Source organism: Enoplosus armatus, chromosome 19 (genome assembly GCF_043641665.1).
Source record: "Enoplosus armatus isolate fEnoArm2 chromosome 19, fEnoArm2.hap1, whole genome shotgun sequence".
NCBI lineage: Eukaryota > Metazoa > Chordata > Actinopteri > Centrarchiformes > Enoplosidae > Enoplosus > Enoplosus armatus.
Window position 1 is genome coordinate 5,114,620 of NC_092198.1, and position 269,889 is coordinate 5,384,508.

General features: G+C 42.1%; 12 protein-coding genes across 12 annotated transcripts; 7 read left to right on the plus strand and 5 right to left on the minus strand.

Moving 5' to 3' along the window:
- The first annotated feature begins 21,980 nt into the window (after positions 1-21,980).
- On the plus strand, positions 21,981-35,754 carry LOC139302164 (homeobox-containing protein 1-like). The gene is made up of 11 exons (XM_070925774.1): positions 21,981-22,074; positions 24,369-24,567; positions 24,697-25,043; positions 28,553-28,638; positions 29,166-29,276; positions 31,446-31,599; positions 31,852-31,934; positions 32,616-32,711; positions 33,868-33,962; positions 34,801-34,884; positions 35,611-35,754. Exons 2-11 carry the CDS (start codon positions 24,376-24,378, stop codon positions 35,752-35,754), a joined length of 1,392 nt encoding a protein of 463 aa, XP_070781875.1. The 5' UTR covers positions 21,981-22,074; positions 24,369-24,375.
- A 4,605-nt stretch (positions 35,755-40,359) lies between these two features.
- Positions 40,360-72,447, minus strand: LOC139302724 (kinesin-like protein KIF13B). Its single transcript, XM_070926438.1, has 42 exons — positions 72,369-72,447; positions 71,995-72,077; positions 70,714-70,807; positions 65,428-65,440; positions 65,214-65,274; positions 64,708-64,800; positions 64,274-64,454; positions 63,634-63,721; positions 63,353-63,487; positions 62,510-62,622; positions 61,956-62,067; positions 61,300-61,512; positions 61,084-61,194; positions 60,692-60,826; positions 60,437-60,567; positions 59,887-59,973; positions 59,497-59,687; positions 57,984-58,215; positions 57,696-57,858; positions 56,717-56,863; positions 56,371-56,520; positions 55,912-56,037; positions 55,117-55,290; positions 54,663-54,820; positions 54,014-54,146; positions 53,700-53,846; positions 53,515-53,544; positions 53,199-53,298; positions 52,172-52,298; positions 52,033-52,088; positions 51,823-51,941; positions 51,489-51,665; positions 51,269-51,361; positions 50,006-50,158; positions 49,547-49,624; positions 49,092-49,148; positions 47,782-47,875; positions 47,372-47,490; positions 45,198-45,272; positions 44,167-44,229; positions 41,915-43,310; positions 40,360-41,786 (listed from the first exon to the last, which is right to left on the minus strand). Exons 2-42 carry the CDS (start codon positions 72,062-72,064, stop codon positions 41,536-41,538), a joined length of 6,246 nt encoding a protein of 2,081 aa, XP_070782539.1. The 5' UTR covers positions 72,065-72,077; positions 72,369-72,447; the 3' UTR covers positions 40,360-41,535.
- elp3 (elongator acetyltransferase complex subunit 3) lies at positions 72,287-89,438 on the plus strand. Its single transcript, XM_070926439.1, has 16 exons — positions 72,287-72,329; positions 73,058-73,166; positions 73,495-73,594; positions 74,192-74,330; positions 74,646-74,716; positions 74,972-75,035; positions 75,394-75,462; positions 76,026-76,180; positions 80,065-80,226; positions 80,359-80,485; positions 85,772-85,965; positions 86,341-86,431; positions 87,311-87,376; positions 87,524-87,751; positions 87,958-88,039; positions 88,397-89,438. The coding sequence occupies exons 2-16, from the start codon at positions 73,145-73,147 to the stop codon at positions 88,486-88,488; spliced, it is 1,662 nt and encodes a 553-aa protein (XP_070782540.1). The 5' UTR covers positions 72,287-72,329; positions 73,058-73,144; the 3' UTR covers positions 88,489-89,438.
- A 3,185-nt stretch (positions 89,439-92,623) lies between these two features.
- On the minus strand, positions 92,624-97,776 carry LOC139302410 (serine/threonine-protein kinase pdik1l-B). Its single transcript, XM_070926088.1, has 4 exons — positions 97,737-97,776; positions 96,515-97,274; positions 95,722-95,947; positions 92,624-92,868 (listed from the first exon to the last, which is right to left on the minus strand). The coding sequence occupies exons 2-4, from the start codon at positions 97,241-97,243 to the stop codon at positions 92,624-92,626; spliced, it is 1,200 nt and encodes a 399-aa protein (XP_070782189.1). The 5' UTR covers positions 97,244-97,274; positions 97,737-97,776.
- A 17,747-nt stretch (positions 97,777-115,523) lies between these two features.
- Positions 115,524-121,692, plus strand: pnocb (prepronociceptin b). The gene is given in 3 exon segments (XM_070926341.1): positions 115,524-115,661; positions 119,439-119,489; positions 121,039-121,692. Coding segments are annotated over 3 exon segments (843 nt in total).
- A 2,316-nt stretch (positions 121,693-124,008) lies between these two features.
- Positions 124,009-133,999, minus strand: znf395b (zinc finger protein 395b). Its single transcript, XM_070925946.1, has 10 exons — positions 133,912-133,999; positions 131,713-131,891; positions 130,813-131,003; positions 130,613-130,725; positions 129,454-129,653; positions 129,211-129,311; positions 128,117-128,411; positions 125,970-126,065; positions 125,616-125,722; positions 124,009-124,868 (listed from the first exon to the last, which is right to left on the minus strand). Exons 2-10 carry the CDS (start codon positions 131,842-131,844, stop codon positions 124,757-124,759), a joined length of 1,347 nt encoding a protein of 448 aa, XP_070782047.1. The 5' UTR covers positions 131,845-131,891; positions 133,912-133,999; the 3' UTR covers positions 124,009-124,756.
- A 12,071-nt stretch (positions 134,000-146,070) lies between these two features.
- paqr8 (progestin and adipoQ receptor family member VIII) lies at positions 146,071-148,418 on the minus strand. The gene is made up of 2 exons (XM_070925806.1): positions 148,329-148,418; positions 146,071-147,424 (listed from the first exon to the last, which is right to left on the minus strand). The coding sequence occupies exon 2, from the start codon at positions 147,343-147,345 to the stop codon at positions 146,281-146,283; it is 1,065 nt and encodes a 354-aa protein (XP_070781907.1). The 5' UTR covers positions 147,346-147,424; positions 148,329-148,418; the 3' UTR covers positions 146,071-146,280.
- A 1,705-nt stretch (positions 148,419-150,123) lies between these two features.
- mcm3 (minichromosome maintenance complex component 3) lies at positions 150,124-157,873 on the plus strand. Its single transcript, XM_070926442.1, has 17 exons — positions 150,124-150,230; positions 150,390-150,502; positions 151,163-151,371; positions 151,487-151,617; positions 151,781-152,019; positions 152,148-152,256; positions 152,367-152,520; positions 152,660-152,791; positions 152,878-153,086; positions 153,197-153,371; positions 153,469-153,595; positions 153,720-153,870; positions 155,358-155,498; positions 155,628-155,731; positions 155,891-155,964; positions 156,624-156,723; positions 156,902-157,873. The coding sequence occupies exons 1-17, from the start codon at positions 150,156-150,158 to the stop codon at positions 157,098-157,100; spliced, it is 2,442 nt and encodes an 813-aa protein (XP_070782543.1). The 5' UTR covers positions 150,124-150,155; the 3' UTR covers positions 157,101-157,873.
- A 2,405-nt stretch (positions 157,874-160,278) lies between these two features.
- On the plus strand, positions 160,279-161,995 carry il17a/f3 (interleukin 17a/f3). The gene is made up of 4 exons (XM_070926305.1): positions 160,279-160,287; positions 160,740-160,945; positions 161,093-161,236; positions 161,866-161,995. The coding sequence occupies exons 1-4, from the start codon at positions 160,279-160,281 to the stop codon at positions 161,993-161,995; spliced, it is 489 nt and encodes a 162-aa protein (XP_070782406.1).
- Positions 161,996-164,537: 2,542 nt separating this feature from the next.
- On the minus strand, positions 164,538-167,311 carry stmn4 (stathmin-like 4). The gene is made up of 5 exons (XM_070926443.1): positions 167,299-167,311; positions 166,915-167,010; positions 166,474-166,679; positions 165,458-165,649; positions 164,538-164,597 (listed from the first exon to the last, which is right to left on the minus strand). Exons 1-5 carry the CDS (start codon positions 167,309-167,311, stop codon positions 164,538-164,540), a joined length of 567 nt encoding a protein of 188 aa, XP_070782544.1.
- Positions 167,312-202,870: 35,559 nt separating this feature from the next.
- Positions 202,871-226,118, plus strand: emilin1a (elastin microfibril interfacer 1a). Its single transcript, XM_070925777.1, has 12 exons — positions 202,871-203,052; positions 215,672-215,788; positions 217,534-217,730; positions 218,317-218,416; positions 218,941-219,049; positions 219,130-219,309; positions 220,470-221,747; positions 222,730-223,144; positions 223,481-223,606; positions 223,810-223,827; positions 223,927-224,061; positions 224,310-226,118. The coding sequence occupies exons 1-12, from the start codon at positions 202,940-202,942 to the stop codon at positions 224,627-224,629; spliced, it is 3,108 nt and encodes a 1,035-aa protein (XP_070781878.1). The 5' UTR covers positions 202,871-202,939; the 3' UTR covers positions 224,630-226,118.
- A 1,483-nt stretch (positions 226,119-227,601) lies between these two features.
- ankef1a (ankyrin repeat and EF-hand domain containing 1a) lies at positions 227,602-236,683 on the plus strand. Its single transcript, XM_070926202.1, has 10 exons — positions 227,602-227,791; positions 228,211-228,372; positions 229,527-229,726; positions 229,895-230,044; positions 230,217-230,340; positions 230,624-231,446; positions 232,175-232,401; positions 232,483-232,631; positions 235,240-235,395; positions 236,528-236,683. The coding sequence occupies exons 1-10, from the start codon at positions 227,602-227,604 to the stop codon at positions 236,681-236,683; spliced, it is 2,337 nt and encodes a 778-aa protein (XP_070782303.1).
- The last annotated feature ends 33,206 nt before the right edge of the window (positions 236,684-269,889 follow it).

Consider the following 269,889-nt stretch of genomic DNA (forward strand, 5'->3'; position numbering starts at 1 on the left):
GCTCGTTCTGCCTTTCTCTCTGGCCCTCCCTGATATTTTCCACTAGTGGGTCAATGATATGTCATGAATTTACATGCTAGTGAAATGCTATGCGTAAGAGTACTGAAGGATGCCCTTTTTCTCAAGTACTCCAAAGTCAACGAAAAAAAGAAATGGAATGAGCTGTGCAATCAGATTAGCAATCTTTGTACTTCATGGATACCGGCCAGGAAGCATCTACCCACTCCTTTCTCCACTTTTTTCAGCTGTTCGATTTAATGCCAGATATGTAAATTGCTTCTGAAAGTCATACGGGACCTCATACGGGACCAGTTGGTTTTTAAAAAGGCAACAAAAAAAATGAAGGCTGTATCAGATGACATAGGGATATCGACATGGGAGATCTCCAGTGATGAAAGCAGTGGCGTATGGAGAGAGAGTCGCGAAAGGCAACAGCAAGACTAAAACAGGCTATGGTAATGTAGACTTAACAAATTAAATGATCACAGGATGAGGTAGTTGGGGTTAAAAGGGATGAACGAACTTCAGAATCAAGTCAGCCCTCAGTTTTAATCCCATTAAAAACTGTAAAAGCCGCCTGACTGAATCTACCTTTACAAACTTTTGGAATACTTTGACCGAGGATGACTACCCACATGCACAGGCAAATGCACTCTCTTTATCTGGGTGAGATGTTTTAGTAGCGCAGGAGTGAGTGATCCGCCCACATACACACCTGTCACCCCATTCTTGTGTGGATCACTCCAGTGCAGCTAAAACATCTTACCCAGAGAAAGAGAGGAGCAATTGGAAGCAGCTCTTAAGAGATCACAAAAGAGCTGGTTCTTTGGAAATTGGGCAGGACTCAAAGATCAGACAACAAGGATATTGGCTTGATGATCAATAAATTAATTATTAACATGAAAACTATTTGCAAAGTAGACTCTAAACTCTAAATCTCCTCACCTAAATCAATTTTTAGACAGCAGTATTTTCTCATAGATCTTGTAACGTTGGGAAGGTAGTGCCCCGACACCTGAGGAGAATCAGTCAAGGGGATTTTACTTTTGTTTATATTTCTGTTTTTCCAGGGAAATGACAAATGGGCGTCAGAGCAGGCCGGAGCACACAAGACGGCAGCCTTGCAGCTGTTCCTGTGTGCCTTAGTACCATCACTGTTTGTGTTCCCAGGAGAGGCGGACAAAGCGCTTCCAGGTCGCCCACTAACCTGCCTTCTCATTACCAAAGGTCATCCTGCTGGAACACAACGCTGACCTCTCATGCCAAAGGTTACTTAGTGAAGAGGAGGATGTGGGAGGGGGGGTGGTTGGGAGAAAAAAGAGGAGTAGGGAAGGTGAGCGGGAGTTAACAATAAGAACAATCCTCCTGTCTCACCCCTCACTTTCATTTAACCTCATCATCCATTTTAAGACTAATTCTTCATGGATTGACACTCCTGTGTCGCAAATGATCTCAACTTCCTTGAGACACTTCTTGATGCCAAAACCAGCAAATAATCAGATTTAAATTCTCCAAATAAGGCCCCTTTAGGCTTTTAATGAGAAGATTTTTTTCTATCACTCCCTCCTATTTCCAGGTCAAGTGTTTGGCATTTGGCAAAGGCCAGGGTGAATGCCTATAGATGGTATTGCTCTTAGATCACAGCGAGCTCATTAGCTCTGGCCTGCTGTTGCGTTCACTCAAACCAGACCAAAGACGTGATCGGGTGGAAATTCAAAGAGGGTAGAAGGAGGGAGGAGTGCAAGGGAACAGATATGTTTCCTCGGATAAGACAGAGCCTAATAATGACTTCCTGTATTTAGCCTGGGAAAACAAAACACAGAGGCACCACGAACAATGGTGAAACACGAGTGCTATCCAGGAGTGCTGAAATGCCTTCGATGCAATGTAATCTATCTCTATCTCTCTCTAAGGTTATGTACAGTAGACAGGAGTATGATGGGGCCGGGTGTATGTTGGGGAGTTACAACATCTGGATCTCGTAGTACATGCCTCTGGAGTTTCTGACAGTCTCTCTCTAAATAGAGCAACAACCCCCTCTTGGTCCATCCACGTTGCTCCCTCCTCCTTCCCTTCCCTACTTCCTCCATCCTTTACCCGTCTCCTTCAGGGCCATGTGAAAACTCCCAATTACCAGAAACGCAAGAAGTGGTAACGGTTGGACATGAACTTGGAATATGCAAAACACAGGAGCCCTTAACAAGGGCCATGCTGAAATGTGATTGAATGCGTCAGCAGGTCGTAAAAGGCCCCCTTAAGATCAATGTAATTATGAAAGCTTTACGTGGAGGACTTTCCGGACTGGGGAGTAACCGGCGACTGGAGGGGGAGGAGTTGGGTGCTGCCAGCATTATGTTCCACCAACAGAACCCCCTTTTAACCCAACAAGTGGAGAACAAGCGAGGTCTTCCAGCTGCCTTCCATCAGCAGCTAGATGAGGGGAAAGAAAGACGGGACGAAAGAAAAGAGGTTTGTAACACCTGCAGCAGGGTGCCAGCAAACATTCCTTGGTCCTCCGGCCCCTTGGTGATGCACTCTATAAATCCTTGTGATTAGCTACAGTAGCGGGCCCAAGTGCCACTTAAATCAAACCCCAAAGGGGAATTGTTGTGACCTCCAAGCTTTGGAAATGTGATTTAGGCCCAAGTGATTATTACAAAAACAAAGCTCGTTCTGTTTCTCTAATAAACGAGGATGGAGGGAGGAAGGGTGTGATGGAAGTGCATGAGAAGGAAAAGTGAACGTGACAGCAGGTTTGCAATAATAAGCCATTATTTGAAGAACTCATGACAATCAGGAGTAATAACTCCCCGCTATTAAGTAAACTAATAGTAAGTCCATTATGCTTTAGTATTCTGGGAAGACTACACACCCCAAACAAGACGCAGATGTGCATATAAGAGCCAAGCCAATGTTTTCATGTACTGAATGGGAAAACTGTATAGTTAGTGGTGTCTGCATTTGCTCCAAAATCAAAATTTTAGCACCAATATATTTATCAAGTTTTCAAAGCTTCTCCCACCTGGACAGCATCTCCAAAAAGTGACAGCAAAGATGAGAGAGGGGCTGCAAGTTGTAAATCAGACTCAAAGCGATGTCACTGAGAAATCCTCCGATCCATGACACGCATTAACCTGATCCACGGTTAGTCTACAAATGAGAATGCGACTGACCCCTGAGACAAAAAACTCCACAAATCACAATTAAGTGAAACCAAATGAACCAGCAGGCCTGACTGAGTCTCCAGAGGTCTATAGACCTGCTGCGCCTACAGTAACAGAAGGGATGGCACAGCTCAGGTCCAACCTGCCAGAGTGCTGTTGACAGCTGACATAAACCAGACCCAACTGCACTCTTTGTCTCGTAAGAGAGCAAACAGTATTTCTACATACAATCTGTCAGTAGGATTACACTCCAACATCAGTAACATAAAACCACTAGACTCTTGTAAAGAATCATTTGCGACCATTTTTACTGTTATCCTTTTTCCTGTGATTACATATAAACAGTAATGCAGCAGTAGATTTCATGTCACTTCTAATGAAAATCTTAAGAGGCACAGACACATTTTCTTCTGTGTATATTTCACCTCAACCATATGTTTTTAGCCCAGCCATCAAGGGAGCAGTTGTGGCAAAGTTAGTCAGTCAGACCACTTTGGGTTAATTGGGCTATGGCTGCTATAAGGGCCTTTAGACTATTACGTTGTGTTTCAATAACATACCGTGTAGCATAATAAATCTAACAGCGCTTTTATGGTTAGAATGATGTAAATACAGTATATATTTATATGTATTTGTAGTATATTCAAGACATCACACAATGGAAATAAAAAGATAGTAATAGCAGAGAAAAGAAAATGGAAAATGCACTCCAGCGAACGCTCACAAAGACAGAAATACTATATTAATATACACATATATATAATATACACGCCGTGATCTCTTTTGTAAACTCTTGGGAAAGTTTACTGGAAGACATGAAAAGTTAAAAGTTCCAGCATACCATGTCAGCTATGGACAAGTTGTTTAGAAACTCACACTGTGCAAGTGCCAGAAAGACAGCAGACCATGTGTTAATGTGGAGTCACCACAGAACAGAAAATCATTTTGACATAATCAAACCTCAACCCTTCATCTTAAACACACAACTGAAAGAACTAAAAAAAAATGTGTTCACATTCAAAAACTGCAAGGAGAGGAATACAAGGACAGCTACACGACCGTGCATTCATTCACACACATCAGTAGTCATGCTCTTGAGTTGGCCTTGACAGCTGAGGACATCCTGTGAGAGGGCTCATGTCTGCGCTGGCAGCCAGGGACGATCAAGAGTAGAGTCCTACAGGGTGACGTAAGGCTTGCCCAGAGCTGTGTGCATTCATCTGTACATGTATGGGCTCTCGTGCTTTCAGAGAGGGAGCTATCTGGCTTCCAGCCACAACTCCTAATAGGCCTTGGTTTCTTAAGACGACAGGAAACAACTAACCGGTCTCAAGTTAAGAAACACACAAAGGCATTTTCATATGGAGGATTGGTTTAATTAATTAGTAAGAGACATTAAACGCAATTCTCTTTTATGTGATTACTTGTGGTATTTTTATTTAAAAAGCCTGTTTTGCTACTCTCTAAATCCAATTGACACAACAAAACATTAAATCCAACCTTTACCCATTTAATTAAAGATATTTGTTATTTGAGGACCCAACATTTTATGTCTGGTAGGTCTTTGGGTTTAAAAAATTAAGCACCCAGGAAATTAAACATTTTATGTTTCCAGTAAAAGCAGTTTGTTTGGGATAAATACGAGAACTAAGTAGCTGGCATGAGCAGAGTTAAGACAACTAAAAAAGTGCCACTGACGGAAAACACAGCAATGGACGCACTGTTTGGCTGCCAAGTGATCTCTGGGAAATAGGTGCCAAATGCTGCGAATACCATGACTTCAACCCAAACACTAGTCACATATCTAGTATAGCTTCCTGGCATTGAAACAGGTCTGAATTTAATCATCGAGCTGCATCAAAGCGCCATCATTGAAAAGAGAAAAGCGTGGTCTGTGGTCTATCTAGCTTCTTGTCAAGACAGGTCTAAAAAAACACCTTTAGACTGTTGATCACACAAAATAAGATAATCAATTAATTAAGAAAATAATGGGTAGAATGAAGAAAAAAACAACAAGCAAAGGAGGGCCTGAATTCTTGGAGCTGAGGCCTGTGTTAAAAGCAGCAACACAATCATGCAATGCAGACGATAGAGACCATACAGGGGGGACTGACGAGTTGCCAACACTCCAGCAAGTGCCATTAGTAAATATACCCGAAAACAGCAGCCAGCTTTGCCTCCACAGCCACAGGGTCACAGTCAGCCTCTCAGAGCTGCTATGTTCACAGAGCTGCTGCGTCCACCAGGAATCCAAAACAAAAATGAGCATTAGTGAAACACTGTACTAAAAACAGAGGCCTTTGAAGTACTGCTTCTATTCAATCTGCTCCATCTCCCGCTCCATAGACGCTGCCAAGGAAATGCAAGCCAAATGTTACTGTAGTTCAGTACTGTTGACACGTTCGAGTGTGCATTTGTGTGTGTACATCCCTGTGTGTGTGTACATACCTGTGTGTGTGTGTGTGTGTGTGTGTGTGTGTGTGTGTGTGTGTGTGTATGCATGAGCCATATGTGATTGTTTGCATGCAGGTGTGTCCATATAACTTTATCAAACTGGCATGCAGAGTAGTGAGCATGGTTTTCATCAATTTTAATCCACATGGAAGACGGGAAACTGGTTGGCTGAGAAAGAAAAATATCTGGTTCTTCACTAGTAGGCAAAAAAAGCAAAAGCATAAAACAAAAACAGACATGAAACTCAATGTTACCAAAATTAAACAGTTAAAATCACCACACGAACACTGAAATTCTGCAAAAACAATGGCTGCCGATCTCTCGTACTCCTCTGAGGAAAGGAAGGAGGACAATGCTCAGGACGATGCAAGATAAAACAAAGATAAGAAGGTAGACAGGAAGGACGTAGAAAGGCAAAGAGCGACATAAAGGATACGGAGGAAAAAGGAGGGACAAGAAATAACGAGGCAGAGAGGGACGAAGAGACAAAGAGAGGGAGGGAGGCATGTTAAATCGCTCTGCTTGGCTGCAGCTCTACAGTCAGCCTTTTAGTCCAATTTATGGATGGGATCAAGCAACGCAAAGGTCTTCATCAAGTGAAACAAAAGAAATGGATTAGGCTGACCCCCTCCCCTCTCCATGTATTTCTCCATCTGTACCTATCCATTCAGCCCTGTACTGTGACCCAAACAACAGGCCCTCCAGGGTCAGTGGCTTGGGCCGAAGCCAACACTGCTCGCTCTCTTTCTCCCTCCCTTTCTTGGCCCCTCCCTGGGAGCACCTTCCCACCCTTACAAACCCTCTCTGGTTTGTGTCAGTCTAACGGACGGCCTCTTAACTGCTCTACGGCAAGAAAGCAGATGGAACCCTGGGACGATTTACAGCACGCAGAGAGAGAAAATGAGGGCGGGAAGAGGGCAGTTAAGTTGAAAAGGGGACTACGAAAATGCACTCTGAAAATGTTGCTCTGGCCAGCGAGCCCAAAATATCCCTGACATTTGCACATTTTTCCAATTTATTTCTTATTGAATTAGGGTTTCAGACTCCTGGACGCCTTTGAGGAGAATATAGCAGAGAAAGAAGAGAAAGACTGAGAGAGAGAGATACACAGGTCAGAGGAAAATCAGATGTGATTTTCTCTTGAAATGGTCATGTATAGTGATGATGGTGTTGGGAGCACAGCCTACTCCGAAGATGCAATCACACCGAGACTCCATTTAACCTCCATGCTTTACGATGCAATGACCTAACAAAGCTACTGCCAATAGGAAATGTTTTCCTCATATTGTACATTTTGTTATCATGCGAGGTTAAAACGTGTATATATACATATATAGTCAAGATCAGGCCTGTAATGTAGCAATAAAACTAATTACTACCACACTGTGAAATTACTCTGTTAATAAGTCCTGCATTCAAAATCTTACTTGGGTAAAAGTACAGAAGTAATGTCAACAAAATGTACTTTATTAAACGTCTCTTCAAGGCGGAGCTCCCTGTAACTACTTCATATACTGCTGGATACTTGAATCTACAATACTGCATCATATTTTATTTGTTGACCATATATTTTGCGTGTAAAATCTGAATCTGCAAAATAATTAAAAATATATATATCAACTGATAACATATGATGCATCATTATAGATGATGCATCACTATTAAGTCATAATAGTAAAATTAGCATTAAAATCTCTCTTGGATTTTATATTTAAGTATATACAAGTTAGAATAGTGACATAATTTTAAATGTTTTACATCTTAACAGGATTAAAAATCTATAACTGTTATGCCCCCCTTTTAGTTGGGGACCCAAGGCAGTTGCCTACCTTGCCTAATGGTCCAACCCTGAAAATCTTTGTTCCTGGAGAAGCAGCATAGGCAGCATGAGGGAAAGCAAAAAAAAAAAAATCATGGCAAACCACTTGTTGAATGTACCAATGTTCTGGCAGTGATGAAAGAAGCCAGAGGAGGAAAAGGTTTGCTCTGTAGGGGTTTGGATAAGCCAGTTCTCCATCTGTGATCATTAGAGGTCCAGGTTTCCATCCACGTTGCCTCTCGGCTCTGTCGCAGGGCACATTCTCAGGTATTATGGGTCTCCACAGTGTCAGAAAATTGAACCAAGGGACTCGGAGCAAAGGGTTCAATCACATAATGCAGACATTGTGTGAGGAGATTGGGTAATGACAAAAGTTTCACAGAGAAGGTCAGTCGGGAAGTGACATTTTCAGAACAGAGAGACTTTCAGAAGAATACAAATGTCAAAATATCATTTCTGCAGTTTTTCCAAAACGCTATGTCACGGTGCCTCGAGGTCCAATAAGTTGAAAGGGCACAGGGGACCGTCTGATCTCTTAAATTTCTCATTGTCGAACATTTACTTCCTTCAGTATTTGCCAAAATGGCTGGTAGCAGAGGATGATATACAGACTAGTCACACTTTTTCTTTCCTTCACCTGCATCGTTTTAATACCTTGGCGACTTGCCATGAGGTGAACTGCATCAACTAAGTGGGCGAACTGGCACAGTCAGGGGCTTGTCAGTAATGATTAAGCGGTGTGGTGCAATTTGGAGTAAAGTATTAGGGGAATTTGGACTTGTCCTGTCCATCAGCTTAGAGAAGGTCAATGGTGCACGGTGTGAGGCACAGCTAAGCTAAGTTCCCCTCCTTTACGGGATGATACATCGACTACTTTGATGTATTTTCTTCAAGCATTAAAAAGTAGGACTTCACATTTTTCCTTTTTAAACATACTGTATGTATCTATGTGTATGTGAACAGTTGTCATTCAACACCAATCAATCAATTAATTAAGTACAAGTTACTGCATTTGAAAGAAAGAAAAGTAATGATTTCTTTGGTCACAAATAATGCCACCTCCTACCACACCCACTGATAATGTATCCCCGCACAACTGCCAACTGCTCCACATATGTGGGACATGCTTCCAGCCACAGAATTATTAGAAATCAGTTGCCATACCATGTGCACCCCCATGGTGCAATTTGACTGTGCTCAACAAAACTCAACAATGACAATATCGGGGATTCCAGGAAAATATCCGTCCGCAAGCTACAGTGACTGAAGCCAGTTGTGTTCCCTGACCAGCAGCTGAGCACACAGGATGGTCTATCTCCTACAGAACTTTCTCAAGCAGAAGCAGAGTCATTTCCGAGAGTAATTCCAAGAATTGGCAAATTTGTAGGAACCATTTTTACTAAGTGTAGGCAAACTTACCAGCCAGCCACAGTCAAGACTAACCAGAGATTAGCTGGTGGGTTGTGTTTTTCTTCTTCTTTTTTTTTTTTTTTTTTACAACCAAGTCCAAAAGCAAGGCGTACCCTCTACCTATTGTTGGGCCAGCTGGCAAGATCCATATTCGTCCATTAATATAATCATAGTCTGACTGACAGGACATGAATCCAACTTTATATGCCAAAGTCAACTCAGTTTTCAGTGCAGCCAGTAAAACATGTCGTCACTTGAGTTCAGGGAAGCAGGAGAGAATTATCTGTCACATCACTTTCTTTTTTGTTTTCGTCTCGGCATCTTTTGAACTGGACAAGAACAGAGCTCTCAAGGTTACTGAGTTGACCGTTGTCTCGACTTTGTCCACTGTTTTCCCATGTGATAAACTGTATAAAACCCCATCAGGAAATCACTTCCTTCATCAATCAAATCAAAAGAAACAAGATAAAAAAAAGTCTGTTAAAAGTCTAGTTAAATGTTTTTAACTTGATTCTTTTTTTTGGAGGGGGATCAACTACGTTAAGTGACTGAGACAAAGTCTGGAAAATCAGCGGCTAAGTGTTGAGTGCACTTGAGACTCAGCGGCGAGCTACATATTCCATATGTCCAGCATTACTCAACATTGGCTCACAGCGGTTCCTATGGGGGCGAGCCCTTTCAACCATTCAACACTTATAGGCTGACGGAGAGCAAGACTTCAGAGCACCTTTACTATGTCCTCTCTGCATTGTGAGAAACAGGAAGGTGGTCAACAGTGCTGAAACGAACAATCAAGACCTCTGTTCCTTTGCTCTTTCATTATGCATGACACACTCTTATCTAATGCACCACAACTGATTCATTTTCTCCATTATATTGCTGTTTTCCTCTGCATCAATCTTTTGTTTTTGTCCATGTGCTAATCCAAGGTGAAGGTGACACTGTCCATCTGCATTGCCCAGGAGAACTACAGTCTGCCAGTTCATTAACTATCCACCCCTTTCAATTAGATCCCTGACCGTCCCTGCCAAACACGAATGACAATGATATTACATCAAGCTGAGATGGCAAAGAGAGGAAGTGATAAACAAAAAAACGCCCCTATAAAGTAGACTGGGTGGCTTGTCTGAATAATTGAATAGCTTTACCTCTGTCTTACAAGGGCACATCGTGACGTGACTTGCATGTTTGCAAACTAACCTTCAAAAAGGAGGAGTGGAGCTTTGTCTTCCCAATCCTTTAATATCAAATTGTTAAATACGATCTTATGCACATTTACATGTAACTTAGTATACAGTTATATGTTCACAACACTATTATCAGTTTATGCAACCATGAAAAACAGACCTTTTTAAATTCCTAAACTGAGTGCAATCTTAACATTTACAGTCATTTACAGCCCCAAACATGCCCACAAAGACAATGCTAACATGCTGATGCTAAACAGGTATAATGCTGCATGCATGCTAACCTTTGCTAATTACGACTAAACCCAAAGTACAGCTGAGGCTGATGGGAATGTCATGTAGTTTCGCAGGTATGTGGTCATAAACCAAGTACTGAAAACGCTAGATGAAAAGTCAAAAGGATCACCAAAGTTATTACAATTCATTGTGAAAGGAACATAAATGTCTGTGCCAAATTGCATGTGTTCATTTGTTGTGATACAATGTTAAATATAACTGCAAAGGTTGCTATTGTATGGATCATAGTGACTCCTAATAAAGTAATCATTACAAACAGAAAATCTGGTCACCATCAAAATTAAAATATGTCCAAATAAATATATTAATAAATATAAGTCTTTTGACAGGTGTAGTGGATCAAAAAGCTCTTGACTGTGGTGAAGCCAACATTTTGGTCCCTGAGACCTTCATCAAGTCAACTGAATGTAAATGATGAAGGTCTGAGGAACGAAACTTTTAACTAATAAAGTGAGTACAAGTGTGCAAGATCCTTCAAATCTAGAGGAGATCTGTTGTACATGAATGTTGATTTCCCGTCAGAAGAAGCTCATCTGGAATCTCTTCACTGAAAGTGCACAATCATGGCCAACTTTCCACTACTAGTCATCATGGTGCGGAGAGTACAACCTTTAAACAGGATCAGGGGAGTCAGTGTGATTGGCCATGATTACTACCTCCTCCTAGCATTCCTACAGATAAAGAATGATAAAAAGGTTCTTCCTGTTTCGATGTGCATCCCATGTGCATAGTATGCTTACAGCCACATAAATACACACATAAAGTGTCTCTGCACACTGCGCTGGAGTGCAGTTTTCTCTTTGAGCCTTGATTCACTAAATTAGCACCCAAAGAGTAACAGTACAGGGTGCGAACTCCATACCTCGTGATGGCAACATCAGCCCTCTTTGTTGCCTCAACAAGCCGTCCATTAATTAAAACCTTAAGCTCCGTTTTGCATACAGACCTCAGTGAGGAAGAATAAGGTTGGTCCAGGGGTAACTGAGCCCCTGACTGGGAGGCATATGAGCCAAATATGATTCGACAAGGCCCAGAGCTCCGGGGTCAGGCCTCAGTAAGGAACATGTGTCCCCGGGAGGGAAGGCCTTGTTGCTCCCTCAGCCAGTCAACATTCTCCAGTTTGTGCAACAAATCCTAATGAGGCTGTGCTCGGTGGGGGTAACCAGGGCCCTGTCTGTGGGGATTTGTCTGAAGAGCTAAACAACCAAGGAAAGATGCAGTGTAGCAACCCACTCGCTTACACCCTCACTCTCTGTCTCACACACACATAGACGGATGAGGTAAGGGAAGCCAAGCGGTGTTCTGCAGGCCGAGATATGGCAGTAGGTTAGGAAGGCAAACTTAAAAATCATGAACTCAGGTGGTCCGCAATGTAACGCCACAGTTTGGGCAGTTGAGATTTCTGTGCAGATCAAATAACTATTTCATTTTACTGCTGCAACATCAAAAAGGCTAAGCATTGCAATGTAGAAAAAAGAAAAATCAGTTTAAGTCGAGGGATCATTAAAACAAAAATCAGATAGGGCTGTGGAATAATATCATTTCTGACAATAAATATGGGACATAAATGTCAAAGCCAAACATGGGAAAGTTTCCATCTGTGGTTGATATTCCTACAAACTCAATGCAGACCAATAGAACTCACTGGGAAGAGACAGCGGGACGGAGAAAGGTTGATGTTCAAAGCCATTCCCATGTTTCTGATCTGTCGTTGGGGTCAGTTCACCTGAGGCACATTCATTCATTTTCCCTTTCTGTGCCTCTTTCTTTTCCTCAGGAAAACTGTGTAGCAAAGCTCACTTTAAAAGTCAGATTGCTATATATTACAATGATACACTCTGACAACTCTATTGACCACAGTCCACTTTTTTCCCCCCGGGGGGGTAGAATAAAATAGTGGCACTAATTCGCAACACCTGTTCCTTTTCGGCATCCGTCAATATATCAAATATACAAACAGTGGCAGCTGTGGTGCAGGCCAGTGATATGGCAAGGCTCGAGGCCCGTGTGATGCAAAAGACAGGGGTTGTTTCTCATAGCACTTCTTCCCACACGGGGCCCTCTCCAGGTCAAATAGCTGAAAGCAGAGTGTAGTGGCCAGAGCCCGTAATATTTCACATCTGCTTTTTAAAAGGAGCACCAGGCGCTATCGATTTCTTTAATCTAAAGCCCGGGAACCAAACGGAAAAGGGCCTATCGGGCAGCCTGCTTTCAATTATGAGGCACGTAAAGCCACGGAGATAGGAGTTGATGTGATGGATGGTCTGCGAGATGCCATGATAGGAGCCATGCCTCCGTCTGCTGAGGCTCAAGTTTGCCTGCTGGGACCATCCACATGCCAGAGACGCACCCAAGACACAAGTCCAACATAACTACAGTTATGCTAGCAGCTCTGTGAGGCTAACATGCTTACAATGACAATGCTAACATGTTCATGTTAAGCAGGTATAATGTTGACTACATTCGCCATCTTGGTTTAGCGTGTTAGCATGCTAACATTAGCTGAGTAGCACTAAACACAAAGTACAGCCGAGGCTGATGGGAATGAAATTAGCTTTGCAGATATTTGGTCGGAAACCAAAGTATCTGACACATTTGACATGATGATGGTGGCAGATGGAAAGTTAAGGGATCTCCTAAGTTATTACAATTCTTCCTGAGGGGGACACACATGTGTGTACCAAATTTCATGGCAATCCATCCAGTAGTTGTTCAGATTTTTCACTCTGGACAGAAGTAGCAGAACCAACAGACAGACAGAGAGAGTTTTGACAGATAAATGAGGAAAACACAGAAAGGACTGGAGGTAACCTGTGGCTCTTCATCTGATTAGAGTGAAATAATTCTTATGAGAGGGGATAAAAAATGGATGGTTATGGCAGCCGGAGCCTGTATGCTGAATTTCCTCTAAATTACACTGTAGTCAGGAGTCAAAACAATTTTAAAAAGTTATCCGGTGATTCAGAGTCTTAGTTCACAGACTCACTTATACACCATATTTTTTCTATGAGTCATTTCTTTATTGGTCCTCTCTACCTCCTGGGGTTTAGGAAATATGTGACATGCAAGGGCACACAAGGTGCAGCTGGGCCTTCCAACACGACTCTTTTCCCCTTACTTTTTTTATTTACCGACTTTGGCATCTCTAAACTCTGGTTGTTTATCCTTCGTTTAACACCTGGATGATTTAATTCAGAACAGGGCAAGCTGCATTGAATTTGAATTGCAAAACATAAAGTTTTGAGTTACAGTGTCTTATTTGTCATGAAATTATATTTCAGTTTAGAGGTCATTAAACTGGATGTATTATATCATAACTTAAATCAATTGCAGGCTACATTTTTATGTAAAGTGAACTCTATTTTTAAGTTAAGTGAGCATCTAAAATTACAGTCAAATGATCTGCAAAGTCAAGTGCTGCTTCACAAGCTATACACTGCATAAAGTTGAACGTGAGTTAAGCAAGTTTCTTGGTACTAAGACACGACGCACTCTTCATTTAATCGTACATGGGGTTGAGATTGAAAGGATTCCAGATACGATTGAAAGCTTCAAGAGGGATTCTCAACCAATGTATCGCAGTCTAATGTGTTTGTCAAACTAGTAAAAATAGTTACAACTTAAAATGTGATGGTAGGTCAATGTTGTGTTCACTACTTGTTTCTGCTGACCCCAAGTGGCCAAAAAAAAGCAGTTATTGCAGGTTTAAAATATGGAACCACCAAACAGGTTGACAGCCTATTTCCGAAGGATCTTCTCACAGACCGGTTAGATTGTTCTCCCATGGAAAGACTAAAACTTTGAAATTTGAGTTCCAGGTCAGATTTCATCCCCACTGAAAGCAAAATAATAGGCTAATCTAAATCCACGTCCCTGACAGGTCTGGTAGTGAAAGGCTTTGTCTCCTCAGAGATGGGAGAGCATCTCTTCAGTGGATCCGGCCAGCCGGCCTGTCAGCACCAAAAGACACAAATCCATACTGTGTAGCAGTGGGAAGTCTGTACAAAGACAGACAGAGATTAGGCACGCTGGTGCCACGGGGGTCCACAAGATCCACCAGTGTCTCCATCCTTTGGCTCAACATCAAAGAACGCAGCGCAACAGTTTGAATTATAGACAGCAAGTGTGCAGTCATGCCCCCGGTGGCGACCAGCCCCCTGCCCGATTACCCCCTGTGCCACCCCAGGGAGAAAAGGCAGAGGATACAGCTCATAGGGAGGCTGGATAAATTACAATACCAACAACTGCACATCAGCAACAGGACAGAAGGTCACTGAGGTCCACAGGTCATTTGATGGCTCAATCCCTCAGCTACAAAGTTACAGTAGGTTTAACCTCTGCCAGTCCTTTGTATTACTACTATTTTACATTGAAATGTTTTACAGCATCTTTCCACCTGTCTCCTCATCTCTCTCTCTCTCTGTCTTCCTTACATCGTTGCCATCAAAGCAGTAAATTAGAATAGCTCGTTAAAAAACTTATTACTGTAAGGTTACACCTTTTTCATTTTCATCTCTGAGGCCATTGATAGATATCTCATGTCCTGAGAGCACAGATGCAGGTACAGACAGGTTAAGCCATGTGTTACTTTTATTTATGGCCTCTTTTTCCAACTCTAACAAAAGACTGTTCGTGCATTACCTCACTTTCCTTTACTGCCATTGCAGGGGGAATATTTCCCTCAACTAAATGCCAACGGTTACAATCGGGGAAAGATTGCAGCATATTATCAGCAGATGGACAAAAGACGATTCAGACCAGGCTATTGTGGCGCAGATGACACATGGGATTCATCCGGAGGCAATGGAGATGAACACTGGTGTCGTCAGCAGAAGGTAATGGTGGTAAAAAAGGGCAAAAGAAAATAAAGAAACGCTAATAACACAGCGGATGCTGATGCGGAAAATAACAATTTTGTTAAATGTTACTGGCAAAATCCAAAAGATACGAAGGACAGCATTTTCCAAAGAGGATGCAGACGAAGAGCAACAATCAAAAAAGTACCATAGAAAACTCTGGATTAGGTGTTTCAGCGTGCTTTTTGATGAATGGTGACACACAGATAGCATAAAGACTGATTTAGAATCAGAAAGGCTGGTTTAGACAACGCCATGGAAAAAATTTCCCAGATGGAGATAGGCCAAAAAAAAAAAGAGAGATGGCAAGCAGCTGTTGAAGCCAGCTGTCCGGGCCAGTTGTTCATAAGGGCTGGGAGGATTTGGGGGGGGGGGGTATAGATATAACAAGCAGACAGAGACGGTAAGGGTTGACAGGGAGGGAGGAAAGTGAAAAGAGCTGAGAGTAAATGAACGTGTTCACTATGGCACACTCAAAGAAGCAGATTTTGGAGTGGGACACATTTATCAGTAGAAATCAGTTGGCTGGACTTGGCCCTGTTCTTGATTGCAGTTTCTCTTTAAATTGCAGACACTGAAACAGATAACTGCTCTGAGAACAGGCTCCAGTTCCTTATGCGGTACAAAACTGAACCATTTTCATGAACAGCATTGGGATGTAGTATTACACTAATACAGTTTGTTAAACTAGCCATTGATACATACTGTGTGAAATAACAGTTCTATGATGGCTAAAAGAGTGGACAAGTTCAATCAATAGGAGGCCACAAAATATCATCTGCTAGTACTCAATTCATTCCACACATAATGGGCTTCTGTGCATTTTCTGAGGTAACAACAGAGCTTTTTTTAGTCCTCATACAAGTTTCTTAAAGAGAACGGTTCCATGGAATAAACATGGTACTGTATAAAAGCCCTAGTGGCCCAACATGCTTCACAGGGAATATTTTTATTGTAGTAATAATAATTCCTGATGGTACATGGGTGCCTCACAATCCTTGTTACCTTTCTTTACTGTGATCATGACTTACTATGGAAAGGACTCACAGCTATCATTACCATTACTATTAGTTTGACGTTTTAAATGCAACATTAAGTCTTGTATCTAGTAAATCTAGACATCTCACATGGGTATCGCAGATATAATTTATAAATGAAATAAAACGCATAAAAAAGGCATTCGCTTGCACATTTGCCTCGACACTTTAAGACTTAGTGTTGATGAAGGCAACCATAACATTTTCTATACATCAACAGTGTACTCTGTACAGTGTGAACTACTGGTCTGATGTTGGAGAGTAGCAAGCATAAGGCTGCCCCCTAGTGGCCCTTTCTGATTTCCACATGCAACGACAAGAGGATCTCAACAAAGAGAGAGTAAAGCCCAGCTTCAGGGATGACAGCACGAATGCATGAGAAGAAACTATTTGTCACTAAGCATGTCTGAAAATCAGCAGTGAAATTCAAGAGAATTAAAGTATATGGCTGCATGCATTCAGCATTTTGCCGATGTATGCTACTCTAACATGAAGCATCCTCGATGGTCTTGGGTATTTATGTGTGTTTGAAAAATGTTGAACACACTCCAGACACTTACTGTAAATTCTTCGAATGTGTTTGTCTTTCCTTGCAATGCGCTGATCTCACCTGGCAGCCTCCAGGAAACTCTGATAAGAGAAAAAAACAAAACTGTAGATCAACAGAGACCGACATTTATCACATATATTTTTATCTACGGCCTGCTTTGGAAACAAAACCTGACAAAACCTTTGAGAATAAAACATTTTGGACAGGCCCGTCTAAAATTCATCTCATTTATCTTTACTTACATACTGATCTAACTGTAAAACCCCATTTGGGGCCCAATGCTTACTGGTATCCTGTTTAATAAGGTAATGCTATCTGGGCAAGTATAAGTGCAAACAGGAGGGATATAATACTATAATGGTGGTTGACAAAAAGACTGCAAAATCATAATGAACAGAGTCTCTGAAGAAAGCTGCAGCGACACCTGACCCCTCAGTCCAACAAACTGACCCAGTGCTCTTTGCCTCTCATTTTCCTCTTGTTTCTAAACAGTTATTTGGCTCGAGAGAGCTTGCTGGTCACGTTCATATGACGCTGAGAACCTCTAAGAAGAGGATTAGTTTTCTAATGAGCGTGAGAGAAACACTTTGACAACAAACTACTGACACAGAGCTTAGTAACCAGTCCATATGCACACTGTATATTATTTCCATGAATAAGTAATTCCTCCTCTTTTTAACTGAATCTAACTTGACTGTTTACTACCATTAGCCTTGATTTGTTAGATGGCACATTGCTGCATTAAAAAAGGTCAATGTTTGCAGTGTAACACAGTTAGAAGCCTTGAAATATCTATATGTTACATATCTTGCTGTATACATTTATCTTTGAAATCAAAACCCATGACAGACAGAGATGTTAGTTACAGGGTCGGGAGTGTTTGCAGAGGAGAACATATAATTTAGAGACTGGTTTCACGGAGGTGACTATGACATAAGAAGAAAGGGAATGAGATCAAGCTGAATTAGAGAGAAAAACAGATTTTTAGACTATAGGTATTAGACAAAAGGTAGCTATTTTCTTTTAGAGACTGAGAAGACAATAAGAAAGCTGACAGATAATTGCACAAGTCATACAGAGTTGATTGACACTGTAATTGGACTTCCCTTCCCTTGCAAACACAACTCCTCCTCCCAGGAGCAGGTGTTCAAATAAATGAGTTGAGCAACTTCTCTTCAAAACAGCGAGCTGGACGAAGCTCTCAGTCATCTAACGTTTTATTCTTTCTGTCTGGAACAATACAGCCAAACTCAGCAGGAGGGTTAGTTTCGACATTTCCGCCTGGAAAACAGAATACAGTCCTGTCCTGTTTTCATTTTCCATGAGATGCTGCTTAGATGTGTTTCAGCAAACTAAAAACGCGCCTATGATACACAAATGTTAGTTACACTAGTTTTTTTATTAGCCCTAGTTAGCAACAGCTCAAACTAGCTACACGCTCGCATGTGTATTAAACTCAAAGGGCTGGTTTTGAGTTTTCTATGTTAGTTTCAGGCTTTAACGCGTTCTTTTGTCAATTAAGATGACGTTATCATTATAGCTTCGGCCTTAACGTTATGTCAAATCACAGTGGACCCTATCAGCCAAGCTAGCGTTAACCTTCAACACCAAAGCCTCATTCTGTGAACCTGAAACGCCTCCCATTCAGACACACTGTGCTACCAAACTTTTTTTTTCTTCGAGGGGGGGGCTTCATTTTACCACCAAAACAGTCCAACGCTGACGTTTGCTCTCGCCAAGCTAGCTAAGTTCGCGTTAGCCGGCTGACGCTGCTAGCCACTGCCAGCTAACCTCGCTGACCGAAACAGCTGGCTAAACAACAGCGGTTTGTCCCTGTGGTTTCTCTCACAAGTGGCATACTCACACACGGGCACCCACCGGGCACGAGGGCAGAACACGCGCCGAGCACTGATGGGCCGATAAGAAAAGTAGTCCCGGTCTTCTACTTTAGTTTTTAGCCGGATGCTGATGTACCCACTATCCAGGCATCAAACCATGTTGAGTGGGCAGCTGCGCACTGAGTTCTTGTTTGCACTCGAAAGCCATTAGGAGGTTTCTGGAAAAATGTAGGGAGCTTCGAAGGGCACTAGGAGGAAACAATGCACCCTAGCCTCCTAGTAGTCTATGTGGAGGTAAAGTATTTTTATTTATTCTGGTAGTTTTCTCTTCTGTAGTCTTTTTCCTGTATACATTTGTAAAAAAATAAATAAAAATAAGGACAAAGGGATGCATTTGTAACTAGTTGTGGAAAATATAGTGAATTATAGATAAGTCATAACAAATTTATAAAGGCTAATGGGGAAAAAATGGAACTCAATTTCACAGTTGTAATTGTAAATGAAAAACAATGTCACATTTTTTACTGTTTTATGTTGTAGGTTATTTGCCAAAAGGCAGCTACTGCTTATGTACATTATAATAAAAAGTGCAAAATACTGAATGATAATGTAAAGGAGCTGCTCAGATGTGTATGACGGCAGAAGATGAAATTATTGAATTATAGAGATCACCATCTTGGACAGTAATAGTTTTAGTGAAGTAGTAAAAGAGAGATGAATATTACAAAGTGTATATGACAAAGGGCTGTCTAATGTGTGATACAACAAGAACACTACAACCTTCATAAAGTATTTGTAGTATATGTTATTATACAGTATACACAAGCACGTCTAACGGCTGCTACAGGTGCACATTGCCGAGATTTCTCGTTTTAGGAGGTGTAGTCAGGTAACGCATAGACTTTTTTAAATTGCAGTAATTTGACTTGCCAGAACAGGAAAAGCACAGGTGTAACTAATAACATGAATTAATGATGGCTGAATTCCATTTAGTTATGACTGCATGTGTTGCCAGTCCTCGTGAAACAGTGCCTACTTTCTGGACTCTGCACCTGGACAAAAAAAGATGTGCATGAACTGAACTCATGGTGGTTGCAACCTATTTTCTAGTATCAATGCTGGGAGCAATACTATGACATTTATAAATGTGTATCTTTTCAAAAATATATTACTTTATTTTCCCACTAGGGAGACTTTTGACTCAGATAACTGGAAATCAAATTATGATGCTCCAACAAACAAACACAACGATATATATATATATATTTTTTTTTATCATACAACAGTTGTTTTTCTCTAAATAAAAAATAAACTGTGAATTTGGAAAACTGGAAAGAAAATGTAATTATTAACTATTTAAAGTTTGTGGACAAAATTCATGTTTGTTGCATGAGTTTCACAACTGTGATTGGAGTGACAAAACTCATTTAGCAACAATAAAGAAAGAAAAATCCACACACACAACTACTATAAAAGATAGCTTTAATGTGTATCTATCGGATCAATCCAGTCCATCAGACAGACCAAACAACATGCAATGTCAAGTACAAACCCAACAATATTATTCTCCTAGAATTATTTTAGGACAATAGCTGTCACATGGGGGCAGTATGAGTACCAGACTGTGAATTGCACAGATTCTGCAAAGCAGCATTCACGCCTCATTTACAGTATAAACCTGTGGTGCTCCATTCTAAGTGAAAGCTCTAATGGATCTTATACAGCCCACTGTAAATATGGCATCATAAGCACCTTATATGAGCACTATAAGTCCATTATGCATTATTCATGACGGTTAGGTCACAGGCAACTGCTTTAACAGCATTAATATTCATCATATTCTATTGTGCAATACAAACGTTTCAAAATACATCTGACTACTTCACACCTCCACTGTGGCAGATCCGGTCTAACTTCTTCTTCAAAAGCACTTTGACTGCTGTTGATGGAGAGCAGAGCACTTGTCTTTCGCTTTGCCCTGCTCTGATTTTTTTTCCCAGCATGACCCTTGGTTCAAAATATGCATTAGACAGTTACCTTCCATGGGATTTTACCTGACACTAGATGTGTTCTTTTTCCTATTAGCTCTGACCATTATCTTCAAGGTCAGCATTTATTTGAGCCGTTTCTTTGATTAAAGTTCACAACAGCGAGTTAACGAATAAAACAGTATAGTTTAAAAGCAAAATGGGCAACATTGCTTTTCTGGAGTGTGCAGAGAATAATATGAGCAGTATAGCTGCAACAACTCTGCAGAGGCAAAGCAGGTGTGGGCTGAAACGAAGCAGAAACAGCACAGCAAAGAGATATTAATGGCTGACTTAAATGGGCTGTGTTTTTCAGTCGAAATGTCTAATTGATGCGCATGCTAAGTTAGCCACCTGCAGCCATTTCCCCTGCAGAATTAAGAATTAAGAATCCTCTTCCTCCCAAACAGCTCAGCCCCCTGCACACCTGAAACATTAAACACTAAAAATATGTAAATAGGTCTATATGTTTGTCAAGTCTTGTCACTTAATCTTAGCTATGTTGTGAAATTAAAATGTAGGTGGGTCTGCTTTTGGAGATGATTCTACATATATGATAGTTTACACCTAACAGATTATTAATATCCAGGGCCGGATAACCCTCTAAAATGATCTGGTCTGCTTGTCTGCCTTGCACAATTGATAATCCAGCCTTGTTAATATTCATAATTCTTTCAGTGATGATTAATACATATTTGTGGGATGTTCAATTAATATTACTGTGAGTGTTTCTTACAGTGAGTGTTTTCACCAAAGCTGTTCATTTGGATATTCTACTAATTCAACTCCTGGGGTTGATTACTGCACCACCAACTTAATTAGTAACCTGTTCCACTTAATTTACAGAATAAATGGCCTAAAATACCTTGTTTTAAAACAGGGCAACAACTAACTTTATTTCCAAACTACAATGACATTTTAGTGAAATGTTTGAACAGACTTGCAATTGTAGCGCAGTTGCACATGTAATCTGTTACTTGTGCCTGCAGAGGTGGTACAAGTGGCCTTTGAGGCAGCCACCATTCACACAGCGCACCTCAGCAGCAGCAGCAGCAGCAGCTGTGGTCACATTAAAAACTGCATCGGCTTTTGTGACAACTGTAGATCAGTGAGCAGTCAGCTCCCTCGTCGCTCTTGTCTCAGGGACTTGTAGTCTTTAGCGTAAAGAACGCCGCCGCGTGGTAAAGGCCATTGTGGGAGTAAAACTACAGTTCCCTCTGAGCTACTCGGAGGTGTTAGTTGTCAATATGGCTGTTGTCAGACAGACAAAGCAGAGAGGCAAATAATTCGCCTCTGATTAGAAATCCTTGGAAAGGGGTCGGACAGGGCACTGTAATTAAATTGCTGTGTTGTTCGGCTGCAGTAACGCAGAAGACACAGCGGGTCTTTGCTCGAGTTATAAAGTTAAATGGTTAAGTGGACGATTTGAACCGAGGTAAGTGCTGTACTTGGCTATCTACAACACCGAAAGTGATGTTATTAATATCAAACGTTCGCTAGCCCGCGACAGCGGCTAACGTCAGCTAGTATCAGCGTTGGCATGGCTAGCATGTTATGCTAATCATTCCACAACCCTAATGCTACCAAAATAGCATATGTTAAGTTGCTGGTCGTCCTCTGTGATGCCCGTGGACTGTTGTCAGTGTAAATCCAGAGGCAGCGGTGCTGGAAACGGTTGAAATCATTCAGGGTTGGAGCGTAGCAATCTGGCTAATTTAACGTCACGTCGGGCATTGTCCGTCTGCCACTGAAACATTTGCTAACGTTAGCTTTTGGGCAAAGGGCGTGAAAGCTGGCATCACCGGTGGCTTGCCTGCAGCGTTGAAACGAGCGACAGATTTGTGCTCTCACTGCAGGCCCCCATAGTCAGCAAAACAAAAACACATGGAGGAAAAAGAGATACCACGAACCATGGCACATTTTGGGACCGGGACAATTTAGAAAACTGCAGCGCCAAAGAAGCGAGTTCGGCTTACAGTGATAATATCTGATGCGTGCAGCCTGTATTTAGGTAAGACAGCTTCTGTCTTTTGCTTGCATGTTTTATCGGCTGTTGTTATCTCTGTGAATTTTATTATCCTTCTGTGAGCTTTAAAGAGTTCTTGAGCTTGTGTGGACTGTTATCAAGTGGTGATCAAATCCGTTAGGGTTGTGGTCAAAATGAAGTTTGCTCAACCATCTATGACAGACGGCACTACTTCAGTCGCTCTTGCCTTAAGTTAATGAAGTATATCAGTCATAAACTTTCTTTCCTGTCTTCCTCTGGGTTACACACCTGTCCAGTCTGTGTTATGCGACCTACAGCACACCAGTTTATAGTATTAATTTATTAGTTTATATTAGCTTCTTTGCTCCCCTGCAGGGGAAACAGCTCCTCAGTTGTTTTCAATCAGTTAAACCAACTTGAGCCTAAGTGAAAGTGAACTCTGTAAATACCTGACCAGGATGGATAATGATTTCTAATGCTCAGGGCTTTTTTCTTTTTTTATGCAACACACAGTTCATCTCTGTAAAAGTCTCTCAGATTATTGAAGTAGTAGTTGGTGCATCCGCTTGTATGTTTAAAAACAGCAGTATTCTAGTTAAAATGTCTGACACTTGTTTTAAATCTGTGTAGCTTGTCTCCCTGGGATGTGACAGGCTTTGCAGTGTAACTGTGCTTGATAATGATTTACAGCCTTAGCAGCCTTCCTTTTATGAATTCTGGATGATATAACTCAAGAGACTAGTTAATGTTCACCAGTACTGCTAAGCTACCCTGTGGTGCAGAAGTAATGTATTTCAGTGCCCACCCAAAGTGACTTTCCCGTGTATGTGTCTGACATGTTCTTCTCCTTTTTAAAGCCTGCTGTTACAGACCTCTTAAAGGCTTATATTAACCATGGTCATATTAGTTTCCATTCTGATAACTTCAAAACACCGCATACACTCTCATGTCATTTAGTTTTTTTTTTTTTTTCTGTCCTCTGCACAGCTTAGACTAACACAGATGTAGAAAAATGCCAGTGACCCCTTTTAAACCATTTATCATATCGGCATAGGTCGGGCTGGCACAGAAGATGGAAAATCTGCCGCAGTCTGATTCCAGTTGCATTGATTTTGAGCACAGCAAATTGCTTATGAAAAACATACAGCGTGGGTGGTGTGCGGGGCCGGGGATATATTGTAGCTCTTAAAGAATGGCAGTCAGAATGTTAAGATAGCATCAGCTGTCAAGGTGACTCTGGCACTCTGCGTGTGTTGCCTGCTGGTTCCCAAAAATAGCAGATTTTTATGCCCTGCCCCTCCCTCCTCCTTTTTCTTTCACACTTCTATCTCTCGCTCTTGTCTTCCTTTTCTTATTTGCTGCCTCTTTAGTCTCTTCTTGCAGTTTTTTCTCCTTTTCCCACCCTTCTCTTTCTACTTTACCCCGCTAATTCTCCTCCTCTACCTTCCTCTGCCTCACTCCTCCTTTCCCATCATTCTCTATTTTTCTCCCCATCTGCAACTGCGTTCCTTTTCACTCTTTCCTACTTAATCCTCTCATTTCCTCCTTGCCTCCACCATCCCTTCATCTGTCTCATTTCTGCCTGACTTTCCTCCTTGCTCTCTCTTTTCTCATCCAGTTTCCCTCCTAGAACTTGAACATCCACCTACCTTTCCTTAACTTCCCCCTGCATTTCCTGTTTCCTTTCCCCTCCTCTTCTTTCTCCTCTGTCTCACAACCTGTCTGTCTTGTCTCTCATCCAGCAGCAGGATGTCTGAGTTCAGTGAGGAGCCTCGCTTCACTATTGAGCAGATAGATCTGCTGCAGCGGCTGCGTCGCACCGGCATGACCAAGCAGGAGATCCTGCACGCGCTTGAAACACTGGACCGGCTGGACCGGGAGCACGGCGACAAGTTCGGCCGCCGCACCTCTTCCTCCTCCTCCTCCTCGTCCTCCTACGGAGTAGGCGGGGCCAACAACAACTCTGCCTCTAATACTACTACATCATTCAACAATAACAACACTGCCTCGGCAACCACCACCTCTTCCGTGTCATGCAACGGCAACACCGGTGGCATCACCAGCGGCGAGGGCAGCACCGCCGATCACTCTGTGACCGCCGCCTCCTCCACGACCTCCAAAATCTCCACCGCCACGCAGACGCAGTTTGGCAATGGAGGGGGAGTCTCGCCATCTCCTAGTAACAGCTACGACACCTCCCCACCTCCTGGGCCACCGCCGCCTTCTGCCATCTTGCCCTCACCGGTCTCACTGGTGGCTCTGTCACAGAACGGCCGGGACAGCCTAGCTGCCACACCCAACGGGAAGCTGTCTCCTCCAAGATACCCAGTGAACAGTGCAGCTGCAGCGCGAGCGTTTGGGTTTGAAGCTACAGAAGAGGACCTGGACATTGACGATAAGGTGGAGGAGCTGATGAGGTCAGTAGTAACGAGGGTGAAGTGAGCTCTAAAACTTTTGTCCATTCATCCAACTTTAGTTTGGTGCTTGTAAAACTGGACAGTATATTAACAGTAAGTAGGTTATGGTGGTACGAGACTGGATCACCTGAGATTGTGGATTATTTTAAGGACATAGCTAAAATGTGTTGTCTTTCTCTGGTTTAAAAGGCCTCATTAATTCATTCATTCATTCACTTCATTCAAGTGTGAACTTGCTGTAGTAGACTGTCCTTGCCTGGTGAAATGAACTGTAAATGAATGAAAGAAGAAAATTTCCAACATATCAACAGTACTAATGATCCTTTCACAAAACAAGAAAGCACTAAACATGCTTCTAAAAGTAACCTCGAGGCCATTATCTGTCTTTTCTGACTGATTGAATGGCTTGTGTTACAATGGCCACTGGTTGGAGTCGGGGGCTTGTCTTTTTACTGGCAGTAATGCCTGTAACGATGAGGCAAGAAAGCACTGTTTATGTCATGTCTGGGTTAATTAAATAGCACCAACTGGAAACTCTGCTGAAACTTCATTGTGTTGCGATGTTCAGAGCACATTCTTGATCGTGGAAACGGCAATTGAGAAAACAATTTCACCACAAAGTTAATTTAGTTCTAAAGCGTTTGATCGTATCACATGACCATCAGCCCACTTATCGTGAAATTGTTAATGTTTGAATTTCATTTGAAAGACTTCTCGTCCATTCTGGTGTAAAAGCTGAAGTTCAAACTTTATTCTTGACCACAAAGTCCATTTAGTCGCTGTGCTGGAGGTTTTTTAGTTTTTTAACTCTTAACACAGTTAGCCCATGGTTGGTGAAATTACTAAGGTAGTGTCAAGATTCTACAAATTATTTGCACCAAGATTTGACTATTTGAAAATGGTTTTGCCATCTCGGTCTATCTCCTTTTTAGCATAGAGTACACTGGACCATCCTTTACGAAAGGAAAGGAGATCATGCCTTCCCAGAGTTCCTTGCGGCAGCATTACGTAGCCTTGTGTAAGTGCAGTCAGATTCTCTTTTTTCCTGAGTCCTTATGAATCGTCCTTCACATCTTTCCTTGAGGTCAAAGAAAAGTCTTCAGGAAAAGACATAGGACGTAATTTTTGAGGAGGTGTAGCTACAGCGAGGCCCTCTAGATAACTACCGAGCCCTTTTACATGTGCAGTAGGCACCACAACACCTTGACACTAGGGGGACAACTTATTGTCTTAGCGATTAATCTGCTGATGATTTTCTCATTTGTTTGTAAAATGATATATAATGAGATGGATATCCAAAGATATCGCATGAGGAAAAGAAAAGCAGCAAATCCTCACAATGGAAAAGCGGGAACCAGTGAATGACTTTGATTGAATAATCGATGAATCAACTAATCATTTCAGCTCTACTTGACACAGAAGCAGAATGAACCATTAGTGAAGAGCACTTGTTGTTCATTTCTGGAGTTGTGCAGACGAGCAAGACGAATGACAACTAAAGACGCACAGTTTGATAAATAAATTAGGAACAGAAAAGTGTTGGCACAGACATTTTCTTATCAAGAGTGCTGGCTTGGCTTCCATTTTTTTAAGCACAGCAGGACCACATGACAGCTGTGATTAGTACATTTGTCTTGTACAGCATGTACCGCATAAAGATGTACATCCTGCGATGGAGTATCAAAATAACAGAGACGGGCATAAAGGCGTTCTTGTTGAGATCTTGTAGTTATGCCTACAGTCAACAAAGACTTCTATAAAGGGAAGTATTCTGTTGAAAAGCCTTCAGGGTTCAAGATGACAAGCCTTTAAAGTTGTGTACCTCTGGAAACATCACATGAAATCATCGAATCGAATAACATTATGTTTGAAATCACATGCTGAATAGTTACTTAGGCTCATTACTGTGACAGTTTCAGTGTTCACAATCTATCACAGTCTGGATGTGTTGGACACCTCTTCACTTCTTCGAAGCACTTTACACATAAGCCCTCTCCTTCCTGCTGCCCTGAAGGAACAGTCAGAATAAGAATAGACGTTTAGAGCTCAGGCTCTGTCCTCAGCATTGCACTAGCTGTCCCGTTGCTCATTCATACTGCCTCTGCATTAAATTACATGCCCTTTTTAGACAGCCCAAGAAGTTAAGAAGCGTTCAAAAGCGCTCGTTCTCTTCGCCTGTAGGACTCTGCAGCGCCTCGCTCGGCAGGGCTGCGGGGGCGTGACACGAGGTTTCAGCTTGTCAACAATCCCACGGTGCCCTTCTGATTTTTCTCTCTTTTAAGTGCACATTTCCGTCTCTGCAGGGGTCTGGCCTTTGAGTTGGCACCCCCCTCCCCCTCCCCTCCACTTCCCACTCTTCCTCAGTCTTGTACAGCAGCTTGTGCTACATTGATTCACTGGTGTCGATACAAGCAGCGTTTTTTGAGCTCTAATTTTAGCCGCGCCGCAAGAGGCTGGTGTGGAGGATATTGATGCTGGATGTCAAGAGTCGTGACGCATTTTCATTTCAGAAATATGCTAACAGAGCACTCAGGACTTTGATGCGTTCTCCATTTTGACTGTGTCTGGGATACTGACTGGTTCAAAGGATGCTGTGATTGTATGGTTTGAGCACCAGTGCTGTTAAAGTTGGGTGGGGGCAGGGAACCCACTGGAAATGCCTTCCAGTAAAAAAAACAAAAAAAACATGCACTGTTAGTATGTATTACTGCTCCAACCAGTTTACACATTTGACAGGTGTTCACAATCTGTACCAGGATGTGGAATTTAGCCAAGACACTCATAAGCTTGTAGGTGTGTGTGTGTGTATGTAAGTGTATGTGATTGTTTATGAAGAGGCGATGGGAATGGGCTCGAAGCCAGAAAGCAGGGTGGGTACACTGTGTGACTGCACATGTTCACTCACCACCTTCTATTCCTGCAAGTCTGTGCATGTTTTCTTTTTTTCCCCACTGAGGACCGAGACAGTGGTAACATGTCCGCCAAATACATTTAGAAAATTTAGATTACTTCATTGTACCTCCAGTTAATTTAATACATACAGTCCTATTTGTGTTCCTCTGAAATGCAACGTTTATTATTTGGGGGCCATTAAAATACGTTAATAATGCATCTCAGGTTAAAATGGAGCCGTGGTTTTGAAACTTATTCGACATGTGAATCAGTTATTGTACAATATACCAAACAAATGGTCTGAATCTGATGTAAAGGGGCACACTGGGTAAATGATGACACTGCAGCTTGCACCACAATTGAATATGTGTAAATCCATGTGTGTAAGAAAAGACGAAATTCTGGCCATGCCGTCATCGTCCATGCATTTAACCTTCACTGCATATCTTTTTGTTATCAGTCCATTTTGCTACACCTGACTGCGTTTATGAAAGATTCAGTAGTTCTTGGAGTACTGTTGAACTTCTTGCATGTTTTCTTATGTAAAATGCAGTGCTGCTCACACTGTATGAAGCACTACTGTTGTGTTCTTTCTTATGCTGTGTGTGTTTTTGCAGGAGGGACAGCAGCATGGTGAAAGAGGAGATCAAAGCGTTCCTGGGGAACCGGAGGATCTCTCAGGCAGTGGTGGCGCAAGTTACCGGTTAGTAGCAACACTTATAATAACTTAATCTTATACAGAAAAGTGTTAAAATCTCATCAGCTTAGTATGTGCAGATAGTCTAGTCTGACACTAGAATGCTGTTTTTAAATTAATCTGATTTTAAATTGGATTCAGTTTGGAAGCCAGTTGTGGTCCAGTACGCAACTTACACAACAGTGATACTTGAAATCTTCTCTGTACACAAACACTGAGAATGAACTTTTCAGTGAAGTAGGAGACATCTTTTCTCCTGTAGTTAAACTTATGAAGCAAACAATATTTGCATATTCATAGATTCTGGATTACCAGTAGAAACGAGTGCCCAGCAGTATTTCCGTGGCTACAGCTTGTGTGAGAGACAAGTGATCAGAGAAGAAATAAATTCAGAGCTAAGGAGAGGGGAAAACACTTGCCACCTCCAGTATTCCCTTTGGTCTATCTTGAATTCTTCCAAGGTTGTCTACAAATTGTACCGGGGCCTTGATGCAAAACACTCTGTTGTAATTCGATGTCTGGCCGTTTTCCAGGCATCAGCCAGAGCAGGATCTCCCATTGGCTGCTGCAGCACGGCTCGGACCTGAGCGAGCAGAAGAAGAGGGCCTTCTACCGCTGGTACACGCTGGAGAAAACCACACCAGGTACACCCGAGTCAACCCCTGCACTGCTCACTCGTGACTCTGTGTGTTATTGTCAAGTTTGTCTGTAGCTTATTGAAGGACTGTGGTTATCAATGGAAGCAAAACTTGGAAGGGCAGAGAAAGATCCCCATTTGATGATGGTGAGGGACGCAGCAGAAGAAGATTTAAACATGTAGGATAAACACGCTGTGAATGTCGGAACCTGGCACGTACCAGCAGTGGCTGCATTGTCATTGTAGTCAGCAAGTAGTTTAATTTAGTCGTTCTGAATACTTGTGCAAAGCTATGGTTGACCAAATGAAGAAAAGTTGACAAGTGTTAAACTTGGATGTAAAGATAACAAGAGTTGTCGCAGCATGGGGCAGCTACGAAGAAAGGAAGCACAGTAGGGAAACACTCTGCTGCCAGCAGTTTCCTGATAAACTGTTGATGTGATGTGGTGTGGCCTGTGTGGTGCAGTGAGATGGGATGTACATGATGCCTCAATTCCACCTAATATCTCGTACGTTAGCAGAAGCTTCTTGGAGTGTAAAATGAGTTGAAGGCTGGTGGAGATGATAGAAGATAAGCAGGGGCTGTTTGTAAAATGCCCTGTTAAAGTAGGCAATTGTTTTCTATTTTAACATTTGTTAATATTGTAACGTCATTAATGCATTTTGGATTCAACACCATAGACAGAAAACTCAAGCATAGAGGTGAGGTTGACTGCTTACTTTTAAAGACACAACGGCCTTGCAGTAACATTACCATTACAACAAATCTAAAATCGCCTGTTAGCTCGTCACTCACGGAGTCAGCATGACGTCGCAAATGAACTGAACAGTCAATTCTACAACGTAGTTAAGAGGCTACGTGGGTTGCTTTTGAAATAATTTCAACAATACAGGCGTTAGTTTAGCTTTAAGGCCTAATTATTGAATATGCATGAGCTGCCCGTCTCTGTCTCTTTTAGTGTTCCAGGATTTAATCAGGTTACTACTTGACACTTAAATGTTTTTGATGTCAGGTCGAGTCTTCAGGGAGTCAAATCGAGATTTGACTTGCGCATGCACACCTGAAGCCACATTTTAGCAGGGCTTAAGCACTTTGACCAGATTCTTAAATTCTGTGTTCTCTGCGTCAGAGTACGGTCGCATATCTACAGCGATAAACACTCCTGTAGCATCAGGTTGCTGCGAAGGTTGCTACAGCTTGCGGTGTAGTGCTCTACAGGACTGAAGTCTGCTGGTCTGTGTGCATTATGAATTGACAATTTGGCGTCTTGATTGAAGAAAAGTGGTATTCGGATTTTATCTACCTGGGCAGGCCGCCCAAGTAGAGCCTATGCATGGGAAACACTGGCAGAGACCAAAATGAACCATCTTGATCAAGTAGTTTTAATGTTAGTTTTGCTGCTGTGAAGAAAGACGCGCAGTCAGAAGATCAGTCTGTTGTCTTGGACAACCTTAAATCCACACGTCGCTGTAAATGGTTAACAGCAAAAACAGCACGACTCATGCTGGCTTCAGATGTGTATACGTGTGCGTGAGCTGTATCCACCTATAGCCAGGCAGCAGATATCCCACGCCTTGTCCTCTGCGGCATGTTCCTCAGTGGAGCCCTGCCAACATCGACAGCAGTGGAAACTGCTCTATGCTATTTATGGCCAGACTGAGCCTGGCCCAGCCCAGCCCAGTCCCGCGCACACACACTTCCATCACTGCTGCAGAGAAAACTGATGCCCCATTCATGCCGTTCTGATAACCTGGACTGTTGCAGGGCGCCCCAGTTAGACCTTGTCCATGTCAGATTAGGTTATGATACTGCGGGTGGGCTTCAGACCCCATAATATATCTAAGCCTTCAGCTGTAACGTGGCGTGTTTTATGAGTTTGAGTGCAAATTGAATGTTTTGTTTGCTTTTCTTTTCTGCTGTGGTCACGATTTGAGATGAGGCAGCACAGTCTTTGTCAGCACTATTCAGTGGAGTTTATAATCAGAATGTATTGTGAGATGTGCATTTCCATGAGGGGGTGGGCTCTCTGGCTGTTGTGTGCTGCGCTCTGTTCATCTGTCAAAATAGCCACAACACACATTATTACTCACACTTCTTTCGACAAACACACCAGCAGACTGTGTGTTTCCATGACAGTTGTTAACTAACCACTGACTCTGCTGCTTCCTGCCCCAGGTGCCACTCTAAACATGCGGCCAGCGCCGCTGCCTATGGAGGAGATGGAGTGGAGGCAAACCCCGCCCCCCATCACCACCGCACCCGGAACCTTCCGGCTGCGTCGAGGAAGTCGCTTCACTTGGAGAAAAGAGTGCCTGGCTGTGATGGAGAGGTGAGCTGGGTGGGGAGGGGGAAGAAGAAGAAAAAGAAGAAGTAGAGTAAAGCTGATAAATGGGAGATTGTTTCATAACTCGTCTTTTATTTCCACATGGAGTTGAGGAACGAACCTGCGACTCCATCATATAGTCTCCTTATTGGCTTGATTGTACCGCATACATAACGATTAGCAGTAACTCTGGTTTGTTGACATTGTCCTTGTGTGGTGAAATTAATTTAATCAGTGTGACTCTTCTGCTATTTATAGCTACTTCAACGACAACCAGTACCCAGATGAGGCCAAACGGGAGGAGATAGCAAACGCCTGCAATGCTGTAATTCAGAAACCAGGTAAACCACATAGACCAGGAATATGTGAAGGAATACTCAGAATATTGTAATGTTAAAGTTTTGTTATGTGTAAGGCATAATAGCTTCATTTGCTGGTGACAAGTATTCCTGTATAATATGCAATATAGTATTCTAAATGTTACCTTGGAAACCGGCCATGCCTCTTTGACATCCATATATATTTGATGTGTTATACATACATAGGTTTTACAGAGCTGAAACAAGTACTTGATTAATTGGTAAGTCGATCAGCAGAAAATGTATCTGCAACAATTTTATAATAATTTAGCAAAAACGGCAAAACATTCGCCTGTTCCAGCTTCTCAAATTTGAATATTTGCTGCTGTTCTTTTGCAAACAGGGCGTTTTGGACTTGATCTGAATGTTACAGACCAAACATCTGTGTTGCATCTGTTGTGCGATCTGCTCCTTCTGCAGTGGAATCAAGTTATTTCCTTTCAACAGATATTTAACCAGCGTCACTTCTGAAACAATCATGTTTATACAACCACAAATAAGAGTGGAATTCACAGCTTCAGGGAGCAGATGTATTATAAAAAAAAACGGGGCCCAAAATGAAAAACAAAGATTAAAACAGACTGGAAAAGAATTCAAGTCATTATCATTGGGACAGTGGAAGAGATGCACTGAGTGATCAGATTGTCATGTGATTTGTTTCAGGGAAGAAACTGTCTGATCTGGAGAGGGTTACCTCCCTGAAAGTTTACAACTGGTTCGCCAACCGTCGCAAAGAGATCAAGAGACGGGCTAACATTGGTAATGTGGCTTTGGGGAGGGACCACAAATGTCCATTTAGACCAGTCCACTGCACTTTTAATTACATCCCTTTGTGTTAACATGACTAGTTCATATTTAATAACAGCAATTATACCATTTTTCTTAAGCATTGAATGACTCATCATTAATTCATTCCTTCACTTAATTTGGTTGATGATTGTTAATCAGTCAACTGATGTCTGTAATGACCTCTGGTAAAGTACCCCCATCGCTGCTGTGAAATTAAAAGATTCCTCTTGCCGCTTGCATTAACCTACTCTAGGTGCCCATTAGATTTGTAAAATAGAACTTCCATTGCTTGCTAGCCAAATAACTCAGTAGAGAAGACAACAGAAGCTACTGAGTTATGTGCTAATGTGTGGTCATTTGCAACCCTCTACAGCAACCTTTTTTTTTTTTTTGTCTGATATACCCCCAGAACCCTGTCAGATGACCACCACTCGTCATTTTTCAAATGGGTTCATTTGGACATTTCTACCATTTATCCACTGCTTCTTGCATTTTCACCGTTAACTGAACTATCTGAACTGTTTCTCTATTCCTGACTTAACTATTTAAACTTTTAGCTAACTGTTTACACTTCTATGCTCACTTGCTAACTAGTAACACTCTGAATTGCAGCACGTTGTGGTCAGGTGTTACACCCGACTCATTATGTCAATATACACTTAGTGGCCACTTTATTAGGAACACTTGTACAGTCTAGTGCAATCCAATACTACTGTTCTGCCATTAAGTCGTTATGATGCCTCAGTTTTTTTTTGACACTGTATGTTTTAGCATTGAGGTCATAGTTGGTGGTGGTGGTGGTATACTGGACTGTGTTACATTCAGAGGTGTTCCTGACATTCTGCCCTCCTCATGTATGTAATTGGGAAGGAGAACATTGGGAACACCTCTCAATGTAATGTAGTCTAGTACAACAGGACAACTTAAGACCTCATTAATAAATATATAAATTAATTTATACATTTTTGACAATTTCACCAAAACCTGAACGCTCTAAATGTTTGTGATTGTACAGTTGTACCTAATAAAGTGGCCACTGAGTGTATAGTTTTTAAATCAAATCTTGTAGTGAGGGATATTGTCAGTGATCCATCATAAATCTAATAATCCTTCCTCTTCCTCCAAGAAGCCACAATCCTGGAGAGTCATGGGATAGACGTCCAGAGTCCAGGGGGACACTCCAACAGCGACGACATAGATGGAAACGACTTCTCAGAGCAGGTAGAGAGTGATTAAGGATCCCAAAAGACACATAAAACCAGATTTATGTTCCAGACGGTACTGTAGACGACTGGTCTGATTTAAGAGAGAGATGTCACTTCTCCTTCTGTTATAGCTTCATGTCTTCATTTTGTATTGTACTGTGTCTGATTTGTATTTATTCATTTATATTTGTCCTGTTTTTGTGGATCAGCCTCTTGCCAAACATTCACATCTGTCCCTTGGCAAAAGACACATTCTTTTCTTGGACAGCACTCTGTATTCCAGTCATTAGTCAAATGTGATCATGCATTTTACATGTCTTTCATTCCAACTAAACAATACATCAGTTGACTTTACTAATTACTTTCCCTCTCTTTTGTTTAAGTTGTGTTAATAATTGAAATGAGCTTGTGGTGGTTGTTCGGCGTTGAACCCTGTGGCCTCACTCTTCACAAATTCACATGATAAAACATTTGAACTGCTTCCTTCAGATGAACTCTGAATGTATCCGTCCCAAAACATAGAAAGCATTTTTCTGAAGAATTGTTGCTCAAAACTGTTGCTCAAGGCACATTTTCAAAAGCTCGCTCTCTTCTTTTCCATGTAAACAATGGAAAGTCTCTGTATCTCTGAAATTCTCTGTATTGTTGAAGAAACTAACAGACGAAGATCGTGTTTCAGTTTAAGCCTTCTAGCTTCACTCTTGATTGCACAACATGCAGACCCTCCTGTCAAGTCAAGCCTGCTGAAAGTGAAACATGCCAGTTAAAGTTAACCATTCCAACTAATGAGTAATGAACACAGTGTGCATTTAATGGGGGTATACTAGCTAAATGGCTAATTTTATTCCCTCCAGGCCTGTGACCTGCCCTATTTTGACAAGAGACCTCTCAGCCGACCTTTTGGCCTTTACCGACTGGAGCCCACCTCGCCAACACAGGTACATCCACACCCAGAAACATGGCAATATGTTTACCACAACACAGCATATACATTTTTAGGGAAATAGGATCTGGTTGTCTTTTTTTTGCTATCTTGCCAATCTATTCTGATCAGCATTTCATCAATTATGTTGCTGCATATCATCATATCTGTGGTTGCAGGGAGCACTGCTCTCTAATACAATCCGAAAAGAGGCCAAGGGAAACTCACTGTCAAATTGGACAGAGGTTAAAAGAGGTCCCTTCACCACAATTATACTCTGATTGCATGTCTTTAAATAGCTGTCAGTATACAGTAATCAGACAGCATATCACTTAAAAGTTGATTTGATGCTTGATGTCATTGCTCGCCCATTTTCTGGCTCCTGTGACCTCAGCGTGAAAACTGCTATATGTTTAACATCCAAAATAGTCAGCAGTTCCTGGCCATGAGGAATAATTTGACTGTTGGCTGTTGAGAGTTACAAACTTTAGCTCTATTGTAAAGTCACTGACAGCACAGATGCAGTTTACAATGATAACGGTGGCAAATGCATCACTCAGTGCAGAGCAAGTTAGTATAATAAGCAGTACGTTTTTACTGATAACATTAGAGGAGAAAAGGCTTTTAGGATGAGGACTTGCCGTTGAGTTTGGTAAACGTAAGTTTAACAAGTTTCTCCTGAACTGCACACGTTCTGAATGCTTGCTGTTTCATCTCTTGACTTTGGTCCTTGGTGTTTCAGGATGACAGCGCAGCGCACAGCGAGCACCAGGACCCCATCTCTCTGGCTGTGGAGATGGCTGCCGTCAACCACACCATCCTGGCCCTGTCCAGAACCGGAGGGGTCCCCAACGACATCAAGACGGAGTCCCTGGAGGACGAATGAACTGCACATGAACTGGGATGGAGGACGCGGACGAAAGAAATGAGTCGAGAGGGGAAAGGGAAGGAGGAGGAGAAAAGGTGGGAAACGGGGGAGGGGGGGGGGACCAAAATGATGCTACTTAGTAAACCCTCTGAATCTGTCCCTCAGCCAGCCCCCTGCCAGCTTTTCCTTCTCTCTCGGCTTCCCTCCTCCCACAAAATCCATGTAAACAGTAATTACCCCTCCCCCACCACCCCACCCTACACAATATATTGACACAGCTGGTGGAAATGACTCGCTATACATCCTCTGATCTCTGAAAATGTTCCACGGAAAAGAAGAAAAGGGGGCAATCCAGGCCTTTTAACCCCCAAAACGGTGGTCCTCATCTGGAATTGTGTCTCCCAGGAAGCCCCCCCCCCATCCCCAAATACACTCTCTCCTCACAGGATACCTCTCGTCTTTCCTCCTCTTCCTTATTCCCCCTCTCCTTCCCTCTCCAGCCTGATTGTCTGAGCCGATTCCTCAGTCTATCTCACCTCAGCGTCAACCTCAGAAAAATAACATGTACTGTATATATAATATATATATATGGTTCTTATGGTTCTCAGTCACACTCGCCTCATGGTGTGCTATCTAGCTACCTACCTACATACCCCTCAAAATCACCCTCTTCATTGTGCAATTCATGGGAAGAGAAGCCTCCAGCCACTGTCTGGGGAAAGATGGATGGCACCGAGGCGGTCAGAAAGGATATCGGCAGACAGAACTGTCCAGTCACTGTCTTCTACCCTCTATAGTTATCATTCCTCAGTGGAATAGCTTTTTGTTTTCCTACCGTAGATCTGCTTCTGGATGGAAATCGACTAAAAAGAAGTAGCCTTAATTTCATACAGACAACTACACCTTTACCTTTTGCAGTATACAGCAGGTTATAAAGTGTTTTCCTTGACAACACGGAACAACAAGAACCTTTTTAGTACGCCAGAATTAATGTTAAGGTTTATGTCCAACAGAAGCAGTGGTTTTAGTTCTTTCACCTGCATTTCCCTCTGGGGTTTTTGGTTTTTTTTTTAGCCCAAATGGCGACTGGATATACAATCATTCTGTCTAGGTATTTAGCTTCCCAGTGACAATATTGTTAAGTACTCGAGGCTATGAGAATCAATTTAGGGTCAATGTGATAATCAAAGCAAACTTAAGCTATCTAATAAGGGGAATTGTGCTTTGTTTTAAATGTCATCCATGCCAAAGGAAAAGATGCTACGAGCAAAAAAGCTAAGAGGCTAAGCTAAGAAAATGGTGTTTTACGTTCATCCAAAGCGATTTCTACTAACTCCTTTGGCGTACGTAGGTTGTTTCTCGCGCTCAGTGAAGTCTCTTGAGCCAGTGTGGCATCATACGTGGGCTTGACACTACAGCAGGCCTGTGTCAGTAAAGATAGGTATTAGCAGCCAGATATATAATGATAAAATACCCCTAAGCTATTTACTACTTGTTCTGTGACGCTGCCTCTTTATAATAGCCTAAAGAATGTGCTTTCAGAAGATTTTTTAATATCAGTGGTATGAAATTAAGAAGAAATCCACACTGGAAAAGGTTTCGAATATCAGAAGAACTTCTGAATTTGTTTTTTATTTCATCTGTATAGCCTCAAAGGTAAAAGCACCACTTTGAAGGGAATTAAAGACATTTAAAGTGGTGATATTGGAAATAATTTTCCACTTTTTTTCTTTTGCCCCGGTTTCCAAAACCATCTTTGACTGAAGATCATAACGTCATAAGCAGAGACAAAGTGCTGTGTTCCTTTTAAAGGTATATGTCCTGTTTCTGGGGACTCACTAATTGTCAAGTATTAACAGTTTTTTCAGTCTAAGACTGTTTATCTTCAAATTTGGCCTTAAGGTGAGGAAGTTAAAATAATGGTAAGAATCTTTTGGGAAATAGACTTATTCACTGTTGAGTTAGATGAGAAGTTTGATACCACACTTGTGTCTGTATGCTTAATATGAAGCTAGAGCCAGAAGACAGTTAGCTTAGCATGAAGACTGGTAGCAGAGGGATACAGCTGGCCTGGCTCCGTCCAAAGGTAATAAATCTGCCTATTTGCAACTCTAAAGCTCACTGATCAAGCTGTTTTATATTTTCGTTTTAAGCCATACAAAAAATGAAGTTTAAAAAAAACAAGTTATGGTTTTACAGACGGTTATGTGCTAAAACTATATTTTGGCCGGGCACAGTGAAGTCACTGTGCCCTTTTTTCATACCATACTTTCATACACAAAATATAAAGTATAAAAAGTATTCTCCTGCTGCCAGTCTCTATGCTAAACTAAGCTAATTGTATCTTGTATGATTAATCCATACAAAAAAATGACAAGAGACTAGCTGGATTTTTTACCTCTGGACAGAGCCAGGCTAGCAGTTTCCCCCGTTTCCAGTCTTTATGCTAAGCTAAGCTAAGCTAACTGCTTCTTCGCTGTCGCTTCATGTTTAGCATATGGACATGAGAGTGATATCGATCTTCTAATCTAACTCTCAGTAAGAAAGCAAATAAGCATATTTCCCAGAATGCCAAACTGTTGCTTTAAAGGAGCCGCTGCCTTAGCGATGGTTTTGGAGAACTGGGAAAACATTCTACAAAGCAGGATTAAATAAAGCAGTAAGACAGGAACTCTGAGACAAAAATCTTAGGTAAGTCCTCATATTTTAAATAGTCAGATATGGACATTGGGGACGTATCAAACAATGTGGTATCTGGATCCTGCTTGTAGAATATCTTCCAGCCCTGGGCTCTAGTCTAGCAAAGCTCTATTTAAATCTATTGCTTCTGTGTGTACGAAGTTGCGAATACAGTGACTCCGCACTGGGACCTGTGTTTCAAAAAGAAAGGGTTGAAAGATAAAAACAATATGTATTTATACTCATTTTTTATGGTAATGTACAAAAAAGAATGACATGTTTTGAAATGAAACATGCTTTTATTGTTAAATTAATCATGCTTTTTAATTTCTCCTGACTTATTTTTATGTTATCATTTAAACTGTTTCTTTTCTTTTGTGTCATCCCTCATTTGACTGATCAACAGTCTCCCCAATTTGTGTCTGAGGTAGTAAGCTATTTTGTGAAATATGAACGACAATGCACCTTATTTGGAATAAGAACGGCTGTTGACTAAGCTGAAAATGTAACCTTCCCTCCCCTGAGCCTTTTGAAATGGCAAACGTCCAATATACTATTATGGGGCTGGTGTGAAAAAACACACATCATATCATATTAAATGAAAGCTCCAGTATGTGCTGTTCTCTCCTCAAAATGACACCACACCAAACTCCATAGTGAAATCTCTCATTTTAATATTGACCTGCCCCTTGCAAGCAAGTGCATAACATAAATATGGCTAAGAGAAATAGTTACATTTACAATGACAACTACAATTAAATGTTTTATTACTAGATACTGTCTCCATTTAGGTTTGTATGAAAATACAGTGCTGAGTTCCATCATGTGCTATTGCCATGCTATTTAAGTTATTAGAAACACAATAAAATTGTGTTTGGATTATGCATTTTGGTGAAATGTGTTCCACATCTGGAACTGTAAAGTATCAGAAAATGGCGAAGATGGAACCAAGGGACTAACTCACAGTATGTTTGGCTACTGACATCCCAAATTATTCCTTTAAGACATCAGACTCAAAAAGGTCTAAAGAGGAGCAGATAGTAATTTTTAAAATTGGCTCACGCTACTCGCTAAGTGCAGAGTGTATGTTGATTACACATTATTTGAAATGAATAGGCAAACCCTTTTTTCTATTTGAAGGATTTTTTTTCGATGGAGTTTGACGTGACGTTCTCTCCCCGTACAACGACTAGTATATGTTTAGAAATAGTGAAATCATGCGTGGAAGGAAAAGACTATAAAGAGTGCATTTAGAGAATCTTCTCTCGCTAGAAGACACTTTTAAATGAATTGCCTTAGCATCTGAGAGATGCCATGGCCCAATTAGCAAGAACAAGTTTTAATCCTGCAGTATTTTACGTGAGCGCTCAAGCTTGACAGAAATGTTTATGGGATGGAAGAAAGAACCCTCAGGTGCTCAAGTTGTAAAGATTCTGTGCTTTTTCCAAGAGAAAACTGGAAACAGATTCATCTGAATAACAGACTGATACCTGAAACAGGCTTTCCCCACCCGATGTCGTGTGTACTCCAGTGGTAGTGCTTACTCTCAAGGGGTGTCCTCTTGTGGTGTGTCAGGGTCAACATGTCCACATGTCCTTCTGTGTCCCCACTGAAAACACCATCCACCTCATCCCAATATAGCTCAGAAAAAGAGGACTGAATGCTGTTGTATCAATCTCAAATCTAGTTATGTTCAAAATTACTGTATTGCCCATTTCAGAATTTAGTGCCTTTTTTGGACAGTAGACTGTTCTGTAATTAAGATGTAGTATATATACATTTTTTTGTACAGTTTCTTTGTTCATTTTTTTAACTTGTGTTTATTTTAGTATGATATATATAATGTACAAGAGAATAAAGCTATATCAATGAGACTTTCAGGGTTTAGTATCTTGTTTGTTACAAATATCTGTACACAGACTCATCACACACTGGCTGACGGGAGCAGAATGAAATTTATTTAACAATATAAAAAGTTGATTTTCCTTTTCATTATCAATATCATGTCTTCATCTTTAAATAAATACACATTCAGGTAGTCAAAATGATCAACTTGAATGCACAAGTATAAAATATCTTATTTACCAGGAAAAGAAATTGAATACTAAATGCATTACAACCAACAAAATCCCTCAAGTATCCTTATCGTGTACAAATCAACAGGTTCCCATACACACAGTAGAATTCAAAACTTGCTAGTGATAAAAAGATTTTTAAAAAAAACAACAAAACTGCCACACATCATCTCTCTTTAAAATTAAGTCACTTCCAATCAATCTTGACACACTTGCTTGGAGACAACGCTGATTATTAAAAACAATTTCAGTAGAGTTCGTCTGAAAAGTGAGTGCGAGTTTTTTTCCTAAAAAAAAAAAAAACAGTAGAAATACACATTCAAGAGCTAAAATAAGCTCCAGTTAAACCGTTTCCAACCTACCAGTAGCACAGAATTTGGTGGTATATCACTAAGGCACGTTTGCTGAGTAGTAGTCGTAATATCTCAAGGCACAAGACTAAAAGGACAGTCGAACAGTCCCATCAAACAATACCAACAGGTATAAAGCAATTTACGACACTTCACTTGGAAGTCGTTCCAAACATGCAGCTGCATAAAAACATTTTGAACAGTAGAAATATGAGCACATGAAAGGTGTTGCGTAACCTTTTTCACGGCGCACAGTAATCCAGTGAACTTTAGATACTTTTAACATTTAACCCCATATGCAAATATACTTTTGCCCGGCAAGTGGAATAACACATTCAAAGAAGTCCTTTGATTGTAATCTAATGTCACTGGAATAAATCCATTTCAAAATGAGACATCCGCCATTTAAATAGAAACCAATTACAGAGAAATTGTTATTTGCATCTACATACCTAAAAACATTCACATTTTCTGATAAAACATTCAATAACTAAGTACATTAGGTAGGGATACAGTCCTTTCTGTTCCCTCTCCCATCAGAGGAGTGCAGAGTGACTCATCTTGTCTCAAGAATCTGCCCAAATAAAACACTATATTGTCACTCTTTCTGAAAGCTTACCCTATAATCACATCAACCAGCTGCTGCATGTGGGGTAATCGGTGGGTGTCCAGCAATTAGCCAGACACTGAGCCTCTCAAGTGTTCCAGGACTTGCGGTTCTCTCCTCTGCTGCGGCCGGTTGATGCCCCACCGACTTCACCTTTGGCCAGAGCGGTAAGGGCTGCCAGGTTTGGGCTGGATCCAGACAGGTTGGCACTGTGACGCTTGTGCTGCTGGCGACGGCGCTTGGCACCACCCCGGCTCACCCTGTCTGGCCTTACCAGCACGCCATAACCGGGGTTACAGTGGAAGTAGTGCTTGCCACCCACTGAACCGTCATTCTTTCCTGGATAAAGACAGACAAATGGTTTGTCTGAGATTCAGACTGGCGATAGGAATTATAATGTATGTGAAGATTGCACTAAGGTCAACTAAAATGCATCAAATAGCAGGACTGGGCACTGTTCTACTCACCTGCTGGTACCTCCAGTTCCACTCCCACCCAGGTACCTTTTGCAAAATCTGTGGGTCCAACATAACGGACGGTGCCGCTCTTATTGGTTCCCACGGTCACAAACTCCCCTTCTTTCAACCAGTCAGGAAGAACTGTGGTAGCAGCTGCATCTCCTTCCTCAGAGTCGGAAATAATCTCCAGGCTTTCCATCGGCACGGAGAGGTTAAGTCCTGCCCCAAGGCTGCTGGCCCGGTCCACCTGTGCGGGCTTATCATCCTCTTCCTCCTCCTCACCCAGAATACGCTGAAAGGACTTGAGGTCTGATGACTTCACTTTCTGGATCTTGAAGGGGTTTGCAACTGAGGCGTCAGGTTTGGCAGACTGCACGCTGGACAGAGAAGGAGCTGGAGCTGTGGTGGCTTTTGTAGATGCAGGGGCTTCCTCTTGGACTGAGGATACAGTTGGGATGGAGGTGCCATTTGGGTTTGAGTCCTCAGAAGTGTCTTGTTCCTCGGATGAAGCTGGAAGAACCAGATCTCCAGATGGGGCAGGAGCTGGAACCAAGACCTCTGACACAACTGAGATCAGGTCTGGAGCTGGATCTTGAGCACTGTCAAGGGTTGTTTGGTCTCGTTTGGGCTGCTGTGGCTGTGGGACGATTGTTTCAGACTGACTTTGACCTTCTTGTCCAGGCGACTGTGTCTCATAGTGGGTTGACATTTCAGCTTCTGTCTTGTCTGCGGCAGCTAGCTCAAACTCTTCTGTCGGGGTTTCTGGTTTTGAGTGGTCTGTTTCTGAAAATTCTATCTGTTTGGTTTCATTCTCTTGTACTAACAATGAATCTTTCAGTGGCTCCAAATTGTCTAATTGTTCTGATCCAATATGGTCAATTGTTGAGTCTTGCTTTTGTTTGGTCTGGCATGGTACATCTGATTCTGCAACTGAATCAGGCTCTCCTTGCTCCTTCAACCGGACCGATGGAGACTGATTCGGTTCTTGTTGACTCAGGTTTGAATCTGACGGAGTATAGTCAAGTTTGGACGGTGGCGAGTCAGTCCTCTCTTCAGCAGCGGTGTTGTCCAAAACCAGCCATGACTCCTGATGCTCTGAATGGTCCACAAGAATAGATTCAGGATAAGTGTCAGATTGTGTCACTTTATTGTCCTCTTCCTCTTCATCCGGCACCGCCTCGAAGCCGTCGGCTCTGCTGCCGGATGACGGAGGCAGGTCCCAGCTCAGTGTGTAGACGTCTGACAGAGTGGCTGTAGATATGCTAGTCGAAATGTATCCGCTTGATGCTTCGCTCACTGGGCTGGGGGTGGAGTCTTCCGTCTCTGGGATGATTGGCGGTGGGAGGGGCACGGATCTGGGGCTCTCTGTTTGGAGGTCGGGAGGAATGATTTCCTCAATGGGAACCTAAGAGGGAAACCATGGCAACGAAGGTATTTGTCACTCAAAATGCAGCAAAAGGCTCAATCCCTGTCTGAAGTTAAGCCTCAATTCTAACAGTTACCTTCCAAGAGATTCACGCTCATCTTTTATTATACATGTCAGATTGTTCTCTGCCAGACCAAAACCACTGATAAAACGTCTAGTCTGTAGGAGTTACATTACTGCACAATCAGTTTGAATTACTGATTAGAATGTGCTTATTAACACATCCAGCAGATACACAGGAACATCTCTGTCCACCTGGCAAAGGTTTTGGTCTCAACCAACTCAGCAGCAGTCGGTTTTATCTGAGCTTTTTCACTCAAAGAAGCTGCTGCAGAAAACAACGTTGATGAGAGCCATGAGAGTGAACCAAAACAGTTAAGTTGTGAGACATAAAAACCAAAACAATGTGCTGAAAGATGCTAAAGAGTTTGGTGATTATTTTTTGTGGGTTCATCATTACAAGTGACCTCTTTCACATAATACGTAGTCTTCCTATCCATTGTTAGCATACAAATTTTGATTAGAGCACCTTTAAAAGAGATCTCTACCAACCTGTTAAGACATGAACCAAAAACCTCATATAAGCTCTCACTGAAATCTGAAGGACATAATAAGAACAAAATAAGAGTAAAATAATAATAAAAGCAGTATAATGATGAAAACAGATAGCTACAGAGTAATTACTGAGAAAAGTGTTTGTAATTGAGTGTGGAGGTTTCCAAAGTAAGGCTACATATTATCCATATTTTGGATTCAATAGTTCCTGCTAGGAAAATATGCCTTTTCCAAGATGACAAATGCACAGTATGGCCACATCCAGGGTTGGAGAACTTACTGGCTGCTGTTTGCTCATGCCCTCTTCAACACTGGCTGACTGCACCATGATGCGAGGCAAACTCTGCGGCAGGAAGGGAATTTATTCAGTTAATGACATTTCAAATAAAAACAATCTTGAATCTGTATATTAGCGGCGCGCGGCCGTCGAGCAGATTGCAAGATGTAATCACAAGCAAGTCTGTGTCTTTTCCGTCCAGTTCGACCCGGAGATTAGATATTAATATAAGCCTGTAGATTTCCACACCTGTTCATTACACAGTGTGCATGAAGTGGCGATTAGCTACTGTGAGGGAATTAAAAAGCTCAGGCTTCAGCATGACAGTGAGACAGAAAACAGAGCCTGTGGGGGAAAAAAGTTAATCTACGATTCTAAAAAGACGTCAGATACTGCTTCCTCTGGCAGCCTCACAGAATACTAAACTAGGATAACTAACTAGGCCAGTTGGCCATCTGTTACAATATATTAGGACTGCACAGACGTGACATATGTGCGAGTTATCAGTTTGGTGCATCAGTATATTAGAAAGGAGAAAGATATCCAATTTATTGCTGTGATCAGCAGTCAAGATGTTGATATGAGATGCAGGAAGTGCAATAAAAATATTTGTTCATCAGATCATTCAAAGAGATAATCATGATAAACTGGTAAAACAATCAGGATAATTGCACCATAATTATAATTGCACCCATAATCATCAGTATTCTAGTTACCTCTTTAACACTCGATATGATCAGTCAGATGATTAAATGTTGTGTGATTTGCTTCTTAACATTTCTTTTTTTAGTTTCTGAAGAGGGTAATAGAAAAAAAATCATCTTATTATATCTTGACATATTTGAAGATGTTTAATAAATTAGGACAATTGTTTGACTGTGTGCTTAACAGACACAGTCACAGGATATTAATCAGGATGATTGTTTGACTCTCATGCAGCCCTGACACCACATTCTTCAAACACTGCTGATCAAAATTAAGTCGTTTGATTCGGGTCTCTTTGTACTTTTGTTCTGAGCAGAACGACAACCTACATGGACAACATGTCTACCATTAGAGAGCAGGTCAAAGACAGGTATCCTATCCCTCTCTGGCTCAGGGCAGTGAACCTGTAAGTCAACACAACACGTCAGGTGCACAAGAAAGGCCGCCTATTCTGTAATTTAACATGGACGTATTAAAAAAAAAAAAAAGAAGACTAATAAGGATTGAAGAAATGTAGCCGGCACATTAAAACAATTTTTATCTATCAGTCAGATGTATTTTAAGACTTTTGGGGCTTGTCCAAGTCAAGTCTAAAGGCATTGAGGTCAAGTTCAAGTCACATATCAAGTCATCATAGGCACATTGTTGGTCAAGATGCGGTTGAGTCCAAGTCTACACCTCTGCTGCAGGTGAGATAATTACCGTTAGCAGTCCAGATCTGTAGTTATGTTTTTTTTTTTTTACATGGCAGCTTTAACACAGTCTCGAACATTTGAGCTGCAGTTCATCGATGCGACCAGACTTTGGATAAGGGATTTGTTAAGTGAAAGAAATCTGTCTAGTGTACAATGAATTCACTCATGCAATTTCTGTCAACAGCCTGCTAATATTTGTAATACTCGAGGCTTTTGTTTTCGTGTTGACCTTTCTGAACATCTGTGGCAGGCAGGGTGGAGTGAAGCGCTAATTAGGGCGATGGCCTCAAACAATGCACCAACAAGGCCCGACGGGTTTCCATTTCAACCAAACACCACAGCACATGATTTCCCTGATTAGCTCCCCTCCGCGGCTCAAGGTGCTAATCAGTCAAATCAGATGCTGTAGCGTTTGGCTGCGATGAAAAAGCCGCACACTCTCCGGGTCTCGATGGCACATGATTGGAGATCAGTGCAGTGGATGAGGAGGTGGCAAGGAGCGGGGGGTGGGGGGTGACGGAGGTTCACCTGCTCCTAATTAATCCTCCTCTACACTCAGTGTGCTCCTGTCTCAGTAGGGGCTGTTTGTGGAGTCTCAAACATTATACAGCACGTCAATCACTCGGGAGACACTAACTAGTGTTAGTCTAAACCCGGGTATACTCAAGTAGCCTGGGTTTGATTCGACAAACATGTCATGACTCAGATTGACAGTCAACTTCTTCTTATTACAAAGTTTAAGTTGTTTACTGGAGCATTTAAACCGCAGTAGAACTTTTCACAGGAATATTTTACTAATTTATATTGATCTTTCCACTGCGACATGGAACATCAGTTGCAGGGGTTTCAAAAGGTTTGTGTCCACAGCTTAACCAAATGAGGCCTTAAAGGGGTACTCCAGCAATGTAGTATTGCTTCCATAAAGTTGGGGGATGCAGGAGACTGATTAAAAAAAAATGCTAGATTTATTTCATGCTGAAGCCTACGTTTCCCATCATGCAACTTGTATTTTGTTGTGACACATTCATGTCATGTGGGAGTTACTGGGGTTTTTTTTCAGTTTCTGACTTGTTCCTCAGTAAATATGACTAAGGAACTGGATATATCTGACAATGCAGATGTCACATGGCAGCCAAAGTCCATTCTTCAAAGTAGGTAAATTTAAAGGATGTAGTGCTACAGTTTATTGACATGGCGCAGTACTTTTACGGTACTCGCATGACCAAGTCTGCAATCATAAAGCCATCTCGAGTTGTCCACTGACTCAAGTCTCTTCCATCTCTTCGTATTTATGGACAACCCGAACTAATTTCAAAGTTAACTTGCGGTTGAGTAAATACTGTAAAAACTGCTGTATTTTTAGTATCGACTGGTCAATGGATTGTATATAAGGAAACCAGAAACGACCTCAGACTACACCCCAATGAAGGCAGGATGAATGAAAATGTTTGGTGAAGACAGCAAAGGTGTACTTGAGAAGAGTTCTGCCTCCAAACCTTAAAAACATGATGTCTACACAAAGGCGCGCTTTTTTTAATTCCTCCTTTATGATAACGTTTATCACTTCTCTTTTTTGTAAACTTCTGAAAACCACTCATCTAGAGCACTGAGGCATTTATACACGTCTATCTATATTTATGTTTTCATCTACGTATGCTCTGTTTCCATGACAACAGAGGAAATAGGACTAGCTGCCGACGAGTAGAGGGGATATTTAGATTCAGGCTGCAATGATGCACACAAACTTTAAATCCCTGATAAGACGGCGAGCAGAGTACAAGCTTAAATCCACGACTGAATGAGTGTACCTCCTGATGGACAGCTGTCTGGTCTCCACTCTCTTCCTTCCCACCAGGAAGCAGTGACTTCAGCAGCTTGGGTACGGCCTTCACTGGAGGGAGATAAGACAAGGCAAAGCCTGAATGCACTGATGGAGAAAAAGAAGAGAAGAAGAGCGGGAGGTTTCGGGAGCAGAGATGAAGAAAACAAGGGGCAGGAGGAAGAAGGAAAGCAGGAAAAGATTTGTGAGGCAGGGAGGAGGGGAATTGAGAGATGTGTTGGCAAAGAGGAAAACAAGTGCCAAATTAAGATTCAGAGCTAAAGGACAGATATAGTTGTCCGCCGGCTAAAACAAAAAACAAAAACAGAGCTGATGACATCAAAGGCAGCAAATATGGAAAGGATCCATTAGATGATAAAAGGTTTGTATCAGTCGTACCTGTCTCTGGGTTCAGGTTCTCGGATATGGAGCTGGGCAGCGTGCGTCTAGACGAAGGAGGCGCCATAGAAAGGTCCTGGTGGCTCTCCCAGCCCTGCACAAACACAAACACACACACAAACACAAACACAAACACAAACACACACACACACACACACACACACACACACACACACACACACACACACACACACACACACACACACACACACACAGGGGGGGGGGGAAGACACAAGAGAGCGTTTCTATAATCTGTAACCTTTAGCAGCCTCTACTGGCGACCAGGGAGAACTGCAACAACACTGCAGCAGTCATGTCAACCATTTATCCATTACTTTTAGCGACATCAACCATTTATCTATTATTTTTAGCTAATTACTTCACCTGTTCACCATTACCATGTATGCACTACCCAACACATTATCTTTAGCTAACTGTTGACGTGCTTGCTAACTGGTTTTCACGCACTCTCATATGAATTTTATTTTTGGGATTTATTTTGCTCTTCATATTAATGTAATACTGCAAGTGGAAATTACATATGATTTCACATATTCTAAGACTGTGACCTCAAACATTTTAGCTGTGTCCAGTTATTATTGTGTACAGACACCAGACATGGCTCCAGAAATCTTCCCCCTTTCGCGATGGCCTGTCCAGTGTCTGGCTGTTAAAATACAAAATAACTTAAATGTCGAAGGTGCCGATAGTAGCATTAATTCCTTTTATATGTAGGTGATATATTACTGGGTCTTATTTCTATATGTATTTGAGTTATGAGCATAACCACTGTTTCCTTCTCACACTGTCTCGACTGTTTTAGAGTCCTGGACGGGTAAAAACTCAGTATTAAAGTAAAAACAGTATTTCACAATAAAAAGCAAAGACTAAAGAAAAATCAGGGAACATAAAAATAACTTGTGTAGCACGTATTATTTTTTTTCTTATTTCCTATCTTGTAAATCATCTTGTGACCCCTCAGGTTTATATTTGGACTCCTTGAGGGGTCTGGTCCATAGGTTGGGAACCACAGGACATGACAGATATAAAATGAGTATTTAGACTTTGGTGGAATACTCAGTTTTTGATTTGTTAAGGGTGAATTGTGAAGCATCAAAACCCAAGTCATGCTGTGGAACCAGTGGGGAAAAAACCCAAAAACAATCTATATAAATACTTGACGTAGTTACTGCATCAGTCTATATTATGGAAAACGACATAAACAGAAAACTCATATGAAAAATAGAACTGTGAGACTAAGACATGATAAATAAATGAGACGATTAGCGGACATGACTTATGTGTCTCACCTTGAAGTCATTGAGCTTATGAGTGGAGGAGAAGAGATCCAGACTGCTGGCTGACAGCTGGTTAAAGGGGGTTAGAGGGTTAGAGGCAGGGTGTTAGTGAGACAGGCTGACAGCAGGGAAGAAGGAACAAAACCTGAATCCCAGAATACAAACAAGCCAAAAATTATTTACTCTGTCTTGTAGTTAGTGGTAGTGTAAAAGTTGTGAGCAGACACCAGATCAGTTCAGTGTGGTCAGAAAAGGCAGAGTTGAGTTCATGTAAGTGATGGAAGGAAGGTTTTTGTTTCGGTAACTAAAATATAACATCTGTTCAACAGTTCCATGATCGAGAGAGACCTCAGAGGACAGTCAAACGCTGGACAGACTCCTCCTATGCTTCTATTAACTACCTGTTTAGGTTATAACCGCCTCTGTTCCTTTAATGTTTGGGTCAAAACAAAATAAAACTCTCTTACCCGGTTGACGTTTGGAGAGCTCAGGCAGCGTCTGGGAGGTTTCCCTCTGACTGCCAGCTGTTCCCTCACAGCCACCTCCTACACACACACACACACACACAAACAAATGTGTTTTGAAAGCATTTATAATTGTGTGTTTTAAGGAAACACTATCACGTAGTGTCTCTGTTTGGATGTTTTGTATTATGTGGATTAATCAGCTCTTTTTTTTTTTGGCAGGGTAGAAAAGAAAATGTTCCAATTCCGGCTCTAGATGACATTTTCCAAAATTGCATCAAGAGTGAAAAAGACAACGAGCATTTAATGTGCTCATACTGCGGAGAAATATCAATCAAAGGAACGTGGTTAAATGAGAGACTGCTCAGACATTTAGGCATTTCTGAGTGAGCTAAATGGTTTAATATGGTTTTAATGTTCGGAGATTCACATCTCAGGCGTTCATGAAGTGCATTTCCTGACCTGTCTGAGTCTGTCCAGAGTGAGGACGTTCTCCACAGCTAGGACGCTGCGGAGGTATTTCTCTATGGCTGCCTCACTGTCGGCCGACTGGTCGTCCTCAGTGCTGGCAGCCAGCCTGGCCAACATCTCCCTGTCCTCTGGACCGTGGATGTCCTGCAGGAGCAGGGAGACAGAATGTAAGGGGGCAGGGTACGCCAGCTCTTGATGCTGGGGTGTCATTTATTCACATTATCCTGCCTATCACACCAATGCTTATCACAATAATAAAGGTTTTATTACCAGTCTTTCACAAGCTTCCACTGCTGTCATAAAATTACTGCAAAAACTGGAAATGTAATTAAAGCAAAATAAAGGACTACAGTACACTGGCATCCAGCAGAATGCTTCTCTGGTCAGTTATTTAGAAAACAAAGACCACAGAACGTAGCCAATCAGCATTAAGTATTCAACAATGCTGTGTGAAGAAGTTTAGATACCGTTCATATGGTTAAGTATACCCTGCTTTAGAAAAAGATCGATTTCTAGAAAAATAAGTGCAGTAAAATTATGGTTGCTGATTAAAAACGAATGTAAAACCTGGTTTCGCTTATAAATGTGTGTCAATTAGACTGACAGTGGCATACAGAATTCAAAACTTTTAATTGAGGTTTATTTGTTTGCCTATTTAAAAGTTAGTCTCAGCTCTCTTTGTTTTTCCATTTAAATCCATCGCTGCGAACATGACTGTTAAATTTGTAACACCTCACTAACATGTTTTTGTTTGAACATTAACCTGGGAGGAGGCCAATAGGGATCCCACCGCCCCACTGTAACATTATGACTCAGCACACCATGGCGCATTGCTGCTGCGTGGGTTTCATTAATAAGGGCAGCAATATGGGTTTGTTCTATATAGTTAAAAGTCCCAAAAAATACTGATACATACATATAAGGACAACAACATATTAAGGACATTGATTGTAGTAAATACAATAATATATTCATCAAATTCAGCTTCCAATAAAGTCTAAACAAAAGGCAAGAAGTCATTCTTCTGCATAAAATAAGAATATACAGAATATAGTTCTTCTGATTTGTTTAATAGTCAAGCAGTTTGTCTCTGTGAGCGGCCACTTTGCATCTGTCTTTCAAAGCGATGGATGTGTCAGGAGAGCTCCGTTCTATTCTGCTCTTCTTCAGGGTTTTTTTGAACAAATACGCAGCTGCAGACATGTCTTTATTTTATTTTCTTTCTAACAAATAAGTCTGTGGTCCCGCACTTACCCCTGGGATGTTAGAAACGATTTCAAAGGTGACCCCACAGCCAGGGATGGTGCTGCGCTGAGACATCCTCTTCAGCAGGCTCTGAGCAAAACCCTGCATAAACACACAACCACATTTTCCTTCAGTCAGCTGATGTCTTCATGAGTGGACATGTGAGCAAAATGTGTCATTGATGTCAGCTTCCTCCTGGCCATCGTGCCTCTGGGGGGGGGGCACCCACCTGTCTCCCGGTGACATTGACGCAGATGCGCTTCCTGAGCACCAGCTGCATGTGGGCCGGGTGGCTCAGCTGAACCACTGTGCGGACCGTCAGGTAGACCCTCTGGTCAGCCGACGTCACGCGACTCAGCTGGGGGCACTCGTGGACAGTCGAGTCCCAGGAGGCCTCCACCTTCACCTGGAACACATTAAAAAGCATGGAAAATGAACGACTAAAAGATTCCCCTCCACCCGCTATCCAGGTGGTACATTTGGGATTTGCAAAAGAAAATAAGAGAGATAAGATATAAGGGAGGAAACCTCACAAATCCACACTCTAAATATTGTCGCCTTACCTCTGGATCGTAGTGTTTGACAATATGAAGGTCGAAGAAGTCGTCCTCCTCCTCCCCACAGAGTAATGCATCCAGCCCCCCGGCCAATGGGGCTGAAAGACTGGACTGGAAATCATCAGCTGGAGGGGGGAAAAAAGTGAGAAAGAAAGCGGGTTCAATAGAGCTTTTTTGCCAAATTACGAGCACAAAAGACGGCGAGGAACAACATACCACTGAGATCCAGGAACAGGACAGGAATGTGTGTTTCCATTCCAGGGACAGGAACCCTGTGGAGAAACAATACCATCAGCACAGGGAGTAAACATCTAGTCCATGATGCAGAGGGGATAAATAAAAAAAGTGAACACACCTCTCCACCGGCGCTCCAGGGATGCCGCTGCCAGCCGACGGCACCAGAACGGCGTTGCGTTCTTCGGTGAGCGTCAGGCGACACTCCAGCAGCTGGGACTCCCTTTCAACATCGTCCTCCGACTTATCTACACGCACAAATACAGGTGAGCAAACACGAAGAAGGAAAGGCCGCAAACAAACTATTCATGCAACAACAAACAAACTGATGCACCTTCTTCTGATCTTAAAGGTGATCAGGTATTGATTGCATATGAACACTGATGAATCTAATACATTTGAATGTAATTTGACGACTTATAACTTATAGTTTTAAAACACTGAATATTAAATATTCTACAGCAGGGCTGGGTGATAGGTCTTTATTATTGTTTATTGACATATTATTAAATGGAATTATTACACGATGGTCATATTGTGTTATTATTTTAGAAAAGTTATTTTGTCCAAATTACTGATTCCACACAAAATGTAAATCCAAAACGAACTAAATGATTTATTTAAATTGTTACTATACTATATTATTATACTAATGTTATTCTATAGATTACTCTTATTATTCATTATCTAGATTATTTTAGACCTGATTTTGATTTTGGATATGCCATATAGTTATCATGTATAAATATTATTATTAACGTTGTGATGTTATCCCTTCCCCAGCCCTATTCCATACTGGATGTATTATACTGTAACTACCTACAAGCTCTAACAACCTGCAGCTTCCAAACCATGAAAAGTGTCAGTGTCACATCACTGCCACTTGGTTATGACAAGTGAATGGAGAAAAGCAGTATTTGTGTTTATATATACTGTCAATTATGTACACTGGGAAACACATTTTAATAAACAGAATATGAGAAGAGAAAAATTAAGTACCAGTTGGTGTCTCAAAGCTGAATTACACTGAGCAGATGGAGGAAAAGACTGGAAATATTTCTGGTATCAATCACTTCTGCTTCCACATCAGAGTTGCTGTGTTCATATGTTGTTGTTTTTTTTAGGATGTATGTGCTCCACAGCTGTACCTGGTTTGGAAACTATCTTCTGTAGATGCTGGTCCAGATACTCCTGTCTCTGAGTGAGTGTGACCAGCCACTGTTCCCTCAACCTCTCCAGGTCTACCTCCTACACACACACAGACACACACACACACACACACACACACACACACACACACACACACACACACACACACACACACACACACACACACATTAGTTGTATCAGAAACAGACGTTTTTTGATTTCACCGTTTACTTTCTCAAAGTTTAGCCACTTGCCATTTCCCTGCCCCGTTATAACCAAACTATGATGCATCTTTATGATTGATCATCTACTTACTTGGTAGCTATCCATTTCTTCATCCCCACCCTGAAATTTAAATTGAGAGAGAAACGGTTAAAGAGTCGAACCGAAAAACAGACAGAAAGGGGGAGTCTGAGGAAAGGTGGTCATTTCATATCCTTTCTTTTCCATATCATCACATTTTGAATGAATATCAACAACTGATTATATTTCCTCCTCACCCATTGTGATTCGCTGCCTCTGGAGGGACGCATCTGTTGGACCTTTATGTCTCCAATGGATACCGAGAGGATGGAGGCGGTGATGAGGGGCATGGTGCCCGAGTCTGATACTGAACGCACCTCCACCTGGACCCGACGGGACTGACCCTGGAGGTACAGATTTACATGAGAGGATAGTAATATATTCTGACCTCAGTTCACTCATCTGTTCACATAATAAAGTATAATAATAGAAAAGTGCTCCTATTCAAAATGAATAAAACCACTAATACAAATCATTTTCACATCTACAAACAAACAAAGATCCATGACACCTGTCGCAGCTGGAAGATGCCTCCTGTGCGGACGTCTTTAGCAGGAAGAACCTCCACAGCAGTGAACTCTCCCGCCTCGTTCAGCTCCATCAACTGCACCCACAGCTCCAGCTGGCGGGTCACCTCACTCCACCTGCAGGTGCAGCATGGACACACATCAGAACATTATATTAATACACAGCATGCTTTGTAGATATTGATGTTTTTGTGTATCAACTATCATCAATTCATGTCAACACTTTAGCATCACTGATAATATGAGATGTAAAATAAGACACCCAGAAAAAACAATGTGTATGTGTCAATGTGTCTCCTATATACTAACTACAATCATGTTATATTACATTATATTATAGTATGCAGTACATTCATACTAAGGAATGCCACTGTCCCACTATGGCGGCAAATCCTAGAAAAAACAATTTTACTCGCTATGTGTGAAGTACCAACTTTTGAAATTAGCAGTGTTGAAATTGCAGCTCAATAAAATTTATGTCCTATATACCAACGGACAACATGATATGATAACCCACCTCTCGGGTTTACAAGGCCTAATTTTCTCACTTTTTAAAGAATGGAACTTTAGCTTTGAGTGCTTTCTGAATCGATTTCGATGACTGCATGGTTGTGTGCGTTTGTGTCACTGCACCTTTCTCTGAGGGACCTGGTCTTGGCTTGAATCACGCCGAGGTCCCACAGTGCCAGGTTCCGGCGATGGTTGACCTGCTTGTGGCCGTACACTTCAATGGCCACCGCCCCCTCGGCCAAAAACTCCACAAACTCCTCCGACACCGGCACCGACAGCTCCTAAAAGATTAGAAAAACAAAAACAGGGATTTACATGTTATTGTTGCCATTTTTTCCCTTTATTGTAGTTAACTTCCAGTATTGGTGTTAAATGTTAAAAGTTTATTGTATTTGTTTCTCAAATGGTGACAAAAGCTGGATTTGTTTTTTTCAATTGGTGAAATGTGACAAAACTACAAAAACGTTACATAGACGATACACTGATATCAAGACAAAACAATTTAAGTGACACATAAAACAAACTGATAGAGTGGGGCGGGGGTGGTAAACGTTGTCTTAGTGATATTGAGTGTTACCATGGTGCTGTCGAACACCACGGTGCACTGAGGGTCTCTGGAGGCGGAGGACGAGCTGGACGGCGCCACTTCTGGAGCGCTGAACACCGGCTCCTCCTGCCCCCAGAAGTGGTACTGGCAGAAGACAAAGTTGGACAGGTGGCGAGGCAGACCATTGGCCTGGAGGATTTTCACCTGACAGAGAGAGAGAGAGAACATGAGGAAATGCACTCACCTACGCAGACAATGATAAACAAACACTATGATTTGTCATTCTAGTTTCTAGTTTGAATCTCAGGGTATAAGGAAAAGCCTTTATGTATTTTAAGCACCTGACAAGGTTTAGAAATGTGTTGGTTTGTTAAACTGGACTTCAGTTTGGCTCTCTCCTAAAAACAAGAAATAATTTCTATGCACAGGGAAAAACACCTTCGGTCAAAACGTAAGACCTCCTGACTTTGTTTTTATGTCATCTCATCACAGAAATAAAACGGAAGCAACCAGGATATAAAGCCGAGCCAGAGTTAATTAAACTTGTGAGTTTCCCCAGCTCACTGTACTGTGAAATGTAACAATAGAGAGACAAAACAATCTGGCTGCCTACCAGATCCATTATTAATCTGGAACTATTTTCCCTCTGGAAATACAGAAGGTAAACTCACTCATACTGAACAGCTACTGCATGTAGCACCCTGAGTTACATGTCAGCGAGAGGAGGTAAAGGATTCAGATTTTCAGGTGGGGTCTCCTGGATGTCGTCAATTTGGCTCATTTATAAGTAACAGATTTAATGAAGCTACACTTGCACGTTCTCACCACACAGTCCAGCTTGCGCTCCTGTAGATCTCCGTCTGCGTTTCTCTGCTGAGTAAAGTGTCCCGGACCGTCCTCCTCAGAGCCCTCTGTACCCCGCCACACCTCCACGTGCAGCCGTCCTGCCACCTGACACACACACACACACACACACACACACAAACACACACACACACACACACACTTCTGTTAGCCACTTTGACGGGAAGCTAGCATGTCTTTCGTTTCATTGCCAAGACATTACGTTTCCTAGTCAAATGAAGACTTTCTTGGTCACTGAGGCTGATTATCAGTGAGCTCATACAGATACGCTCATGTCATCGGCATACTGTAGGCCTCATAATCAAATGGTTTAATAAACAAACATAGCAGGCTACAAATTACAGAACTAATAACATTTTCTTCTAAATGGTCCGTGTTTAGTTTAAGAACATGGATACATTGCACCCAGTGAGCTCCTACCTCTCCCTTCTGGTTGATGATCGGCACCGCATATTGCAGCTTGACATCGTAGAACAGGCAGGCTAGGAAAACGTTGGCCACGCCGATCAGACTGTGGTTCTCCTGTTCATCGAAGAACGGGTCGGCACGTTTGAAATAGGACCGCATCACCTGGGTTAGAGAGAGAGAGAGAGAGAGAGAAAGCAAGCAGGAAGAAATCACTTGTTTGACTTCAGGGTCCTTCTGATCTCCTCACGGTTTGTGCCAACGTTAAACTGTATGGTTGCAAAACTAGAAATCTAATGCTCCATCAGGACTTTTTGGTGTAAATCTCAAATTCAAACGACTCCTATCTCTATTCACTCACAGGGTTGTCCTCATCAAAGTCCTTCCACTCCTGGTAGAGCTCCCTCATGTCCACCAGCCTGTTCTCCATCTTTTCCAGAGCCCAGATCTGCTTCCCTTTCCCTTTCCGGCGAACCTGGATGGCCGGCTCGCTCAATACGGCATCACGCTATGAAGTGGGGGAGAGAGAAAACTTGTTTTTATTCACGTTGGGTGAAAAACAGGACACTCACAGTACATTCTTTATATTATATCACTTATATTACTGCCAACCATTTTCCAAACCATACTCTGGGAGCATACCAGAGTCTTTTCAACAACTGAAAGTGCTTTTCCCTGCTTCTAGGCAGAAACCGGTTTACATCAATTTCCCTGTAGCAGAAGTGCAGCAGTGGCTGTGAGAAGGCAATTAAAGGTACTTTAACACCCTTGGCGCCTGATTGCAGCAATTTACGTCAAAACTCAGATGTGTCAAATCTGAACTTCTATATATTTTAGATGATAGTGTGATTTCCTTCTGGTCCTCACTTCCTGGGGATATCATTATCACTGATGTCCATCGTGAATAAATGTGAATAAAATCCACTTAAAAATCATGGAAAAAAAAGACATTCTTTATAACTCCAGAACTTGCCAGAGAATCATCATGTTTTTATGTTTTCTTCTGCATCAAACTAATCCAGAAATAGATGTCTCTACATCTATTAGTACGTCGCAAATAGGAACTGCTAATAGTGGATTCAGCATACTTTTAATGGTGCCAATTTTGTCTGAGGTGTCCCACAGTGTCAGACTTTGAAAACTCCTGCACTACAGTACGAAAATGAACTGGCAGAGATTTGAAACTTGCTTCTCACAAGCACCTGAACTTGCAAGTGTAATCTGCCAATCAAAGAGTGTCTGGTACGTGGGCATGTTGTTTCTTGGCTGTTCTGGTGATTTAGTTTAGGTTTCTGTTTTAGACTGACACACACACACACACACACACACACACACACTACCTTCCTGTTGGCGTCCAGGTTAGCAGCAGGTATCTGCAGAGTGACCAGGTACTCTGTCCTCTTGTTAAGCTCCTCGGCTATGAAGCCAGCTTCCTGTGCCAGCAGGTTGGCCCGAACTATCTGCTCCCTCAGACGCCGCAGGCTGCGAGTCATCATTGCTTCTCTGATCCACAAACACACACCCACATGCAAGTTTTTACAAAGCATCTATGAAATCTTTTTCTCCTTCAAAGACTTAACTGCCGTCAGGGATCGGTAAAGGTTTCACATCATCCCGTTGTGTCTCACCTGTCCTCGCTCCAGCGCCGCATGCGTTTGTGGGAGCTGGGTGACGTTACAGCACCAGCTGCGCTGGGCAGCAGGGCTGACGGGTCCAGGAGGTGGGAGGGTTTCTCTGGGGTAAGCCGTTGGCGGAGCTGCTGCAGCTCCTGTTCATACATCAGCCTCTGCCGCTCCAGGGCGCATCGCTTCTCCTCCTCGTGCTGCCTCTCCAGGGTCTGTAACACCGACTGCAAGGGGTCTGAGGAGGGGGAAAAGCCACCAGAGGATGGGTGGATGGGGAGAGGAAAGGGGAGGGAAGAGAGGAGGAGTGCGTGTGAAGAAGTTCCTATTTTATTATTCTTTATCAAATGAAAATTAGCATCTATAAAGGAACTGTTCATTGTTTAATCTACCCTAAATAAAATGAGATTAGGCATAAATATTGAATTGTGGACCCACATTGGAATCATGTGGGGTCTAAATATTTTGATTGTACTGCACAGGCTCTTAACTTGAGTAACTTGATGTAGGTCTTTTGATAAAGCTCTAGAAACTGACCCGGTTAACTTAATGGATAAAGCTAGTCTCTATTTTATCAAAAAATGACCAAAACAATGAATCAATCCTATTAACAGGTATTATCTGTGTATCCAAAGCCTGATATGTCTCATTCCTCTGTGCCATAGAGCTCCATTGTTGTCCAAAAACTATTGAAAACACACCAATGAGTCAGACTGTGGACATTAGCCTCAGCTGTACGTTAGTGCTAATTAGCAAATATCAGCATACTAACAGGCTCAGCTAAGTTGGTGAACATTTTTGTGACCCATTTATAAAGATTTACATCTTCAGGAACGAATGGGCGGAGTACCACAGACAGTATAGGGAACACATTGTTAGTTTTGGTCTTTTCCTGGAATTCGCTCACGGCAGTTATCGTTTAATAATTTGTGAAAATGCCGACAGAACTATTTGAGTTCTCTGTCCATGACCACTTTTCAATGACGTCCCACGTATAGACATGATGTAGAGGGGCGAGGAGGTCAGAAAAACATGAGGCGGATATTCTTCGTTTACAGATTCCCATTCCCATGTCAAGTATTTTTAGATGTTGCAAACCAAACCTTAACATTTACAGTATTTAGCCTATGGGACAGTCTGGACAGTGAACAGAGTCTAAAATGGTACAAAGGACTAGTTTACAGGCGCCTGGATGGCCAATCCAACAAAAATAGATTTAAATTACAATTTGAAGTCCAGAATAATATAAAATGTCTCTATATGTACACATTTTCAGAGCTTTTAAGATCCCCCCTTTTCAAAATTTCAGTTCTTACCACAATGTAAAGTGCTAAGCAGTTCATTGCGTAAAAATGCTGAATAATGCACTGTCACTGTCTTTACCACAACTGTTGACCTAAAAACATGCTCTGAGGAAGCTCCTTGGGTAAAACACATCAGCATGTATTTTACTGTACCGTATTAAATAAACATGTTGCTTGACGGAGCGCACCTTCATCACTGTTTGACATCGACTCACCGTTGTTGCCCATGCCTTTCATCATGACCTCGGCCTGGGCAAACTCATAGCCGAAGCTCAGCTCGCTCGACACGTCGCTGGACGCGTCGAAGTCCGCCTCCAGCTGGTCGGTGCTTAAACACGTCTTCATCGCAGCACCGGCCTCCTCATCCTCACCTCCCGCGTGGACCATATGCCTCGGCAGGCTGATCCTGCGTGTGTGCATGAGTAGGCGGCGGTTGTGCGGGGATGTGTGTGAGAGCGTTAGTGAAGGAAAGAGGAAGTGTGAAAATAGGAAGAGACGCAACGAAGCGTTTGTGACCATCACATGTAAATAAACGCTGTTGCAACGTGAAATGAAACACCACACAGATGCGGGCTCAAAGCCAACACTCTGTAGGGGAGACAGACCTGAAGAAGTGGTTGTTTCCCCACAGGATTCGGTCACCGTGATGAAGCTGGACTGGACTGGTGACTGCAGCTCCATTCACACACGTTCTACAGGTTCAACATTAGACAGTATTGACTGTAGTCATTCTACATGCTGGAAATATAACCGACAAAACAGGTCCTTGTGATCTTGACAGTGTCAATACAAGTTGCTGATTAATTTCTTTGCAAATTCTACTATTGAATATACTGTGTATATCTTAATAGATAGATAGTGGGCTGCAACAGGTAGGTGTACACTGCTGTATCTGCATACATTTACGTTACTGACTGAATTGTGTTCTTAGTACCAAATTAAAACCTAAAAGCTGGCACTGAATACTTGCACAGACTGGTAGTTTTCTTATTTCCTGTTTCTACTTATTCTTAAGATTAAGATACTTGCTGGTTTGGCTAATTTTCTTCTTTGTTCTTTTGGCTTCTTTCAATGAAACAACTGGTTTTGTGGACAAAAAAGTTTATACTCCTCAAAGACGGCATGCAGTGCAGTTGATTCAGGCTGAGTGCATACCGAGCGTTGCGGTGAGGACTGAGCACCACGCCGTTGTTCTCGGTGATGTCGATGACGCAGTGCTCAGCTTGGATGGCCATCCCACACAGCTGGATGTCCTGCGAGTTGGCCGAGCCCACGCGCGTGTGCTCCTGGACACAAGAGGAGAGATGGTCAAAATGCATATATATCAACATGTGAGCACATCTGCACCTGCGTCAATCAGCCTCTACGTGTACGGTAAACGGCACTAGACTGTACGTGCGTGTTCAGTACCTTCAGGTAGTAGACCAGCAGCTCGTTGAGGGCAGGATCAGCGTTAAGGTTGACCAGGAAACACTTGTCGTCCACCACTCTGATTCCAGAAGACTGCAGGGAGATGCCCAGACTCTCCAGCTGCCTCTGACGCTCCTACAGGAAAGAAGTTCCACATTCAATATATGAATTGATTTGTTGATTAAAAGAGGGAAACAAGAGAAGGAGCTGAGGTGAGAATACTGTGAAAATATCCTATTAATTTGATCTCCTTAGTTTGATTAAATGTGTCAGTTGTTTGAGTGCAACAAATTTATTATTGATCTCTACATTGGAAACTGATGAAAAGAGTGTGTGTGTGTGTGTGTGTGTGTGTGTGTGTGTGTGTGTGTGTGTGCGTGTGTGTTTGTTACCAGCGCGATAGCCTCTGTCTTCCTGAGTTTATCCTCCCAGGTGACAGTCATTTCTTGGATCAGTTTCTCAGACTCCTCCAGCCGCTCCTTCAGCTCGGGGGCCTTCATAGACTGAGAGCGACAGAAAGCTGCGTCACACTCTCCACGTATTACTGGGTTATACACAATATTCAATATTCGCAACACTAGGCTAAACCAGGCTGAAGTAATCTGAACCTCGGCCTCAGTGAGCTGCTCCCTCAGTTTCTCCACTTCCTCTCTGAGCTCCCGGATGATCCTGGCGTTGGGGTCTTCGTTGACCACGGCGTGGTTGACGATGCTCTTGGCCCTGTCGGCGTAACGCAGGGTGGACAGCGTCTCGTCGTAGTTGTCCGCAGCGGGGCTGATGGTGGCCACCATGGCCGTGCGGCTGTTTCCTCCCAGGCTGTCCTGCAGATAAAAAAATAGAGCTTTTACCTCAGTGACAATCCCAAACCTCTGAGAGTCTGTCAAATAAAGAAAATCCACTACTTTGGTTTAGAGAAAGAATTACTAAATATGTAAAAAGCCCATGACTTTTGTATTTGAGGGGGGTGGGAGTTTCTGCAAGTTTTAATAAGCTACATTTAACACTATTACAACGCTACATGGAGCCAAATTACAGACTAATTCAAAAACCCCAAATTAAACATTCAAAGCTGACAAAAGGAGCCATTTTCCAACTGAGCAGAGCAAATGAAAAGAATTTGAAACTAAATGTGCAGAATAAAAAAAGCACACCTGTAAATCAATTACTCTGGGACTTAAAAGTCCATTTTCTAGAAATAAATCGAACAATGCCATATCTGTTGTGGAATCTGTATTAACACGGTTTGTTATTTTCTTCTTAGTACCTTGAGCAGCCAGGTGAGCACAGAGTCTCTGTAGGGAACAAACTTGCTCTTGTTCTTCCCTGCTCCCTGGTCAGCCAAGGCCGAGATGACTAAACCCAGAGTACTGAGAGACCTGGGGGGAGGGACAGGGAGAGGGGCGCATGGGGGATGGGGTTGATCAAGACGGAAGAAAAGCGAGAGGAGGGATGGATGTAGACATGGGACAGAATGTAAGAGAGAAGAACAAAAGAAATCATCAAGGCAATCTTGGCCTGAAAAGGCTGATAAGATCACAGCGGCGCAGTATAAATATGTGAAATACTCTTTATGTTGTGACAGCAGTACGTGAGGAAGGCTCCAAAAAGGCCGGAACCAAAGACCGTGGTAAAATCATGGACTCAAGATCAAGAATCAAAATCAAAAAGGGAGCGTATACAGAAAAAAAACAGGCAGTAATCCCCTTTGAGGAACACTGCTCGGCCACTTCATTTTAGTTCTTGGAAGTAAAAACTGGATCACTGAGAGTTAGAAGTCTTTATTGTCGTGCCATATATTTTTTTTTTCTATCGACTCACTTATTGATGTTGCTGCCTTCTTTCAGTCGTTCCCCCGCTGCTCCAGTCTTCGCTGCCCGCTCGCTGCCAGCCAGATCCACCAGACTCAGCTTGCTCACCTTCTCTCCGCTCGTCTGGAGCCGACACACAACAACACACAGAAATATACTTGGTATTTATATAGCCCTACATCACAACTCCACCTCAGGGGGCTTTTACAATCTGTACAGCATACGACACCCTGTATCCCTAGACCCTTTTTATATTAAACCACATTAAACTTTAATTCTAACATCCCTCCATCTTTTCTGGTCATTGTGGAGTGAAACTTTACTGAAGGACAACTGCAATTTCGGAGATTTATAGATGACCTTTGCAATCACTGGGCAGAAGTGTTGACTTTACTGAACTTAATACTGCATTTAAGGTTAATTAAAAACAGAGAAAGCATAACACAGAAAGTAAAGTGGGAATACTGCCGACATGATGGTAAATCAATTGACTCAATAAAAAATTAATTGACAACAATTACAAATTGTTGAAGCCATTTATCAAGCAAGTTTACATAGGTGAGAATATGCTGTTATTGTCAGTTTTATGTCACAGTAAAATTAACGCCTTTGGGTTCTGGACTGTTGTTTAGACAAAAAGAAGCAACTTGCCTTGTTGCCTTCGGCTCTGGGAACTTGTGAGGGGCATTCATCACAATTTTTTGCCATTTAAATCAGTTGATCAGAAGAAATAATCAAGAGCAACTTACAGTATCATTTATACAAGTATGTCTTAAGAAAAAGGATCAATAGTTGATGCTGAGTGTGTGTGTGTGTGTGTGTGTGTGTGTGTGTGTGTGTGTGTGTGTCTTACCCCAGACTGTAGATCCATGAGTGTGTGCGTGAGGATGATGTTGAACACAGCGTGGGATCTGCTGCTCTCTTCGTTCATATTCGTGGCTGCCACTGTGCGAGACTTATTTCCCTCTGACATCAGAGACTCTATGTCCTGCCAGAGACACAGACGCCACAAACAAACACACGTCTCGTACCCGCACTTTATGAAACAACTTGTTTCCCTTGGCAACACAACGCAATGAAAAGAAAAAACAGAGCTGAAATTAGACATAGTTGGTAAAGTATTTTTACAAGCACCTTGTAGCTGGCCACAGCCAGGCGAGACAGGCCATCGACGTAAGGCCCGAAAACGTTGTGCTCTCTCACTCTCAGCGCTTGTCGACTTCTACAGAGAGAGGGAGGCAGTTATTAATCCTATTTCGTCAGTCCTATTCTTTCAACCCAACTGCAAACATAAGGAATTAAACTGGACAGCCCGAATCAACAAATAAAAACAATACAGCCAGTCTTAAGACATTTAATACGTTGAGATTCACAGATTACCAGACTAAAATACGAAGGCTCATATGACTACAAAATGAGATAAAAATGCGCTGTCAACAGGAGGTGGATATACTGTAATCTCATCATCTACACATCTGAAGGAAGAACTTCATTCCGAAATGACATATACTTTGAGAAAAGTGGGACTTGTCATGCATCTTTTGGAGGGACAGTTTGGAATGAGACATTTTGCATTAAATTTTAACATCGCTGTTTGAGAAGTTGTCTATATCGAGTCTCTATCAAAGATAGCACTTTGCATCAGGTTCAAATTAATAATGTATGGGTATTATCTTAAAGAATGCAGGGTCACGAAGGGTCAGTCAAATTAAGGATGTACAGTACAGTATGTGACTCCCTCTTTTAAAGTCAACTAGACCAAACAGTTCCTCACCCTTTGGGGTCGAGCAGGTCCCGGACCTTCTCGTTGTAAATCTCCATGTAGGAGACCTCCACGGTGAAGCTCTCTCCCTCCCGGGCCTCCTGCACGGTCCTGCTGAACAGGGAGCTGCAGAGGCGAGGGATCAGGCCGGGCTGCTCCGCTGAGCCCATCATGGTGTACGACTTCCCGGAGCCTGGAGACACAACGGTTATAGTTTACAAATCCAAATGTCAGGCAGAAAACAAACCGAGCGATGTAGCGCAATGGTAGGAGCCATGGAGCTGGCTCCCCAGCATGCGATGCAGCCAGTACTTGTGTTATTTGTCAAAATGTTCACTGTTGGGTGCTTCGCTGCAGCTGTATATAATAAGTCATATTATACATTCAAGTGCTAGTTTATTAGACCTCCTTCATTCATGCATGACACTTGCAGGTTGCAATGTTACCTGTCTGTCCATAAGCAAAGATGCAGGCATTGTAGCCCATGAAGGCGTTGTCCAGCAGACTCTCCCCAAGGCACTGGAACACCACATCCTGACCTGCACAAACATCAGGAAACACACTTTCACATCTCAAAGCACAGACTGCAACATCAACGACACTTTCAAGATAGCTTGAGTAACAAAGCAGGGTGGAGGAGACGCTAAAGGGAAGACTCAGGATAGACATGGTGGGCATTTTGTTCAGATTCAATACATCTGACACAGGCTGCTGAACTATTAATACCCCTCACATTGTTAAGAAACCCCCTGGCAATGTTACAATATAAAAAGGACCACAGAACCAATCCAGAGGTAAACAATGTGTAACTCTTCATCTCGCGCCCCCTGAACACTCCCAACTTCAACTCTATAAATAGTTCAGAATATCAGGAAACAGGAGATAAGTTAAAGAAACGAGTCACCGCGCAGTGAAGTTACACAACACAGCAACACTGTGACAATGTACTAACCTGCAAACTTGTCTTTTTGAGATTCATCCATTGACCAGAAGCAGTAGTCATAGGCGAAAACCTGAGGAGAACGCGCAAAAGCATAAAGAGAGTGGATCTGAATTTAAAACACTAAGCAGAGTGAGCATTCAATCACCAAAAGTAACAGAATTCATTTGTGCATTGTGTCACTTTTTAAAATATCATTTGATTCAGAGTTGAATTCAATACTCACCTTTGGGTGACTCCTGACGGCAACAGAGAGAGAGAAAAAATAAAAACATGAGTAAACAATGGGTGTTAAAATAAACGTGAACATGTCAACCGACCTGAAACTATTTTAAATCTGACCGTCACTCTATCACAGGCCTGTGGATTTACACCGAGGCAAGAACATGTGCAAATATCTATCACACGGCAACAGTAACAATATTCATTCATCTGACATTTTTGGTTCAGGGGAGACACACTTTTTAAGATTCAGATTTGTAGGGAAAGCAAAGCAGAGCCCCTGAGGCCTTTTTTAATATTTTCTTAGTCCTGATTCAGCAAAAACTCTCACTTCACTTCCACACAGTTACACACATTCACACGAGGAAGCTGCCCGGGTCCTTGTTGGTAAAAAGGTAACTTCTTTATTTTTCCCACCAACATTTTCCCAGCCAGTCAAAGGGTTGAAGGAGGCACCATCGACCTTTTGGTCACAAGGCTGCTTCTCTAACCTGTGTGGCCAGTGGTTCCCAACCTTGGGAGTCACAAGCTTATTTTAGTTGGTTGATAGATGTCTCTGGGATAAGAAGTAATAAGAATAAAAATAAATCTTTAATACAAATGTGTCATACTGTCTACTTTGCAGATTCCTACCATTCTGTGCTTCTTTGTCTTGTGAAATACTTAGTAGTTTTCTGCCTCCATGCGTCCTTTTGCAATTGATTAAATTAAGCGAACTGAGACGAGAAAAACTGGTTGAATTGCTTACCAGTCACTGGTTCCTAAGTGACATGTATGAAGTGACATTTCTTGTTGGAAAGACAATGAGCTCAGTCAAAAGTAGGGGTGTCCTTTCCCTTTTTCCCTCCTGATCTCAAACCCAGTCCTTTAATATTAAGTATCTGCCCATACAAAGTCCAATCCGACATTTATTGTTTAATCTCATAATGATGAGATGAGTCAATGCTTAGCTGAAATACTGAGCTGTCACATGAACGTCCTTTAACATTGCTCCAGCCTGCTAGCATACTGTATGTCTCTATGGATGAGTTGTGACTCATTAAAAGGAATAATGTGTGTCATTGCTGTGACTTGCTTGTGCCTTCACAGACACTTGACATTCACTAACTGTTCTGTGGGAGTTCAGAAAAGTACAGCAAACACCGCTGCAGTGCAGAAAACAGCAGAGCTAGCAAATGCTGAAAATCTGACACGGCTCCAGGTCAAAGTCAGCGGAGTACGAAGGGAGAGTTTCAAGGATATGGAGTCAAGAGGTGTTTTAATAGTAGCGAAGCTTAAAAATCTGTCAAGGTGACTAATCCTCTTTGGCTCATTGCGAATGAAGTGGGGAATGTGACCTTCAGCAGCACTAGGAACCTCAGAGGCGTCCAGTGTCCACTGAGACAGAGGCAAAGCCTAAATCTCTGCATTCTCACCAGAGCAACTTCAAAAAACACAGTCACAATGCGTTTTAGGTTCATTTCAGTGCAGCCAACAATAGCATCCCATGCATTAGTCTGCAAACACATCACCACATTCCAGCGAGCAGACTTCAAATTTAATTAACAAACGTGTTGCCCATCACCAGAGTAGCATCCACGTAAGAGCAAGTTTAATCTAGCTTGTGTCATGTGGTTTAATGATTATGTGTTTTAGTGTTTTTGTAGTGCCCTTCAAAACTAGGACCCTTTGACAGATCAATTAATCCACAACCATGTGTCAGAGTTAATGAACAAAGTATATATTGTATTCTCTATCCACCACAGGCTAAACCAGCACTAGTCACACTGTGTCTGCAAAAAATGTTAATATTTCTATATCAAAAATGGATCACGTGACCACCTGTAAGTGAAAAGGGTCCCTTCTCGTGATGGACCCACAGAGAACTTTCACCCGGCTCTGCAGTTCCAAAGTTAGCAACTAGCTAAGTTAGCTAATGAACACAGTGGAGCATTTAGCAGCTAAAGAGACAGATATTTCCCACAGGAGTTGGTGGAGACCAAAACAGAGCTAGAAGGAGTGTGAATATTGCCCTTACAGCCTAGTTATATGAGCTTTAAGTCTGCACTTAGCCGTTTACTGCCCTCCTTTCTGCTCATTACATTCAATATTTTTCTGAAAGCTGCTTGCAGAGGCTGTCACACATTTGGGCTGATGCTTCTTTGTTCTAAAACTCTTCTCACACTGGCCGTTGAGCATGGACATGTAACCACTGTACAGTATTAGAAACCTGCAGTCACAAAAAGGATTAAGGATTACAAATTCCCTTAGTGGTTGCCGAGTATCCCACAAGATGAAAATGTATGTGGGTGGTTGCTCACTGAGCGAGGTGGGGCTGCAAACTGCACTCGATATTAACACCAGCTAACTAACAATTGTGCATGCACCACTCTGGCAGAGTTTTCAAGCAATCTGCATTTCAAACGCATTTCCACACAGCCATTTAAAAGGAAGACATATTAACTACAAAAATACTCCAGGAACACAGGTTGTTATATTTGTCATGGTGACATCAATCATACTTAAACATAGGCACTCAGTCTCCAGGGAGGCCCCCTTTGAAGTGCGGTACCATGCATAACTAAACACACAGATTTCACTCAGGCAGAAATATCAATTTGGGGTTAAAAAAAGGCTGCAAATTTAGTCATGGCCACACATGGGGGGTGGGGGGTGGGGTGAAACAAGGCCTCCCTATGTGAGACTTGGCTGGTCCATGAAAGAGAAACATTAAGTCCTGTCCTCTCCTGGGCTGGCGAGGACATTCCTGAGATAACTGGCAGAGCCTCTCAGCTCCAAGGAGTCACTAAAGGAGAAGGAGGAGGACGGTGGGTCAGCAAGTCTACAGCCAACAACATACAGGCCACTAGACTATTCCAGATTGGGGTGGTTTGATAATACACAGCCCTTCTGGGAGGATGGTCGCACATTACAGATTCTGAGCACAGACGGTCTCAAAGTCACGACATAAAACAAGCATTTGTGATGCAATAAACAGATTAAAAAAAAACCTCTTCAAAGCAGGCTTCTTATCAAAGCCAAGTTCAGATAAGAAAGGCTTACAATTTCAGTTTCCTTTTCTAAACATTATTTAGCAGGGGCTGATAAATATTCCAGCAACAATTCAAGGTCTGTTTACAGCATGAGCAGTAAAATGGGGTCCATGAAACTTTTGTTTTACAGGCCTATTGACTATTGGTGGGCGACCATGTTATGACCCTTTATTAATCTCTACCATCTTGAGAGTCTGACAGCCCCTGCTGAAGTCCTGGTTGCAGCTACCAAGGGTGCCATAACATATTAACACCCCCTGAGGCTCATGCAGCAGTTCAGTTAAACCTGTCAGGCAGTGAGCTGACTAAGCAGAAACCTTGTGGAATTGGCTGGTCACTGACTCCCTCAACAAACAAAGCTTTCCTGTAACACATTATGCTCATAATAGAATACAGTCTGCTGGGAAACTAATCGAGGTTGCCTTTATACAGAAACTGATGCTTCCAGTTAGAAAATACTTGCTTACTGGCGGCTCAAACATCTCCCACTTGTGCTGCTCTGGGATCAGTGCTCGTCTGTGTTGCACTGAGCCTGTAAAACCTGTTCACTTTGAGCCCCAAAGGGGAAGCATACCGCAAAGGAAGCGTGTCAGGGCAAAAGAGACACACACAGATACATACACCCAAAAAAAATTGCATAGGATAACTGTGAAATATGAGGCTCTCTCTTTCTACAAAGAGAGAGATTCATACTGTCATGCCTGGAGGGGATTGCCCTAAGGCATATTTACTGAACAAGGTAACCTGAGAAGGAGCCAAAACCTCCAGGGAGCATCTACCTACGCTGCTCTGACTTACTGCTTGGCTGACTGCAAGGAGGAGAAAAGACTGGACTGCTTTGTCAACAAACATACATGGAGACATACAACGCATGATGATGCACTGCAGTTCTGATGTCACAATATTAAACCAAAGACAAATGTCCACACTGACTGGACGCATAAATTGTTAACTTCAATTCTGGAGTCATGAATCTGAATCTTGACATCTTCCTCTCCTTTGTTCTTACTCCTTTACATCATGGCTTGTCTACCTGAGCAGGACTGAGCTGGAACAGACACACCCTTTGTAAAGAGAGGAATGATGCAGGAAGGACACAGGGGGAGGAGGAAGAATGGAAAGGAGTAATAGAAGGAGGACGGGTGGGGTGAGGGTTAGATTTGAGCTTCTTGCGGGGAATTGGGTGCTAACCAGACTGGTTGGTTAGAGTCCGTGTAAACTCCTCTGCCAGTAATCCTGAGGGAATTACATTTGTGGAACTCCACATTAACCTGCCACTGCGTAGAAGTGGGTTCTGTTCCAGGTAGCGGTACCTCCTTGTTGCCGTCCTGCCTCAGTAGGCTGGACTTGCCTATTAAAATTAAGCACTACAAATTATGGGGAAAATGAGAGGAGAAAAATAATAATCATTCCATAATTTCCATTTAAAACCAAATCACGTGAGATTTGGCTGAAGTAATCCACTGTAGTCCCACAAAGGTAACATCAAAAACGCACCCATGCCACTTTAAGGCAACAAAACAACTTCTCCATCCACTGATGAAGACCGTTTGATACGGTCAAAGCTCCGGAAAAAGCTAGTAAGTGGACCTTGAATTCGGTTTTTGTGTTGCCAAACTATTTCAAAAAGGTCAAGAATGAACTTGCTCAACTTTTAAGCCAAAATGAACAAAGAGTCCTACAAGCGCTACGGATAAAATCATAGCAGCTACTACGCTCACATGTCAACAGATCCATCTGACAACTGTGCAAACTGTCAGCTGATGAAGACTGTGTGATAGTGTTGAAAGCTTCAGCAAAAGGGGTAGTAGATGGACCCTGATTTGGTATTGTTTGGACAAACTTCAAACAAATGGCATAAAGACAGTGTCCAAACCTCCAATACTATTTTTACAAGATATTTCACTACAATACAGAGGAAGGACAACGGCATTGTTTTGCAAGTCACAAGTTTTGGCTATGAAGTCCCAAGTCAAGTCAAGAAGTCCAGAGTCAAATCCCATGTCAAGATCAACAAGTCCTATGTCAGGTCCAAGTCCAAAACTTTGGCGTCTTAGACAAGGCATTAAAAAGTCATAACTCAAGTCTCACTAGAGTCCAAGTCACGTGATTGCCATAATCACCAGCAAGTAATGTGGATACCCACGGTGACCTCACTGTGGGAAGCCCAGGACCAAAGAAAGGCTAAAACTTATATATAAACTAAAAGGTTTAGCATTAAACTAATAACGTGATAAACTAGTGTGTGAGACTCTTACCGGGGGTCTCCTTTGTTCATGTTTGTGATGGCTGGATGCAGAACTGTCTGGTTCCCCTCCATCTCCACCACACATTTTGTCTTTAGGTCCTTTTCTGGATTGAAACAGAAATCAATGAGAAAAGGGATGTATTTCGTAATGATAACATGGAAACTATGATTTTCCCTGCAACACTATCAATACCAGACTGCTGACAGATAAATTGGGTTTAATGTAGTCATTTTTGGACCTAAACAAATATGTGAAACGTACAGTGAACAAAACTACTTTTGCAAAAGGGCTTTCTAATCACCGTAATGTACACTGTTTAAATAGTGTAAAGAGCATGTATGCACTGGTCATCATAACTTTCCTTAGTAGTCACAACTCTCATCACAGAATAACAGGTGGCACACACTGTGTCTGTGTGTGTGTGTGTGTGTGTGTGTGTGTGTGTGTGTGTGTGTGTGTGCCAGTTCCTTGTGATCGTCAGAACACAAACAGCTGAGCACGGAGAGGGAGGAAATAGTTTTATTAACGGTGATTCATCCAGGACTCGCCTGTGCAAACACTACAAGCAGTTCCCTACTTCCTGAGCAGACAGTAAGGAAAAGTGGGGTCGCAGCTTCTCTTCCTCATTCCTAGAAGGTATTAACAGGCGGAGACACAGTGCTGGAACGTCCTGTCAGAGCAGGGATTAAGGAACGTGTGTCTTAAAACTTTCCACTGTTACACTTAATTTTGAAAGGCACATTTGTAGTTTCAAAAGCCTTTGCGGAAACCCAAGTGGAGAGTTGATATATTACATGAAATTAAAGTTGAATTCAAGGAATTTGTTGCTGTTCAGCTACACAAAGGCTCGTCAACTGACACTTCAGCCCTGCTCAGCTGTTATTAAGGCCAGTGAACGTGCATTACACATGTCATTATATGCATTATTGTCCCTTTTCTGTCAGGATATGAGGTCACCGTCCCTTCCATATTTTCCCATTTTTTCCCCTCCCTCGGCACGCCTGCCAAAACTTCTCCAAAGAGGGACAAAACAGAGCTTTTCAGAGCCTGGCCGGGAAAAGCGACCTCTGTAAAACACAGGAATGAAGCCCCCATTGTTTGTAGAAAACTACAAATTAACCCTGGCTTCACAAAGAGCGCTGCAGTGTTGATAAGTCCCTTTGGAGCTGGGAAGAGTTGTTTAAAAAAAAAAAAAAAGCCTTTGTATGGCCTGACTAATGAGTGGCTGTATGGTCCAACTCATAACTGCTATAAGTGACTGTCACAAGGTTTGTGCGACATTGTACTCACCTCTCCTGTTCATTGGTCGCACACGAACAGCGACCTTTACATTGGAGTCGTTGAGGCTGTTGTCATCCATGGTGCCACCTGACCTGTGGCACGTGAATGAATGGACACAAGTGAAACCAGTTTTATTCTGTGTGTACTTAAAAACAAAACCTTGCATACGTTAAAAAATCCCATTTTATTTCCCCGGACTACACCTGAACACATCTTTTTATTTTTCCGCCGCAGCCTCATTGCGTGAGTCTCTATAAATAAATAGTAACCTATTGACTCCTGCTTATTTTATTACAATATTCATACTTAAAGCCAACTCCAAACTTCCACGAAGACACGACAAGGTAAAGTACAAACTATATTGTTAAGAGTAGTGGACAAACCGTGTGAAAGACTGCGCAGTTGTTTCCCTGTCCGACGCCCACAGGCACCTTCAAGTACATACAGCAGCTAGCCCGGGACGCTAACGAGAGCTGGGGAAACAGCAAACATACAGAGAGGGGTCAGATATTTTCATAATGACCGCTGATAAATGTAACTGACCCCTGTACTGTGTAACCCTGGTTTCTATTTGTAAGTCTAAAGAAACACTTACGGCAGCACACGGTTCATTCCCTCGGCTCTTCCACCTGTTGCATTTCCTGAAACTTCCCGCAGAGATCAGTCAAGCCATGTCAACTCGCAGCTAAAGGGATTTGCTGTGAGATTTAGTGAGATTCCAGGTTCCCCAGTTGCGCTCTGCTCTGCACACACTTGGACAATTGCCTTGAGTGGGAATCCAGCGCCGCAGTGTGGATCCACATGCATTACAAGTCTGTGCATTTCCTTCAAAAGAGATGTTGTCCTAAACATGTTAAGAAAAAATCACAAAAATATGCACAGTTAATGATAATTAAGGTGATACAATAGGGGTGCAAACTGTGCCACTGTTTACCCTTGGACCCTTTGAGAAACTTCAATAATCTGCAGTTTAATGCGCGGAAAGGCGCGTTTACGCCGTTTTACGACAGTTTCGTTTGGCGTACGACAGTATCCGTACTTGGACGCAACGTGGAGTTGTTTACTATTTCAGACAGCCCTCTTCGGGTGAAAAGACAGATGTAAGTCCTCAAACCAGAAGCCAGCTGTTGAAAATTGGTCTGTGCGCCTAAAGGAAGAAATGGGGAAGCCAAAGAAAAAGAGTGAGTGTGTGACAAAGTGTTTAAAATATCTGAAATGGCTTTCTAAGCCGGTCGGGCTGGCTATAGCTTGTTGCTAATGCTAACTGCAAGTTTGTCTCATAAACAGGATGACAGCGATATGACTGTATATAACTGTGTAACTGTAAAACACGGCATGCTAAAGTTACTTAATGCATCCAGTTATTGACAATGAATTTAGTAAACTACATATTATCTAACTTAGCTAACACTAGCTGTAGTTGGAACTTGTAAATACAGCTTCTGTGCATCCACATTGAAGTACTGGAAGAATAGTAATCTCACTGTATTGATTATTGCTATTTGTCAGGTGATCTCAGCCGAGCTGAGCTGATGATGATGACTATTGCTGATGTCATCAAGCAGCTGGTTGAAGCCCATGAAGACGGCAAAGACATCAATCTCAACAAGTAAGTCTTCGTCAGTATAGGCATCCAGTCCCTTGTAATGAGGTTATTTAAGTTCAAACTACACCCCACAAGCGTTATATACAAGTTGTATGGATGGAAACTTGTGTTATGTACGGATTACATTCCATATAAAACAGTGTTTTTTTGGCATATTTATATAAAATCATTCACTTCTTCCTGTTGTTTTAATGCAGTGCTGAAGAATTATAAACAGCCTGTCATGCAGTAAAGTCTGACTATAGATTTATCATCATGTAAGTTTTAAAGCATATTGTGAATTATTGTAAGAATCCAGCAGTGTGTTGGATGCACTTACACAAAGGCCGCCAGTGAACTATTATTTTTGCTGCTGATTATTGGCTGATTGATAAGATAGAGATAGAGTTTGACCTTTTTGACCTTTTTTCTGACAGTATGTGAATACAACTGTCAAAGTAGCAACAGTATTTTCTAGTGTGCAGGTACTCCATGTGTTGCATTTATACGAAGACTCAGTCATCTCACTGCTTTAATTTCCAGGATTACAAATGACTACAAAGATGCTCACTAGACTGTGCTATTTTTTTCTCCCTATGATTCTTGTATTTTTTTCAAAAGAGTGAAGACTAAGACTTCAGCTAAATATGGACTTGAAGCCCAGCCTCGATTGGTGGACATCATCGCTGCCGTTCCGCCGCAATACCGTCGTGCTCTGGTGCCCAAACTAAAGGCCAAACCCATCCGCACTGCCAGTGGGGTACGTAGTCCTCAAGTTCCTGTCTGCTACTCTGAGTTTAATGCTGTAACCAAACCGTTGAAATCTATTTCCACTTTAAGTTATTTTATCTAGGCTGTTATGGAACGTTAAAGGTTGAATGTTTTATCAGCTTAAGACTTAAAGACTTAAACTTATATCATACTCAAGTAGAGAGTGCCTGTCATGTTGGCTTTTGGACAGATTGTATGTAGCAAAGTATGAAAGTCGGAGCTGCTAAAAGATACCTTATTACCTGTTTACTGCGAAGGAATAGAAGAATAGTTAAGATATTCAATGCTTCTGTCTCTGACGCAGATCGCAGTTGTGGCTGTGATGTGCAAACCGCATCGATGTCCACACATCAGCTTTACAGGCAACATCTGTGTGTAAGTTAATTTGACTTCATTTTGTTGCAGATCATTAACTTGCATTCATTTAAAATGTACTTGTATAGTGTTTGTCTGTAGATGTGAGCAGCATGTTAATGTATGTACAGAAGCAGAAGGACAAAAACTACAAGAGAGTAAGATGGAAACCCTCTGGAGGGAATTCACTTTTCATTGCTTGTGTTTACAGTTTTGTGACATGTGTATTGTTTTATTGTTCTTGTGTTCAATGTACATCAACTTCTACTCTGGCAGCTACTGTCCCGGTGGACCCGACTCAGACTTTGAGTACTCCACGCAGTCTTACACCGGCTATGAGGTAAGGTAGTTTCAAGGCCACCATTCTGTTGCTAAGTCATGTATTCTGGTCTTGATTGTCTGTGCAAAAAGATAGATCGTGTTTTGAAAAATGTGCTTATTTCTCCTTAAATTCACCCCGCTTACTGTGTTATCCATAACTTTGATAGATATACTTGCTGTTAATATAGCAGCTTTTGTATTTGTGCTTTTACTGTGTCGTCAAGAGAGTCTTCATTTTATGTTTCTGTTTTTTTTTTTTAGTCTTTACTGTTAGTAGTCCAATTTCTCAAGTCAGATCATAGTCTTTATTTTGTAACCTTTAAGATATTCATGTTCATCATGGTTTTTAATCATTTCTGTCCCTCTCTCTCTAATAGCCGACGTCCATGAGAGCAATCCGAGCACGTTATGACCCCTACCTTCAGACCAGACATCGGGTGGAGCAGGTCAGTGTAACCCTGCAGTGTATACAGCCATTTGTTTTGGTATTTTCTTCAATTTAGGCTTGGCTTGGTAGTACCATTACACACAAAATATTTATTTCTGTTTGGTAGCTGTGGAATGTGTCTTCTTTGTGTTGCTGAAACTGCCATTTCCCCAAATCGGCTTCTGTGCAGCGATCGTCTTAGCACTGACAATATATTTAGTATACAGTAATGAGTGTCATGGGGTTTACCCGCCTGCCAAGACCTGACCCCAATTATGCCGTTATTTGAATTTATAGCCACATTAGTCTAATGCAGCAGAGCGAAGGCATTCATTAAAGCAACAGTTAATGTAAAAATCTGTGCTGCCTGAATCTCATCTTTTTTTTATTCAGTTTTAGTTTTATGTGCAATTGCTGCTTGTGTGTTAAGAGTAATTCCAATTTGTTTTGCAAGATATTATGATCAATCGTAATAACTGTTGTAGAGAACTTAAGTGCACTTCACTGTAATGTCTCAATATTGCCAAGTTGCACTGTTGCCGGTTGTGCAAAATTGTTGCATGTTTTCTGTGTGATGTGCAGCTGAAGCAGCTGGGTCACAGCGTGGACAAGGTGGAGTTCATCGTGATGGGCGGGACCTTCATGGCTCTGCCTGAGGAGTACAGAGACTACTTCATCAGGAATCTGCACGACGCCTTGTCAGGACACACCTCCAACAACGTGGCCGAGGCCGTCAGGTACTCAGTAACTCGAGGCTGCAGCCTGCGTCCTCCCCCGTGTCATTACAGCAGCAGTCGCTTCTGTGAAGTTGTTTCTTTTATATATGTATATATAACATCTATAACAGGATATACAGGGAGGTAAACGACACTAAAACACTAACGACAACGACCAGGAGGGCGTTGTTTACTTAAATTTTACATTTACTCAAGTACTTTACTCGAGTCTTTTCTTTTCATGCCACTTTCTACTTCACTACAATTATCTGACAGCTTTAGTTACTAGTTACTTTACGGATTAAGACTTTTGCATTCAAAACATTCAAAGAGTTTATAAAATAAGGTGTTTTGTCATAAATTCAACTACCCAACAGTTTATGCAAGTACAGATGAGATGATTACTATTACTATTTTGATAATCGTTTAAAACATTTCATGGTTCCAGTTTTTTTTGTACCATTGGTTGGACAAAACAAGCATTGTGAAGGTGTCGCTTTTGGCTCTGGGTGATTGTGACGGCATTTCTCACAATTTTCAGAATCAATCGATTTGATGGAGAAAATAATCAGCAGATTAATCCATAATGAAAATAATCAGCAGTTGCAGTCCGATACAGAAGAGTTACAAATGAGCTCCACCTCAACCAACTACAACAGTAATATCCTGCTTACATTAATGCATGAGTAATAATAATCTAATGATATAATATGTAATAGTATAAGTAACAGTAACGGGACATTTTTCTGCATCGAGTACTTACTTTTAATACTGAAGTATATTTCGCTGATTATACTTACATACCTTAACTGAACGTAACATTTTCAGTGCAGGACTTTTACTTATAAAGTAGTAGATGAGTAGTTTTACAGTGTAGTATTAGTACACATCCTTGTTCCCTGGGAGCCCGGCTTCTTCTATTAGTTATTTTGGTGCTGGTGGTCTTTCTTTCACTGATTGAGGTACGAGAGGCAACATTATTGGCAATTTTGACATTTTTATATTCATCTTTATGTTCTGTATAAGAGGTTATCCCCATTCAGTATTCGTATGAGAATATTTAATATTATAATAAAGTCTCCACCAGAGGGAGCTATTCCACCACTTGCAGCGTTTCCCCTACCTTCATTCATTTAGCTTTCTCTCACTGCTTGATGTTTTTCTTCCCACTGTTAATACTATGTGATAGTATAGAGTCACTTACATCAACTTCAAATAGAAAATGTGGTTCAAGGTGAAATATAAGGCCCATTTTGGCAGAGTGACTTTTTCTTTTTTCTTTCCAAATTGTAGGGCTGCAAATAAGAATGGATCTCATTATCAATTAATCTGTGGGTTATTTTGACAATTAATCAATGTACTTTTTACATATACATTTATACATATGTTTAAATTTTCAGTAAATACTAAAAAAAGAAACGACAAAAATGCCATCACCTTTTCCCAGTGCCTATGGGGACATTTTTAAATTGTTTTGTTAACCAATTGTTAAAGAATAAAGCTATTGAATTTTTTAATGAGACAAAAATAAAAAATAAAAGTAGCAAATCCTCACATCTGTGAAGCTGAGAAGAAGAAACCAGAGAATGTTTGCAATTCTTCCTTGATAAATGACTTGAACTTAATGCTTCAGCACCACTTTTGTACACATAAATAAAATAAACAGTGACTATAATTAAGAACTCGGCATTGCATCCCTTCCCTCCCTGTACTCACCCTCCCAACCATTCCCAGTGCAAAAAATGCAGTTTTTCTGAGTGTATTATGCAGCACGGGAAGTATTGTACCATAGTTTTATGCGCATTCACTTCACCCCTCCCGTCTTTCCATTAAACACCAGTAGGAAGCAAAGATATGGTGATTATCTCCACAGAGTTACTTGCTGAATGAACCCATTCAGAATTCAGGAAGAAAATAAGTGAGGCCCTTCTCAGTAAGTCCTCTTTAGTTACTTCCATCGATTTCTCACTTACTGAGTTAGACCGGCTTTGAATGAAACTGGCGTCTGCTCGGCATGGATGAGAAGCAACTTGTCAGATGACTCGGGGAAGATTCAAAGTCAAAGTAGAGCTACCCATTTGTTGAAGAGTTGAAGACGTCATACAGACAGACTTGGCCAAATTATTGCTTTTTCACAGGGCTGAGGCTGTTTGTTTGTCAGCGGGGGCTATTTAATTCCCTAAAGTCCTGATAAGACCCGAGAAGCCAGTTTGGCAGGAGTGTGTCTCTTCCCGTTTGTGTGTGTGTGTGTGTTTGTACGGGCCGGAGTTTGCCTGAATTTGCCCTGCTCTGCTATCAGCATTCTTTATTAAGATGCTATGATTGAGGTAATTGGGGTGGGCTGCTGCTCAGTTTGTTGAAGGCACATGGTTTGGCTGGGAACAGCCCTTATCACAGTGTGTGTGTGTGTGATTGTAATATTTGTGATGTGTGTTTGTCTGGGCGTAAGCGTGTGTGCATGATGCTCATGTATCTGTCTCTCACCACGCTCACCCGGCTCCTGATCTGATCAGAGCCGCACGATACCTCGAGATAATCGCCTGAGATAATAGACTTTTTATTGATTTATCTCGTACGATCTGATCATCCTCTCTGGAGCATAAACTCCTGTAATTGGTGTAAATCAGCCAGCAGACTGTAAAAGATGGACATTTATTGCCAGAAGACACAGAATCAGAAGGAATATTAGCTGGCATGAGGGGAGCTAATGGTCATTGGAGCAGCTGGAGTGGAGAGAATGACAGCAGGCTGGTGTGCCGGGATGAGATGCGTCTGGTCGCTCGCTTGTGTTGTGGGTTTTTTTGCGACTTCGATCAGTGACTCAGATAAGTTTAGAAGCAGCAGTGGAGTCCGATTCAGGCTGGATGAAGTTCAGAAAATATCTGTCTTGAGATTACATCCATAGAATGACAATCATCATCGTACTGCGTCACCGATGACTCTTTCTACATCTGGCTGCTTCTTCTTGTGTCTTCTTTAATCAGCAGACCTGCTGCTGCGTGGATACAATAGGTTTGAAAGAGCCTTGGTCACACAGGATGCGGTTAAAACTAGTTTTTTGAGCAGTTGCAAATAATAATATTTTACTGAAAAGTAATTAGTTGGGGAATTGAGAAGGGAGGGCGATATAAAAAGACAGACAGCAAAGAGATGGAGAGGAAGTTTAAGGACTGTAGGATTTGTTATAATTATAGCTATCAGGGTCAAGTCTTGAAAGTTTGGAAAATGCTTGATTTTCAACATAATCTGGTATTTCATCTACACAATCAATGTAAACCAAAAACCGTTCAATATTTGAAATCAAACGATGCTGACGTCATATTTGTTTGTCTCCTGGCGTCTCAGCTAGCATGAAATAATCATGATCAAAACATGCAATCAAAGTTAAAATGAACAGCTGGTAAAATAAACAAAGTGACATTGATGGCTGTGGGTGTAAAGGAATTCTATCAACTTTATTTTTTGCTTTTGTATTCATAGTAACAATTTAGATGTGATGATAAAAGCTTCAAGAGTCTTGGTTTAGGAACCTTGAAAGTGCTTGAATTTTACTCTTAAAAGCTGTACGAACCCAGAAGTATGTAACTTGCTCTTGACACAAAGAAAACCCATTAATGTGTCATTAAACGTCTTTTTTTTTTTTGCATTACAAACACTTATTTCCTTTATTGCATTAGCGTGTCCTTAATGTGAGGTTAGTATTAACTGTCTGGATAATGAGCCGTGCAAACTCCCAGCATCTGAATCAATGTTGCTAAATGATCCCCAGCATATAGAGCAATCGGAAATAGTCAGTAAGACTGAGTATCTTACAAATTTAAAACATCGTTACCATATCAAAGCAAGGCTGATATCATAAGATATAAGCATATTATGAGCGTATTATGGGCCGCTTCCTCCTGCAGGTACTCTGAGCGCAGCAACACCAAGTGTGTGGGAATCACCATCGAGACCCGGCCCGACTATTGCCTGAAGAGACACCTCAGTGACATGCTGGGTTATGGCTGCACCCGGCTGGAGATAGGAGTCCAGAGTGTGTATGAAGACGTGGCCCGAGACACCAACAGGTCAGTGGGTCAGGGGACGAGCAGACGGATGTAGATAAGAAAGCAGGTCTGATGGTGTTTGTGATGGATAGATTAGTGTTTACCTTCAGGCTTTATGATTTAACTGTGGGGGTTTTTTTCTGTTTCTTCCAGAGGCCACACGGTGCGAGCTGTGTGCGAGTCTTTCCACCTTTCAAAGGACGCCGGCTTCAAAGTGGTCGCCCACATGATGCCAGATCTGCCAAACGTGGGCATGGAGAGGGACGTGGAGCAGTTCATTGTAAGCATTCACAAATGTGATTTTGTTGGGGTGTTTTTTTTGTTGTTTTTTTACGTTTTAGAAGATTTATACAGAATTTTCTTTTCTGGCTGCCAGGCCTCCATTCGTAAGAGCACATAGCTTAGCACATAGTAATAATTTGATGCTGTAATAGTGGGTTAGGGTGAGGGCTGTACACGGGAGCCGTCTCTAAATAAGTGATATCTACATTTTGGAAAAAAGAAAGCTACATGTTACTAAGTAGAAATAATTATTGCATACTATATGTGACCTCACAGCAGAAGCGTTATGCTCCTGAATAAATGACAAAATACCATTATTGATCTAACACGTTGCATAGCATTAGGCTAAGCTGTAATAGTGAACCAAAGTTCCAGATTTATTAAGTGATATTATTAAGTGTGCAATACAAGACTCTGGGATAGTAATTATTATTAATTACCTGTAGTAAACGTTACTATCAGTTAACTGCTAATACACATAGTTCAGACCAGGCGTACATGCAGTTTCCTACAGCCAGCCAAAGTTGCTATGATACGATAGAGATGGGAATAAATAATAAAACATTGTTTAGGTCGTTTACCAATTTTTTTTTTGCAGTGTAGCGATTTGTAAAATGTCCATCAAAGGCGCATTTGTATCATTTCATGTCCCTGTGTTGTATGTTTTGATAGCGATGATTGATGAAGGTTTACAGATACATGCGATGGATGAATGATGCGGATGCTGTGAGTCGCCACAGCCGCGCGGTTGCAATGACGGTTGCTCTTGTATAGATGGAGAAGCTCACTGATGTGGCACAACAGGCAAAATGTCACTTCTTCTTGGCTGTTATTTTCGTTTGCAGGACTAAAGAGTGAGGAGACTGACGGAGGTGTTGATATGCAAACACTGGTGTCAGAGCACATTCTTTTTTTCTTTCTTTTTAAGTTATTTTTTTGGGGCATTTTTCGCCTTTCTCTAACAGTTTGAGCTGGAACTCGTGGTTCATTTTATATGACACACTACCTACTACCTACTCAAGTAACAGTAAAGAGAAACAAAGTGAGTGAAAACTCCAGACTAACAATAATACCAGTAAAGTTCTGCACCAACTCGATCATTAGGTTTATTGTATGTGACATTAGTAATCATGTTCTTCTTCTTTTTGCGTGGCATCGGGGTGCGTCAGCACTACTTATCTCACAGTGGTGTAACAACAAGTAAGTCCTACATGTAGCATCTTAAAATAGAAATGGAAAAGGCTGTGACAGTTGACTCACAGTCCCGACTGTGATGTGACTCGAAAGAAGATCCTGTCAGCTGTCTCTCAACAGCAGGCTCACTTTACAGCTCTGATTGGAAACACGACAGTTATATGAATGTGCAGAATCAGACAATGCTCCTTCCCAACATGTCACGACTGTAGGATGTAAATGAAGACGCAGTTTGAGGCTGTGCACGATTTCGGCTCATTTGGGTTTGTTTTTTACGTTGATAAAACAGAAATCAAGTGATTAAAAACAGAACGATGGAAAATAATAGATGTTACTAATTGGTGCAGGCGAGACTCTGACGCACCCCCCCCCCGACTCTTATCAAAATATGTCACTCATTGTCTCAGAACCAGCAATAGCAGCAATTCCTCTCTCCTTTTCCCAGAAATTCAACTGTTGAACTGCTGATTACTGGCAGTGTGGTGATTCACAAGGGTTTTGCATTACGATGGAGGTGAAAAAGTTCAAAACCTGTGTAATGAGCTTACAAATGAAACAAGATAGACAAAAAAAGAGGATGGAACATTCAGATGTAAAGTGAAAGCAGTTTTGTTCTGCTAAGAGTGGCTGAAACATCTACACTTAACCGGCTAAACTTCAAAACTTATTTTTTCCTCTCCATCATGGTTTTCGACATTGGAAAACTGACCTTTTGGAAAATGACAACAAACGTCTGGTTGGGCAATAGTTGTTGAGACATTTCACTCAAAAGCACAACTGTCAACCTGCTAGTGACCGTCAAGCAAAAGTCAGAGGATCACCAGAGTCACTAGGGTTCATCCTCTGGGGACCATTAATGTATGTACAAACTTTCATGGCAATCCATCCAGTAGCTGTTGAGATAGAAATATCACTTTGTCAATATAGCCGATTACAGTGCACAGCTGTGGTCTTTTGCTTGTATTTATGTGTATTTCACTATTTTGCGATCATAAAATAATAATTGGATCAGCTGCCCCACACAGCAGCGTAAGAACGACTGTTGATTAAAAGGTAGTATTAATGAGCCATGATCAAACCACTGTTTTATCCTTGTTCAGTTATCTTGACAACAGAAACTGAAAAATGTGTTTCTCTGTGTTAAAACTAGCCCGACTAATAGTGGATTTTTTTTGTATTTGAGATTTAAAACTAAATCTGATAATATATCAGTGGATAGACTCTTTTCCTACATGCCCTGATATCTTCGTATCTATACTACCATTATTTACGTTTCTCTACTTATCGGCCGATATATATGCTGATGCTGATAAATCGACGATAAGCTATTATTGCCTGATATATCGGTTGGGCTGTGATTAAAACACATTTTACTGTGGGTGATCAGGGAAGGACAGAATGGAGGTTTAATGAGCTGAGACTCAACAGGGAAACCAAAATGTCTGCCCCACTGCTGACCGGATGTCAGCTGGGATGCACAGTCCAGCTGTTTTAATCACAGAGGACAACGAACAAGAGATTGAACCATTGTCTTATTGAGTTTCCAGATTGAGCGCTGGCGTTATATAGAGTTGTGTGTGTGTGTGTGCGATGTAATTTTGTGTGTTGTAGTTAGAGCTGACTGAGGAAAGTGGGAATGTACTGATGAAGGCAGAAAAAGATTTAATTTGTGGAAGAGAGTTTGTGTCTTCCTGCAGATTTGTTACATTACCTCGGTGTGTGTGTGTGTGTGTGTGTGTGTGTGTGTGTGTGTGTGTGTGTGTGTGTGTGTGTGTGTGTGTGTGTGTGTGTGTGTGTGTGTGTGTGTGTTCGATGGTAATATGGAGGGCAGCAGCAGGGCGGCACAGTGAGAGGAAGCAGATGAAATGTGTATTTGGCCCTCAGAGTCTCTTTCTTTGATTTCCTGTAACACTTCCTGTCCCTACACTTAATTTCTTCCTTCGTCTCTGCTGTCTCATCCCCCACCCCCACCCCCCCCAAGTGTGCTGTCTCAATATTTTCCTCTCTCCTCTCCTGTCCTTGTTTGTCTCTTTCCCCTCATGCTTTTCTCTCCTCTCCATTATCTCTCACTTAATCTTTCTCTTGTCAGTCGTAACTTTCTCTTCTGTTTTGTCAGACGGTCTCTCCTCTTCTCCCCGTCTCTCCTGTCACTTCATCTCTCTCCCCCCTCTCCTCTCTTATCACACCAATTATACAACTTGTGTGTGTGGCTCCCCTTTGCTCCTCCTCATCATATCTAATCTTCCATGTCACACTTGGTGGTAGTGAGTGGGGGGTAAAATATGCAGGTTCCTAAACATCTTCGCTCCGGGATCCAAACTAAGCTTCTCAGGATCACTTTGAACACTGGGTGCATCTAGAAAGAAAGTGGAAGTAATGGCAAGTATTAGATGATGATGTCAGTGTTGTGTTTACAGTGGCCAAACATATCGGTTATTGCAGGTTTCATTTAATGATAAAAAAGATTTGCAATAGAATAGAAAATATTTATGAAGTCCAACGTTAAATCAAAGACAGTCTTCTGTCCCTGTTTTGTAGGATTTGGGAGTGGCAGTATCAAAAATTGAATTTGACCCAGGGACACTGAGAATGAATGGGAACACGTAGACTGTACCGGCTTTTACCGGATTGTCTACATTTCTCTACAAACCAAACCTTTTGTTGAATGGATGAAAAATCTGGATGAATATTTGTTATCTCAAGACTGAGAAAAAATACTTGTGGTGATCATGTTAGCCATAATTGTGGAAGCAGTCCTACACTCAGACTCCAGCTGCCCCGTGACCCTTTTAAAGGACTAAGCAGGAAAATCTCACGAACGGATGAATGAGTGAAAATTCGAGCCCATAGGTTTTGTTTGCTGGATGTATCCAATTAGATGAGAATGGGAAGCAAATGCTGCAAATATGATGCAAGTAGCAGCTGAGGTTTCAGTGGAGGGATGTTTGCTTAAATATAAAACAGCCTCCATGAAAAGGCGTCCCAGTACAGAGCTCTTCACTACTGGTTGCCAACATAAGGAAGCAGGGATCTCCTTGATTTTCTCTTTCTGTTTGCATTAATCACATTCATTCAAACTTGCTTCCTTTTCAGCCATTAACTGTTGCTGGTATGTATTGTCCCGATCAGCCAGCTGGATGACCGCATGTAGGCAGAGCAGCAGCAGCAGCAGGAAAACGTTGCATCCTCCCTGCGTCTATCACGGCTGTCCCGATAATGAAATTCGTTTACAACTTCCTCCCAGCCTGAGATCCTCTCTCACTTATCTCTCGTGTACAGATGCTGCCTGTCCCGAGGGGGGGAGGGGCATTCTTAACGGGGTTCCTCTCCACCGACCAACAGGAGCTCTGATATGTGATCCAAAACAGTAGCAAGTGCAAAGTTAGTGTCTAGCCCCCCCCCCCCCCCCCCCCTTCTTTTTTTTGGTATCAAAGCATCATTTGTCAGATCCCCCCCCCCCCCCCCCCCCCCCTCTCCTTTTTATGTTCAGTGCAGTGCCGTGTGGGACATGTCCTCGTGTGATTACAAACTGTGACGAGAGAGAGATTATGAGATACTGATAATGCGGCCTATTTTGGAGAATGTGCCTCGATTCCAGATCTTCACGGTTCTGATCGTGACAGTCGGTTACAGAGGGGAGGAGAATGACTGGAAATCACACTGATTCCCTTCACTGCACCAAACCAGACACCGAAATATGTCCCCTTCAATTGAATAACTGAGCGCCGTTGTGCTGTCTCTCTGATATGCGCTTTATACAAGCTCAATGGACGTCTGCTGTCTGCCTGTCCAAAATGGCCCCTTGAATGTTCTGACACTTTTCCTTGAGGCTGTCTGGTCATGTTTGGAAAGCCATATGAATGAAATAAAACTGCGGGCATTTCTTTAGAACCTCTTCCATTTCCTTTCTCTTCATTTAAAGAAGCTACGTATCTTTCTGTTAGCTTGACAGTCAAATTTAACCATACATATCACTCCATAAAGTGGTTGAAATACTTGAGTGTGTTAAATTAATTTCATATTGTGTCAGAAGTGCCAAGAAATGCAGTCTGATTTATGCTTGAATGTGTCACATGAATCTTTCTTGCAGGAGTTCTTTGAGAATCCAGCGTTCAGGCCTGACGGTTTGAAGCTCTACCCGACGCTGGTGATCCGAGGTACGGGCCTGTATGAGCTGTGGAAGACGGGCCGGTACAAGAGCTACACGCCCAGCGCCCTGGTGGACCTGGTGGCCCGGATCCTGGCGTTGGTGCCGCCCTGGACACGAGTCTACCGGGTGCAGAGGTGAGACTGTGAATGGGCCTGACGGTCACTGTAGATTAAAACTTCAACACTAAATGATTTCATTTGCACTGTACACATAATCACATAGATTCCTGTTGGCACATGATGTTAATACAGGTGACACTGGCCAACTGTAGCCTCTCATACATGACTGCTGGTTGCGTTGGCATTAGCAAGCCTGATAAGTGCTGGCAGAAAAACGATAGTACCATTGTACATGTTATTTTGAGCTACTTTTAGCCTTAAGATGTTTTGGGAATACAGCCCCTGGTATAGATTTATTTTTATGTGGTGGCATCTGTAATATACCATTTTAAAGCTATTCTTCCATCACTTTATGCATCATCTGCTTCCTGCTCTCGTACCGCCTGTCAGGGACATCCCCATGCCGCTGGTGAGCTCCGGGGTGGAGCACGGCAACCTGCGAGAGTTGGCACTGGCCAGGATGAAGGACATGGGCACGGAGGTGAGACTCAAAGACACCGTGTCAGCCTTATTTTGAGTGAAGAAGCTAATAGACTTTTCAGCTGGGATGCGATCCAAACAGGTACCACTGCCAGCAGACAAATGCTGACTGACTGTTAATTAATAATGTATTGCTATGATAGAGTACGATGGCAGATTAAAAAAAAGTATAGTTTAGAACTGTTGGAGCACCCTCCCTTCCACACGCCCCACATTTATTGAATTAATCTTGGAAGGTAGAAAACCCCAGGCCAGGGTGCACCTAATAGGCTCACCAGCACAACACATGAGGCAGAAGACCCCTGACCAACTTCCATCAAAAAAAAAAACTGTTCATCAGAAAACACCTATGGGGTAAAGAGCCCCCTGTAAGCTTCCATTAGAAACAAAGCATTTATTGACCGTCAGACTGACATAAAGCCACAAAAATCAGTGGCAACTCCAGTTTTCCCACCAACACCACTAATAAAGCTTTTTCTCCCCTGGGCATTCATCGTCACTTACAAAGTCTGTTTTCACTGGCTGAGGCTTTGTTTTTGTACAGACAGAGTGGTGCAACCACATCAGAGATGTGTCACATTTTATGTCACATATTGCACTTAACTTCCACCAAACTGATATGTTGTGCTGAGTTTTCAAATCTTTTCAGTTTTTTAATACTGCAGAATTCTGGGGGCCGCAAATACTCAGTAAATCAGCTACTTTGACAGTAATACAACACAAGAGCAACTGGTGTATCCATTTACAGTGCAGCCAAACAAACACAATTATAAGTATTAAACGAATAAAACAAAAACAATAAGCTTGATGCATACATGTTTTATATTTCAAACTGTTTGTGCCGAATTTCAAATTCATTTGAATGTTTCTCTGCGTGCAGTGTCGAGATGTGAGAACCCGAGAAGTGGGCATTCAGGAGATCCACCACAAAGTCAGACCTTACCAGGTAATGGACCGCTTCCTGGAGATGAAGTACATTCACTTTTCTAGTATTGTTCAAGACGCTGATTGTAAAAAAACAAAAAAAACAAAAGGCTCCTGTTTACCAAATGTTTTTTGTAGAACCTCTCCATTCACTAACAAACATGTTCAGGTGGAGCTGGTGCGGAGGGACTACGTTGCTAACGGCGGCTGGGAGACCTTCCTCTCCTACGAGGATCCGGAGCAAGACATCCTGATTGGGCTGCTGCGTCTGCGTCGCTGCTCCCCACAGTCCTTCCGTCCGGAGCTGAAAGGAGGCGTGTCCATCGTCCGCGAGCTGCACGTCTACGGCAGCGTCGTCCCCGTCAGCAGCCGGGACCCCAGCAAGTTCCAGCATCAGGTGGCAATACTTTCACAAGCACACTCTACATGTGAAGTAGATACCCAAACACTTTTATTTCTTTACCAGCTGTGAATCTGATTGTTTTTCTCAGACACTGTGAGACTCCACTGCTGGCCTGTACTTTCTTTGACCCACATTATTTTGTGGTCAATCTGTTTAGCTTACAGTAACTCTCTTTATCTGTTTACCTCCTTCTTGTTTAGGGTTTCGGTATGATGCTGATGGAGGAGGCGGAGAGAATTGCCAGAGAGGAACATGGCTCCAGCAAACTGGCTGTTATCTCAGGTGAGAAACAAAATGGCACAGGAGAGCATAATTTATCCTCTCCTTAGACGTCCAAATACAAACATCTATTTAAGCCATGTCCTCAGTACAAAAACTGTAATGTCACGTGTGTGCAGTTGTCATCAAGACATAAACATACTGCAAGTTAAAACATTTAAATTAGAAAGTCCAGGGTGAGTTAGAATATGGATTTGTGAATTTTAAGTTTGCACCTCTTAAAGATATTTAAGTCATTCAAGCATTTCACCGACTTGATAAACAAGCATTTGCTCGGGTCAGCACAAGGATCAATATCATATAATGTAAAGCAGCAGTGTTACTGAGCACCTTGTTGTCTTCCCTGGTGTGTTTTTGCAGGTGTAGGAACAAGGAACTACTACAGAAAGATGGGCTATGAGTTGGAGGGACCGTATATGATAAAGGACCTGTATGGACCTGGAATGGACTGAACCCGGACAGTGTTTTTATCTGGACAGTGGATACAGACGCACAAATCCTTTTATTTATCACGACAATATTCTCGGGACATGATTGCTGCAGTATGTTTAGTGAGACTTGTTCTGTTTTCTTAGCATCAGAGGAGATAATGGTTGGCACTTTCTCCCAGTCCATTGTTTTTATCTGGTGCACACCACACAATGCCCCCCCCCCCCCTTTATTTAGATAAGGAGACAGTGTGTAAAGTTTGTAAAGGAATGAAGTAAAGTTTGGGATTTGGGATGAAGCCAGAGCATCAACGAGGACGAGGAGAAACATTCTTTACTGCAACAGTAAAGAAAAAACATCACATTTTTGTCCTTTTCTTAAACAGGTACTAAAATAAAACACAAACAATAGCATGTCGGCATTATAGCTTTCCACACTGAAACAAATGGGTATCACCAGTGCCTTGCCAGTGAACTCAGCAAGCAGAACTGATTCACTTTGACGAGAAATGAGAACAATCCTGCCGCGACATCTTTAATTCCACTCAAATGTTACACGTGTCTGGTGAAGAAAAATCTGAATGTCTAGGTATCCTCCCAAATTATTTTTGTGTGTTCGTCTAGGATGAGAAACCTGTTTAGCGTCACCGTTTGAGCTAATCATGTTTATGTTGCAATTAAATAGAAAACCCATTATGAGTCAAGCGTTCATTATTGGTTGGCTGTGGATGAATGAACAGTGGGAAGTGTCCTTGCTGGGCAGCCGTTGTGTAATTGCGCAATTTTGATATATAGGGCAGGAAATTGAATATTAGTGTTACATAAATTGCTTTTTAAAGCCCCACAGTTAATCCTATTTCTTGGTTTTCTGTCATGCAATCTTGGGACTTCATATATTCTGGTAAATTCCAGATGTTGAACACATCACTTGACCATTTATTTTTCTCTAGAGGAATAAAGTATATTTCAGTTACTGTTTGTGTCCTGTGCCCTTTGTGAGAGAAGCTCTTGATGTTACAGAAATCTCTGCGAGCCATTTCAATAATTAAAATTAAATGAACAGAATAGACGAGAAGGTTTTTCGCCTCCAAAGAAAGGTCACCTCATAAGAGTGGCTCCTGTAATGTATTCCCCAATGTCAAGGGTGCCAGCCCTAGCAGGAGACCCCTTGTGATTGAGCTATGAGAGTGTTTTACTGGCTCATTTGACACAGCCTTTCCAATTACATCTCCATCAGTTACCTGTCTATTGAACATTGACTGAACGCCGTGCTCAGCCGCACTGTTACTGGAAAGGGTTTGTCATTTGAAAAATAGCTCGCAATAAAGCGCAAAAGGCCCATGCGGCGACCTATGTCTCATATAGATTCCCACTGCACGAGGCGATTGAAGCTGAACAGCCATGCGTAATTTCCTGGATGCGGCCGCTGTGTCGTGACTGTGCTGTGTGTGTGTTGGTGTTGCAGTCCTGACGCATTGAGGAATAGGCCACACTCAGGCTTTCTCTCCACGCCTGCTCACTCCTGCTATCAGTTGTGAAATCTGAAAGGACTTTCCCCCCTTTCCGCTCACACTCGCACATCTGATTTGTGCTGTGGAGGAGGCAGAGTTTTGGGTCTAATCTTCACTGCAACATGAGGAGAAGTATAGCAGGTCCACTTTAACTCTACTGAAGTGAAGGTTACAGGGCTTGTCTGAGAAAAGAAGAGAAAAGGGATATGGGGTGTGCTGATGTTGTACTTATTCTACTCCTTCCCAAAGGTTTGCATTATCTGATATCAATTCGTTGTAAAAAATAACGTAATGGATCATCATCAGTCTAGGTTTACACTACCTAAGTTGTAAAATGGAATGGATAATTTTATTGTGGATGACAGATATCACAAGTAGTCACTACGTTTATGTAAGCTATTTAAATATTCATACAGTTAAAATAAAAAATAGAGGTGCAGACTCACAGTAGTGGTGTTATCATAAAATGATTCCTCTTAATATCCATATTGGTACTGAACAAAGTGGTCCATCACAGCCAATCTATACAAGTCAGTGTAGCAGATTAAGTTGAGTGTGTTAGCTTAAAATTCATGGTCCCCAGAGGATGAATTGACTTTTCATCTGGCGCCATCATCAGGTCAACATCTTTATTTGCCAGATATCTGCAAAACCAATTCAACTAACGTTCCCACAAGCCTGCTGTACTTTGTATTTAATGCCTATTAGCTAATGTTAGTATGCTAACATGCTAAACTAGAACAGTGAACACGGTATTAGATCTGCTAAGCATCAGCATGGTTGCTTTGTTACTTTGAGCATTACAGCATGTTAGCATTTAGTTCAAAGCACCACCGTAGCCTCACAGAGCTAGCATGGTGGTAGCGAAACTTAATGTTACTATTCCTCCATGTAGCTTAGTGAGGAAAATGAAGAGGGAATTTCGTACAGAAAAGACCATAACTTTGTAAAATACCAACTTGACTTGACTAACTCAGACTGCTGAAGCCTCATACTAGATTTGGCTGAATTTAAGAAGGCATTTTGCACCAAACACGGACTGTGGATTTTGATCCCAATCTCTTTCATTGTAGTCACGCTAAGAGGGCATCACTCCACAGCCAGTCTTGACAGGAGGAACGACTTAAGGAATTCTTGAAATGCATGTATGGACATGTAAGTACTGTATTAAGAAAGACTTGAATAACCTATATACCTATATAATCTCTCGAATCAGTCATCAGACCCAAATATGCATCAGGAACATATTCAACCCTAAACTTCTCTACTATCAATTCCTCTAGACTCTCTCTCTGGGGATCAGAGGGGTTAGGTGAGCGAGCCTCACTTGCTTAAATCTCCACTTTTCCCGCTGACGTCCACATCACACTCACACACACACACTGCTGAGCTCAGGGGTCTTATCACAAGGACGGGCTGAGAAAATAGGAGGGAGGATGGTTACTTTTATGTAAGCAAAACATGAATTTTACATAATAACAGTCATGTCACTACTCATCATATACAAGTTACAATTTTGTGTTCAAAACAACATTTCAAAAGGGGGTTCTGGACACAATTCATATCCATTTCTTCAGGCATGTGAGCAACAAAAAAAAAATATCTGAAATAAATAGCCATCTAAGATATGGACTGTCAATGACTAAGACTGATGACCAGTAATAAATGCTGTGGACTCGGCATGGATATGATCAGCAACAGTCCTAATGCACGGCTTTAATTTCCTGTTCATGAGGAGGTAGTATATTAGTGATCGTTAGTCACTGTGCTGCCGTCCCTTTTAGTTTTCACACAGTAACATAGTTTGACTTAACTTTCAAAATCCTCTATACTTTAAAAATAGAAAACATCCAAAAATGTTACTGACTGGAATTACTCATAATTAATAAAAACACCGTAAACTACGGTCTTAGTGTGGCATTGGATCAACAACTGTTGCTGACACACTGTCAACAATTAAGACTTATTTATTAGGGTAGTTATTACAAGACTATCACAATGGACAAATGTTTCTATTTTTTTGGTCACTCGCTTTGCATATTTAAAAGACATCTGGAGGCCAAGCGAACAGTTAGATCCATGCTACATCAATGCGTGGTGGAAATATTTGGATAATAAGCACAAGAATTACATGTTAGCTACACTATTCAACAAGTAAAACGCTCATTGAGATAATGGGGAGTCACCAGCAGCAGCAGCAGTAACCCCGTGCATTTCATTTCAGTCGTATATACACACTAAAATTGATTTTCTATGTCAAGCATTCAAGGCCTAAGCAACCACATGGTGCTTACATCAAATACAGCTTGAGTACGTCCCACTAGATCTCTAGATATGGGCTTGTTTGAATATCATTGCGTGTTTTGTCTGCAGTGCAGTCAGGAGCTCGAATGGACCTCACTCCTATTTTCCCTTTATGTGGTTTTTAAAAACACAGTTTATGAATCGAGCCTCTGTTTCTGTGACAAAAATAGCACCCGCAATCCCATATAATCATACATATTTCTTATCGCCGCTTCCCCTGCGGCAGCAAAGTGGCTACCGTTTACACATGTAGGAAGCACTGCAGTCAGGGGGCCCACAGTCAATATTTCCATGTAGTGGCTATAGTGGTTATAGCCATTATGGTCTCTTAAATGCACTCTCTGTCAGCGGGAGTCCTCTTTCAGAGCAGAGCGCATTCTGGCCTCCAGCTGGTCCGCCAGGGGCCGAGCATCCGGGTTTGAGGCAAGCATGTCTAAGAGCAGGGTGCACATGGCTGGACCAGGAGGGGGTGGCAGCGGGGGCGCTCTCTTAAACTTCATAGGGATACACAGCTGGAGGTCAGTGTTCTCCCACAAAGCTTCGCCCAGCGGCATCAGCCAGCCTGAGCGACCCTTGCACACGTAGGCACCTAAAGAGGAAACACAAGGGAAGACACTGTTAAGTCATCATGCAGGAGGTTCCTGACAACAACAGAGACCGCACGGAGCCATGCAATCCCAGTGATTGTGGGCCACACATGTTATTTGCAAGTAGTCAAGTGCCTACTGGGGAGACAAGTTTCCTGTAGTTGCCAACAGAGCCCAAGTGCCCTTAAGACCATGAAGTGTGTGGAAGATTTTGGGAACACACAGGGACACTCAGGATGCATCGTTATTAGACAGGAACAATACAATCACAATCACAATCAACTAACAATGAATGAAAAACAACACAGTATGAGGCCATCACAACAAATAAAAGTCAATACATGGCGTTATCTAATCACATGAAACAAAAACAAATCTCACTTAAATGTGACACTAATGCTGACAAAATCAGATATGCTGTTTGGGATATTATGAATATTGAATTAAAGGAGACTGTGATTTTGTGATGACCATCTTGACTGTTTTTTTGTATGTAAATAAAACAGACCATTAATTGCATTTTTTGCATTGCATTTTAAAGTTTCTTTAAAAAAGAAAATACTAATGCATGATGCCAGTTCTAGTTCTGTATCACACTCCTTTAGCTTTGGGAGAGGCTGACATAAAGAAGCTCTTTGTGTCGTCACTCTTAAAAATCGCCTAAACTCTCAAACATCAGATCATTTGATCGTACTTCATGATGAATCCAATCCATGATGATGTTTGTTAAATATTGTCAGACAGCTAATCTACTTATTATAGCCAAACACTGGACCAGTCTTATGCAGCAGGTCTTGATGAACTGTGGGACACAGTCGGTTGTGAATGCCGCTGTGAAGCTGTATTAAGCACATATCAAGTGTGGGTTAAGAGTACTGCACGTTACCCTTTTTTTTATGAGGGGCACCTGCCTGATTAAACTGATTACAAGTGAACGTGCACTTCAGTGCTCAAGACCGAAACTGCAGTCTGTAAACATAAAGCTGCAAGAGGCTAAATACATATAGTAGCTCTAACAGTCAGTATGCATACTAAAAAAAATGAACTGGACAAGCTGAAAACTAATTGTTGAAGTTGGTGACAAACACCTCAGAAAAGAATAAATAACTATTACATTTTTGAAAATCTATCTGGCAGATTAGTTCTCAGAAGTTGGGCAAATTTGAAGTACCAAGATGAGCTTCCTCTTATTTCATATCTTTATGAAGTTGATCATTAAGGGTTTTGGCTTCTGATCAGAATAATTAAGAAAGATAAAACTCTGGGCTCCAATAACTTGAATTGGTCATTTGTCTTTATTTGACATTTTCTAGACTAAATGATTGATCAAAAAACCCAAAAACATGTAGATTAATGAGGAGAAACTAAATCATTAGTTGTATCCCTAAAATGTAGCAACCCCCTAAAAAATTAAGAGGATTATCTGTGAAAGTAATTAAAAGGCATCGATTGTTACTTAATCTCAAACTTTCTTGTGGAGTTTTCTGGACGATGCTCAACACTGAACCCTGACCTAAACACTTGGGGTAGAAGTCTATAGTCTGGCCTGGTGAACTGCCAGCCATGATTTCCTAACCTGACTGCGCAAAAAAGCCAACGAGCACAGGGCTTCAACAAGGACAAACACAAGAGGTTGTGTGTTGCTCCTTGACTATATTCTCTCCGCTCCCCTGCCTAGTCAAATAACTGTGTGGGTGTGTGGGTCTTGAGAGAGGATAAAGTAAAATAATGGACCATTTTATCTGTCTGAGAAAAGCCTCCAGCTGCCTCTTCCCATTTTCTCACTGACAAAGAGGATTGTGATCGGGGCTACTAAATTCCATTTAGCCTTTTTTTTTTCCATTTGAATCCACTGAAACCCCTCTCTCCCTCCAATCATAACCATTTCATTCAGCCTAATGGAGTATCTGTGACTCAGGGAGGGTCTCAGGCACTAAATTTGGGGATAATGGTTCATATCCCCCCCCCTGACTCCAGGTCGGCTCTGGCCAGACCCATTTTTTGTGAATAAAATGAGACATCTGTATTACAGCCATTTCATTACTCTCACACAGTGGAGCGCAGAGCAGAACTGAGCCCTGCCTCCATTAACACGCTTCCTCATCCCGTGGCCACATGGGGTTTCTGACAGGAAAACAGGACATTAAAAAAAGAGATTAAAATCTCAATGCTGTTCTGCAGAGGTATAGTGCAATGCTTGGCACAGCGCTTCTCTTTGGACATATTGAATTGTCCAGAGCTTTGCAAACTATATGGGTCCAATTCACTGCATCAAAGTTCTATGTGATTACAAGTCATTTACGGCTAAGACAAATAATGAAATGAAATTACACAAATACCAACATTAACGTCAATCAGTCATTAATGTAGGCAACATTTCCAGATGATTCAGAAACTGGTATCTCACATGCTGCTGCCAACAACAGCACTTTAGGAGTAGGAAAGGCAGAATGACATGCTGTCGGTTTGTATTATAATAAATAGACCTACTGTAATGCATATCAAAATGTACATACCATAAATCATTCACATCTTTGCCATTTAGATTTATGATTGTACCAGCCATGGTTGATGAATGTATGATGTATAGCACGTGACATTTTTAATATGTGTCAATTAATTAAGTCAAACTCGATTCGGTGCGAGGCGTCATCAACCTGTCTGACCACACACTCAACCTTTCCAACCTTTCTGTGAGCGCTCCGACTGGTGAGCAGGATACAACATGACATGCCTATATCTGTCGGCGTGTTGCTTTGGTTGCTCACACTGTTTTGTTCGAGGAAAGGCGACACTTGGTATTCTCAATCTCTTTTTCTCTAGTCTCCTCTATTGACTCTGCATTGTATACTTGCCCAGCTGTTCCTGCGTGGTCCCTTCTTCCACTAAGGTGATTCTCTCCAGGACAGCCCAGAACATCACGCCCAGGGAGAAGATGTCTGCCTGGGCTGTGTAGGTCAGTCCACCCCACACCTCTGGAGCCATGTAGAAGTCGGAGCCACAGGTGGAGGAGAAGTGTTGCCTGGTCAGATCACCATCCACCAGCCCTTCACTCATCTTGCTTAGACCAAAATCTGCCACCTAGAGGTGGGATGGGGAGATTAACAGCTTGCTTTGTGTTGGCATCAAAGTTTTTTCCCCAAATGTATGACTCTAGAAATGTTTATTTTCTTTTCCTTTAGGCTTATACCTTATGTAAAAAGGTAATGTCCTAATGCCTGATGTTTTATTTTTCCCTTGGAAAAAACCTATGTGAACATTTGTAGAGGCTGAGATATGGACTGTAAATAGACTACAGAGCTAATTAGACCATAGACAGAAAATGAATCAGCAACTATTTTGAACATTGCTTTAAACACTAATAATTTTAAGTAAAAGTGTTTCTTCTCAAATGTGATTTTTCTTTGTATTCTGTGATAGTAAACTGAATAGCTTTGGGCTTTGGACTGTTGGTCTGACAAAACAATACATTTGAATACGTCAACTTGGGTTTTGGGCAGTTGGGATAGGCTTTTTTTGTTTGTTTTTAATCAATAATGAAAAGAATCCTTAGTTGTAGCTCAACAACACATCAAGTTGTGTACTGACTGTGTACTGAATGCCACTTGATCTGACGTAAACATTGTCACGTCACAACAATCTGCCTACCTTGACAACAGGGCCTTTCGTTGTCACACAGACCAGCACGTTGTCAGGCTTCAGGTCTCGGTGGGTGATGCCCAGACTGTGCAGGAAGGCCACAGCACTGCAGAGCTGTCGCACCACGCTGTGGTTACGCTGGGTGTCTGGTGGCCTGGAGAGCAGGTACTGATTCAAGTCACCCCCGTCACAGTACTCCATCACGAGCCACAGGGCCAAGCAGCGCAGGGGTCCCGGCTGCTCTTCCTCCCTCTCGGCTGGTCTCTTCCTGCCTCTGTTTTGAGGCCTTTGTGGAGTTGTGGAATCGGATGCATTGGATTTAGCCTTATCCTGAGGCTTGGCCCTGGCCTGGACGATGTTGGCCCTGTCCTGAAGTCTAGAGACAGAGTTACTCCTCCTCTGGGTGTTATTGCTTTCCTGACTTTGTGGTCCTCTGACTACAATGCCCTTCAGCACGCTCTCAACTAGACGTAGAGGCAGTTTCCCTGGTTTAAGAGGCTTCAGGCTCCTTGGCCCCGTCTGTAGGAGGCAGCTGTGAAGTGCAATTACATTGACATGGTTCTTGGCTGTGGCTCTCATGGCCCACAGTTCTTGCAGGTAGAGTTCAATGCACTCCGGGTTGCTGCAGGGCAGCCGCTTGATAGCCACCCTCTGTCCTGTTTTGGCAATATGGCCCTCAAAGACCACACCATAGCTGCCTCGTCCTACCTCCTTCTCTAAAGTGTAGAGCTCCTCCATCCCCCACAGGAGCTTGGGCCTGATGCGAGTGCTGACAAAAATAAAATAACTAAGATTAGCGTGACAAAAAAGTAACGCCCACAACTGTCAGATGTCTAGTATTAACAAAGAATAGCTGGCAAACGTTTAGCTACAACACTTAACCAGACTGTCCCTCAGATTTTTAAGTTTACGTTATAACAGAGCCCCAAGATTAAGCCGGGGATGCTTAATTAAACTCAGCTGGGAGTCCTAACGCTAACGTTACACTTCACAACTAACGTCACTATAACGTTAACGTTGTGCGCTCGAGATTACGTAACTAATCTTATCTACCCAGTTGCACAATAGAGACTAAATTTAGTATACAAACATTAACTTACATTTCTTAGCAAGTGGCCTCGGGACCATATGAAGTTAGTTAGTGACTGAGTCTATCATGGCGCTGTCTGGGGAAAACAAACACAAAGCTCTTGCTTCACATTAGCTCTCGTTAATGAGATTTAAAACTTACCCCCAATACTTCAGCTTACATTACCAGCGATGAATCGTCTTTAATCTAATATCTACTTTTTTAATTGTTGATAAAGTAGCGGACAACAACATTAACGTTACGCCACTGAACTGAATATACGACAAAACTTCCGTGTTTAAATTCGGAGCGTCCCGCTCTGTGTGTACGTGCACCGTGATTGGCTGCGGAAATTCAACCGCGTGATGTGATTGGTTGGTAGCAGAATATGATTCGAACGTCTCAGAGCCACCACAGGTTGCGACTTCTAATGAGGAAATTATCACGTCCTATCAGCCAGGTTTAATGTTTTTTAAAGGTATGGAAACGGACTATTGACCTCAGAGGAAATGAAAATAGTCAATGAAGCATTAATTTTAAGGGGTAGCAATATATATTAACACAGTATAGAGAGATATTATCTCAAACACAATGCCGAGTGACACAGTTTTCAAGCGGAAAGGTTTGACAGGCGTCCTTCAAAAGCAGAAGTGAGGAGGTTACAAATAGTTAATGAAGTTCCTCATACAATTTGGATTTAAGATATACACCACAAAACGAAACCTTATAATTTTGCCATATTGTTGAAGAACTGTCAGACACATTTGGCCATTCAACAGGTTAAATTACTCAGAGAGAGAAAGAATAAGTTGTACCTGACCGGAAGTATTTTCGCCTATTTTGGTAGATTGACACATTAGACGGAAATACATGCTTCAGTGGGTCCTCGGTTTTCCGTACTGACAAGCATAATGAAAAAAGTGCTGAGAATGCCTTACTAAAGTGCAAAATCTGAATCAGTGGTCTATTATAAGCTGGGACAGTTTTGTAATCAAGCCATTTCATTTGACAAAAAAGTACTGAAAATGCAAAAACACCTATCTTCCCTCATTGCTGCAGTCCTATTTAATCACAAAAGACCTTCAGAGCAACACACACACACACACACACACACACGTACACACATACACAATGAGTGGGTGCTGGATCAGTATCGACTGTTTTTCGGTGGAGGAGCGGCTACAGTGGTGATGACAGATAACAGCATTGGTGTGTGTATGTGTATGTGTGTTTGTTCTTCTGAGAGAATATAATAGGAAACATGGTGATTCATTGCACTGAAGCACACTGTGAAAGAAAAGAGCAGCTTTGAAGTGTATGCACGTGTGGTATGCGTGTGTGTGCTTGCTTATGTGATCCATAGCTTTTATCAGAGATGCCAATCATGAATACTCTACATTACTTGAGGAAGATGGAGTCAGTCACACTTGACTTATTTTTATCTTGAAGCAAATGCCCTCTACTCTATTATCATATCTCACTTGCTTTGACAGATATCTGGAAGCAGACATTGGGCATAATATAGAGTGCATTCTGGCTGGAGAATTTATTAGGAAATATTTTGTGGGAACCAGAATTACATTTCCTGACTAATTCAATAAAGCATCCCAGGCACCTCCAAAAAGATGTTAATGAGTCCAATAAGAATTATAGTTTTAATCACCTCTGTTTTCAGACTAATTGTGTTTCTGTGGGGGCTTTGCTTGCTAATCATGGAGTCCAGCAACAGGAGGGGCAACAGTAATTATTTCCTTGATTGAGGTCAAAACCCTTGCATTTAATCCTGAGGTCTATCCCGCGCTCCCCACACACAAAGAGTAAACATCTTCTCAGCATCCCATACTCAATTTCACAGCAGTCACTCTTTTACAAATGATGATTTTCTTCCTCAGTAAGCCAGCCTTTCACGGGGAAGTCTGCCACATTGTCTGCCACCATTGTCATGTCTTGATTGTGTAAACCCGGTGTCTTTACGTTACAGTTTTATGGGAAATAAAGTTTTTCTGGCTGCAGATACCCCTTGGTAACTTGCAGCAGGCACTGAAAAGAAAATATCTGAAGGGGGGGGGGGTTATACAATGAGATCAATATATACAAACACATGAAATACTGCTGTATGCCTCACCAAATGCTTACACTGAAATAAAACTTTTTTTGATGCTTGACACTGCAGATTTCCCAGCGGAGGTGTAATTCTTCTTCCATGCAAATTTAAGGCGGCTTTTTGGGGTGGAAATGTAATTCTTTTCCTGGCAAAATTCATTTTTGTCCCCGCTGTTAATAACAGTCACTTGTGTCTTGACAGGTGAAAGCCCCGAGCCCCGCCATAAACCCTGCAGAGACCACCCCACCCCTCCCCTTGGTTTCACATCATTGGGTTTCATTGTGGAGGAGGACGGTAAAACACCTCAGCTGGATGAGATGGAGAGGAGATGAGGAGTTCAGCTTGAAATATGCAGCGGACTCAAGCCAAACGCCGCTGCAGCTGTCTGTGAGTTCCACGAACTCTTTTGGCAGGGAGATCGTCAGTCAGCATATGTATTTCATCCTTAGAACCACTTTGGGCTTTGAAAAACTAGTCGTTAGTGTAGGAAGTAAAGAGTATAAACTTGGTGTCACAGCCATTAAACCAAAAGAATGCACTGTATATGCAAATGTATGTATATGAAAATTCAGGGGTATACTGCCAAGTGCTTATTACTGTTTATTGGAAAATAGAGTTCATTATAGGGAACTGTCTGGGGACAGATAATACATTTATACTGATTGCATAATAAGTTCTGTTTTTATGTCAGCTATCATTCTCTCCAAATTTCTTAAAATGGTGCAAACGCCATGCAATACCTAGTAAAATTCTCATTAAAGCATTTTCTTCGTCATTCTCTGATTCATGGCAATGGGATGATTGATTGAAGTGCTGATAAGCATAATTATTTATAATGTTTCTATTGCTACAGATCAATACATTTTCATTATATCACATCAGAATAAATGAACCCTCTACTGCTTTAATGTTGTGATACGGCTGTTTGGAAACCAATTACACATTTCTATAGAAGATCATATGCGTTTCTAATCCTTGTGGAGAATTACTGAATGATGAAAGCTTCAGTCTTAGACAACACAGATTTTTTTCACTACACTCCATGCCAGAAATATGTATTTTTAAGATTGTCCATGAAAATAATGTAATAATATTCTCCGTTAAAATTGATAGTTGAGGTCAATCGTGAACGACAAAAACCTCAGCAACAGGGACAAAAGGGCTACCTGTCACAAAACCCCAGAGTGTACGCGATAAAACAAACATACTGGCTAGTGTCTGATGAAACCCTAACATCTCTAACTTCTATTTTCAGATTGACTACCCCAAATTTTGAGACAAAATAGGTGTTCACTGGATTTTAATGGCTTCATGCTCATGATATCAACAAAACAAATGTACAAACCATCCATAGCAAAACTGGAGTTACAAGGTTTTAATGTGATGTGGTGCCAAGTTAAGCATGACCCTCTCTGTCATCAAGGTAATCACTGCCTCTTGGCCACCAGAGGAAGTGTTTGTGAACACTGGACAGCCAGTGGATAACAGCGATATCAATGACAGACAGGCCTCGCAACGGCTGCTTGTTCTTCTGGGCTCCTTATCTCAGCCGCACCGAGGGCTCTGTCTATGTACCCAATTCATCCATCACTATCAGACCTCACACAGGTTCAGGGCCAGAATTCACACTTTTACAGGAAGCTAAGGCTAATGTTAGCTCACGATGAGGAGGGAGTTGAATGTGAAGTGTAACTTGAAGACCATTGCTGTGGTTATGGTTGTTATCAGAGACATAATCATTGTTATTTCCATCATGTGTACTAACAATCAATTGCTACTGAGCTGTTAGCTTTTAGCAACACTAGCAGCATAACTTTAGGGATTGCAATGTCGGTCAGACGGTCCAAAGAGAGATATCTCAACAATTAACAAATAATTTGCAGTGAGATTTTATACAGACATTCATGTTCCTCAGTGGATGAACCGCACTGACTTTGGTGATTCCTCGACTTTTCCTTTAACGACACCATGAGTTTGACATTCTTGGTTTGTAGTGAAATGTTGGATCGACTATTGGATCGATTGCCTGAAGTTTGTTACACCATGGTCCTTCTGACTTCCCTGACTTTTCCTCTGGTGCCACCAGCAGGTCAAAGTTTCCACTTATCTCATGAAATATCTGTATATCTACTAGATGTTGTATACGTATTCATGGATCTCATAAAATGTAGCCTAATGACTTTGATGATCCCCTGATCCCATTGCTCGGCATGCTAACATGCTAAACTAAGATGGTAAACGACTTATGAATTATACCTGCTAAACACCAGCATGTCAGCATTGTCATGTTAGCACAATAACATTAGTATGTAGCTCAAAGCACCTCTGTGCTTAAACTTGCAATAAGTAGTTGCCAATTTTGGCCACTTGGGGGCAGCGTAAACACGTTGTGAACACAACATTGACATATCATCATCTTTTGAGTTTGATATGGCGAACTTGTTAGCTCTTCTAACTGTGTTTGTCTGCCGTTTGGTGCTGGGCAGGTAGTGTGCAGTGGGTTTTTAGGAAACAGCAGCCTGCTGTGGCCAAAAAAAGTCTCATGAGAGCTGTGAGAATGAACCAAAACAGTAAGGTTGATAAACAATCACCAGACAGCTAACTGAAACTCACTATAAAGCTCTTTAAAGCCGAGAAGAGCTGCAGATTCACATGATCCATATAATCCTCTGTAGGTTCATTACTACGAGCAGCCCCTTTCACATTGTCATTTGATACGTTGTTGTTATACAAATATCGGTTACATATCGATTGTTTCTGTCTTTCCTATGTGCTTCATCGCCATTGTTCTTCTTCTGGTTATCGTCTTCACCTTAACGGAACACTTGACGTGTATTATAGACCACAGTCTATGGAGAAAGCTCTCAGGACTTTGGGGCAGGTCTTGTTTTCCATCCTCAAATCTCCTGCATGACTCATACTAACCTCCAGTCTGAAGACCTCGGCTGGCTGCACGCTCTATCCGTTGACTGCCCTGCTCTGCACTGTTCATTCTGTCATTCACAAGAAGAATAAAGTCTCCTATTCAGGTGTGCCATCACCACCAACAAAAAAAGTCTCGTTGTTTTTCTCTGCCCCAGCAACAAACAACCTTATTGATCCGTGATCATCTCCATGGCACTGCTTTTCTCACTTGTACTCAACTTGCATTTCTGGAATAAACAACTGATTCGAAGTGCTATTGTTTCCCTGACCTTGGCAGCAGGTTCACATCAAGGTTATGGGTTTTATGGACCCCTTAGATATAGGAATTCTGGATCAATCTCACAGTGGATGATGCGTATTTTTAGAGCCCCATTAGTTGGCTCAATGAAGACGAAACCGGTGGCGTAGGCAATGCCTCCTACGTCAGCGCGGGGCAACGGCTTGTGTGTCTGACCGGGGTTCGTGCGTAACAGAATGGGGGAATCCACCCCTCTCTCTAGCTCTCCTCTATGGTGATGTGAATGGTGATATACAGGGGAGGGGAGGGGGGGGGGGTTGAGCCAGGAGGGAAGGGGTGTGCCATTATAAGAAGCCTCAGAGGAGGCATGCGTTCAGTTGTTGAAACCCTTAGCCCAAGGATACGAGCTGAGCCACCAAACTCTCCTGGAGCCACAGAAGGAGGACTCTGAGAGAATATCTTTACACAGTCACAGATTCAGGTAAGGAAGTGCTCAAGTGTGACTTTTTTCTGTGAGTCTGGGCTTACCTGTGTGTAGAGATTATGCAGTTAAATGAATGAGAGCTGAGAAAAGACACTTGTTTAGAGATGAGAAAACAGTTCATTAGGAAAGGATCTCTCGTATCCACAAACACTGGCTGATAGATCCTGGGGGAATATTGCTGTTTAAGGACATCCACTGTTAGGATTCTCCTTCTTCCATTTCCTTTTTTATCGAGTGTGTCATTTCTGCTTTATCCGTTTCTGGCTCTGTGATTTTGGATTTTGACCTCGGTGGTGGCTCTGTAAATAAACCTCCTCACCTGGTATAATCTCTTTTTTTTCCCCATTACTTTAATTGTCTCCCTGCGGCTCTGAAGGTACCACAGTCACCGTCAGCAGTACCCACATCGCACCTGATTACTACTTAATTAACAAGAGAGAAAGTCCCAGATCGTGCTGAGAAAGCAGTTAGTCACTCAGCTGCACTTTGTTTTGGGTAAAGGTGTACCTGACACAAGCAGAGTAAATGAAAAAATACATATAATAAACAAATAAAAAAATAAGATTAAGGATACTATAAAAGCAAATATAAACATTTATTTTTGTAAAATTCCTCCAGTCCTTAGTTTTCTCTAATATTTAAGCTGAATTTATCCAAACAGCACTGGTAGACGTCAGCGAATGCTCCTTCAAAAGCAGCTTATTTATGGTTTGCTCTTTTGATTGATCATGGAGTATTGTACGTCAGATTAAATACATCACACGTAAGCTTCAAAGAAAAAAATTGACAAAAGCTATTTCATACTTGATACTTAAAGCAGCTCCGGTGTCAACTCCGAACAAGGAGGGGAAAATAGCCGAAGAAGTGAATCAGTTGGATGCCGTTATTATGCTAAGCGCATGATAATGATGATTTTAATGATAGTGGTAATGAATGTGCATAATCTTTTCCATTATCAGTGAAGGCGATACTCGCGCAGACGGGGGGTGGGAGGGAATGGGTGGTTAATGTGCCATTCACAGATAAATTACTCCACTCTGGTGAAATGTTTTATAAAGAATGGAGCAAGTTTACAGGATGGAGTCGGATACAGTATTTTAGATTTATTTTTATTTAAGTGAGCCAAGTGGTTAGAGTCAACCAGTTTAAGATTTCTGTTGAGTCTGTGAATTTTCGTTTCTTTTTAGTAATTTTGTGTGAAAATGTACAGCATGTAAAAGGAAAGTTTCAGTGCTAATGTTTCTATTGAAAGCAAATCTATATTTATATACTCTATACGCCTCTCAATATTGGGTTGTTTTAGTAGCTAGAAATAGATCATCTATTAGTCCTAATCTAATATTTGTAAATCCAATTCTATATTTCCTGTAAAACTAAAATTAGTTTAATCTAATTGTACCTCACGTTACTGGCAAAGAATGTCACAATTTCATTTACAATTTATTTATTCTGTCCCCCTAAAAAACGGGTTGCTTTGCAAGTACATCATGAGCATTCTCAATCTAATCAGCTAAAAAGAAGCCAGAGTACTGTTTACTGGATTCTGTCAATATTCATTAAGATTGCTTGTGGTGTTTAACATACAAATCTTCCTTGTGATCAGAGAATGATTTACTGAGTAGTAAGAATGGCAGAGTTACCAGATGTTCCCGTATCTGTTGCCCTCCGAGGCACGAGTATTTTGCAGTTTGTCCCTTTTTCCAGCTTCACTGTCCTCACCTTGATATAAAATAGGGAGCTTGTCTGGCCGTGCTAGATTGCTTTCCCCTGGCTCCGTGTCCAATGGATTAGTGCAGGTGTCAACGCAGCTTAACAGCAACCAGATCAATGATGACACCATGTCAGCTGCCTAACACTCTGCAGAATTTCAGCTGTACGGTCTGGGGCTAGTGGGAAGTAACACTGCAGGACTGAGTGCACCTTTAAGGCAGTGATTTGTTTTTCCAAAAGTCAAGCGCTGATTTAGTTTTGACAATTTACATTTTCAATTAACTTTTTGGAGTGCATTCTAGAGGGTTTGGCTTGATTTCTGCACCAGGAAACATTTAATTTCCTTTTCTGGTCTTACAGAAGTATCAGTCTGCAATCGCAGACAGTGTCCTCCCTTTTTCTTTTAAAGCACCCGTCGCCCACAGACTCCCACACTATTCCTGCATCTGCTTCAGCCCGTGTGACAGTTCCATCAGCCAAACTCAAAGGCGAGGACGTGTCTGCACTGCACTCTGCTCTCTCTCAGTGTGCTATCATCCAAGTTGGGAGAATATTATTTTGGGGCTATTAACACAGCTTCATAGGGACTAAATGAGATGATTACTGGTGTGATTTCTCCCCATGAAGGCCATATCTGATACTGGGAATGATTGCAGAGGAGATGTCACCCGGTTGAGCGTCTACCCTCAGGTGCAAATATGTTCCCAATTAAAAGAAACCCTGCAAGTACAGTTGATGGAAACAATAGTAATGATATGCTCAATTGATCTGATACGGCGGTGCCTCGGAAAGGAACCAAATACGAATATAAAGAGTATCATATCTCCGCTTAATATCTGTACAAATGTGTATGTGTTATAGTTATAGTCTATGCGGGATATGAGGAGAAGAAAAAGATGCAGTTTATCAGATGTTCACTCAATTTGTGGGCTCTGCCGTCTGCATAAGATAAGATTTCTTAAAGGCATATAGTTATCCAGGAGGAGGGACTGTGATTCTTCCAGTAGATACGATGACAGTAAGACAAAGAGAATTCAAAAAAGATAAAGTGATAAAAAAAAGTGTCTCTATTGCATGTAATTGCGTGTTAATTTTCTTTATATGCTTGAATGCTGCATGTCATTGTGACCTCGATGTCCTTTTCTCTTGACCCCTTTTCCCCTTTATGATCCTCGTGATCAAATTCTGCTTCTATGTGACAATAACCAGTCTTAAGTGCTGCAATGGGGCAGGTAATAGGTACAGTCATGAAACCTGGTGAAGCTGTGGTGGACACGTCTAAATCAGATTAAAGCGCATTCTCTCAGATTAGTCATTTCGGGATCCTCCCTTCCTAACTACAAGCACACCTTCTCCTGGTCCTCTTCCTGGTCCTGTAGACTCACACTCAGGCTGGATTTACACTGCTGTGTGAGAGATGATTCTGCGGCTGTGTGTGTGTGTAAATCCCCCTCACACTGAAGGTTTTTGGGAGAGTGGCTTGTTATCTGTGTTTTGACAGGACAACAGTGGTCACATTTGTTGTTGATTTCAGTGGTCACATTAAGGTAATGTCAATGCATGCTGGTTTTAGATGGCAGGAATATTATTTTCAAGGGCATGGATTTGGTTTCAGAAGTGGGGGGTGCAAGATGAAGTCAAAACCAATTTTCTATGATAGACAATGTTATATTTGCATGTTTGCTTCAAAGAGCGCTGCGCTTTACTGATGTTCAGTTTAAGCTTTTTTTTAGGTCAATATTAACTGTAGATAAAATATTACCTGAAAAACTAAGTGGTCTAGCCCAGACAACCTTCAACAATAAGATAGAGCAGCCTGAGAGGCGAAGCCCAGGGCGAACAAAACGACACAGATGAGTGTATCAGCATTTTTATCAGCTCAGATCTTCTCACATCTGGATTTTGGCAGCTGGACAGAACAATGTTCAGAGAGGTTTTAGTTTAAAAATCAACCCGAAAGTATAAAAGTGAGGAGAAGATTTCCTGGAGGTTTCCAATCCCCAGTGGAAATTACTCCGCCTTGATTATTTGCATTACGGCGTGTAAACTGGAATAGAAATAACTGTTGTCCATACATTTTGGAAGCAGAATAACAAAACAAACAATCTGAAAATAATTCAATTAGGGTTGGAATTTTAAATGAGTTTATTGAGTACAGTCTAATTGCAGGCAATCAGTGACCTATGAGAGACACAGTATCTCATGTCAAGAGGCTAGCCCGGTGAGTCACCACATGATGAGCGCTAATATGTTGCAGGGAGCCTGGTCTGGAAGACTAAACGGTTTGCATGACCACTTCAGCATAACTCATTTAACAGCAATGTTAATTCTAGTAATAGCTGCAGTAAAAGTGAAAGTAGAAGCACTTTAAATTCTTATTTCTGTGTGCAGTTGTACTCCCCATCCTTCCATTTTCTAAACCACTTATTTTGTTGAGGGATGCAAGGAGCTGAAGCCAATCCTAGCATACACTGGGCGAAAGGCGGGGTAGACACGAGACAGGTCGGCAACCTGTGACCATTTTAGGATAACCAAAAGTAACTACTCAACACTCGTAAATTGTAAATTTCACCGAGCAGAAGAGGAGGATACGAAAAGGCGCCAACATGGCTGTCTGGTCCATGACTAACAGAAGTGTTTCAGTAATGTGGTTAAAAGCTAGAATCATTTATTGAGAAAATAAATATCACAGAAAGATCCTCTTTTTAAATGATTTTTTTTTTGCTTTGAACCACATCCTGCAGTCTTTCACAGCAGGTGGAGTTTGCTCAGTTGTCAAAGAAAGATTCATACCGATTTCTCCTACACACAACTGCAACCCCAGATGAAAGAGCCTTGACTTTGACCCATGTTTCTTTTACCCCCTTTTTTTATGAGCTTCACAAACTCTTCAATTTACCTCCATAGTATAAGAATGGATGGAGAAATCTCAGTTATTTAAAACCTGAACAAGCAAAATCAAAAGCGTCCAGAGAAACATGTCGTGGAGAAAGAGTTTTGAATCTGCATTATGAGGCCTGTCTTTGTCTTTCTCCACTCTCCATTCGCACACTAAACCACACTTTATTGGCCCATTATCTCAAATCAACGCATTTTCAACAAGTGATTACAGAGTGTAAAGTGATAAAACACTTCATTTTATAAAGAATGAATCAAGTACCATTAATGAGATGTAATAGGTAGAGCAGCAATTTTAATCATTTTCCCTCCTATAAAGTGACCACATCTTCATGCCATCCATCTTTGATGGCTCCTGGCTTCGGCTTGGCCTTAATTAAGATCTACACGCCACTGGAAGAGACTGGAAACCTCTGCAATATGGCATTAAAGATAAAACAAGTGGAGACGGAGAAACACTGGGAGATGAGTGGTGGAAGAAAGGGAGTGTTGAGGCGAGAATGGGGCAACAAGAACGGGAAAGTGGATGCGAATGAGGGAGCAAGAAGGAAACAGAGAGAGACCCCTAGGTTATCTATGCATTAGCAGACTCCTTTGTGTTTTTCAGCTTGATGCAGACGACTAATGGACGAGATAGAGTGAGTCAGAGCTTTGTCAGACACAAGCACAGAGCTTTTCTTCTCCCCCACTCACATTCATGACACCTTGGCCCCCTCTCCACCCTTCATTTAAGCCGCTAATGCTAATTTATCCCACCATTAGCTTTATTAATACACTTTACAACTTTGTATACGGTGTACAAACTGCTTGGATCCTGCTCTCAGCCTCACTTGTTGGTGTTCGCTAGAAACACAGAAAGGTATTTTTTTAGGGACTGTACAAAAACTCGTGATTGGGAGGTTGGCTGAATCTAATATTTATTTTTATTAAAGGGGACCTATTATGCTCATTTCCAGCTCTGTATTTCCTTATTCCTTATTTCCTACAGTCCTTATTTATCTTATACTGTGCCTTCATGCACAATAATTCGTTTGGAAAAATGATAGATGCTGCCGGAGCAGAGTGTTTCTGTAGGCTGATTACAATACAAATACACACAACTTTTACAACTTTATTCACTGATTTTGGTGAAACTGGATCATATTTTATGGAGAAAATATTTCCCTCTGATGTCCTCCCGCTGCTCTGCCTCTGATTTGCGGAGTTTCCTGATGGACAGAGCTAACTGCTGCTAAATGTAGCTGCCATTAGTTCAGCTAACCGCGCGGTCCTATTAGCTTAGCAGATTCTGCCCGGACAGGGAGAATCTGGTACCTAAGCATAATTTAGACAGACCAAGCGAGTGGATAGGTGCATCCCTGTACTTCTTGGGCATGCTGTCACTGCTGTGCCTGGAGCAGATGACCATATAAAGAACATAGAAAAAACCTAGAATTCAGAGCAGTCTGAAGCCTGAGCTTTTTGCTCACAGGGATTACTTTTACATACGTTTACCTCATTATTTGAAACAAAGAATAAATCTAGGATGATAAAGAACCAAACAGATTTTGCCACGATCTCCCTGATTCAATCATATCGTTGCTGTCAAAGTTTAAAACTGCTCTCCTCTCTGCTGCTGTCAGTCGTCATGTCAGTGCAAAATGGATGCGACCCTGCTCCATCTTATTCACCTCCAGTTCTCATCACATCCGACTCCCAGGGCTCCTTCCAACAAGCTCATCTAAGTCCTATTCTGCATCACATCCATCCAGACCTTCAGCCATTCTCTTCATCTCTTTACCACCTCCACCAGTGTCTAGACTCCTTTGGGGGTGTATTCCTGTCTTATGGCATCACTACCTCTGAACAAAGATGACATCACGATGGCCCTTCCACCTAATAATTTTCATACAGTCCATTAAGGGACAGTTAGCTGGAACACTCCAGATTTTCCTTCTTTTATGTATTTCAGGCTTGGAAAAAAAATGTACTCAGAAAACCAAATACATGAGACCAGTAGTCCTTTTATGAATGCTCTGTTTGCTTCCTGTTTGATTGAAAGGGTAAAACATTTTACGTAACATTTTCAGGGTCTTAGTTAACGCTAATGGAAGCACAAAACAGTGTATTTGTTTTGGAAAAAACTGGGTAAAAGCATTCATTTGTGTAAGATGGAAAGACTCATCTGAGAGTAGAGGGACATCAGGCCCTTCGTTATAGTCCATTTTCTTTTTGCTTTCATGTCAGCATTCAGTTGTTTATATCTTCCAAGGATGAAGATCTATTTTCTAATGAAACTTCCTGTAATGAGTTCCCAGACTCCTGGACGGATTATACTGTGCTGGTGCCCTGGGTGAAAGCCTGGTGTGTAGGGGCCTCCCTCTCCCAGCGATCACCACTCTATCTGTGTACAGTACATCATATATCAGCCCAACGCGCCCAGTCAACGACCGGCTCTGTCAGATAGATTATGCAAATGCTATGAAATGTTAAAGATATCTGAAATAGTATGCAAATTTATAGGCAAGGGTGGCTAAAATGGACCAGTGCCAATATCATGACCAAGAACTATATCATTACCGAAATAGAGCAGCAAGAAGAGTGTGAAGGTTCATGGCTCAAAGTGTCACAGATAAGAAAGGTACAGATTCAATTTGAAGTTACTGAAATATAGAAAAGTTGTGACTCTTCCTGGCCCCCTGGTTGTCAGGAGCTCTTGGGCACAATGACAGACTCATTTGGTTATCCATGCATGCCACGTAAAATGTGATAACCAAGACATGAACATTTTAAAATGTCGACAATTACAAATTACTGATTACCTGCGTCATTGTAATCACTCCAAAATTACCTTTTAACATTTAAATTTTCCATCTTCAGATCACTTTATTCCCAAGTATTTCTATCACAAGTGACCATTTTAAACCAAATAATTTCTATCTTATAACAGGGTTTCTTAAGATCCCAGACAGTTTTCTTTTAGCATACTTTTGTATTGTGCTCTCAAGAGCACGGAGAAAGCTCCAAATAGATTGTGTAGAAATGATGACATATCAAATTTAAATGCTGTATTTTAGCCACTCTGTACTTAAGCTTTGAGCTAAGTGCTAACGTCAGCATGCTAACATGCACACAATGACAATATTAATTTGCCAATGTTTAGCAGGATGTTTACCATGTTCACCATCTTAGCTTAGCATGTTAGCATGGGATACGAATGCCAAATTCATGACAATCCATCCAATAGGCGTTGAGACATTGTATTCAGAACCACAAACGTCAACCTCGTGGTGGCGCTAGCGGTAGAGGCTCACCAAAGTCATCAGGATTCATCATCTGGGAACCACGAATGTCTGTACATATGAAATATTTCAGTCTGGACCAAAGTGGTGGACCAACTGACAGACCGGCATTGTCATCCCTACAGCCATACTGCTAGCATACATGGTGACTCACACAGTGTCCTGACCAAAACACGAGAAGCTCTTACAGTGCTCTTCATTTGTAGTTTTCAAGAACCAAACTATGCTCGCCACTTGACTTAAATACTTCCACCCTTGATATCATCAAAGTTCATCACAGGTAAAAAATAATATCCTCTAGCCTTCACTGCACTCCAGCAATTTAGTATTGTACTTCCATAAAGTTGGGGGACGTCAAAATTGAAGCAGCAGAGGATGAAAAATCCTGACTTTTAGTCTCTAATATGGGTCAAGCTTCAAAAAATACTAAATAATACACTTCACTACACCCATAATGCAACGGGATAGCACTTTTCATTAGATCTTCCCTGCCTCCTAAATGCCCTTCTTTCAAAACCCACATGTCCGGTTTGAAATGTTGGCTTTCTGGATGTACCACGCTACATAAAACATGGTCTCTTTACTGGGATGCATTATGGAGTAGTGAAGGGTTAAGTGTGTCGTGCCGTGTGGAAACAAGACGTTGTGCAAACAGATTTGAGCATGTAATAAATAAACATCGAGCATGTGCAGTCACTTTAACCCATTATGTGTCATTGAGTTGACGATACAAATCATTACAACCTGCTCACTATTACACCCACTATAAACATCTCAAGGCTGCAGATTGATGACATTGTAGCCCATTAACACTTAATATCCTTGTTAATTGTTTCTCAATAATAATAATGGCTTCCATTTAAAAGAGACATGGCAGCAGGCGACGGCTTTGTAAGTCATTCCCCGAGCCTTTAGAAGGATATAAATCGCCCTCGTGCCAATTCATCAAAAGACAGATGCAGCTACATTTATCTTTGTTCAACAAATCCACAGGCTAATTCAAATGAATGATTAAATGCAACTTAACTCATTGTGGAAATCTGCTCAAAATCAGTTCAAAATTTCCTGGATAAATTGAATTGACCCATAGTTTGAAAAAAAAAAAGAAAGTGAAAAGTTTATCTTACGCATGTGTCTCGCATAAGATAATCTTATGCCTCCAGTGCCGTAAATCATCCTAGAAACACACACTGAAAATACTGAAGAAACAAATGCTAGAAAATACAGACAAGCTGTTTTGTGAAATGGAAATAAAAGGTCTGAAGCTTCATGAGGATATATTAGCTGTCTGCAGGACATAATGTGCTGTTGTACCTCTAATGATCTGATGCTGTCCCCACATTATTTAGCCGAAAGCCTAAATCACAAAATTCTAATATGAACCTCTGAATGTGTGGTGGCAAACAAATGGACATCCATTGTCTAATCACAAAGCTTGTGACAGACATTGCACTACTTTGTTCATTAACGTGTTGACAAAAAGCTCACAGTGGCCCCCAAACGCCTGTTCATATTAATACTCTCTGGTAGAATATGATTAATGTGTGAAAGCCGCATCTTTATATTGCTGGAGCGTATCTGTTGTGGTGCTGGTTTACTTATTTTGTTCAACTTACTTAGCAAGGGCCACTTAAGGGAGAACATGACAATATCAAATGGGCTTAGTCAGCAGGCTCGCAAATTATGTTTGCACAAAACATCTCAGCAAGGCAAACAAACAGGTCCCTCTAATGATTTCCCATAAAGCCATTATATATTTCTGAATGGGCCGGAGTCACACACGACCGGCATCATATGCTATTGAGTGGTAATGTGGTAAAATAGAAATGGTCACGGCATGCTAGTTTTTACTCATTTACTTATTCTTTACTTCAGTGCATCCATCAATACGACACCCACTCTGTGTATTGTCAAAGATTTTCATTCACTCTTGTCAATGTGATGTCTTTCCTGTAGGATTGTGTTGTCACTGACTTCTGCCACTTGTCTTCATCAAACCTGTGAAAACTTTGAGTCTGAATTCCATTTGACCAGATGGATGGATTTTGTGGTTCAACAAGACATTGAAAGCATTTTTCATGCCACATAACAATTCTCATCATACAATTACATTTACAAAATAGGCCTTCATTTTTTTAAAATCATTTTTCAGCTTTGTTGTCATTATAGAAATGGACCTTTTCAAAGCGCCTATTCTCACTTGATTTTAGCATTATGGCACCTATGTTTATCATATTCTTGTAAATAGCACCTACTATTACTGCTATTAATGTGTTGTGTATTATGTGTTGTATAGTATTCATATAAGTAATATTTCTAATATGTTAATATATAATAATATATGTACAATCAAAAAGGAATCAAACGTTTTTTCTGTATTTCAAAGATTAAAAGTAAACTTAAAGGTAGTCGTGTTTAGCCAAAAGAAATTAAAAATACTGTTTTTTATAATATTGTTATAGTGAACTCAAGTGATATTTACTCTGGGAATCAGTTGCAGGAAATGAATGCTTCATTCAATCCAAGTAAATATTCAGTGGAAGCTTTACTGTATATATGTTGAACTGCATGTTTGTCTGCTGAAAATTCCACGTTTTTGAGTCCAGCAGAGCAGATGTGCACTGTCTAAAAGACCCTCGAGGTTACATAAATAATGACTTGTAATTAATTATTTGGTACCAGCTGGACAGTGTCGCTTTTTTTCCCTTTTATTAGCAACAAATTGCACCGTTCTTTCCAGAAATTTTCCTATGATTTTACTAAAGGGACACCTTGTTTCATTAGATCTAAAACATTTTCCTGCATCAGCTCCTGAAAGCAAGTCATTTATGGCAAGAAGAGCAATAAAGAGGTCCTAAACCAGAAAAAAGGTTTACAGAGAGACCATTACTGCTCAGATTAGATTTCTTTCTTTCTTCAGCTGTAGATATGTTAACGGAAAGTTCAATTGTAGTGTTCTTAACATCAATTTTTCACATTAACAATATATCAAATGACTATGTGTACATGAAAGGAATATCAGATGATCAGTGGAATAATGTGACACCATTGGTAGGACTGTATATAGACTGGCACAGACTGTATAAAAGTGGACGTAGCCACCGTGATGTCACCCGTTGGTTTGTGGACTACCAGTTTGAAACCTCAAGTTTGGCATTTTAGCCATCGCCATCTTGGTGTTTTGGAGCCAGAAGTGACCATATTTGGACAAGAGGGTGGAGCTGGACAACTGAGAACCAGAAGACAACCTGTACCGGCAACCTGGTGCTTAATATATCATCACCTGCACGCTCACAAGATAAACAAAACAGAGACTCACTCATTGAAAATCAGCTCCCTAGCCCTACTAGAGGTCTCCACAGGGGACCTATAGGTTACTGAGTGAGCAACAACATAAAGGAAAGAAGTACGTTGGTCCGTCTTAGCCATGAGAGTCCAAATGTTTCTGGTGAGGCAACAGTCTATGGGCAGAAGCAATCTTTGATGTTCTGAGTGGCTGTTTTTTTCTTTGTTATCTCTGTGTTATTGGATGGTATAGTGGTGAGTGGCAGGATCGATGGGGGTCAGGGAGTGGAGGTCAAGCAACAAACACAGTGCACCTGGTTCACAGATTTGTAGCTGGAGCCAGAGACACCCGGATCCTCCGGGGTTCATTCATCCCTCCAGTTATCTCCCATGAGCTTACACATGTCGACTGTTATAATCATTTAAGTCTATTATCGAGTTGAAACTGACATGTTTTATTCCAACGCAGACACTAATGCTCCATGTTGCTGTCCTTCTCCCTCCTTACATCTCCTATCAGACTAATATTGTTGCTACTTTATCCCTCTACCAAGTGGCATTTGTAGATACAGGGCACGACCCATGTGCTGGTTTGAAGCTGATCTCGTCAAGCACAGATCCGCTCATACAAATCTCCAACTTCTGCTGTGTGATTCGCATCAGTGATCCACCCCTCCAGCCTGTAGTGGCTGCTTCCTGCCCACTGGAAAATACCCATTTTCTCATTTATTGCCTCAGGTTGTGCTCTCTCTCCATCCCACCCACATTGTCCAGCTCCTGGTGTTGGCTCAACACTCTCCCACCACCAACGCTTTGACTGACCGCTTTAATCCAGCGAACGATCCCTATGAATTGGAATTGATGCGATATTCCTGTCATTCTGTCTGCTTTCTTCCCTGTAGGCTGGACCCAGATCCCATAGGCTTTAACTCCCAGATTCTCCAGCTGTTGAACCTTGTATTAGACTCTTCTCTTCTACTTGCTGGGTTCCTGCTTGTCCCTGCCTGTCTGGCTGTGCTGAGCGATGAAGATCCCACTGTGGTACCTGGTGGTGCTGCTGGCATGTCTCTTCACCCCTGGACGCAGTGACTGCCAGGGGGAATGTGTGGCCTGCGGTCTGCTCCTGCAGCAGCAAGAGCTGCAGCAAGCCTTCAACACCATGGTGAGTATGTTTGTGTGTGTGTGTGTGTGTGTGTGTGTGTCACTGTTAGTCGTCGTGAGTCACTGATGATAAGAGCATCCGCTAAATGCCTTGTCAACACTGTAGTGCGTGTGGCAGTGTGGGTACAGCTGTGCCAAGCCGTCAACATCCTAATAGAGGTGTGTTTGTGTTTGTGATTGTCTCAGTAAGTTATTTTCAATCACGATAAGAGCTTCGGCATAATGCGTTGTGTACAGTTTGATAGCACTGTGTGCACTTTGTTTGCCTTTGTATATGGGAGTTAATATGGGGGTAGAGGGCAGCATGATTATTGTGTGTTTCTCATGCAATTCAATTTTATTTTTCAAAGCAGTATTTTACAAGTAATTGGCAGGATGAGAACAAATAAAAGAAAAAGAAAAAAGCGACAAAACAAAAAGCAGGACTTTTCCACTAGAATATAAATAAATAAGACATTTCACAGCCACGCTGTGTAAAATGTCAGTGGTAGTGTTAAAAAAGGCAATGTGGCACGTTGTTAACAGACTTACATTAGCAAAACTAAAGTCAGGGGGTCACCAAAGTCAAGAAGCTTAATTCTCTGGAGACCATGAATATCTGCACAAAATGTCACAGCAAATCCATCCAATAATGGATGGCAATAGACAATTGCTTGTTGGGTATGTTTGCAGAGGAATTTTCTTATCGTGTCATTATTGCCAGAAAACAAATCTGGACATTTTTCTTCTTGATGTGAGAAATTCATAATGACACAAAATGATACAAAACCACAAGAAATGAAAAAGTAAGTTACACCTGTTGCATAGTGGTTATAACTTCAGATGGGGTCAGAGAACTTTACCAAGCTTGGTCTGATCAAGAGATTAACCCTTTAGGGTTAAGGGGAGTCGAGCTAAAACTAATTCCTCAACAGTTTTGGAGATACATGGTTTCAACCGAACACAATTGGTATTGCTTCTGTCTCGTAGTGGAGGGGGATTATTTGCATGTGTAAGTGTCTGCAGCACTTGTGCAATGCTTCGTGACCAACATGAAGATACCAGCCTCTGCACTGACAGAATGCGATTGCTCTCCGAACTCATACTAGAATTTCAGTGCAGCACACTATCTCATTTCCAAACATTGCGGGACACGTCAGCGGGTAAAAATAGTCCGTGGGCGCCCATGAATAGCTGTAGGATGGCTAATTTAGCTGATAATGATGCAGAGAAAGACAGCTGGGACCTTTTTGGGAGTTGTAATAGAACTCTGTAATTGACTGCTGCTCAGTATCATCAGCCCAGGCTTACATCGGTGACTGACACATTTTATCAGCTCCTCATTGTGTTAGCCGCTTTCCCATTGAGCCACAGATGGAATCCACTGAGCAATTCCATTGTTTCCCACTGCAGACTGAAAGAGTGTGTGCGAAGCCGCCGGTGTTTGTTATAATGTCAGGACCCATTGATTTATCAGTGCACACACCTGCACGGCCGTGAACGCGTCCACACACGAACCCAGACATACACTCACATCAAGCGTTTTATAGTAGTACACCTTCCACTGACTACATTCACTGCGTAATGCTAATCTTAAAACTTTTGTTTACATTTGTGATAATTATCTGTGCTGCGGCTGTTATTTATTTCTGGATGTTGTGTTCTATAAAAATCAGCCTCTCCATCCCAGGCTTTAGTGGGATTTATAGTTGTGCTTTAAGAGGTTACGGCTTAGCTTCATAGCCTATGCATGTAGCCACGCATCTTTTCAGAAATACAAACTATGCAGAGACCAGAAGTGAGTGGCCAGCTTTGGATGCTTGTGTTTTCTCCGAAAGTTTCCGATGCCGGCAGAGATTGTTGAAACTGAAGACAACATTAAGCACATTGAAAACAGTTCAGTCATCTGGTCCTTTATCACAGTGAATCAAAGAAAATGACAGCAACAGTCTTCTACTTGGTAACGAAACGTGGCGAACATTCGTTCTATAATACAAAGTGAATGTGAGAACGTAAACACAGTTACTGTTGGGGTGAATATATTGAGAGCACGATATTGCCTGATCATGTACATCCATCTGGTGTTGCTATAAATCAAAACCTGCACTGTAGAGATCTTTTAACCCTTTGCTTCAAGTATAAATCCAGCTTTAGGGTAAAGGTTGTCAAACAATGACAGCTTAAATGTGGCATAGCTTTCCCTGACCAATATGTATCCCTGATCAATATGTAGCAAAGGCACGAGCCTTTGCTACATATTAATCAGCCCTATCACCAGAATGTCAACGATTTCATAATAATCTGCACAGGGCAACTACAACATGGTTATGGTTAATGGCTAACTATGCTGAAAGAATGCTTAGACTTAAGCAACTACAACACTTGGGTAGAAAGGGATTGTGGTAAAGGTTGAAAGACGCACAAACAGTAATTGTAGGTCTGTGTAACGGGAGGCAAACTCAAGTCTCCTGCATGAAAGACACACATACTACATGCAAATCCACCAGCCCGACCTCCATCCCCTTACTCGCCACATAAAAGGCACTCTACTTCCTGCATTGGCACTGAACGTTGGCATTGGATGTAAATTGTGAAGTGCAGAATTGTCCCACATGGACGGATACTTCTAGGCTGCAAGTTGCAAACAGACTGTTCACACGTGGCCCAGCTTGCTCCTGACACATTGTCACGTCATGAAAACCGACCTATCACCGTTTACCATATAATATAACATAAATCTTACATCAGTGTTTCCTTTTGGTTTAATCCTTCAGTGTGTGATTAGACATACTTTGTGTTTTAGTCACATCAAAGGATCCCAGCTGGTTTTGTCCTCTTGGCTATGACATGAGATAACGTGCCGGATTGATGGTTACTGCATTGACATGGCCATCAGCCATTCATGTGTACAGACTCCTGGATGGCACCAAGGGGGCGGCCAGTTAGATTTCAAGGGTGACCCTTACCACCCCCGTAACTGAGGAGTTTCTTCACCTTGACCTAACAACAACCTAATCCTAATTTCTTTTGTTTTTTATTCAATGGATGGAAGGATATGCGACAAAGGTCCCTAGCCGCACTTAAACATTATATTTGCTTGCCAACCCTGAACTATTCTCTTCACTATACTCAAGCCTTTGAAGCATCCTCACTATGGAGGACTCTCACAGCCTTTTTATCCGCTGGCCCTCACAAGTATATAAATACATGACTGCCTGCGCGCACACACACACACACACACACACACACACACACACATCTCCTCTCACTCATAAACTCCTTTAGATTGCTCCATTGATCTGACGTGGAGAATCCCCTGGTGTGCTCATTTCATTTACGATGGATAATTAATTTCCGTTGATAGATTCACAGCGGAACTCCCTCTTCTCTCTTGCCTTTGATGTGAGCAGGTTTTCCGATAACAATGCAATTTATCTCATTTGAGCGAGATTTGACGAGTAAATGGGATTTGCTTGTTACCTCAAACTGAAATTTAACTCAGAGGGCTCTGGAGTCTAAGAAAGGGGAGAAGGGGTGAGATGTGTATGCACAAATCTCTATAGCGTGGCAGCTGTTGCCTATTTTAAGATATTTATTCACTGTCGGAAGAAGAACGAATGTACTGTGCTTTTCTACATTTGCAGGTATAAATGATAAATTCACTCAAATTTGAGTGAGTCAGCAGGTGTTTTTACCAGACAATGAAAAGAAAACTCAAGAAACATCTCTGAGCAAATTAAATGTTTTGACAGTTTTTATTATTAGCAAATGTTCTTCATATTCCCTTACCTGCACACAGGTTAAGTTGTGGTTCCACCAAGTGTGTTGAGGCATGAAGCCGAACTGTCAGGTATGATGATAATATGACAGGGAAGGTCATGATAACTGCACAGAGAGTCAGTGATTCAGCACGGTCATTCTATAAAAAAGTTAAATCCCAGAGCACACATATATTTATCATTTTAAGAGCAAAGATATCATTATGGACATAATTTACCTGCTGTCCTTCAAACTGATTTGTAATTTCTTCCAATTTTGTGCTGTCAATCATTCTGCAGAAGTGGGTGTCATATTTATCAAATGACGGACATCTCATATTGGCGCATAACTTTCCATAAACGCTGAACACAGCAGGAACAAGGCCCATTAACTCCCATGACACATACGCCATCCAGGTCAAGAGACTGCTCTCTCAGCCTCGGTCTGGTTGTACAGCAAAGTAGTATCGCTCCTGGGTTGGAAAAGAAGTGTGAGTGCATGCTGACATGCACCTGTTAGCATCAGTATTTTGGTAGGTAAAACCTAAAAACTAATCAAATCTGATTGACTATTAACTGATCACACAGTTATATGCTGCTACAGTCTGTTAAATAGTGGTGATCTATAAAGTATAAAACAGCATAATTAAGATGTCAGCGGGGGAATTTCAGTTTCCAATTAAAAACAGCAAGTGAACGTACATTCCCTTAAAATCTCTTTTGGGTGCCGCTTTTTGCTGAATACTTTCTACTGTGTCCAATATCCTCTGTCATGAGTGTTTCTGTGATTCTGTCATTGTTGTATTCTTGGCAAATGAAGCATTTCAAGCGTCACTCACTTTGAGTACTTGATGGCCATTGTCACCATCCATGTGTTTCCTTCGGCCCTTCATGTTGCTGCCTGAGGGGATTTAACTCAAATTATGTGTCACTGTCTTTCATTGGGTTGCCATAATGAGAAAACAGACCCAATACTCTCAAATTAAACAACAAGATGCTCAGCAGCCTAACTAAAGAGCTGGTAAATCTACGGAAAAGTTCTTCAATTGCTCCTCAGGTCTGAAACCTCTCTGTTCATTCTCGATTCCCAAGGGGTGTTATCAGCAGGAGCAGACCAAAATGCCTCTACAACCAATCAGAGCAACGGACCGTGTGACGTTGCGGTAGGCTGCTAGGCCTTCCAACATCCAGTTTATATGGCTTGTAGTTCAACATAATACACAGACGTTTGGCATGCCATGATTTAAAAGCCAACCACTACCGCCCAGTTTAATACTGACGCGATAGCAGATTCAGAATGTTCCACATCGGCGGCAGCCATCTTGGTTGTTTACAAAAATGCCTCAACGGCGCTGAAACCCGTCCCCATATTAGATAAACGGTTGTGATTGGCCCGACCAGAATCAGGCCTGCCAGAGCAAATAAAACACGAGCTCGCAGATCCGTCTGGTTCCAAGGCTTACTGCTGGCCATAAAACTATCTACCTATGCCATGGCTAGAAACCATCTCAACATCACCCAGAGTAAACACATATTAGGGGAATTTGACCAGGATTTAGAATTTTGGATCATTCCTTAATAAATTAGTCAAATTAATTCTTGTATGCACTACCGTAACACATCACTCTTTCTTCTCTGCAGGTGTGTTTGTTGGAGTGTGAGGGTCACGTCTCCTCTTCACTCACATGGGAGGTGTGTAAACGTGCCGTCAAGCTATCGCACCATCCTATTCTTTCTGAGGGAGGCGCTCTGTTCAAGAGAACAGGAGAGGAGCTGGAGCTGACCTCTCTCGACCTGGACTCGGACAGTGAACTGCTGCAGTCTGCAGCCGCAGAGCGCTTCCAGGAGGGGGATCAGGATGAGACACCCTTTGAGCAGCGCAGTGCCCAGTATGACTCATCACTGCTGGAATCCTCTGAGGAGGGGGAGGGCCTGCAGGTTCTGGATCTCAGTCTGGCGGACGAAGAGAGGAAGCCGAGGGAGGAGAGGGATGTGGAGGGTGACAACCAGCTAGAAGGGGATGAGGATGACAGCTCACAGGCCGTCACCTTATCCAAGCGCTTTGGCGGCTTTCAGAGGGGGCGGCACGGATACAGGAAGCTGATTGGCTCGCCCATGAGGCCCCTACAAAAGCGCTACGGTGGATTCATAGGTGTCCGGAAATCTGCCCGCAAATGGAACAATCAGAAACGGGTGAACCAGCTGCTCAGGCAGTACCTGGGCATGAGGAGCAGCCGCAGTGGCAGGTTCAACAACATCCCTGTAACTCGGGTTTGGAGGCAAAACAAACTGTAATGTATTTCCGTTGCTCTCACTGAATCCTGCCCCAGTTACCTCAACCAATCATGTTTCCAGCAGCTCACTCCAATTTGACGTCGCCATCGTCATCAGAAGAACAGATCTCTCTTTGTGTCTCTAAGTAACAAGGAATGTTTTGACCGTGATGTCCTTCTTATTAAGCATATTTACATGCCATTCTGTGAAATAAAAGAATTAGAGAAGTGCAATTGAATATATTTTTGTGTGTCGGTATAATAAAAGGGGCCAAATGAGATTGGAAAAGTAGTTCACTGCAAGCTTTTTCACCAGAGGTGAGACCTGAGGGTGTGACTTTCTTTCATGCATGTGTGGATGGGACTTAAGTCATGGTTACAGCAGTTTTTTTGCACTCTGTAGTTTGTGTTATGGAAGCTGTTACTAATGTCTAGCTCTCATGGAATGGACTTATGTGTTTCTACTAGGTTTCCCCTTTTTAAAATGGTATTTTGTAGATTTGGGACTAAACAAATCATATACAAATGTTTGCCTTCCACAGGATCGTAATACATTGCTAATTTTCCCACATGTGTAGTAGAATCAAATTGGAAGTGGACCAGCACTGTGCTTTCAAGGTGGTTCAATCAGATGTAAATATGGTTGAATAGTGGGGGGACTGAAGCACAAACTGTTAATTACTGGTATAAGAATCTAATTTTCTGCTTAAGGAACTTAATTAATTAAGTTAACACAATGGACAAAAAAATTGGTTTTCTGAACTTTCAAACTTGCCAAAACTCTACATCTCTCTGCAAAAAAAGCCTTGTTCCCATTGCTTCAATCTATTATTGACCAAAATTTTTTCGTTTCTATTGTATTCTAATTTTGTCCATTAAGCGGAGGCTATCAATGTAAACCATGCAAGTGATGAGTTTCTCTTGAGGAAATAAGCAGCAGGTTGGCAGGCTCCCCTGGGCTCCTTTCAGTGGAACAATACTGTCCTCTAGTGTTTGAGGAACAAACATGTTGGCCTTTGGATACTGACTTGGGATCAGTTTTGTCATGTCCTGTTTGTAATATTTTATGATTGACTCCCTTTTTCTGCAATTACAGTGAAATGAGAGATTAAAATGACAAATATGCAAATATGCTTAATTTATGGCTGATAGTTACCTGTCCTTCATCAGAAACTTCCTAATAAATCCTAAAAGCAGAGTCTATTGTCCTGCACTCTCATAGTATTAGTAGTGTCTGTATGACAGCTCATAATTAATCACATTTGGCAACCATCTAAGAGACTATATGGAGATTTCTTTGGACCCTCCCATTGACTTGACACCTTCCCCCAATATCTCAAACAAATATAACTGAATTAGAACAATTCATTTCACTATTAAAAGCTAAAGGAAGGCAAAGTGAATAGAATTGTAAGACATTTCCATACACTTGGTACACCCGAATTTAAACCACAATATATGAACAGAATATTGTTTTTCTATGGCCATGAATGCGCACATTAGTAGTGGAATTATAAATTGAAAATTGTCACTGAACAGATTCCAAGTATCAAAATTGTAAATAAGATAATAATAATAAACATAAAACTACAAACAACAAATAAAAGAAACAATTCTCTCACCCCCTTCCCCTCTGATGATACTCGTACATTCCTTGACTTACCCTGCAATTGTCGAAATGAGGGAGCAATAATTGAAAGTGTTGCTTGGGTGGAACTCGGGACTAAGGAGAAACTAATCCCCAGTCAGTCCTCAAACATTACTCCCCCCCGGGGCTTTTTGCAGAGCCGTCACTTCAGTCCAATCGTACTCAAGTGCATAAAGCTGTGTGTATTGCACCGCAGGGTGGGAAAGGAGGTCTAAATGACACCGGCCCTGAAGACCACCATCTTAATGTACCATTGAAGTGAAGAGGGATGAAATGAACTGTGCATGTGGTCATTATTATACAGAATATTCTGCTTGGGTGACATGTTTGTTTTTGCCATCAAGATATTTTCCACCTCTTGCAGGTCACGTCCATTCTTTTACATCTTAATAGTGTTTAAGTGTTTACTAGTGTTTGATTACGAGATGTAATGATGTATGCATACGAGTATGTGGGTGACTGCAGAGAGTGTGAGCGTGACCGTGCACGTGCATGTGTGCTTGTGCGTTTCCCTGTCAATCCAACACAAAAAAAAAAATGGAATTTGTGACTACAGTGTACATTTCAGACCACATTTCTGACATTACACCATTGTTCTTGAGTCTTCATACAAAATGTGTATAGAGAAAATACAATAAAATAGTTTGCTATTTCTTTTGTGGACTGTCATGCAGAACAAAAGACTTTTCAAATTCTCAGTGCTTTTTAATTTGTGTTTGACAATATATTTCCTCTTTTTTTATTGCTATTACAAACTCATTTCCCTAATGTTAGTCCCATTGCCATGACTCCATAGCTTCACGGATAAAACCATTAACACTGGTCGTATGCCAACACATGGGCAGGAAGGAAATCCATGGAAGGAACTTGGTTGAGTCAAACCAAACGTAGTGTGTGGTGCCAAAAAACGTGAAAATTCAAAACAAAAAAAAAAAAAGAATCTGCCCAGTACACGAGACGACTGAACGAGACAATTAAAAAAAGGTATAAAATACTCGTACGTAACTCAAAGCACACAATATAATGTACATCATAATCACTGTGTAACCACTGAAAGAGAGGGTTGGAGTAAAGAAAACAGCCAAGTAGCAGTCTAATACAGTGGAGCTACAGGGGCAGTAATGTGACCTTTGGATAAAGTAGGTGAGTTTCGTAGGCTTAGCACATCACATCAAAGTCAGTCAACAGTTAGCACCATCGCAGACTTCAGTTTTCAGAATCAAATTACAAAGATACAGAAAACTCCATTTGCATTTCTTTAGGAAATAAACAAAACAGGTTGAAAGTAAAAAAAAAAACACATGTAGTAAAAGTTGTTTTTCTTGATGGCTCTCAGCCCCTGATTTATATCCTCTTTTTGATAAAAGTCTCTTTCAACACTCATTCATCCGTCCACCTCTCTCACTCTGTCTCTCTCTCTCCATCACGCAGCTTGTTTTTAGTCGGGGAAACGCTGGCAGGCTTTTTTCCAGCGGCAGGCGGTGCACCACTGATCCTTGCGCTCCACTCCGTACACCTTGCGGCACTTTTTGGCCTCCCCGCGACCCTTCCTGCAGGTGTAAAGACACATATAGTGCGGATTAGAAGCGATGCGAGAGGGCAGGGAGGGAAAGCTCTCTATCTCTATAACAATGAGACTGAGGAACGATAGACTGATAACAAACAAAGAGATGATTGATTTTACAGACGGCAGCAAAGTGGGTGATAAAATGACAAGATGGTGGACAGACACTGGGATAAACACGCTCAATGTTCAAAATACACTTTAAAAACTGCATTGCCTCACTGCTAAGCTTCAAACCCAGGAAGAGAACCTGTTATCGCTCCCAAATTGATTGACAGGTCTTTTGATTAGAGACTGAAGTGCCAAATATTATCTGGGTCCAACTTTTCCATTGAGCCGATTTGAGTGTTCACAAAACAAAAGAACATGTCCTGTAACATTATAATCAAGAAAGAAAGAAAGAAAGAACTGACTTTTCCTCCAGCAATTTAGTAGACGACATATAATAATAAGGTAATTTTTTTGATCAAATACCTGCAAAACTAATGACATTCCCATCAGCCTCAGCTGTACTTTGTGTTCACTACAAATTAGCAAATGTTAGCATGCTAACACGCTAAACTATTATGTGACATAAACATTATATGTTGAGCATCAGCATGTTAGCATTTAGCTCAAAGCAGAGCCGCTAAACATAGATGTAGACTCTTTATTGTGTTCAAATTTCAAACAGCGGGTAAAAGAAATGTTAAAAGTCAGACACTGAACAAAACCCAGGTAGGTGATGCTTCACCTGAAGGAGCAGTGAGTGCGGGAGGGCGATGCACTCATAGGCTGCAGCCTGTTCTGTTGGAGCCACTGTTCCCCGACACTGACGGACCGGCAGCGAGGTTTCACCATCTGACGAGGAAACAAAAACACAGATTAAGAACAGCAGCAGTCAGACTTTGGTCATTTGTCAGTGGCAGTTATGGTCGTCACACAATCAACTGTATCTAAGTAAATCAGGATTGTATCCTTGATTATGTTCTATAGGCCAGCCAAGTCTTACAGGAAACACAAGGATCATATGCAATGAAAGTCAAAAATAGAAATAGATGACACATATAAAGACAGACAGACAGACTGAACGGGGCCGCAGACCCACCGGAGTGTTACTGTGGCCAGAGACGGAGGCGGAGGGGGTCCAACCCTGGCAGCCGGGGCTTCTGGAGGCCACAGATACCTGGACGGGGCTACAGGCCTGGAGGGAGCAGGAGAGAGGAGACGACGCATGTCTTGTCAGACCCTCAACTGGCTGACAACCTGTTTCATTTGAAAAGAAACTGGACTGCCGAACACAACAACTCCCATGATCCCATGCTACTTCACGACATCATCAAACCACGTCTTCTGTTATTGTTTTGATTGAGAGACCCCTAGAAATTACATACTGTGCATTTAATCACATTTTTAGTAGTGTAAATTTACAGCTCATATTAGCCCAGTTCTAACCAGCATCAAGAGACAGGAACATATTATGCCCATGCTGGCAAACTTGCATTAGTCCCCTGTTAGGTTCCAGAAGACTCCAACACACAAATTTGAAACGTATATTTTGTCGTTCTTGCGTCAGCTGAATTGCAAAATAGTAAATTTGTGGCTTTTGATTCTATCCAGTTGCTGTAACAAACAGGCATCATCCAAAATATCACACATTAAATGATCTTCCCCTGCGAAGTTGTTCCAATTCCCTCTGTCCTATTTCTCCTCCCAGTGCGACCCTGAACTCTCTGAACAAAACACATGCTCCTGCATTCCTACCACCCCATCCCACAGAGTAGCCCCGAGGATATTTGTTGAAATCGCACTAACCTCCACAAAACAAGTATCCACTGTGTTAACACTGGAGTTACAATGAGTAAAAAGTGTGTGAGTGTGCCAGTGTGAGTTCAACGCTGTGGTCAGGCATTTCAAACCGCCAGCAGCCATGACACACACACACACACACACACACACACAGAAGCACTGCTCCACCAGCAGCACTGACCCACAATTCAACCCACACTCTTGCTTAGGCAGGACCACACTAGATATCTGCATCCATGAGGAAATTAAAGACAAATGTGGTACAAAATGGATACATTTTCTAACATCTATATCACAGAGAAAAAAATATTTATATAGTTGTCATACCAGGGACATTTTTCTGAAAATGCGTAGTTGAATCAGTCCACGGTGGGCACATGCAGTCCTAACTACGACTACACGGGAAGAATTCATGTAGTGTTTCTTACAGGCTGGTGAGAGTCTAGTCTCTTTAGGGGAGCAAGCGAGCCGACAGCTTAGCTCTCCCATTGTCACAAAGCATCCATTTACAGACTCACTGATACAGGGTAAATGCAGGTCACCAGTGAAATGTGCTGCTTTGTGATGCATAAACAAAGTTGTAGCCCATTGGCTCATTAGAGGGGTATCTGCGTGGGGGAGCGTTGGGTAAGGAGGACCTCTGAAACAACACAGCAACCATGTAACATGAAACCCCTGCACAGAAACTCCAGTAAAATTCAGATAATGAGATATTTAGCACACAAAGGAATCTAGATACATTTGTTTCTAGTGCCTGATTTCATTGGAGAGATGACAGAATTTGGGCAATGGGAAACTTTGATGTTTGGAAGGTAAATTCCTGCATTCACAAAAATCTACGCCTCACATTTAATAATTCATGCTAACAAGGGCCGCGCTGTCTCCTTTTATTGCTGTCAAACTATTTCAGCCCCCGGAACGCTGCCTGCATTCGAACGAAGGGAAGTAAACAATTATTTACTGAAATTAGGGATCTTAAAAGGCAATAATAAAACAGGTATTTTGTGCCAAAACTCAACATGACCTCAAAAAAACTCAGATATTAAGACGGATTGAGTGCTTTATCAGAATAAATTTCAGCCTGCAAATAGCATTGAGACAATAACAAAGCATAAAAAAAATTGGGACTAATTCAGGGGGTTGTTTTAGGGGGGGTGTCATTCCAGGTTTTATAGCTGGTTAAGCAGATCTACATCCACCCACACTGCACTAATTAATCATCTGGTCGTTCATATGAAAGAAAACATATTTACCAGTTATGGTCTGGGAGGGACCTATGTCATATTATCAGCAAGATGTGACAAATATTAAGTTGTTAATATAATATATAATTATGAAAGTAAAAAATATAATATATAATATATAATATTACACTTTTCCTTGATAGCCGTCTCGGCCCGCAGGCCAAAAGCCCTCCGAGGCTTAGAGCAACCCGGCTGCACCCACCTGATAGAGATGCTCTGAGTGGATCTGCCAGAAGCTGCTGGGGGCAGACTGGCTGAGCGCGCTGGGCCTGCTCGGGCCGGATCCCGAACTGGAGTTGGACCTGGGCCGGTGAGCTGGGGGGATCTGGAGCCCCGGGGCGGGAGGCAAAGCGCAGGAGGCCCAGCTGAGATGAGAGGACGAGGCCTGGCCCAGAGCCTGCTGGGAAGGAGCCGGAGCGGAGCTGGCATCCGCGGTCTCACAGGAGACCCTGGTGTAGTAGAAGTCCTCTTCTCTCTGGGACTGATCTGACCCAGTGCTGTGTGTGTGTGGTAGGAGTATGTACGTGTGTGTGTGTGTGTGTGTGTGTGTTTGGCACATGGAGGGACAGACCAGTGTGGAAACAGAGTAAAAAGAGTGAGCTGTTTGTTTGGGTCGTTACTGAATGCAGCACTCACTGTGGCTCAGATATAAAACCTCAAAAATGTTTCATCACTTCCCGTAATGAAGTCAGAGCTCTCTCACAACCTGAAAATTTTATTGCCTCTTGTTTTTTTAATGTTGTTTTGCAGCTAAGAAATGTTCTAAAGGGCTCAACTGTCTGGTTTACAGTACACCTCAGACTACAGCAGAGGAGCTGAAAACTGATAATAATACAGATACACAGATAATTCCTTACTACTCTATCAACTACACAAGAAGTAGGATTCTTGGAGCAATAGTTTAATCAAACCTCAAGACTTTTTTAGTAGAGACTGAAATGTGCAGAGTATCGTAAACTGTCAACTAGTGAAAGTTGGCATAAAATGTCTGGTCAGACTCAGCCAACGTAGCCCATTTAAGACTATTTTATTGAGGCAAAATTATTGTACAGCTGCTTGTGTTCAAATAACATTTAACATGTGAGGCTTCTTTTACTAAATGAAAAGAAGGGTTTTGTGGATTTTACTTCTCAAAGTAAGAGACTGTGTAGAGCATTTCTTCTTTTTAAAGTGAAACATAAGGTTCAGCCCCCACCCCACCACAATACGTTTCGTGCAGTCCCAAGATTATTACAAAGAAGCGTACTTTTGGTCCCTAAACTCAGGTATTGTATCAGCACCAGTATTCAGACTCACCCCAGATGCAGCACACGGATATGTCTTTTTATTCCGACTGAGGACGTGAGCACCTTGCCGCAGCTGGGCCACAGACACCTGTACACACCTCTGAAAGAGCTCTGCGAGAGAGAAAACAACAGCACGGGTAGAGTACAAGAGAGGATGGGACAGAAAATAAAGAGAATCAGAATCAGTTTATATGGACTGAAACCGCAAATCTTTTAGACTAAACGTTTGGCAGTAAGATGCACAGCTATGTACCTTTGGCTTTTTGGCATTAAGCTCCTCTCCCTGTTCCAGTTCCATATGTAGGCCTTCGTCGGGGCTGCCGTCCATCTCGGCGACGGACGGTGAGGGGGCGGGACTCACGTTGCCGTGGTCCCAGCTCCAGTAGCCGCTGCTGCCGCTGTCCGAGAGCTCGCCGCCGCCACACTCCATGTCAGCTGGTGAGGATGAGCCGGCTGGACGACGAAAAGATTCAATTATGGTTTAGATATCAAATATTCTCCATTCCTTTGTGGTTAAAATAGACACTGTGCTTTTGGGACTGCTTTCCTCTCTCTGCCCGTTCTACAGAGAACAGCAGGTGTCCCACACTGGTGCCAAGGTTGTGACACGACTCTATTTTCTGACAGTTTAACCATAATTTCAGCTTCTCTTTACTACCTCTTTGGTCTGTTATCTGATGATACCGATATTTTATTTTTCACTTTGCCAAAAATTTAAAATAGCAGGTAATCTATTTCTATCTCAGGCAAACGGGCGTACTTTAATCAAGGTTAGTAGCTGCCTAGTAGTAGCTATTTATCTTGCTTATTGTAAGTACAGCAGGGTTTTCACATGCAGTCCCACTTTTGCAGTTAAAATTCATAAGCAATAAAATGCACCCTCGCTCAATTCAGTCCACTCAGGGGTTTTGCTGCTGCAGCCTTACTTGGTCTGGTATGACCAGTAGATTATGGAGGCTAAGGCTTGCTACATTTAGCTAATGTTAGCAAACTTCACTGCAAATATAAGTACTGGCTTTGTACTTTTGCTAATATCACACAACATTTTAGCACTTAATATTACATTACATATGCAAAAAATGACATTATTCAGCTAATGTTACTTGAAGTACCACTTCAGTGGTAATGTTGCAGTTATAAATGTTAATAAGTCCTTAATAAAGAATTTTAATAACCAAGTCTGCAATTGTGAGTGTTAACCAATTGTTAAGAAATGGATTTTGGTAAAGATTGAAGAAATATGTGTTCAAACGATCTAACCAGTCACAACTACTTTTCAATAATGGTTTATAAACTATCTATAAAGTATTGGTAAATGTTTTGTATAAAGCCATCAGTCACAACTTATAACCCCTTTATGAAGAAAGCGGCACTAAAAAAACAGCAGGGACTCTGGTGAGACTGAGACAGACCTGGTCCAGGGTCTGTTTGTGGAGGGCTCTGGACCATGGGGCTGCAGGACAAACTGGTCAGGACCATGGCTGCCATGATCTCATCCATCTCCACTGACTCTGGACTGCGGAAACTGGAGACAACGTAAAGAAACACCCTTAAGACTCTGGCGTGATGAAGTCCACCCTCACATACTCACACACCATTACCTGTCCCTCACCTGTATGGCGCCTCTCCAGTAGCTGACACATTCCTGACGTGCACTGTGGGTCCCACAGTTTGCAAGGGAGCAGTTGGGTTGCTCCAGCCCCGCTCAGCCTCCCTCTGCGACAGCTGAACTGATGTCTTGGTCTTGTGATGCCCGCTCTCCACAAATGCTTTCTCAGTGTGGACACGGTTCTGTGTAGACACCTTTAGACAGAAGTAATGACATAATGAGCTCTTAGCTGAAATTTGCAACAATTATGGTCTTTGTGCCACACTTCCAGTCAGTAAATTAACGGAAATTAACATGGACCCATACTCTGTTGAGGCCTTATTTGGGTTAAGCTGTTGCCATGAATATAGCAGTTAAGAGAATTCCTGTCCACCTGTGGCACCTGCAGCACAATCTGCCAGTTAAACAGTATGGAAAGGATGTGGGTGCCAGCCTCTGACCAGGCAGTAAACTATGTCTAACACAAGGGGAGGAAATACTGTTCTTGGTAAGGTTTTAAACTTTGGGATGTGGGGGTGGGGGTGGCCTTTTGCTTCCTGTAACTTTGTCCTGTCATCAAAATGCACCCATAATGCCATGCAAGCCTGAACTAGAAGAGAGGTTAAAACCAACATATTGCATCCTGGTGACCGGTGACAGGGGCGTTTACCCAAAAGTACAGGGAATGATATTAGCACCTGCCACCTGCCAAATGCAGCGTAAGTGTTGGCTGTGATAGGTAAAAGTTTCAGGTCACCTGTTACCATGGCAGAAAACTTACATTTCAGACCCTGGATGCATAGATGATGACAGGCGTGAATGAATGAATGAATAGAGGGTTGGATGATTGACAAAAGAATGTGATAACATGGAAAACAACTCAGTTAACCTGAATGGGAGTCTTGTCCCAACACGTCTACTCACCAGAGAGTGCTGCATGTCAGGCCCGCTGCTGTTGGGCGACGTTGTAGAGACGCGGGCCTGCAGTCCCGACGGGCAGACTGCCCCACCGCCTGCCCCGGCTCCAGCTCTGTCCTCGGGTCCCATAGCTGCCATGGTGCTGCTGCACACAGTGAGGGGACTCAGTACAGTGTCACACCTCCCTGCGGACAAGACACCGTGGACAACACGAGATTGTTTGTATTAATTTGAGCAATTTAGTATTGTACTTCCATGAAGATGGGGGAAAAATGATAGAAATGTAAGCAGCAGGTCGAGATATCCTGACTTTTACACTCTAGTGAGGGTCTAGCTTCAAAAACACTGGATCCTACATTTCCCATCGTGCAACTTGATAGCGTCTTTCATTCAAACCTCCCTGCCGCCTAAATGTCCACTTCTTTCAAACTCCACACCTCCAGTTTTCATCACCAAGTATTCCTCCTGACGAGCAAACTGTACTTCATGTATGAAATCGGCGGAGTGTCCCTTTAAACTGCATGTTTAAATTACTTTATATAACAAAATATATAATATATTCCCCATGAATGTCTTTAAGTAACGATAACAGTAATATCTGAACTTCTTAAAAGCATTAAGCCATGAAGGTTAAAGGTCATTTCCAACAACTCAAAATGAACCACGGCTTCAAATGATTCAAATGATGGTTTCCCTGATCAATAAAGATGATGACCTACACAAAAGGCAGCTTTACCGACTACTGAGTGTTGGCAAACACTTACTATTCCATCTTGCATTTCTGCCTGACAGTGCAGAGCAAAAACACCACAGTGGATTTGAGAACGATTGCAGGAAGTTGAAGTGAACACCGACTCGTGTGGATTTAGATAGCGACTGAAGCAGAATCCTGCTGTAGTTTTGTGGTCTTCTCTAATAAAGTACGTGACAGATAACGCATTCACGACGTAATCTGACGTTAGGGTGCATTCACTGTGGCCTGTCGCCCACAGAGGTAAAATGGGGGCAATGTTGCATTTAGGGCACTTGGGAATAAAATTGATGAAACGATCCAATGGCTCAAAGCTGTGATTTTGCAGCATTCACCGTCCACGATTTACTATGTTTCCAGTATTATGGCAATTTTAGGCCGTCAAACTCAATGAGTTTCCTAAAGTCTCCGATTGGTATTGGATATTTCACACTTGAACCACTACTTTATTATTGCGATTATGAAAATAATTTGTTAGTTGCAATTCTATAATAATAATAATAACAATAATAATAATAATAATAATAATAATAACCGTGTTTATTACGGTTATGATGATGATTAGTTTGTCCATTTTTCATCCACCCCTCTTTTAACAGTTCTTTCAACACGTGAAACTCAACTCTCCCATTATTTTCTGCGCACCCGAACGCAGCCTTAAACCCGATTTTCCCCACCTTTCCACCAATCAGCGTCAAGCTTCAGTAGTAAACAAGCGGCACAGTGTGGGCGGGGAGCCGCCGCTCATTGGCTGGGCTCTGGTTATCAGACACACACCCCCTTTCTGACAACGTGTTCGGACACGAGTTTCACCGGGGGGACCGAGCTGGCCGAGGGAATACTGTTGAAAATAACTTTATTTTGAACGCAAAGGAGAATAAAAACGCACTACAATAAGAACAGATGGCAAATCGTGCAGCGATTAGTAGACGGGTGAGAGTGCTGCATGTGTGAACGGTGTTGCTAAAATTAACAAAACCATAACGTCATCACCCCGCTGATGTAGCTAGCTGAGGTAAACGCAATTAAAACACACGCATGGACGCAAAATAAAGAGTTTACACACATTTTATCCAACGGCAGTAAAATCCCTGTGCGTCCTTGTAAGAAGGCGACTGCAAATTTGATGCAAGTTGCACACGATGGTGGAGGAAGCGACGAACACTTTACCAAACAAATATCACATTAAAACTGTTCACGGTGGTGGTTGTGGTGTGTTTTAGGAGCATAACCGAGTAGAAGTCAAGAGTTTATCATCCCTCAACTACATCACTGATCTCCACCCGGCAACGCAGATTGAGATCAGGAGAAACACCCCCTCCCTCCCTCCCTCCCTCCCCCGGATCACGCCGCTGAAAGAAAACAATACTATTACTGTGCTCGCTGCAACACACGCACACACACACAAAACCCTATCCGATTAGAACAAAAACGACATATTTTCTCGTACTTACTCGCTCGGTGGAAACCTCTGTCCGTCCCGTCGGAGCTGCAGCAGCGGGTCGTAGCTGCCTGGCTGTCCCGCCGCTAGCCGGCTCTCTCAGTCTGCTGCCGGGGGAAGAGGGGGTTGGTCGGTCGGATACGCGCCTACGTGTGTCTGCTTGGTGAACCAATGCAGGCGGTGACAGCTGGACAGAGCGCAGAGATATCAACCTGCAGCGCGCTCTGCACAAAAGGATGATGTAGGTGAGGGGTTACCAGAGCAGCAGCAGCATCCTCACTCTCTGCCTGTCTGTCTGTCTGTCTGTGTGTCTGACTCAAGCACAGACAAATCTGTATGTTTGTTCATCTGATGTTTCATGAGCATTAGATATGGTGCTGATGGTTTGGATTCTGTCTGGATAAATAAACAAATAAAACACACAAAAGGAGATTTCCAGCATAAAAATGCAGTGAGATTACAGAGATTTCAGTGTATTTTCCCCTACATTTTATTAAGAAGGTACAGATATCAATGCAAATAAGCTATGTACGTCTATATTTCCATTATAGATATAATACCAGATATATGATAGATAATAGATATAGGCCACCACCATGACGTCACTCAGACATCAGTATTCACTAAGAAGTGCCAATACAAATATGATAATTATATTTCTTAATTGTGCTGCTGTTAATCTGATACAGATTATATAAAAGTAATTTGAATTTTACATATATAAAAAGAACTGATATACGGATCGGACCCCCTTCAAGCACTATAAACAGTTTTAATCAAAATGCTCAAAACTAATAAAACTGCTGACACTGGTGGCGTACAGCATATCAACCCCCAACATCACATGAGACGTTGCCTGCATAGAGATCAAACACGACTTTCATGTGTGTATGTGTGTTGCAGAGCCCGTGCGAGTGTGTGTGTGTGTTTGAGACCGGATTAGTGCCGGCTGTCTGCACCCTCTCCACCAGACATCCAGTCAGCAGGGATTTTAGGGTCTGAGCACCGCCACAGTCAGAGAGAGGGAGGCAGTAACCCAATCCTAGTCCCAATCTGATTCCTAAACCAGACAGAATTCCTTCTCTTCCCGTTTCATTGATTACTGACACCACGTAACGTCGACAGACCAGCTTAGACAGATTGAGACGGATATAATAGAGTTACCGAGTAAACATTTCGAGAAACTAGACCGCAGTAGATTCTAATGTTACATTAATGTGCCATTGTGCAAGAGGTTTTAATGATTTTAAGGGTAGTGGTCGGCAGGCAAATGGTGGTGGTGGTGTTACCTACAGTTTGGGTGGGGCCTGGAAATTAGCTGAGGTCCAATTTTAGGACATTACAAAATGAGATATCTTCCATTTGAAATAATGGCAGCTACTCTTAAATAGGACTAAGGGTCTACAGCTGCAGTAGAGAGTGACTTTGCTAACATGCAGTTAGCTAACCATCTTTGTTTAGCGTGTTAGCATAATATTTGCTAATTAGACAGTACAGCTGTTCCTGATGGGAATGTCATTCGTTTTGGACAAATTTTGACAAAATGTGCTCGATCATTGCAATTGATCACAATTCATCCAGAGGAGAACATGAATGTTTTAACCAAAATTCATGACGATCCATCCCACAGTTGTTGAGACATTTCAATCAAAACCACAACCTCATGGTGACGCTGGTGGAGGCAATCCATCCAACAATCTAAAAAATAAGGGAATCATTAAAGTCAGTAGGATTCATCCTCTGAGGAATATGAACATGTTTACAAAAGTTCACAGACACATTCAGATACGTGCAAGCACTCAAAACGCCTGAGCTGACTAGCCAATCAGCACGTTGCCCACAAAAGGCCCTAGCGCGTTCTGGTTACTTCGCCCCTCTGCAGCCTGCTGGAGTCAACATGGAGGAGCCTGACACGAGTTCTTCTGGGACACAGGTGGGTTAATTACTCATGTTATCATGGAACATACCAGGAAAGTTTTATATTGTAATTAACTAGATATATCAAGACAGCTGTGCATGCCACCTGGACTTACTTAATTTGCGTATTTAGTTTGTGTGCTTGCTGCTAATGTCTTAGCTAGTGTCTGTGGCCGATGAGCAGATGACCATCTGAGGAAATCCGTGTCCTGTCTGACATCAGACAGAAACGGAAGTAGAAACGGAGACGGAAACAGAGCGTTCAGAGCGGTCTGAAGCCTGAGCTTTTGGCTCACACGGATTACTTTTACATACGTTTACCTCATTATTTGGCAACTTTGGCAACGGTTAATATGAATATCCAACACTGTAACATTATGTATATGACAGAAAATAAGGAAAAGCATAATAGGTCCTCTTTAACACTCAAAAATTCAGCTAATCTGCTTTATCAGGACTGTGTGGGCGTGGTTTGATTAGATTGATTGACAGTGACCAAACAACCCACCAGCTGTCTTCAAATGTTGCTGATTGGTGTACTGAAATACATGACTTCACCACTGCCCCGCCCACTTCAAAGTTGTTGATTCTGACAAAAACACAAATGTGGAAACCTCTCGTGAAATAAGCCAAACTGTCAAAGCTTAAGCAGAACCTTTTGTGTTCATGTCGGGCCGCGTGGCTCATAGTAAGATGCTGAGAAAGCAGGTTTTCAGGGCCTTTAATGTACAGTGGCGTGATCAGCAGTATCACTGACATCAGTGTTGTCTCACTTGGGTGTGTTTTATTTGGACATTGCAGTGGATTAAAATGGCAATGAATGGCATGACATCTGGCATTACAGGAATGACAACTCCACCCTGCTTTGAGAGGTTTTGTGACCTTTGGTTCACTATGAATTCTCAGTAAGCCAAGGTGCCACTCCCATCTCATCACAATCAACCAGGATGGGATGGAAGGATGGCTTTCAAACTATTTGTTTCCAGGACAAACAGTACCATGAAAGCCATATATGTTTACAATAAAGGTAATGCTAGAACATAGACTTTATCTGGGCCAGCTGACCAGGCCAGGGACTGTTCAGCAGCAGATGGAGAAACACTGGAATAAAAAGTGAAAAATATGAAAGAACAAATACAAACTGAAAGTTGATCCCTTCACTGATAATGAAATTCCACCAAAGATTACCAAAAAAAACCCTTATCAATCAGTGTCAACACTACATAGCTAAAAGTCACTTCCTCCATGATTTTCCATTATCCCATCCAGCACAACAGTGGCAACAGTGTATTTAAATAGTATGGTTGATATGTTTTATACTACATATCACATATACCTTACATTTCTTTTCACTGTTTCAGCCCTGGTTTCCATTGAGCAGGCTCTTGAAACTTGCTTGAGTTGTGTGACATGAATTGATGGATTACAAAATTCAAGCCAGTTTCAAGAATCTGCTAATTGATTTTCATATGGTGCAGACATGAGTGGAAACCAGCGGCTGCCAGGAGTGGTGGGAATAATACATCGAAAAATATTAAAATGTACAGTGTGCTGTTGTTTGAAAATGGCTGACATGGTTATTTGCTTTCTTGCCGAGAGTAAGATGAGAAGATTGATGCCACTCTCTTATCTGTTTGTTAAATATGAAGCTAGTTACCTTAGCTTAGCACAATGACTGGAAACGGGGGGTAACAGCTAGCCTGGCTCTCTCCAGAGGTAAAAAAAACATATTTGTTTTTACCAACAAATACAATAAATTAACACATTATATGTATGTTTAATTTGTACCAAAACCAAAGTGTAAAAATGCCATGCTGTGTTGTGTTTTACAGAGGGGGGGGGGGGGGGGGGGGGGGCCGGACTATTCTTGGCCGGGTGCAGTGACTTCCTCGTCACCCTCACAGTTATGACAAGACTCCAGGAAGTCACTGGCCTGGCCAAGACGTAGTTACAGCACGTAACCCCCCTGTATCACCACAACGTGTCGTTTTTACACTTCAGTGCATCCTGGAAAGAGCAGGCTGTCCTATCAGCTAACTGACTGGACAACAAAGTCTCCAGTCACCACTACGAATCCGAGGTAATTCAACACGTGACCGTTTTAGCAGCCACCCTAGAGATGTATTAGCTCAAGGATTGGAAAAATAAGTTAGTTAAGTTTGTTGTTAAGTTTGCTGCTTTCAAGACTTTTGGCATTGTTTGGGCCAAGTTACAGCAAATTTTACAGAGTTTATAATTGCTGATTTTTACACTCCCAGAGTTAAATCAACCCAGACGATTGTGAGTATTTTGTGAGTGATCAGTACAGTTCCTGTGTAGGTAATGACAGAAAAGAATGTTAAAAACATACAGAATCCAAACTCTTAAAAAAGCATAATGTAAAATACTAAAAGGAGTTGATAGCTAGTCAATAGAAAGTGTTCAGATGGAAAGTTCTTGTCAGATGAGTTCATGCCATAAATGAGAGATGACTTTAAAAAGAGGTTCTTCCTTTAAGGCTGTATCCAGATAAGTGAAGCCTGACGTCATGAAGACAAGGTGTGGATAGTGGCTCAGGCTGGCAGAGGACTGGGCCAACTTTCCCTCCCTTCCTCTCTTTTTCCGTCCATCTGTCCATTTGGAATAATGTCAAGTGTGGAAAACTGGGGTTCTGTGCAATGGGATGTTGGGATTTGTCCTTTTTCCTGCATCTTGCCTTAGAAATTGAGGACTTCTGTTTTCTTTCTGTTGTGTGGCTGCGGCGATTAGTGTTCAGGGCTGCAACTGGATGGTTAGTGGTTCAATGCCTGAGATCTGTCCAGTGTGCTGGGAGGCATGTTGTGCTGCCTCCAATTTGAGTGGGCTACGGAATCAGGGTCTGGAAATTTAGGTGAGAAAATGTAAGTGAAACGCAAACATTAGATTGAGAATTTGTTTCCATTTACCGAGAACTCACCGGCGGTTCCTCCTGTCTTTGTGCCAGCAGTCCCGTTGGCTCCTCCTGCTCCATCAGTCTGCCATAGAGAAAGATAGAAAGGATTATAAGGACATAATGTATGTACAGTATGTGTGTTCAAAATAAAGCTAGAGCCAGTAGCCGGTTAGCTTAGCTGAGTATAAAGACTGGAAACAGGGGGAAACAGCAAGCCTGGCTCTGTCCAAAGCTAACAAATTCCACCTACCAGCATCTCTAAAGCTCACTAATCAACATGCGATATTTTGCTTTTTTAATCCGTATAAACTCCTAAGTGTCACATGTTATGGTTTTACAGGTGTGCTATATTATTTCTTGGCCTTCTCCTGCAGAGAATAGTCCTCAGTAAAACCAATGAGTGAGCAAATTTTGCTAATTAGAGCCAGACCAGCTGTTTCCTCCTGTTTCCAGTATTTGTGCTAAGCTAAGCTAGTTGGCTTCTTCTATAGAAATCTAGGATGACAACTGATTCTATTAATGTAGAAACAAATTTGTGATTGTTTAATACTATAGACCACAAATACAGGCCTGTAGTTTAATTTATAGAAAATAATTGCAATTTAAATCAAAATCAAAACCAGTCAAACAAACTGCTCACCTTTTTAGCCCTCAATAACCATTTTAGTTATTTCTGACAATCACATTTGATGATAAAGTCAATGAGGACAGTGCAGGTCTGTTGTCTTTGTACAGTATCTGCAGTCATCTGTTGCTGACCTGAAAGGTAATTTATCTTTTATTTTATTCAGCTATTGTAACTCTGTCTACACCTGTCTTCATCTCCAGGATGTGTAATATGTTCCTGCTTGGATTTAGATACCTTTCAATCACAGTTATTCCACTGAATTGATTTTTTATATTTTAATTACACTAAAAAGAACTTGGAGGCCTGACCTCTTTCATAATCCTGCAAGCAACAGTACACTTAAGGATCCTCAGGCAAAGTCTAGAATGAACACTGACGGAGGCCAAGTGTTTCCTTTTGCAGCCGACTTGCCAAGTCCATTTCGTAATTTAAGTCAAATTACAAAATGCACTTAATTGGCAGACCTTCTTGTAATTTTGTCTGTACTTATATATGTTTTATTCTTTTTGCTATTACCCATTGTTTATATTATCGTTGGCTATTTTATATTCTAATCTTTTTCCTTTTTATACTGTATGTCATGGACGTTTTATGTGTTATGTACTGTTTCTAATAGCAATCTTCACATGATTAGACATTCCCATTGATGGCCTAATCTATTTTCATTTGTCCCATGGGTTCCCATGGGTTGGATCTAATGAAACAATTCATACCGTTGTGCCGCTCACATCGTACGCGTTGCCACTGCTCCTGTGGATGACAACAAAGAAAATATTAATCAAGTGTTAAGATGGTATGCCATATCTGTGTGTACTCAGTGTGCACGGGGACAAAGGTGCATACAGTCTTATTTACACATGTAGGTTTGATTTATGGCCTTTAAGACCTTTAAAACTCCCATCTGTCACCTGTTTTGTCTCTGGCTTTGCCATCATCGTGCTCTCAGCACTCTCCTGTCCTGCTTCACTGCACTACTCAATAATCCAGTGCAGTACACGGTAAATCCCGTCATATTTCTTCCTAAACTTAGTTTGAGTCGATTAGACCTATTAGACCTGACTGGCTCAGCTGAGCCCAGGCTGAATTTCTCATTAAACTGCTTTAGTTTGGGAAGGGCTCGGGTAGGCCAAACTGTCATGATCAAACTATCAAGTTAAGTCATTTCAGGTTCGAGTCAAGTTTCGGCTCTCACCAAAAAGTCTTAGAATATGCTGAACTCGCTGTTTACAGCCGGTTATAATGCTGTGTTCTTGACAGAGCTGTCATTTTAACGGTCAGTATTCATAGACATGACTTGATTTGGGACTTCCTTTGCTAAGACTTGAGACTTAGTTTGGGACTTGCTCTGACAAGACATGTGAGTTGACTTGAACCTGCTTTACCAAGACTTGAGACTTGACTTGGGACTTTAGACTTACTCAGAAGACTTAAAAACAGCTCCAGTGCATTTTCAAAAAAAAGAAATGTATATCTTTAGAAACATGGTTCTCCTTCAGCAATTGAAAATATAAAATAGTTTTCAGCATTTATCAGTTCATTGAACTTGTGAGATCACAAATCCGATTACTGTCGCCTATATTGGCACCAGTGTGTTCCCCTCCTTTAGATATACAATCTGCTGATACCCATCTATCACTACAGCCACATTCAGGTTTCATTCCTCTGGGTGACAAACCAGCCCAGGAATGTACAGAAACAGACTGCAGAAGATAAGACTTTTGTTTCACCCCACGGTACCTCTGTGTCACTGTCACTGGTATGTTTGGTGTGACAACTGCTGTAATGGGTCTGCAAACACACACGTGCACGCATACATGTGTATGAAAACGCCCACGTGCGCGTGTACAAACACACACAAAGATCTCATTGGGACCATCTGGCTACTGAAGGTAGTTCCAAGCCCAGCCCATTTGGCTCAACTACCTCAGTTTAAAATGATACTTGACTGCACTTCCTCCTCTTCAGACAGGCAACACCCTTTATCAAAAACCACCTATCGAGTCAAACAAGTCTATGTTCTGTGCTGCTGAAAAGTGATGAATAGCAATTAAAGCCTTGCAAGTACAAGGGCAGGAAAATGAATCAGCCGACGTATTGTGAGCAGCCGCTCCAAACAGGAGAAGACTTGTTTAATACTGGGTGGCAGTCACTATTACTCATACTTTAGGTGACACAGTTCTTGATTCCTTTAACTCCCTTTGAGTGACAGCATTCAGGAGTGCAAATGGTCAAAGGCAGCTTACATTTCATAGTATTCTGGAGGAAATGACTCGGCACAAATATGCTCGAATTCATGTCGCTTTTTCCCTCACCTGTGACACCTGGCGCAAAGGGCCACGAGAGTGATGCTGAGGACGAGGAAGACGATGAGGGAGATGACGCCCACCTCTGGGGATGAAAACCAACCCATCATGCCGACCATCCCTACTGGAGCCATTGTCCTAGAGCGACCTAAGTGCTGAAAAGGCTGTGAGAAACTTTAACAGTTTTTCAATTAGATATAATTGCGATGATGTCCAGTAAACATACAGCATCTCACACGTTGAAGTCTTTACTTTTCAGATGAACATGTTCTTCAAAAGTACACCATAACGATACACAATATAGCCAAAAAATGAAATAAAACAAACAGGGTTCATAACTCACGTTGTATGCTGGTTGACTCCTCTGTAGCTCTGTCACTAACTGCTGTCAGTCATTCAACTGCCTTCGCTTTATGTGGCTCACAGCAGGCAGACGACTTTTGGGAGGGACTCAGTTCATTGGTGTCCTGTCTGTCGTGAAGGAGGTGCTGACACAAGCCCATGAACAGCCCATTGTGCTGTTTATCATCACTAAATTACATCCGCACCTGACATGCCTGCGGCTCCAAGGAACGTTGGAATGTTTTAGGCAAAAATACCTCGAGAGGTGGTGGTTGATCAGAAGAAAACCCAATAAAGAAGTGCAAGACACAAACTTAAGACTGAAAATCCTCCTGTGGGGGGAAACCTGAGGGCTGAACCAACCACTGATGTTAATTCATGAGTGTGCTGTAGCTGCCTGTCAGCTGATTAGACACACGTACACATTCAAACAACACCTCCCCCTAGCAGCAGTTCACATGACTGCAGAAAATTGGCAGCTCACCGCAGGCTGAGGGCAATTTCATACTCCAATCTTCACACATTTTAAATATGCAGTCATTTTTGTTGTGTTGTATTCTTGAGGTGTGAGTTATGCAGTATTTATCACATTCTCTGAAACACACTTTTTGTGTAGCTGTTCTGCTAATATGGAGGCTGTAATTCCATGACTCTGTGGTCTTATATAGTCAGTTAGATTTATTGTTTAAATTTCATGTTGGCTAGTAGTTGGATAAATGCTAAATACCCACTATAAACACACAAAAAATAAACTGCTGTTGCAAGTTTCTCCTTCTTGGTCTCTTTAATGAGAGCTCATTTGCCGAAACTACTGAAATCATACTCACAAGGGGGGTATTACAGAAAAATGGATCATTGTTCTAATGTAGAGCAGGGTTTGGATGCAGACTATGACTAGTATTGTTGGATTATCATGCTTCATAGGTGCAGTTTGTCACTCTCCGATAAAGACAAAAAATTAAATCTGGAAAAAAAGGTCAGGGGTCAAGTCATGAAACTAAGGGATAGTGTAAATGATAAAGTTGCCCCTGTAGTGATGAGTGGTTATGGAGCAGAATGAATGTGGCATCCTGGAAAACAAAAAAGAAACACCAGCATGTCGACAGGATGTACTTTGTGTGTGGCTGTAAGAGGGCGGCATACCATTGCAGTGTGTGTTTATGTCAGTTATGTGCATGTTTCCAGCCACACCTGCGATAATGCTATCAGCCCTGAAGTCTTTTTTTGTTTTGACTGCTTGGTCAGTGGAATTACCTCATTCAGTGCCGAGGGAGCATGTATTGTATTAAAATAATTAATAAACACGTTGCTTTTACATTCCCTCCGGTGTTTTCCCCCAAAAGCATTTTTACATGTTCAGTAAAGTTTGTAAAATTACATTTATATTGATTTAAATTAATTTCTGTTAGGTTTTCACTAAAGTGAAGACTTTTTCATTTGGTTTATAAAACTTCCATGTTTTGCCTTAACAGAATATAGACATTTAGACATTCTGGGAGACCTGAGGACACTATGCCCACCTACCTATACCTGGCTCCTGGCTATGTTGTGCGAAGGCGCTGCTAACAAAGTTAGCTTGTAAATATACTTACTGGTAAAAATAAACAGCCGTCTCCTTAGAGTGTAACCTAACCCCTCTATCCTGATTGACAGGTTGCTGTGGTCGCGACTTGTCAATCACACGGTGGCCACACACAATGTACCCTGCTTTATCTTCTATTTTACTCTAAATGGGACCGTAATTTACAAAATAAACGTCATGCTGTATGAAGAAGACTAGAAAGCTAAAAGCTCACTAATAAACATGTTATATCCCATTTGTTTAATCCGTACAAGAAACTTTTTTTACGCCCAGTCTTTATGTTAAGTTAAGCTAAGCTAACCGGCCCCTGGCTCAGGGACAAATATGTAACTATTCCTTTAATAACGTAATCGCTATGAAATAAAGTTCTGTAGATGCATAAACACAGAAAGGTAAGGCAGGGGAAGAATTGCATTGATTTACCCCGACAAACACACACCTCACCACCCCTGACTCTTTAAGATTACACACACACACACACCTCTTTGTTAGTGGTGACATCGACATCAAGTAACACCCACACCCATTACTTGTTTAACAGCCCCATTCTGTCATAATCATCTTCTGAAGCCCCGCAGAACAGACAATCTATAGCTCTCAGCTATTTTCATTTGCTCCTTTTCGGGGATCGGTATGAGATTTGCTAAGCGGCACACAGCAAAATCAATAGCCACAGTCACAGCAGGGGGAAAGGAAGCCTGCAGGAATCATGGCCAATTTCAAATATTTGTAACATAATCCTGAAAGTACAATTTGCTCATATAGGAATGAACCCAGCTTACAAATAAGCTCTATTTGTGGGCAAATTGAAAAAATAATAACCTTCCTGATGCTAGCTGAGTTTAACCCTGCAGAGGAAAGTGGGCCTAGCTACTGCATGTGCATATATGAATCTAACAATGCTGCCACAGGGTTCACTAACACACTGCTTTATGGAATCAAGGGTCATTAATATTTTGAGCTTGTGAAATGATGTTCACAAATAATTTCACAGCCTGCAGTTGTATATCACCTTTTGTATGCACGCGAAAAAAGAATTGCTTGAACACAACACTACCACCCACATGGTCAGTGCACATGTCGCTGGCTAGCTTCCAGTTCCATCTGAACAGTCGGTACGTTAGCTGTTCGGGGTACATAAACACAGACTGCACAAATGGTCCATAAAGTCACTGCGCCCGGCCAAGAAATGGTGCAGCACATAACCCCCTGTAAAACCGCAACTTTTTATTTTTACCCAAGCAAGACATAACGGGTTAATTAGTGCACTTTAGAGGTGCTGGTAGGTGGATTATGTCACCTTTGGACAGAGCCAGGCTAGCTGTCTCCCTCTGCTTCCAGTCTTTACGCTAAGCTAAGCTCACGGACAAATATGAGAGTGCTATCAGTCTTCTCCTTTAATTCTCGGCAAGAAAGCGAATAAACAGATCTGCGAAAACGTCGAACTATTCCTTTAAATTGAGGCCTGAGCTCTGACTCACACACTGATACTGGGCCATCCTGGAACACATCCTGAGGGAATTTACTTTACATATTAGACACAAAAGGTGTGACTACCATTTTAATTAGCCTGACATACAATATGTGTCACCAAACAAAGAACATGCGAAACCACAGAGACACGGTAAAAAGCCTGGTTTCCTCCATATGGACAAACAGGGTTAACGAGATACATTCATGTTCAACGTTAGTGTCTCTTTGCAGCTTTTTCCATTTTCCTCTAGACTCTGTTAATCAAAACCCTTCAGTTTAGGAACAATAAGATTCACCACATCTTGAGGGTCTTGTAAGTCTTGATTGGGCAGAGAAGTAAAACAAAAAACCCTGTAGCTGTTGCTTTTTGGACCCTGCAGGGCAGTGTTGTCCTCTGTCATCTTTTCCAACCCACCCACACACACCTCACTGTAACTGGATCTGCTGAGGGATTTTACCCATGAGGAAGATCGCTCTGCCAACTTGTCTCCATTCAGTCTTTCCCGCTGCCTCAGTATTAAACTAGCCTCTTTGTTCGCCCCAAATCACACTATTTGGCTAGACCACTTTGGTGAATGCCATAATCCAGATTTGTCCTTTCACTCCGTCTTTCAGAGTTGACACTGCTGCTCACCTCAGAGAGGAGAGAGCCTTTGTGGCAAACATATTGTAAAGCTTGAGAGGCAGCTTTTGGAGGAGCAGTATGTCCAGGACTGGACTTGTTGTCTGTATCAGGTAAAAAGAATGCAACGTATTTCCAAAAATTAGGAACAGAAATTCATTTAGACACTATTAGGTTTGCTCCTGGTATGTTTGAGACCAATGTCCTTCATCAGCATCCTCCTCAGAACAGACTCCGTCATCAGCAGCAATTAAATTGGAGGATGATTCACTGTGGAAAACTTTACTGGGCCACAGTGAGAAAATGATGGAGTCCAGTAATCACAATCAGCAGTTCGTAAAGCCCTTCGGAAATTTCAGATGAGCTGTTAATCATACTAGACAATAAGCTCTTTCACATTGTTTTATTGTTCAAATGAAGTAATCACATTTTTCTCAGACAAACTGATGGTTAACCAAAAAGATGAAGACGGCTTTATTTTATCATTATCATCATTTATATTAATATAGTTTGGTACATTTAAAGCCAACCCCTGTCTCTCTCTCTCTCTCTCTCTCTCTCTCACACACACACACACACACACACACACACACACAAACACTTGTCACTTGTCTCTAACTTGTTTACCCTGCAGTTTCTTGGTCATGTGCCTCATTGTGATGAGTGCGGTCAGGAGGCAACACAGGAACAATACGGGGAAGGATGCACAAGCCCACCACAGCTGCCTCTCTCCAAATACCTCCACCACTGTATCCCTCCGCCTGGCGTAGTCCAGGAATAGGGCCTCCAGCTGGAACACAGTGCACAGGGACAGGAACAGGTGGAAAATCTGGTGACCCTGACCCACAAAGTCACAGCGGCCCGGGAAGAAGCGCTCAGGGATGGGGCAAGAGAAGAAGAGGGCGGACAGCATGAAAGAGGCAATATGGAGGGCGTGGAAGGGCAGTGAGGGCTCCTGTGTCCAAGGGACGGAGAACAGGCGATGGGCCACTGGGCTGATGTCCAGGAGGTATGCTAGGGTGGTAGGGATCAGCTGGCAGATTTTACGCCGCAATGGATATGGTCGCTGGTACCTGGACTTAGCGAAACAGCAGCCTGCACAGGAGAGCCACCCAAAGAAGGCAGCTCCAGGTAGAAACAACAGCCCGATGCAGCTTTCTCTCCACGCCGGCTCTGATGCGTAGAAGTAATGGCCAAGTGAGCAGCCATACTGATACACAGCTACACCCACATAGTCCATGAAGAAGACGAAGTAGTGTGCATGTTCAGAGTGAGATTGCAGGAGGTGAGCTGCCACACTGAAGAACAGATATATGAGGGAAGACACCAGGAAGACACTCAGAGGTAGAGAGGCTGCGTCCAAGGTGTACCCCAGGGTGCCTATGTTGGCCCACCAGCGGAGAAGCAGCACGGGACCGGCCAACAAATGAGTCCACACGTTCAGGGATTCATTGTGTCTCTGGAAGAGGCTGACGATGTAGCAGCGCCAGTCCTGCTGGACGGGACGGTAGCCCGACAGGATGTAGGGCTCTCGGAACAGGCCGGGGACCTGGGAGACAGCGACGGTGGGGCTGGGTGAAGGGATGAGGTCCGAGAAGTGGGGCAGGCGGCGGAAGTGCTTGATGCTTAGGGTCAAGGTGCTGAGCCGCTGCAGAACGTCGCCCGACATAGCTGGGTGATGGGTGGAGGAGAGGAGGTGGAGGAGGAGATGGACTGCAGACAGAGGAGGACTGCTGGACGGAACAAAACTGAAAAAAGAGGCAACAAATAATTGCAGGAGTTGACTTCACAGGATAGGGTTAGGGTTAAGATGCCACGTGGAATTTAATGAATATTTGAAAACTCCAAGGTTATTTATTAAGAAAGACATATAATGGCTCAACAGGAACCCACAATGTGCTTTTATGTGATGCCGCAGTGAATCAGTGGTCCGAAGGTGGAGATATAAGAATTGGAAGTATCATCTTAAGTTAATAAAACTTCACCCAAACCAGGCAGGAGCACCAGCTGTGAAATTTCGATAAGCAGACTAACAAACTGGGGCTGTTTTTGTGATCCCTGAAATACAGCAGCTGCAATTCTTTTGATGCTTTCAAATGCAGCTGTGTGCAGCATCACGTGTTAACATTTTTATTTGACGCATCACTTTCACCTGCAGTCTCTTGGCACATTACATTTATAGACTTTAACCCAGTAACAAAACAAACGCACACAACTTGAGAGCATACACCACAAGAGACATTCTTCTCCGCTGGAAAAGCAGGTATGCAGTGAAACCTGTATCCATCAGCCTTTTGTTATGACACACACACAGAGAATGCAAACTACTGTTGTCACCAAGGGAAATGAGCACCTATGGAGGCCACCCATCTGATCATCTCCCCTCTCTATTGTTGTTGTCACAAAAACACACTATTCTCCTGACCCTGTATAGCTGCCCCTGTTTAAATCTCCCAAGTTACAATAGGAGTTTTGAACTGAGTTAGTGTGCATTCTTAGGCCACAAAGAAATAATATGGAGACTTTAAATGCTTCACACAGAAGAACAGGCTACAATAAACCTTTTCATGTGCAATGGTCAGCAGAAATAACGATAAGGTACGGCTGTGTGAAGTTGGTTATAGGATATACAAAGAAGAAACATCATCTCACCTGCTTGTATTGACAGAACACCAGTTGCCCGTCTGCAGTCTCACGTCTCCACAAGAAGAAAACAAACGCAGCCTAACTACAGTGCAGGCTTTCCTCCTGTGGAAAGTGCACGGACCTAGTTAACTACAACATCTTGAGGCGAAGAGAGACTTGGCTGCATGGAGGAAAACTGTAGAAACGCAGCTGACCGGACAGCCCGGAGAGGTGGGAGTGTGGGCGGGGTTAAAATGACCAGAAACGCCCCGAAGTGCGGTGATCATCAGTCAGTGTCAGTACAGAAAAAGTACATTGTATTCTTATAATAGTCATTTATAGGTGATTATACTTTGACAGCAAAACTCAGTGTTAAGTTTGTGTTTTCTTATAATTCTCTATTCTCCAATAGAAACTTGTAATAGTGCATTGTGTCATTGTTTCCAATGACCATCATTCTTTATAGATATTGTTGCGAAGTCCCGAAGTGAGGACATTTTGGTAAAACCAAAAAATACCCAAACAAATCATAAAATGCGTGTTTAATGTTGCACGTGTGTCTCCATCTACTGTCCGGTAGTATACACTGCATCCCTGTGCAAACCTGAACAAAGTGATTGATTCAATCATGAGTGAGCAGGGAGAGTGTAATATAACTGTAGATAAGAAGATTTAAGAAAATATTCCTTTGGTCACTAAATAAATCAGATGAGATAAAAGCAGATTTTTTAAATTATTGAAATCAGTTGGCTACAAAATGTCTTTAAAAACGAATAACTTGTTATATTGGATCCCTTTCCTTATCTTTACAAAGTTAGGTGATTTAAACTTCTTTCTACAGCGTCCTTATGCAGCAGAGAAACTCCCAGTAAAACTAGCAAACTATCATAAACAGGTCTTACTTTTCTATATTATTCATGCTGCATTTGGAATAACTATTATAATACATGCAAAGGTAAGTCTCTATACACCTCAACGTGGCATGAACAGAATAATGTGACTGTAAATCAACTCATGAATTACTTGGCAATTATACAGTTATCAAAAGTTTATTCTCATGTATAATTTTACCGTAAATCAAAAGGAATTCATAATGCGGTTTTGGCTACAGATCCCATTTCTCCATGTGTCTCTACACCTGTGCTGCCTTGATAAACAATTCAACAATAGCTAGATTAGAGGAATCCTAAATAATGACACTATTGCACCCTATCAATCCATTTGGATTAAACCATACAGTTTAAAATAAGAAAATATAAGGGGCGTTACCTTAGAAATACATTAGATTACATCAAACAAGTTTATTTTGAAAGGTATTCATAGATATTGCACTTTATCATCACTAAATATGTACAAAATGTCTGTGACAGATGCAATATTTTCTTTTTTTTATTATGTATGTTTACAAAAACAAATGTTCTTATCGTTATTCCTTGACAGTATCAATATGAATGGATGTAGATTTCTGAATATGTCAAAATGTGAGTGAAAAGTCCCCGTTTCTGTCGCCATCTCCTGGACAAATCGACAAACGCCTGCTTAGGCCAGGCATGCTTTGCTTTTCCTCCTTTTTAACGGCCCGCCCCTTCCTGCTGCGTTTTCGCGCGAGTTCTTGATAGGGGCGGGGTCATCTGGCGTCACGGTGGATTCTATTGGACAGCAGTACGTTTACCCGCCGACTATGCAAAACGTACATGCCGAGTTGACCAATCGCATTTTACGCTTTACTTGTACCCGGCACGCAGTGGCGCGAAAACCCTGCAGTGTGTGGTTTGACGGCAGCGGAGCACACACACCGTACCAAACTCCGTGCAATATTGTAAGATTTTAAAGTATAATAAATAACCGCTCATAATGGCAACCGACGTCGTAGATGACCGGGAGATGAGAGAGGCGCAGAGGGACTACTTGGACTTTCTGGACGACGATGTAAGTCTGACTTTTATATGATTTAACATATGAGAAATGAGAAACCATGCGCTCACAACAAAAGAACTCCCCTTCGTTTGATTAGTTTGCAAGAAACATCGCTGTTGACAGTTGAATTACACCTGTTTCTAAACGCTACATGCTGCCCGTTTTCTGCAGCAAGACCAGGGGGTTTACCAGAGCAAGGTCCGGGACATGATCAGCGAGAATAAAGCCCGACTCCTCGTCAATATCAACGACCTGAGGAGACGCAACGAGGCCCGGGCTGCAAAGTAAGGAAGGGACCTCAGTGTGTGTGTGTGTGGGAACTGATGTGTGTTATCTTCAGGTATTTTGTAAGTTGAGTAAAAACAGTGAGTTGATCTGAGAACATTTGGCTACGTGTTTTCAGTGGATTCAGTCCTTGTTTGCTCACACAGTATAATTCATTGCATAGAATGACTGTTTGTCTGAAGGACCAAGGTTTTGCAAGTTAAAGCGAGACTACATGTAACTGAAGGATAACAACAGTAATAACAGTCTTCCATTGAATTCATAAACAAAACATACCTTCTCTCTGTTTAACACACTCCTGTGTTTTCCTGCTGCAGTCTTACTTGGTCTGGTTTGACCAGTATTCTTGGCTAATGTATTACTGAAGCCAGTTTGTGATTTAACGTGTCTATGCCTGCTAGTTTAAGCTACATTTGACCGGTGATATTATCCAGTTACTGTCACGTAAGGCTACAGAGGCTGTTATTCAGCAAAAGACACTTTAAATCAAATCAAAGTTTAGATTCATCACACGAACGGTGGTTTAGCTGTATTGGACACATGAATTAAAGCATGTTGTAGAGGCCCTGAATACACATCGTGATTGTGACCTTTTGGTGTGCTGTTCTTACTCTATATGACAATGACATAAAAGTAAAAGCCGTTCTCGTCTCTGCCAGACTGATGAGCAATGCCTTTGAGGAGCTCCTGGCGTTCCAGCGGGCTCTGAAGGACCTGGTGGCCTCGGTGGACGCCACCTACGCCAAGCAGTATGAGGAGTTCTACATTGGCCTGGAGGGCAGCTTTGGCTCCATGCACGTCACCCCCAGAACCCTGACCTCCCGCCTGCTGGGCAGCATGGTGTGCGTGGAGGGCATCATTACCAAGTGTGAGTTGTTTACACCCCCCCGCCCACCCCCGGGCTTGTCTCCTTGACTGCTTTGCACTTGGTTTCAAAATGTTTCCCTTTCACGGTGACATTAATATCATTTCTCCCCCTTCAGGTTCTCTGGTGCGTCCTAAAGTAGTGCGCAGTGTCCACTACTGCCCGGCCACCAAGAAGACAATGGAAAGGAAGTACACTGACATGACCTCGCTGGATGCCTTCCCTTCCAGTGCGATCTACCCCACCAAGGTAACTATGCTCAGATGAGCCCAGATGTTTAATTTGTACATTTCGGGTACTTAAATGGCACTATTACCCAGATTAACGATTACTTGTTGCCTTTTTGGTTCATCTTTTCCTGCTTTTTCACGTGTCCCCTTTCCTACCTCCCTTTTTCTGTGTCTCTGGACAGGACGAGGAGAACAACCCTCTGGAGACAGAGTTCGGTCTCTCCGTCTACAAGGACCACCAGACCATCACGGTGCAGGAGATGCCCGAGAAAGCCCCCGCTGGCCAGCTGCCTCGCTCTGTGGACATCATCCTGGACAACGACCTGGTGGACATGGTCAAACCTGGAGACAGGGTGCAGGTCATCGGAACATACCGCTGCCTGCCCGCCAAGAAGGGAGGGTTCACTTCTGGCACGTTTAGGTGAGACGGGATAAACTGTGTATATTAACTGCTAGAGCGGCTTGCTGAGTTTCTTCTTCTTCTTCTTTATTATTATTATTATTATTATTATTATTATTATTATTAATTCTCCACCCTTTTCTACTCAGGACCATCATGATAGCCTGCCACGTCAAACAGATGAGCAAGGAGGTGTCCCCTTACTTCTCAGCCGACGACGTAGCCAAAATCAGGAACTTCAGCCGGACTCGCTCCAAAGTAAGGGTCCAAACTTTCTGCCGGTTGCTCTCAGCTGCTCGAGCTTATGGAAATGGTCCTATTTGAACTATGTGTGAAAATGAATTCTCCCCTTTTCTGTATTCATTTAGGATATGTTTGATCAGCTGGCTCGCTCCCTGGCTCCTAGTATCCACGGCCACGAGTACATTAAGAAGGCTATCCTTTGCATGCTGCTGGGCGGTGTGGAGAAGGTGCTGGAAAATGGATCGCGCATCAGAGGAGACATCAACATCCTGCTCATCGGTACCAATGTTTTTTTTTTTCTGCTAATGTACTCAGCCAGGAAATGTTCTTTTTCAGTCTTGTTTTGCTCATCTAAGATGTGTTTGGGACATGGTGGTTAACATCAGTTATCTGTCATCATGGATTTCCTTTTCACAAGGTGATCCATCAGTGGCAAAGTCCCAGCTGCTGCGTTACGTGCTTCACACAGCACCCAGGGCCATCCCCACCACCGGGCGAGGCTCCTCTGGAGTGGGTCTGACTGCCGCAGTCACCACCGACCAGGAGACTGGTAATGACGCACACTAATTCACTGAAGCTTATGCGTCCATTTCCTGTGTTGAACTAGTCAACTCACTGCTTTCTTTTCCCCCAAAGGCGAGCGTCGTCTGGAGGCGGGTGCCATGGTGCTGGCCGACCGCGGTGTGGTGTGCATCGACGAGTTCGACAAAATGTCCGACATGGACCGCACAGCCATCCACGAGGTGATGGAGCAGGGCCGCGTCACCATCGCCAAGGCCGGAATTCACGCCCGCCTCAACGCCCGCTGCTCTGTGCTGGCGGCGGCCAACCCGGTCTACGGCAGGGTGAGTAACTAACCTCAGAAGACCTTGTTTGATCCCTCAGCTGTTTATACATCGTTTTTGCTCAACTCTCAGCTGATCTGGATCATTTTAATCCTGCTCTGCCTCTGCAGTACGATCAGTATAAAACCCCCATGGAGAACATCGGCCTCCAGGACTCCCTGCTGTCACGTTTCGACCTCCTGTTCATCGTGCTGGATCAGATGGACCCCGAGCAGGACCGCGAGATCTCGGATCACGTGCTGAGGATGCACCGCTACCGCGACCCCCGTGAGCAGGAGGGAGCAGGTACTGTGCATCAGGACTTCCTAAAACTGCGTTCTGTGCAATAATTTAGAAATCGTTTTAAAAATGTCTGCCTCCTTGGTTTGTTTTTTGTTTTTAGCCATGGCTCTGGGTGGGACAGTAGACGTCCTGACTACAGAAGACCCAAACGCAGTAGCAGAAGAGCACGAGGAGCTGCAGATCTACGAGAAACACAACAACCTGCTGCATGGAAGCAAGAGGAAGAAGTACGCACACAGTATCTACCTTGGCATGGAACATCATTTTTTGTAATTATATAATGGATAAGCTTGTGTGAAATGTACAATAAACATTTGGAATAAGCAATGTTTCTTTTTTTTTTTGCTTCAGGGATAAGATTGTGAGCAAGGAGTTCATGAGGAAATACATTCACATCGCCAAGGCCGTGACACCCGTTCTGACGGAGGAGGCGGCCAATCACATCGCAGAGGAGTACTCAAGGCTGAGGAGCCAGGAGCAGATGGGTGCTGATATTGCCAGGGTGAGCAGAAGCATGCACACACACACCTTTTTTTATATATACACAAGAGGTTATTGGACGTACACAAACAGATTGGAGATTAGTGACCTCACCTCTTTCCCAGCATTACTCCGCCCCACATCAACCTGAGCAGACGTCTAATAGGTGCCGTTCACAGCAGACATTTTGACTTGTTGTAGTAGGGAAAGCACAGGTGTAACTAATAACATTAATGATGCCTCTGTTCTCAAGTCTCCCAGTAAGTCATGGCAATACCAGGACCCTGAAACTGAAGCAGCTACATGGAATTCAGCCATCGTTAATCTCCTTATTTACAAAAGAAAGCGCCATCCGAGCAAGAACAACCAGGATGACCAACAGTTTCTTCCCACATGCCAGAAGACTTCTTAACAACCAACCCCCCCACCCCCCCGTCAAGTGAAATGAACTGATTTAGCGCTAAAGCCACTTTTTGCGTTTTTGCACCCATTTAACTGCCTGATGTGACGAAATTAGAAATTATTACTTATTATTACTATTTATTGCTATATATATTCTCATTACTTTTAGATTGTTATATGTTTATTGACTACGGCTCTGGGGATGCTGTGCTGTCTCGTTGTTTTTATGACAATGACAATGAAGAACTTTGAATTGGGGAAAAAAAGGCCCATCATCCAGAATAACTGAAAACACCTGTGTTGATGTGCAGGGCCTTTAGTGAAAGTGAAAAGCTGCGTACCAATTCTATGTGTTCTGTGTGATGGCTCCTGAAAGATCCTCAAAGAGGAATATGTAGAAGTCAAATTTGGAAAAAACATTTAGCGTTGTCTCTTGAGTCGAATTTGCAGTACTTATCTGTGTTGCATATTGCATCGTGTTCGTAGAGAACAACGTTGGTTTCTTGTATACTTCAGGACTTCAGTTATGCCTTTTTCATTGCAGACGTTTTGACATGCAGTAGTAGTTAGTAATAGTGATAATAATGTATAATTGGTAATAGTGTTACCAATGAAACTAATTAAGGTTCCATTCTGGTGCGTGTCGGCTCACCAGAAAGCCTCTGCTACACTAAGTGGAACGGAACCATAATTAATGTCATTAATTAAACCTGCGTTTGCCTGCTATTTCAAGTCAAGATGGCTGCTGTGAAAAAGGGCTATGACGTCCAGGTGTAACTAATAACATTAACGATGGCTCCGTTCTATTCAAGGGAACCAGCACGTCCAATTAACAGGACCCCTGAACTGACATGTCGTAATTAATGTAATGTAATGTTATTAATGACGTGTCAAAATGTGTGAGACACATTTTAACTGAATTATAGAAGTACGTTGTAATGAAGTGAAGAAACTGTTTTGATTATTTTATTTACACAAATGATTCTTTAGTTCCTGGCGGGTCATTGTCATATGTTAGTAGAAACCATGCACATGAACAACTACTGGTACCTGATGTGTTTGGACCATATGAGCACACTCTGACCTCGTTCCCTTCCTCCTCTTTAGACCTCTCCAGTGACGGCCCGAGCGCTGGAGACTCTGATCCGTCTGTCCACGGCACACGCCAAGGCCCGAATGAGCAAAGCGGTGGAGCTGGAGGACTCTGAAGTGGCCGTGGAGCTCGTCCAGTTTGCCTACTTCAAAAAGGTCTGTGCTGCCGAAGAAAGGAATGACGACGATGTTTTTGCCCCCTAAACGCCGGGGTAGTTGCGCCCCAGATTTCTGCAGTAACATGTGGTTGAAGCTCATATCTGGGTTGTCTGGTTGCCTCTGCAGGTCCTGGAGAAAGAGAAGAAACGTTCGAGACAGGAGCGCGACTCTGGTTCAGAGGAGGATGAGGAGGAGTCCACTCAGCGTTCACAGAAAACTGTGAAGAAGAGGTAGATTCTTGGTGACACACAGATACACTTTGCTTACTCTGCATCACCCAGTATACAGAGTAATAATAGCTGCATTTTAAAATAATTACATTTATTTTAAAATGCTCGTGTTGCCATCGATCGTCAGTCATCACTAACACTAACCTGTGTGTCCTGCAGGGGGCGACATGGTTCTCAGGGCAGCGAGCCCTACAGCCCGTATGACTTCAGTGAAGAGCAGAATGTCCCTGAGAGTAAGCATCACTTTTATTACCTTCCCACGCTGCTGTAGTCTGCTTTTGTCCCCTTTTTTAAAATTGTATTTTTACTTTTTTGGAGGATAAACTGCAAAGTGATACATTCAGCATGTGATCTTGGAGCTGAAACACTATTATATCACTAAGATTTGTGAATTGGCCAAATGGAATTTTTGTTTATTCGTTGTTCATGCTTGCCCTGAATGTGTTTTTAAATGCATTTTGTAGACATGGTCTCCTATAAATGATCAAGTCGGTTAAAAAGACTCCAAATAGAAGTAAGAAAGAAGCATTAGGAGGACAAAATCCATTAATTTACTTTACAGCAAATACTTTTTCTTTTGATACAATTTGCTGATAATACGTCTGTACGCTGACCTAAAAAATATTTTGAATGCAGACTTTTACTTAAGTGAAGGATCTGAATACTTCTACCACCTCTGCTGAAAGTAACAATACATAGCATGCCTGGCTAACCATGTAGTAACCTGATCTGTAACTTTTATTGTTTTATTTAGTAGTGAGCATTTTAATGTTATTTAGAAATACTTAAGATTTGAAACAGTTGCCAGGGCCTTTAAAATCCCGTACCTTGTTGTTGCGATGGCATTCTCTGCACGTATTTGAGTTCTCATGCTGGTCTTTACGCTCTTTAGTTCAGGCCGGCACCCAGAAACCAGCCAAGCCACAGCAGGAAGAGGAGGAGCCCATGGACGCCTCATCACAGGCTGAAGACTCTGAGCTCTCTGCAGAGAGGTGGGTGATGGATTGAAATAGTCAGAAGATCAGTGCCACTACCTGCGATCACTTACTTCATTCATTTTAAGGATGAAGAGTTCAAGGGATCAAATAACTTCCAGTGCCCTGAGATGTCATACCTGTGTAACTTCCTGCTGTGAAATGTAATCTGATCTCTCCTCGTTTCCTCCTCCAGACTGAAGGAGTTCAAGTCGTCCCTGTTCTCGGTGTTCCAGTCTGCTCACGCTCAGTCGGTGAAGATGAAGACCCTAATGGACGACATCAACAAGGAGCGTCAGAACCGGTTCTCTGAGCCGGAGGTTCGCGCGGCTTTGGCTCGCATGCAGGACAGCAACCAGGTCATGGTGGCCGATGACATCATCTTCCTCATCTGAGGGAGGGAGAGGAAGATGGCGGTTTCTGAAATAGATACATGAACTCTGAAAGAAAGTGATTTATATTCAAATATACATTTTTTTTTCTCCTCCACCTGATTCTGGACACTTTGTTTGTATTCATGCATCCTGTTTTTCATCTCTCATTTTCTCAAAAATGCAGTCTAATGTTGCACAAAAAAAACAAAGCAATCTGCCCTTCCACACCTGAAACACCAAAAATGACTGACGGTTTGTTCTTGAGATGGATTTGGATCCACTGTGGTGCAGATTGTTCCATCAGCCTGTATGGATGCAACAAGATCAAGTCTTAATCCATGATCCACTTGTTTCTGTTCAATCGTGCTAATGCCACCTTATAATGTCCTTATCACCACGTGTCAACAGACTGTAAGTGACGAACATCTCAGTTCACATGAAGAAGGCAGAAGGGTGCTGCAGCCCAGTGCGAGTACAAGTTTCATTTAGCAATGAAATGTGCATTACTACACCATAATAAGGAATTATTAAGTAGTTCAACCAACGCTTCTGTTGTGTGGATTTGTATATAGTTGAAAGCAAGTTTTGAAAATGAATTAACTGTAGTTGTGTATTAAAAAATAAAATGCTGTTCTCTGGGAAATGACTTGGGTTCTTGAATGAATTGACGGCGCTACATTACAGCACGTCACTATGTAATACTGTACATCTCGGGGAAATGACTGCCTGAGGTCGGGCAGTTTGTGCCCTGGCTGTGTTTCATTTCTTGTGATAATAAAATTGGCTGGGGAGAGGCTGGGGGAACTTTAATTTCCCAGAAGAGGATTAAACCTCTTCCTGCTTCTGTACCTTTTTTATTTGAAAGGTGTGTTTATTTGTGTCCAGACCTGACGACATCATGGTACCCTCACATCGTAAACCCACAGTATCTGCATCTCTGTAATGTACATGAACTATGGTTCTGATCAGTCTGCAGATAAGACCCAAGAGGCGCCTGAGTCGTGAGCCGGCAACCACCACTGGCACCATCATCCAGGACATGAGTGTGCTCTCGACGCCCACGGCTGACTCATATCACATATCGTACCAAAGGCTGCAGCCTGCGCCTTCCTCGCATCTGTCACCTAAGCTAAGAAGACCAAGTTTAGTTTTAGTTTTTCTTTTAAAGCTGAGTTTCAGGATGGCCGTCACTATTTTGGCCTTAGCTTCACATTTAACGTACAGATAAATAACTCTTGGCAAGAGTGTGTATCTCCCAAAATGTGACTATATCACACAACTACTGCTTTTAGAGTTTCTGAATTAAAGAGCGTGGTCCTCTGTGAAAACCGCTCCACTAGGGCACATCAGCTTGGCTGACGTGTCTTCTGATGAGCAGCTGTATGAATAAATGGTCTTGAACTTGACTCCATCACTTGGTGTCTAGTCAAACCTCACCTTTGGGAAACAAGGCTGCTCGCCGCTACGTAACAGAGCTGACGGAGGAACTGAAGTCAGCTGGCCTGTCGGAGCTCTTCACTGGGAGCAGATGGGAACAGAGGAATGGCAAAAGAACATAGAAACAGTATAAAAAGAGGGACTTCGCAGTTAAAAGGGGATGGATGGGCAGCTGTGGAGTCCAAATTGTAAATAAATGCAAAATTTGACTTTTTGTTGTTCCACTTGTGTGTCTTCCTAAATTAATTGGACTAAACGTTTAGGTGGTGCCCTCGTTAAAGCTGCTGTAATCAATGTTTTTTATATTAACAATGGATCAGACGGCTATGAGTAATGTGAAAGTAGTGATTCGAAGAGATTAACCCGTCTTTCACCTCATTGCTTTTGTTGTATGCCCTCAATTTTGCTGTTCTGGTCTCATTAGTGGTGGTTTTCCAGATGCAGCAGGCAGCTGTTTTCAGGGGCTTTGATAAGCCCACTGTTTGCTACCTGCCTGTTAAAGTTTTTCCTTGCCGCTGTACAACTGTTTTCACCCCTTTTGGTGACACTCACTAGGCTCCATAGGCTGCAAGCTGCAAAACTGCAATATGTTAAGTGTTTGTTTGACAGGGAGGCTGCTCCCGTGAATTGCTCAAATTCAAATGGATCATCTCCTATCTATTCAGTATGTGAGGAACACGTTGTAGTAGAACTTTAATGGTGTGAAACTGCTTGAACATCTCGCTCTGAAACCATTTCTCTTTACTCCACTATACGTCCAGCACAGCTGTGATCCAGTTAATATAGGCTCCTTACTCATATGACGCATGGAGAGAGAAGATGCTATCACACGGTTTGTCTTCGGGGAGTTAGTTATGCTGAGTTGTTACCAGAACCCCCATCAGCACTTCCTTGACCTACATTGTTTAGCGTGGGTTGTGTGTGTTTTATATGACTCAGATATATGTATATATATATATATATATATATATATATATATATATATATATATATATAAAAAAAGAAGTTGAGGCAGTTCAGAATGATTAGTCTCTGCTGGTTTCTTAATGGGATACTGACAAAACAACAGTAAAGACTGAGACTGTTCTCTGGTTCTCTGGAGTCGCAGGGTTGAATGTACTATTACTATTTTTTTCTGAAAGCACATCACAAATGATTCTTTGTTTTACTCAGGTTTGGGTTGAAAAACATCCACTCTGGTTTGGTTTGGACACTGAAGGAACATTTTCCAGCTTGAGTTGCATATTTTCACACAAGTGCGGCCTTCTTTTTACTCAGAAATATATACTTTTTTTTTTGCCACAAAAGTAAGAAGCAGCGTTTTTACAGCCACATCAAACAACCGTGTTCACACCCTTTGACAGGATGCAACAGGTCAGACATACAAAGGTGTCACGCTCGCTCATCACACATACATTTCAGACAGGGGAATTATTGCTTTTCCCATGTGCTGTGACTCAGTAATTATAGGTCACAGTGGGGTCAAGAAAAAATAGCAATGCTTTGAGATCTGTCATTTGAGTGCATTTCTTTTCTGACAATGGGAAATACACATGCATAGGCACACAAGAAGACAAACCAATATCTTGTTTACAGAACAGTTTCTATCTTTATAATCAGTGACAGTCATAGCGAAAATGCACCACAGATCTTGCCAGCACACACCAACACAGTCTGCCTGCATATAAACACAGAGAGAGAACGCAGACATAAGACCGCTGAGGAGCTCCTTGCAGTTTACGTTGGGCGAGACGACACAATCATGCCGCTGGTGAGTCATCTTCAACTCGTATTGATGATCGCAAGATTGCTTTTCAGAGGGTGGCTTCAAGGTTTATATGACATGATGTGAAATGTACTGATTTTGTGAAAGGTTAGTCTACCATTTGACTCCAAATTTCATACTGTTGGTCTTAAGATCAAGAAGCAAATGCAAGAAACGTCTTTCAGTCACTCCGAAGGTTTTCCAGAGTTTTCAAAAGTCAATAATACTATAGCATAATATCAGGCATTCACACATCCATCAATTAAAGTGGAAATCCAGCCAAACATCTGGCAACAGAAACAAAAATGGGCTAAAAGAAAAAGAAGCATTTTCTTTTCGACCACCCCAGTTTGCTCTTTTCTCCATCTTCTTCTGAAAGTCTCTTTAGCTGCTGTTTGTTTTTCATGTCTTACGACCATGAACGCACTTAGTTTTAGCACTGGCGCTCTCGTGCTCAGGTGCTGAGGGCTTTGCTGGTGCTGGGCCTGGCCACGCTGTTGCACGCCACCAGGAAAGGCCAGGCGGTTCAGGTGAGGTCGGGGCAGGGAACCAGGCTGAAGAACAAGACAGTGAGACTGGTCCTGGATCCCTCCGTGCAGCCTCAGATCAGCAGCATGTCCTCCGCAACCATTGCCAACATGTCTCTGTCACCGTGGACGTACAAGTGAGGCATCGCTGTAATTTCTCTTTCATCGCTCCACTTAGTTGGTGCCAAAAACCACCAGTTTATGTGACATGACGTGTTTGGTCATTCAGTAACCAGTTTTGAACTTTTAAAGTTCAGTTATGAATGTATTTCCTCCCTCTCCAGAGACTCCTGGGTGGCATCTCGGCTGCCTGGGCGGATCTCTCACGCTCAGTGCCTGACCTCGAGCTGTCTGAGCCTGCAGGGGGGTGGAGAGGATGCGGCCCTGGAGGCCAAACCTATCTACTACCAGGTCCTGGTCCTCCACAGGTGAGCCGCTGCAGTCTTTATAAAAACATCTAATGATGCACTTTTTGCCTCTGCTTTTTGTTTGTAGTTAAACTTATAGAGCTACAATCGATCTTATCTCTTAATCTGATGCCTTTCCTGTTGAACAAGCTGCAAGGGTGGGACATCATTCAGAAGTATAAACCAAAGGTACATCAGTTAGGGAAACAAAGCCAGTTGTATCTAATGGAAGACGCACACAGTGTTGTTTAATAGATCTTCTTCATGTATACCTACCAGGACAGAATGAGGTATAGATTCCCTGTTTTTTATTTTCACATACAGCAGAGAGAAACAGAGAAAATAATTTTTTTTGGCATTTGTCAATGTGTAAATTGTACATTATGGGATGCGTAGTTGATAAATCCATTGGGGGAAAAAATCCTCATACACTCAGATGTCTTTATTTCAAAGACAGTTTCCTTTCTGATTGACTTCCCATCGCTGAACACATAGTGAAAGTGGTATAAAGGGTTTGGCATTTTTTAAAAGATGTTGCAGTTATTGAATTAGATTGACTTCTCGTCATAGCCTCTACAGTCCAATGTTATCTAATTTAGCGCTATAATCATATATTCAGCCCTCGCTATATTTTTCCCATCCCACCCCAGAGTCACGAGGAAAAGGCGCAATAACAAAGGAGGGAGGAAGGCCAGGGACAAGTACGCCTTCAGACTGGGGACGGAGGTGATCACAGTGGGCTGTACCTGTGTGAGACCCAGCGTTGTACCCCAGCAGTGACACGCAGGAGTCTCTTTCAGCTGACTGTAAATGTTGTTGTTATCACTTTCTAACTTAAACTGAGCAATATTCTCATCACATGTCATCGCTGAATCACATGTGTGTAACGTGAAAGGGCCTTTTTTTGACTGTTGTGACTAATTAGCGCTAGCATATTCCTGGCATCGTAGCGTGTTAGCCATTAGCTTGCCAACAAGCCTTCATACAGCATTCATACTGTTTTATTATCATTATTATTGTTTTTATCTTATATTATTGTTGGGTATTTGTTCCATTTTATTTTTGTATTATTTTTAATTGTCTGATTTTAATTGCCCCATTGCTTCCTGGACTATGTAAATAAAGTTTATTATTATAATAATGCTATTGTTGTTATTCAATTCAACACATTTACTGTATGTCATTTTCTCAGGACAACTGAGCCATGAAAGGAGTGTTGTTGGATATATATGTTTACAGGCTTCGTACGGCTTTTGAAGAGTAAAATTCAAGCACTTTTTAAGCACTTTCAAAGTATCTAAACCAAAAATTTCCAGATTCTCGAAGCCTTTATCATCACATCTAAAATTTTTACCATAAATGCAATTGCAAAGAATTTATTTATACCCACAGCATCATGATTGATGATGATTATTTAATGCTTGCTGTGACAGGAGACAAATAAATAAGCAGACGGGATTGTTTCATTTGAAATATTAAAAGGGTTTTGGTTTACATGAGTGACTGTGTAGAAGAAACACCGGATTATGTTGAAAATCAAGCATTTTTTAAGGAGTATATTTGAATTCAAGCATATTCCTAACCTTGAAGACTTTGTACAAACCACGTATATACAGTATATATATATAAATATATATAGTGGATTATGGTGGCTGGAAAGTAAGAATAATGTGTTGTGAGAGACTTGAGTAAGAAAATCAACCTGAAACTATAAACATGAGGGGGTTAACCCCCCCATCCCCAGTGGAAATTATGCCTGTGTGTGTGTGTGTGTGTGTGTGCGTATACAAGTGCATGCAAAACATTGTGTTAACCTACTAATGAGAAATGATGAGAAACACCAGCAGAGTGTAAGTTCAGTCAAGCTGTTTTTACTGACCATGCCAAATAGATACAATCAATCCAGCCTTGAAGATATACAGCGACACACAGTTACAGTACAAACCCCATGTTACGACTCCCCAGTTACAGTGCAAACATTTTAGACATTTCAATCAAGTCAGTATGACTCAACAACTTGAGCAAATTTCATTTCCTTCTGTTTACTCTTTTAGCTTGAAATTCTCTTGAAAATCATAAACTGACAAGCCGAGCACAGTGACACATGCCAAAGCAAACTGAGACCACTGGTTCGCCAGAAAACCCCCAAACACATCCTCTCAAAACCAAATCCGTCCAAATCCTGAACTCCTGTCACTCACTTTGACTTTGCTACCTTGTGGTGTTATTGTTGTTTATACTGTATATATCCACTGTCCTTCACGTAAGCCTGTGTGCTTTTGAGTTGTGCTTAAAGAAATAAGAGTGCAATCAGTGCTCTAAATCTAAGAGAGTCAAATGCATGTCACTGATCTACGACTATACTACAGTTAAAGTTTCACAAAGAGCCTGAAAATGGCAGAACACAGCAGAGCTTTCTTATTTTTTCTTCTATGCCCCTAGAGCACTGTAGAAAGAAAAGCTTCATTTTAAATTCATAAACCATATTGTGAGATTCGCTGAGATTTAGCACACGCAGACGTCCCCAGACGGACCGAACAATCCCAAACAAAAAAAACGGGTGCAACGGTGGAAATCGAGGGAAATCAAGTTTTATTTTTCATTCGGAAACAGTAGAAACTTGTGTGTTATGTCCTATTTATGTGTATTGACTAGTAAGTATCCTGTAAATCAAGAAGACTCTGAACTTTGACTTGTATTGGTTGTGACTGACAGGCTCCTAAACTACATCACATCACACCTTTTTTTCCCCACGTTTTACTTGGTAACCATTTAGATTACAACTCCCTACTCCAGAGCTTCAGTCTAATTGGAAAGAAACTGTGTCATTGGTTGTGATTATTATTGATACAAAGCAAGAAAAACACAGCAGTTAACGCTGAAACATCATGCAGGCAGTTGTAAGTTCCTGTTTTCCGACTGGAAAGAGAGCTGTGATTTAAATGTTTACCTCCCCCTGCCTTGATGCAGTTTTTGGTCCACACCAAACAACCATCGTTGCCCCTCTTTTAAAAATTTGAAATGTTTGTTTTGATGCCACCCCCACCCCCCCACCCTCTTTCCTTTAGAAAAAAAAGCAAAAGATCTCTTTTTGAATTTCAACATCAAGAGCTGGCTAAACTTTGTACAGCTTTTTCAGAATCGTTACAGCACACATCAAATATGAAAACTCGTATTTTCCCTTTGTTTGAGTTGCTTTTGAGTCATTTCTTTTTTCTTTCCTGCACTGTTTTGATTTCCTTTTTTTTCTTTTTTTCTTTTACCGACTCAAAAGACTCCCAGTCCTGCCCTTTCTCTCTCTTGTTCCCTCGGCTCCACTCATCTACCGGCAGGCTTCCTCCTTCATCTCCTTGTTCTTCCTCACTTCTTCCGCGTGTTTGTCCTGCCAGACAAACACAGAGACATAGCAACATTAGAGTCATTAGCATTCCTGAATATATCAGCATTAATGAGGGAGACGCCAGCAGAACGAGGCAATGGCTCAGCGGCTGTTCATAAAGATTTGAACAGGGGGAGTGAGACAGAGTGGGGAGAACTAAAAACTCTTTTCCACCTCATATAATATTCATGATTACTGATCAAGCTTGTGAACAATGTTAAAATAGAAAGGCATGCCTGGTTTATGATACTGAAGGCTTGCCTCATTTGCACTCAAGAAAACTTAAATTCCACTTTAGGTCTCGATTAAAGGAAAAGTTTGACATTTTAGAAAATACACTTTGCCAATTTGCTTGTTTTATGAGCTGAACTATTTCTTGGCAAACAAGACATAACTTCTTAATTAGTGAGCTTTAGAGGTGCTGGTAGGTGGATATTTTGGCTTTCGAACAGAGCCAGCTGTTTTCAGTCTTTATGCTAAGCTAAGTTACATACAAATTCAAAGGAATACTTCGATTTGGGAATTTCTCTTATTTGTTTTCTTTCTGAGAGTTAGATGAAAAGACTGATGCCACCTTCATGTCCGTGTGCTAACTATGGAGCTGAAGCTGTGAGGCAATTCGCCTAGCTTAGCATAAAAACAACACTAACAATAGTTATACTGAAACAGAAAGAGTGCAAAATTGCTCCCTTGTTCTTCTGATTTCAAAACCTGTGTTTAAATGTGTTTGCCAAACATGTTTTTTTAGTGTATTAGTCTTAAAGTGTGAGACCTTAAGTTTGACAACACTGTAGAACCCGTTGGAAAACCCCCTTACAAGCTCTCTGTAAAGATTAGAAGTAATCATATCGACAGGACCGCACCTTCTCCTGCAGCCTCTCCAGCATGGCGGCCAGCAGGGCCTCCCTGTTCTCCTTGTTGGCCTCCATCTTCTGCTCAAGCTTTTCCTTGGCGTTCTTGATGAAGTTGTTGTTCTCCTCGAAGGCCTTCTGGATCACCTCGCGCTCATGCTCCCTCTTCTCGGCCAGGTGCTTCAGCAGCTCAGCCTCCTGGCACTAGATGGAGATAGAGAGCACTGAAGGTAAATCAACAGGCAATTTGATAAACTGCAAAGGGTATCAGCTGCAATCTTGGAGATCTTGGGCATTACAAGAGGCAGAATAGGCATTAGGGAAGAATGCAGGACATAATAATGGGACAAATGTATGTTAGCATGTAAAGGAAATCCAGTGAACTAAGAGGTTCCAGACTAATTTGCATTTGCGAGTTGGTCTGGCGATGTCAGGCTGAAACAACCCACCAGCTGCCATCAGAATCTGATTGAAGTACTGCTAAATCCTGATTGATGCACCACAGTATGACTTCAGGTTTTTCAAACTAGGCCCTGCCCACTTCAAACCAGTGAAAATGGTATAGAGAAAAACAAACAAACCTCTCTAGATCTCTAATGTGAAAGAATTAAAACTGTTTGTTGCAGGACTCTTTCTCTGTGCTAGCAGGACTCTTTCTCTCTTCTCACCCCCCCCCCCACCATCCCCTTTGCTTGATGAATATGAGCCATTGTGAGTGTGTCCTTGCATGATTGCCCTTGTACTTTCATGTCTCTCTTTTCATCTTCCCACCCTCCCTCTGCTTTCCTCCCTTCCTTTCCATCAACTCCAACACTCCCTCCCTCTTTCCTTTTATCCATTTCCACCCTTTTTTCTCCTGCGCTGATAAATCACGCTGCCCACAAAGAGCGTTGTCAGATGTTTGACAATGCCTGAATGAGCTACAAATAGCAAGGGTTAGGGTTACAGTTTAAGGGTAGGGCCTGTCCGGTTGTGTTTCTTGTGGGTACGATGATACAAACACCCAACACCACCCCTTCAACCCTCACCTTCCGCCTCTCCTCGGCGGCCTCCAGCTTCTTCTGGATCTCCTCCAGGGACGGGTCGCGGCGCTGCGGCATGGAGGCGTTGAGCTCTGGCACGCCGTCAAAGGACGGGGGCTTGAGGATGACCTCGAAGGCCTGGCCCGATGCCCGCTTGTTCAGCTCAATCACCTCCACGTCTTTGATGGCGCACCAGCCCAGGTCCACCGCATCTGTGGTGATGGATTGTGGCCATGTTTAGATTATTTATTTAGTATGACATTTCAATACAGTTACACATCATCAGTATGTGGTTTTTGGTGCATCGTGTGGTTTACCTACATTCCTTCTACACGTCTCTGCATTAGTTGAACAAATTCCTACATTTCCCAGAATGACTAGTGTGTATATGATACTGCATATTTGTCCCTGTATGAGTGTTAACGTGTGAAAGGCATTTATTTTTACCTTCTGCCTTGTATGTAGGTTTTTCTGGAGTCTGTGGATTCAGGCAGGCGCAGAACAGAGACACCAGGGGGAGCTCTTTGACCTTCTCCTTGTAGGCTGAGGACACACACACACACACACACACACACACACACACACGCACGCACGTTTGTTCTGTTATGCTTGACATTGTGTTGACTCAAACTAAATGATGAGCAAGCATTCAAGGGCTGATGAATGTAATTGTCGTTGTCAGTGGCAGCGACTAATCATTCTCATTATGTTATTATAATGACAAGATACATGGTTCAGATAAGAAAAGTGCACTCTTGTTATTATTCACACGGTGGAATCATAAGCAGCATGTACAGTAAAGGAGAAGGGGAGCTGTGAGGCTGCATTTACCTGCCAGAGTCATCTTCTCACTGTGTTTGTAACTCTCCAGGGATGCTGAAGATCCTTCTCAGTCTGTTGGAGGGAGACATACAGACACAGAGGGAGAGACAGAGGGGACAGGATTGAATGAAGCGACTTCAAAGGTCATATAATGAATGTGAGAAGCTGTGGCTACGGAGAGAGTTAACCAAGACCGCAAGCTGCAGAGCACTTGTGTAAGCGCCTCCCATTAAGGTTTAATTCGACCAATGAGAGAACAGCTCTGCGTCAAAGAATAAATGTAGACCAAAATAGAAAGTCATTCTAGCCAAGTATAGTTTGAACATCTTCACAATCAAACCAGGGAAGTGAACAAGAAAGAAGCGATAAAAAGACATCATCACACGCATAACATCATGTAACATCGTGACCCGAGGTCAGACTTCATCGTCCTGTTCACATGTGAACAAAAATGGCCCATCCCTCCTTTAATAGGAGATTTCAACAAACAAAGTTCACATAGAAGTGCTTTAAAGCCCCTTCAGTGGAAAATTCAATTCTTGTTTACCCTTAACACTGTTATATGTCACTGATCTGTGACCCTATGTCCACTCTCCCGTCAGTGATGTCTTGTGTTTCCCAAGAATGAAAGACATATAAAAACACAAATTTCTGTCTAATGTGAGTTTTATTTCATTTTAAAATCCTTTCCTTGTCTCTTTTTGAAAAATCCAGAATCTATGAAAATGCAAATACTGTCTCCTACTTCATTAGCCAGGTTTCCATCCAAATTTATTTTTTAGTTTCCAGAAAATCTGCAAAACCAAATGCAAACGTATGTGGATTTCCATCCACTACTGTCACATGAATATTAGGAGTTGGTTCCTTGAGATAAACAGTTGGTGGTGCTAATGCTAATTCTACGGTCAGGTGCCATTAAATCATTGCAGAAGACGAGGGCGCAACGAAATGACGTTATTAAAAGAGTGCCAGTCAAACCTAAAACAAACGAAAAGCATGTAGAAAACATGATAGAAATATTGTTTGTTTCATGTATTCGTTTAAGTGAGGTTATAGTCTCCTCATCGCTCCACATCAACTTTTCCACCTCAAGACAATACTATTTTTCAAGTTATTGGTCTCTCCACTCTTTTGAAAGTATTCATAATAACAGGTGGATGGAAATGCATTTACTGTACGTGTACTGGAGGTTTCAAGCTTCAGAAGTCGCACAGTATGTCATTTCTGCTGCTGGGGGTCTCTCAATCACAACAAGGGAATATGCCACCATCGACAGGCGACCAAATGAGCAGCAATGTTACCTTAAAATTAAGGATTTCTCTCTCACAACTCAACAAAATATATAACACAGGTCTAGTCGTTTTTAGACATTTTAATGTGGAAATGTTACATATTATACTATTAAGGTGAAAACGGCCTTCTTAGATTTCCTTAGTCTTCCAGTCTAATGTTAAACTCTACACATACATCACTCCGCACAGCGAAGCTCAAACATCAAAGTGAAGTAACCAAAACGCATTTTGAATGGAGGGGTTTTTCTCTCTCCCCCGCCCTCTGTGTCGTACTGAATCACAGCCGTGACACAAGTGGAGGAAGTAGCTGTAAATCTTTGAGAAGATGCAAGAAAGGAAGAGGAAGGCATAAACAACCAAGCCAGGCATCAACCGCAACACCGGCCTGTTTCCCCACATGCTGAAAACAGTGCTGTGCCGCAATATGTGTTGTGATTAAAGCAACCGTGTCTCTGCCATGATGACTGAGGCCTGTTGATCAAATTATACTCATGAACGTTTGACTGGCGACTGAATGAAATTCAAGAATAATTCGATTCAATTTAGAACAAATTCAAACAGTGATTGAATTAAAGTGAATGGCAGTAAGAGAGCGAGGCAGCAAAGTTGCAAACTGTCTCACCAGACCCTCCACCACCTGCTGTCACTCTGCCTGTCTCTCTCTCTCTCTGTCTGTCCCTTCAGATGGTCTCATTAACACTGAATTGATGGACATCTGAGAGATACTGTAAGTCGGTCACTCATGCTATATAGACTTATGAATCCTTTAAATCGAGTAAACAAGCTAGTGAAAGACATGGTTATAATTTTCCTCATCCTCAATCTCCTATTTCTATTTAGTTCAATGAGTAATGAGTGTACATAATAGCAAATATTCAACTTGATCAAGTTAATAAAAGATGGACAGAACTTTCTGCATCTTTGCTGCTCAGAATTAATTAACAAATACTCAAAGGTCATGAATACTTGAATACCTGCTGTCAGTTAATTGGAGAATTTTATCATGTGAGAATCCAGGAGTGCCCTGCACAGTTCGTTGACCTTTTCGCAGCTGAGCGCACACACTAATTAAGTTTTGCTTTAATTCTGGGATCTAGTATCATAAACACTCTCATCATGTGGGCTCTCAGAAGAATCAGGTGTTGAAGCAAACAGGCTGAGGAGTAATATTAGAGAGCAAATGAAGGCTTGAACTTCATAAAAACAGATTTCCACTACAGGGTGAGACATGCCGGTGGTTCCTGATGTTGACGGCATAATTTAATCAAACATCTGTGATGGGACGTGTCTGCCAGAATGCCCAAATGTCCCACCTGCGCTCAACTACCTCCCTTTCATCTTCTAAGAGTTCCACGTAGTTGATCATCCAAACAGCACATGTGGCAGTCCTACAGGAATATACACTGGTAAGTAGTGTATGCATCCTGCCTACATTTCAGCCAAAGACAGAATTATTACATGAAAAAAAACTATCTCTACACTTTTTATGTATTGAGGTCCAACATATAGGACTTATTTCTTAATTTTCCCAGAGATATAATTTTGTTAGGTTGTTAGCTCCTAAAATTTCCATTTATGACCACAGCATTCATAATGCTTGAAAGTCAGAATGCTAACTGACTTATCAAGACAGATATAAGTTGCTATGGGTGGACTAGTCTGACTCACCAGATGTAGGCTGTTGGGATAAGTCTACCATTGGCCGACTATTTCAGTCGGAGTTCTCCTCCCCCTTCTGCTATCTGCGTGTTATTGTTTTGCAAGGGCACCTTCACTGCATCCTGGGCTTAGCGCCGCCCAAGACCATTGTGATTGGTTTAAAGAAATACAAACAAGCCAGAGCGTTTATTCCCATATCCCAGAATGGTAATGGGTTGACCCAGCCCTTTCTCCAAAGTGTGGAGATAAATCTGACTATGTGAGACTATAGCTGGACTAAAGGAATTATTGGACATTTTGGGAAATGTGCTTCTTTGCTTCCTGGGGAGTTACGAGCTGTAACTATTTCTTGATGAACAACAGTTCATCCACTGTGCCCAGCACTGTGCGGCATCTCCGCCAGTTGCTTGGCAGTCCTACGGTAATAATACAAGACTCCAGGAAGTAACTGCTTCTGGCTGTTTTTTAATTTACAGCACATAATTCCCCACAAAACTACCAAATTATTGTTTAAAAAAAAAAAGATGAACATACAACATGTTAATTAGTGAGCTTTAGATGTGTTGGTAGGTGTATTTTTAAACCTTGAAGAGAGCCAGGCTAACTGTTTCCCCTTGCTTCCAGTCTCTATGCTAAGCTAAGGTAATTGCCTCCTGGCCAGCTGCATAGAGATACCCCACTACTTACTAGAAAACATAGCTCACTACTGGGAATGTTACATGATCCTGTAAGTATCTACTGGGAAATGTGGGAAAAGTATATGTAGTGTTGCTAATCCCCAACACTTAGCTTAGTAAGCATTAGAGGTTAACCTTGGAGAGAGCCAGGCTAGCTGTTTCCCTCTGCTTTCAGTCTTTCTGCTAAGCTAGGCTAATCGCCAAGAGAGTGGTATCAATCTTTACGTCTAACTCTCAAGCAGAAAGCAAATAAGCATATTTCCCAAAACGTTTATTTTATTTATCTATCTTATCGATCTATCTATCTAGTTGCATTTTAAGCTTTCAGTCTTTCAACATGTGAAATGCCTGAAGAGTAGTGAGCTCCAGAGAGAGAGTGAAGTGTGCTAATGAGACAACCCATGACACAGAGATGGAGAGACGTCTCATTACAGCGCAGAGCACACGCTCACCTAACCACCCTGACATGGCTCCCAGCGGGACAGACACACACAAGGACACACATGTGCATGCATATATGTGCAGACGTGCACCTTAACATGCACAGTTGTGCGCACACATACTAATCAGGCAGTAAATGTACTGCTTTGCTACACTGTTGGCATGCACACATGCACACACACACACACACAGCTGCTTCTCATCTTCTGAAACCACCCAGGTTGCAGATCAATGCGTTGCTTCCTGCAGGAGTAAAAGTGCTCCATATCTTGTGTGTCAATACAGCGAGAGAGAGAGAGCACGCAACTCGTAAAGGTCTCGGTACACACGGGGAACATTTGGGTCATGCTGATGGGAAATTTGCTGACAGTTATATCATGGTGAACTTTTTCATTACACTATTTTATGATATTCATGAATTTTTTGTCCCAGAAGCACACAGTCTTTCATGTCTGCTGAAGGTAATTTTTCTCCTTCGCTAAAATTGGGCAAATAGATGATGATATTTAATGGTTTTCAGAGCAGGAAATGATTGCAGGAGCTTGCATATTAAGTGTTGAATCTTAAGGCTTATTTGCTTTCCTGTCGAGAGTTAGATGAGATGATTGATACCACTCTCATGGCTTTATGCTAAATGTGAAGCTACACCCATCAGTCGGTTAGCTTAGCTTAGCATAAAGACTGGAAACAAGGGGACAAAATGTGCCTACCAGCATTTCTAAAGCTCACTAATTAACATTTTATTTGTTTAATCTGTACAAAAACCAAAGTGTAAGAAGAACAATTAAGCATTTCATGGGGTGTTGTGTACCGGACTCATTTTTGTTTTTTTACAGCAGTTTTACTTTCTGCATTGCACAGAACAGATATCAAGTTTTCTGAAAGTGGATGTCTCATTTTCAATTTTCACATACAGTACAGCACAGTGATACTTTTGTCAAGAAATCAAAATGAAGAAAAAAAAGATAATTTTCCTTATTGACTCTGTTTCCATGGTCACAATATTTGATGTACTACTTGTACTATAGATTTTCATGTTCTTGCATGAATAATAAACAGAGCGTTATGAATATTGCATTTACATTAATCCTGAACACAATATTTTTATTGCTTATAGGAGGAGCAGTTATAAGAGACTCCAGTTTCCCACCATTCTTCCCTTAAAGTATGCCCTACGCAAGACAATATCAACATTTGTCAAATTTAGCCCATAACACCCATCTATATCTTGACATTTTTATGAGCCATTTTGACTCAGTTGGTTGGCTTTACCGGTTTTTACAGAGATTGCTTTTGTAAACTGCTGTTTTCCCTTCTTTCCTTACCTAATACACGCACTTAAATAGGCACTATACACACGCACACAATAATAAACCTGGAACGTGGTGCAGCTAAAGGTGAAATTAACACTTTGCAGGTTCAAAACCAGCCAAAAAATATAAGACAAATAGGAAGTTTTGTGAACTATTTGTCACCATTTTTTATTTTTTGCCAAACCTTTCTCTGTCTTACACACACACACACACACACACACACACACACACACACACACACACACACACACACACACCTTTCTGCCACATAAACACGTACAAACCCCCTCATTTTCCTCCCCCACTCTCTTTCTCTCTCCCCTTACCAATAGCAGACACAAAGCTGCATCTGCACATATGGAGGATCAATAATAAATGACACAGGTTACACACCATGCAGTTTGTGGGTACGCCGAGTTCTCTCCCTCTTCCTCCTTCTGCTGTCAGCAGGAACCACCGCATCGTCCTCACCCTCGCCCCATTACACCCAGTGCACTCGCAAACACACACACGGAGGCAACCTTCAGCTATGCAATAAAACTTAACCCCGAGAACCCAAATTTACACTAGTGGAATGCAGATGTGTGCAGCTGTGTGTTTTGGGATGCAGACTCACCCCCCTCTGTCCCTGTCTTCTCTGCTGCTGATGGTGGACCGGTGACTACGGTTACCCCCGTCTGGCTGCACGGATACAGGCACCGGGCAACAGCATCAGCAACAGCATCAATGCTGCCTCCATGACATCACCTTGGAGACGTCTTATTGGTCTGAGACACTGCCAGCATCCAAGCCCCCCGGCCAATGAGAGGAGAGAGGAAAGATGTGGGGGAGGGCCGTCAGCTCTTTGTGCTGTACTGCAGGGTGGGTGGTAGAATCACTGTTTTATTATATGGCGCAGGAATGTGTGATACGTGTATGTATATTATGCATGGGGAGGATTTGAGTGAAGTAGTGGTGGTGGGGAAGGCTGGTAGTCCATGTGTGTGTGTATGTGTGTGTGTGTGTGTCTCAGCAGGGGGCCCAGCTAGGAAGCACGCAGCACACTGAATTATTTAGATCCTAACTGTAAATACAGGAACAAGTAAAAAACCTTTTGCAGTGTGAAGCACATGCAGTTCATTATGTTGAATATTTGTTACTATCCTGGGCAACATTGGGTATATTATTCCTGGAATATTACGTACCTCCAGGTTTGCTGTGTAATAATTAGATTAAATAAAAATGAATTTAGGAATATGCACCATGTACGCTTAAATTCAGTCATAAGTAATGACTAGATTTTGACACGGCCTCAAGATCAGGTAATAGAGCAGGATCCACTTCAAGGCCCTTCTCAGGCCAGTTGTCTTTGTGCTTTAGTTGGTGCCTATTCCCGCTCACAGTTATGAGCCAACTCTAGTGTCCTTCAGCTCATTGTTTTGTTTTTTACGGCCCACAACTTTGTTGTTTTGATTCACTCTCACCGCTCTCATCAACCATAAAACTAAGAACCCGCTGTGCTCTGCTCAGCATCAAATGGCAGACAGACACAGTTAGCGACTAGCTGGTGAACAAAGTGAAAGCTGCTCAAGAGCCACATAATTGGAGTTGGTAGAGACGAAAAGAGTGAATATTATTGACTTACATTCATCAGGTGACCAGAGACACGACTCCAAACGAAAGCTAATGTTGCTCCGTGTCTGCTAGATGTTCAAATAGAGAACTGTTACGCTAACATGTTCCCTACATTAACTTAAAAGGTGATAATATGTCGATGTCGGGATTACAACTTGTTTCCGCAGCCACAAAAAGCAGATTAAAAACCACTAAAACCACTTAAGACCTGACAAGTGGTGGATTGCCATTTATTTATCTGGGATATGCTTCATTTTTGCCCTCATGTCACCAGATTGGCACTGGGGCATCCAGACGGTCATAGTGTAATGTAACCCCTGATCCTGCGTGCAGTAGAGGGGGCTTTTTTTAATTTTTGCCCCTGCTTCTTGGAGAATCTGGACTTGTATCGTTATAGCAACACTCCCATTAACATTAGTATGCCACAGCTAACGAAAAATATACTTCACATCACAATTCTTTTTCTAAATATGTTGTTGAGACAGACATTAAAAAGGACAAAACAGCCGGTAGAAATAACACAAAAAGAGGAGGATAGAGGACAAACACTGAAGAAAGGTAAAGTGACGTATCTGTTGTTGCCGCCCTTTGATCATGTATTCAGCTCACACAACCAACATGATGTCACCACGCTGTCCACCAGCAGATGAAAGAGCTTATAACACTGGAGGAGAGAGAGGGATATGCATGAGGTCACATTAGGGTGTGTCCTGTTGTCGCTGTCTCCTCTCCCCTCCCCCCCCTCCACCCCACCCCACCCCACCCCATCCTCTCCAGCCTCCACTGACGGTAAACGCACGTGTGACATTAGACATCAGGCACATCCTGGAAATGAGATCACCAGGGAGAGAAAAAAAATAAGAGAGGAAGTGTGAGGGGAGGGAGAGGAGGAGGAGAGGAAACAAAGGTGGAGGAAATAAGATCAAACAGATTATTTTAGGGATTCTAGGAGAACAAAGATAAGAGGGAGGAGGACCAGAGCAGAGGAAAAATGAGGAGGGAAGACCAAATTAAACTGGGGGGGGGGGGCTCATTGGGAACACCCATGAGAGACATTGGGAGGAGAGGGTGAGTAACAAAAATGCTCTGGGGATGGAGGAGGAGGAATCGCACATTTTACAGAACATGAAAGTAGCTGAGGAGCGGAATGAGGAAGAGAAATGGACAAATCGGGTCCCACTGTTTGGAAGGAACGCATCTAAAATCTCTGCAGACCCACAAAACTGAGGAAAGACAAGGATTTAGAGACGGAGATGTGAATAAATGTAAGGAAAACAGATGCAGATGCTGATTAGATCGTCTTCCTTATAATCAATTGCAACAATATGTGAAAAAGTCCAGGTTTCTTTAGTATTGTTGTATTGTTTGATGTTTTTAAAAGAATCACAGATGCTGGCAAGGCTGCCAACACAGCTCTTTAGCATGCTCAACCAAAAGTCATATCCTAAAAGTGCACACACACACACACACACATACACACACACACACACACACACACACATACACACACACACACACACACACACACACTTGCATATGCCCCCCCCCCCCCCCCCCCCCCCCCCCCCCTCCACTCTACCGCACTGTAAGCCCCCGTGGCCTGTAAAAACATAAACAGTTACAGTAGCTCAGCGGCAGCACCAGAGTCCTGATCTAAAGTCTGACATCATCTCTCAGAGTCTCAGGATGAGATCATTCCATCTAACTACTAGCCTTACTCACTCTGCAAAGTGTGTGTGTGTGTGTGTGTGTGTGTGTGTGTGTGTGTGCAAAACAGATTGCGGATAAGTTTTCTGAATGCGCGAGTGGGATGGCCTCAGTGTGCATATGTATGCTTGTGCAGGTGTCCACTGTGGGACAATTAGATTAGGGCTAAAATACAGAGTGATCTAATTGAAGTTGAAGGGCTTTTACTAGCATTGCTTCTGACAGCCAGGGTCTGGTATCAAGGGGGAAACAAAGCAAGTGCCCCCACTTCTACAGAAAGTGAAGCGTAATCCCTTTTCCCCCTGAACTATAGAGGAGTTTGGCTTGGATAGTGCTTAGCTGAGCTAAAACTGGGATAACTGGTTTAGGTCTCTTATAAACTGCAAAGTTCAGTCTGCATTAATGCGACATCAACAACAAGAAGGAGAAACAATGGCAGGCTTTAGATTGAGGGCATAACCACCATGTTTAGCTCTTTTAACACAATTTGATCATAAGGTTTGATCATTAACCTTCTTTTCATCGCAGGCTGAACGTTGTCTTGACCTCCTTTCACTGTGCAGACTTCAGCTTCTGCGGGTTTCACTTGTCAAAGGACAGCCTGTCTGGAGCAGTCTGTTACCATGGGAACAAGAAACTGACAAGTACAGTGAGAAAGAAGTCAATGAATGCCAGGAAAAGTGCGTATGTGCACAGTCTTGAGTATGATTGTCTGAAAGGATTTTGTACGTTTGCGTGCGTGATTAAAATTACAAAGGCAGCTGTAGATGATCGAACATTGTTGGTTTCAAGAATACCATTTAATTATATCATTTAAGCTTGTATCCATGTAAGACTTTATGCTGAGAAGGGGGGTATCAAAGGAGAGACTGTTATTACAAATTCTACCAAAAAACACTGTAGATGTTCATCCATCATGCAGTCATTTCATATTGCTTGTAAGATTTAAATAAAATTGAGCTAACATGCTCTGGTCCCCACTGAGGTCTTGAAGCATCATCTATACCATCACTGTGTCCTGTGTAACTTACACCTGACGTAACGTTTTATTAATATTAAATAATGGCTTGATGCAAAATATGCTTTGTTTATGTGCTCAGGCTAATAACTTGTAACCCACTAACTTGATTCATTACTTACAGTGTGTAAGTTTTTCTGCTTTTAAGTGAGTGTTTCTGAAGGCCCATCATGACAAGACAAATTCCTTAAGGGGCCATGAAGGTTTCCATAAAGCTACAAACAGCGATCCTGCAGCACAAAACACACATACACACACACACACACACACACACACACACACACATACAGACACACACAGACACACACACACACACACACACCTTTAAGAGTTATGTTTTCCAAGAGACAAAACTGGCCAATGGGGCGAGATAATCCAGCTTGTGTCCTGCGCAGTTCCCACAACAGCTGTGACCTCAATTATGAGCTATATTGTGGGCAATTTCTATCTGATTAGAACATCCAAGCAGTTGGAGTTATTAATTAAATATGTTAAAGACACTGTGGTGGCGTGTGGTGCCACAAACCCTGCTGGCTCAGTGGGAAAACTATATCTTACACTCTGTATTGTGCGGCAGAAGAAAGGCAGAATTTATTTGGTCAAGGTTTTTTCTAGTGCAGACGCCATCTTCTGGCCAATCACAGTCGTGTTTCTTTAGGTATAAACTTGGTCCAGTGCACACTGTAACCACTGGATGCACAGAGCATTTTAAGCTGAGACCAGTAACTGGTCCCAGTAGTCCTATATTACTGGCCTGACCTTTGGAGATGGCTCTTCTTCCTGCACACTTCAAATATATCAGATATTTGCACCAGTAAATATTCCTTTGTGTGTCTGCCTCTTTCTTTTGTCCTCATTTTCTTTACCAGCAGCCTCTCCAAATCCTCGGGGTCTTAAGGTCAACAGTGATGGTTTTTTATTGGATTGCTGTTCTCTTTACGCAGTGCACATGCTAAACACGGTGCAGTGTGTGTGTGTGTGTGTGTGTGTGTGTATACAAAGACACACGTCGCTGTGCAGCAGGGGTCAGAGGCGTAAAACGAGAGCTTTCCTCTGATGGGGCGGCATGACAGTTATGACTCTCCCTTGTGATGGACATGATGTATGGGGTTAGAGGGGATGACGCCTTCCTCAAAGACAATGTTGATTTAATGTTTTTTTCCGTGAACACGACAAACACTTGGCCCGTCACTCTCACCGGGGGCCGACTGACTTGCTGTGTCTCCAAACTGCTTGTTATGAAGTGAAGAACGACTGCAAGACAATGTTCATTCTGTGGTTTTCATTGATCATAATAAACATTTCCCTGCCGCTCTCACTGAGGCCTGACTAGTGTTTGTTATGATCATGTGGAGAGGAAGAAGAGGCTGCGCAGAGAATGAAGAATGAAGATGTAGCTGTCTGTCACTCTCCTGCAGGATAACTAATGCAGATGACATGTGTCTGCGTTAGAGGAGAGAGGGAGAGACAGATACAAAGACAGAAAGGAATGCTTTTGAATGAATTCTCTTCAAAGAGCTCTTAAGCAAAATGTCTCATTAGATTAAAGTGAGTGCACTAATAGATATCAGTCACACTTCACGCCTCCTCCATCTTATCTCATCATTATGGTCATTACTGTGTTTTTCTTTATCAGAAATGAAAGTAATAAAATAAATGTAGTCTCATTGTTAGCATCTGTGCGTGGTTCCAGTTTTTCTTTAAGTGAATAAACCCGTTTTCTTCATCAATAATCTATAAAACGTGCCGTGTGCGACATCAAGCTGCTTCTATAGTGAGTCAACATTAAGTTCAACTGTTTTTTATTCCAATTTGTTTCTTGTCAACGCATGGAAAACAACTCACTAAGTTTTATATGTGGTCCCATAGTGTTCAATGTCAAATCAATGAATAAGGCCATTACGAGGTAGATTAAAAAAAAGTCTGTTCTGACATGAAAACAGACTTTTGAAAAAGGGCATAAAAATAAAAAGGTCTATAATGAAATAAGAGTTGTGAAATAAGTTGAGTGGTAAGAATGTCTTAAAAAAATTCACAATTAATAAATTCATATATATATTTAACAGAACTTAATAATATGATTATTGATTTAATAACTGGGGCTCCATAGTGTCATTTTAAATGTTTGCACTTTGACAGAAGTCAACTTTAACACCATTTTTCTTGAATTAACTCGTCGTAAAGTGTTAGCTGAGTAACTCTGCTGCCACTTCAGCTCGTACTGTCTCTGCCTGTGTTTCTAAATGAAACTGTGGTAAACTAAAGTATGATGGCTGCAGTGCTCTGTCACCCTCTGCTGCCTGTAAAACGGATGACTCCATTTTCCACTGGCCTCAGCTTGCTTCATTAGAGACGCAATGATATGAACTTCCCCACCGCAGTTACAGCATCCACTGCAGGAAAACATTTCCTGATGTACTAGTGATTACACACAATGACAGTATCATTACAAGAGATACTGAACATTTTAAACGGCATCTTATCTAAGATGCAGCAGTAGACTGTGCAGTAGCAAGCTGCTCTGTAAGCATATGCTTTTATTTTCTATAAATAAAACAATGTGAGAATATAATACTACTATAATATGTAAGAGAGTGTGATTATGATGATCTAATAACAATTTGTAGGGTAAAGTTGTATTAAAACGTGCTGAAGCGTAGCCTTACATCAACTGAAGATGCAGTTTTGAATTCACTGAATGTACATTGAATAGCTTTGAACAAGTTGTGTGTAAATGTAATGTAGTAGCCTTTTCTTTTTTGGGCGTGTATTTTATTATGGAATGTAAAATAAATCTTCAAACTAGCTGACATATTCAGCTTTCTCCAAGTGCTTTTGATTTGTCTGAGGGGAACTGTAAAAATCCTCAAATCAAACGAGGTGCCACTTGGCTGAGCCTACAAGTTGTATCCACATGAAAAGGTGTCACGGCTTAAGAGAGCTGTTTTCAATTTAAAATCGTCGTGGATAGCATAGAGTATAAGGGAGCTGACCCACTTACCTCGCACTGCACCGCCAGTTAACCATCACATCCATATGGACACCATATGGATTCACAAATACATCAAATATAATGCTCTTTATTGGCCAGAGAAGCAGAGCAGGCCGAATCTATTCATGATGTATCCTCCAAGTATTAAAATGCACCATGTCAAACTATGTTCTTAAAGGAGAAAAACAGATGGAATGAGTTGCTTTAGTCCAAACAAACAAAAACAATATATGTACAATTCAAAGCCACATGACTCTGTTAACATAAACTCAGACACCGCATGGAGTCTACAGCTGCTTCTTTTCCCTCCGTCCCGTCTGCACAGGTGCCCAGAGCAACCAGTAGGACATGACCCCTCACTGGCTTCCCACCTGCCAACGCTGCCAATTGTGTTCAAAGGAGCACCGAGCAAAGTTCGAGGCACCACAACACAGACCTAAAACAAACGTGTAAGGATTTATACGACAATATCTGGCTCCACCTTTGTTGCAACTGATACTCCTCAATAAATGAACACAATGTCAAAGAACATGATTATGAAAATGAATATATGTACATGCGATTGCAAAGTTAAAAGGTTTATTTCACTGAAGCACATCTTAGGGCACATTTAATCCATGTACCGTGCCAAACTTCCACCACGTGATATAGCTAAAGAAATGAAGCTGTGGCTAGCTTTCTATCTCTGAAGTGACGCTAACGCAGTGCAATGCTATGTTCACCAGCTAGTCGCTAACCTTGTCTGTCTTCTGTTTAGGACCGGGGGGACGGTAGCACACCGTGGGTTTGCCACAGCTTTTTAAAGTGAAAAGAACAGATGCTGAAAACAATGCAGAACTAACAAAGATGCGGTCGTAAAAAAAACAAAAGAAAGAGCTTAAATATACTAAAAGCCTTCCATAGAGCTGAGAGGAACTGCAGAGTGACCCTTTTCACATACATACATAACAATTTCACCCATTGCTGATATCAAAGTCCTGACTAGCTCTAATATAATAAAATAATATACAGTGTAATCACCCTTTAATATGCTGCTCTAGTGAGCCTTACTTACTGAGTCTGTGTGTTTTAGGATCAGTATTGTACGGGCTAATCAATGAGGCTAATCAGTTAGGAGGAGGACAACCCTGTCTCTCTGCGCCTGTGAGTGAGTGTCTGATGAGGGACTCGAAGAGGTTTGTTGTCTTGTGTTTTAAAAGATGCTCAGCGAGCAGAATGGTGAAGGGCTGACAGACACCTCCCCGCTGAGACTGCAACACTTATCTTTGTTCTCTGCTCTTCTGCCAAAAGACAACTGACCAGGATGAGTGACCCCTGAACAGCAGGGGAGAGGAACGAAGACAAAAAGACAGAGAGAGACAAAGAAAGACGGACTAGTTAAAAGACAGTTTGTTTTGTTTTTTCTCCTCCACCCCAGCTCCGACTATAAAACACATCAAAACTGGCCTGTCAACTTGCCCCCCCCCTCCCGACGACTTCAACTCCCCCCTACTGTAACAAAGGCATATTTCAAGTCAGCGTCCACAATTAGAAACAGATCCAGGTGGTGACCCACTGAACAAACAAAGTTCAGGGTCACACTGAGCTGACCTTTGACCCTTCTGGCAAATAGGTTTAACATTTTCTCCAGGAGATGCACGGGGTCTTTTCTTCTTGAGACTGAGCATGTGTTTCGGGGGCTGCTGTCAAGGCTCATTAACCTCCTTTTACGGCTACTGTTAACCTCTTGCTTAGTGGCTGTGAGGGAATAACGATGTTGAACCTCAGCTGTGAGTTTCTAAACATGACCAGTGATAGCATATCTTTTATAACTGTTGCACTCACTGTTATATTATACATTATATATATATTTTCATATTAACGATGGATCAAACGACTACATGTTATGTGAAAGTGGTCGCTCTTACTGATGAACCACAGAGAATTATCACTTTTTGCTTTTAGCATCTTTCAGCTCATTGTTTTGGTTTTACTTCCCACAACGTTTGTGTTGTGTTGTTGTGTTCACTCTCACAGGAAGTCGCTGTTTTCAGTGAAAACGCTCTAAAAACACACTTTAGCTTCACTGTTACTAGTATTTTATATTCATTTTCTCTCTGGGGCTGGTGTGCTGTGTGTGCACTCTGTGGGGCCCCTGCAGACTTGACGGATACGCCTCGAACTGTGTTCTTAATAGATCTCTTTTTGTTGGTAAAAATGTGATTTATGTATGTTGTTTGACAAATTCCTCAGTGACTACTCTATGTTGGCCATAAGTAATTTGTTGCAGAGTGACCTTTGCTAGCTTGTTTGTTTTCATGACTCATGTAGCTTCGTAAGAAATCACTGCGGCGCCGTTTGCTGACCAGCAGTTAGCTAAATTGTGTGTTTTGGAGCTTGTTGGGAGCGTGGGAGACCAAATTTCATTTCTATTGTCCAGAATAAACGGTAGCTGGAGTCAAAAGTGTCGATTTATGTCTTGTTCGTTACACAACATCAACACGCATCGCCTTAATAAGACTCTAACGTCAGTGTGTTGTGTTAGCAGCCTGTTGCGCTGCCCCCAAGGGGCCAAAAAATTTACTAATGCCGGTTTCAGCAAAAGAAAGGCCGTAGTAAATCAGATCAGACTGCTGTGTGATGAGATACCTCAAATACGTAGCACAAGATCAGATTCACTGTATGAGGTCTTTTCTGTAGTGCGCGACCATGGACAGAGATAAAGAAGATGTTTTAATACTGTAAGTTAAAAATATTGCTGAGACTTAGGAGAACCATAAAAACAGCATGAAAAGAGAGAAGAACAAAAGAAACAAAACAATTCCCCTCTGTGTCTGTTTTAGTCTTCAGTCTGTGCTAAAAATGTTGTGTTCTCCAGTGGTCCTGCAGGGAATGCTGGGAATTTGGATCTACAACAGAGTATAAGCAGTTCCAGTACCTGGGCTCCCTTTGAATTATCGGCCCAACAAGTAAACTTCAACCTCAGAAATGTCTCCACTCTGTCAGTCAGGGGTCTGTTTTCTATTTTTATATATAGTCATATTTCCATCAATTAACCAATTCTGTAAAAATTTTGTCTGCCAAAATCCACTCACGTTGCTCACAGTTTCATGCGTGGACTGAACTGTTTCTTTTCAGGTTCGCCATGTGGTTTGAATTAAACATGCTTCTCTAGCTCGTGGCCAAATAGAACATGTCAGCCTATAATGTCAGGGTACAAAAACATCAGATATTGTTTCATTATGCTGAAGTGTGTCCAAGTCTTGTCCTGATTGTCGGCCACTCGTTAAATCTATTCCATTTGGTTCCTGTGAGAAAATACACATGCAGTACAGATGCTAAATATATTAAAGAAGACTAAATAGCGTACAGGCTGGAGCTTTATGAATTAAAATATGTGTACATATTGTCATGTGTAACTGACCGTCCATGAGAAGAGACTGTCTCCTGTCCCAGGCACAAAGCCAAACCTAAATACTTAAATTTAAATTGTTGACATCTTTTGAAGAAAGACGGCTCCTTTGAGACAGTCATTATATTATATGAGGACAGGAAAAACTATTAACTGCGTCACTGATAACAGGAAGCCTTTTGAACATCATAAGTCTCCCTAATTCACAGGAATTGGGTGAAGTCTGAACAGACCATCCTGCATTAGTTCAGCTCATTCATGGGGGAAAAAACACAGATGTGTGCCTGTGGAAAAGTGAATTCCCCCCTCTGATCCCGTCAGCTGACCACCACACTCTCATAAACCAAGGCCAGACCTCTGCCACGCCTTTGATCACCTTACACCTTGAGGAACTGCTTCACATTTATCACTGTTTTAAAGGGGCGCTCAGAGATCTGATGATCCGCTGCATTCCTCACGTGTTCCATCACAGTGTTTTCTTTGAAGGAGCTAGTATTTCTTAGTGCTCCTTCACCAACACAAAAGCACTGTGTGACAAACAAGTATCAGCTCTGGAAAAGAAGGTTACCTGCTATTCAACAGAGGCCTTTCACAGAAAATGAGAAAGCTTTTTTTCTGTGCCATGTGCAAAGACACATTGCTTGAATGTTTTCATGAGAAATGGACAGAAATTGTAGCCTGATAGCCTGATGTTTTCTTATTATTGGTTAAAGCTGCAGTTGCAGAATTAAAAATAACACTACTTAAAGCTGCACTACTCAATATTTTTATGTTAACAATGGACCAAATGACAATGTGCAATGTGAAAGGGGTCACTTGTAGTGACAAACCCACGGAGAATTATCACCCGACCGTTTTGCACTTTTATTACTTTGGTTCACTCTCACTGCCCTCAGTCTCAGTTTCAGTTGTAGGCAGCTGTTTTCTCTGATAAACCCACTGTATGCTACCATCCCAGCACCTAAAAAAAACAAAATAGCAGCTAGCTGGGGAACACAGTGGAACATTTAGCAGCTAAAGAGCCAGATATTTCCCTGAGCAGTTGTGAGGCACCAAAACAGAGCTAAAAAGAGAGAGAAACACAACTCCAAATGAATGTTAATGTTGCTTCGTATCTGCAATCAGGCAACTTTTTGCTAACATGTTAGCCCCATCAACTTTATAAGGTAACAATATGTCAGTAAGTTCATTTCCATCCACCTGTTTTTATGCACATTGTCAATTTTCAACATGAAACAAGCATAAAGACCATTTTTCCATCACGTTAATGTTGTGCTTGCAGCTGACAGTGCTGCCCCCACATGGCCAAAACTTTAAATTTAAGCAAGTAAAAAGATACTAAATATTTTTTTCTCGTTAAATCTAAACTATATATGTATTTGAAGGTTTACAAACCACCATCAAGTGAACAGCGTTCAACATGAACAGAAAGAGTACCTTTAAAAAGTATGACCCCACTTTGGCTTTTTCAGTAAAACCCCTGTTGCGTGTCTCTTAACATCTCCAATCTTACCTTTACAGGTCCCGGCTGGCGTTTCCCCAACGGCACCGTTTAGAAGCAGGAAGGATGGAGGCATTCCTCCGCCCAGGGCCTCCTCTTTCTCCTAACGCTCTAAATCACAGCAGCAGGACCTGCAGGGGGCAGAGGGGAACATAAAATACTGCAGCTCTGACATGCATGAAAGACTGTGACAGTGCTGCTCAGTGCAGGAAGCCTGCTGGGAGCTGAGGCAGGACAGATACAGATGAATAAATGGATGAGGGATGGATGGATGGATACCCTGAACTAATGCCCACCCCCTCTAACTGTGACATGTGCAGGGGAAAAGGGAAAAGGTGAAGAAGTCTGTTTAGTGCCTCATCTACATTTAGAGTTTCAGTAAAGCTATATGGCAATTTTAAAAGATCAGACTATTTTTTAATTTGAGGCCAGGTAGTGCAGATATATTTAGCCTGATTGGGAGTCTTTGGAAAGTATTTTAAAATGAATGTGATAATATATCTGACGTACTCTGAATTGCTCCGATAAGCCTCCCCATCTGGTTCTCCATGGAGCACAAGACAAACGCTGAAAGTTTGGCCCCCGGTCTGGTCTGAATCACCTTCAAAAAGACACCACCGCTTCTTCCCTGAACTTCACGAGGATTATCATATCTGCCTCGCTGCTTTTGTTTTTCAAATCTGATAATTTCATTTTCACTCGCTGCCTCCTGTCACCAGGCTGTTAAATGTTTCAGGACAGGTACTGTAGGGCAATCAATTAGGACTAAAGCAGCACTTCAGACAGGACAGCATGTGTGTGTGTGTGTGTGTGTGTGTGAGGCATTTACAGTAAAGCTCAGACACCTGGTATAATGTGAGAGACAGATAAGCGTGCAGACATGAAACACCACTGACAGTTTTATATGGATTTAGTCCAACTTAAAAGCAGCCACAGCACAGATGATTTGAACACGGTGAAGAGTAACTAACCTAAACTGGAAATAGATCTAATCTAAGATACAAGAGTAACATACAATATGATGTATATAATACGTTTTTACTGGATCTTTTTCATTCTCTATTTCCAAGGGGCGTTATCAGTGGGCTCAGACCAAAATGCCTCTGGAAGCTACAACCAATCAGAGCAACGAAATGTGTGACGTAGCGGTAGGCTGCTAGGCTAGGTAGCTAGTTCTAACATCCAATTCATATGGCCTCTAGTTCAACATAATACACAGACGTTTGGTATGACATGATTTAGAAACCAACACTTACCATTTCTACGTAACGTTTGTTTAATACTGACGTGATAGCAGATTGACAACTTTCCATCAGCGGCAGCCATCTTGGTTGTTTTACTTAAACCCGCCCCATATTAGATAAACGGTTGTGATTGGCTGGACCAGAATCAGGCTGGATGGAAATCTGTCTGAACGGGAGGGGGGCCAGACTTATCTGCCAAAGCAAATAAAACATGAGCTCGCAGATTTGTCTGGTTCCCAGGCTAGAACCAGAATTACATTCAGGTAACTAATAATGTTTTTTTTTGCCTTGTTTCATTACTGAATAGGAGAAAGGAGACAACAACTACTGGCATTACATGCAAACATCGGCATGTTCACATTGTCACTGTAAGCATGTTAGCATTAACTTCAAAGCACTGCTGTTCCCATGTATAATTTCACAGAGCGTGCCTGTAGTCTTCTTTGTCAGTTATAGTATTACATCTGTCATCTCTGTGATCTCACCATGCACAATGTGCTTTAAAGATTAAAATGCTCAATCAAACCAGCTTTGAAGCAGGAAGTCAACAAGGCCATCACGTGCAGTTTCAGAAAAGCATTAATTATCAATCACACTGCTTTAAAGTGCTTGGACAGTGTACACTGAGTGTCTCGTGGCCAAACAGTAGTCTCACAGAGGCCAGTATCTTGGTCCCCTTTCACTGCTGTGGTTTAAGACTTTGATGGCCTAAAGCACGCACCAGCAGAGGGAATAATAACGTGAGAAACGTTCACATAAAGGAAAAATGTGGTTAATATTAGTTTTAAACCATGTGAGCAAGCTGTTACATTACACAGATTATCATCATCGTGATTTGATTTTGAACACATATATTCTCATCAGCAAACTTAACGCTAGAAATGAACCTGTCTTCCAGCCTGGCTTAAGGTGCGCACCACGTCCGGTGTAGAGCGCGACATTCAGCAAAGGTCGCCATCCAAAATTGAACCACTGATGTTGCAGTCATGTGGTCTGCGACCATTGGGCTACCCCAGAAATGAACCTTATTATCTGTAGTAGTTTATTGTCGACGAAAAACAGACAAACTCTATTAGAATTCTATTCCATAAGCTTGAACTACATCTGGCACAAGATACCTAAAGACAAAGCTACTACTTCTTAGACCTGAAAAAGTGACTTACTGGAGATTCAAGGTTTTCGCCTGACAGCAACCATAACTATCAAGTGGCCGTTGCCCCCAAAAAAACAGGGATATGGCTGTTTTTCAAACTGTCACCATGGCAGCGCAGAGGAAGTGTGGAATGATTGCACTGCTCTAGAGGGAGTGTGCTTCAAGCACTGGGGTTTTTATTGGGGAGAGGCCTGGGAGGACAGAGTGTGAAGTGTGTTTGACTTGTGTATTAAAGTGTGTGTTACAGTGTCTGTCGGGTCTATTACCTCAGGTCTGCGGAAGCTATGCTTTGTTACTACTGTTGTGTGTGTGTGCGTGTGTGGTAAATTAACTTCTGTCTCCTTTCATTTTGTCTCGGGGCTAAATGTACATGACAGCCCCTCACTGTTGTGGTTGACCTCCGCAGCCAACAGCCGCCAGCTTTCTGATCCCAGACCAGCAGGACTCCCTTTCTCAGCGCAGCAGGGAGAAGCAGCTACTGAGGCTGCAGTCACACACTTTAATGGCCAGACAGAAGAGGTTCTGTTCAGATATCACAACAAATTTTAAAGTTAAACTTTTGCAGTCTCACACTGTGATCTATGTCTGCCGGCCATCCCACACCAACAGACACCATCATAGAAGATTTTAATATGGAAAATAATGTAGAATTACCGAAAAGGATGTAAGCACTGCACTCACTTGTATGTCTAAAGTAAAATGCCTGACGTTTCTTTCAGTGATAGTTTTCCCTATATTTCTTTTAATTCTGGCATCCCTGACAGGCCATTTTACAGTTAGCACTGATCTTAACTCTGTCTGTCTGGCTCAGACATCACCAGAGACACCAACTGTCTGCGGCTGGCCTCCTCCACAACTTACTGGCTGTGATCGTGATGTGAGTCAGTGGAACTCTTCACAGCAGTAGAAGATTGGATGAAAACCAAGCTGGTATCCATGGACCGACTCCCGCGAGCACGATAACAAACAGTCTGACAGTAGCAGCGCCAACAGGTGTCAAACAGTGCACTCAGTTTCAAAATGAGCCCCTACAGAGTCACAAGAAAGTCCAACTCTAAAGACCACATGATGATTGAAACTGCCCACAGCTGTAGCATCAGAAACTTGTTATAAAGACAAAATGTAGACATAACATGACCTGCAAAGAAAAAAACAGCATGAGGTGTCCTTAGTGATGGCTGGGTTTCTGTGGCCATGCCTGCAGGTACGTGCACTTCAAATAGATACAAAGGGATACGTCAGATTTTTTGACACTAGGTGGTAACACGTTACACACTGGCAGTGTCATTTATACATGGACATCCAGTGGATGAGGACATACAGCTAACAGCTAGCTGCTATATCCTCAGGCAGAAATTAACAGCATTGAATGGGGCAGGTCAACAAAAAGTAAAGATTATTTTAAAGGTCCCATATTGTATTAAGTAAGATGTCCAGGTCTTGTTTGATTATAAAGCAGGTCCAGGTGCTGTATAAATACTGTGAAAATATCAAAACACTCAGTCCACAGAGAAATGCACACAGCCCGTATTCAGAAACTGTGCCTTTAAACGAGCCGTCAGGACTTCTGTAAGGTTGTGATGTCACAACTATACAGTCACCGCACTCAGCCACGCCCCCAGCAGGTCATCTGATCCAGGCACGCCCACCAAGTGCAGGGACGCTCAGTCTGTCTGAGTTACTGGAGCGCTCTGCTCAGGACTACTTTTTAAGTTTTTCAGGTTGTTCAGTTTGTCTGCAAAAAGAGCCAGTAGAAGATAAATAAGGACTTTTTCAACTATGAATCATGCAAAGCTACTCTAGTGAAGTCGCAGAATAAAAATATAGAGCTGAAATGAGCATAATATGGGACCTTTAAAGATTAGAATCCCTCTCTTTTGGTTTTACGTCTCGGAAACTTCCCTGTTTGCTCAAGTCTCCACGCTCTCAACGGCATTGTTTTTGGCCGCAGGAGGAAGTTGTTTTCAGCAAGAAAGTTCTGATACTCCCACTGTACGCTACCTGCCCAGCACCAAACAACAGGCAAATTTAGCAATGTTTTGTTTACAGCTTGTTGCATACCACCTACACTACTGACTGCACCACTTCTTATGCTACAAAAGGAGTCTCAGAAACAACAATGGTGGCAGAAGTTAATAATGCTCTTGAGCAGATTCAATTCCTCTGTAAACAGTCTCATTGCAGGTCATGAGCAATTAATGGCAGGCCAAAGTCAAGTAAACAAGTTAGCTGGATTCCTTTGGCTCCCCAAACAGTCAGTCATTGGCCACCTGCTGCTAATCTGCGTGGCTACTGGGCCTCTGGAACCATAACAGTTTCTGTCATTGATGCTATATATGTAGAAACACACTGAATTCACACGTACCCAGGCCTACTTACAGAAAAGTGTGTGACACATCATGCACACTCATAATCTGTTAACCTTGTTTTATGTTATTTGTTGCCTTAGTCATCTTTGGTGATAAATTAGTCACACAAAGATGTTTCCCACATGTTTGGACACTAAGGCATACGCCGTAAAGCACAGCCTTTTCCAACACACACACATAAGAAATCCAGCGCTACAACCTTGGCAGACATTCATCAGCTGGCCCCTGTGCTGCTGCCTCTGAAAAGGGTGATTCCCAAAGTACAGTGTGAAATTAGAAAGAAGAAATAAGGTAATGTCAAAGGAATGTTTTACCATAACATTAGGCCTGTGGAAGGAGGTGCTGACTCAGTGTGTATATTTCCCACAATCCAGTGAAGCATAAAGATAATGGAATAGCTTGACAGCAGTGGACAAATTAAGGCACAGAAGTTAAAAGGAAAACATAGCCACACTGCATTAATAAATCGCCTGAAGTCAAATTTACAATGTTTTTATTCATTTTTATTCTTTCACTTGAACCCCATCTGACAAATGTATTTGAAATGTATCCTGTGTTTGGTGATCCAGAGGATGTGATGTCATGGCATGGCATGAGAACAGTCCTTGATAAGTAGGACCGCTCCGCCTGCCAGTTCTCAGAGATAAAAGGAAATCTTGTCCACACATCAGTGAGCCCGGCCTATCTCTGGCTTGTTGCTGAGGTCAAGGTGGCTGGCCTCCTCCCACACAGCTGGCACACACAGCAAATCTGCACTGGACAAAGTTTCTGGCACACCCATTAAAGAAACACTCCAGTACATTTTAATCTGGGTCAAAAGGCCTGGTCACAACAGGTTTATAAACGGCAAAATATAATGTCAAAAGTCAGTTCATTTCACATCAAGTTCAACTTTGGTTAACTTTGATCCATGAATTGGTGTCGTAGAACAACAGCGAGCTGTCTGGCTCGTGCTGAGTTTCGAGGAAACAGAGCTGGACAGTCCAAAATGGGAGAAGATATTGTAGCTTTTTTAGCTGTGCTGCTATCCAATTTATTTAACCTCATCTGTGCGGGTATAAACTGCACTAACGAGCTTGCTTTGCTCTTTAGAAACTCTTATTGACATAAATGAAAAAAAAACCCAACTAAGTTCTAAGGGAGAGTAAACTGCCCAGTACTGCCCGGGCTACTGACTAGCACTAGCCCGGCTGGCTAGTGTTAGTAGTTAGCTCAGGCGCTGCAGTAGTTCACTAACCCTACGAGTAGTCACTATGTCACATAGGTTCTCTAACCAAATATTTTGCAGAGACGCACAGATTCATTTACTTATTTAGTTAGCTGCAATAGCTAATCCCAGCTACTTTCTGTATTTACTTTTGTTTGGACTCAGAGACAAGTGTTTTTAAAAAATGAATTAATGTGTATTTGGGAAGCTTTAGGAGGTTCGCACTGCTGGCTTTAATGTAAGTTGTTTTGCTGTAGTCGCATTTCCCAAATAGCTGACAAGATAGGTGCAAAGTTAACATAACTTACAGTCAAAATGGCCACAATTATGAGAATAAGACTTAAAAATGCTGAGATATCCCTTTGAAGCTGCTGTAAACTGCTGGCCTTGAGATTAAAAGCCCTTAATTCAGAAGCTGAGGAGGTCATGGTTTAAAAGTGGATTATGCAGAGACTAAAGTCCTGCTTACATTTGATGTATGGAATATACATCCTCTAAGTGGCTTCCTACTCCTGTGAGCTCTGGGAGTGGGCACTAAAAACCCAAAGTATAAATAACTGTCTCAAATCAAAACCCACAGGCAGTCTTTTTCACACTATTCTCTACAGTATAAACAGTTTTTTCTTCCATGGGATATACTGTAGTAGCAGTTACACCTTCGCTCTTCCTGATAATTAAAAGAGGTTGAGCTCCAAACACTGGTGTGTTGTCCTCAAACACTACCCCTTCAGAAGTCTAAAATGCTAAAAACTGTCTAGGTCTGTTGAGGGGACTATTCACCCAGTGCTATTCATGTTTTTCCTTTCCATGAAATATCAGCTCAAGGTTTCTCTCCATCCTGTTGGCTGCTGCTTTCTGTATGCTGTCAGAGCAGTGGGCGTCGAGGATGGTGGACGAACGTATGAATGCTGGGCTTTGTATGCTGGCATGTGTGGGCTGCGATCACCTCTAGTGTTACCATTTAGGTGGAGGCGTGAGAGGGAAAAAACATAGGGTTTGCCTTAATACTGGTGTATAAAAACCTTACTTTTAATAGGGAATTCTTTCCAGACTGGTGCTTATGAATTTCAAAACTGAAATGGGTTTTGTTGAGCTGGTTCACATCAAAGCGCAGACAGGAGCTGGGAAAGTTGTGGCTTAAATAAAAAACGTTCCTCTTGCTTTAAGGGGAAATTTACAGGAAGGAAGGTAGAGGAGGAGGTGTGGGGAGAAGAGAAAGGTCTTCCTGGCAGGTCTGCGAGGACCAATATTCAACTAATCGTCAGTGTGCATATTCAGGTGGCTGTATCTGTTTCAGCTAAACAACCCTCCTGGGTCAGTTTTAAGTGAGGGGTGACTCCCACGTGCCTCACCAGATCAATACACGTCAGTGGGGACAAAGAGCGCCTTTTAGAAAACAAAAATTCCAAGTAGCGGGAATCCAAAGGGAAACAGAGGTACTGCGGTGTTTGCTTTGGATGGGGTTTCACTGTTACACTGCTGCCTCTGCAGCTAGACCTGCTGCTGAAGGCGACGGGTGGTGTAGGTGGTGGTTTATAAGATGGTCTACTCCTACAAACACAAACATGCACACACAGAAAAAAACAACACATTTAAGCGTATTTTTTCCCTTTTCTGTCTTTCTTTCTCTCACACACACATACATGCACACATGCACCCACACAAAGAAAAGCTTTCTTCACTTGGGCCTTTTGCTTTTTTAACTCTTCCTCTCATTAAAGCCTCTGCGCCGGCTGCTGCCTGGCTTGCTGGTACATGAGGGAATCAGTTGAGCGGTCAGGTTGGGCCATGTGCAGTCATGCATGCGTTTGGCCCCAGAAGACCCTGAATTCTCAAGGCTGGACATATCCTTCTAGGGAGTTTGGAAGCAAAGGCCAGGGGTTTGGGATCACTTCAGTATTACATTTTGACATTTTAAAATTATGCAGGATGAATTTACTTTGGCAATGTCTTTGTAAAATGTGGGACTGTCCATTGTTCTGATGGCCCAATATTCAAAAACCCCAATAGTCCAAAAAGTGTCCCACTGGACCAAAAGCCCATTTGTTCAACAGTCCCAATGCTCTGAAGTATGCACTCTGGAGGAAAGAATTGTGGATTGTGTGAATGGTCAAAACAAACAATCAGTAAAAGAGGGTTAGGGTTATGAGTCTAGATGATTATAACAATTCCATTTTCGAAGGGCGAAAGTCATTTTCTCCATTGAGATTGGTTGACGAGTTGGTGAAGCCCTTTCATAGTTTGCCTATATGCCTTTAGTATTTTTTTAATTCTAAGCATCAATAAAACACCAGGCCTTTAAAATCGTAGGGTAAAATTGCTTGAAATGTTGTTTGGTATAAGGCCAGAAAAGTAGCCCCCCCCCCCCCGTGGATTTAGCACCATGGACAGGTCACTGAACTAACAACTGCAGGGCAAGTGTGTATTTCAGAGCAAGGGGGGTTTGTTTTCTAGATAACAGGCTGTCGGACAAATGGGCTTTTGGTCCAATGGGACATTTTTCCAATGGGACTGTGGTGTATTGACACAGGGAACATTGCATATTGTCTCTTTTTCAGCTACCATAGCCATAATAATATTAATACTCTGCCGTATTCATCTGATTATCCCGTGCAGGCCACTGTCGTTGCTGCCGGAAACATATGACTTCCTGTGGGGAGTTTTCCTGAGATAGACCTACCTGACACCAAAGTTTGGAGGAACAGTGGAAATGTTTTCATGAACCGGATACAAGTGGAATCACAGCTGTGTTAAATCCTTTAGCAATAGAGAGCAGAATCCAGGAAAGTGGACATTTTCTAGCAACATGTTACAGGTTTTTATTTGTTTATTATGATTATAATTATCACTATCTTTTTCTCAGGGACACCTTCCATCTTCATGGAGCACAACAGACAAAGCACAAACACGCACTCTTTGATAAGTAGAGCACAGAGTAAATGTCAAAACAGGCTGCTACTACGCCAAAATCTAGCTGTTCTGAGTTCAGACTAATGTTTTCCCAGGAGTACCAGCCTCAGAATGAAAGTTCAAATGGAGGGCTGTTGGCTAAATGGCAAAAATAAGCTGAGTACAGATAACAAAGCCTACTTAGTTTCAAACATGAGTAAGGTTTAGGGTTTTTTTCCCATGGGAGAACAACACAACGACAAAGCAACTGCCCCAAGATGCGTGCAATTGCTGCGAACACATGGTAAACATTATGCAGCAAGTGGAACTCTCATAAATGGAGAAATTGTGCCAATCAGTTGTTTTTATTCACGTATTTGACCGTGTGTGTTACAGTGTTGGACCTCTGGTTTAGATTCAGGGTTAAAACTCTGCAGATGGCTACTGGACCGATGACCGATGTAGTCTCCATCTCCGTCTGTCTGTTTCTCTAGCTCAAAACCTCCCCATCTGGTCTCCCCCGCAGATAGTGTGAGAAAATGACTTTTATAGCTCAGTAACAGAGCGCACCAAAATTAAACAAAAGTTGTTAAGGTTATTTTACTCAATATAAAAGTGGCGCTGCTGAAGTTAAGCAGTGGTTTCTACTTTTACTGGACTGTACAGAACTCCAGAAGGTCTAGTGTTGCATGATGTGTCTATCTATATACATATGTGAATGAGCGTGCATATATATATGTGTGTGTGTGTGTGTGTGTGTGGTAATGGCCTCTGTGCTTAAACCCCTGCGGTTCCTAATTTATTCTACCTCACATCCCCATAAACATCCTGCTGCAACTCCCTCGTGGTTTGTTTATGAGCTCAGCCTCTTCAAACAAAGCCCACACAGGAGGTCGGTTTCATCTTGTATGACGACAGGGGACTCACAGCACAAGGCATCACATCATTCACACAGCGTGCCATCACTGGCAGCCATTAAGTAGCTAACAAAGTGCTGTAAATTAAAAGGAACAAAAACACATCAGCAATTACCTAAAAAAAAAAAAACAGAACTAGAGCGAGTACTTCTTAGAAGATGCCCGACTGTTGCTTTAATAGAGGCATGTGGCACTTAAAGGAAACTGGTAGCTTAAACCCTGCATCTATTTTCCATTTGCACTGCGTGATTTCCCTAATAATCGCCTTCTCCTATGCAACGACAATATGAGACAATCTGTATGATTTGTGGAGTGGCGTGTTGCACGTTGAAAGGCTGTTTTCTACTGAATAAACTGTGAATGAACACGTAGTTCGGTTTACAAAGCTTCTGACACTAAACCAATCCAAGACATCTTCAACCTTATGAGGGATAATACCATCCTCATCCTCACAAGTACTGTACTAATGCAGGATCTCTTAGACAAACATCCGTTAAGATAAGAGCCAGGGGTAATGACGACAATGACAGCGAAATTGTTTCCCCTGCGCCCCACCCGGCATCACTGGGACACCAGTTTCAACAGTGCAGAACAGATAGAAAGGGCCAGGACTCAGGTCTGGGTATTTATTTCTGCATGTGATAACGATGAGACCTTATCTTGGGAAAATAAACGGAAGTGTGCCTGTGTTAGTGTTGGAGGGTATCAGATTTTAAAAAGCTTTAAAAGTGAAAGTACAATAATGAGTCTTTACTTGAATTTTGGGTTTGTAGGCTGTAGAAATAATTCACAATCTATTTTAAAGCTATTCTAATCAAAACTTTCACAGCAACAATGGTCTGACAGACTATGTGTGATGTGATGGGAAGCTTGTAGTGATGAACCCACAGGTCCCCTCATCTTTACAGGGCTATCTATTGTCTTCCAGCTCACTGGGCCTCATGCGAGAAGCACTCGTACGGACAGATTTGTTCTTAAGTGGCACAAGAGATTTTGTGTTATTCATCAATTTTCTCCTATGATGAATTTGCAGACCTATCGTAACACATATTTGATTTAAGAATCATAATGCCTTCATTTTCTGAGAGGCACAGCAACTACAACTACTACTTCCTCTCACTCCGACAGCTGCTTCAGGGTCTCTCTGCGGGTCTCTGTCCAGTATCATTCTCTGTTGCACCGTACAGTGTAACGTCACCTACTGTAGGTTATAACCATCTCATCTAATACCTCTGTGACTGTCACGTCCCCCCTCGTATTAGTCATGGAGTGCTTGCTTCAGAAAGACGTCTAACATCATTCCTGTCACAGAAGGGCGCTCAACTGATGACTCGTCGTAGGAAGCTGTACTATTAATATTTTCTAGTTTCTGGATCCTTGAACACTACTGACACTGCTACATTTTGTCTGGTGATTTGCCTGACACAACTCCAAGTGAATGCTAATGTTGCTATGTCTGTGTGTAAATACTAGTCTATAGCAGTCTAAACTGATTGCTAGCAGGTTTGCCATAGCAACTTTACAAGGCGATAACATGTTGATGTTGTGTTTACAGCTTGTTGTGACGCCCTGAAGAGGCCAAGCAGGCAGAAATTTTAACTTTAATTTTGTGTCATGGCCTTGCTATGCTTTGAAAAGTCCCAAATTGCTCCCAGCCAAGTAAGACAAATTGTAAGAATAGTTGTTGTTTTTGTAAACTGTGGTAATCTGATTCAGCAGGGAAAATTATCATCTGTTTTATTGCTAAGTGTTACCAGAAAATGTCTGACCGCCGCAGTTGAATTCAGCAGGATTAAAGAGAAATGAAACGTTGCATTCATCATCTAGTGCGGTAACACCTTGATCATGGTCCAAGAGCACAACACAGAAGTGAATCAGCAGAGCCCCAGAGTTTAAGTTTCTAATAATGGAGGTTAATGAACTTGTGTTCTGTGAGGGAGGGTCACTGCAAGATTGAATGTATTTACATTACCTTTTTTGGAATGTGAACACACCATTCCTGATTATTTCTAATGAAACTGCAGCTTTTGACTCATGACAGTGAACTCAGTGATGATTAACAGTGAAACCCCCATCTTAGTCAGAACAGGCTCACCACAGCCACTTTTAATTTTACGTTTTGTTTTTCTTTGTCTGACAAGGCTTTAAAGTGAAGTCACTTTTTCTTGGAAGACTATAAAAGAGTCAAGATACGTTTCAGAAACACTGGCTCCTGCTGTGTGTGTAAAGTCTGGAAAAACATTAAGGCACTTTGTGCGTAAGGAACCTGGGTTTGCATAAGGCTACTGTATGTGTGCTGCACACACACTGCAGTGTGACTCATGAATGTAGGCTGTCTTGTAAGTGCATGTGGCCTGGGCATCAAAAGCCTCCGAAGAATAAAATCAGTCAGTGAGTCCAGAGCTTGCCTGTAGCCTGACTGAAATACACTCTAAAGACACTGTAAAGACACCTCCCCCAAGGCTCAAGTCTTTTCTGTGCTGCAGAGCATACCACACCAGCAGAGGCATTTTAAAGGTTCCTCCAAAGTGCGAAATAACAACTGGGGGTCTCCCATAATAGTTAAAGCAAACAAAACACCCTGACCTGCACAAATGTGAAATGCAGGCCAAGCCTCAGAGAATGTCAACATGGCAGCCGCAAAGCATCGGAAACATGCGCCGGTCAAACACCACACACACACAAAGTCTAGATAAAGGCCATAGAGGAAGCACTGGGAGTAGATAGAAAAGGAATGGGGTACAATGGGAACAATAGAAAAGCAGAGAATTCAAGTTTTTCAAAGTACACACAATTCAGACTTGTACACTAACTGTTTAGAGGAATGGTGCCCTCATCAACACATATTGTATGTTGCTACAACAGAAAGCCTTGTTGTTTGTTTTGCTGTGTATCGCCTAATCCTGCCTATTTATAATGGCAGAGAAAAGTGGTCCCCCCCCCCACAGGAATGTTAATCTTCCCGAGGACTTTGGTCAAGAGTCCAGTGGGCCAAGCCAGCAAACGCCACACAGCTGACAGGGTCGATGCAAGTACATCCCAATGCAAGTTGGCTTCTTAAGGAAGATGCAATTAATCGAAAGCCACAGGAAAGGAAAGAAATGCTGTCCGCTTGCATTCTTTAAAAGCAGCCTCACAGTTCAACCACATAAACCGACAAGCAGTGAATCGAGGCAAACTGTGAGGAAGGAAAGCAGAAGAAACTCATCAGCAAGTTTCACCCTGCAGCATCTGCAGGAGAAAGTAAAAGTTAACCTAGCCTGTCACACTGTCGAATGTTATAGAGCTCCCGCTGGACATGGGCTCTTGGGTGTTTTTAACATGAATGTTATCGGGGCTTGGGGACTAGAGGAGGGTCAAGACCCTGAGAAACAAGGAGACATGGAGTGGCACCAACATGCCAATTCTTTCAGAAAAAGTATATTTTTAGGCTTTTTTTATGTCTTATTTTTTATTAGCAGTGCTAACAGCATGGCAATGTTGGTCTGTCGATCAGTTGGTCCAACCAAAATATTACAAAAAATGATTAGGTGGATTGCATTTCACATTTTGTACAGACATTCATGGTCCCCATAAGGATAAATCCTACTGACTTTGGTGACTTTTTCTGATGTTGACATTTGTGGTTTTGAGTTTAATATCTTCTCTGAATCTCTGAAACCTTTAAATGCTATGTGCTATATCATTCCATGTGTAAGACTAAGGCTGTGTCTGAAATCACCCCCTTGTTCACTCAGTTCACTTCACGCGGTCAGGATCTATCCTCATCAGGCCAAAATGTATTATCTATTTATGACGAAATACCTGCACAAAACTAATAACATTCCCATCAGCCGCAACTGCTCTTTGTGTTCTTATAGCCAGTTTTAGCATGCTAACACTTTAAACTAAGATGGTGGATATTATACCTGCTAAACAACAGCATGTTAGCATTCATTGCAAGATTTAGTAATTGGCTTAAAGCACCGCTGTGCGTACGTATAGCCTCACGGAACTGCTAGCATGGCTGTAGTTTCTTAGGTTATATTCAAAATCACTCCCTATTTACAAAATAATGCACTAGATTTACTGTCTTCCATTTTATTTGAGTATCCGAATTCTGAGTGTGTAAATTTATCCACAATATAGTACCCTGAACAATGAAACGGAATAGCAGTGTCCATGGCATGTGTACTACTTTCTGTTAACAATGCCACAGTGTAATGCGCCACATTTCATAGATGCAGAATTGTTGTAAGTGTCTGAAATCTCAATTTATTGCTATTGAGTAAACTATGAATTGTCTATTATATGTGGAGTAGTGACTGAGTGAACAAGGGAGTGATTTCAGACTGAGCAGCACATGGAATGATTTTATTTGCATTTCTAGGACTCAGAGATTCAGAGAATGACTGTTCCTGTACATTTGTTCAGTTCAACTTTTTGCTTCTCTATGATGGATGATCTCCTCAGCTACTTTGCAGGCAGTCTCGTTATAGGAGCTATCATGTTCCTCTTTCATGGTAGAGGAAATTGAAAGTGAGTCAGTGGAAAAATAGCTTCGAAAAGTCCCCCATGTACTCTATCAGCAGCCTCCAGGATGATGAAATACGTTATGCCCTGCACAGCACACAGAAGTTGAATGAACTTCAGTTTGTTTGAAATCCTGCAGTAGATAAGCTGGCGACACCTAAATGACACACAAGCTCATAACGCTCTTCAGTTCCAAGTGGTACTAATTTCCACATCTGATCCTAGAAATGTTACAGATTAATCTTGTCAAGCTTTCAGAGGAAGTCATTTAGGGAAGGAATTTGGCTGAAATGTAAGCGGGTGTGACTGTGTCTATGTGTATCTGTCTGGATGAGTTGCTTTTTTTAAGATTTATAGTTAACAAATGGGGAAAGTGAGTAATAATTTGTGCGTCCTTTTCCACAGTCTTCATCCCTTCCTTCAACTCACCCCCATTAGAGTTTGTTTTGTGTCTGGTTTGTGTCACAGATCACGTGGTTTGTGAGGCCTCTCATTTATTCTGAGCCTTATCGCTTACACTGCTGCCTGGCCAGCATCTCACACCAGCCACAGTTCATTTGAAAGGTACAGTAGCCAAGTCGCAGCCAGTAGCTATAAGTTAATGAGCCATAAACCCAATCTGCTTAATATGCTCCAACCTTTGTTAGGCAAGCATTTTAATGCATTGTTTTGCATGGACCCAAGAAGTTCAGAGGTCTGTGTGCTGGGAATCCACTTTACAAGAGTTCTAGCAGGCTAAGGCTAACTTTATGTGTGCACCAGGTACTTTGACCAGTCAATCTATCAACTAGATTTATAAAGATGGTGGGTCACAAGCTAAAGAGCATACAAATCAAGACAAACATAGCAGTCATGGAAAAATGTGCCACAATATGACAGGCACTGTATCTTCAGTTAACATACGATTAATTTGATTAATGTCTTGGGTTAGTACAGAATACTGGAATTAGATACCAGGTATCTGGTTTACATCATGCATGAACAGGTAGTGTGTAGTGTCATCCTCCTCAGTATGCCTGGCTACGCTCTCAGTGGGGAGTCGCAGAGTCTGTGACAGAACAGCTGGGAGAGCTGATCTCATTAGTGGGCTAAAGGGAGGATTGCTGAGCTGGGCATTCCACTGTGGAGGAGATGCACAGTTTTCGTTGACTGAACATGTAGAAATAAACTGCGATAACAAAGAAACTCTAATACTCTGATAAAATATCCCCCTACGTACGCTCTCACAAAAGTTGCTCATGAGGAAAAAGACAGTGTTCAGGGCTCTATGAACACGAATAATCAAATCCAAGAGTAATCCAGTCCTGTCTACTCTCGTCAGAGTTCGTGTTCCCAAATGTGGTTTAATTCACTGAAAATGAAGCGGAAATACAGGAATGTAAACTGACTTTGGGTGCTGTATCTCTGAACTGACAACTGCTGAGATTGCAGACATCTATTTTTAAACTTTTTGGCATGTGTGCTAAATTTGGATACAGATAATGACAGGAATGAGGTGGAAGGGGAAATGAAGTGCAATGCAAATCGTGGCATAGAGTCAAACTGTCTCTTGTCTGCTGGATTGCAACAGCATCAATCACACCTCGAGAACAGCCTCCTTATCGAGCGGATAAGAAGTTGCTACTATGTGCTGAGTGTGTGTCTGTCCCATGCAGCTGTGCTGTTACATGTCATCCACTTTTCAGATTGGAATCTGCCATGCTGATCAAAAGGGAAACAGTGCAGACAGGCTGATTGCCTTAACTATGACTATGAAGAACGAGGCAAGGGCACTATCGCCATCACTATACACCGACGCACTCTTTCACACTCACTCCTCTGTTGGCTGAACGTAATTTAGCCGCTGCTCAACTGCTTAAAGGGATTTTAGTTTTCTCTTTGCTGGATTATTAACCAATGCGTAACTCTGACCACAGCGAAAACTTGCAATGGGATCACACCAGCCGCGACGTCGGTCAACACGCTAATGTTCCAACCCATGAGTGCTATAGTCATTACTATGTTAGTACTCAGTACTCACGGGTCGGACCACACCCACATACTAACATACTATTTTACGCTACCATTTGTTAAGAACGACCATTAACAGTGATCTGCGGCTCAAAACGAAAGTAGGCCAGGGGTGTAAAGTGTCGGGGGGGCTATTTCCTACCCCCCCTCTTCCTGCGCCCTTGCTCGGACCACATCCATCTTTGAACTCAGCCTTCATTTTGGTCTCAACTACACACCTGTAAAGTTTCATGACTGCACCTTGCACAGTTTAGACGCTATCGCATTGACAAAATCTGTCCACAGACATATTAACGCCTGGAAAAGTACTCAAAACTGCCTCTGTGGAAGTTCCCGCTACAGTAGGTGTCTCCTGGACCACATTTTGCCATGATGACACAGACTGACAACGTGAAAACAATACCAGTCATACGCTGTCACGGCTGATAATAAAACACAACCTTGCCCAATTCAGTACACTCAGGGGTTTTGCCACTGCAGCCTTACTCGGCCTGGTATGACCAGTAGCTCTTCTTTCTCAGTGTTAGCCAACTTTAGATAGTTCACTGACTTTATGGCTGTTCTCTACTTCTGTTACTGTTAAACAACATTTTGTTCATTCAAGTTGCCTGTTGTGTTTTTAAAGCATCTAAACTGAGAATGTGAATGAAAATTCAGTGTGCAGTTATTCTGTAATTGCCACCTGTGGTCATAGTGGTTGCTGTTTAACCAAAGTTACATAGTCTCGCTTTAAGCCAACATGGCCGACAAGCCCCTAAAGTGCAGTGGAAATTTAAAACATCTACGATTCCATGACAACTGGGCAAACTCAAAGATCATGTGATACAATCGAGATTGTTTTGTCAACTTCAGAAATATTTCTTCAGTTGTAAGACGTGCAACTGTTGCTCGGAAATGTATTTGAACATAGATTCATTAACATTGAAATTCTGGATATGATAAATGTATCTTAACATTTGTAGATGTGAACAGAGAGGAGACAAGTACAGGTGAAGACATTTAGGCCAAATGTTGAATCTGAATTCATTTATAATGATTTTTAAAACTCTTATCATGGAAATAGAAAACAGCACAAAGCTATCATCCCACTATAAGGGGACAGTTGGAGGACAGAAAACTCAGCCACCTCAAATATGAAATAAAATATGTGGAATGTTCCCATGTTGAACACTGTACAACTTTAATGTTGAGGGCTTTAAAGTTTCCTGGAGTTTCCTTGTTTCTTTTGGACGGTCTTCTTGGTTATTTTGTTGTAAAATTGCCATGGCACGGTCGAAATTACCTTACAATGCCAAGGAAGCAGTTTCAGCTGAATGGGACTGAAATTAGTGGAGCTGAATTGAGAGAAACTGAGGGGAAGAAAATGTACAGGAGGCTAGAGGGAGGCAGAGGGATACACAGACCCACAGAGGGGGGGGGGGGGGGAGAGAGAGAGAGAGAGAGAGAGAGAGAGAGACCCTGAGCGGGCATGACTGCTCTTGGAGCTCTGACAGGAAACTTTCCTCTTGTTGCTCCGCTCTTCAGCAGCGGCTCTACTCACACTCGCTTCAGCCGCAGTTTACCATCTGAAATGCACTTGACTGGACTGTGCGGGGTTTGCGGGAGTTTCTCATCCTGTGAGGTCATGGCTCTCCATCTTCACTCGCCGACAGCACGTCACTGAAGATAGCAAGAAGTAGTTCTCTGGGATAAACGTTGGAACTAAATGACATTTCTTTGCTTTTAACGCACACTGGACGTTAGGATGGAGACGGTATTTTACCTGCTGCTTGCCTTCGTGTTGGCCCGGGTTAGTTGGGGTCTTGGGTACTCGGAGTCCAGTATCCAGACGGGACAGAGAGCGGCCAGCAGACACAGGTAGGATTCCACATGAACGGGATCGCACGTGTGTAAATGTTATTCCCTGTGGCTCGTTTGGTTCTAGTTTTAGGCTTTTACAAGAAAAAGGCTTCAGTTCAAAACCTCCATTGGAAAAGTGTTTATTTAAGATTCATGATGACGGTGAGAGTCCCCCAGAGTCGCCCCCGTCCTGTGGTTCCCAAAGTATGGTCCTTCCTAACAAACTGAAAGAGTTCAGGGCCATTCATTTATTAGTCGATTGATTGCAGCTTCTCCAACGTGAAGATTTCTTTTATATCATTGTAAATTGAGTATCTTTGTGTTTTGGACATTTAGTCTGACAGAAAAGACATATTTTGGATAGTCTGGGGTTCTGGAAACTTAGTGGCCGAAACAATTAATTGATTAATTAAAAAAATGAATACATTAACTGATAATGAAAACCCTCCTCAGTTGCAGCCCTAATGTGTTTCACCATAACTTTAACCTATTTATACAAAACCAGCATCAACTAAAATCCTTCCATGCTGGGCAGAAATCCTGTCAGTTTGTATTGGGGGTCACTTCCTTAATGAATGTCTCTTTCGGGGTCCACCATGTGAAAATATCGTCTGACTAGACCCCTGTATGAACAACATGGTGATGATTCAGGGGGCCCAGAGCTGGATGAGGCTTATAGGGATTATATATATTTACTGTTTCAGGGCCCCAAATGAAAAGTTTTCAGGGGGTCCAGAATTTCCAGCAGCCCCCCAAGCTTTAGCCTTGTAGGATCATTCATCATTTTGGCAAACAGCATCTTCCAGTCAAGTAAAGGTGACTGGCCTCTACGGGGAGTGACAAGTTGCAGGGATACCGAACTTTGGACATCATTAATCCAGCGAACTGATAGTGTATTATCTTGGAATTTGAAATTGAGTGATTCAGATTTAGGATTCCCAAACTACCATCTTGACCTCTTTTATGGGACAGTCAGGAATTCAGTTAGATCTTAGCGGCCGTTGATTAATAGTCGTTCGTAAATCAGTGATGGCTGTTGGAGCCCCTGCTCATAAAGCTGTTAATACTGTCAGTGAGCCAACGCTTGTATGTTTTTATTGTGCAGTTGCTGACCCCATAGTGTGTTATTAGCATGTAATTGAGCTTCTGCCTGAGGGCCCCATGTGTGGACGACCCCCTCACCTCTATGGACAGATGTGTGTGTGTGTGTGTGACTTTGTTTGTGTGCTTGTAAATGAATGAATGAGGAAGTTTTGGCATATTGAATGACTGATAATGTGTGTGTGTGCATGTGTGTGAATGAAAGGGGTCACAACAGGAGTGAATGAATGACAGAGTCTATCTCTCACATGTGGTATGTGTCTGCCTGCATACCTGCATGTGTTTGTACTTAGCGTGTGTGTATGTGTGTATGCAAGGCAGGCCAGGCTTCTGGGAGTTGAGCTCCTGCAATATGAGCTTCTATTAGGTTTCTCTCCACATCAGAGTGCACAGTGTGCTGCTGCTGTGGCTGCCTGAGTCATGAGATGTGGATGGTTGCCCTCTTTGGTGTATGATGAAGCTGAACTGTTGGCTATACTGCGAATGAGAGAAAGTGGGAGGCACGTAGAGAGGAGGACACTGGGCAAAAGATGGAGAAAGAGAAGAAAAACTTGACTGATGAAGTTGAAGTGAGTGATAAGAAGTCAAGAGAAGGATAGATGAATATAAGAGAGGGGAAAAAAAACAAGAACAACGATGGGGAGAACTGGCAAGACAAAAGAAAAGACAGTAAAAGAAACAGAAGGTCTGGAGAGAAGAGGGAGATCCCGAGCAGGCGTGACAAGAGAGGCTGAAAGAGTGAGAAGCGGCGGGGAGGAGCAACACGACAAGAGAAAAGACAGACTGACAGGCGAAGAGAAGAGGCGGCCTGGGTCCTTAGATGCCTTCCCCCTGCTGAAACCAGCAAGCTATGAAGGAGTCCGCATGGCTGGCCTGTGACATACACACACGCAAACCACAAACACACACACACACACACACACGGTGACGCATCGGGGAGAAGAATGCTCTGGCCCGTGGCAATGCGGTTTGCCCCTCTGACATCCGTTTGAACTCAATTGATCTGTTTTGACAGATGTGTGAAGTATTCCATGAGTGGTAAAGGCTGTCGAATGAACTGAAGACATCCAGCAGGGGTCTTAATGGGGGAGGGGGGGGGGGGGTGGCGGCTCAGGAGGACCCAGAGCTGTCCGACACATCTCCTGCCAAAATGTCAGAGCAACGCGTCATCCCGTCAGCTCTGACAGAGGAGAATAGCGAAAAGAGCAGTGTGTTTGCGGCTGGAGGCTGCAGGTGGACTGCTGATCTGTTTAGATTCATGTATACTTTTAAGGACAAGACATTAGATCACCACTGGAGGGGAGCAAGGAGTAGCTACAGGGCATCCCTCTGTCAGAAATCGTACTTATTCCCCTTCCACTTTTTTCTTTACATTAGCATTAGGGTGCTCCATATGGGGGCCATAAAGATAGATAAATGCTCATTACTCTTATTCAGTTGCTGGAGTTCCAGATGTTGTGTTGACATGGATTTAGATTAGAAAATTCTATTTAAAAAAAAAGGGTTTTCCTGTTTTCAAGGTCCTCTGCTTTGTGGATAGTAACAGGAAAAACAGGAGAGCCAAAGAGGTGATTAGTTCTGACATATTATGTCCAATTTTGTGGCCACAGTTTGGGGAAGGGCCTTTCCAGTTTCTTTGCTTTGCTTTTCCCAGTTTGGTTTGGAAAAAGTTGACTGACTGCACAGAGCCCCGACCTCAACCTCATCCAACACCTTTGGAATTACTGTATCGCCCCTTGACAGTATACTACATATCATGGATATCTTCTGCAACTTGAAACATTTCAGGCACAGAAGTAAGAATAGATAATCTTCTTGGCAACTTAAAATGTATTAAAAAATGATTTATTGTGACAGAGAAAGGAAAAAGGTCTCTTCCTTTGATGCAATACGAACCATGTAAAATCAAAGATGGTGCAGGACTCACTCACTCCCTCAACTGCAGTGAAGCCATAAGACACTCTTTTTACTGACTTTTGCTATTGACATTTCTCTCTGTCAACATCCAGTATGACCAATGGCACTTAATTCATGCCTCCTCTGCTGTTGAAAGGAATTTGGGGAAATGTAGGAGGTACATCAGCAATTCATGTACTCTAATGATGACAGAGTATCTACTGAATAACCCTTGAGAATGCATTAGGGTTATGCAATCTGGGCATATAGAGAGAATAATTGTCAGTAATTAGGCTTCTTTTAATAATTGCCACAGAGCAAGCTCATCGACCCCAGTGGCTCCAGTGCAGCAGAAGTAGACTGTGGTTGCACAGTCTACTGTTGTGGTAACTCAGAATTCAAGATTCATTGCATGTGGAAACCTCATGTGGGTCAGTTGCCTATCAGCTGCCCATAAATTTGCCTCGTGTCCATCACAAGGAAAATGGTCACGTCTAACCATTAGCTCAAGACATACAGTAGGTATTAAGTTTACAACTGCCAGTTATGAGCTTGTAATTTATACATTTTATCCATCAATTCATGTCCTTTGATTTAAAATGATTAACTAAAAGAACAGCTTGAAAAGAACAGTGTCCATTAAACTGATCCTAATACAGTTCATGAAGCAACATTGGCTTTGACTGGACTGGATCTGCACTCTAACGGTTGTTCCACCACTTTAGTCCTGACTGAAATATCTCAGCAACTCTAGGACCACCATGAAGCTGAAATTTGTGGTTTTGAGTGAAATGTCTTGACAACTGTTGGATGGATAACTATGAAACTGACTTGACTTTATGACAAAGTACTTGCTAAACTAATGACATCCCCCATCTGCACTTTGTGTTGAGTGCTAATTAGCTAATGTTAGCATGCTAACATGATAAACTAAGATTGGGAACATGGCAAATGTGAATTTGTCACCATGTTCGCATTGTCATTGTGAGCATGCTGATGTTCGCATTTAACTCAAGTAGCTCAATCAAGTACAGCCTCACAAGCTGCTAGCCTGGCTGTAGGCTCTTAGTCTTGTTTCAGAGCGTCTAAATCTTTGAGAGCATTATGTATTACCTACAATGCGCTGTAATATGGTGAAAAAGCTAAAATGCACCAGTACGTGGCCAGGCAATTAGACTGTAAAGGGATTGTCCTCTTCATGACCGAACCTTGGAAAGAATCCAAATTCACTTAATCTGTGTGATTTTCTGCTTTCTGCTAATTAGGGCAGTAAACAAATCTCATTATATATGGGAATGAAAATGTGGGAAATGGGACCCTTTCCAGTCACAGCCATTGTAACCTAATTACCATAGTTCCCAGAATGCATTTCATTCGAGAAAGCTTTCTTTACCTTGTTTAGATAAACTTACAGGACACTATAGAGATTTGGATCCCTTCCCAATAGTCATCCCATCCCACCACACATGAACAATTGGAGCCATAAACCTCCTTTCAACTTGAAGAATAAATAGAACAACATGTCAAGATGTTTAATTACTGAACTTACTGGTTTGTATTTCAGAGGAGCTAATAAAGATTTACCTACATAAATAATCTGTACTATTTTGGGCAACTGCAATTTTAAGGCTTTGAGGAGACTTATGTTTCAAACGCACATGCCTCCATAAATGGTTAAAATTCAAGCGAGCCACTGAAACCCCCTGCAGACCTCCGAACGCTGACGTATCTGAGGAATAATACTAAAGCAAGTGGCAGTATCGCGGACATTCTCTGTATATCTTCATGACCGCCAGGCTAAACAATCAAGAGAGAGGTTTACACAGTCACATTGTCCCTTGATGTTGGAACGAGTCCAAAGGGAAAATGGTGTGTGTGTGCGTGAGTAAAACTGCAGTTTAAGACAGCGCAGAGAGACTGGAAGAATGTGTGTGTCTGCCTTTGTGTGTGTTTGTCTGTCGGCGTGCGACCACTCAAGCGTGAGTAAGTGCACTCGAGTGTGTATGTTGTCGTCTGTGTGCTTTTCGGTGTGTGTACAGGAGTGTACCTTTACTAGGACGTTGGAGGGGTGCTTGACCTTTGGGTCGCAGTTCAAACACTGAGACACACCCCTTTCCATCCATCCATTCAGGTTGCTGTCGAAGCCTTCCCTTGAAGCTAAATGAAAGATCCCTCAACAATAGGCACCGCCAAGTGATTTCTTTGTTTAAGTATTAAACCCCAGCTCCCCTTTTTCTTTAGTTCATTCCTCCTTCCTCCCACTTACTCTCTATGTCACTTTTGTCAATGGCTATTCCAGTTTTACCCGCAATTCTTTGCTGTAGGGCTCATGCAGGGATGCTGTTGAATAAAATGAACCCGGTATGTGAGGGTTGAGATGTCAGACCGCAACTTCCTGCTTGGCTATGAAGTGTCTGTCAGCTGTTTTATAAGGAGGTGCAATTTATTGGGAAATAAAGTGATGCTTAGACAGGTGCAAGAGTTCCACTCACGCTGATTTATGACTCAATAAAATACAAAATAAGACATGTACAATGGAAGTTTCATTGCTTGGTGACTGGCAGAGAAGTAATGAAAACATTGTTTCTATGTGTGTGTGTGTAGGAGAAGGACAAGTGTAGGCTATTAAGTGCGTTTAGGCTCCTTTCCTGTGCTTGTTTATGTATTCGTCTGGGTATGCTTCATCAAATGTGTGAAATCAGACAGCTCCTGATATGCTAATCCCACTTTTTGTGAACTGACGGTATGGCAGATGGAGTTTTAGTTCACCCTTTTCAGTCTTGTCTGTCTATATGTCCATGTTAACATACCGTTTTCTTATTGATTTCCCCTTAAAGTTGCTATTGTCAACATTTTTGTGTGAAAAATGTAGCACATCGCTGTGTACAAGAAACAGGTTGCTCGTGGAGACGAACATACAGAGAATCATCACCGGACTTCCCTCAGCCACAGAGAGCTTTATAGCATATTTCAGCTCATTGTTTTGGTTTTACAGGCCCACAACTTTACTGTTTACTCATCAGTGTTGCCTCCAGAACTAACACGCAGCTGTTTCCAGCAAAAAAAGCTCCAACGGCACCAAACATGAGACAGACAAAGTTAGCGATTAGCTGGTGAACATAGCATTTAGCAGCTAAAGAGCCAGATACTTTCTTCAGGAGTTGGTGGAGAGCAAAAAGAGAGTGAATGTTGGACATGCATTGGCCAGGCGGACACAAACATTTCTCCCAGTGAATGGTAATGTTTCTCCTTATCTGCTGGATGTGTAAATTAGCAACTGTTCACTATATCAACTCATCTTATTAACTTACGTTGATGTTGTATTTACAGTTTGTTTCTGTTCTGTTTTGGCCAAAACAAAATCAAAAAAGCAGGTTCAAAGGTACACTGTGGGTTTTAAAAAAAACAACTAGAACTTAGTAGCAGTTTTTTTACGAGTGGCTCCTGGTTTTATTAGTTAGTTTTAGCTACTGGCAACTGAGTGTATATTCTGTATTAGCTTGTTCCAGCGCTTCATTGAAATCATATGATGTTTACTATGACTACCAACCCCAGTGGCTGCAGCATTCAGTTTCTGAATCGACTTACATCATTTTATAGACATTACCCCAGCCCCAGCTGCACTTTATTGTATTGGGGAAGTTAACCAGATGTGGATTTGCCAAAACCAAAACAGTTAGACCTCATCTTTGAAGTCTTACCGCTTGTAAAACTGAAACATTGTGTTAGAAAACACTTTTGAATTAAATTCTTTGGTTTTACCAAAGGATCAGGACTAACTGGTTGGTACGCCAATCCACGTCTAGTTAACACAACCGCTTCCATAAGTTTTTCTAAGGGAAGCATGAGACGGCCCCAAAATTCAGACATATCTGGTATCTTTGGAAACTTTGGGATCTCCACTAGAGTTTGGCTGTGAGTCTGTAATGACCGGTCCACTGGGGCTTGAAGGCTTAAACAACTTGAAAGTTTCAATTTAGTGAAATGTATTGTACTCTAGTTTTACATTTCTGTCTTTATCTAATCTACATTCTCCAAATACATTTTGTTGGTCTAAACATTCAATAATGTGTGCAGGAACTGGACTGTTTATGTGCAGTGTTTTCCTGTGCTGCTGATATAGTAAAGGAAACAGGGAGATTAGCTGCTGAATATGCCATTGAAGGGAGACCAAGCACACACACACCCATGCTCTCAATTCTCCTTTAAGCACCACCTTAGGTTATAAACTGCAATGTATGTTTGTGTTTAATTGGCATCAGTTTATAAAGGTATATGGTTTTAAGTTTAAGTGTAGTAAGCGTGAAAATAAGCAGGTTAGAGTCGTGCTCTCATTATTCTTGTGTCTGTGTGTCCCTGCATGTCTGTGTGAGCGTCTGCTTGTGAATGCATGAATGCATGCGTAGTGTGTTTGTCTGTTTCATGTTGCGTATTTGCTTGTAATTGTATTTTACACTTATGGAAAAGACGCAGAGTCTAGTTAGTGGACTTACATGTGAGCGATTTCTCTGCGGCCATTTGGATTAACTTTATTGGATTACTGTTTGGAATGCTTAACTTCACACCGACTATAGAGAGAGAGAGAGAGAGAGAGAGAGAGAGAGTAAGGAGGAAAGGTCAGGGGGTTTGGAGCTGAAGCGTTGTTTTGAAGGTGTCACCCATGCAACAGAAAACTTGCATGCAGGCACACATGCAGCAGGGTGCATAAACAAATTCACTGTACTGTACTCTCTTTTGTGAAGGGCATACGCCTAAGCACAAGCACACCCCCACAGACACACTCTTTTAGTGCCGCACTAACACTTAGTCATCCTCTTACAAATATAAAGGCTCCTCTTATGTATTTCACTGGAGTGAGAGGCCCATGATGGAAAGATGGAAAATGAACCGGCAGGGAGGGTGATATGTACGGTAAGTGTGGGTGTTTGGACGCTGCAGAGACGGAGGGAGTTGTATGTTTGCGTATGTATGTATGTATACGTGCGTGTCTGCATCCACATCTGTGTCGGCTCAGCTGTGAAAAAAGAGAGATGGTTAGGTTTATTTATACGAGACTCAGCGCCTGTTCTCCATCAGAGAAGATAGGGTGTGAACGTTGCCAACTTTATGCTTTATCTGCTGCGTCTGCGACCCTTATAGTCAGTAAGTCAGGATAATAGATGGGCAGAGCTGGCCCACTGAATCACAGTGACAAAAAAACAACACAGTGGAGCTGCAGGGGGAAGAGACAGAGCTGCTTTGATTTATCACCGTTGTCTTATTTTAAATGCTCATGTATTGGTCCAACTCCTGATGGAGATGTTAGATTCCCGTTACTCTTACTTCCCGAGTCCAACATACACAATTTAGTATAGCAAACCGCAAAACAAGATAACCCAGCAAACTCTCATTCGATGAACCGCAAGACTTTGGGAATACATGAGGGGGGAGACAGCTGTGTTTGGACGCGCTGACTGATTTCAGATGTATGGTGCGTTTTGCTGTGAAAGCAGTTTTGCTGTGAAAGCTCCAAGCTCTGATAGACACATTAAATACAATGTCACCGACCACAGACTGGCAAAGCAAAACGTAATACCATTCGATGCAGAGCTCGAGGCGGCCATGAAGATCTCTGTGAAGAACCGCAAATCTTTGGAAAGGGAGTTACAGAGCCGTTTGGATGCATGAGCGCTGGTTGATTTCAGCCAAATGACATTAACTTCTGCTCGATCTGGTGTTGACTCCAGGCTGAGCTGAATTAGTATTCATTTCAAATCAACTCAAAGCAACATGATATGCTGTGAATATACTAAAAAAGCAAAATGTACATAGTGAAGCTATTTATCTGCAATCCATACTCCTGTGTTTTTTTTCATGCGGCTGGGACTCCAAGAACACAGTATGTCTTATTTTGCGAAAAGCAACCATCACATACATTACTTTCTCACATTTCTTTCATTATTTTCTCACTTACTAATGCTACAGTATGTAGCATAGCCTGACTGATACTGGATTCCTGAGGCTAATACTGCTATTGACAGTTTTAAAAATCTGGTATTGATATGTTATCCAATATATACTGTATATGTATATATAAACAACACATTTTGATAATTATTTGTAATTTCTGGACTGACATTTGTCGCTTATTGGCCGACATATACATACTGATAATATTGGCCAATGTATGGGCCCATCAGCCACATTGACTTATTTATCAGTCTAGTTCTAGTACCTGGGCATGCAGATCGTTTTGGTTAGTTGGTTAGTTTTGTCAGATTTCAATGTCCTTGTCACTCTGATAATCCACCAATAATCAATAGTTTTTATTGACAGTGACATTTACAAGTCTAATTATTCATTGCTGTTAGTACCAAACCAAATCAAACCAAACTAAATTCCATTCACCTTTAATGTATCGGGGTGGTGGCAGAAATCGCTGAGACGTAAGCACTGTAAAACTGTAAAACCAAAACTATCTGTATGGCTCAACACCACTAGAGGAAAGTAAATATATAAATATATACTTTAGGTCAACCAGTCCTTTGAATGTCCCTCATGATTCTTGGTGAAAACCTTTACAGTAGAGTCTGACAGTTAATTAGTCCTGTTCACTTTCCCACGTACGGTAGCAACAGGAACAGGAGGTCATGAGGAGGAGGTCATGAGGGGCAGGGGAGGATCGAGACATGATAAACTCTTTCTGTCAGTCAGACAAGTTCTGGAATGAAGGGGAAGATCATGGTCTTGGGGGAACAGGGGAGAGGTGGAGTCGCAAAGAGGGGAAATATTGAAAGGATGAGGGAGAAGGAGACAGAGACAGCAAGAGCGAGAAAAGCCTAAAGAAAGAGCCTAAAAATAAAACTAGTTACACAGTGGGTGATGTGTAGAGCGAGAGAGGAAGACTGACAGACTCAAAGACAGACAGACAGAAAGAGACATAGAGAGAAAGACTGACAGACAGAAAGACAGACTGAAAGAGACATAGAGAAAAAGACTGGCAGACAGAAAGAGACATAAAGAGAAAGACTGACAGACCCAGAGACAGACAGAAAGAGACAGAGAGAAAGACTGGCAGACAGAAAGAGACATACAGAGAAAGACTGACAGACACAGACACAGACAGGAAGAGACATAGAGAGAAAGACTGACAGACACAAAGACAGACAGAAAGAGACATAGAGAGAAAGACTGACAGACACAGAGACAGACAGGAAGAGACATAGAGAGAAAGACTGACAGACACAAAGACAGACAGAAAGAGACATAGAGAGAAAGACTGACAGACACAAAGACAGACAGAAAGAGACAGAGAGAAAGACTGACAGACAGAAAGAGACATACAGAGAAAGACTGACAGACACAGAGACAGACAGGAAGAGACATAGAGAGAAAGACTGACAGACACAAAGACAGACAGAAAGAGACATAGAGAGAAAGACTGACAGACACAAAGACACACAGAAAGAGACAGAGAGAAAGACTGGCAGACAGAAAGAGACATACAGAGAAAGACTGACAGACACAGAGACAGACAGGAAGAGACATAGAGAGAAAGACTGACAGACACAAAGACAGACAGGAAGAGACATAGAGAGAAAGACTGACAGACACAGAGACAGACAGAAAGAGACATAGAGAGAAAGACTGGCAGACACAGAGACAGTCATGAAGACAGACAGAGAGGGGAAGCTGCTGATTGACTCTCCAGCATGAAGGAACTCCTTGTATGCTCCAACTTTTATCTGCAAACCCTTCATAGTCCCGCTCAGATGAATCCGAGAGTGACACTAATTGGCCGTAATAACCACTGGGGAAATAGCAGTGGATGGGGATTCTGGGTAATATGAAAATGATGATAGAAAGCGTCTGAAGGACGTCTGTGTCTTAAGTCTCTCGGTAGCTGTTATCAAGAGAGATATCTGAGGGTCAGGAGAGGTCAGAGGGATAAGGACAAATTGGGCAGCATGTAGACTGGGGGAGTATGTGGGAGTGTGTGTGTTTCTTGTAATTCTGTCCCTTAAGGGGGAGTTCTAAGACATGTTTATGAGGACATTTTTGTTATGTGGAATCATTTGGGACAGCCTTCACTTCACAGGCGTTGGTTTAGAATTAGTATTTGAGTTAGGCTTATGAATAGGATTAAGTTTAAACCTGAATTAACCTTAAAGCTGCTATAATCAATATTTTTTATCAACAAAGGACCAAATGTAATGCGAAAAGTTGCTCATAGGGATGAGCCCACAGCTATTTTGCAGTGAAAAAGCTCTAAAAACCAAAGCTAAAGGGGATAGACAAAGCTAACGTATAGCTGGTGAAGGAGTTGGAGGAGAGGTACTTAAATCGGAGTGAATATTCCACTTACATCTGCCAAGTGGCCAGGAACACAACTCCAAATAAATGCTGACTGTTCATGAACACGTTCGCTATATCAACTTATAAAATCAATGATTCCAGGTTTAAATCTGAATTGGAGTAAGAGTTAAACTCCCTGCATGAAAATTTAACCTCTAGTGTTCAACCATATGTTTTATTCTGTATATTACCTTCTTTTTAAAAAATATCTATTTATATTTATTGTAATGTTAAAAGGGCAACTTGTACCAAACACACAAAGAGTTTTAGTTTTTCAGCTGCACTCTCATCCATCCCCCATCATGTGTTGTTGAAGGGGGGTGGGGGGGTGGGGAGGGGGTGGTATTAGCCAAAAAGCCAAGTCAGCTAAGTGCAAAGCAGGAGATGGCTAAAAGTAAACAACTGTCTTGTGAAGATGGAACATCTAACAAGCTAAAGGCCCACATATCTTTCTCAGGAACTTCAAACACGACTGACATGGGATGCTCTGTGAGTGTTGGATGTATAAGTAGGTACCTTTTTGCTAACAAGTTAGCAATAATAACTTGGTAAGCCGTTAGTGTCTCAGAGCTGTGTTTCTTCAGAGGTGTTGGCAGGTGTATGTTTTCAGTCTAGAACCCCCTCCCCCTGCTTCCAGCTCTGTGCTAAGCTTGGCTAAACACGAACGACTGTAACTTTGGAAGATACTTGCTTGATTTGGCTAACTGCGACTGCTGAAACCTCATATGAGCTTGAGCTGAACTTTCAAGTGCATTTTTTTTTTGGGCATAGTGAGGACTGTGGATTATGTCCATCATCTCTTACATTAAATTTGCATTGAGAATGTTGAATATAACCAATGGTCGTTTTTCACATGGATATGCAGTATAAACACTACATGGATGTGTGTGTGTGTGTGTGTCTCTGTGTGGGTTGGTTGGTGTGGAGTTGGGGAAGTGTACAATGGTAGCCTTTGTTGAAATCATGTTGTTATCCTGAACTGATCTGACATCTGCACCAGCGGACAATTTCTCTTGAATGTTGTACAGAATAATAATCAGTGAGGGGTTTGAGATAGTGATCTGGAAACTCACAGTAGAGCCTCTCAGTCAACAAGTGACCAGATTTTTGATTATTATTATTTTTCCAAATCTTTCCTCTTTTTGACTGGAAACAAAGGGCAGCAGCAGAGTGTATACTGGGTGTGTCAGAGGGCTGCTATGTCTGTGTCAACGCCTGACTCTAAACTTCCAGTAAACTAGCAAGTCATTGCGCAGTTATTCATTTGTCATTTCCTTTTTGCCTGCTTGTGTGTGTGATTTCATAGGAACTGGTGTGCTTATGTGGTGACAAGAACTGTTAGCTGTGTGATGGAGGATGGGGTGGAGACGTACATCAAACCGGACTATCAACGCTGCACCTGGGGCCAGTGTCCTAGAGTTGCGTGAGTATCTATTGCTTTCCTCTTTCGCATTTCACATCTCGCCTGATTCTTCCTCTCTGCTGCAGAAATCCTGTCTGTATTCTAACTTCCTGTCCTCACTTCCACAGAAGTTTGTATCCTCTATCCATCCATCTTCTCCCCCTGTTTCCTGTCTGTGGATGCTGAATTTGCTCAGCTCTTTTCATTCTCTGTCCATATTCTCTCAGGAGAGTCTGGTCAGGAAGGTGTCTGGTGGTGCCTGGGGCCAGAACATCACTATAGACAATTATTTAGTACTTGGTCTCAAACTCACACATATTACTGTGGTGTAGCTCCAGTAAGCCCGGTGCTCAGCCTGATGCAGACCTGGGGATATCCAATATTACAAACATTGCAGCAAATTTACTATAGATGTGATTTATTGAATGATTTGTCCAAATCTTGCAAAGCAACATTAATCAAGCACTCCTGATGTTTCTACTCTTTTGAAGTTTTCACCATGTTGTGTGACCCTGGCCTGGCTGCTTGATCCCCATGCCTGCCAGGGGCCTCAGCCTAAACCTGGGCTATGCTAAGAATGAAGCCGACAGGGGTTCCAGGCACCACAGTCTAGTCTCCTGCCCTGTAAAAACAATCTCTTCTTCTTACTCCGTCTTTTTTATGACTCTTTCTCTAACTCCTCCTCCCTCCATCTCGAGCCCTGTTTTTTGTTTTTCCTCTGAGAGTACGTCGGACTCCTTTTTCTCACGCTCTCAGAGCAGAGAGCTGGAGGACGAAATCTTTTCTATGGCACAGAAAAGGCTCTGCGATACCTACAGTGATGTTTGTGGGTTGGCATAAAGGAGAGCAGCGTGCTGAACCTTCGCAGTCAGGGCTTGTTAATGTGCCTGTGACGCTGCCATAAGTCTTTATTGAGACTTCCGGCCAATTCAAGTCTGTTTATTGCGTTGTTACTGTAACATCGAGTCTCTTCAGTCACAGACCTAAATGACGCATTGATAATAAAACTACAGAAGAGCTATCCAAATAAAACATTCTTTTTCTTTTGTGGCTAAATGCAGTGGATATCTTTTGGAAAATGGGACAGGAATAACATTTAAAGTTTACAAAGCACTCATAATCCCATCTATCATCTGGAGATGATTTGCAGCTATTTCCAGACATCTAATGACTCAGAGCACATTAATATCAACAGTGTACAGCGGTGGTATTCAATACAGGGTTCAGGGACCGATATGGGTCCTTGACTTGGTAATCAGAATCAGAATCAGAATCAGAAATACTTTATTGATTCCCGCGGGGAAATTATACAGAATAAAAAGTCATTCCAGAGTGAAAAAAAGTACCAGAACTCTCTCCACCAGCATGTTTGGAGAGGGAGCAACTTCAAAAGTCAGTATTTTAAAAAGTACTGAGTTAAATAAAGGAATAAAGGAGAAAAGTAAGAAAAAATAAGAAAACAAACAGGAACCACTGTAACAGGCTGCATGCACGGTCGGCGCATGCGCACTGAACCTCAGGATCAGGATCACACGACAGGTTTTAAATCTCAATCTCATGGTCTGGCACAGGTCAGTTTTGCTAAAGAATGACCACAATTGCCATCCATAGAGCCACGTCGTTAGCATGGCTAAAAAATCAATTCATGAGTCCACATCATTTGTGTTAAATCTCAAGTCAAGTCTAGAAAATCAGGTCTTATCAAGTCAGAACAAATAAAAACACAGATGACATTTGATGTCTGAAATTTCCGTTTCCATCTTCAGCTACCGGACATACAGGAGGCCAAGGTATAAGGTGGCTTACAAGATGGTGACAGAAATGGAGTGGAAGTGTTGCCATGGTTACTCGGGGGAAGACTGCCACGATGGACCAAAAGGAACCACCGACACTCAGGTCAACGGAGGGCGACCCCGTGTCACGCAGACGGGCTACAACACAGGCGGCGGACAGAGAGGAGAAGGTAGAGATGATAAGAGGGCTCTATGAAATTCATGCTGCATCTACTTAAAATATGGTTTTATGTCATCAGAAACATGTAATTCATTTTGTGAAATCAGAACTGTATTGTGTACATATTTTCCCACATGTATCTCTCCACATCAGTCTTTATACCTTAAGAATGAATGAATGTTTCTGACTTTTCAGGAAGCAGAATGACAACGTTGACAGTTGCTGGCAACATAAGTAAACAATCCCCAAAATGTCATCACATTTTGATTCAAATGTTGCTAAACACTTTTTCCAACTGAGTCCCGCCTTGCTTCTGACCTTTTTCCAGCGAGAAAAGCAAGGACAGAAATGCAAATACAGAAATCTTTCAATTGAAATGACTGAAACTCTCGAAAATGTCGTGTTGATGTTGGATAAAATCGCTCCCTGAACAAAGCCGATTGAGAAAAGAAAGTTTTCAGGGCCTTCATCTATACCAGTACATTTAAAGGTTCCTTACTTTGTTTGTATTTTGCAAGCCGTAAATATGAAATCTTAGAATTAAGCTCCACATTTCCTCTTTCATACTGGCTGTTTTTCCTTTTCTTTGTCTCCAGGTGACACTGAGAAGGTCCGACAGCTGGAAGAAACGATCCGTGGTCTGACCAAAGACCTCCACAACATGCAGACCACCATTAACGGCATAAACCAGAGGCTGTGCGTGAATGTTGTTTTCAGTACATCATGTGCATGTTTTCTTTCATGGAGTGCATTTAAGCTGAACACCAGAATCCTGTTTACATTCAGGAAAAATTTTGCTGCACGGATATCATCCAGTTCAGGGAATGTATAGTACACTGTATATAGTTTCATTTTTACTGTAGTTTATTTCAGCAAGTCAGTTTACTGAGAGAGGATATGCTTGTTTATTAACATACTGTATATGCATAGATTTGTAATTAGGGTAGGAAGATATAAATAGTTGATCTTCAACAAGAGCTTAATAGGATGCCACATAAATACACAGAATATATCCTTTGGCTTAAACTGTGCAAGCAGAATCAGCTAAATTTAGACCAAATCTTTATCCTCCCATCCCCACACTCCACTTTCCTGCATACATGATCCATTTTCAAATTAAGCAATGTGGCAGTTATTCGGTCATCCTCCACTTTGATGTTATATATTATTTAACACGTGTCTCTTTTTATGACAAATGTCAAAACTCTTCTTCTGTGTAGGCCTGGTCTGAATGGGGCCATTGTCCCTGCTGATTCAGCTCAGCCGCACATGAAGGAAACCATCAACAGCATCCAGACCAAGCTGGACCATCTCTACAACAGGACTCAGGTAAACATCGTGTCTTTTCACAGTCTTTATATTTAGAATTTAAATGCAAGAATAGACTTACTTTATGTGGACATGCTCAGGTCCATGACCAGACCCTGCTCAACATCAACAACCACCTGGTGAACGGAGGGGGCAATGAACTGGACGGAGCGGCCAGAGGAGGAGGAGGAGGACCTGGGGGAAACCAGCTGAACACTCTGAAGGAGGAGATACTGACGGAGCTGGAGAGAAGGGTGTCTTTGTCCTGCTCGGCCTGCCAGGTGAAGCTCAATATGTAAAAATCAGATCTGTGAGCCTCAGACACAAACATTACTCTAGATGACAGTTGTAGTTTGTGTGGCTGTAAAAGTTTCATGTTTTTACTTTGTTCCCAGTGGGCTTCTGTGGGTGATTTCTGCTGCCCAAAGCAGTAAAAAATAATATTAGCCACATGCAGGCAGTTTTACAAAAAAAACTGCACTCCCACATAAACCACTGCACTAACAAAAAATAAAACAAATAAATAATACTGCAAACAAAATTAATAATCGTGAAAGAAAGATTAAAATATGAAAATGGAAGGAGCTCAAAGAAGGGAAATCCAGCCGTTTGAAAGAATTTGAGGGTTAAAACAAGTTTTTTTTGCCAATAATGGTCCCCAGGGCACAGACACATAAAAGCCCTCCCTCTTCTACCTACCACAATACCCCCCACCCCCATTGCTCACAGTTGTTTTGGATCCTTTTTAATTCTGTTGTTGGCTGCAAACTGCACCAGTACTTCAGTATTGTTCATTTAAGAGATAAAGAGAGACTGTATAAACCTTTCCCAAACCTTCCTGCCATATCAGATCCACACCGACACTAATCTCCACAAATATTATACAAAATACTTCTTAAAGCAGAGCATATTTAACACAAACATATTTCTCTTTCTTTAATTCTGTTTGCTTCCATTTTACTGTAGGTTTACATTAGCCTCGCTATACACTGTGCAGCTGTATTATGTAGGAAAAAATATAATAAAGATAAATATTTCTCTTGGAGTATTGGCAGGGATCAGGAGCAAAAACACATGATCAGGACTGTATTACTTCTGACTGGCCTCTTTGACTTTTAAACAAGAATTGTTAAAACTAGTTACTTGAAACAGAAGTCTGGCCTTGGGGCCCCCTTCGAACTCCTTGGGCCCTGGCGTTCAGTAATCCATCCGTGTGTACTATTCAAGTGCTGTGCACCTTACTCCTCTTGGGGTTCAGGGGGTCACTTCAGGGGAAAAACCAGAGAGGGTAAGACTTTCAAATTAAACAATTTGGAATGCAGAAACACTGCCAGGAACCTTTGCATAAGAAACCTGACACCATAAAACAGAAGACATAAGTAATACAAACTATACAGCTAGAAAAAATAATCACACTTCTTGTAATCCCTGTTTCTTTTAGGCCGGTGTGGAGGACCTGAGGCGGCAGCAGCAAGAGGACAGGGATCGGATCCAAGCCCTGGAGAAGCTGATCGGCTCCATGGACCAGCACCTGAGGCAGAGCCTGGACATCTCCCGCAGTGAGACCGTACGATCCCAGGCCTGCTGCAACACAGTTACCGAGCTGGAGAAAAGGTTGTCTGATCTAGAGGTCAGTGTCACCTCCACGGCTAACAAGTGCGACACTATTAAAGGGCGGCTGGATAAGGAGCTAGCTGGGACAGGTGGAGGAAAGGGAAGAGTGACAGAGGACAGGTTGAATGGCAGACTGAGAGACCTGGAGAAGAGGATGAATAACACGGTGAGGAAGGTGGAGCAGAGGTGCACCAACACCGGGAACAACATGAAGGACAACGTCCAGAGAGATGTCACACAGCTACGCAACATGGTCCTCAGTCAGCTCGATGACCACAGCTTCAAGATCGGCAAGATAGAGCTGGACGTGGCTGTTCTCGGAGATACAGTCACTGACCACAGTCGGCGTTTAAGTCAGGTGGAGAACATCACAACCTTCCTGGACAGAAGGCTAACATCGACTACAAAAATGTGCAATGAGACCTGCGGGCCTAACGGAAGCGGCCGTAAGACTGATGACACTGTGAAAACCTTAGAGTGGAGAGTTGTGGCCAACCAAGATGAGATCCAGAAGTTTAACACCAGGTTAAATGATTTGTCTGTGTCAGGGGACTCGCTGATTGACAGAGTGATCAACTTATCAGACGATGTCAAAAAGATAAAAGCTGTGACAGGGGAGAACGGCGAGAATTTCAACCGGATAGTCACAGAGGTTGAAACGTTGGGCCGTGATTTTGAGGACTGTTCTATTTGCAGGAGTATAGAAGAGGACTTGCGCTTGCTCACCAACTCCACCAGGAGCGGCCTCAGCAGGTGCCAGGCAGAACTAACAGATGTGCGGAGAAAGGTCGACTCAGGAGAATCCGTCTGCTCTCAGGTGTGCTCCAACCTTCAGGAGGAGGTAGGACGACTCAGAGAGGAAGTGGAGGAATGTACTGGGCAGTGTAAAATCAACATAAATGATCTGAAGAACCGCCTGGACGGTCATGGTGTCCATACTGGGAGATTAGGAGGGGATCTGAAGTCCATCCAAGGAGAGCTTGCTGGGGTCATGGTCACATTTAACTCCATCAATAACACTCTGAAGGGCCTGGGAAGGACTGTACAGACGCATGGGAACACGCTGACGGATCTGACCAACACCAAGGACACCATTATCTCTGAGGTGAGATGATGTGGTGATGATGAAGATAACATGACCACTAATGCTGTAATTGCTATGACACTTTGTGTATTGTATTTGACCTTTGTAACGCTTTAAACTGAAGCAATGTCTATTCATGACCATCGCCATAGGTCATTTGACTGCTGTATGAGTTGAAATTTTGTGCAAATCCATCCAGTAGACGTTGAGATATTTCACTCAATAAGTGAGACTTTTGACCCACCGGTTATGCTAGATGAAAAGTCGAGGGATCACCAAAGTCGATAGGATTCCTCCTCTGGGGACCATGAAAATCTGTGCAAAATTTCATGGCAATCCATCCAATAGTTGTTGATATATGTTGTACAGTGTGGACCAAATTAGTGGACCTACAGATCGTAATCATAGAGACATGCTCCTAGTGTGGCTAAAAAAGCAGAAATTAGAGTAAATAATTATAATTTGTGTATTTTTCTTCTTTTTCCCTTTTGAATATCTCATGACCCGTCAGATTTCTCTTGCAACCCCTTTGGGGGTCCCGAGCCTCATGTTAGAAAGCACTGTACTACATTACATTAAACTTTCCCCTCAGAAAAGATCAAGGCACCATTATGATAATGATATTGGTAATTGTGCTGATGATCCATGTGTTGTTTTAAAACTGTACGTACTGAAACATAACGTTTCTTTATGGACTTTAAAAACAACATTATGTCAATCAAGCTTGCCCCATGGTTATCTTGGCAACAGTGTTTTCACATAATATTATGTGAAAACACTGTTATTATTATAGTTAGGAAAATATTTGAACATATTACAAACATTTGAGTCTTCCTGACAGACATGGCTTAGATTATATGCTTACATATTTTTGTGTGTATAAGATACCATAGGAAAATAAATGTGAGCAAAGATGGGGAAAAAAGTATATTTATAGAAGAACTTTGTCAAAAGAAACTCATCCAAAATACACACATTAACACGTTTCTACATTCTCTACAAGGTGGACAATTTGCAGAAGGAGCTGACAGATCATGTTGATGACTCGAAGATTCGATTCGGCAGTTTGGGCAAAGAGATCCAAATAATAAGGAGCAACTATGTGACGGAGGTGGGGGAGTGCCGGCGGTCCAGCGATGGCCTGGACCGAAGACTCTCCAAGCTGGAAGGAGTGTGCGGACGCTTCGACTCTTTTTCAGACAGCCTGGAGAGGATCAAGGAGGGCCTGAACCGGCATGTGTCTGGGCTGTGGAGCTGCGTTAATGGACTCAATGTCACGGTAACGTCTCAAGGAGATCTTATCGACAATATCCAGAACGTCCAGCTGGAGAACGTCCACTCCAACATACACAGACTGAACTCCTCAGTGGTGGATTTGGTCAAGGAGTTCCACAGCTTCATAGAGCAGGACTTCATGGGTGAGTCGCAGAGGACAGAGGGCATGGGATTTGACTTTTTGGACAAGAGATAGCACTCAGTGGAAGGGAGGCAAGGTCAGGGTGAGAGGAAAAATAGACCAAAGAAAGAATCCAGGCTGTCATCCTGAGAGTCTTTCATTTAAAGAGCCTATAAAGTCTGCAATCTGTCTGAAAGAGGAGTTTTAGTAAACATGAGGGTAAAAGGCACGTCACGTTCACGTCTTACTGTGCCTTTTAGAAGTCTCCTAAGAGAAACTATTACTGGTAAAGAGGATGGTGGTAAACAGGAGGGTGTTTCCCAGCTGGAATGTCTCATTAACTATTCTTCTCCTCCAGGTCCACCTGGTCTACCAGGCCCCCGTGGAGAGAGAGGTGAGCGTGGACCTCAAGGTCCTGTAGGACCCCAAGGGAGGATGGGACTCCCGGGCATAGAGGGCAAACAGGGATCAGCTGGACCCCCAGGTAAAGACAACAAACTTTCTTTTCTTCTTTATTTGTTGAATATAATAACATTTACTGATTTACAAGCTGTATCTTGGATCTCTTTCTTCACATCTACTGTAGATATATATTGTAATAAGAATAAAAAAATAAACAGCAAGAGATAGTTGGTGATATTGTTGGATGATTAACTCACTGTTTTGATCTTTCATCTTACTTCTCAGGTCTCAGAGGCGAACAGGGTATGTGTTGTTCTTACTAAACAGCAGATCAGAGCACTCATTACTCTTTGATCTTTATTTCACACTAACTCCTACTCTCCGTCTCTCCTCCATGATCAGGTCCTGCAGGATCTGATGCCCTCGTGCCACGCCTTTCTTTCTCTGCTGCACTGACTCGCCCGATGAGAAGCGCAGGAACCATAGTGTTCAACGAGGTCTTTGTCAATGAAAACAACGTCTATAATCCTAAAACAGGTGAGTTGAACTAAAAAAATACACATATTTTTTAGGATGACCTGACCCTTTAAAGTAGTGTTGTTTCCATGCATTGACTTTTTAATGCAATCCAACAGGTGTTATTTAATTGACATCCAAAGTTCATGAAAGTTACTCATCAAACAATAATCCGAGCACACTTTTGTCCATCATGAAATAAGGAAGTCTGAGCTCTTCATGACAGCAAATACATTAAGTCGTCCATGTTATCTGCTTCCATCCTGCAGGTTATTTCACAGCTCCGGTGAGCGGGAAGTACTTCTTCAGCGGCATCCTTACGGGCCATAAGAACATGAAGATCGAGGCCGTGTTGTCCAAGTCTAACACAGGCGTGGCCCGAGTGGACTCAGCTGGCTACCAGCCTGAAGGCCTGGAGAAGCCCATGGCAGAGGCCAAACACATCCCCGGAGCTTTGGCTGTCTTCAACATCATCCTGCCCATGGAGGCAGGGGACACAGTCTGTATCGACCTCGTCACTGGCAAACTGGCCTACTCCTCCGAACCCTTGACCATGTTCAGTGGGATGCTGCTGTACGAGACCATCTGATTGGTTGTAGTCTCATTATAAGTAGTCTCTCTGGGTGAAACTTTCAGCAGGAGAGCATCTAATTTGTCTGCTGGACCGACTAAGAGACAGAGCCACTGGCTGAACGCTCACGGAGACTGAAATAACTGGACTGAATTCATTCAGCGAGGAGAAATATACTTTGTGTTTTACTTTATGCGCTAAGAAGGAAGGAAAAAAATCATGTGTTTCACAGCTTTAAGGAAAACTATCTGTGCAAAGAGCCATTGTGTTTTTTTATTGTACGTGTTTTGCTCAGAAAAATGCAACTGCAGGGTTGTCTTACAATTCCATATTTCATGCTGTGCTATAAACCTATATAGCCTTCAGGTCTCATTTGTCATAGTGAAAGGAAATTCTGCAAGATGATTAAAGGATGTGGGGGGGGGGGGGGGGGTGGGTTGTTTTTTGTGTGTAATCCACCCACAGCATGTCAAATGCTCAGAGGTTATGGCACACTCTTGTTTTTGTTTCTAATGTAGTTTCTTTTTTTTTCATGCTCACAGTTTCATTCTGACCACAAGCAAATTCCTAGAAACATAACACTGAATTGTCTTGGAAAAAAATGCAGAGTGGTGTAGGCAGAGGGGACACAGTCCAAACCACGATTCTTTAGAAGGAAATGCACAAATGAAGTCACTGACAGTTCAGTCGAGAAACCACAGGATTTTATAAATCATACAACAGCAAAACAATAAGTCCATTTTAGGACATTAGCTATGCCCAGAAACACGTGGGGTGGTGGAGGATGGCCAGGGGGAGGAATGGGGATTTTTTTTCCCTCTGTCCTAATAAGGGCCATCTAGACGTGGTGGAGGATCAAGTATTTAAAGTTATGAAGCTGTAACTACCAGTCTATCTTAGAATGGAATTCTTATGTAAAACTAACAATAACATATAATGAAACTTCACTTACCCTTGTCTCTATGCTACAAATCCCATCTCTCTCATGAGTACACACACTTCCTGCCTTTAGAAGTCTGATTAAAATGTCTCCAGAAGAAAATGTGTGCATGATATCAAGTTTGTAGATATTCTTGAATGGATTTCAAAAGGAACATTGCACATTTTCTGCAAAGACAACAAGGCAGATTGCCACATATTGCATTATATTTACATTATGGTGGAAGTAGTACAGTTCTTAATATCAGCATATCAGGGTCTGCTTGCAATGCATATTTTGTTCACAATTGTTTTCCTCAGTGTTCAGTGTGGGAATGTAATTTTATGTTTGTATGCATTGTATAACCTTGAAAGAATGTAAATATTTTTCAGCAGTTCTGCCCTTATAAGATTTTTACGAGTTACCACTTCACCTTGCCAGGTACTGTACATGTTTTGTATGTTTTTGCCACATGTGTGCCTCAAATACAGATACCCAGTTTTACACAGCTGATGTCAACAGTGTCACTTTCATCTAGATTGTGTTCCTTTATTAAACGAGCGAGTGTGTGCCAGTTTTTACACACTGTTTAGCCTGCTTGGGACTTCACTTATTTGATTTGGCACTTTTTTGGCTTTCACAAATACACACAGCTGGGTTGACTTTTGTTTCTGGCTCCTACTACTTAAACCTCTCTCATCTCTTTCTCTTGACCTCAGTTGGTTAATTTAGCCGAAGACGAGAAGTGGATAGTTGAAAAGTCACTTCTTATGCTGCACTGCAGTGACACCTTGTGTTCAGTAACATTACCCTCATGGCTGTGATGTTGCTGCTGAAGAACCTTGAAGACAAGAGTATCACTTGTCTTTCAGTCTTTGCACATTCATTACTTATCAATGGGAATTGCAGGTCTCCTTATAAACCTCTCTGCACTCAATAGCTTTCATTCCACTGTCACTCACACAAACAACTATGTAAGTTGATCTGGGCACTGGCGGTCAAGGGCAAAGAACCAGTAATTCTACCTCGGCTACTTGGGGATGTAAGGATGCATGATAAGATGGGACATAGGGTTAGGGTTAGGTCCAAATAGAGAATGAAGAATAATGAATCCAGTGCTGTCAGTAATGTCAGATTGTGGATTGGATTATACAACACAAGCGGGACCTCTCTCACACCTGAATGTTGCTGAAATGTGACGTTTAGGGAACAAAAAGTGCGCAAAGCGTGGCTGGGTTAAGAAATGCTATCCTTATATATTCATTTTGTTCAGTGTATTTTTGTTGTGTAACGTTACTTTTTGTATTATTTACATAAATGAGACGTTTTAAAGTAATGTACATCTTTCCTCGCTGCTATTTGGAGTATTTGGAGCCGCAAAGTGCGTATTACCGAACTCATCACCAGCACTTGAAGGCAGCATCAGACACCACCAAAGGACAAAACGTCCTTCCCGGTATTTTCACGCGTTCCGTTGCCATGGAGCTGAGTTTGTTTTCTTCCTCCGGTTTACACAAAGTGAGAGGTTGTGCTTTATAATAAAGTAAGGACCGTGTGGAGAAACTGTCCTCCTTGTCAAGACGTGCTGGGTATGTGAACAACAAAGTCAACAACAAAGGACTTTTAAAGTTTTCCAGCACGGTAAGAAGCGCGTGCCAAACAAGGAAACACCGGGTGGCTAGCTAACGTTGACGTTATCCCTTTAACCTCAGTGTGCAGGTGGGCGTAATGATGACGGAGGGTTTATTATTCTACCTTTTAATGTACCGTTTAACTACACTGCTAGCGTTAAATGTTTATTTACAGCGTTTTTAATGCTCATTCGTGCAACAGTCAGTGACGCTACAGGGTCAACACGGGTCAAGGGGTCAGTAGTAGTGAAGCTAAACTTAGCTTACTTAAAGTGTGTTCATTGTTTTAGGAAAACAAACGTGAAAATGAAAAAATACAAACAAAGCAAAACATGTTTGCTGCACTGACTGCTCACAGTAATGGCTCATGTTGACATTATTGTATATTTGTCAGGAACTTATATCTCCCCTTTTAATTGTTTCCACCAGCTGACCCCATAATGAGTGGCAGAGTAGCAGAGGGCCGCCTGCAGGTCCTGCAGATCTACCGGCTGCTGCAGTGCGTCCACAAAGGGGATAAAGTGCAAATAGAGAAGATGATGAACCTTGGGGTGGAAAACCTCGTCAATCTCACTGAGCCGCAAGACGGCACAGGGGTGCTCCACGTGGCAGTTTCAGCCAGCAATCAGGGTGATGGGCCTCTTCTTTACTCCGTCAGATTGTATACGCTCTATTTAAGAGAACAAGGTGCTCCACTGGCCTTCTGTAGCAATTTGTACCAGTTGAGATTCAGTCACATTTGGTAGTGGCCAACATTTAAAAGCAGTACTGTATGTTTACTTAACTTTAATACTGTTTATATCCTGTTTATTGTAATGTAATTTTAATTAAGTGTTTCCAACTTCCAAAATCCATATTTTACATGAGTTGTCTTGGATTTTATTGGTTTATTCATGCAAGGCCTTAATATTGTACAATAATGCTTGGGAATTATAAGAGTGCACGTACACAAGACTACTATCCAAACTGTTGTGCTAAGACTTGTGCGAAGAACCAAAAAGTCACTTGGCTCTCCTGACGCCTTCTCTACTCTTCCTGACTCCTTACAGACCTGGTCACCTTCCTTCTCTCCCAGGGAGCACACCCCGACATCCAGGACAAGAAGGGCCACACCGCCGCCATGTTAGCTGCTGAGCTGGGCAATGATGCCATAGTGGCACTGCTGGCCCAGAGCCATGCTAACCTGAGGCTCCAAGACACTGAGGGCAAAGGTGAGCAGTAGCAGGCATTGCCATTTGCCATATTGCATGTGCAGATGGTGGGTTCTGGAAAAATGAAGAGCAGAATAGTACATACACTTGATTTAATAGTTTATTAAATCAGTACTTTATTAAATCAAGTAGTTTTACTGAGATCGAAATCTTTAAATTGCACGAGAGACCTAAACAACAAAACATCTACCACAGGTCAGTCACATATGTTAACAACTGAATAGAAAGCACTGGAAAACTAAAAGAGACAATTATGTGAATTAAAAAGACAGCAGAATTAGTCGAGAAGAGAAGAGAGGATGAAAGTGACCAGATCTACATTTAACGCATGCAGTGGGTTCAGTAAAGAGGTGGACAAATGCTAATAATTAAATATATAGATGTATTGGCAGACACAATGAATTTATGTTTTATGACATAATCATTAGTTGCATAAAAGGTTGTATTAGTTGTATAATAGTATAATTTGAACTTGTGAGTGTCAATTTCTTAAGTAGAGGTGTTTTCCATCTCAAGTTAGACCAGCAGTTTCGTTCTGAATGCCTTGCCTTGTTTTACAACTCATGAAAATGCATGGTGCTTCTGTTTACATATTGATGAGCAGGCGGTATCCCGGACAACTCCAATCAGCGAGCCTAAAGTTTGTATTCAGCACCAGGAATTGTGATAATGACCCCAATTACAGTGCGTCCGAGGCATCGATTACTGCAAATGTCACTCTCTTGAGAGCGAGTGAACGGGGGGAGGGAAGGAGGAAGCGAGAGAGAGAGAACTTGAGTGTGCTTGTGTGCATGAATACATGCCTTTGCATAATGTATGTACTGTATGGTGTGTGTGTGTGTGTGTGTGTGTGTGTGTGTGTGTCAGGCTGTGTGGGTACATCTAATTACAGATCAACCACTAATGGTGATCCTCTCCTGTGAAACATGCTGAGTAACCTGATATCTCCCTTCTCTCCCCAAGGACTGGTTCGGCCCAGTCTCAGCACTCACAGCTGAGCCTTTCCCCCAGTAGGCTGGGTGTCAATAGTCACACATTTGCCTGTGAAACTTATCTGGATAAGTAAGAGAGAAAAGGCGCATCAACGCGTGAACTTGGGGTGTCTACCCTGGCTTTTGCTTAACTTTTGCACCCCTTTCCATCCTCTCACTTAGGTGTGCTGTTCTACTGTATCTACCCCACCAAGCGCCACACCCGTTGCCTGCAGGTGGCACTGAAGTGCCACGCAGATGTCAACAATGTGTCGGCGCAGGGGACTCATGTCTTCCAGTTGATGTGTGAAAAAGCCCGGGAGTGCACCCCCATGTGTCTCATCATGCTGGATGGAGGGGCAGACCCCAATGCAACAAATCAGGTTAAAAATTGGACTAACACTGAGGCATTTTGGGAACTGATGCAGTGGCATGGAGTATGTTGGAACTGACAGCTTATCCTGTCAGTTCCAACATACTCCTGAAGAGCCAATATGTTCTTCATGCGGTTTGTTTAACCTAAGACTGACTCCTCTCATCTCTCTCCACAGAAAACTGGCGTCACAGCGCTGATGGGGGCAGCCAAGGCAGGCTCCCTGCAGCTGGTTAAAACCATTCTCAAGAAAGGGGGAAACCCCAATGCCCTGGACCGGAAACGCCTCACAGCAGTACACTATGCTGCCATGGGTGGCTTTTTTGAGGTGTAGTATCTGCTCGCCCATTGTCACTTTTTTACTATGAAGAAGGTGGCTAAATAATGTGAAGCTGTAGTGAAATCCTAGCATTGTGATTGTCTCCCTATATTAGCTACCGTGTGATTTTACATTTAGGGTTCTGTAATTGTGTTTCTCTGTGGTGTTTTGTGTCTTCCAGGTGATTCAGGTGCTGTCTGCATACTCGGCAGACATGGGTGTGATCAACCTAGACGACTGCACAGCTCTACACTACGCTGCTGCCACGGGCAATGCTAACTGCTGCAGGTTCCTGGCACAGAGAGGTGCTGTGCGAGAGTCTAACAATAATGGCCATCCTGCAGTGAATTTCAGCTTTTTTGTTAAAGATAGCTCTGTGGTAACTACCGTCCCAGGGTCAAGACAGGCTTTCTGCTGGTCTGTTTTTGTAGTCATAAGCTTATAAATTAAATTATCTTCATGGTCAAGTATTTGACGAAAAAAAAACAAGAAAGAGGTGGAATATCCAGCTGCAAATACAGTCCCAAATTAAATTAGGTAATTCTATCATGTGTTTATATTTGTCCTAAAGCTCTGCTCTATGTTCAGGTTGTAACCCCAAACTGAAGAACCAGGAAGGTTTGCTCCCACGTCAGATTGCCAAAGACGCCGGTCACAAAGCAGCAGCCAAGGAGCTGAAGAAAGCCGAGAGGCAACAGGGAAAAGGCAGCAAATCCAGTGGTGTCAGCCTCATGTCAGATCTTTGGGTCCTGACCCTCCATGACTGGTCACACGAGTACGAGACTGAATTACGGCAAGCCTTTGGGAACAAATCAGACACAGTTACGTCCGAGATGTTTATATCATTGTTAGAAGAACTAAAAGCTCCAGTCGAACTAGACCAACTCCATACAGTTATCTCAGCCCATGACAAGGGAAGAGAGGGGTGTGTCAACATTAATGATTTCATTAAAGGCGTCAAGTACATCAAGAAACCATTCCTCCTCTCCTCTTATATGCCTAAAAAGAAAAAGGGAGAAAAGGGAGGGAAAGGAGGTAAGAAGAAGGGTAAATTTGTGCTCCCCATGCCCATTTGCACCCTCCCGCCAGAGCTTATGCCCCGGCGACCAGACGGAGGCCCACCCCACTTCATGATTGAGACATACTACAACTGCTCAGACATCCGTCGATTTGACCGCGATCACCCGCCAGAACATCCCATAATGAATGACTCAGGATGGTACATAGAAAAGCCAGACAAGGTCTACGTCAGTATCAACTACTGTGTGAAGAGTGGAGACCTGGAGTCTCTGGACCTTGCTTTCAGTCAAGGGGTTCCTGTGGATGTTCAAGATCCGTTTTACAAGACTCCGCTGATGGTGGCCTGCTCCAGTGGCAACTACGAGGTGGCTCAGTACCTCCTCAGTCAGGGGTGAGAAAGATCACGTTCTCTCTTTTTCGCTTTACACTTTGGAAACAAAAGTATGTCCTCATGTCCTCATGTCCTCATGTCCTCATGTCCTGTTTTGTAGACAATGTCCTGTTTTGTAGACTGTCAGCGCAAATATAGCTCTGATACGGTTAAAGGAATATAAAAGTAATGCTGGATGCAGTGTTTTTGCGAATGCATTGTTCATAGGTAGGCTATTAGAATCCTGCAAGGGAATGGCAGACCCCGCCACTAACAATGAAAACTACTATATAGGAGTGTGTTATAGCTAACACCTATTGCTAACCTAAGCAGAGTTTACTAAAATTGTTTAGATTTATTTCCAACCTTGGTTTCTGTTTATTTCATTACACTATAAAATTAGTTTGCAGAGTCTTGAAAGTTGTTTAGAATAGGTAATCTACCGTTAACATTTAACAGTAAACATTTCAGCACCTTCCTTTAATACAAGAAGTTAGGTTTTTATTACATGGTACAAGCAGAGGCCATTTTGAAAACTCTCCTTGATTGGTGTGTTGAGGCTATCTAATATTTCAGTGTTGTTCCATGTATTAGGTAAATTATATTAAAAAGTAAAAAATCAAACCTAATAAAAATACTTTTACTCATACCTTGAGATTTTAACTCAACTGGAAGAAGTACACAGATCAGATATATGTCCCTGGTCAGGGACTCTTTAAACACACCATGATGATACCTGCTCCTCGCAGGGCTGATGTGAATATGTGTGACCAGTTCTTCTGGACGCCCCTCCACCATGCGGCTCACGCTGGCCAAGTGGAACTTATTGAACTTCTGGTGGAGGCCGGGGCCTCCATAGATGCCCGGGCACTGAGCGGAGGCACGCCCCTCATGAGGGCCATCAAGAGCTCTCGACCCTCCTGTGTGGACTTCCTCATCAAGGCCGGTGCCAGTGTTAATGCAGAGAACAAGAAAGGTTAGAAATGTATAAAGAAATGTATAAAAGTTCATTTGAAAAATACTACTGTTTGATTGACAATATTTTATTGTCCTTTAGAACAAAACTGCCTGGACATCGCCAGAGCTTTTGCAGACTCCAGGATAATTGACTTGATCAAAGACAAGATGGATTCTCTGCCTAAACCAAAGGAGACAGCAAAGGGAAAAGGGAGCAAGGCTCAAAACCCTAAACCTGCTAAAGAAAAGGTACCCAAGTGACTCCATTAAAATCTTTTTACCAGACCACTAAAAACATATTAAATTCTTGTGGCTTCAGACTTTTCCTGTTTTCTTTGTTTGTGTATGTGTGTGAAATTAAAATTTCACTCTGTTCTTTGTTCACTTTTCACTGTCCACAAAACCCATTCAGGCTCATTTGGAGAATGTATGACTTTTTTCGAAGTCACACATTTGAAAAGGTAATTTCCTGCAGTTATTAGCATATCTGATACCATATTTTACAACAGAACATGACCTCTAGGTGCTTTCAGACAGCGAGTGGTTGCTGCTACACATCCCCCCATGGCTCCCGACTACCACCGAGCCTACCAGTCTGTACACCACAGGCTGCTGCTACTCAGACTTTTAAGCTGATGTTGCTCCAATACCGTTGGTCTTCATTGATCTGTCTGCTCTCTGCTGGTGAAGAGGTGTGTTGAACTCAGATAGGCTACCAGTAAAATCAGCTCCTGTATCGTTCCCTAGCTGCAGTTTATATGGTTGCCATGGTCACATGATGAGGCGGGGCGGCAAGTTGAAAAAGTGGAACCATCATGAAATCTGAGTGCAGCGGCAAATAGCTGTGCGCGTTCACCAGAGCAGCAGTTGCCATGCCTCTCCTTGCTGCTGCCGGTTCCGTTGTTTCCAATGTCAGAACGCACCTTAAATGATGTTAAAGTAAAACTTAACCAACGTGTGACTGGAGGTAATCTTCCACCCTGTCCACTCCAGCTTCTTCTTTCAGCATGAGAAACCTAAGCCTGTAAAGAGATCTGATTGTTGTAAGGCAGCAACTTGTAAGCAGCAAATTAGACCAGATGTGTTATGTTACAACTACAACACGCTGGCACTTCAATTTTCTATAATTTCCTTTTCCTATAATGAGGCTAAAATCTGACAAAATGTATTGATTTTGTCATTAGAACTCTGAAAGTAGCCGCAAATTCATCAGCAGCATTCATAGTTCATTATAGCTGCAAGCAGCAATTCTGGGGGGCAAGACGAAGTCCATCAAACAGGATAAATTGCACACAGGTAGAATATGGAGCTGTCTACCCACTGAGCATTTTTTATCATAAATTGGAAAGCATAGGGGCAATATAGCCCTCTTCCTGTTTCTGCTCCTGCCAAACGTCTGCAGTAAATGGCAAATGAATGCAATGAATCTTGACAGAATTGCAGAAATTTGCTCACTACTATAAGAAACTGATAAGCCTATTAAACTTCCATCCACCGTGACTTATGAGCAAGTCAGTCACTGTAAATAATGCATGCACCCTCAAGTCAAGGTACATGCTTTTCATTGCAATGTAATACTCAGTTATGGCTTTGAACCTGTGATCCTGGGTTGATCAGTCACATGCTCTTCATATGACACCTACAATCAAGTGGAAGCTTTATACATATATAGGTTTGACTGAACCAGTGTCTTTTAACCCTAATACATTTGTCAAGTGGTTTTTTAAAGCCATAATAAGGGCACCCGAAAGAGCCTTTAAAGTTTATCCAATCTTTAAACTTCACTGTTTAAACATCAAAATGGTGGCCATACAAATCAGCTATATTAACCACCGCAATACTCAGTGAAGACATAACAATTTAAACCAACAAAATGACTGAGACACAGACGGGAAGCTTACATGCCCAAATGTAAGTTGGCTTGTGGAGATGGACCAGAGGTAGCCATAGAGAGATTATTGTATTGACTCCAGAACCTGCATTTCTTGGACTGACCTCTATCATATTTCAGTAAGAATTCAGTTCAGTTCAGTTTTTCTTCTACAGAAATAGGAAGACACCTTCAGTGTTGAGACCTTATCAATACAAACATGTGCAACATGCCTTACTGTTAGTAGAAGTCTGTGGCTCCAAGATTTGAGTATTTGAACTAAAGGTAGCATTTGAAATAAAGGACATGACTGAGACACAGTTTCAGTCTAATTGATGTAAAGCACCTGAAACCAGGCCCAGATAATATCCAACTGCAGAGGCACAGGACCTTCAGTGCCAGTCCAACCTGCATCACCAGGCAAGAGAGTCGCAGCAGGTTAAAGTGCAGATGTAGACATCTGGATGTGCACCATCTACAGGCAAGAAAAGTAATAACTATTTCCACAACTGCAGTTTGTTTTAGCTTGTGTTTGTGTGTGTAAAGGGTTTTACTTTTGTGGTAAGTTATTTTAGAGAGAGAAGGGGACAATAAGCAGACAATTCGCACAACTCAAATGTCTGAAAAAGCTTAATGTTTTGATCAATGTTTATCACTATCCTCCAAAATTCTTTCATTTAACTGCTATCTCTCAATTTTATTTTTAAATCACAACTACCATTTGGTTGGTGCTGTTCATGGTCTTCTTAGACCGCACACCCGTCAAATTGTAGTTTTAATCATAGAACTAACACATATTACATGTAAACATTTGTGTATTATTTTCGATGTCTTCTGCTGTCTTGATGCACCTTAACCCCTCCAGCCCTCCTCAGTAACATCTCTCTCTCTGACTAACCTGAATTTGACACTTGAAGACCTTTGATTTGTACTAAGAGTCCTTGGATAAAATAAGGTAAATCTGAAAATCCCGGTGTCCCCCTACAGGGCGTTGCTGTGGAAGGTGTAGTGCGAGCAGAGACATCGACTGCAACAGCAGGAAAGACTCCTCCTCAGAAGGATTCAAAGAGCGTCATCTTGCAAAACACCAGGATCACTACGGGGAAAACAAACACTGCGGATATCACCTTTGTGCCAAAAACGGTAGGCTCATCACTATGAACTGTTGGTTGCCTGTATCATCTGCTTGCTTAGCACAGCTTATTACTTCCTGCCTTAACATGCCATTGAAAATATCCCATAAACTGCCTGTGACATACATTTTTACCAATTTTGAGACATTTTAAACTATCAGTTGTTTATTGTTATTTAACTATTTTGCTGCTGCATAGGGTATGCAAAACGTCTGGTTTAACCAAATATTTAAAGGCCTTATTATTTATTACACTCCAAAGTGAGAAACTTTCTCAAAATAATGACTTAGTATCTTAAAATACTTACCTAGTATCTCAAAATATGTGCTGAAAATGAACTAACAGCACATGTTTACAGCAGCACGGCCTCACCTCTCTCCAGGAACGAAAATCCAACTGACTATATATAGGGTGTTCAATTCACACCTAGGCCGCTTCAGCCAGTACCAAAACAAAGCGGGTTAAGCTACACAGTGAACTTAACATCAGGAAATCACATAATATTTATGGGCTTACATCTCAGCTCACTGACATTATTAAAATGCTCTTTAAATAAGTAAGTAACCCTAACACTTTACTTAGAATGCCTCAAACAAACAAAAGAAAACTTTCCTGCAGAAAAGAAACCCCCTCCACTTGGTTTGGCCCAGTGATGTCAGCCATGACGTAAAAAGCCTTAAAAATCAGGAAATGCTGGGGGGCCCCCTCCCAAACAATAGTACTGCATGGTGGGTCTGAACAAAGGAACAAATATTCAAACCTGCAACTCAATAAAGGTAAATGTGTGTTTGCTTTAACCTACATGTGCTTTGATGTGGACTGCAACATAATGCTAACACAAACAAACCCGGGATAGTAAGTAATGCAGTGTTACAAAAGCAATGGTATTGCAAAATATTATTGCAAAATGTAGAAAATAATAATGTAATATGTAAGATGAACCTGTAAGGGACAAGTGGTGAGTTAGTCAGACTTCTCACCCACTTTGTCATATGGCGGAATTAGGCTTCCATAGGAAACAATTGAAGAGGGTACTTTCATAATTGTAATTTAACAACCAGAAGCTCATTTGAACGCACACAGCTCTCTTTTTTTTTTGTTGCAGTGTCTGTATCTTTTTGTGACCTGTCCATCTGTCTCAGGTTTGGGGGAAGCCGCCCACAACCAGCCAGCTGATGTCAAAGATAGAGAGACGGAAGGAGCTCTTGTCCCTTGAGGTGGACTTTGACGACTTCATGATGCCTTTCGGCCAGAACATCCAGACGAAAACACTGCAGCTGGCAAAGACGACAGACTAAGACCGAAAGAAGGTTAGGCAGAGAGAGACACTCGGAGACACTCAGACATTTTGGAATAATTGAGTTGGCTGGCCACCTGTAACAATTATGGACATTGGATTTATTTTGGATTCATCTATTTTCATTACAGCAGCTTTAATTGACATAGCTGGACATCGTGATACTAAACCTCTCACTTTTCAGCCTCATTTAGTGTCAATGTCAATACATAGTCAGAAATTGTCAGTAGGATAGTACATGCATAATTTAATCACGCTAACTTATCAAGGGGAGAATCTGCTTTTATTAATAATCACATTTTTTTTAGCATACACACCATTTGGTACTGTACATCCACAATGCTCAGCAGGTCAAACAATGTCAAACAAAGCAAAAAGCTGACATATATTTGTCAATACACTGGAACATGTACTGAATATAAAGATTTTGTACATGAATAAAGAATTGGTGGCTATTGTACTTACTCTGCTTTTAGCCTGATTCAAACCCACAGTTTTTTCAAGTCTGTAACCATTCCTCCTGTTCATACTGGTCATTACGAGGGAATTATAAAATAAAAAGACTTTGAAGAAGAATTTGTAAGGCACTCACTTCATTTGATTAGACCAGACTGTCGAATCCTTGTCTTAGCTTCAGATAAACTTTGGAAAGTGTTTTTACACAGAAAAAGGACTGCAGATGCTGTCCCCCATCACTTACACAGGAAGCACATCAGGAGGGGATCTCTTAATGGCCAAGGTGAATGATTACAGCAAGCAAAAGCTGTTACAACGTTTATATGGGCACCTGACCATTGTTTTAAGCCAGACTTCAAAAAACTGCGAATCTATCCTTTAAATATACTGATAGGACAACTGAAATAGGACATTACTCACATTACACTTGCTCAGCGTAACTAAGTAAAACCATCCAAGCTGTTAATAGGCCCACTTAGATGGATATTACATTAAGTATCCAAAGAAGAACAGTTTTTTTGTGTTGCAGGCTGTGACTGAATTAAAACTGGGAGTAGTGCTGTACTGTAAGTACATACTGCAGTCAGGAAGATGGTTGAAATCCTCCCCTGACTCTGCAGTGGCTGGAGCTGCAGTGAGAGACATGAAGAGTCTGATAGAGCCTGAAGTGGCAGGAGGACGCTGCTGAGGAGAGGAGAGGATAACGAATATTCTTTCTTTTTCTTTCTTTCTTTCTTTCTTTCTTTGCATCCTGTCTTTCTTTCATTAATCTTTCCTCCCTTGCAGCCTCTTTTCCTTCCTTCCGTCCATCCGTCCTCCCGTCCTTTCTTTTGTTCTTTCTTTCATCCTTCCTCTCTTTCTTTCATTGCTTGAACACTCTTTTTAGTACATACAAACATGGATCCAAAAATGCACTTACATGTGTACTTCGGTCAAACAAAAAAACATGCTTACTTACTTAATTAGAAAGGAGAAGACGTGGCTGGTGGCTTACTTTGTGTATACCAGCTTTATTTTTTTCCATTCCTTCCTTCCTTACTGGAACATTCTTCATAATGTGTGAAACATGCTCTTACACATGTACTGCACACAAAACTCTTCAAAATCTTCACTTTTGCTGTTTATGCAGACAGAGACTCAGTTTAGTTGTCACTATGTCTCCTTAGCGCTGTTGTATTTGATTTCATGTTGCTGGAACTAACTGCACAACATCAAGCTGCTGGCAGAAAATAGCTGCTCTCCAGCCAGATGCAGTTCCATGTTGAAACCAAGGTGTGGCGCTGTTTGGCAAATTTAGCAATGCAGGGGTTTGGTTGTTTATTAAGCTGAGGGAACAGGAAACTTGGAGGGAGCTCTTGTGTTTCTAGCACAGAAAGACATCAAAATGGCAGCCATGTGTTTACTGTTTTCATGTTAGCTACTCAGGCTGCTTTGAAACAGGAATCTGCCTTTCACATACAGTATTATTGAAAAGAGGAAATCATTATAAGATGGTTAAGAATTCTCCACGTTTTGTTTTTGCCTTGATGAACTGATGAACCATGAATGGCTTCAGGGTGGCTGACTGGAGCTGAACAGTGTTTGGGTCATGTTTTAGTTGTTGGTGTCTGTATTCAGAAAACTGAAAGCTTTCTCTGTGTTAAATGTCGCATTGATGCACACTCCCATCATCACCACCACCATCACCAGATAAAATTAGATTGCAGTGTCCTCAAGGTCCATGGGGACGCAGTTATATAATCAAATATACGGGTGGAGGGGGGCGGGGGGGGGTAACGGCATTGAGGTTTGTTACACAGGGCCTGGATTGTTTAAATATACATAGTCACAATACCATTGATGACAGGGATGTGATGAGAGCGATGAGAGGGGCGGAGGAGAGAGGAATGAAAGCAGAGCAAGAGGCACACACATATGCAATGATCTACAGAGGGAGAAACGGAGACAGTGAATCGAGAGTGAAAAACATCCCTGAAAGCCCAGCAGAGCCATTCATAATGAGGCAAGAGAGATGAGGGAAGGAGAGGACTGACAGCGAGGGGAAGGGAAGGGAAGGCGAAAGGACATGAGGATGGGAGATGAGTGGAGGTTGGAGGGAGGGAGGGAGGGAGAGGGGGGTGGAGAAGAGAGAGCAGCGGAGGGTGACTCAGAGGATGGGGAGGGAGCGCGGCGGAGGGGTGGCCGGGGAGCGGAGGAGTGGGCGGGAGGAGAAGATGAGGGCTTTTCTAGCACAATAAGTGGCACACAGGTTAGAGGGAGTAAACAAGGCTGCTGGCTCTGATTGCTGGCCGTGACGCAGTGTGTCTGTCAGGGCGTGGGCTCGGGCTTATATGGTCTTGCAGTATGTCTGCTTGTGGGTGTGCGTGGTTTGGTGTTTTCCTGTTGTGCGAGCATGTGTCTATTTTAAAGAGCATATAGAGATATATGTGGCTGTTTTTATATCTGGGAATGCTTATTTTATTCATGAGGCTTCATGGGGCTCTATATCGTAGACAGATATTAGTTTTCCTATGTGAATGCAGTATGTTTATGTATGTGTATGCATGTGTGTAGTACTATGTGTGTGTTTACGGTGTACCCCTGTGCATGTGTATGTAGGCCTGTGTGTGCATTTGTATGTGTGATTGTTTACATCATTGAGGCTCTGCTGTGCCTCACATGAGGAAAACGTGTGTGTGTGTGTGTGTGTGTTATATTTGTCCGTGTGAGTGGGAGTGCACGTGTGTTGTGCTAAAATGTGAGTGTGCATATATGCTAAAAGTGAACATCCAATACTTTATTTTACAGCCTTTCTCTCCTCTCCTCTCCTCTCTCTCCTCTCCTCCCCCCTCTGCTGAGTATCAGTCTGAGCTCAGATCAGTGTGTGTTGCTGCCAGCAGCACTGCAGTCTCCCAGCTCTGGTCCTGCACCGCTTACTCAGCACTCCAACCCCTTCACTTCCCAAAACAACCCACTGGAACACACACACACACACAGACACACACAGACATACACGCACCCTCAGTATGTTATCACTGTTATACCACATTATAGTATGTTATCATTACGATATATTAAAGCATTACTTCCAGTACGTATGCATGCACACAGGCGGGCTCACCATGCATATAATCCAATAACTGCATACTGTATGCAAGCAAGCATACAGTACACATACAGACATTCGTCTGGACCTTCGCATGCACAGCCACACATTGAAATACACACAGATGCACCATCAGTACAGTTTGTTTCAATTATGAAAATACACTCCCTGGGTGCTTTATTATATACACCTAAACAATCGAATGTAATCCAGCAGCCCTGCCACACTTTCAGCCTTTACGAAGCATTTAAAGGCCATTTGATGTTGAAACTCTCCAAGAGGTATTAACTCGTAGTTAGGGTTGGTGTTGTACTGGACTGCATTATATTGAAATGTGTTTCAGATATTCTTCCCCCCTCATTTTTATAAAAACACCTTTCAATAATGCAGCTCAGTTCAACACCACTGCAAACTTCAACCTCAATAAGAAAACATACAGTTGAATTAATACCGCTCAGACAGTGTTGATCAAAACTGAACATTATTTAACTTTGTAAAGGTAGAACTGTTATATTGGATTGCATTAGATTTTACAGGTGCACCTAATAAAGTGCCACTGAATGTAGTTGCCAATTCATTTTTTTCATTTATTCCGATTAATAGAGACTTGCATTTTCAACTCTTATGTGGGCAGACATGATATACACATGCTGTGCATACACTACACTGAACATAAATCACGTAAATTCCTTTATCTTTTGCTAAGTGGTAAGCCTTTCTATTTTTAATTAAATTTTATTTGATTAATGGTATTGAATACACCACGTCCATAACTTAAAAAGTTAGATGACAAATTATATTCACAGTTTTAGGTTTAAAGAAAATCAATTTCCTGTTATTTCATGCTAAGATGGATTCACTGCTCATGGTGTCTCTGTTTCCCAAAAGAGCCAATAACTGTAAACACAGTAGCAGGGCTATGGAAATGCTGTGTCTAGTGAAACAATGGCGGCGTTGTACAGATCCTGGTTTACCATCCATTATTGATGAGGGAGTCGTGTTTCACACAAGCCTGACTGACTATATGTAACACAACAGGACCGCATGTGTGTGTTTGGTGTGTTTGTGTGTAAGCATTTTTTTGTGGGTTTGTCTATGGATGTTTGGTACCTGTGCAGGTGTGTGTGTGTGTGTGTGTGTGTGTGTGTGTGTGTGTGTGTGTGTGTGTGTGTGTGTGTGTGTGTGTGTGTGTGTGTGTGTGTGTGTGTGTGTGTGTGTGTGTGTGTGTGTGTGTGTGTGTGTGTGTGTGTGTGTGTGTGTGTGTGTGTGTGTGTGTGTGTGTGTGTGTGTGTGTGTGTGTGTGTGTGTGTGTGTGTGTTGCAGTGATTCATCATTCGTTAGTGCAGCCGTGGCGGTGTCATAGATCTCTTTAGCTTTCCAAGCTATAGATTCCAATTTGCTGCAGGCCAGGGACTTTTATTATAAGGATATTGATTTGAATTTCATAGTGAGACCAATAACGCTGGGTGGCAAACAGAGGACTGGGCCTTGGCTCGGATAAACAGACCAATTCCTGGGAAAGAGACCAAAAACAGATCCAATAAATATCTCGCAGGATAGACTACAGCTGCAGCAATTTACTGTCTATAATTCTGTCGCGTTACATGTGAGAGATCGGAAAATACATTTCAGTTTATCTCTATCTTGTCTTTTATAGAGTTAGTAAAGAAATGTTCTGTAGCAGAGTGGGATTAAAACCTGCAACGTTGTTGAGCTTGAGAGTGATTTTAAAACAGATTCCAGGGTCAGATACTGAACCCTTTGATGTTGTAATTTATTATGCTGTTTCTGTAAGGTATGCTCTGGCGTTACTGGGCTTTTCTTTGCCTGCCGTCTTTAAATTGTAGGAAGAGAAGTTTCATCTGCCCTAAAAACAGCTCATTAGTGTTGCTGGCATTGATTGTGAAAACCAGAGGGGTGCCATTAGCCTAAAACCACAGTAGTTTTTGCCTCATTTTACTTTGACTTTCAGTGTAGAATTTTGAAATGATTATCTGCAATATCATTTATCAAGCAAATGCTTTTCCAATGCTATTAATAATACATGTTAAATGGGTTTTAAACATATTTTTTGTTTTCAATGTTGAGGACATATTTAAATGAAAGCTAACTAATCTGATACATCTTAATTTGAGAACCAGACTAGCAAACATGAAAAGGGTTTTTACAAAAGAGAACACCAAAAGTATAATTTCAAGGTATCCTTAATTGCTTCACTGATCGCAATATTTTATTATACCGAAGGAAAGTGTATAATTCATATCTGACTTTGGAAAGACACACTCTCCTTTTCTTTTTCTGTTATTCATCAGGTGGCCAGTGACACGACTGAATGCTAGTGTCGCTCTGTGTCTGCTGGATGTGTCAATAAGCAACTGTTTGCTAACACGTTCACCATATCAACTTCACAAAGTGAAAATATGTCAGTGTTGGGCGTACAGCTTAACCCTGTTAACAATTAAGTCTCAAACTGCTGAAATACAGCAGTACACTATATCTGGTTACATGGAATTTACAGTCAATTTTATATTCAATTATTGGCTGACAACGTGATGAGATTCTCCTACAGGCTGCACCATGTCCACTAGAAAAGTTTAACAGCTGTTGTTATGTCTTTGCATTTGGCTCTGTTTTATACTGCAGTATCATCTGCACCCTCCCCAAACTGGCACCCCCAAGGAGAGACGTGCTCAGTCTCTCTCTCTCTCTCCTGCTCACACACTTATGCACACACATTCCCTGTTGATTAAGGCCTCCACAGTGGCCCATCGCTCAGCAGTAGTTGGATTCCTGAGCAAGAAGGACATTTTAATCAAACTTAAACCAGGAAACACAGTCATAAAATATGAATGTTATATAAGGAATTGTCAGCAGGGCTTTCTGATAAGCATATAAATAATACAGATGAATGTTACGGAAAATGACAGCGTGACAAGGAGAGAAAACTTTTAGAAACCCTCCTGCCACTCATGCATCAACACATTACTAATATCTTTCAGGATAAGTAATAATTCCAATAATGATATTCGAATCTCTAGGGACTTTCATATCAGCACCCATTTTATTTTGATAGGAAGTAAACATTTCAGATTATGGATGTATTATTTTAGAGAGAAACATTCGTTCTTTTCCTCCTGTGATGTATTTATCGTGTAAAATATCATGGGGCCTAATGAGGAGTCTGAAGAGTTTTTGTCACTTGTGATTAAGTTTCTCATTAGCATTATTCCCCTTAAAGCTCTGCACATCACATTCATCGTCCTCACTGCATGGTAATAATGCTGCATCCATAGCTGCAGTTTGCTACAGCCGGGAAAAGCAAAAGATACAGAGAGAAAACAATTAACCGGATCCCAAACATCCGTGAACCCTCGTGTGCTCCTGGTATTACCGCGTATGCCTGTAAAGATAGAAATATGCTGCAGGGTTTGTTGCCTGACAGCCTGTGGAGGATAACAAGGAGTTAAAGTGAGCAACAGTGGAGAAGGAGGAGAGTGAGGTGACTCAAAAGAGATTTGCATGGGGGTTATGGTAGGTCAAGAGAGAGGGGTGGTTGTTTTTCAAGTCAGACACAATAGAAGGTGAGGTGTGTGTGTGTGTGTGTGTGTGAGCGATAGAGGGAGAACTGGTGAAGGAGTGTATTCAAAAAAAAATTGGCCTGTCATCGCTGCGTTGGGGAATATCAAGCGGTGGAGAAGGGGTGTCAGGGGGGTGGGGGGCGTGAGGAGTGGACGCAGCAGTGAAAGGGGTGGTTTCCCAAAGCGCTGGCAGCCACTGCAGAGCCTGAAACTGAGGGGATTTTTTATTTATTTTTTTTGCCAGAGATTTGTTATGCTGCTGCCGCTGCTGCACCACTGAATCGATGAGGAGAGGAGGGGAAAGGAAAGGAGAAAGGGGAGGAGGGGTCAGCCTGGCCGGGGCTGTTCCACTGCAGTGGAGGCTTTTTGTCCTCCCCCTCTTGCTTCACATTGATAGACCCCATCTCTCTCTCTCTCTCTCTCTCTCTCTCTCTCTCTCTCTCTCTCTCTCTCTCTCTCTCTCTCTCTCTCTTCTGCTGTCATTCTCACCAGAGTCTCATCTGTCTGTCTCCGTCTCTCTCTCTCTCTCTCTCTCTCTCTCTCTCTCTCTCTCTCTCTCTCTCTCTCTCTCTCTGTCTCTCTCTCTCTCTCTCTCTCTGTCCTTATCCTCACTTTCCCTCCAGGCGGGACTCTGATACCCGGCGCCCCGCTGTCCAAAACTAATCTGGCAACCTCTGGTGAAGTTGTCTCAAAGTCTTGCTGTGCGCAGGCATCGTAGCCAACACCTACACTTTTCCTTATTGGCTGCATCAGCGTCTGCCAAATGGTAACTTAGCACAATTGCACAAAACTTCTTCTTCTTGAGTTTGTCTGTGAGGCAATTTATGGTGTGCATGTAGGGGGTGGTGGTCTTTCAGAAGGGATAAACTGATGCAATATGTTGGATTGGTATCTGCACCGATACTGACCTAATTAAGCATATAGGGTATCAGCCAGACATGATGTGACAATACAGTTTTCTGTTCTCCTCTGTTTATTTACTCTGTTGAGCAAATTATGAGAAAAAAGTTTGTGTTGGAGACCTCACAAGAACAACAACAGCATCTGTCGTTTCAGGAAGTGCCCTAAAACGACATACGTTTACCAACGTTTGACCAAGCCCTCTAGCGGCCATATCGATTCTGATGGAAGCAAAGGAGGAAGTCAGGTGACGTTATTGCAGAGTGTCAAAGTCCACGTAGGGAGGAGGTCGGGGTGGATAGATAGGTCGACAAAACATGGGACTTCAACACCAGAGGCCGCTGTTTCCAAACGACAGCCAACGTTGTTTGCATGACCACGATTGTCCCCTGACTATTTCTTGTGATGGGGATGATGATGATGACCTAAATGAAGTACCCACAATATTTCCCTAAATCTAACCAAGCTGTCTTTGTGTCTAAACCTAAACCAGATCACAGTACCGATTTATTTTCCAACAGTGATTTAGAAACAGTTTTGTTGTCCTGCCGATAGGTTTCGACATTGATAATACACCACTTTCTGCAATCAAAGCTTAGCTAATTCTGTTTAAGAACATGTTATTATTTCCCCCCTATGATCCTATGATGTTTCCAATATATTTCATGTTTTGTCTGTGTTAGTGTGGTGTGTGTCTGTGTGTGTGTGTGTGTGTTTCTGGTTGTGTTTGTGTGTGTCCAACATGAATTGTGCTTAGTGTGTAGCTTATGCAAATACTGTTAACAGAAGACTTAAAGGTTGTGGTGTGTGTACTTAATCTGTGTGTGTGCGTGTTTCTGTTTCATGGTTTGGACTACAGAGAGAGAGAGGGAGAGAGACACAGACAGTAAAGAGCGAGAGAGAGAGAGAGAGAGAGAAGCTGATAAAAAGGAGCAGGAAACCAGACCAAACATGGGCACAGGTGACGCAGAGAGGATACCCAGTTTCCATAGCAACAGGCAGGTGCAAGACACTGGGAGCTAATCTAGCTTTCGATCTGCTGAGGTGAAACATTTGCATGCACATCGCAGTGTGAGTAGCCCAATATACACACACACTAACACAAGAACAGAGCTACATATGTGATTCTTAGATTGAAGTACACAACACACACACACACACACACACACACACACACACAACACGTGAAGAACCACACTCACTCACTCATGGTACCAGTAACAGAGAAAATGTGATTGGCCAACCAGGACCCTGACCTAACTGACCCTATACACACACACACACACACACACACACACACACATATACTGGGAAACACCTGACACACTGAAGACATAGAGGGATGGGAGGAAGATGAAAGGAGTTGACAAGAAGGGGAGAGGGATGAGGCAGGAGAGTGAGATTAAAGGGGAAGTGGAGATAGGGGAAGGGAGCGTTGATCCGGACCCTGGGGGTGAGACACGATGAAGAGGTGGGGAAAGATAGAGAGGAGGAGGAGGAGGAGGAAGGGGTTATTGCATGGTGAGGAGTGAGTGAAAGAGAGGAAAGAGGTTAAGAGGGAGGAACAGGAGAGGAGGAAGGGGAAGTAGAAGGGAGGAAAAGGAAGTGAAGGCAGCCATGTACTATACAGTTTTGGGTCCTACACATTGTGGCTTTAATGCATTTGTTTACAGTCAGCATTAGATTAATGGAAATAGCTTTTACATTGATCTTCATTACTAATGCTCTTTCAATGCAGCCATGTTGACATCCTTTTGAGTCTCTAGCCTTTCTAGTTCCCTCTGTTTGTAGTTATGTGCATTCAAGCATTAGCGCGCGGTAATGGCCAGCAGGGGGGGGCTGCAGCCACCACAGCTCCCCCCACTGCTGGACGTAGTGAAACACAGTGAAAATATCAATTTACCTTTACCTGTAAATAATCTGATAGAAAACTGATGCCTGTGGATACATTATTCTGTTGTGGTTCAAGTATGAAAAACAAGGTAAATTTCACGGATGAACATATACTGTATGTGGTTTTCTAGCCCTGACGTGACTGCCTACCTTTATCTCAGCTTTTTTGTTTTTTTAAATAACATAAAATTGCTCGCTTTAAATAGCCCAAAGCCAGGCTGTATTGAAAAGCATCCAGTAGTGAGAGTGAGGCTGCATGTTGTCTGTACATCAACAGGCCTGGGTGAGGAGAGGAGGATGTTAGATGGGAAGAAGAGATGGCATTTACTGAATGTATTTATTTTTACCACGAGCAGCTGACATAACAAATACAGAAAAGTCTTAATTCTCTCTGTCTTGATACAGAGCTCGTTGCATTTCTCTGCTCACTGGGCATTTCAACCCTGGTCATGCAGCAGGGCAATCTCAGCTGCTCAAACACTCACACACACACACACACACACACACACACACACACACACACACACACACACACACACACACACATACACACATACACGTGCTATGTGCTATTTTATATACGCACATATGCACATATGGGAGATTGAGAGTACACACATTTTGAGTTCAGTTGGCAGTAATGTGCCACTTCCTGTGAGCTAGCCAGGAGGGACGTTAGATTCTGGGCCAGTGCACCCTCGCAACTTCTGTTCTGTTTGTTTTCTTACCCCCCCCCCTGCTCTCTGTTCCATTTTTACATTACCTTGTGTTACATTATATTACATTACCTTATCTTGTGTTACTTTGTGTGACTACCCCGTGTTTCTTTTTGTACGTTTTGTTGTATTAGATTGGGATATTTGATAACTTACATAACCTTATGTTGCATCATGTGGTGCTCTGGTTTTCTGCTCTGTCCTGCTGCTTCGCCCGGTCTGTCCTGTTCTAGTCTGTTCTCTGCTCTGTTGTGCTCAGCTGTTAACACACAAGGCTTCTAACCTCCAGCTTTTCGTTGATTCACAAATACTACATACCACCCAAAGTCTGTTTTATGTGCTACACTAGCAAGAAAAGACAAAAGGAAGAGAAGAGAGAGAAAAGAGAGGGGAGGAGAGGCGCAAATTGAACCAAAAAGGAGATGAAAACATAGTGACGAAAGCAAGTAAGGAAAAGGACAAACAGAGGAAAGAAAATAGAGAAGCCAAGGATAGAAAAGACAAGAAAAAAAGAGGCCAGTGAGGTGTAGAGCTGCGGATCGATGTGGATCGATTCTCCCTCCTCACCATCGGATACAAGACCTTCAGTCCCACACTTATCAATGTCACCACTCGCTCCCGATCTATCAATACCTCAATTATCAGATTGAATATCTCTCCCCCCAGTGGGCTGGGTGACACTGAAAGCTCTTCTTCATGCATGTCTTTGTTGATGTGCATTCGCTCACAGTCCAGTGCCTCTGCAAAGACAAAGCAACGCAACGGGCCTGCAGGTAAACGCAGAATCCTGATAGGAGGAAAGAGATAGTCTGTTATAGTTGTGCTATAAAACATTTTAGTGTTTACATACGTAAATACACACCAATAATTACTCACTGAACATAAATACACTTCTGGTACTTGTGTATTTAATGTTTTCCTTTATATGTTAGTGTAATATTGTTATTTTTGTTGTTGTATCCATCCACCCAGAAATAACAAGGACCACTCTTAAATATCACTCCAATGTTATATGTATATATAGACTGTATAAATCTTGATTATTTAGTAGTCTTTTAATGCTTTAAGTTTCTGATAATACTTGGAAGACTAACTTTTTTGAAATTTTACATTGTTGTATTGCTACTTTTCTCAAGTAAAGAATCTGATTACTTCTTAACAAATGGTCCTGTTAGTGATATTATTATTATAGATTGCACTAATGAATTATTATTACTGTTGCATTAATGTGTAAGTAGCATGTTTATGTTGAGACTGGTTAAAGTGGAGCCAGTCTCATATTTTGCTGCATAGTTTATTCTATAACAACAAATCATATTTTATAGGCTGATTATATATTTTGTGTTGATAACTAACTTAAGCTGTTAGATAAATGTAGTGGAGAGGAGTACAATAATTTCTACTGAAATGTGGTGAAGTTGAAGTTTAAAGAAGCATGGAAAGAGAAAGCAAGATACATTTAATAGCACTGACTGCTTTTTCATACACGTCTGATCAGCCCTGAAAAATACATGTAAGCTTAATCAGATGGAACATTTCAACACGGCAGCCAAATCATATGAGATGCGCTGTCGTGACAAGCTCTCCAAAGACTGATGAGAAAGAGGTCTAATAGTGTGTTTGGTATGATGACTAAGGACTGATATTTGAGGGGAGAAGAGAGAGAGAGAGAGAGAGAGGCAGATTTTAGTGCTGAGTCACAGCAAGGCTGCTGCTGCTGCTGCAGCACCCTCCCCCACACCGAGCCACACAGCCTGGCTGACTGGCTTCATCTCTCATCCTGTCCTCTTTCTCTTCATACACACACACATATACACGCAATCCCCTCTCTGTACATCCCATGGAGTGTGTACCATCTCTGCCTCTCCTCATCTTGTCTGTCTTCTGTCGACTTCTGTCCTCTCCGAATCTTTCGCACCTCTTTTTCTGTTTTTAGCCTGTGCCAATTGTTTTGTTTTTTCGCCTCGTCACTCTTTCACAGCTCACCCCATCCTCTTCTCCTCCCTCCCACCAAGCCTTCCACTTTCCCTGCGAAGTTTAATTAAGAATGAAATCAGTCAGAAAGAGAGAGGGAGATCAGAGGGCGCAAGCTTGTCTGCTACAGGGTTGATAATGCTGCGGCTAATCTTCTCCTCCACTTGCTGTGTTTTGCTCTTTGACCGTGAGACGAAGCACCGCTAAAGCCAAGCTCTCCATCCCCTGAGTTCCCCAGACACCTCACACTCTCACACACACACACACACACACACACACACACACACACACACACACACTCACACACACACACTTGCATGCACACACCCTTCCCTGCAAATATCAGTCTGACTTCAAAGGCCTATTCTGAAAAGTTAGGCATTCTCTTTAATCTCTGCAAAAAAAAGCGAAAATACAGCAAGTTTTAATGGATGAAAAGAAAAAGAACAGTGAAGAAACGATGAGACTTCATTCTCCAGTGTTCAGTTTATTTGTACTCTTCTGAATAAAAAGCATCTCACCATTTTAAGGCATCACATTATGCTAAAATGCTAAGTGACAGCGACCTACTCACTCCCAAATCCACAAGCCAAGAGAACTAAGAACCTGGAGCTTTAAGACTTCATCAACATGTTCAATCTGGAGCTGCTCTGTGGGGGATAAAATGTGACAGATAAGCAGCAGCGGTGCCATGGGGGATGTTTCCGGCAATAAGCTGACAATGCCTGGTTCCGGCTGCTGATAACCCTGTTAGACAAAAGATAATATTCATTTAAAATTCTCACAGTATTAATAGAATAGCATTTAAAATGGGATTAACTTGAATCAAATCTGAGTAATATGCTCTCACAAATCTGGTACTCTGGGAGAAAGAAAAGGTAGATTTCTTCGGATGAATGTGCTGAGTCATTGGAAGACATATTCGATGTAAAAAAAACAAAAAACATATATTAAACGTCTATTAAACATCCTGGATGGCATGAATGTACAGAAGCCATGTACTGGTAAAATTAAAGATCAAAAGGATGAACAAGTGCATGACTGAATAAACAAGTCAACTGGCAGATGTTATATTTACATGGAATGAAGAAAGGAACGTGACGTACACATTTATCAATACGTAAACTGATTTCATGATGAAAAGAGTCAAAAGGTTTTGACCTGAAGAAGATTCAACTGGCATCGAAATGAAAATGAAAAATACCATTTTGTTGCAGGTTGTTTTCATATATTATCAAAAACAACCTGCAACAAAATGGTATTTTTCATTTCTTTCTTTCTTTCTTTCTTTGTTCGGTTATGTTTTTGTCGATCAGTTCTTCATTTGATGTATTCAGAGTTTCTTGTATCATTAAACAGCTGTGGTTAGTCATCTTGACTTAAAGAGCTGTTAACTGTAAAAGAATTTCATCAGTCGGTTTCAGTGAAGAGCTTTAGTGTCCCTTAATGATCTATCTCAAAGGCATTTTCACCCTAATAATAGAACTGTGTTGGAATCACTTACTACTTGTACTTTTGTGGAAAAAACATAGCAAATGCATACTGTATAAAAACCACAGTTGAACTTCAAAATAATTGATTGGTTGCTTTGCAGCTTTTTTTTATGCCGGTCTGTCAGTCCACCACTTGTCTCAAACGTCTCAACAACAATTTGATGGATTACCTCGAAATTTGGTACAAATACGCATGGTCTCCAGAGGATTAATCCAAATGACTTTGGTGACCCCCCCTGACCTTTCCTCCAACATCACCATGAGGTGAACATTTGTGGTTTTCAGTCAATCAATCAATCTATTGTATTTATTTATAAAGCACATTGAAAAACAACAGCAGCAGACCAAGGTGCTGTACAAGGCAGAGAGAAAATAAATAAATAAAGAATCAGTCAAAAATCTCAACACATTTTAGACAGATACACAAATTCATATTCTCAGGATGAATTTCTTTCTTCTTTTTTGGCGTTTTTCAAACCGGCGACGGTTGCAACCATGTGGCCATCGTCAGGTCAAATTTTTAATTAGTCCAGTATTTTGTTTTATGACCAAATACCTGTAAAGCTAGCCTCAGCTGTAGTTTGCGTGTAGGGCTAATTAGCAAATGTTAGCTTGCTAATATGCTAAACATACACATTGCCATTCATGTTAGACCCCCATTTGATGAATTTGTGAGCTAATAAACTCCACATTCTCTAAGAGGGACCATTATCCTTTCAATGAAATGATAGTGACATTACTGGATGTGTTATCACACTGGTATCCCTTTGACCTGCCTCAGGGTCCCAAAAAGTCTGTGGACCTCAGTTTGAAAACCCCTACTGCTCTAACCTGATCCTACGTGTTTCCTTCACTTCCATCCATTCCTAATTTGGTTCGTTATACTCCTGTAATGTTGTTTTGGAGGTGAGCGAATGAATGAGGGACCTGTCGATTCATTCTTCTCACTTTCTCCACACATCTGAGCGCACCTACAACACAATACACACTTATAGCAGACAGACGGTGAAGTCAGTACACACACACTCACACACTCCCTCCCTCCCTCCCTCCTCTCTTTTCTTCTCCTCTGGCTCTCCTCTCCAAATGGATTTTTCATGCAGAGTTATCATTATCATTAATTTAGGAGACAGGTTCGCTTCAGAGCAATTGAAGACACATTTGTTACGGTGCCAGGCAGAGGCAGCAGCCAGAGAGAAGAGTAGGGGGGGACATTCCCACGCTGCTGAGCCTACAGACGATCCCACGTGGACGTGCTGAGAAAGCATCAATCGGTCTCAATCTGAAAGTTCGTCTCGGTCATTGATCAGAAATACCTCCACGACCTCCAGTCATAATCCATGTGGTTAGGCTTTAACATCTTTCCTATGAAGCAGTGATTCTTTGAGTGTATGACTGTAAGACGTTCACTTTAGCCAAAATGTGATGAATGACAAGTTTGGCTGTGACAAGCCTGCGCAGCAGACAACAGTGTCAGAGTCCAAACAACGAGCAAAGCCTTAAAGGATAACGCTGGTGATATTCTATATTTTTGTCAACAAATCCCATGAAAAGACCCAAAGCAACAGTGTGCTTTTTATTCCATCTCTCAGTTCTTTCTGTCTTCCCTTCCCCGTCGGTGGCACTCAGCCCCGAGCCCACTGGTTCCTACTGAAGATGTGAGGCGCCTTGTAGTTTTTAAGCAAACATTAGTCAAACAAGAGTAAGTAGTGCATTAGTTGGGGAATCTTTCCACCGGTGGATTAGTCCACGTTTTGGTGCCATAATGAGTGTTTACAAGAGCAGGACAGTGGCTGTAGGATTGGCTCAAAATAAACTCAACATTCAAGTTTCATTCAGGGAACATGACAGCCAGTGCAACTAACTGACATGTTTTTGGACAACAATGGAAGAAGATATCAGGCTGAATACACAGGCAAAGCTTGTCAGTAGGATCACCTCATTTTCATGGGATTTGTTAATAATAAGAAGAAATGAGTATCAACAACCTTAATGTTTAAAACCTCCTAGCCATGGAAGAACTGGCACTTCACAACAAGCCTTGACATATTTTTTTAATATATTTCCATCTTTGTCTGATTGTAAAACTGTTCTAAAACTTTTCCGTGATGTTGCAGTAGATGCAGCAAAGTGCCACACACAGCTTGACACCCACAAGCCTAAAAAATGTCCTCAAGGTCATTTGGACTGGAGTGCAATTGCCTCCAATATGCATGCTGTCTAACTGTCTTCAAGCGATGCGTTTATTTGAGGAAGCAAGAAATCACTAACTCCATGGTCACCACCATAGCCAGATGAATCTCCTCGGCGGCCGCAGGGGGGAAAAATGAGCTACTGGACCCCTTTTTCACCCCAGTTCCTCCCACTCTCTGTGCAGTGTGTAGCTTTTCTATACTGGGATGCGACATGCCTCCAGGTTTGTTGTGTGGTAATTTGATTAAACACAGATTATTTAGCGATATGCGCCATGTAAGCAGAGTATCAACTGTAATAATGAAGATTTTGACATGGACACCCTCTTCAAGAAGAGAATCAGGTTTTAAAACAGGACCCGCCCCTTTATTTTGTCAGTTTATGGTGTGTTTAAGTGGTGCATGTTCCCATACTCCCAAACAAAGACCATGCAATGAATCAAATGACCACAAATCAATTTGCCACACGGGGGGGCTTCACCACAGACGCTGTCACGCCGACCAGTAGAGTGTGATTAGTCATGCTGGTTGTAAACATCTATGGAAAGTCAGATATGCTTCGATTTAAAACTGTAGTGAAGTGAGTTCCCATTAAAATCCCACTGATACTGACTAAGGGACCAACTTTGTGAACGGTGACAGTGCAAGGCTAGTTTTAACTGGAACATGCCCGCATTTCATTCTGAAATAACACACAGGTTGCATAAGCTCTAACAAATATCCTAACAAATGTTGGTGTTAAGTGGAGAGAATCAGATGCCTCAAACTAGGACAATCCTGCATAAACTAGCAGGTCTGTATTAATGTAGCCTATAAAACAGATCTAATCATGAATAATGAATAGGCTGTTGAATGTATATCTGACATGCCTGTGGTGGGATATTAAACATACATACAGTAACATTTCAAAACATCTCAAATATTCAGTCGCTCTCAGTGCAGCTGCCCATTATAACAAAGATTTTTTGAAGTCTCTCTCTCTCTCTCTCTCTCTCTCTCTCTCTCTCTCTCTCTCTCTCTCTGGCAGATATCTATTAAAAGCTTCTGCTGACGTCAAAAGTGTCCGCCATGTTTGACGAGAGCTGCACTGCCCCCCCCCCCCTCCTCTTCCCCCTCCCCATTGAAGAAGAAGTGAGGAGGAATCAGCCAACGCGCAGTGCCTTTGCAGCATCCCAGTCATATAGAGAGAGAGGCTGGTGTCTGTTAGCTGTTGATATACGCAGACATTTCCTCCCATACTGACTGCGGGGCACCGACAACAGGCGCAGGTAAGACCGAAGACATTTCCTACTACATTTTGAACATTTATATTTCTTAAGCGGGTTGTTTTTTCTTGCGTAGAAGCAGCGGATGTTTGTTTAATCGTGAAACTCGTCTGTTTTGTGCCAGCCTGAATGGCTGCTGATGCAAACGCGCTTTATATGCTTTTGGGTTTCATCTTGTTTGGGAACATAGCGGATCATTTGCGGCTTTGTTAGAGGGGAAGAGGAGCGTGAAGGAAGGGGAGAGGAGGCGAGGAAGGCAATGCGTGACCTCCCGGGTGATAAATCTCAAACGCGCAGTGGATTGCTGAGAGGATGGATGCGGTGCGCTATAATGCGTATATTCAATGTGGGCGTTTTCAGCGTTTCAGCACCTTGGACAGCGCCAGAGGAGGAGAGACACTGAGGAGGTGATGTTAGCGTCTCTGTCGGAACACCGCATTGTAAAAAGAGGTGCGGGTTTGTTTCTGAGCTGAGCATTTTCTCCCAGCCATTTTGGAAGCGACTGTTTTTCCTCAAAATCAGTGTCGTGGCTCCACAAGAGCCTCATCTCACACCTCAAAGCCGACAGAGGCGGCGTGTAGACCGCTGATGTCGCAGCAAGACGGTTTGTGAGCCAGAAAAAAAAACAAAAGCAGCATCCCCGCTGGTTTGAAAAGAGTAGCCGTGGTGATCGCGGTGGATGTGGTCTGACGGAGAGAATGTCATGTGTAGTAAACTGCGCCATGGTGAAGTCGGTGGGAGGAGGGTAGCCGATATAAACAGGGGAGGAGGAGGAGGAGGGGGCATGATCCAGCTCCGTGAATGCGTCGCTTCCTTTTATTTACTTATTTTCACGCAGTGTCTTTGCATCGCAAGCGGCCAAGTCTGTGGCACATGTACGTGACCGAGGCGTGAAGGGAGCTCGAAAATATGGTATAGCTGTGGGGCGGGGGCGGCGGGGAGGACCGCGGTGAAACCCGCACTATGACACCCAGCCCCCCTCCCCTTCCTCTTCCTCCCCCCCAGTATCCCGTCCATACAGCCAGCCAGCCGTCTCCGAGGCGACGCACATCACTGTCAATGAGCCCCGCGCTATCACGCATGGCACGCATGGTACCCGAGTACTCCACTGGCGCAAGTGTGTGCCAGTTTGGGGTGCTGCATTTATAATGCAGGACACTATGGATACATGCACCGCACATATAACGCTATGGCAACAGTGCGGTGTTGCTCCCAAAATTGACCTTATTAGCTGTGTTTCTAAAGCATGCAGGAGCCGTGCGTCTGTTGTGTTACATGTAGGGATTATCCCTAATTCCAACTCATAATCCAAAATTGAAATCACCTGTCTATTGGAAAACGTGATCAGTTTCTGCAGGTATGGACGTTTTGGTGGTGAATCGACGCCCCTCGAAGCTGCCTGTCACGCACAGCGCACAATAGCGTGGCTGCTGTGAGAGGTGCCCAGAGCCTCGTGATGCAGAAATAGAGACATGATCGTTGGCTATCCCGAGTTTGACGATGCGGCAGATTAGATATTGAAGTCGTATTGATCTCTGGCGCACCTGGAATTATTTTGTATTACCACATGGAGCAGGAGGCTGGCCGGCTGGTGGCCTCTGACAGATGCTGTCACTTGAGGGTTGATTGAGTGTTTGTCACATGACTGGACATGATGCAGGGAGAACTATGACACGAGGATTACATTTACCAAACAAAAGATGTCCTGAAATCACATTCCTTTAGTGAGTTTGTGATTGTGATCTTTAACGACCTTAGAAATAACAGATTTTACTGTGAAGTCAGAAGCAGTTCGTGTCTAAAGGAGGGATAGCCTACAGGCTTTGGCCACTGACAGCTTTGTATTCACGACAATGACAGATTATAGCCTACTGTATATAAAGAGCACAGCCAAGCCTCCAAGGATGCTCCCGTTGCCATGACCGCTATACCATATCGCGTTATGCGGCTTGCACTGTTTGGACTGCAGAGAGGGAGAGAGACAGAAACAGGGAGGGGGTGGTAGTGGTGGTGGTGGTGGTGGTAGTGGTGGGAGGGGGTGTCAGGCCTATACTGCACACAGTGCGAAGGGGCTGCTCTGTGGATAAATGGTGACTCACAACACCATCACCATCCGCTGATTGTTTCTCAGAAACACCCCGGCCGTTGTTCATTTCACATGGGTGCCTTTTTTTACGCCTGCCTGTATTGTGCTGCTCTGAAAAGGAGCTAAAGCCTCCGTGATCGATGCTGGTGAACACTGAGCTGGCTGGCTGGCTGGCTGCGCATTGCGTGTTTCGGTGCAGGTACAGGTCTTATTTGTTTTCCTACTGTATATCTAGCAGCTCCTTTTCTCCTTAATCTTTCTGATTCAGGCTCTCAGCCTAAAGCTTCAAGTGATAATGAAGCCATAACTGTGCAAAAAGCCTGAGAAATGCAGTGGTGCAGTTTTTGTGGTTTGAAAGGTCCTTAACAGGCCCAGACCAACCACTCACCCCCAAGTAAGCAACTATACACATTAACCTCATACTATAGCCACATACTGTAAACCCTCTCCCATTGGTCTTAAATGAAATAAGACTGACAGTCACATTAGACATTCTTAGTTAGACCCTCTACAACCAGTCTGAAGGATGTTTCGCATTTCTTAGCCGTTTCTCTAAAATGGAAAAATCTGATCAACATTTGAAGGATAAATGCTTTTTTGCTCAGCGATGATCTTCTGAAGTCTTGGTATTTGTAGGCCTTGTTTCATCTTTCACACTAGCAGTCATTTGCAAGAAAAGGCGTTTTATCTCTTTTTTGGGGATTAGACACCATGTTTCACTCGACATAGTGACAACCCAGCAAGGCGAGGTGCAGAATCACAAAAAGGTGTTTACATTTGTATTTGGATCCAACCTAGAGCTTGAAAACGCACTGCACCTGCTCAAAGTAAAGAGAAACATCCATTGTTCTGTGCTCAAGGGCATTTTTAAAGTGCCCTTGAGCAAAGAACTAGACCACTGCCTCGCTCCCTCTTTTGTAAAGTAGTCTGGATTTGGGAGCGTGAACTAAATGACTGCTGTGGTTGTTTCTCGCTGTCACAGTGCAGCTCAGGTTTTTAGCTGCGTGACAAACAAAATCATCCTCATGGATTCAGCAGAGCTTGTTCTGCTGCTGTCGCATTAGCAACTCCCGAATAATACCCTTTGGTGGTCAAGTATGCTGTTCTTTCTCTCTTTTTGTCTGAATAGCGATGCCCATTCTTGGTTCCTAGTCCAGAGCCAGAGGAGACATGGCTATTCTGTCTGAGTAGGGATTGTGTCTGTGTCTTGGAGACATCATAACAGGGGATTTTTTTTTCAAGATATTTCATTCTCTCTGAGCAAAGTCCCTATGCCCTGGAAAAGAACATTTTATTTGTGAGGCCAGCTCAAGACTCCCGCATGGTTTAAGCCTTGGAAAAGTCGATGTTTTTCAGCTTCAGATGTAACACTTCAGCTACGTAACAGCACGCTGCTTTTCTTAAACGAAAGGTTTGACATTTTGGGAAATAAGCTTATTGGCTTTCTTGCTGAGAGTTAGATGAGAAGATTGATATATCACTCTCAAATCTGTCAGTTAAATATGAAGCTACCGTCAGCAGCTAATTAGCTTAGCTTAGCATAAGGACTAGAAACAGGAGGAAACTGCTAGCCTAGCTCTGTCTGATGGTAACAAAATCCAAAGTAGAAAAACATTAAAGAAACACATCTAAAGACACACACTAGTGTGCTTCAGAGATGCTTTTTTACGTGTGGACAGAGCCAGGCTAGCTGTTTTCTCCTGTTTCCAGTCATTAAGCTAAGCTACGCTAAAGGGCTTCTGCTTGGTATCAGACATGAAAGTGGTATCAATCTTCTCAATTTAAACTCTCAGCAAGAAAGTGAATGAGCATATTTACCCAGAATGTTGAACTATTTCTTTAAACTAAACAGGAAAAGAGTGCACTGATTTAGGAGAGAGTGTTTATTTCTTCTACAGTGAGTGTGAGATATATGAGAGTAATCGCCAAGCGGCAGCAAAAATGGCAAGTCGGAGTGAAAGGCATGGTTGAGCTTTTTTTGTCAAGCTTTCGTCCAGTCAGCCCTCACGGGACAACCTTTCTCTTTCTCAGAGACACTCACTGGGAACAAAAACAGGGAAACAAAATGGCCGCTCCCGAGGCCTCAAAGCTGTGGCGAAGCATAGAGAAAGATTGCAGTGGTGCATTGCTTCGCTCACCACACCACATCATGCAAATACAGTTTGTTGTGACATTATCTTTCACTACGACGCGGTAATGATTTGTTACTTCTTTTAGGCTTTTATTCTGTATTTGGGATGTTGCCTTTTAAAAGTTGTCTTATGTGTTTTCTAAAACTTGTCAGGTGGTAAGAATTGTCTCATTGCATTATGTAGGGTAGTTAAATGGTTATTCATGGAGATAGGTTGCAGATATGAGCAGCATAGTTGTCAAGACTCCTTTCAGCGCTCGCACACAAGCATGACTTCTCTAAATTTAGTTTGATTCATCTTACCTCAGTTGTACCCTCTCACAGACAGTGATATGACAACCACAGAAAGTTAATATTATCCCCCAAGTGTCGCTCTTTCTTCTGAAGCTTTTCTGGAACCGAAAATCAAAAAGACTCCTCCGTCTTTTTTACCTTTTTAAAGCTACATTCATGAGACATTTATCTGTGAGGCCGGTCCACTGCGCTGTCAGGCACTGTCATCATCCTGCCATCTGTCCTCTCTCTCACTCTCAAGGGTTTTTAGATTATTATTCCTTTGATTAATGAAAGGAATTTAGGGAGGGGAGAATGAAAGTGATTAGAAAGAGAAGGAACGAGGGGAGCGAGTGGGATGGAGAGACAATGGAAACACGGGGAGTATAAATAGGAGCGAGAGAAACCGATTGCCAGGTTGAATCATTTCAACAAATACTTACTCAAGTGAGAAAATGGCATAAATGTCTCAAATACACATAGTTGGTCCTATTAAAACTATCCAGAATATATGTATTTTGGAGGTAAATTCCAGATGATAGCTAGAAATCAGAAGCACCTTTATTAATACATGCCCAGTGATAAGCTTTGGGCCTCTGATTTTACTACGGCAAGCTGATATTTTGGAGTACAGTCAGTTGTATGAGTGCATGTGTAGGATATGATGCAGACGGCTTCAGTTTCACATTGATCTGTAGCTTCATGCCTATCACTTTCACCACAGCATTAGCCATGGCTTCAGCCGTGTTCCATTGTAAACCATCCCCACACGACGACTTCCATTTCCAGAATAAAAGCATCTACAGGCGTCTCACCCCTGCATCAGTGAAGCATAAAGTCACCAATTAATCTGCTCGGGTCAACATGAATACGCCCTCCGCCCCCTGCATTACACGGCATTGTGTGCTCAGGTGCAGGGACAATGCGACTGTATCAGTCTTCTGCAAACATGACACTGTGTGGAGTGTGAAGACAGTTTTCATTCAAGGATCAGGATCACTGTTTTTCTTTTGGTGATGTTGTTGCTGTAGGTCTGTGTGTTGGGTCGCGTAATTTATGATGCTGCAGTGCAGCTGACCGGGTTCGCAGGGTGGGTATAGGATAGAGGACATGCAGATATTTGATTGATTGTTTCATGTGATGTGAGGTTTGTCACATTTTAACTTCATTATACAGCATTACAGTGAGAAGACTGTATGCATTATAGGGCATAATGGCATGCATGGTGCGATCTGGTTTGACTTTGTAGTGACTTTGTTTTTAGCTTCATAGTCACACACAGATATTAAACCTGTCAGTTTTCTCATGTGTTATGTTTTACTGTGCATTTTATCTGGTCTTTTGTTATACGGGTTAGAAATAATTCAATATACTGGCATTAATGTCCATTTACGATGTATATTATGTCTTAAAATGCCTCATGAGCAATATGAGTATCAGTGTTATTGATTCTTTTAGACTGACCTCCACTTTGGAGGTCAACATTGCCCCCTGCAGCATTTACTGTCGGCATGACAGCATTCTCTGAAGTTCTCTTTTCTTCCTCTGTAGCGTTTTCGTTTATTTTTTAAGCAAACAAATTACAGAAATTCACTGGTTCCAACATATCAAATGTGAATTTCTAACCATTTTTCTACATCTTCTATAATAGTAAACTGAATATCTTGGACCAAATTCCAAAAAAGACATCAGCTTGGACTCTTTTTCACTGTTTTCTGGCTTTTTATGAACCAAACAATTGATCAATAGTGAAAATAATCATCGACAGACAGTCTACTGCTCTGAATCTTTTATCCTTTATGTTCCAAAAAGATATTTCTGTGATGGTGTATTCTGTCAGAAGGTATTTCTCAACCTGATTGCTTTTTAATGTGTTTGTTTTTACGACTTCTCAAATATTGAACAGGCTCTTACGTGACCATGTGGCCCGTGACCATGAATTAAGTAGAGACTCATTTTGACAGCGCTGAATGTGTGAAATAAACCTCTGCAGACCACTGACTGGAATTCATTTCATTGAGGCTCGTGTCATAATCCACAGCAGTACAAATATGCTCCATGCCAAACAGCTGTGACCAAAGGAGTAATGAAAGACATCGATATTGATTAGGACATAACAGTTTGATGGTCTGTTACTGCAGCATCACTAAAACATCAGGAATCCTGGCTTTGCATTCTGCGGCTGGCTTGAACGTTTCCTGCTTGGGATTCCATCAAACGTGCAGATATAAAAAGGACATCTGCTGTATTTTTCACCCAGAGAGCCTCCGTATCCCAGCGCCCTGACATTTATTGCGTCATAAAACACAAGAGGTTGTGCTTCTAATTCAAAACAGGCTGCAGAGGCCTGTACAGAGATTGCTTGTTTGATTGTTGGTCATATGTTCATCTGCACACTGCCATCCCCTCAAACCACCCCCCTAACCCCATCTGAACCCGCGAGCACCCCTCCCTGTCATGTTTTACTTGTCACGTGTCATATCTCCACGGCCCTCTAGCAGCCAAGACGTCATCTGCATGGTAATAAATGTGGCTCTGGGTGCTCCCATGGGTCACCCACGGAGAGACCACAGAGGTGACTGTGAGCACGGGGCTGAAGGGTGTTCATGGTGTTGGAGGTGCTCATGATATGCCGCGCATACTGAATTATGGCCTTAATTTTATTTTATTTTTCATCCTCGTGCGTTTGCGCTTTCTGTTCTTCTCATCTCCCCACCGTAGCTTAAAATAAACACCTCAGTCTGCGACACTGAGATGTTCTTGTCTCCCCGTCTATTGTTCCTTCTGCTGTGCTCTGCACTTGTTTCCAAGGAGCAGGAATCTAGCTGATAAGGAGCCAATGCAGCTCAGGAGCAATAAGGAGAGGGATGGGGGGGGGGCTCTGCCTTAAATCACCAAGCTTGCCCTTGTCTTCACCCTCAGTCTATCTGGTCTCTATTAGCAAACCCAGCGGCAACTCTACCTTCCAGAGACCGTAAATAGCACGATGACATTGCTTTTACTTCGGTGCTGCATGATAACGGATGAACTGTTCAGCAGATTTTACGTTAACATACACGCAGGTCATCATGTGGCTATCCCTGGAGCTGTTTAGAGAGAGTGGCCACTCCTGAAGAATAGAGTTTATGAGAGTAGGTGTGTGACTGGAATACCAAGTGAGTAACCTTCCACCCTGACACTTCCAGAAAGCAGTAAACTTCTGGCATCCCAGAAACGCTCTCATCTTCCATAATGAACAATGGACCAACCTGACCTGCAAACCTTAAACCGCAATGTACAGCACCAACAGTCATTTCTGACTTGCTTCTCCTGCTTTACCATAACCCTCTAAATAGCTTAGTGAACTACCATAGGATTGGATAGGTCTTGTATGATTTACTCATGTGTTGTATAACATGCCTTGTAGGATTTAGATCATGTGAATATTTGTATCTCTGCATGGAGAACACAGTATTTGGGGTCCTCACCTGCCCAGCGGTTATTTGTCCATACGTGCCTCTATATTCTAACGATGTCTCTCAGCGTTGACAAACTGCTTCTGCCTCTCTTCCCTTTTACAATAGGATCCTCAAAAACAGATCAACAAAACATCACTAATAAAACATTGCGTTTCAGGCAAATGTTCTTGTTCTGTATGCAAACTGTCCTGACAACATGATGATATCATGCCATAGGTCGGCTCGCAGCAAGGACTGATGATTATTACGCAGCCTGTATGAGCAATAATCATCAGTCTAATACTGTAGGTTTAGCATAATTTCTAGACGGTATATTGTGAAAATGCATATTACTCTGAACACGTAGCAGTAAATGTTTTCTCATTTGCTGTAACTCAAATATGCAGACTGATTTTAGGTTTGTATGCAGATTTGTTTTTGATATGTGTGTGTGCAAATGGTATGTCATTGTTTAAGGCTGCTGGTCTTCTTGTGTGGCAATGGGGATTGTTTTTCCAACATAATGTTCCTTTTAGGGGTGCAACTATTGATATTTTCGTTATCAATTAATTTCTCAATTGTTTTGTTTTCTCAATTAATTGATTAATCGTTTGCTCCGTAAAATGCAAGAAAAGAAAAGTAGAAGCCATTTCTCTCATTTAAGTTAGAACCAGTTACAACCAGCCTTTTTACTTAAACAAGATTAAGTACAGCGGTTCTGCGAGGCTGTGCTTAAACAGAGCTTTGAAGTAAACAATTGCATGCTAACATGCTCAGTGGCATTAGCAGGTATAATTTTTTTTTTTGAGGCTGGAGAAATTCTAGAAAGTCTCAGCTACACCTTCGCTATCTCTGTAAGGAGCTTTTGAAGTGTTATCCTCTGTCTGAAGCAGGTAGCCCACATTGTTATGATCCCCTCACCTCCTGCTCTTTAGCCATGTGTTTCTGAGATGTGGATGGTTACAGTGGGGCCAGATGAATAAGTGATGGGGTCTTGGACTTCTCAGGTCAATAATGTATGACATTCTTTCTTAAGCGGGCCACTGGGATGTCGCTGCAGCACTCAATGCTAGCTCCTCTGCGGAGGGAGAGCTCCAGCTGTAGTGACACTTGGGCTTGTTGTGTAATCAAGCATCACTGTTGTTATTATCCTGCTCCGCTGTGGTTCCTGGAAGGGTGGTATCATCTTATAATGTGTTGAAACCTCCAAACAAGAAGGCTTTCGGATAGAAGAAGCATTTTAGGGTTAGTTATTGTTCTTTTGAGCCCCAGTATGGCTGTTGTGTTGACTTTTTAACAGCATTAGATATAATTTTACATTTACCATTTCATATGTAGCCAAATGACATCTCAACAATGTTAATTTAAAAAGAAACGCCCACTCGATCCATTTCACTTCAGTGCTTTTTGCCCCTACCGTCTTCTGTAAGGAGCGATAACAGCCGTACCAAGTGAAGAGCTGTTGTAACCTTCACAATTAAGTCGTTTTACGCAACACAATTTATTTTTACAGGGGCAATTCACATCAATCTCTCATCTGTTACTGTGCTAGGTGTGGCCAGATGGCTAGTTTTAAACTGCCAGGCCTGAAGATAACCTTTAAGTCCAATTATAGTAGCATGAATGCGATGTCAATCTAGCTCTGAATTTGTGCATATCACCACACGTCTTGGGTTTTTGCTGTAGAGCAGAAAATGACGCCGTTTCATCTCCGTCAGCTTGATAGATATTTTTTCTGTGCTTGACTGTATCAATCACTCACGAGTGATGTCTCAATTATTTAACGTGTTGCGAAACCTGCATCAGACATTTCAACCCCATCAAAGAACTTTTCATTCAAAAGGACAAAGAGAAAAGCGTTTGATGCAGGGACGGAGATGGAGCGTCTGAAACTGGGCAGCAAACAAAATGGCAGCCAACAAACACACATGCAAGAGAAGAGAGAGACACACACACCTCCAACTCAATGTGCATGAATCACTGAAAAACAAAGGTCCATTGTCTCTCTTGCCACAAGCCACATCAAAGCTCTACAGTATCTTACCTTCATTGTAACTTTCTTTTACATATTGATAAGTCTGTGTTACAGCCTTCAAATACTTCAGTAGTATTCAGATAAAAAGGACTATTTTGTAGCAATAATGGCACAACATTTACAGAGGTAGCCTTGATTTTGTAAGATTGTGCTGTAATTTGCATTATAAAAATGGAGAGGATGAATATTTTTCAGCACTATTCAATACATTTGTACATGTACTGACAGAGGGAAGAAATGAAGGACAGTCTTTTCTGTCCTTCAGGAGGAAAAGAAATGAGAAAGTAGCAGTTGGTGGGGGTTTGTAATCTTCTCCAGGTGGAATGTGATTGGACAGGGGATGAAATATACCGTCGTCCCTGAGGGAATGTGTGGGGAATGGAAATAAGGGCATCTTCATATCTTTCGTTATTGTTCCCATGGCGATTACACCATGGTGTCACTCTTGAGGTAGTAAAAACATGACGAATGGATGGATGTAGTGCCAGAAAGGTGGATGTTTTATTAAACATTCATGGAGAGTGTTGTACAGTACATAAATGCAGGAATTAGCCGTGTTTCATTGCTCATCCGATTATTCCAAATACAGCTGATGAATGTGCAGTGTGCCTTGGAACCTGTGATAACTGCCACGCTAGTCATATATCACGTTTTACAGCACCTTTTCTAGTGCCATAAATTAAATCATGCTGCTAATCAGCAAACCTCACTCTGCCACAGTCTTTGGAGCAACATGGATGTAATAGTGTGTGTATATGCCTGAATATTTAGTACTTAGATGAGTTTGTGTGTTTAGTGCACCGTGCTGCAGCCTAGTCGTGTGATTTTAATAACTGATTTTTTCCCTTTGAGCTTTCCTGTTCCTGTTCTTTATTGCCTTCCTGTTGACTTGGGGTCAAAAGGTCACAGTGGTTACCATTTCCTGGCATAAATGTCAGCGTTGGTGTAACACACGATGACAAGGTGATAGAAACACAAAGGCAAAGGACGTGCAGGTGTGTGTGTGTGTTCTAAATGAACAAAGGAGATAGATATGGCAGTTGTTGATTCCCTGCAGATTTCCCTCAAATCCCAAATGGAACAAGGAAATTGTGAGCCACCTGTGTGGCAGATGTTTGGTGGAAATGAGGCAGTTACGCAGTGTTCATTACCTAAAGGGATCAGTCAGTGCATAGCATTCCTTATACTGACAGATGGAAAGCAATATGCAATGCATTAGTCTGTAAAGATCAAGGATAACAGGATTACTGGAGTCCGATTACAAGATAAAGTGATTGCTGTTACTGATAAAATTAAGTAACTTAGTTTCATAAGTGAAGCGATTACTCATTGGAGTGGGCAATATAGTAATTCCTAATTACCACTAGTTTGTAGCACATTACATTAGTCTACAAGACTTTAATCTGTTGCAGCTACTAGACAAAAAACATTGCATTACATAGTAAGACCAGTTATTCTGATGTTATGATTAATGTTGTATGTGCAGTCATAAGTTCTTTAAGTTTTCTCCACTTTATTAGCCAAACTGCTGGCAGCCTTTCCGTGATTAGTTAAAAATTAAAAGTGTCTCTCAGGTGGGTTGGCCAACATTTAATCAGACTGGAATCTCCAGATAGGGACTCCCTAAAAACTTGGTATTTCATCCAGATGAGCGTGGTTTTACAGGACGAGGCAGTTCATGCGGTGACCGTCTCAGAGTGACCCGTGCTCCGAATGAGAAGTCGGACTGAGCGGCAAAGTATGGGCTAGTTTTATTTCTAAAGCTTGGAAAATTAGGCAAACTAAACTTAATAATACATGCATACAATATGAGATCAGTTCATTAGATGCATGTCAAGTATGAAGGCATATGGAATATACTATTGTTGTTGGACATAATATAGTCCATCTATATGTCAATATATTTTAACACTATTTAGTTGTATATATTTTCCAGTGTGACATAACATTCAGGTAAAAGTCCTTTGAAAATCTGCAGGGAAGTCTAGTTGCCGTTGCAGCCGTGCCAGCAGTACAAGGAGCAAAAATCTAAGTGTATCTTCGTAAATCAATGATCACAAAATTTTTTTTAAATCATCTCTGTTAATCTCTGTGAAGTACGCGTGAGGTGTCCTGTAGAAAAGTATAGGCTAATAAACAACTTTTTAGGTTAGGGTTTTGCTGGCTTATCTAAAAAGGGATGAGAATGCTCATCAGGTACAAATCACGCTGTGTGAGGCAGGACGTAAGGCACCACCCCTGGGTGAAATGCCAGATTTTTAGGGAGCCCCTCTTCAGACAAGCTAGTGTCCTTTCAGAGGGAGAATTTTATAGATGACAGGGCAGCCTGCTGGTTAAAGATCCTGTAACTCAAAGGTCACCAGTTTGATCCCTCAAAGGCATTTAACTGTGTCAAGTGGTCTCTACTTGCTTTGTCACTGCAAGTTGCTCTGGATAACAGCAGCTAAAATTGATCATTTTATCTGGAAAAAGAGTCAGAATTGGTACAACTCTTTATCTCTCACCTTTTGGGTGTTGCAAGCCAGAACTGATGAGCTCAGATGACTTTCGAAATTACTCCCTGGTTTGTTTTAATTGACCCTAATTTGGGTTGTAGAGATTCTCCTGGGCAGTAGGCTCCCTGTCAGTGCATGAAAATGGTAATATTAATATATCTACAGGAAGGGAGCTCAGTTTTTACAATATCCCATAGTCTTCAGCATTGGAACTCGAAATCCATTCCACACCAAATTCCTTTCTAGAAACGAATTGTTTCCATTGTTAGTCAAACTACAAACTACCACAAATCTCTATACTGAGCCTACAAGAACCGGCAAATATTAGCATAAATTCTTCACTTTCACTGTAATGCACACTAATTAATGCATTGATTACAAAAGCTTTTTATTACATAATGCCTGCTCTACCAGTATTTTGTATCTTTTCTCGAGAAACCTGATGATGAACTCGTTCCAGAGCCGAGGCTGGCAGTGCTGAGGGCAGCTAAGATGCAAAATGCGAAGCTTGTAATTGAGACGTAAAGTAAAAGGTCAGTGTGGCCTGTTAAAACTTAATTGCCTGAATTTGGTTACGTAACTAGACAGGCGGGCGATGATGCCCTCTCTTCCTTCAGCAAGTCGCTCTGAAGATCTGACTCGAATCAGACATTAACCACTGCACTGCACAGTCCGCTTGGAGGGGTTTATGTAACCCAACATGGCCGCTGCTGTTATGAAGCGATGCAGGACAGTGACAAGAAAGGAGAGCGAGAGAGAAATCAGAGCAGGGAGAGATGGAATAAACATGAAGCATCAATGTGACCGATTCAACAATACAAATTTGATCTGCAAAATAGTGGAAGGATCTTTGAGTAGGTCAGACCTTCAGTTATGTAAACTGGCTGCTGAATAAATGCTACAGCAAAAAGGAGCCTGTACACAGTGCAGCACTTAATCATTATGATGCAGCTGTTGATCTGAGGATGTATATATGACAGAATCCGTCCGCATTAATGAATGCAGATGGATCTATACATCTCATAGGGGGCTTTAATGATTCAGACGTGTTGTGATATTGCCATTGTTGTAAAAAAAAATATGGCGCCATATATGGCGAGTGTGTGGTCAGCAGATGTTGTTGTGAACATCTCTGGACACACGAGTGGGTGAAACACAGAGGGTACAGCAGGACCTCTGAGGCAGATTATCAACCAGACTGCTCGCTCAGTCACCAAGATGAGACATGTCCAGGTGGGCGAAAGCCGTCTGTCCAAGATTATACACAGACCTTTTGGGTTTTTTAGACCGTTTTTGTAGTAGTGATCATTGAGGACAATTTGATTGTGGTTAACTATTGAAAGAGGTAGATTCTTCTGTGTTCTGAGCCATTTCGGTCTCAGTTAGTTTTTTGTATTACCAGAAACAGTGGTCTTATAAAGATACTTTAGTCCTTCAGACTCCTATTTACTGATTTTCTGGCCACTTGAAGGCAGCAGAAACAAGCTATAAACACATCCGTCACACATTATTACCTTATGAAATTGAAATGGTAGCATATAGGTTTTTAGTGCTTTTTTTATTGAGAAAAAAACTTACTACATTGATGAGAGCGGTGAGAGTGAACCCAAACATTAACACATTTTTTTGGTACTTTTTTGTACCAAATCTTCATTCCTAAAGGGTCAATTTAAAGTTTCACTTAGCAACACTAAATCATGAGAGGGCAGAAAGAAAATCACAGAAAGTCAGCCCTGATATACAATTGTTTATCAAGTTTTTAATTGTTAACATATTGTGTTTCTGTACACCTGACAAATTCAAATCCAGTACTGACTCGCCCCCAACTCCTGGGAAAAATACCAACTTTGCTTGAAATAGGTTCCTATGGTTTTATATGTGGGGATGAGAGCTGTGACCCTCCAAACCAATGAGCCAAAAGAGCCTCAAACCTTTGTAGAGCTGTAGTTCGGTGTTGATTCTCGGTGGAATTGGTGCAACTAGTGCCCCTGTCATATTTCAGTCATCTGATTCAGTGTTAATATCAGAAATATTGCTTTTTTTTTTGCTGTATTTATACATATATTATATTTGATTATTTTCTTTCCCTGAAATTGTGCATAAAAAATATGTTCTGTGCTCCCTATTTCAACCCAACAGCCATTCATAATTATTTCCCCCTGGGAAGTAAAGGCCATTATTGTAGCAGGATTATAACTTCGCCAGAAAACACTGGCAAGGAATTATATTTGATTCTTAAGTGGTTTAAACCATTTGGATGCTAATTTGTCAGGATGTCTTGTAGCCATATCCACTGATAATCAACAACTCGTCTGACATATGACAAGATGTTTCATGATCATCTTTAGAGTTAGCTCCCACTAATCCTACATCTGGAGATGCCCAAGTGTTTGGCTTGTGATACCAGCCTCTCATGACCTGCATAGGGGAGGAAATGATCACAGCTACAGGGGCTAACAGGCTGTTTATGTCTCTCTGTGGCTAATCCTCCAAAATCCCAGTCAACTCTGTCTGTCTGGGACTGGCATTCCTCTGCAAACATCAGTCGCCTGCTCCCTTCCCATTCATTCCCCAACAAACAAACCCTGCTGCTGCGGCAGCTTCTTAATCCTCCATTATGCAGCCTGCAACAGTAAACAGAGACTTTGGAGACAGAAGCTCCCAATTGGCCACCTCTTGTTTTTTTGTTTTTCTTTGTATGACCTTTATAAATATGATCCAATTTCATTTGGCCCATTTGTTGCATGGCGTGCTCTTTCATTCTCTCGTTTTTCTTCTCACCCCTCTGGAATATTTTTTACATTTGTACCTTCTGCTGCTGTTATCAAGAGCAAGTTGAAGCCAGTGGGTAGGCAGGAGAGTTTCACCTTGTTCAAGGGCACCCTTGACAGGGCACATGTGTGATGATGGATGTATTACTATGTAATGTATCACTATAACTGAAAAGATGAAACAGGAAGGATGAATTGCTGTTCAATTAGGTAGTCTGAGTTTGTCTTGAATAAGTCATACGACAATTAGCAAACGACAGCCCGTCTGAGCCTGACATTCCTCTGAAAACATTGTTTGCCTGCTGCCACTGTTGCTTTTTTTAATCCTCCACTTACTGGTACCAACTGTTTGAAGAATTATCATCGCTCAGAGAGGCACAGAGAGGAGACCATGAATGTATGATGCTTTGGGTTTGCTATCACAGGT

What these genes read in the sequence shown, in the direction of transcription:
- LOC139302164 (XM_070925774.1), top strand. Translation starts at nt 24,376, where the DNA reads ATGTCTGAGTTCAGTGAGGAGCCTCGCTTCACTATTGAGCAGATAGAT. An exon ending in AAGGTGGAGGAGCTGATGAG is followed by an intron (nt 25,044 to 28,552) that starts GTCAGTAGTAAC and finishes GTGTTTTTGCAG; the next exon opens with GAGGGACAGCAGCATGGTGA. An exon ending in TGCCTGGCTGTGATGGAGAG is followed by an intron (nt 31,600 to 31,851) that starts GTGAGCTGGGTG and finishes TGCTATTTATAG; the next exon opens with CTACTTCAACGACAACCAGT.
- LOC139302724 (XM_070926438.1), bottom strand. Translation starts at nt 72,064, where the DNA reads ATGGATGACAACAGCCTCAACGACTCCAATGTAAAGGTCGCTGTTCGT. An exon ending in GCGACCAATGAACAGGAGAG is followed by an intron (nt 70,808 to 71,994) that starts GTGAGTACAATG and finishes GTTTCAATCCAG; the next exon opens with AAAAGGACCTAAAGACAAAA. An exon ending in TGCTCACCTGGCTGCTCAAG is followed by an intron (nt 61,513 to 61,955) that starts GTACTAAGAAGA and finishes TTTTATCTGCAG; the next exon opens with GACAGCCTGGGAGGAAACAG.
- ankef1a (XM_070926202.1), top strand. Translation starts at nt 227,602, where the DNA reads ATGAGTGGCAGAGTAGCAGAGGGCCGCCTGCAGGTCCTGCAGATCTAC. An exon ending in ACCCCAATGCAACAAATCAG is followed by an intron (nt 229,727 to 229,894) that starts GTTAAAAATTGG and finishes CTCTCTCCACAG; the next exon opens with AAAACTGGCGTCACAGCGCT. An exon ending in CAGGTTCCTGGCACAGAGAG is followed by an intron (nt 230,341 to 230,623) that starts GTGCTGTGCGAG and finishes CTCTATGTTCAG; the next exon opens with GTTGTAACCCCAAACTGAAG.
- emilin1a (XM_070925777.1), top strand. Translation starts at nt 202,940, where the DNA reads ATGGAGACGGTATTTTACCTGCTGCTTGCCTTCGTGTTGGCCCGGGTT. An exon ending in AGAGCGGCCAGCAGACACAG is followed by an intron (nt 203,053 to 215,671) that starts GTAGGATTCCAC and finishes GTGATTTCATAG; the next exon opens with GAACTGGTGTGCTTATGTGG. An exon ending in CATAGAGCAGGACTTCATGG is followed by an intron (nt 223,145 to 223,480) that starts GTGAGTCGCAGA and finishes CTTCTCCTCCAG; the next exon opens with GTCCACCTGGTCTACCAGGC.
- elp3 (XM_070926439.1), top strand. Translation starts at nt 73,145, where the DNA reads ATGGGGAAGCCAAAGAAAAAGA. An exon ending in AAAGACATCAATCTCAACAA is followed by an intron (nt 73,595 to 74,191) that starts GTAAGTCTTCGT and finishes TTTTTTCAAAAG; the next exon opens with AGTGAAGACTAAGACTTCAG. An exon ending in AACGTGGCCGAGGCCGTCAG is followed by an intron (nt 76,181 to 80,064) that starts GTACTCAGTAAC and finishes TTCCTCCTGCAG; the next exon opens with GTACTCTGAGCGCAGCAACA.
- LOC139302410 (XM_070926088.1), bottom strand. Translation starts at nt 97,243, where the DNA reads ATGGAGGAGCTCTACACTTTAGAGAAGGAGGTAGGACGAGGCAGCTAT. An exon ending in CGAAAGGCCCTGTTGTCAAG is followed by an intron (nt 95,948 to 96,514) that starts GTAGGCAGATTG and finishes TCCCACCTCTAG; the next exon opens with GTGGCAGATTTTGGTCTAAG. An exon ending in GACCACGCAGGAACAGCTGG is followed by an intron (nt 92,869 to 95,721) that starts GCAAGTATACAA and finishes TTTCCTCTTTAG; the next exon opens with GTGCCTACGTGTGCAAGGGT.
- il17a/f3 (XM_070926305.1), top strand. An exon ending in CTGTCACCGTGGACGTACAA is followed by an intron (nt 160,946 to 161,092) that starts GTGAGGCATCGC and finishes CTCCCTCTCCAG; the next exon opens with AGACTCCTGGGTGGCATCTC. An exon ending in CAGGTCCTGGTCCTCCACAG is followed by an intron (nt 161,237 to 161,865) that starts GTGAGCCGCTGC and finishes ATCCCACCCCAG; the next exon opens with AGTCACGAGGAAAAGGCGCA.
- mcm3 (XM_070926442.1), top strand. Translation starts at nt 150,156, where the DNA reads ATGGCAACCGACGTCGTAGATGACCGGGAGATGAGAGAGGCGCAGAGG. An exon ending in CCAACCCGGTCTACGGCAGG is followed by an intron (nt 153,087 to 153,196) that starts GTGAGTAACTAA and finishes CTGCCTCTGCAG; the next exon opens with TACGATCAGTATAAAACCCC. An exon ending in TCTGAGCTCTCTGCAGAGAG is followed by an intron (nt 156,724 to 156,901) that starts GTGGGTGATGGA and finishes TTCCTCCTCCAG; the next exon opens with ACTGAAGGAGTTCAAGTCGT.
- stmn4 (XM_070926443.1), bottom strand. An exon ending in CCGCCGAGGAGAGGCGGAAG is followed by an intron (nt 165,650 to 166,473) that starts GTGAGGGTTGAA and finishes ATCTCCATCTAG; the next exon opens with TGCCAGGAGGCTGAGCTGCT. An exon ending in TGGAGAGGCTGCAGGAGAAG is followed by an intron (nt 164,598 to 165,457) that starts GTGCGGTCCTGT and finishes TTTGTCTGGCAG; the next exon opens with GACAAACACGCGGAAGAAGT.
- paqr8 (XM_070925806.1), bottom strand. Translation starts at nt 147,345, where the DNA reads ATGTCGGGCGACGTTCTGCAGCGGCTCAGCACCTTGACCCTAAGCATC.
- znf395b (XM_070925946.1), bottom strand. Translation starts at nt 131,844, where the DNA reads ATGGCAGCTATGGGACCCGAGGACAGAGCTGGAGCCGGGGCAGGCGGT. An exon ending in ACTGGAGAGGCGCCATACAG is followed by an intron (nt 130,726 to 130,812) that starts GTGAGGGACAGG and finishes CGTTGTCTCCAG; the next exon opens with TTTCCGCAGTCCAGAGTCAG. An exon ending in TTAATGCCAAAAAGCCAAAG is followed by an intron (nt 129,312 to 129,453) that starts GTACATAGCTGT and finishes TCTCTCTCGCAG; the next exon opens with AGCTCTTTCAGAGGTGTGTA.